At 32.1% G+C, this 288,358-nt stretch overlaps 6 protein-coding genes and 1 long non-coding RNA gene across 15 annotated transcripts in view; 3 read left to right on the top strand and 4 right to left on the bottom strand.

The window, feature by feature from the left end:
- Window positions 1-72,106: 72,106 nt before the first annotated feature.
- LOC123689157 lies at window positions 72,107-74,711 on the bottom strand. The gene is made up of 3 exons (XR_006750195.1): window positions 74,286-74,711; window positions 72,668-72,963; window positions 72,107-72,131 (listed from the first exon to the last, which is right to left on the bottom strand). It is a non-coding gene; the product is annotated as an uncharacterized LOC123689157 (long non-coding RNA).
- Window positions 74,712-76,043: 1,332 nt separating this feature from the next.
- Window positions 76,044-198,298, top strand: LOC111003058 (collagen alpha-1(XVIII) chain). Of its 9 annotated transcripts, XM_022273413.2 has the most exons (31): window positions 76,044-76,198; window positions 133,095-133,124; window positions 160,550-160,629; window positions 163,024-163,571; window positions 178,624-178,695; window positions 179,176-179,226; window positions 183,040-183,124; window positions 183,986-184,032; window positions 184,796-184,897; window positions 185,277-185,291; window positions 185,883-186,038; window positions 186,496-186,693; window positions 187,071-187,100; window positions 189,187-189,357; window positions 189,735-189,852; window positions 189,970-190,056; window positions 190,187-190,227; window positions 190,315-190,524; window positions 190,657-190,800; window positions 191,322-191,330; window positions 191,430-191,519; window positions 191,740-191,986; window positions 192,073-192,150; window positions 192,362-192,459; window positions 192,677-192,769; window positions 193,166-193,309; window positions 194,098-194,228; window positions 194,596-194,775; window positions 194,982-195,125; window positions 195,722-195,805; window positions 196,493-198,298. In XM_022273413.2, the coding sequence occupies exons 1-31, from the start codon at window positions 76,176-76,178 to the stop codon at window positions 196,590-196,592; spliced, it is 3,606 nt and encodes a 1,201-aa protein (XP_022129105.2). In that variant the 5' UTR covers window positions 76,044-76,175; the 3' UTR covers window positions 196,593-198,298. The 9 variants fall into 9 exon arrangements, with proteins under 9 accessions (XP_022129105.2, XP_045483928.1, XP_022129106.2 ...); XM_045627972.1 differs by lacking the exon at window positions 185,277-185,291; XM_022273414.2 differs by lacking the exon at window positions 187,071-187,100.
- Window positions 198,299-207,474: 9,176 nt separating this feature from the next.
- Window positions 207,475-216,456, top strand: LOC111003030 (multiple C2 and transmembrane domain-containing protein). Its single transcript, XM_022273377.2, has 14 exons — window positions 207,475-207,925; window positions 208,339-208,522; window positions 209,127-209,275; window positions 209,836-209,979; window positions 210,749-210,929; window positions 211,634-211,809; window positions 212,284-212,485; window positions 212,817-212,962; window positions 213,490-213,629; window positions 214,448-214,494; window positions 214,562-214,665; window positions 215,327-215,436; window positions 215,693-215,790; window positions 216,322-216,456. The coding sequence occupies exons 1-14, from the start codon at window positions 207,510-207,512 to the stop codon at window positions 216,373-216,375; spliced, it is 2,151 nt and encodes a 716-aa protein (XP_022129069.2). The 5' UTR covers window positions 207,475-207,509; the 3' UTR covers window positions 216,376-216,456.
- Window positions 216,457-216,958: 502 nt separating this feature from the next.
- Window positions 216,959-219,722, bottom strand: LOC111003032 (cysteine sulfinic acid decarboxylase). The gene is made up of 4 exons (XM_022273379.2): window positions 219,363-219,722; window positions 218,888-219,175; window positions 217,783-218,150; window positions 216,959-217,689 (listed from the first exon to the last, which is right to left on the bottom strand). Exons 1-4 carry the CDS (start codon window positions 219,618-219,620, stop codon window positions 217,086-217,088), a joined length of 1,518 nt encoding a protein of 505 aa, XP_022129071.2. The 5' UTR covers window positions 219,621-219,722; the 3' UTR covers window positions 216,959-217,085.
- A 1,441-nt stretch (window positions 219,723-221,163) lies between these two features.
- LOC111003031 (serine/threonine-protein kinase RIO1) lies at window positions 221,164-223,722 on the top strand. The gene is made up of 4 exons (XM_022273378.2): window positions 221,164-221,341; window positions 221,426-222,568; window positions 222,833-223,022; window positions 223,522-223,722. Exons 1-4 carry the CDS (start codon window positions 221,279-221,281, stop codon window positions 223,677-223,679), a joined length of 1,554 nt encoding a protein of 517 aa, XP_022129070.2. The 5' UTR covers window positions 221,164-221,278; the 3' UTR covers window positions 223,680-223,722.
- LOC111003033 (ATP-binding cassette sub-family G member 1) lies at window positions 223,715-273,308 on the bottom strand. The gene is made up of 10 exons (XM_022273380.2): window positions 272,981-273,308; window positions 256,972-257,036; window positions 239,077-239,197; window positions 238,363-238,620; window positions 237,675-237,861; window positions 229,802-229,916; window positions 228,214-228,591; window positions 227,846-228,010; window positions 226,644-226,900; window positions 223,715-226,055 (listed from the first exon to the last, which is right to left on the bottom strand). The coding sequence occupies exons 2-10, from the start codon at window positions 257,024-257,026 to the stop codon at window positions 225,714-225,716; spliced, it is 1,878 nt and encodes a 625-aa protein (XP_022129072.1). The 5' UTR covers window positions 257,027-257,036; window positions 272,981-273,308; the 3' UTR covers window positions 223,715-225,713.
- Window positions 273,309-284,795: 11,487 nt separating this feature from the next.
- The window catches only part of LOC111003090 (WW domain-binding protein 11), a 7,094-nt gene continuing 3,531 nt past the window's right edge, over window positions 284,796-288,358 (bottom strand). The window contains exons 7-10 of the mRNA XM_022273453.2: window positions 288,034-288,305; window positions 286,711-286,838; window positions 285,781-286,038; window positions 284,796-285,026 (exon numbers count right to left, since the gene is read on the bottom strand). Of these exons, the coding sequence (XP_022129145.2) occupies window positions 284,818-285,026; window positions 285,781-286,038; window positions 286,711-286,838; window positions 288,034-288,305 (867 nt within the window). The 3' untranslated portion in view covers window positions 284,796-284,817. The remainder of the gene's footprint in view (window positions 285,027-285,780; window positions 286,039-286,710; window positions 286,839-288,033; window positions 288,306-288,358) is intronic.

Here is a 288,358-nt window from a genome sequence, read left to right as displayed (position 1 = left end):
TACGAACAATGCCACATTTAAAAGGGTTGCTGTTCTAGAATATACCGAGTTATTCATAATTCGACGTAACCCTAAATTATTTTGAAGAAAGTTCAAAACCGTAATGATAACTCAAACATGGTTCACTTTTGCAAAATGAATATGGAACAATTATCATAAATAACCTCCAAACTGGAATACGTTGGATTACCAATAATTCTGTATGTAAAAAATCTGTATGTTTGTTGAATGTACTTGATGAACTTAATGTTAAACATAGACATAGAGATAAAAATGTACTTCTTTATAGAATAACAGATAAAAATGTATTATTTTATCTGTACCTGAGCACTGTTCTTCAAGTGGTTTCAGTGTACGATTTTTATTCCTGAGGTCGTAGTTTCGATCCCCGGCTTTGTGCTAATGGACTTTCTGGTCTATGTCAGCAATAAACATTCGCTCAAACGGTGAAAGAAAACATCACCGGCTTGCCTTGGACCAAAAAAGTCGACGGCGTACACAGGAGGCTGATCACCTTAAACTCAAAACCTACTTGCCTCTTAGATTGAAAGATGATCATAAAAGAGATGCAGAAATCTGAGGCCCAGATATTAAAAGGTTGTAGTGCCATTGATCTATAATTTAATAGACCTCCGAAAGTAGGCACAGCATATCTTTAAATTTATATGTTCCTATGAATTGAATAAAACATGCATTATTATAATGAAATGAGATTTCGTTTACAATAAAGGCAAACAGTTAGTCTTTGTTTATAGGAAATTGATTGTTAATACAGAAAATAGCGTGCATGAACACGATCAAGGCGTAATTACAGTTCAATCTGATCTAGCTTCAGCCAGGGAAATGTAATAAACAATTATCCTTTAACCTGACTCATTATCTGCTATTGTAGCTAAATAGATTTTAAGTTAATAAAAATAATAATAATGCCTTAAATCTAACCCTAATATAATATTAGTGTAGTTAAAAGAAATAGGTAATAGTGTTTTACCATCCTAAAATATTTATTAAAAAAACTCTAATATATTTCTCTTTAGTGTTTGTGTTCCTTTGATTAAATTTAAACATTTATGATACTACCGTAAATAGAAACGATAAACATAAGTCAGCTCCAGGCTATTACACAATTCAATAACATCAACAGTTCCACTCACACGAATATTCGTGGCAAAGCAAAACTCGCAAAAACCGAATAATTCATGTATAAAACGACCTGCTTAAATTTACGACAAGAATTAAAGCATTTTTATCTTACAAATAAAGCGACAATGTTTATAAAGTATGCACAAAATGTAGAAACTTACTTTTTTATTTTTCATGTGTCGTAAATCCTTCGTAAAACGGAACGACACTCGTTAACAAGCCTTCTTTGTTTCGCGATTCTTTTAAAAGAAAATGAATATCGCTTTTACAAAGCAGTAATGTTCATTTAAAATGCGTTTATTTTTTATTCGTTTCTTGGTATTTAGATATGAGGCCGTTTGTGCATAACAGTCCATATTAATTATTAAATTTTTTAGATTTGTTTGAAATACTTCTCAATAAGTCAAAATGTTAACGCCGATGTGTATTCATTTCACATTTCTATAGTAACTATAGGTATGGAAAAAATTTAAAACTTAAGTAATTTTGCCTGAACTAACCAAACACAGGTGGAGTTTGTTAAGTTTGAAGTTCATAGTCTTTAAAAAGCATGGTTCTTTCACCGGCAAGGTCTTACTACCTTAGGTCCATGAGTTTTATGACTTTTCCATATTCGTTTTCCCCCATCCTTTCTACGAAGTAATTATCACACGTCCATCTTATTTGTTTCTATTACACAGAGAGCAGGAAATGTGGTGCGCTAAATATTACTAATTGATCTAATAATTGAAATATGAACGAAATGCATTTCATTGAAGTGGTAATTGAGCTACATTCAGGGAAAAATAAAACACTTTGCATTTGCCGATCGCCATTTATTTCACGAGCGAGGACCAATGCAATTTAATTGAACATTTTTTATCCCACTTCCCTTTGATTCATCTTAAAATTGATTGCGTTTTAATCCGGCATTTCTTTTCTAAATGAAAACAGTTTTGCATTTTTTAAAAGCCAATGAGGACTGGTAATGAAAATATCGCAACTGGGACAATATATCGCTAGAGATTAATTTAATTTCGTTTTGCTGCGTTCGTATGAGTTTATCGCAATATTGAATTTACGGAATATAATTTAAGATCAATTTTTTTTATATAACAAGAGGCAAACGGACAGGAGGCTCACCTGATGTTAAGTGACACCGCCGCCCATGGGCACTGTCAATGCCAGAGGGCTCGCGAGTGCGTTGCCGGCAGAATCCATTTTGCGAAGATTCGTTGCTTTAGCATTTGGGATGTTATGAGCACTGGTGACTTGTTAATATTAACACTTCTCATAATTAAAACATAAAAATACTTATTATCAGATTTATTTAATAACTATGTTAGTAATTGTAGAAATTTTACTATGCTATTTCATTCTAATGAAGTAAAATCATTGTGGTATAAATATAGCATTTGTTGAAAACTTATCAAGAATAGATTTAGTGATCTGTTCCTTGAGAAGTTCCGGCACTTAGCGACTTTTAGGCATGTAAACTTGTTTCGTGCGTAAGTTCATTAAAGACAATTTACAAGAACTTTAAAAATCGAACTACATATTTATTAACATATTTGTACTTAAAATACCACCATACATTCTATTTTACCTTAAAAAGATAGCAATTGTCTTGACTGTCATGCTCATTACCATATTATATTTTATTTAATACTAAATTAGTATTGCATAGAAAAACGTGACTGGGTCCTTCAAAAAAGTAGCGTACAAATTCTTAAAAGGCCAGCAACGCACTCGCGAGCCTTCTAGCATCGAGAGTGTCCATGGGTGGCGGTATCACTAAACATCAGCTGAACCTCCTACCTGTTTGCCCTCTGTTCTATAAAATAAAATAATTAATAAATATGTGAAGACCATCAACTACTATTAGAAAAGTAATCAAATTTTATCCTACACCAAAAGTCACGGCCTCAGTTTAATCCTCAAGAGAAAATTATTATAATCAATCAATTACTTCGATCAGTGACTTCTAAAAGGCTTTTATCAAGGGATGAAATGATGAATGATTTGAAATCCACTTTTAAAGGTAAAAGAGCCCTTTACCTTTGTAAGATTATTAAAACATCTCAGCCAAAATTGCGATCGGGAGTTGGAACAAGTGAAAGAATTCGAAATGGTTTCACTCTACAAATAAATGATTTTACGTTTTAAGTTTGTATTTTCTAACGACACACTTTGTTCTAGAACTCTTGGGTATTATAACAATTTTAAATAGTGAAGTTTTATTGTTTTAGTGCCCTCGTGTTTCTCGTTTACAATTTAAAGAAATATATTTATGTTTTAGCAACGTTTACCACCAACCAAAAGCGTATATTTTTACTTTCAGATTGTAAAGATTTTATCTTTAATAAAAAATTAACAAAATAAGTGCAAGTCAATATTGTCCTACTCATAATGTATTAATTTCTTCTTCTTCAAAGTTTGTTTAAAACGGTTTTAGTACTATTTCTATTCACTCCAATTCGGTCTAGTTTTGACTGCGAAAGTATCGGGTCAATCAAATCGTGAATTGTTTACATATATTCGTTGAGGTTTTTGTTTCTGGAATTGTGTAAATCTTTTATATTCGTTCTTCAATTGATGTTGAATAAATTCGTCGTTCTTCAATAAATTCAATACACCGGCAACTTTATTTTTAACCAGAGATAATATTTTTTAGGCGATATTTCGCTCACGAGTGGAAAAAAGTGACATTTGATGGATTGTTTGGACACGGAATATTGTTTAGTCAGTACAACCTTTTCTTTTCTATATTAGTGATCCGAAGTAAATTTGATTTAAATTTTACTTTAATCTAAGATTCATGCATAACTCATTCCATTTAATTTCTTAATCTTAATAACGAACACTTTCAGAATATATAATATACTAGCAGACTTGGCCAAGCCTTGCTGTGGCTAAGGTTTTTATTATTTTACATAATAGTAAACTATTCAAGGGAAACAGTAGGAGAAATGTGAAAGGAAGATAGTTTATGTGAAACGTCGGTACTTTTAACACAGCGCCATCTGTTAGTATTGAATCAAATAATAAACAAATAATTAGCAATAAAATAAAATTGCGACTATAATTAAAGACCTAAGCTATCCCATCTCTTAAGTTGGACCAGACTGCTCACGGTGTGCCAATTTAAATTAAAATCGGTTAAGTAGTGTAGGAGTCCATCGCGGACAAACATCGTGAGAAGAGATTTATATATATTTAGATATAAAATAATATCAGAACTTATTGATACCAATTCAAAATCAATCAATAACAAGTATTTATTTGTTATTTTAAAAAGGAGTAATTTTCTAAAAGTCTTGTAAGGTTAACTTACTTGAGCCTTTTTATAGGTAACCGATTTTGGTAGATATTTTTATATACCTGATATAATACTTAATAAATACGCTATACAACACAAATTAATATATTATATGAGTTATATATGTAATATATATAAATAACTCGAAATTATTTAATTATTGCAATCTTAGAAGACTTGTAATTATTACCATAAAATTACCGTCAAAATCCACGCGCGCATTTATGACGTGTGATAAGCCGCCGGCACGGAAAGTGAATATAACGCAAATTTATATTATTTTGTATCTGTTAATACACTTTATTTGGGAACGAAGCTTTTACATTTTAATCTGTTGTAAAAGGCTCTCGGCTAATTTGTTAAACTTTTAATTATACCGAATAAAGCCATCTGTTTCAAAGTGAAAAATTCTTTTGCCAATTACTACCTGCAAAAGTTTTAATAGGGATAAGCAAATTTTATCAAACAAATCGTTTTTCTTTAATCTGAAATGTGTTAATAAAAATTACTTACATTTTTTCAATTACAAAGTTTTATACGAGATATTTTTAATTAGAATTAAAAAAAATATGTGTTTTTTATAAGTTTTTTATAGTATAAAATTAAGATTGATAAAGCGATTTTATACTTTTAATGGAAGATTATTCCAAAAAAAATTAGTTAAATGTCTATAATGTGAAAAAAAGTTTCACTTTTACCGTGGTTTCATAAAACCACACAACATTTTTTTGCGTAATTAACTATATTCCAAAAATCTTCATATTTTAGTTATTTATAAAGAATGTCACTAAATATTTATACATTCTAGTCATTTCGTTATACAATTATGCTTTCTAAGCATCGTGTCACTAAATTACGTATAGCATTGTGTCTATACTCTAGCCCGAGGTAAATAGAGCTCTATTAAGATAATAGAAGCATTGTTCGATTGTTAGTGACTAATATAGTGATCGAATTACCGCGATTTCGCAGGCTTAGTATTCGCATAGGCTTTATCTTTGTAAGTTCTGCTTTAATAGTTTTATTTGTGGCTTCGTTCGTGCTTCAATTATTAAATAAACGCCGAAGGCTGCAACACAACCGTCCTGGTGAATCAAATTCCTACTCCCAATATTTTAAGACCATTTCAATTAAAGCCTGCCTTGGAGGGCCATTCATGAAGTATAATATTTTTCGTGTATTTTTTTCAACAGAAAATCTAAGCATCTTTAAAAAGTTTGGACCTGTGGCAGTGTACCGTCAATGCTGGAAGCATTTCCTCAATGTATTGGGATACTTATTCGTTGAACCAGACGCCAACTTAAATCTTTAATAAACCACTGTGTAAAAATTAAATAACTCTACGGCCCAAATGCCTCTACTCCAAATGATACAAAATCGAAGTTGGAGTACACAACTAGCATCCCATACTCAAGCCCCCCCTATTTTTTTGAATTTTTATAAAATCAACATAACGTATTTACAATTTTCCTAACTTACAAAGTGATTTAAATAATTTTTAAATTAGTACTACACTTAATACATCTATATAAAAATGTACCTCGCATTCATTTCCGCTAATCAAAACTCTTCATGACTTTCCAAAGTGATTTAATAAATTTATCAAAATCAGATTAATTTAAGAAACTTATTCTTACATTTATTAAATATTAAAAATTATTTTTGACCAAATAATAACTAAAAATATATTTAATGTATTCGTTTTTAAATAAATACAAATTACTTGCAAGGAAGACAAAAGATATAACATTGTTAGGTTTAATACAGTCTCGTAATAAATCACTTTTGACACGAATCGGCTTCTGTGACGCTGGTTTTATTAAATTCAAACTTAGTTGGAAAATTAGCCGCAATCAAGTTAATGGACAAGTTGTTTTATCGTAGCGCCCTGGTTTTGCTACGATAACGACATTAGGTGGATCTAGAAGCTTTTTTTGCCATTATACAACGCCTGCAATATACAAAATAAGGGGTCGATTACCTTAAATTTTAGCGATAATTAGGTGGTACATGGCAGAGAGTTTCACAATCTAGACAAGAATGGCGGGATTAGGAGGAGGCCTTTACCAAGGCCTTTACAGGGCACACAGTTATTACAAGCATAAAGAAAAATGAATATAAATGTATTTTAGTGTAAAAGACAGGTAAATTACTTAGGAAAAACAGAATAATAAAAATACAAGAAATTAACTTACACTAACAAATAATATAACTTTTGCCAGTTTACTCAACGGACAATGAAAAAGGTCCGATAACTTATGTATTTCGTTAACCAAATTAATACACCATATTTGACCTTTTCAGAAGGTTAGTCCTAGCTGTGGGCACATTAAGTAACGATGGACGATGTCGCTTTCTGACGTATCCATCAGGAACATTAAAGCTAAGGTACTGAAAATACTGTCGAATCACTGCGCTTGCCATGTAACAATTTTATCAAGTACATCACAAAGGTGAATCCTCGGCGTACTCTTAGCTCGTTGTAGCCCACAAAATCAAGAATAAATAAGGTCGGATAGATGAGTGGATAAAAGAGTAGGTACACATCCTAAGGTACATGTGCCTCAAAAACGTATTTTGTACCCGCTCCAACAACACCATACTTAATTTCAAATGGAGCCCAAACCGCAGAATTATGCTTCATATGATTTCTCACAAGTGCATCATATAACACTATAGTTATGTCATTAACTTGTCTCGGTACAAAGCCAAGTTTTTTATTGTGTTTTTCGACAAATCTGTCTTGTGTGTTCACGAAATATCAAGTCCGGTGTAAACACAATGCCGAGATCTTTTATTTGCGTCACCCGTTTGACAGATTCTAATCGTATCGAGTATCTGAATAAAAGGCTATTATTACTGAGTTATAATAGCTTTTAGAGCTACGTAATCTTTTGGTCTAGGCCTCAGACTTTTGTTTTCATAATCAATTTTCAATATTATAATAGGCATTGCGTGATAAGCCTCCTGTGCCTGACAACGTCGTCCACTTTTAGGGTCTAATACATGTCGGTTTCCTCGCGATGTCATAGAAAGAAAGTCCATTGGTGCACAGCCAATTATCAAACCTACGACGCAGTCGCACGCTGAAGCCACTAGGCCAACTTCTATTTTTAGCTACTTTGGAAAAATAATTTAACGTAAAATACTTCGACGTTTTAACATGTTTCGTGTTTTAAGTAAGTTACACTAATTTGATAACTATTTGATTTTGTGAAGTCGAATTGAAATTATTTATAAAATAATTTACGTATTTATATTATAAATAGTATTTATATTTACGATAGCGATACAACTATATGATAATAATCCTAGACAACATATGCAAATAACCAGTGTTAATATAAAATATTCTATTAATTGTAACGAGCTGTCACTCGATAGTAATCAACTATACTATACTTATAAATACTTTTGCGTCTGTTAAGTATTTAAAGTGTGTTGATATAGTTGAATATGGGCTAAGCAATGTTCTCAAATTTCTTTGAAATTCTTATAATTACTCAATCATGATATACATATCCTATGATTTGATGATAACAGGTAATTTACGTAATTATATAGCTATTTAGCTAGAGGAATAGCAACAAACGCCGTTTAAAGGAAACGGAAAACGCAGGATCTTGTGTCCTCTTTGTGTTTAAATAGAAAAAAAGGGTGTAGAGCGTTAACTATTGAATCGCTTAGTAAGTATTAGCGGAGAAAAATAACTCTTCTATTTTTAAAAGATTCGATAGTTCTTATAACATTATTATACTAAAGGCATAATATTATACCCACAGATAAAGCATTTCCACTGTATTTTTTTATAATAATACTACTTTTGTCCTTATTCGAGGATTACAATTCTATGGTTTTATACTTTTCTATCCTAACATTGCTGTATATTTAAAGAAAAACTTCAATTTTCTTGGCTCCAATGATCATCTATATCTTGTTCCCTTAACCGGTTACTCTCTTCCTTTCGCATAGATCCACATTGTTCAATCTCACCATTGTGGAAGGTTCTGCCAAACTGAAAAACTCGCAGACTAAATTCATATTTTAAAAAATAAAGTAACAGAAATGTACCAATAATAATTTCTTATTTACACCTATATGTATTATTATAGCAGTTTAATTTTAAGTATTGTATTTTATTGTTTATGCTCATATTATTATTATTATATAGGTTCAGGTTGTCCGGAAAAAACTGCTTTTAGCTGACAAGTAAAGTAGGTCTTACATTCTTTACGTACATATTCTATTTTAATTTAAATTATTTTTCTCTTCTTTAGTGTTATAGTAATATAAAGTGTTATTATTATTAGTATCTAGATTTTGTTTATACGGACATAATAATATATTTTAATTCTCAGAAGTATTTAAGATTGATGTTGAAGTTACTATTAAAACATGTGTTACAATATTCTTCTTATTTTAGTTTTGGAGTATCAAATCTGCAACATTAAAGAGGTTATACAAATAATAATTTCGCTTTCGGTTTTTCCTTTATAACTTGTAATAGGTAGTGAAACTTGGTAAAAGAAAGAGTTATAGGAACAGCTGTTCGCGTAATAAATCATCTCACATATTCATGATTAATCACTTTTACGGAAATAAATTAACTCTTATTTTCTTCTTGCGGAAAGGTATGACGTTTCTTTATTAAATGGAAAATTTTATACGTGATGTTGTTTCAGTAAGTAATTTATTTTTCAAGCTAATATTTTTAATGTTGCAATTGAAAAGGTTTTCAATACTATGTTATTTCATCAGTATTTTGTAGGTGCTGTAATTTCTTGAATTTGTATTAAATGTAATTTGCAATAAATCTATAATATTATCAGTCTTAGCTTTTCCATTGTTCCTGAATAGAGTATCTTTATCTATCTAATTGATAAATCTAGGTATTTACTCAGAGGTTAATATTTATTAATGGAATAATTAATGTATTCCACGAACCCTTATTTGTGTTACAATAAGAATCTATTATAATCGATTGTTAAATCTTATAGCAAATAAAAATCTAATTTTAAAGTGAAAAAATCAAAATTGTGATATGCAAAATTGAAATAAGTGTACATAAAAACTCTTTATTTATTTAAGTTGCCCACAACTGTAAGGATGATAAAAAATAAAAAAACCTTTTCAGACAATAATTAAAAAAATTTCATTTACGAATTTAAATTAATGGCCAAACACAATCAGTTATTCGTAAATAGTTATTTTAAATCAACAAATAGAAACAAACTGTATTGTTGAATCACAATATAAAAGCGTTCATGTAACATTACAACATTGCCAGGAGTTTTAACCCCAAAAAGGCCCCTGGAGGGGATGGGCTAACGTCAGACATCTGCAGCGAGGCGATACTTGCGGACCCAGACGTTTTCCTGGCATTGGCGAATAGATGCCTCGACCTGGGCTATTTTCCAAGGATTTGGAAGAAGGCCACAGTGATTGTCTTCAAAAAACCAGGGAAGGAAAATTACAGTCAGCCCAAATCATACCGACCAATCGGACTTTTACCGGTATTGGGCAAAATAATGGAAAAAATGCTGGTGAAAAGGCTGAATTGGCACCTGGTCCCCCGACTCTCTTCCAAGCAATACGGTTTCACGCCGCAGCGTGGTACCGAGGACGCCCTCTATGCTCTAATGGAAAATATCAACTCGGGTCTAAAGAACAAAAAAGTCGTAACACTTATATCACTAGACATAGAGGGAGCCTTCGACAACGCTTGGTGGCCGGCCATTTGTGTGAGATTGACTGAAGAGCAATGCCCATTAAACCTTGCACTACTAGTGCATAATTATCTAAGCGACAGGAAGGTCCGCGTCGTTTACGGAGGAGCTGTAGCGACAAAACCAACAAACAAAGGCTGCGTACAGGGATCCATCAGCGGACCCACTTTGTGGAATCTGCTGCTGGACCCACTATTAAAAACATTAGAGAGAGCCGGTGTGTACGCGCAGGCCTTCGCGGATGACGTGGTCCTCCTGTTTGAGTCCAACACGGCGTTGGAAACAGAAAAAGCAGCGAATGATGCACTCGCACAGATCTGGGAGTGGGGGCACAGAAACAAATTAAGATTCGCCCCCGCGAAAACCAAAGCGATGCTCATTACGAGAAGATTAAAATACGACACGCCACGACTCAACATGGGTGGCACACAAATTGACATGTCGGACAGTGTGAGGATTTTGGGTCTGACGATAGATCGCAAAATCACATTCAGCGAGCATGTCAATGCAGCCTGTAATAAAGCCATCGGCCTTTACAAACAGGTTTCCAAGACAGCTAGGGTCAGCTGGGGCCTCAGCCCGGAAATCATTAAAATAATATATACGGCTGTTGTCGAACCCATAGTCCTCTACGCGGCAAATGTATGGGCTGACGCGGCAAAAAAGAGGTACATGATCAAAAGACTGGACACAGTGCAAAGAAGTTTTGCTATTAAGATATGTAGGGCTTATAGGACAGCTCCACTCAGCTCCCTCAGAGTGCTGGCAGGCTTACTCCCCCTAGATCTGAGAGTACACGAAAACAAAACATTATACCAAATTAAAAAGGGGCATATGACCTGCGAGTACTTAGGGGGAGCTGAGGTGGAAACGAAAACACCTTTTCATAAAAGTCTTCACCCGGCAAAGACAGCACTGGAATATGTTATTCTAACAAACGAAGAACTAGCGATAAATAATGAAAGCATACAAATATATACGGATGGTAGTAAGACGCAAGAAGGGGTGGGAGCTGCGATCTCCCTTTGGAAGGGAGAAAAAGAAATACAGAGTCAAAAGCTGCCTCTGGCACATTTCTGCACCGTGTATCAGGCAGAACTGGTGGCGTTACAAAGAGCGGCGCAGATAGCGGTGCAGCGGAAGGAGACCGAGGTCCTCATATACAGCGACTCAAGGTCTGCATTGGATGCGGTTGCGGGCGGACGCTCTTTCGATCCCCTGGTCACCGAGATCCGCGAGCTTCTTACCCAGCACCCAGAGAAGAGCGTCAAACTTTTCTGGGTAAAAGCACACGCGGGGAGAAGAGGGAACGAAAGAGCGGACCAGTTGGCCAAAGAAGCCACTAACACAAAGCGGAGGCCAGTCTACGACCGCTGCCCGCTATCATACATTAAAAAATTAATACGCGCAGGCACGGTGCGGGAATGGGTCAAGCGACAGTCCGAAGAAACAACCGGGGCGACAACTAGGATGTTCTTGCCCGACCCAGAAGCTGCGTACAAAATCGCAAGGACCAAAGGGTTTAACCCTATAATGACCCAAATTTTGACAGGGCATGGAGCCTTCGCGGAATACCTCCACCGTTTCAAAATAAAAACGAGTCCCGCATGTGAATGCGACGAAAACACAATACAAACGGTGGAGCATCTCCTAGTGGAGTGCCCCATATTCGCCATTCAAAGGCACGATCTGGAGCAGACCGTGGGGATGCGGATGACACGCAATGTGCTGCCCGACATCCTTGCGGGGCACAGGACGGCCCTGGAAAAATTTTGCGAGCGGATTCTGCGGAGGACGGGAATATTCAACGGCGCCCGGAATATTGCTACGCCCTGTAATTAATTCAAAATGACCAAAATGCTAAATTTTTATGAAAGTATGTAAAGTGAATGTAAATAAACAAAGAAAATAAATATACAATTTAAATAAAGAAAACTACTACACTATACTAGGAAATGTAAAATGTTAAGTAAATGTGAATGCATAAAGCTGCTGTAAGAAACACAATATAATATAACATAACAATATTAAAATAAAAATAAAAAATTGAATGAACAAAATAAATACAGCAAAAAAGGACCCTGATAAGCAAAAGTCAGGGGTGGGTTCGCAGCTCCATTAAAAAAAAAAAAAAAAAAAAAAAAAAAAAAAAAATTACAAATTTATTCACAGACGGACAATGATGACCACAAAGTGACAGCAGTTTCAATTAAATGCCAGCATTTCGGATCGCCCATTAATCTCCACCATTGAAATTATGAAAGTTGCATGCGTTTCGAGCTATTCAGGTGAGTTTAATGTACAATTTATGTTAGTTGAATATTGTTTCACTCATAAAAAAATATTAAAGGTTCATTTTTAACGTTTACAAAATATAACAGAATCGGTTTTATGCAGGTTGCAGTTTAATACAATTTCGTAATTCACAAAAACTTGGCTATTAATGGCGCAGGGTTTCTTGTCAGTTACTCTCGCTGTACGGCCTTGATTGATAACAGGTTAGTCAATTCTGATATTCATAGCTCATGTGTACATTGGACCATAATTAAATTCAATTTGCGTATCTCTATTGGAATTAAAAATCTTTAAGCATTTTCGGTATGTTCAATATAAATTCATTGAACCGATAAGGAAAGCATAAGGGAAGACATCAAGGCATACCGAATATGTTACACTCTATCGAGCCCGATCGACATGGTATGTGATGTCAAATATCGGGAAACTATGCGCTTCATATGCACAGATAGAGCTTGGACTTTTGGCTTTTATCGATTTGGAAAGGAAATTATGAGAGTAGACCACGTAAAAATAGAAAACGACAATTATAAACTTTAGCTTTATTGGTTGGGTTCGAGTCGCCAGGTTTTCTATATCCGTAAGCCTTCTGGCTTTCAGTCAATATCCTATACCAACATATTATACATTATAAATTATTTAAGTATATGATACTTAACTGAATAACAATTACTCAATAACGATAGAAATTTTATAATTTAAAAGGTTCCATTATTTTATTAGTTCCAACAAATGTCTGCGATTAATAAATATTTTTGTATGGATCCTTTTATTTGTTTAAACTGATCTCGGTTTAACTGAAGAAGTACAACCAACAAAGTATCAAGAACATTTCAACATTTGGTGCTTCAGCTATGAAGAATTGGTTTTAGTTTAATAACCGAAAAGTATATGTTTAAAAGGCACATAACCTACCACCTTTTGCAAGAGGTGCACTCAGCATTATTAAGCCTAAATTTTTTGATCATATACAAAAGTAAAAATTATCATTTCTTTGAAATACTTTTAATAGGTATTAACTTGATAGTTATCAAATCGTAATCATGAAATATTTTGGCGATTGCAGCTTCAAGGAACAGAATAGCAGTAAACAAGATATAGATATATAAACGTTTCTATATTCTAGTATAGTGAGAAAACGATATCTTAATATATATATTTCTTGTGTGCGTGTGTATGTGACTGAACTCCTCCTAAACGACTGGACCGATTTAGACGAAATTTTTTGTGTGTGTTCAAGGGGATCTGGGAATGGTTTAGATTCACAATTTTGTCCGCTGGACAAAGTTTTTTTAATTAATTTTCAATTTATTAGTTGTTGTTGATTTTGGAATGTTTTACATTGGATCCGACAGACGGCGCTACCATCGCAGTGTCAAATTTTAAACAATATTCGAATTTTAATTTTAGTCTGTCCCGAAATTTAAAAAAAGTTTTGTTATCATTGTGTTATATCGTGTGTGACCATGTGCTGGATCGTTAGATATTGTCATAACATTTGAATATTAATTTTCATCAAAATGGCTTATTAAAAATTGAAATGTTGAAATTAAAGACGTGTAGACAGGACAACGTCTGGTGGATCCGCTAGTACTATATAAAAATACTTCTTACACGTTCTGTATCATATAGTGCAGGCATATTAGTACGTCTTTTCATTTAATCATTTTTATAAGCAAGTGATCAAAACAAATCCATTACAATTGTCTCAGGTGTAAACGTTTACCACTCAGCCATGGCAGTGTAGATGACATATGTACTTTATATTATCTTTACGTCGCTGAATAAAGCTATTAATGTACAAGGAGTCACAGAACGACAGTAAACTCCACTTGGGCAGCTTATAAAACTTGGCATATACTTTATTACCAGGCTCTAGCATCAAACATTATAGAGAAACTTCGAATCCCAAGACGATGAAATGCTAATGGAAGTATTATAACATTCTTGAAAATAACGTTTGAATAGAAAATTAATTCTGCGAATAATTTTACACAGCTCATAATTTTATTATTATTGTACATACATAATATTACATATTGGATTATTTAATATGCTAAATTTATCAATGTTAATTATATTTAATTTATCTATTTACACTATAAAACCACTAGATAACAAACGAATAGTCGTTCTAAAACTACCATAACATTAAAATAATTTCAAGATAGTTTTTAATTTAAGTTAGTTATTCTAAAGAACTTAATTCCGTTATTTTTATTATAAACTAATAGAAATCCGATCTGTATAGATATATGAATAAAATAAATGCTTTATATAACGAGAAATTGAGTGTTGGTTGCAGTAAAAGTAATCCTTATTCTCTTGATTGGCTGTAGGTACTGCAACGCTCAATTTTGGCCGAGCCACTAGGTTGATGGAGTACGATGTTAAACGCACGTGGTTCAAAACGGAACGCAATGGTGAAGTGTGGTGGACGTTCTCTACTCTCTGCTGATATAAAATTAAATGAAACATAAATTACGAAAAAACTGTTGTGTGGTTTTACGAAACCACGGTAAAAGTGAAACTTTTTTTCACATTATAGACATTAACCTGCTATGACAAGCCCCTTTCACTTTATCCCTACTCCGCGGCCGACCGTCACGCGACATGCGCTACACAGGCCAAAAAGTTTGAGATGATGTAATAAAAGTTTCACTTTTATAATTGTGAATATAATCTCTAACATGGATCAAGATCCTTACTTCGAATAGCCTTTACACACCTAGAAAATTCAGATACGTTGTCCTACCTCACATGAGCACATAAACCACATATGGCTCTGCGCACACATGTGACCTGTAATAGGCTTATACCTAGTCTCGTCTGATACTATTCACTGTGACCAAACCGTACTAGAGATTAATAATACTGTTATATTGCCTCAATATAAATTCCGAGCAAAATCAATTCACACATACATTATGCAGAGTAACCTATTTATATCCGTTTCCATACAACTAACTTACTTCCGCCAAACTTGCATCGCTCCATTCAGACGTGAAGTGCAGTTTCAAACTCACTTTACTATAAATGTAGCGCCATCTGTCGATTTAATGAAGGCTAAGGCTTTTGATTGACGCGAATAAATACATATGTTTGTCTTTGAGAGCAGTGTGTTATACACGACACTACAAACAGATTATATTTGATTGATTATAACACATATTTGAAAATGTCAGATAATGCACGTTTTTATGTTTTGTCAATGATACAATTTCTATTATTTTAAAACCTTTTTGTTTTGGAGATAGTTTTTATACGCTGTTTTCGCTTTTCATAGCAAAGAATTGTGTAGAATGTGGTCGAGTTAAAATTTAGTTCATTTTAACGTCGTTTGCGAAATGCTTAAATCCATTCTAAACTCGGTTATCGCTGAGTGAGTTTTGGAAATGCAAGAATAAATATTGGCTAAATGTTCAGGTTAAACTGTCTGTAGTTCAAAAGGTCAATACTACCTAATTAGTATGTGAATAATTTCAAACATAAACTGTTTGATAATATTTTTTTTCCATATGACAAAGATAAAGTTTATGTCTTACTTTCAAACAAACAGTGTCAGTTTACATAAATCTCAGTATTCAATCTGGCTTTCTATGAAAATCGAATTTTATTCGGGTTTCATTGACTAATATTGTTTACGTTTTATGCAACGTTTTACTTTTTCATTAATATCAACTATCAACTCTATAGCCCGAAGTATATGTTCAAATGTTATAAAATTGGCATTGGTTAATTATATGTGAAGAGAACAAGTAAGATTATATTAATAATGACAAAACTAAAGGCGTTCTTCAGTCATATGTGAAAATTTAAGTGTCACAGTCAAATCGTCACTTCAACATCTGTTTCATTATTCATACACTTCTATTGAAGGACCGACGTATATTTTAATGTGACGATTTTCATAAAGCGCCATCTTTGTGACGATTGATCTTTTGTTTCAAATTGTCAATCTACTGTTTCTGTGATATACGAGTATATTTGTTGTCCAAAATAATATTAGGTTTAATTTCTGTAACACTGTAATCTTGTAAATTATTTTTTGCCATATCACGAAGATTCACTCCAGCAATGCAATTATTGTTAGAATTATTTGAAGAAACACTAAATCCGCAATAGCCTGTCTCCGTTGATATGGATTTCCGGAAGCCACGCGATTCATTGGAGCGTAAGTTTCTCTCAATCCAATATCCCAACGTGTTAAAGACTCTCACCTGAAATATTGTTGCCTAAGCTATTTTAGAAAGTCGATTTGAAGTGACCGGAGTCGATAGGATTTATTGTTTAATGTTTTCAATAAATATTTCCAGGACTATTAACAACAGGGACAATGTTGGTTTAGTAACTTATGCCATGACATTTGCCTCTGAGGTGGTGTTTTCTAATCCCAGGTGTCCACCATCTTCTATATGAGCGTAATATTAGCCGTAAGACGATGGCAAACAGTGTGAGTAAATCGAAATGTTTTTGTGTCTGACTCCTACTGGGAAGAGAAGACTGATCAAGACTGATTGCCTAAAAAAAGAAAGTATGCATTACAAAAGATACGATGCCATATCATGTCTTTAGTCCCCAATTGATGAGATATTTTTATAGAACAGGGGGCAGACGGGCAGTGATTTTAAGTGATACTGCTGCCCATGGACGCTCTCAATGCCAGGGGGCTCGCGATTGCGTTGCCAGCCTTTTAAGAATTGTTACGCTCTTTTCTTGAAGGAGCCTAAGCGGAATTGATTATACATTGGCCTATATTGAATCATCATTGTTAATAATTGCTCAAAATCACACCAAGAATGCATTATTAAATACGGTGTTACATAGCCTTATCACATTTTATGTGAGATACAACTAAATGTTTGACTATCATCTAAGTTATAATCAATAAACAAAGTATTTGATACAATTATTTATTATTCATATTTAAGAGTATGAAAATCCATATTTATCCATGATATTATGAAGAATGTAAATTCTTGCTTTCTCCAACTTTGTACCTTTGTTAAAAAATAAAGTTGTTATCAAAATATGGCAAGCTCCCCTCATGTCTCATTTCTCATTCCGCCGCATCGCGAACTTTACGATCCCAAAAATTTAGTATGCACAGCGTTCTTGTTGACTCGGAAATGATTCAGAAGAACAATGGATCTATTCTACAAACCTCATATCACCATTCACATTCTTTACTTTCAAGATATTAATATCTGTAGGCGGGAATTGATTTCGTAAATGATTAATTACAAATATGAACAATTTGCTTTTACGTAAAAGGTGTTCATAATAACATTTTATCCTAATAGTATGGGTATTTTATAAAATTTAAAATGTAAGTATAACTAAATGTAACTGTGAGAGCAATAAATTTGTCAACATATTCTTCGTGTTCTAATGAGGTTGGACTTCAACATTGTGGGATTGTTGGTGCATTTTTTCGTATCATTTATGATGATGAACTTCTGGGCAAATAGTTACTTATAAGTAACTATTTGCCCAGAAGTTGTTAGGATCAAGCTTATAATTACCAGTTAAGTAGGTTTTTATATATCCAAAGACCTATACTTGTATCCATTGGTTTTCTTGACAGGAAATTAACTTTAATGGTTTATTTTTAAAAGTACCCGATAAATAACGAGCAGTAAATACCATGAAAATTACTGCAGTGATATGAGAGGAGTTTCGCAAGTAGAGACTGACTCTGACTTACACTTAATACGGCAGCTGATAATGCAGATCAGATGTTTACAACTATGTCTTTAGGTGTTCTGAAAAAAAAATTAACACAAGATATAAGACATCCAAATTCTATGACAAAATTAAATGAAAGTTTTATTTTTTTGTATTATTATTATTAAACTTTTATTGCAGACACCCAGATATAATAGCGTAATATATATATATATATATATATTACGCTATTATATTTATATATATATAAATAAGTATTGTTAAGTTATTTAACCTAAGTTAATCTAATACATCAGATGTGCCGGTTTTGGTGATCAGCATATCCTGTGACACATGGGCAAGCTTTAGCTGCTTCCATCATTGTTTGTAATACAATGAAGTAATTAATAATATTATTATTAGGTATGTGCTGAACACCAGTAGTACTGTGTGAAAATCTCCTCCTTTATGAATGTAGGTGTTTTTCAGAATTGAGCGTTTTATGCATGCCTTTCATACGCTAAAAATTTTCATAAGTAATAAAAATGTTTGTCTTGTTAATTTGTCTTGTGTTTGTGTTGTTAAAATTTCATAAAATAAAACTAGACGTTTTAATTTTTTGAGATTATACTTCTGTTAGCGCGTTAGAGAAAAATGATAAGAGTGAATGTTTACGATGCCGTCACAAAAAACCGACACCCTGAAGTTAGCTATAGTCAATTTTTTGCGATTTTTATTAACTAGATAATGTGTTATAATAAAACTTTCGATGTATTGAATTGTTTCTTCTATTCTATTCTATTGTTGGTTTCGTTTGTTCTACAAACGTAGAATACGTTTGTCACGCCAAAGAAGCGTAATATATCGTATAATACGGTATACATAAGTTTACACACCCGTTTTTTATCTAACATCGAAGATTTAAAGTTGATAATCCATTCATAACATAGATTTTGATCTATTGAACAGCTTATAGAAAGTACAAAAATTATCTTGACATTTTCTTTGTAATAGAGAGGACTGTAACATTTTCATAATAAATGTCCGATAAATTGTTTCCAATAATATTTCATATAAACGGTTACATAAACCGTTTAATCTAAAAAGAGCAACGCAAACATTATAGGTTCTGTGCACACAATGATAGCCGATATAATAAAATGCTTGGCCCGGACAATAAAGAACATAGAATAACCTTATGGGAACACAAAATAACTAGTAAGTAAAAAGCGTTCCGGTTCATTTATTTATAAGTTATGTCAAGTAAGACCCATAGGTTTGGGTCCGATTCGGATTCCGAATTCCGATTCCGATGGACTACTTTGACGTTTTTAATGACAAAAAGACACGCTTAAGGTCTGAATTCACTTTCATTAGTGATAAGGTGAATACAAGTGTGGACAGCGACTGATTAGTACAGGATTAGTTGGTTGTATAGTGACGTCATTAGAATCGTGTTCTATTTTTTTGCGAGTGAACTGCGAGTAGCTACGTCCAGTACCCTCTCTTCCCTTCAGTCGTAACGTACCTTTCAAAACACGTCTGCACAGACAGCAGGACTGTTCGCTCAACCTGAGAGCAAGGTAATTTTCTGTATCTTCAGCAGCCAATCCCTTAAGATATTTTCATTTTTGAGATCCACTTTCGAACCCATACTTTCTTGGTAGCTTGCAAGCTTCCAAAACTTCTTCGGTTTCAGATAGCTTGATATTTAACACTTATTTCAGTGCTTCTTCGAATTGTAAGCGCGTTTCTCGATGTTTTTCCAAACTTGCCGATTAACAGCTTAATTTACTTAACTGAGCCACTAAACAAGAATTGGACACTACTTGCACTACACACCTGAACTAATCAATCATCCTCAATTACAAATCACTTGTACTCGCAGTAATCAAAGTGATTACAGGCCTTTATGTAATAGTGACTTTCACTAGTATAATACTGGAAACAGAACTAATTTAAGCTTACGACCAACCAGGCTCAAGATGATAAACCTCTGTTATATCCTTTTTATTACAAACACCCAAGCTAATAAATAAATAAAAAAAAACAAAATAAAGCTTTTTATAAATTTGAAGAATATTTATATCCTTGGGATTGATTTGCTCCAGTTCATATTTGTGTGACTAAAAATTTGCCTAAAAAGAGTGGCCAACTCTTAGCACTTGCGAACTGGTAGTGAATATAAATTTTGAATCATTTTATAATCTCTATTAACGTTCATAAGTGTAGTCGTTTACCTATATGAATAAAGTTATTGTGAGTTTCAGCTTGTCTGATGCTGTAAATTTTGTATTTATTACATACCGATGGTTGCCATTGCTGCAGGACCAAGAACTAATTGCATAAATGAAAGAAAAATGCAATAGGTCACAGGCAGTTACACGAACGCACGTAAAACGCAGCGTTGAGAAACTGGTTTAGACCAAGGCAAGCGTATTACTTCTTCGATTCGCTATATACTTATGTATTTATAGATAACTGATCTGCTAAGGAATATTATCAGCACAACGAATAATCTCATGCCCCAATTAGATTACTTGACATTCCATATTTATTCTTTAAATTTTCAAATGTTTATAGTGTCTTGCACTAGAAACATTTGAAAATTTGGAACGTATTTTGAAAATTTTAGACATAATTAAGCTGTAAAATATCTGATTTTGAAATTTCAAGTTAAATGCGTTTTCAATTAGCTGAGTATAAATAAAGCTATTATTCTATCAATATTTAACTTAATCATTTAATAACTTAGTGTACAGTTTCATATTTCAACACAATCACTAATGTATTTCTAATATGCGTGATACATATACTGATCGGAGTTCACTTGTAAGTTCATTTATTATTCAGGAAATTAGAAGTAAGTAATGTAGCCATAATTTGTTTGTGTCGACACAATATGAACTATCTTATTGGCAGTTGATTGCAGCTTGTATTATAGTCTATGTAAAGGATCTGTATATATATATATATATATATGAAATTTAAAGTACAAAAATTAATAGCGAAAACTTTAAAAGGAAAACAAACCTTGCGTAATTATGCTGTGCTTGGAGTTCAAAGCTTCTTAACATAAATAACACTTTAACTTTAAAAATCTAAATAATAGTATGGTGGTCTTACTATCTAAGTTATTTGCCATGGAGAGTGTTCAGAGAAGTTGTTATCGGATTGATACCTGCAGCTAAGTTTCATCATCGGACGGCAAGGCAGAATACGAAATTACAACCTTATCACCTCGAAGTCCGCCGTTTCACAGCGTTGTCTGAGCGTTTTTTAAGGCAGTTTCTGACGCGCACCACCACTATGTGTACTAAATCTTTAAAGGCCGGCAACGCACTTGCGAACCCTCTGCGTTGAGAGTGTGCATGGGCGGTGGTAACACGTGAGCCTCTTGCCCGTTTGTCCCTGTTCTAATATATATTATGAATATAATTGTTTTTAAAAGAGAAGAATTAATATGTTTAATTCTTCACAAATGGATACGTCGTCGATTTGTGGGTATAAGAATGACTTCATTCGGATCTTTTACTTCACCGTACGAGCATATAATCATTGTGTATACAAAAGTCGACTATTGGTTCACAGACAAAATCCCTTTCTTCCTTTGGGAAAGTTTAAATATTTGGAGTTTCTTAATCCAATTAGATTCTGCTGCGATGAATATATTTGAAATGTGTTATTATGAAATCTGTTACATAGTAAAATTTAAATTGTGACGAGTTAAATTTGTAAACTGTTTTTTGGTATAAAGACATGTTACAAATGCAAAGCTTTCTCACCGAAAAGGTGACAAATTTTAATGTTTCAAAGGGTTCACATAAAAAACGAGTGAAAAATGTCAAGGGTTACGTATCATTCATGATTCATAACGCTCTTTGCTACCCCACATAGGAAAAAGTGACAGAGACATCTATTCATATTAAAGAAATTTTAGAATGAAAATATTGCTGTATTTGTCGCAGTCAACTAGCTTTATTAGCAGTTCAATTAAAAGCCAGGCAATTTAACGAAAACGCGCCGTTTAACTAGCCGCCTGAAGGATGTTTAGCTAGTTGATTAAACAGCTAGGCAAATGACGATTTTTCATTGCTTGCCTAGCTTGTTGACTGTTAATTTAAATTTAATTCCGCTTTCTGCCACTCTCAAACTCGTAACGATCGATATGGCGTGGGTAAACCTCAACTTTGATAGCGTTTTCCAATGTTTCAGGAAAAACAACAAGTACAGAGGAAGAGTGTAGTGACAATAATAACGTGAATGTGACTTAAGAATTCAATTGTAGAAGAAATATCTTATGTCATATTTTTCGTATTATTTATTTCTGCCAAATAATGACTCTATAATACGAATGGCCATAAAATTAGCCAGCGAATTTATTAAATGTAACAAACACTACAGCTAAATATCTTTCAGGCTGTTAGTTAAACGGCGCCGTTTAATTAAAAGTCTATGCTGTTCATTGAACTATGCTCGGCTAGGCTCATTTAAAGAAGTTTGTTCCGACATATACACAGTATTTATCGAGAACTATTAGTCGGGAAGAACTGCTTGTGCATTTATTTTTCTTAAAGTTTCTCATACATATATTCATAAACGAATATAATATGCATAAATTACCTACAATTCATATGAAACACATGCGAAAGATATGCCCCACAGTTACAAGACCAAACACAGCGCTTTTCGTATCAGTGTAGTCAACACTGTTTTCGTATCGTCACACTCTAGAGTCACGTAGCATTACGTAGCAAGATACAGTGTAGACTGATGAGCACCTGTACATGATCAACTTTTTAGTTGATTTTTATACTCAATCGCAAAATGTCAAAAGTTTTATATCAGCCATTTAAAAAAAGGGTATATAATAATTATTTCTGGGAATTGTAAAAATTTATAGACACATTTTGGCTTCTTTAATACCGTCTCATACTAATGAATTGGTATATTCCAAGAACGTCGATTTCGCCAAATTTGTGCTTGAGGGAGCCGATGGCTGGCCATGCGTCAAGCTCCTAAACGGGTTCCAGTCGTTAGGACTTGTCTTAATTGAATTCGTGTATGCGGTGATGTTAGTTATTTGGACTATGTTTATGCGTGTTGATCTTACGAGAATAGAGAAAAGTGTGTGCTCCTGTTTTATCATGCCTACTGCTAATCACACACAGATCTTTGTTTTTTATGTTTTTTTATTATTAATTAACAATTAATGACTTTGTCATGAGGGACATGATGTAATGGTTGCAGTTCCTTATAAACGATATGTGAAACAAAAAAATTAGCGATTAAAAGGGATGGCGGTATGTTTATTGCCAGCGCTTCTTGACCATTCAACGCCCTTGATTTTAGAACAGGCAGTAAATATAAAATTATAAGCATTTAATGTCGTTCTTTATTGACGTTTATAAGTATACATTGGTCTACCAAAATGAATGATTTTGAATTTCTAAATATTAAAGTTTTTATATACACATTCGGGAAATATATAGGTATAATATATTAATAATATAGTATTTTTTGAGTAATATAGTATTTAACACAATCTCCCACACACACACATACACCCTCTCACCTTACTCACACACGGGAGAACACTTGAACACTCCACACCATAATATAATTACTTGTTAAATAGATTGTAAATTATAACATATAAGTTTTGTCAATGAGTCATGTACTTGATGCTAGAGTCTTTGTCTTGTCTATTTAAGGGGCTAGGCGCTGTATGCTGAAATGCAGGTTCACACCTAGTTCAGCGTCAGATAAACCTGACTAATTTTGTTTATATTACTAGCGCAATTAGACATAAGTTTTTCCTGTGAAACAAAATTGAAATAAATTATTATTATTATTATTATATCTCAGTCAGCAATGGACAAGTAAATTAACGCTTAAGATTAAATTCCATTAGATTTTTTCATTAACTTTATATTTTACAACAAATTCGGAACAAATCAAAGTTTTAGAAAGAAATAGAGCTAAATTCAATTTAAGAGGAGCTCGTACACCGCATTCTAACGGTTACTTTATTTAGCTCCAAGTTCGCAGACCTCTTAACACAAAGTTACAATTTGAAAAGCTGTTAAGAATAAATTGTACGACATAAATAACGCAGCAATACTTTATACCAAAGATTGATAATGACGAACAATTTATTGAAAATCAAATTACCTACACCGGTCAGCATAGAGAACAATGAACATTAGCCGAGGGAAACTGTACTGACTGTCAAGAAATAAGTCAAAGTATGAAAGTTAGCGTTAAAAAGTCGATTAACATCGGCCCTCGGAACCCTATTTACTTGAGGCACCTTGGTACGTCGGACCGTCTAGGGATATTATAGCGATTTTATTTTCCTCCGTTTCAGTATAGCATATTGCTATTTCCCAAAAGGGTTTCGTACGTGTGAACATTTGGAGCGAATGTTGCCAATCTGTATCGGTAATGTATCTTTATTGTACTTTTAGTTAGGGAAAGAAAAGATTTGTCCTTGCCTTTTCTTCAGGATTCTCGCATATGCTAAAGAGTTACGCCTTAACAGAAATAATTCAGTATTGACTATGCAAACCATAGTTTGCTAACATAATAATGTAGGGGCTTTAAAATGTACTGTAAAAATGCAAAACCTTGAACTCTTGATCAATCACAATCAAGCAATACGAAACTTTTTGTATTCCGATTCTTTTTTATTACTCATCTGCAAGAAATATATTCATTTTGATTTGGTCAAGGAATTTGTTCATTTATAAAAAAATCGACCGCCAGCAGGGCGCGAGCCATTACACTACCTGAAGGGGACATACGCCCCGAACAGCCCCGACTTTGTGATGAAGTTGTTACCTGACAATTCGTGTACTCCTTCTGTGACCGAATCCGAATTGACTACAGAGTCTAACCGCAATCGTAGAAATGAGTGTCAAATGATTATTATTCATTTACTTTAAGACAAAAGATTTAAAGTTATGATAAATTACTTTTAATAATAATTACTATGGAAACACTATCATCGACTGTTGAAAAGTCGTTGTCAAATCTAATAAACAACTGCATTTATCCTTTTAAAATGAATTTGACTTTAACATCACTAATGTATAAAGAAAAACACTTTTTAACGGATTATAGTTATGTATTATTGTATTTAAACTTATAATTATTTGTACATACGTGGTCACCGTGACCACGCACGCTGTAAAGCACGCGAAACGTCGGTTTAAATTTAAAATTATGTACAAATAATTATAAGTTTAAATACAATAATACATAACTATAATCCGTTAAAAAGTGTTTTTCTTTAAATGTGTAAAAGTTATGTTAAAAAAAGACAATACTATCACTAATGTAATGACAATGCCAGCTGACACAAACTCCATTAATAATAATAACTTTGAAAGAACTATTATTATTGGCGAATAGAATATACACATAATTTGACTATGGCTTTATTTATTTTTTGAGCTTACGACCTCCAAGAATCAAGTAAATATTATCATACTATTATTTTATTAAAAATAATAATAATCGATTGGCCTTTTACCGTTTGCCGGTGCGTCATACCTTAGATTTCACTTCTATTCTCAAGTAGGCTTTGTGGAATAATGGAACAATCAAAATCGTTCTACGTGATCTCGAACGTTCTCGAAACTTTCCTAACTTAGGAGAATTTTGAATCGAGTATTTCAATTGTGGCTACATTTGTGTCAGCGGGTGGTTTTCTTACATATTGTACAATTTAAGTTTTCTCATAACAGGAAATTTAGGATATTAAATTTGATACATTATTAGGTTTATTTGAATGATAAATATTTAGATTATTATTAGAAACGTGTTTCCAGAAATATTGAGATTTCCGTCAGAAAGTTTTTCAATTATTAATAATCTTTAATATGATTTTCAGAGCAGTGTTAGACTAGTGGTTGTAACGTGCAAATCTTATCACTGAACTCGTAGGTTCGATCCCCGGCTAACCACTAATGGTCACTCTCTATGTGCGAATTTAAATGGCCACGTCAAATAAAAACTTAGTTTATCTAACCGTGACATTTAAAAAACGCTAATACAAGAAAACATCGCCTAAGCAGGAGTGATTATTTGTGTCGAACTAGATTGTTCCAATCTCAAGACTACTAAAAGTTTCAGTATTTTTCTACTTTCAATAATCATTTAATAAGAGAATACAAAATTAACGTAAAAAACGTAACATGCCGAAACATTTCTTCAAATTATGAGTATTTTCTAAGTCATATTTCCAGGTCAATTATTCCCGCTTGATTGCGTTTATATGGAAGTTTTGTTGATTTTGAAAAAAACTGGAGGACAAACGTCCGCTTTGGGCGATGAATAATTCAAGGTAAAACGGGAAACACTGTATTTACATAAGCAAATTGGGTACCGTGCAGACTAAGCCGAACTCGAGACGACAGGTGTGACCAGCGTAAACTGTTGTAGCATTTCCACAGATAATAAATTGTTTTCAGTTCGCTTTTGATGGACTTTAGCGGTTCTTTTGTTGTTAACATCGGTTACATGTTACCTTGAGTAGATATGTTTTGTTTATTGCTTTGTCTATGTAAATATAATAATAGCTATTATTTGTTAAACAGTTTTGCGACATCGTAAAAAACCTGCTAACGTTCGTGCTTCTTTATTAATTAAAAAAAAATTAGCTAAGGTCAGTAGATCTTCACCTAAAACTTCGGTATCCTATCTATGACATCTCATTTGTTTATTTCTTAATTAATGAACTCAATTAAAATCAGGGCTGGGTAAAAAGTCTGTAATTAATTTTGCTTTGACTAGAGTAGATTTACAAAAGTATATAAATTAAAGTGAATAACAAAATATGTCGCTAGAACAAAAGGACGGTTTTATTTAGTATTGAGGCTTTTATGCAGGAAAAACAGTATTTTAGGGTAGCATAGCAAAATCCATATGTTGGTATGTAGCTACTAAAAAGGTTCATTAAGCTATATTGAAAAAATACAGCTAATAGTAGTAACATATATTATGTTATTACTATGAATACTAGTGAATACAGAGTTTCTTATTAAACATAGCTATGATTTGACAATTGAAAATTACCTTTCTAATCTAAGTTACTAGTGTCCTTTAATTACAACAAAGTTACAAGATGTATAACGTAATACGACGCAAAATACCTTTCCAATGTATTATAACGCTGATTCCTTTGTTTCCAAGCCTGTTCACAAAAAAATACCCAGCAATCGATCTTCAAGACACTTGCGTGTGAGTTAGTTAAATAGAAACGTGCTGACTCGACACTTTTCGATGGCCATAATGACCGTTATAAAGGGGAGTGGACTTATTACAATAAACCAACAATAGGGGTTATAATTTAGAATTTCCGAGATAAAAGTAATGGCTGTATTATAATTTTAGTGAGCTTCAAAACAGTATTATTTCGTAGCTTAATGGCTCGTAAAACTCACTATTTGCATTAGCACTTACTTCAGGCAATAAATATTATTAGTGGAAGTTTAAAAATAACAATAATTTACTACCTCCGTGACTTAGTATGCGCATTACGCTATACGTTTAGTTCAATCACCAACTGATAACTTCCACTTAGTTCTATTCAACCCCACTTATTCTATCTCCACGCATACAAATATACACAAACAATATACGGGTGTTTAACTTATTTAGAACATAATATGAAGACGAAGCTCTTCGTTATTTAATCAATTATGAACGTAATATAATCCTTCAACTTTCCCATTATGTTCCAATACATATACCAAAAGTTAGTAACAAGTTCTCACGAATTTGCAATTCTGTATAGTACAACTTAGTATTAAATCAATAGCTACACTCCATCTTAAGTTTATAGCTGCGAAGACCTTCGTATAATCCAGAGGCTAAGTTAATAAAGGGACTATTGTACAGTGATGTACATAAACCCTTCCTAAATTACGTGAAAACCCCTGTTAATTTTAGATATTCTGTCTTATGACTTGATATGGGTATCAATTTTCCTTGATTATTGTTTAGGAACGACCTTTTTATTTTAAAGTTAATTTCCAATGGGTCCTTACATTAATAGATACATACAATCATGCTCAAACTCATGGGGATGAAAATACTTATGTATTTTGGTAAAGATTTTAATAATTATGGATCCATCCATTTAGATCCATTAAGTAAAGCTAAAAGGCTTACGTATTATACCTTATTGATCGGCCGTTAAATGGGAGAAGAATATCTAAACAAGAACAAGAGCACATATATTAATAGATATAAATTACTGGACGGCAAAACAAAACAGTGTAGCAGTGTAGGTCTAGTGGCGTTCAGGGTGCGATTCTCATCCTTGAGTTCGTAGGTTCATTCCTTAGCAGTGCACTAATGGTTTTTTTCTCTTTGCGTTATAAATACAAGCTACGCACTGTGAAGAAGAATATCGCGAGGAATTAGAGGATTTCTGGGTTGAATAGATTTACATACGTAGTTGGGAATTATGAGCAGTGTTTGCCTAGTGACTACAGCGTGCGACTCTTATACCTGAGGTCGTAAGTTTGATCCCTGGCTGTGCACCAAATGTTAAATGTGCGCATTTAACATTTGCTCGAACGGTGAAGGAAAACATTGTGAGGAAACCGACATGTTTTAAACCCAAACAGTCGACGTTGATATTTTTGCAAATTTAAAATATCGCCTTTTGTATCCACGGAGCCCTGGGGTGTACCCCTTAAGTATATCCGCCACTACCTAGTGTGTCTATTTGCGGCTTTATTAAAGAATTACATGGAACTCACTTAAATCCCAGCAATCAACATATTCTCTAACATATCGAATAATAGTTCTTATAGTCATGTAATACAGACTATTATTCGCTGCACTAAAGTAGCTTAATTTATACTTCGTGTTATCTAGTTTCGTGCACCTTTACAGAATTCTCTCATTTCTGGATATTGCTTTACCGAAATGGTTTGGCTTTTTGAAGTTAGGACCAACGCAGGCGGACAGCTAATTAAAATGTTCCACATTTAATATCGCATGCATAAAATCCATGATTATTTGTATTAAATATTTATTATAATATCATTATTTTCTTATTCATGGACACTACTACTTAGGTAGCCTTATATATCAATCGGTCACTGTAATACATAAATACATTTAACATATGTATTACGTTAAAAAGCTTTGTAAAAGTATGACAGTTAAATCGTTTATTTCATTGCAAAAGGTGAAAATTGTCTTTGAATATTATATTACCAAAGATCCTTTATCTTATTGAAAGCTGTTTGTTTAACATTGGCTGAATTTCTTGGCTTTTCAGATCGACTGAGGTCCTGAAACATAAACATTCACGAATCTTGGTATACGATATACGATTTTATTTCAATTAATAAATTTTAAAAAAAGATTCAAAGATTATGATGTTTTTTTGAATAAAAATTAATCTCTGTTATATGTGTCTATATCTAGTCTGAATTATAATACAAATTTACAATCACTTGTAACACATCATCATTGTTTAGTTAATTATAAATTATATATGTAACGATTTTTATAGAAATGTAATGTGTGCATACGTCACAGAAAATACCAATGATCAATAATTTGAATAATTCGACCATTTACCATTCTTAAAATCCAGCTTTAAAAATAGCTTTAAAATATTAATCTTTTGATAAATAAGCAGTATTCTGGCATAATCGAAAAATTCCGAACAGCCCTTTCACAATTTATCATTGCTCTTTGTCGGAACGGGTCTAGGTGCAAAAAAACTCTCGATAAATTTGCGAGTCACCTCTTCCTCGTTTGTCAAACAAAGGCTGAGTACTTAAATTTGCATTTTAATTCGCTTTTATCGTTTTAGTAATAAGACCGGGAATTGGTTGTTTCAGCTAAAGCTGTTAGTTAGTTTACATCTAATTTGGGACGATGTTTTGAATCGCGTTAAAATCACACTACATTTTTGTGTTCAACTCAATTATGCCATGCAGTGCTTCAAGTGCCATTTTAGGATAGTGCTTGATAAATGGTTACTGTACTGTACTGGCAGGAACTCCAAATAGCAATAGTGATCTTAATTTCCACACTGAGTTCTTTTACAGCGGGTTCCAGGCCACATCGGCGCTACGTAGATAGTAAGAACTACACATACTAGGTACAAATTTAGATTTGTACCCAATTTTGCTATAGTTCTTATCTTGATCCTATGATCGTTATCACTATTGAAATTCATGTCTCTCTTTACAGAAGCTACACGTTAGCTAGTTTTAGAATATCATAATTTAAAACTGTAGTAAACTGTCATATTAGAAATATCTTACATTTTAATTTGAGACATTTGAGACACTAATCGACAATCGTAGAAAATTGATTGTTATATCATTTGCATTTGTCCCAACCATTAATCTATATTTAAATTTCAGTAAGCGATGGGATAGCCTAGAGCAGGAATCCCATCATCCCATTTGTCCCTCGAAGACTGCTTTTGATAAAAACTCACTCTCATAAACGAAGTAGGTCGGGATATCCAAACTTGCTCCACTAATACTTTAAAACCGTCCTTTTCCTTTTAGTTTTTTGATATAATTCTTGGGTTCTGTTTGCCTCTATTTATTTATTTATTGTATAAATAATCTTAATAGTAGAAGTGTGTATGGTGGAAACATAAACTGGACACAGTTTTTCTGTCCACCAGGACGTCGAAAATATTTAGATAAATTATAATTAACTTAATAAAGTGACATAATATACAACAAAACACCTTTACCCTCAAAAATTGCACAAACAACGCAGTAAAACAATCGAAACACCGCCGCTTCATACATAGACGATGCAAGAAACCTGTTCTTGACGAGAATTCTCAATCGACTACAGGATGTGTTCTAATATTCAAATATGAATTAAATGACGAAGTCTGATTTTTGTTATGCGTAATTTATAATTGTTTGCTTTATGTAATAATTTCTTAATTTAAATTTAATATTGTTTCTAGTTATATTAGTAAATAGTGTATCTGGTAGCGAGTTTATTAAATTTGGAATAATATAGTCTAATGTTTTTTTCCCATATAAATTATTGTATTTGGGTAATAGAAATGCATTTTTTAATTTTCTACGTGTTGAATAGTGGTAGTGAGTTTTAATTGTTTTAAGATAATTTTCTGTAAAGTAGTTTTCGTTTAATAATACTACTTATCTTTGAAACTACGCAACGGATTTTGATGCGGTTTTTTTAATAGATAGAGTGATTCAAGAGGAAGGTTTATATGTATAACTAGCTGACCCGGCAAACGTCGTTTTGCCATGTTTTTGTGCCAAAAAATTAAAGTTTGTGAAAAAAAAATTGAAGATGGTGAAATTTGAATTACTAAATTTGACCCAAGAAGAAAGAATAAATAATAAAACAAACGGGGTGAGCTAAATAAAACCGTTTAAAAACACAATTTAATACTACCACAATACATAGGCATAAACGAATAACCCATTATTTACCCCAAAAACCCATTTCGCTCAACGCATTTGGTTAATTTTATTTTTTTAATTCCCATAAGGGACCTGTCATTCTCCGACGTGCTATAAATGAATAGGCGGTGACTTGCATATCTGATGATGGATTTTTAAATGTCTGCGACATAGTGAAGGATAATTTATGAACGGTAACCGAATTTTCAAGTAGCAAATAGCTTTAATAATAGTTTGAGATTTTTGGTCACGTTTTCATATAAATGTAATAACATAAATAAATTTAACCATAACTCTTTACTTGATGTATATTTCTTATAATTAGTATAACATCTATTTTCAGGGTAAACTTATTAATTATATTACAATTATAAAACCAAATAAAGTAAATAAAACCGTAAAAATAATATTAAAATATATATGTCTATTTAAAACATATCAAATAGCTTTTTAATTATATTAAAAACTGGTGAAGTTAAAATCTTAAGATAGGATATTGGCACAGTTAAACTGTCATTATCATACAAAGGTCTATCCATATACATCGATTCGACCATGGATAGCTTGTATCGACGAGTCAAGTACAACCCGTAGATTGGTTATTGGCACACTTCTATAGGTAAATATTTGTTTTAAGATATCTATCTCAGATGGTCAAATATAGGTTTGGTCGTTAGTTATAAGCTTATGTTTTAAACAATTAAAGTCAGTTGGTACTTAGTGTAGTGTTGTACCTCAAACAAAGTGTTTCATATAAACATATCCAACAACCGCCATCGAATCTTATTACCTTACATCTGCAATGTAATAAATAACACTATTGTCTTAAACAAAAACATTACTATAGTTAATATGACATTTAATTTATTATTATTTGAAATATATAAGAACCGAAATGACTAGTTCTTAAATGGTTTGTATAAAACAATTTATAATTGAAGCAAACAATGTTAACTTTTAAGTTTGTTGAATTGGATGTCTTTAAGTTGAGGCGAAAGTTTATAAAGGTAAAATGGTTCACATAAAATATTCACGGCCGTCATGATTTCCTTTGAGAGCCGCTTTTTTCATGGGGTTGAAGGAAAATAATAGATGATATTCTTACACCGCTGTTAATAATAAATTGAAGTTCAAATTAAACACTGTGCTTGAGAAATTGGAGAAGAATATATCTTACGAAAATATTGCTATTTTTTTATCTTCGGTATAGTTAAGCCCAATCCTCTCAGGTGTTTAGTAATTTATTTAAAAAAAATTAGGAAAGCTCTCACGCTACCAAAAAGCTCATTGGTGCGTTGTTGGCACGTTAAGCATTCATAAACACTGCAATCGTAACAAATACTTATATTATAGGGACTTATTATAAGTGTGACTCCTGCATGTTAAAAATTATAATATAATAATATTTTTTTTTCAAATATCAGTCATAATGTCTCTTAGTGATAATGAGTAGAAAGTGTACCTTGAACGCTCCGTTGCGGAACGACCCTGTCATACTGATTTGTTATGAAATATTTGCGACTGACGTCCTTTAATACATATCAAACAATGTTTTCGTAGAAAACTTTTATACAAAAATCCACATACACAGATTATTTATATACTCGACATATTACAAACTAATTTAATACCTAGCTATCAAAATTACACCGTTTCATTAACATTAATGTTGGCAGTGTCTGATCTTCTAATTGTTTTGAATAATTTATTTAACTTGACAAGTAATTAGAACTCAGTTTAGTCTTGGTTTAAGTTTCTTTTGAATTTCCAAAGTAGGCTTAACTTGAAATGTATTCTAAACTTTTGTATTGAGCTATACATATTTAATGTTTGTCTGTGAGAAATTTGGGAATATAAGTTTATGATACCATACCACACCTTTGTGAGTATTATATTTCAAACATTATGAAAATAACATTGAATAAGTATGAAAGTAAAAAAATCTTTAATGATCTAGTACAATACAACATTCGTTAAACCTGACTGTAAAAGTTTGAGTGTTCTATATATCTAACAAAATCAAACAACATTTTTAGGTCTGGGCTTCAGATTTCTGAATCTGTTTCATGACCATTTGTCAATCTAATAAGCAATCAGCCTTTTGTTAGAGACACGCCCGTGACTTAGACTCAAAAGGGCTAAGGTACACCCATATTTTCTCGCGATGTTTTGTTTCACCATTCTAGCGAATGTAAAATGTACACAGCCGGGAATCGAACCTACGACTTTAGGGATGAGAGCCGCACGCTGAAATCTCAAGGCCAACATTCCTCTGTGTTCACGAACACTAATAATAATAAAACTTTGTTAATTTACTTTATAGACGCTGGTGGGATGTGGGTGGGATAAGGCCTTACACAGCAAGATTTTTCAGTGTGAATGTGTCGCTCTAATAGCGAAATAATATACAATATCATAAATAAAGAACATTATAAGATTTAACTGCAACTTCAAAGGTTTATTAATTACTCAAATCTAGACCAGGAAAATTCTAAGCAATTACTATTCTAAGTACATTTTATAAGCTTGCCCCACATTATAATAAAAGTGTATTTTTTTATATTTTTCATTTAATAAATTGTTAGTATAAAATTTGCTATTTACTACACTATTTGTATAAGTATGCTTTGAAGTTATAGGTACTATTTATATTATTTATTTAATATTACAATTAGTATCTTTGCCCTTTTACTAGAAAATCGGTCAGCGTTTCAATATAACGTTAGTCTCAATAACATAGCCATCATTCGTACAAGTAACATACAATAGCCAGCGAACAAAAGGATTCCAATGATATATAGAAGGAAAAATTATCTCCTAATCTAATTGGAGATGAATCTCAATCCATAACGAACAAGGAAAACTATCGTAAAAGGCAATCATTCAATTGCTTCCGACAGATCCACAGATTACCTAACTAGCAAATTACCAAGACGAATCACTAAATTTAATGCGTACTGTGCATTTAAATCCCTATTTACGCATGTCCAATGAATGAATGGCTGGAATTGGGGAACGATTAATGCCAATTGCATGTTGCTACACGAATCAGAGGAAAGTTTAGGACTGGTCGATATTCAATAGGACTTACCATATCTATGGAAAACACGATTATTTAAAATTAAAGAATACAATTAAACAAACAATTTTCTAATAAGCCAGCGAGCTATAGATATATAGTATAATTATTTATATAATAATATATATTAGTTGAAATTTAGGAGCAGGGACACAAAGATAATTTTAAATGGTTATAGAATAGTATGATATAGATGAGTATTTATCTTTGCATGAAAGCATGAACTATGCGTTCCTTGAACTAAACAGAATTTCAAATTTGTTAGTTCAAATAACATTGGTGCTATAAAAAGTTTTCAATGTATTTTCAAGTCAGCTTTATATGTTTAACAGTCCTAGATACGGCGAAACGTTAGCTCACTTAAACATGCTACATTGGTTGACACGATAGGAATAAGACTCTTAAAGAGAACTAAACCAGAGAGGTAATATATTCAAATTTAAATTCAAAATAATTAATTCATATAGCTAACACCATGTACACTTACAAACGTCAAAAAAAGAAATATATCGAATGCTTCTAATTTTAATTTGCTGCCAGTTTTCAAATCAAGGTCCGAAAAAAGAAGAGAATAACTGGCAATAAACCGCGACCCTTTATTTTTTTTGTTTTACAAAACGTTTGTAAGGAGCTGCAACCATAAATTGCAATTGCAAAAATAAATTAAAAACGGAAAAAATAGGAGTACGCACTTATATTTTCGTGTGAATAAAACTCAAACCTAGTGTCGTTGGACAATATTTGTGACAACAAGAGACCCGTTGAATGTTATGAAATATTCTATGTTTAGCATAACGCAGTTCTGAATAATTTAACTCATAATCCTTGTCTATAAATCAACAAATCAATACTCGTTAATATATTTAATTACCTTCTTGATAGGAGACTAATTTAATCACATACCCTGAAGTAGGTGGTTGCTTTTACAGGATTTTATTGCTGCTAGTGGCCAAAAAATCTCATGAAACTTCTATAAATTACGACGGTATACAAGCAATTTCGCAACATTTTCTATAAGACTATTATAAAGCAAAGTCATATAAAATGTTGCTCACGTTAGGAAAATAACTAATTGAAGCATATGACGTAACGCCTCGAGGCAGCCCAGAAACCTTATAGCCTGAACTAACGAGAAAAGTTTTCTTATAAAATCACCGTATTGAATATTAACATGCTCCTTATAGAGTATAAAAGACGCGCAATGAGGAGCAAAATAGATGTTAATAAAGTTATACACGCTGTATAGACGCTAAAACATACTTTCTATTTATATAACACAAAATCGGTAAAAAAAACAGTGGTTGAACGGGTAACATTCAGAGTCCAGGCAGTTTATGTATGACTTCCGTATATCAAAAACATGTTGCATTTATACGAAAGTCACAGTGGAAGGTGGCTTTCAAAGGTCGAATATGTTTTCTTTGCTAATTAAACACTCTATTGAGAAACACATTATTACAATTTCGTAGCGACTAGTGCCTATGAAAAATATAACAAGCTAAGCTTATATCATATAATAAAATAAATTAATTTTAAAGAAATAATGTCAAACATCATTTAGGGTTTGCAAGAGATACCTACATCCTTTTTGTAGTTTTGATACATAAAGGTAAACATTTTTTATTAATTAAAATCTAGCCTATACAATAATATAGCTAACAAGTAATATAGTGTTGAATAAATTGTCTACAATACTAGTGAACAGCTTAAACTAATATCATATTAATAGCATGTTCGTGTGTTCGAGATACCGCACTTGTAGGTACTTATATAAAAACACTAGGTTTGAGTTTTGTTCACACGAAAATATAAGTGCGTACTCCTATTTCACCATGCCTCCTGTTGATAGAGGACATGTCTTTGTTTTTAATTTATTTTTGTATTCTTAAATATATAAGATATCATGTGGAACATGTAGTAATGGTTGCAGCTCTTTACAAACGTTGTGTAAAACAAAAAAAATTAAAGAGTGGCGGTTTATATTTTTTTTTCTTAAGTGTACATTGTGTTAGCTATATGAATAAATGATTTTAAATTTAGATTTGAATCTATTAACTCAAAAGGTTATATTTCTTTATGAGTCTTATTCCTATCAAGCTATGTAGCCTGTTTAAGTGAGCTAAGGCAGATCACTAATCTCATACACTTATTTTATTATATTATAGTTTTTAGAAAAATACTTTTTAAAGTTATATATGGGCTTCTTAACATCGCCGATAACACGCACGTTAAGCATTTAACACCCCATTTCCACGTCGCCGATTAAAGAACAAAACACAACACTATAATACATTAACCTAATATTTCCACTGAAAATATGCGTTATTCGTAAATACGCCGGGAGTGACGTGATTATTTGGGCTAATGTCAACCAAACTGTACAGCCGCTCATTAGTTTATTTGCCAAACGCGATGTTTTCAGCTAAAACAACCATCCACCGCGCCAAATGGTCGTATGTGATCGTAACCGATGCTAAATTATACGTGTTTATGACATATTTATTTTATAAATACATGATATTTACTAGTTCATTGGGTTATAAAATCGAGATGTTTAGATGAAAACGGGTTTCATAATCAACTATTATTTTGATTGGTTTTTCTACGCAACTTGTTCTGCGAGCGAAATGTCATATGCCAAGCCTAAAACGCCGTACACAATAAATAATGGCTGGATCTTGCATAGACAATAGAACAGAAAATGTCTCTGCCCCCTACCTCATTGGAATCGAATAGTTGAATCAACGACAGCGAGTTTTACGCAGTTCACTATGAAGAAAATACTTTAAGCTTCTCTCAATGAATTTATATAAGTGATGTATTATATAATATTGCATTGTAGATTACAAATCTACAATGCAATATTATATTATACGTAGTTTACTGAAACATATAAATTCGAATTTTAAATTCATCAAGTGACAAAGCACTGAACGAAATTAGCATATTTTTGATTTAAAACGGTCTTTCAAAAATAGTTGCAAATTCCTGAGAATATCAAAAGCAATTTCGTCTGTACCTTGAATGTCCTCTGCAAAACTGTCGGCTAACATTTTAGTTCAAAGCCTGTCTGTGTCCATTAAAAGGCACTAGAGCTTGCGAAATGGGATATTTCGTAATATTAGGTACTCTTACTTACAACACAAAATAGTAATATGCTTTGTAAAAATATTCCTAAGCAGAAATTTCAATATAACGTTTGTGGTATAATATTAATATGGTCCAATAAAATATACCTTTATATTATTGTAATTTTATTCTGCTTATGAGTGTTATACCGCTTCTTAACTATTTAAGCAGTATTTACCTATAAATATTTAAACTTTATATTTAATAACTATATTCGTTATTTTCAATTAATCTAGGGATATTTTTAATCTTTGAAGAACCGTTTGCTTTATATGGTCTTATACAAACTTTTATTATTCTTCTTCTAAACAATAATCTCGTTAATAATTGCAATACACTATTAAATTAAAACGAACACGGAGAACTTATCCATGAACCCAAAGTGAAGTCAAGTGAATTGGCTTAATTATTTCTAGAACATGCTATTTTTAACTCGATTACCATTGCCAATCCTACAGGAGTTTCGACGGAAATCCACTTACGATTCTATAAAGTTTGTTCGAATCCAATTCCGAATTTTCACGTGGTTCCAAGAAAACCTAATTCTAACCCAATATTATAAAGTCCAGTTTATCGTTGATTCATTTTAAACGTGCAATTATCTAGCAAACTGAGAATGATTTTACTTGTAATTTGCGATTGCGGCTTTAATTAAACTTAGTTATTTTTTTAAATTTTAGTAAATGAAACCTTTACCAAATACAAATACTTCATAGCTCTCAATGATGAAGTCTTCATTCTTCACTCGGATATTTTTGCGATGGATAAAATTGGGAATATATTATAATTACCAATTTTATCCATCGCAAAGCCAAAGCCTGGTTTTTGAGGTTGGTTATAAATAATCGATGTGTCAATGCTGTGACTGAATTTAATTCAATTGTTACTTACCACGCAACATTTGTAATGAATTAATTAATTCTCTCAATCTGAAATGCTCTGAGCAACTTTATTAATATTGCTCGAAACTTATAACAAAAGTGCCGCAAATTTCAAAATTTTCAAATTTCGAATGTCATTTTAGGTAATGATGTCGTTCAGTGATATTAGGGTTTTATAAGGAATGATGCTAGTGATTTTAAAACAATTTTTCATTGTATTATGTTTTATTTTGTCAATACATGGCTTAGGTGGATATATTTACTCTTTATTTATATGTGACCTTGTTTGTTGCCTTTGCTTTTTATTTATTAAAAAAAAATCAGTGGCGCTACAACCTCTTTTTGGTCTTGGCCTCAGATTTCTGAATCTGTTTCATGATCATATTTATTTATTATAGTCTGACTAAAATTGCTCATTTATTTGCTACTACCGGAAATCTAAAAAAATATTATAATCACAATTTATGAATAAATTAAAATTATCAAATTTTTCCATCTATCGATAAGATAAACGATTTTTAGATTTTGTTGTTTCCATAACTATGCTCGCATCTGTTGATTACTAACTGACAAAAAAATAATTCTTATATCAAATGTCATCTTTGTCACTTTCATTGACATGCATGCCCTGTGCTCATTACTAATGACTTTTGTAATCTTATCATTCATATAAACAAGAGAATTTCAAATTGTTTTAACACGAGTTGTAACTTTAAATGAACTTTTGTTTATGTTCCAAAAGTATTAATTACATACAAATAAAACTTGTTTAGAGTCTTGCACTTCTCTCTCCAAACAATACAAGACCAAAGTTTTATGGAGACTTACAATTTTTTCGGAAACTCAAAGATAAACTTTAACTTTGAACTTGTATATCGACGTACGGCGTACTCAATCTCTGGTTACCTGACATATGCTGTTAATATCCCAACATTAAGCAATTAGCACCACTAGGTCACGCTTTCCAATCGGAATAGTTTCCGAAATAGCTCGGCCGGTATATTTACCCGATCGGATTAGTTGAGAATTATCTGTTAATCGTCAAAGTTCGACGATTAGTCTCAGATAGATTGAATTAATTACTGAATTCTGTTGACGGGATAAATCCGAATCAGACCGAACATTTGCTAAAGGTTGTCAGTTGTATTAATTATCCGTTTGTCTTGCCATTTAATTAAAATAATGCTATTTGCCTTTCTGAAGCGCTTAATTACTTTTGAAATAAGCTATTTTACTCTGTGCTGTGGCTTTATGCAGTTATGTATAATATTTTTTAAATTACGGGTGTTTGTATTATTCCTCTTAATGATATTTCTGACATTATTTAAATCATTAATTACCAAATTTTGACTGCTGTATATGGTGTGTGATGTGTTGTCATCATGCAATACACCTACAATATTATATCCTTAATAATTAAAAAATAATTATTAAAATGCATGTTGATATTTTTGATTGGTGCCTCTCCTAGTCTGTCCGAAGGTACAGTATACATATTTTTGTGTCGGTTTCATTGGTACTTTTTTTATAGAACAGGGGGCAAACGGGCAGTAGGCTCACCTGATGTTAAGTGATACCGCCGCCCATGGACACTCTCGATGCCAGAGGGCTCGCGATCGTTGCCGGACTTTGAAGAATTGGTACGCTCTTTTCTTGAAGGACCTTAAGTCGAATTGGTTCGGAAATACTTCAATGGGCAGCTGGTTCCACAAAGTGACAAACACAAGATATATTTAATAACATGCTATCTGTAACAAACAGATGATTCAAGTTAGACTTCATTACATTTTCATTAGCTATAAACTGATGTTAGAAACTCGTGAATTCTCAACCATATTTCAGAGCCCATAGGAACAATTACATAGGAATAATACAGTAAATTACATAGCAACCATATCTAGGCGCGCAATTAAATATGATTTATAAGCCGTGACTCCTGAGTTAAGCGTACTCATTTAAATCGGGGCCTTGGGAGTCGCAAACAGCGTAAAATTTCTAATTAGGAGGTACGTGTCGCATCTTACATAGCTAATAAAATACCGTTGACTAAGAGTAATAATATGTAATACAGATTTGGAAGCGCGCGAATGCGTTACTTACACGTTTTATTAAACTTTTATATATGACGAACGCGGCTTGCGTTGGCGATTATAAGATCGAGTCGTTATAATCTAATATGAAAAATAAATATAAGCACTAGCAAGACCAGTAGGACGGTCGTTACACTGTTTAAATGTTTCGTAATATTGAGCAATTTTGAAGATAGAGACATCTATTGCGCTTAGGATGAACTAACGGAAACTAAACATCAAGAAAACTGTACTTACGCGTAAAAATATCTTACCACTAATATATCATATAAGTTTGAATCGGAATGTTTAATTGTTAAATATAAATGGTTTTTTTTCTCTTCTATATATAGTAGTAGATAAATTGCGACGTAATTAGTCGTAGGTAGTATAACTTTACTACAGGGATATAAAAATAAAATTATCATTCTCTATGCCTATTAATAAGACTACTATCGTACCCAACCATTCATATGTAATTGCAAGATAAAAATGATATAATTGCAGTGTTACCATACTAGGAATATCTCGCGGCGATTCTCGAATTACCCGGATCGTGTCGACAGAAAAATATATGGACGAGATTGTAATGAGCGTGGTTTCCATAAATAACTTTCCTCTATTATTACGAGGACCTTAATCAAAAGATAACATCTTAACACTCCCGGCTGCGACTTAATCCTACCATTTTCAGCTTACTTTTGCTTTACGAGTTTTGGCCTGCGAAAATAACACTATAATTTGTGGTATCAGCGTAGGAGAAATTACCTTTTCGGTGTCTTTTCTACACCGGTGATTCGAGTGTATTTTAATACCCGAGATATCTAGGTTTTTTACCCAATGTTATAACTAGATTATCTATATCAGATAACTTATGAATGGCATTTAAGTTGAAATTGCATCATGTGTTATGTAAGTAATAAAAAAATACTAAATAATGATTATAAAAACGAATAAGTGGTCTGCAATTATATAATGACTGAAAAATAACAAAACTTAGTAAATATCGCTACCATAAGTATTTATGTGGTATTTTTCACTATATAAACAAATAGTATTCCTGTAGGTGGTACAAATGACTCCAAACATTCCCAAAACCTAAATTAATAATAATAGAAAACATACCCCTTACAAATTTACAATAAAATCCAATTTAGACTATATTTTTACGAGCACCATATTTTATAATCCGCAACGTGAAATACATGTCAATTACCGTCCGTAATCATATTTTATTCCATACCCTAACCTATTATAATTGATTATAGATTGTGCACCATATTGTTCGTCATATCGTTTTATGTATTCTGTAAATCTGGAATAGGATGGAGTAGAAAAACTACAAAAAAGGCTTTAAAGAGTCATGGTTTGCGTAGACGAAAGACTAAATCAGTTCATGTAGACACTACCAACAAAACATCAAATTATCAGCCAGTGTACATCGACATCGCCATAGTGCCGTTCCAAAATTCACCTAAATATGACGCTTCATACCAAACTCCGCTGGAAGGACCATATTGTATTGTAAGGAATCGCGACGAGTTACATCTTCTGTAAACCAAATTGTACTGGTTGCTTGGAAGGCATTCCACACATTGACACAATATAAATAAGAAATACATAAACAAGTCCTGGCGCCTGTATAGAATTATTGTTGCCAACTGTACCATCCAAATATCCAACAATTCCAAAACAAAGTGCTTAGGAGAATAGGCAATGTTCCCTGGTGCGTAAGCCCTCCACCGGGATCTTAATGAGAACATTTCCACAATAATCAAAACGATTGCTTGCCCCCGAACAAAGAAAACAATTCACCAACACGTGAACGTCGAGGCTATTCAACTTCAAGACACCACGGGCCTAGTTAGAATTATTGAATGAAAAAAAATAAAAAAAATTAGTGAATTAGTGAGTGCACGTTAGCAAGGTGGAAAAACTAGTATGTACACAAGAACAGTGTTATCCCGTAGTCTGTAAGTAGTGTTATTGAAAACTTTTTTATATTAAATATCCTTTTTTAGTATTGGGTAAAACTTTAATTACACTTTAGTCTTAAGGCTAGATCGTTATATTAATTTTTCTCTGTGCAGATACAATTTAGAAACAAAAGAAAGACAAAACCAAATAATTTCGAGATTTTCATTATTTATATTAAGCTATAAGATAAGAGAAAGAACCAAGCTTAACGCAAACGAACCTAAAATAAATAGGAATTTATGAATCCTTGGATTTGTCCATTGGTTAAGTTATTATTTAAGATAATTAACGAAAATAGTGCGCAATCAAGATAATATGAGCGAAAATAAACAGCGGTACGTCAATACGACGGCAATCAATGTTTAATATTAATGATTAACGTTGTTTACCGATGGTTTATTAACATTAATATTCGAATGTACAATAGATTTTAAATGACAATTATTTGTAGGAATATTTCATTATCAATTTCAATTCTCGCATTTAATTGCGTATTTTTTGCTTTGTTATGAATAACATTGCTTTTGGTCCCGCTCGTAATCATAGTGATCGAAATAAATGCATTAATAGTTTGAATAATTTATTTAGTTTTAAAATACTTACTTTAATATTAATTAGAAGTATTTCCGAACCATTTCGACTTGGGTCCTTTAAGAAAAGAGCGTACCTATTCTTAAAAGGCCGGCAGCGCGCTTGCGAGCTTTCTTGCAGTGCGAGTGTCCATAGGCAGTGTTGTCACTTAACATCAGCTGAGCCTCCTGCCCGTCTGCCTCCTGTGACAAAAAAAAAATATAACAAACATAGGGACAAAATATAGATACAATGGCTTTTACAAAGTAATATACATGAATGGGGCAATACTGAAATATATCATGTTTCGCATAGTTATACAATGCTATATAAATGTTTAAGTCATATTTTTCACGTTGTGTTCAACAGTGGTTAAACTTTCCCGTTTCCACACGATAATTTGGAATGCGCCTAATATAAACTTCATAGCAAAGCAGATTGCGACGAAAACAAATGTAATTAAAACAGTGCTAAAGAACTGAAATATTGTTTAATTTAATGCTTACGAATTCAGTTTCAACCTAACAATGTTTTTACTATTAGATTGTCTAAAATAAATCGCTTTTAGTGGTGCTAAAACCAATTATTTTCTGTATCTTCTGTACAAATATAATGTCTATTTGCATGCAAGACATTTTAAACTTCGTTACATAATAAATAAAAACGAGTAAAGATAAATCATTAATAATAAGGCGGCCTTATCGCTAACGAGTGATGTCTTCCAGAAAAGAAAGGAAACTAAAACAAAAGAAATACTAAGGGTAAAGTGCATAACCAAATTTTATCGTATTATTTGCAATGGTACATTGAATTGATTTCATATATTGTGAAACCAAACCAACCTTTAAAATATCATGCCAATAACGAATTTTATTTGTTAAATAAATGTCGCTTATTTACACTGAATATTTGCCACCTTTCTTCCTTTGGTTGCGTCTAGCCTAGATTTCCCAGAGGAGTTGTACCAATCTGGACACAGTCAAGTATTAAAGCAACATGGTACTCGTAATCCATTCCATCTTACGACTCAATTTACGTTTCAAATTTCTATCTAGTTTCATATTTAAGTCAAGCGCCAATATGAATTGATTTTGTATATTTTACAGGGATTATGAGACAAGCTGAACTTACAACGACGTCCAAATAATTCCGAGAACAAGACTCAAGTATAATAGACTGCATGCTGAATCATATAGCTATTCGTGCAATCTATAATTTAAAATGTAGCGAATCTCTGAGAGATGAATTTAAGGAAATTAATATATTTACCTTTCCCTCGCAATATATTTATGAAAATATTATGTATGTATACAAAAATAGTGATATACTAGAATAGAACATACGCACAATGTCAATACTCGGAACAAACGCAGGCTGCAATTTCCCCGTACTAGACTGTCTAAAATTAGTAATTCTTTTTTGGGAAAAGGCATACTCTTCTTTAATAAAATCCCAGTGGCTCTTTTATCTCTGCCTTTTATTAAATTTAAGAAATGTATAAAAAAACCTGTGTAAAAAGGCTTACTATAAAGTTAGTGATTATCTAGTTGATAAAAGGGCCTGGGACTAGTGCTGGGCAGGCTTCTAATTAATTTGCTATATTTGTTTTAAATATTGTAGAATTCTTTGATGATTTGCTTTTTTTTAAAAGAGTACCGAGAGATTTTTACGCCAGTTTTTTCTCTCGGCCAACACCCTCTGTCTTCTTTGCCGATGAGTAGAGATGCCAACAGGTTCGAATTTAATGACGTGGAATAAGTGATACCATGATGATCTTATGTTATGAAATAAACGTATTTCATTTCATAGGAAAAGAGTTGTAGATCTCCGAAGGAATACCAACTGGGAAGATGCAATGACCAGAGCTAAAAGGCTTAAATGGAGATGGACAGGACACCTGCTCACAGGTCAGAGAGCAAAATGGTCGAAAAAAGTAACTCAATGGACACCTCGCTACTATACCAGGCGAAGGAGATGAAGACCATGTACGCGGTGGGCTGACGACTATATAAAAGCTATCGGTCCTCTGTGGGAAAGACGATATACTTACGTATTGTAAAATAATTATTAAATTTACCTCAGAAACCACCGTCGTTAAATACATCCTTCAACTTAATACCTTTCAATTCAATTATGATTGAAATTGGGTTGCAATCATAAAATATAATTTTGTTTCAAAGCCATATTGCATTACTCAATCTGTATTAATTTCATAAAGCTCCAAAGCATGTTAACCGATTTCCACTAAGAGAATCTTAAATTAGTGGACTTGTAACATGTTATTTATTACTACGACCCAGATTTAACGACAGTCGATAAATATAAGTCGACGATTTAAGTCGAGATGAATAATTTTAAAATTCATTACTGTTTGATGCTGTGTTATACATATATTTTAACGTCGTCAATCGATGTATGGGTACACACAATGTCGTGAGAATACGTCGAATAGTAATTATATAAAGTATACTGATACATCAACCTCACTAACAGGGAAATAGTGAATTAAATTTAAAAAAAAGTTGTATTTAAGATATGGCCTTAGTTTTGGGCGCCTGGTTTTTCAGGAATTACATTCAGTAATTACATATTTGTAAAGAATTTATTTACGCTTAAAAACTTATAAAAGTTGTAAGCAAACATATATAGGCTAAGATAGTAAATTGATAGAAATCACTAAAGTCTGCATCTTGTATGGCTCTTTTATTTTCTTCTTATATAATTAAATAAACACTTTTTAAACGTCTTATACTGATATTTCATTGTTCCCAAATTACATTTGATAAGACAGTGCTTATAAAATATCCGAAATTCTTTAATTAAGACGGTTTGGTCTACCCTAATTCTTAAAACAAATTTTAAAAGTCCTATATTTAAAATAGTGCCTGTAAAAGCTCTCAATAGCTTCATTTATAAGGATAATATATAATAATAAATATCGTAATGCTTTTACTCAAAATTGAATATTTATTTTAACTAAAAACGTGTTAAAAATTATTAATTACTTGCCAACCGACCAACAGTGTAATTTTGAGTGATTTATGTAGGCCGTCATCAATTTCTGTAAATATCGCGCAATTAATATCCGTTTATTGATGTTTGTAAGACGAAAGGTGCCATCGTTGAAGGTTATTGGTAATAAATAATCAAAATAAATCATGTTAAAGCTTTTAGCGTCCACTGTCTCGTAGAAATTGTAGTATAGTGCGTCGTGTTACTTTTAAATATGTAGCTGCGTGCGTCGCCGGCCTTTGAAGAAGTGATACGCTCTTAAAGAAACATGAACTAGTAGTTAAGTTAGAAGAATTCAAAGGTGAGTTTTTTGTAGTTGTGTATGTGTATGTATGTATCGAACACGATATTAGTACATATAATATCTAACTTGTGACAGAAAAAAAGTATTGTTATTTTTCTTACATTGGGTCCTTTAGATCCAGTAATTTTATCTCATGCTGTAAATATATACATACCTTAGACTATAAAATTCACGATCAAGTCAATGCTCAAATAATTGATCAGAATTGGCACCACTGTAAAAACAGAAATCAGTTCACTTATGGACAAAATTAAATTGCGATTTTTCTGACTTTAACCGTATAGCACTGCTTATGCCAGATGTGTACACAAATCTTTAAAAATGAACCATCTTAGTGCTTATATAAGATATTTATAAAGGAAATAAGTTGTAAATGTGTTCGTCATCCTGGTTGACAGAAAAACTATACGCGGACAAGAACTGTTTTATTAAACTATGTAAAATAAAATAAAATAAAATGATAACTTGTGTATAATTATAGCGAGAGATTAAGATACATATCAAAGAAATGCAGCATGATTTTTCAATTTCATAATCAACTGTGCGGAAACGACGAAATTCTTTACATCCACTGACTGGTGTCGGCCCTTTAATGTTTTAATTTGACGCCTCGCGGAGAATATTAATCTATTTAGGACAATCACTAATCAAGTGGCCTAATATATCATCATTGTGGAAGAATATGTGAACTGTATTATTAACATAAAAGATATTGTATTTTACAAATGGGTTTTGTATACATATAAATTAATTACTGCCTTGATTCGCACCTTGATTGATCCTGATACTATAATCTATGTTTGCATTTTGTTCCTGTAGTAATGTAAATTAATTCTCATATTATACTACTTGGGATAGAGGTTAACCGTTTGTTTTCTTTATTTATTCATTTTTCATTATTATAACGACAAATTATTATTGAAGTGACGAACGAAAAGGTGCAGAGTTTTTCTCGAAGGAAAGGGAGAGAGCGATTGAGAGAGAGAGAGAATGGGAGATCTAGTTAAAACACGCTATTGGTTGATATATTCGTTTAGTAGTTACATATTTAACTTTAGCAATTCTGTCGGATAACGTCATATGCAGTCAACAGTGTGAATATAGAAATACACAGACTGATCAGATACTGGTACGTAATCATCTATTAGGCCTTTTACCTTAGTAACAATTAATTTACAAAGAAGTTTCACTTCTGACTGACATGTGTATTTTGTACGCACGCAATTTTTAAAATGAAAATAAAACAAATGTGTGCGTGTACTAGTGTACGCTCGTAAGAAGTAAAACTTCTTTATGACCTTATTTTTCGAAAAATCATCTACTATATGCAACTTAACAGAAATTGGTTAAATAAAGTTTAATTAGATAAAGTTTAACAGAAGGCTTTTATTATCATAGACAAGAATTTCATTAATTGTAATGGAATTATTAGTATCATTGTTATCGTTATTATATTTTTTGTTATTAATGGCTTATGGTAACTGAAATATGAAATATATTGTCTAATGGAATACATGGCGCGTAACGGAACTTGTGACGCGTAACCGAAAAATGTGACGGTAAATTTCCAACGCCGATAAAGAAGTTTCACTTCTAAATACAACATTTTGTACAAAAGAAGAAGCATAAAGAACGTATCTATATGAAAGAAAAATAAGAGAAATGTAGAAATAATATTTTAAATAGATTCCATAACAATAAATCTCTGATATATAAAATTTAAAAATTTAGATATATCATGTTTAAAAATTTAGATATATCTTTATAATTGTAACAATAAAATTTTAAATCTTCTGTGAGATTGAATTTTCAGAAGCACTGTAATTTGGTATCATTGTATTCTTGAAGCCCTTCAAGTCTTTGATTTTCTTATTTGTTGATTACATCAAATAATCAATACGTTTATATACTATTATTGACCTGACAACGTCTCATAATTCGATGGATGCTGGACGCACGAAAAAATATGACGCATACGGCGTTACCTCGCTAATATCGCATGCGGCGTTACCTCGCTCTGACGCGTTCCTTTTAAGGCTTGAAGTGCAAGCGAGAGCGCGGAACGAGCGACAAAGAGGCACCATCGGCTGCGTTCGTTCGTTAAAAAATTGACATAATTGTATTTATGAGTACAAATGAATGTAACTTGATCAATTTAATTGTTATTTCCATTTATTCCATCTCTATATAATATATATATCCATACAAAATATCTATCAACCAAATAAAATTAAGATTTTCTTTTGTAAATTGCAACCATTCCATCAGTATTTTCTCATTACGTTGTCACGTTCAACTATCGTCAGTAAACCGACTTTACAGACAACCGATTTTTTTTAAGACTTTTTATTTTTTTTTGACAAGGAGGAGGGGGGTTAAAGGTTGTAAATCTGCTTATGTAATACTTGGACCGACCCCGTGTAAAAGAATGCACTTCCCCATATTAATGGTTAATTATTTACAACTTGCTCGCAGTATGCGAACTGAAATATTCAAAGGATGGTCCATTGTTCATAACGCAAGATATGCAAGCTCCTCTATAACATATGTTCGCTTCGTGACGCGCTTCGTAAATGTACGTTCGTTGATAACCTTTTGGAAAACTTCTACATGTTTTGTTTATGCAACATTTCTTTTTATATGTAAGTTTTAAATTGATTTCAATAATAAATAAAATAATAAATGTTTCAAAACTAAACCTTATTGGGCCATATGGCTTCAGTGTGCTACTCTCTGCGGTCGTAGGTTCGACCTCCGGCTGTGCACCAATAGAATTTATTTCTATGTGCGCATTTACAATCGGTCAAACCGTAAAGGGAAGAATCTTGAGAATACCGGCTTGCCAAAAAGTCGACAACATGTCGGCTTATCACTTACTTGTCCATTAGATTGACAAATCTTCATGAAACAGATATAGAAATCTAAGGCCAACACCTAGGGCCATTGATTTATTTTGCTTTAAACCTAATTTCTACTACAATATCAATAATATTGTTTGATGAAGCTATGTTTTGAAAGTCACTGTTTATTAGACATCTAAGTATTGTATTGTCATTATTCATGGGTACTTGAGAATATGGTAATAAATCAGTTGTTGTCTGAGTGCGTCGTTTCAATGTACACATTGTTTTGTTTAATATGGTGTTGCGTGTGATTTAATAGTTTAATCCGAGTGAAAGTTTATACTTTATACATTAAGAACTATGTAACATATTTAATGGTGTCTAATATCATCTCATCTGATCAGTGCTGAATCGTTTTTAAAATAAAAAGGTTAACGCGCGAGTACCTTCCGAAAAAAAACTTCGGCGATATTTTAATTTCTTTTTTTTATATTTATTTATGCACCTCATTATTATATCTTAATAGATATTACTAATTCGATAGAACGACACATTAATACCCACACCGATTTTCCTACATAAAAAATATATTTATATACCTAAATCTTATAACTAACATTAGCGACTCTTATATACCCAGCCAGTGTACAAGCAAATAGGTCTGCCTCGATAGAAATTTTGTTTATTATTTGTATTGCACGCATGAGTAGCGCTTCGCTAACCAAGTTGGAAGTTGGAACTACTACTTAATATTAAATTGAATTAGTCTATGAAACATCTCTACTAGGCTTGTACCGATTACAAGTGAACTGCCAATATCAATGGAAACAATACCATGAATTTCACAAGTAACTTAGCACGTTTTCCAATTAAATAAACTTGGCAGCGACCAGTCCTACTGAATTAATATTCAATTAAACACAATAAGCGATACAGGCACAACAGAGCTGGCGAATTGCCATTTCGTCTAGCTATTACGTCTTAAGTATACGTTTGACATGAGTGAAATTGAATGGTTCTAAGGAAATGATGTGGTTTCTGGAACTGTTCAATTAAGTTATCTTCGTTTATTGATATGTTTCTGGTCAATAGAATTATATTGATACGATAGAAGCTCAATGTATGTGGCCGAGCTAAGGGAGGTTATTGGATGAGGAAACAGTAAAATATACCAGTTATACGTTTATAATGTTTTAATGAAATCATTTAAGCTTCATTCGAGAGCTTGACGCAGTCTTACGCTGATCACATGACTCCATTCACTTGTGTCATTAATAAAGTCGTGTTGTAATAAATTATTTCGTGTATTATGGTAATATTTAAGTAAGTTTAGATAAATCGTAATAAATTTATAAGTTCTAAAACTTTGTGCATATTTTAACATACAAGAAAATATGACATCAGAAATGCACAGATACAAAAAAACTGAAGAAGAGATTATAAGAATATGTATATACACATTTAAATGTTTTATTCTTCTCATTTATTTTATTTTTAATGTGTCCTTTTTTAGTTTAGTTTTTATTTCTGTTTTGGTTTTGTCTAAAGAACTATATTTATGTATTTTTTCACTTCTTGCTTACGATATCTATTTTATCTTTTAACAGTGGTGCCTGGAAGAGGTCGCACTAAAGCGAAAAGACCGCCCTCAATTAAATGTAATTATGCCAATTGTATTAAATTTCTGCAGCAAAATGTTCATAAATAAATAAATAAGTTGTAAGAGCGAGATAATCTCCTAAAGCTTTCTCTAAATTGCACTATCTATTAGTGAGTTCCATCTAAAAATCCTTTAGTTTTTGCGTTTAATACGCTTATACAAACCGCCGCGGCCCCAGGATAAGTTAAAACTGATTTAAATAATATGCGTAGAATCACGGATTGACTATTTATTTGTTTTGTATATAAGTTATATCCTCGAAAATCCAACCAAATTAAAATCCCAAAAAGAAGGTTTTCCATATATTAATGATTTTTGTTACAATTATATATCCTTTTGGGACCAAAGTACTTCAAGAAGAGGGTAAATTTCTATCGCTTTGTTGTTAACAAAGTACGTTCAACCATCGGAAAGTCAAACAAAAGCCCTCAATTAATATTAGGTACAATTAACTCTAAGATAATATTCCAAGTAGCAACAGACTATTCGCAGAATTACCTAGAAGCTCTCGCCACATCAACTAATACCGTATTATCCCCCAATAATACAGACTAGTCAGGTATAGAGCGAACTAAAAATTAATTGTAAGAATATATACCATACATTTAGCCAAATATGAAAAGCTAATATCTGGTTTAAATTAAAAAAAAAAAAAACTAATATCATACTCCATATTTTAAAATCTTATAGCACGCCTGATGGAGACGCATGTTACTACTTATTTACAAATAATTAATTAAAGCCTATTCCACCATATACACACTACTTAGAGCCACTCATAGTATAAGTACTAAGTAAAACTATTGTGACAATACTAGCTTCAAAGAAACTAGATCTAGATACTACATCAAAAACAGCCTTATAAATGAAAAAATATAAAGTGAGGATTATTTATTATTGGCAAATTCCAAACAAATTAAACAATTACTAATACACGCCAAAAAAATTACAATAAATATTCTATAATCAATTTGAGGAGAAAAATAGTGTTCAATAAAAAAAAATCATTGAAACCATTTCGGAGTTTTTTTACTAGCAATGTGACAGAAATCTTATTAGTCTCAACATTATTTGAGTGTTTTTCAAACGCTATTCTAGTAAGTGTTTTAAATAAGGCCTTGGTAGCACAAACACGGCCAAAGTTGGATAAAGCTTGCCTGATTGCATCAGTGCTCCATATGCATAAACAGGACGTCACCACCCATTATATGAGTAATGTGTTTCCTTGCTGCACCTTCTATTATTCACAGACGGAAGTGCTCTAATTATTGTATGTATATGCTCAAATTCTAATCGTTACATCTTAAGTATCGGAAATAAGGACAGAAGATTCGGCATGTGCAAAACAATTGCTTTGTCATTTGGTATTAATATTTGTATTGTGATCTATATAAGTCCGGGTCAGCTAGTTTGTTATATTTCATAAATATTATTAATAAGTACCAATTATTTAAAGCCAGCAACCCACTCGCGAGTTCTCTGGAATTGTAAAAGTTACATAACGTTTCTCCCTTTTCAATATAAAAAAGTGCGTGCGTACAAAGAACACATGTCACAAGTGATACTTCTTTGTTAATTTACTATTAGATACCAATAATTGGTGATCATCTACCAGTATATGATACCTCCATACAAATACATTGAGACAACATGTTCATACAAATGTATTGTATATATTTACACTGTTTGCACACTGTATACGTGCTAATGATAATATGTATAAATAAATAAAACATCTGCTAAAATCTAAAAAGTTTTTTAAAAGTGGTAAAAATCATCTCTGATACAATCTATAAAAGCTCGATTGTTTTGATAAAATATTACTAATACATTTATTATAGTCATATAAGTCAATTTACAAAAATGCTTTATGTTAATTACTCTGTGGTCAGCATATTATGAATGTCATTGAATATGTAAACTAGGACTTAAATCCTAATATGTTCAAATCTATTACTGATTGTAATTAATATAATCGTTTCAGCATTTAAACGTGAAAGTACGAACTATTTAATATTCACATGAACTAGAATGAACGTAGTAGGATATCATTATGCGTGATCACAGTGTATAGACATAGACCAGTGACATCTCAGAGATTCTTTTTTTTATAAAACAGGGGGCAAACGGGCAGTAGGATCAGCTGATGTTAAGACTATAATACGAATTTGTTCCATACTGCTGGTGTTCCACGATCAGGCGCTGCTGATCTTCTCATGCTTTCTCCTTACGTTAAATATCCATATATTCATAAATAAAGGTTTGAAGATTTGACTTACTTATTGTAATATAACGTAAAAAGATAGCTTGTAATAAATACTGTAAATGAACGATGTAAACTTTAATAAATAATAATGAATCAGTAAGAGAAAAAAATATTAAAAAATACAGACTTCATAAGATAAACTTTGCATTAGTAGTAATTGTGTGCCAAAGATTACACACGCTTGATCATTAATCTAGATAGAACTTATTAGTTTACAATACCTTGATTTTAAACGCATAAAATATACATTTATTTTGTAAAAAAATATTTACATTCGTCCCACTATAAAATACTCTTTGCCAGTTCGTTGACAGTTGGTACATAAAAGGAATCAGTGGCGCTATAAGCCTTGGTCTTGACCATTTAATAATACCAGATCTTTATCTGATAAAAATCTAATAGCCCCTTTTTTATATAATAGAGGGCAAACGAGCCTGCGGGACGTCCAAAAAGGGCAGTCATAGCAGCCCATAGAAACTCATTAACTCCTTTATGCTTGACACACGCCGTCGACTTTATGAGACACACACGGTTTCCTTATGCCGTGTGTCCATTGTACGAACTTGTACAGACTATAAGTGAATAGCCGGGATTCGAACCTACCACCTACCCACCGCTTGTGATAGCACTTTGGAAAATACCTAAGGAATACACTTGCCGACAAAACTTTAAAAGCTTGAACAATATTTAAATCAAGAAAGCCGTACGAAAGAAAACATATATCGTTGTGATTTTCGGAGCGTATTAGCAAATTAAATTTATCCTACAACGTGGCTAAAGTTGCTTGAACAGCTTGTAAATACTAAGTAATACCCAGAGGCATATCTGCAGACTATAATCTGGCCAAGATTGTGAACAAGCCGCTAATTTATGTATTTACTTACCGCAAAAATTACCTACATAATCCCTCGTACCTTGTAGTGGCTACTTGGTTTATGTCTATAGTAAAGATTCAATAAGTAACAATATTACGGTTTTGGAGCATTTAGAATAACATTAATAATAATATGCCCTGGCATTCAGAGTGTCCATGGGCGGCGGTATCACTTAACATCAGGTGAGCCTCCTGCCCGTTTGCCCCCTGTTCTATAAAAAAAACCATTCATGTTCTTATCAGGGCCAACAAGGGTGAAGAAGTGAAAAAACTATCTTAGAACCAAAAATCGATGCCCAGGAAAAATATATAGACACACGCAATTCAAGACGAAGATACAAAAATTATTCCATCTATATTATTATTTTATTACAAGGCATAGTTCTTGTATTAAAATATGCAATATATTTTGATACGATTAAAGTTTTATACGTGACTCAACCCACAAATTTTGTCGCATCTGTTACATCAAGTAATCGAAGTAAACAGAATTCTTGCGTTTACGCTACAAATCGTTTTTGCGTTTCGCTTGTAACAGGTTGATTTAATATTAATATTTTGATATCTGCTGGATTTCATTATTAATCCTTGGTTATACGTATTAAGTTTACTATCTTTGAAGGAAAATTGAGTAGTATACTCAATTTTCCTCAAATCAAAAAAGTATAACTAGTTGAAGGTTTATATTTTGCATACACAATATTTTTATATCGAATAGTAAAAGGATTCGCCGCGCACCACCTATTTGTGGAACCAGCTGCCCACTGAAGTATTTCCGAACAACCGAATTTAGGTTTGGGAATTTAATTCTTTTCTTCAATAAAAGAGCGTAACAATTCTTAAAAGGCCGGCAACGCACTCGGCCTCTGCCATTAAGAGTGACCCAAAAGGAGAAGGGATTCTGTATAAAAACCAATGTACTGAACATAAACTATTTAAAAGATGCTATGTTTGTAAATACTGCGTTCTATCTAACAGAATTATTTACGCATTTAATCATAGATCAATATTAAAAATGTGATTGCTATGTTTGTTGTATGTAAAGCTTCCACAATAATTTCAATGAGGAGGCACGTACAAACAGCGAGAATCTATAGAGCAATACTCAGAAAAATGTCTTGTACCAATATTACTGCGAACTGCCATATTATGGTGAAGTTATGATTGCTATTTTTTCTTCAATTTGATTCCAGTAACCAACTATAATGCTCTGGACTGTAAGTGAAGACTTATGTTTGCGAAGAATAATTAATTCAGGAGTGATTGCATAATATGAATTAACACTTTACGTACGTATAAAATTGTTGCTTTTTCTTTAAAATCATATTAAAAAAACCAAAGTTAAAAATGTGTACCAATGCAAATGTAGCACAGAGTCTTTACGCTTTTTATTTTTGTAAACTATAGTTCTTAATTTGTTTAATAGACGCACCACGTTTGCACCTACATAACCGTTTTCCGTATTTCTTAATTCCCTGATAACAGTCATTGGCAGATCCAGAAGATTTCTCACATTGATGTTCTCACGTTGAGTGAAAGGTCAATAAAATTAGTAGACGTAGAGAATGCCAGATATCTTTACGCATAAGTTCATTATAATTCGTTGCGTAAATGCGTCATCGTGTTCAATAACTGTATGTCTGTGACCGGCATAGCTGAATCATGATACGGTTAGTTGTAATCGCTCTAATATAACATGTCGTAGTACGAACAGAGAATTGATCAGTTAATGGTATAACATGTTAAATGACTATGCCACCAAAACATAATTTGAAAAAAAAAATCGCGCAACGAATAAATAAATATTATTTTGGTGTTTTTAAATCAATTTCATATACGACGGTGATAGTATTTACTAATAATTTATTTATTTAAATAAAATCTTTTTGATCAATTTTAATATTTATCGGTCATCACTACTGCATTTTACTTTTTTTCCATACGCCAAAGAAGTGTAACTTCTAACACGTGTCAATAAGTACACACACTCTTTTTTAACACCAAATAATATATTTCAGAAAAAAATTCTAGAAAGTACAACATAATATTTCAGTTATAATTTATAAGTATATATCAGTGAAGCATTAGCACTGTCCCTTGTATCGTCTTGTTTGTTAAGTTGATACAGTAACCCGATCATCAATCAAATCATTTCAACAGTGACTCCATGAGTGATAAATTGAGTTTAATAGATGCTTATATCTGTTAATAACAGTTTGCTTTATTATGGTATTTATTGTTGCTCTTGTTTATGAAATTGAGTTGAGTTCTCTTTTATGGGTTGTTTTAGTACCATTTTAGGTTAAACTTTTTTTTAACCAAATTGTATAATACTCGATTGAGATTGGAAAATGCCCACCAGAACCACCCTTTAAGCAAATCCCTTTTTATGAAAATGGATATTTGATAGTCCCCTGCAGCCGAGAAGCTCCTCACATCTGCCTGTGCCGCTATGCCATGGGTCGGTACAGGAGCCGCTATCGGGTAGGGCACCTATATAGTATATACCACAAAACGAAAGTGCTAAATGTTAACTTAAATTGAATCATCACACCTTATGTTACTCCTCTTATGAAAGCGAAGTTCATTGTAGCATCCCGTTACCTTGTTCTAATTACAGCTCCCAGGCTCAAACTAAGAACTTTAGAACTCCATAACATTGCATGACCACAGTCGTAATACGTCTGTGTATTAGGTAATATATATTTATTTAGACAATGACCTCACTGGCGCGCTAAATTTCGTACTGAGTTTAATTTGCGGTCGCCATGTCCCACGATGTGCCGTTTTGATAATTTGAAATGCGAATAGGGCTGTACGTTAATTAGTTTTAATTGTCTAATTTAAACATTGCACAGCTTTTCTTATCTCTATACTTTATAATAAATGTTGTAAATTCTGGTTGTATTATATTATTTATTTATTAATTTATTTGCAGCCCGTGCCTGGCCAAACTAAACAATAAACAAAAAACAACATAAAATACAATAGCTATTAACAGAATTGACGGTAAATGCTACCCTGTAATCCCCTCCAAGTATACTCTCAAATAACAATATACTACCCCCAAATCCTTCCCAAATATGGCGCTCTCCGATGAAGAGTCGAAAAACCTATTAATCAGCGAGAGTAACCGAGAAATGGGAGCTTGTTGACGCTGGATAGTGCGAGGCGAACGCACAACAAAAGGGTTATGTCTTCGGCAGCGGTAATAACTGTCTAGAATCAGTACAGTCGTCGTATTGTCGTACATGATTCCAGCAAGTATGCGCTTTCCGTTTAGTCTTTCAGTTTAGAAGGGTACAGGTACGGAATTTTTTTTTACCTTCTTATACAGATCTCTAAGGAACTTCCTTTGCACCCTTTCAATCATATTATCCCTATAATACCTATCAAAAGGGGACCATATGCAGCTGGTTTCAAGAATTGGCTTTACTAATGATGAATATAGCACCCTAGTGGCAGTGTCCGATAGGTCAACAGAATTTCGCAGAACAAACCCTAATCTCCTAAATGCAGCATCCGTAATCGTCCGAATTATGATGTACATAATTTTTATTGTATGCATAATACCTGTCAAAGTTTCTTGGCAAATCTAACAAGTCACACCTGTAAGCATCTTGAGAAAAACTGTGTCTGTATGTGGGTCTAAAAATATATAATTTCATTTAGTTTATATAAAGCCGACTTGCGCTGTATCTTATTTGGCTTTCTAAAGGAATCTTTTGAGGTGATGCTTTGATTTCATGTCATTCAAATGTCCCAGACAGCTTTTGAGTTAAAGCTGTGTAAGTTATTGATAACAGTATCAAAAGCTTCATCAAAAGTTTGGTGATGTATACTCGCTGGTGTCTGCGAAAAATTTTTTAAAAAAATTATTCCCGCTAGCGTTTGTAAACTTTGGCTATGATTGGCAATTATTGTGATAAAAATTCTATTGAAATTTTCAATTCATAACATTATCATATATTTGTTTTAGCTTAATAGCCGTAATCTTTTTTTCTGGAACAGGCAGGCAAACGGGCAGGAGGCTCACCAGATGTTAAGTAATACCACCGCCCAAGGACACTCTCAATGCCAGAGGGCTCGCGAGTGCGTTGCGGGCCTTTTAAGAATTAGTACTGTCTTTTCTTGAAGGACCCTGATCGAATTGGTTCGGAAATACTTAAATTAATATATCTCCTTGCATCACAGTGTAAACACAAATAACCATAGACAACAAAGTAATTTAGGAAAAAACTGCACTATAGTTATAGTTCTAAACTAACTTAAATGGTCCTTTTAAGGCTTCGCACTAGGTCTTTGGTGTCGTTTGGAAAACGGTCCCGACATTCACCGGATGAAGCCTCTGGAGAGCTTTGACATTTTCTAGAAACGTCGAAGCTTTTCATAAGTCCTTACAGCGTATACGTCGAATAGCTATCGTTATAAAAATTAAGATAGATTTAGTATTGAATAATGTATTTATGACCCTTATCCACAAACCACTCCTTACCCTGAATATCTAATAATTCTCTTAGTACCGCTCTGGTAAATATAGAAATCACGATTTCAACTAGCTATTTCAAAGCAAATATATACATTAAATCTCTTAATATTTACATAATCCATGTCTGCTTAATTAACTATAGTGTTAAATGTCGTGGGATTTGAAGATATTATGCATGGTAGATGTAATCAAAGACAATGAATACATCTAAATTTAAACTAAGACATTCATGATTACATGAAAGATATTAATATCAAGTTTGTTTTGAGAAATATTGATATTTGTGTTTGTGTTTTTATGTATAATTAACATAAGATAAATGGTTGGGTAAATAGTGACTCTTTTAGTAGAATTCATATAATTTATATATATATATATATATATATATATAAATTATATGATATATATATATATATATATATATATATATATATATATATACATATATTTACATAGTTTCATCGCTTCTTTAGCGAATAGAAACGCTTGTTTTTATGAAATTATTTTGAAAAATTTATTTTATTGTTATTTTCACAGGAGCTAGATCATAAAATACTTACAAAGAAGGTTTACTACGGGCGTATTTTAACGCATGACCAAAGAGTTTGAAAGGATAACAATAAAAACTTCAAAAAAGATTAAATGCAAGCATTAAAAGTACAGTGCTATAGAGTCCGTCCTTTTAGGGTTCTATTTATGCGTTTTAATTATTATTATCACGTAAGACAAGAGTATAGTGAAAACTTCAATTTTAAAATGTAAAGTAGCATAGACATCAGAATGGAAAAAGTGTTATTTGTTTGATTGTCAATTATATGTATGTGGTGAAGCTTCAGAATATTATAAAAACTTCTAAGGGATAAGAACGAAATTGGTCAAGCATATCTAGTGTATTCGCATGCACACGATAAGTAAAACACGTATTCCGTTCAGCCTAACATTCGAACAAAACGCCAGTTTCGTTCAGTTTCGTTTTAACTTCCTATTTAAAAAATGTGTTATACCACAGTAAAATCATCGGACAGCCTCACTGATGGGGTTCGTGCAAGTACCAACAATATCCTGATGCTTATAGCAAATAAGCCCGAATGTGCTGTTTTGAGACACTGGGTTCATATACATGCCCAAATACCGGGTGTCTGAAATCAACGTAGACTAATGAATTAAATATTTAAATAATTTAAATAATTTTACTAACATAGTTACAAGTTTTACTATACTAACAACATTTGGACTTATTAATTGGTCTGAAATAAATGATTTTTATTTATAAAAAATATGTAACATAATATAGATAATATTAACTAATTTAATACTTCATAAATCTGAGGTAAATAATGAATTTAACATGATTAATAGTTAAGTTAGTTAATGTCCTATAACCCCTAGGTGGGGCAGAGGGCGTCCACAGTGAGTCTCCATCGCGTTCGGTCTTGAGCCTCGTATTTCACCTCGCTCCAAGTCCTACCGGCTCTCTTTGCCTCGTCTGCTACTGTACGGCGCCAGGTTTGCTTGGGACGGCCACGCTTTCGCTTCCCTTGCGGGTTAGAATCAAGCGCCTGCTTGGGAAAATGATTGGGATCGAAGTGTATGACCTATCCAATTCCACTTGCTCCACTCCCAAAGTTGCTCGTTAGAGATTTTTTCAGGCCAGTAGATGCTCAGAATATCGCGAAGACGCGGTTGACGAAGACTTGAAGTCGGTGCCAGATCTCGTTGACGTTTCACACCCATAGAGCAGCACAGACTTGACGTTGGATCCGAATATTTTAATCTTGATTCGACGCGTCAACATCCGTGACTGCCATACAGGTCGAAGTTGTGCAAAGGTTTCTCGGGCCATTACCATGATTAATGATTATAAGAAATTACTTCCTAGATAAACACTTTGTAAGTTGTAATTCATTGGGCATTACACAGAAATTTTAGTGTGAGATTTACATTCCGATAGCAAGGCGATAACATAATATATCACTATCAATAATGATCGGAATATCAATGATATTTTGTTGCATAGTTCATTGTCACCGCTAATAAAAATAATGAGCTACAGGAAATCGTAAAAACGGGCAATTTGGACGTGTCGATTGATCTGCCGTTACGAAGAATAGATTATGAAAATTTTATAATGAAACTATAAAACTGGACCACCTACGTGATGTTAAACAATTGCAGTTTTATATTAGATAACATTAAATGCAAAAATACAAAATTTTGGCGACATTATAATCGTACAATCAATTGGATCGAACGAGTCATATATCTTTGTAAATGAAAAAAAGACGATATTTACCTATTTAAACCTATGTTTGCCTTTTAACGTTACGTTTAATATATGATGCTATTAATATTATACATACAGTATTACATAAGGTACCTCTTGCCCATTTGCCTCCTATTACATAAACAAAATGTCGCATGCCGCGAGAGGGCAGTATTAAAAAATGTATACTCTGATGATATTTAATAAATAGGGATTAGGGATATGACTACTGTGAAAAGTAGGAAATAATAAAAAAAAGTATACTTATTAGTAATTGAAACGCGTTCGAATACTTAATCAAACGATTTCCGCTCCCAGCTAATAAATTTGTTCAAGTTGCGTGGTGCGTGGCTGGAGGATTTTATGACACAATAAATTAGGGAAATAGTTCATATACCCAAGGAAGGACGGTTTTCCGCGGTGGTAATACCTGTGACAGTTGAGATAAGAGCGTACAAATTCTTAAAAGGCCGGCAACGCACTCGCGAGCCCTCTAGCATCGAGAGTGTCCATGGGCGGCGGTGTCACTTAACATCAGGTGAGCCTCCTGCCCGTTTGCCCCCTGTTCTATAAAAAAAAATAAAAAACAGTTAATATGTGTGTGCTGGGAACTGAAGGATTTCATACTACTATTATTAAGTAAATCCAATCAAATTCTCTATTGACTGAATTTTGCGATGGTCATTAAACATTAAATTAACCTTAATTTTTACTTAAATTACATTTAGTTCAAGGGATAGAGAAGTTTTTTGTTATAAATGTATCTTGTAAAATATATCAATGCCTCTTCATATCATTATTGATGAAGAAAATCCGATTGCACCATAATTTCAACATGTTTATATGATCCCAAAGAACGATCAGTCCTACGTCACGGCAGCTAAGCGCCATAAAATTTACGATTAAAATTAATCTGATGACTCGAGCAATTGTGTCATCGCACTTTACATACAAATTAAGTCTTATTAATGTGTATATAGATTGTAACAGTTTAATCAATTTTAATTACGTATTATTGACTTTAAGAAAACATTGGTCATCAATTCTTCGGGTATTGGGTGTATGTATATCAATCCTCCGTACGTGAAGCGATGATAGGTTCATAGATGATAGGACATATCAGTCTTCATTGATTTAAAAAAAAGTGCGTGAGCATAAAGTTAACATGTAAGAAGTGAAACTTCTTAGTAAATTAATTATTACTAAGGTAATAGCCCCAATAGATACGGGCTAATGATTATATAAATAAATAAAAAATCTGCGTTTCCTGCATAAGATGTTATGCGACTGAACTGCCATCTAAAGTTCTACTAACCAATACCGTGTATTTTTTCGCGATCTCCTTTTCTCACTCTCTCTCTCTCAATGGGTCTTAATCACTCTTCCCTTATCTTTGACATATTTTCGTGAAGTTTCATCTGTAAAAAAAATACGTTTCTTCTTCTTTATACTCTAGAGTCTATATGTTAATTATCTAATTCTTTTAATTATCTTAGTAAACGCGAGTGCGTTGCCGGCTTCTTAAGAATTGGTACGTCTTTTCTTGAAGGACCCTAAGTCGAATTGGTTAAATCATTAAATCCCTTTGTATTATTATTATATTCATGAAAGCAGTATTTCTTTTGTTAAATATCTCTGTCATGAAGCTTTTAATACCACTCCATGGCAGACAGAATCTTACAAAATGCAATGTTGTTAAAATATCATCTACAATATTCGTGATAGGAAGCCAAGTAATTTCCCTCTGTTTGAAAGGGCATATGAATTAAAATCATTTGTGTCATAAGTAAATACTGTCACTACACGTTCGTGAGGTCGCTTTGAGTAACAAAGGCTTTAATGTCACCACGTTTTCTATTCTTGTTCAGCTTAATGAGATTTCTCAATGTCCTATGTAGCAAGTTTATACTGTATTTATGAGAATCGCTAAATGCACATCATCTTGATTTATGGATTTAGAAAAACTTGGTGTCTCTCGCTTTCCAAGACATATACCTGTAAATACCACTTGTGTACAGTATAAAAGAGTGAGCAGTGTTGGCCTAGTGGCTTCAGCGTGCGACTCTCATCCCTGAGGTCGTTGGTTCGATCCCCGGCTGTGCACCAATGGAGTTTCTTTCTATGTGCGCATTTTACATTTGCTCAAACGGTGAAGGAAAACATCGTAAAGAAACCGACATATCTTAGACCCAATTAATCGACGACGTGTGTCAGGCACTGGAGGCTGATCACCTACTTGCCTAATAAATTTAAAAATGATCACGAAACATATTGACAAATCTGAGGCCAAAACCTAAAGAGGTTGTAGCGCCACATTTATTTTTATTTATAGTATAAAAGAGCGGTGATTTATTATAAAAATCTCGATATTTTAATTTAAATATGCTGTATATGGATCAAACATTTAAAAAGTAGTTGGTGGCGCCCTTTATTATCGCAGTTTTATATTTATTAAACAATCTTGTTTTCCGTAATCAAATATTTATCAACTTAAAAATAGTGTACCACTTTTAATTATTTATAAATTAGCGTTGATTCTTATACAAGAGTAAGGTAACATATGTACACTCATGAACGTCAAAAAAAAAAAGAAATATTAAATGAATCTAATTTTACATTTACTGCCAGTTCTCAAATCAAGGGAACGGAACGTAGAACGGAAGAGAAGAACTGGCAATAATTTGGGCAACAATGGAAATGTGTTTTTATTTATAAGATCAGGTTATTATCTCTTTTCAAATGACATTAAAAGTACTCACATAATTGTATGAAGTAATGATTTATTTGCATGATGTCGGTTACGCAACGTAGTATTGCATACAAAAATGTAAAGTAAAGTTTATGCTTTTTGTTATATTACGAAGAATCGGCTGTATCAAATCTGCTCTTAAAACCTCATTATTGCCATCCTTTAATATCGCCATTAACTTTTTGTCCACTTAACACACTTTGGCTAAGTACATTTGGGTACACTCTAGAGAATCTTGCGCCAAGACCGCACATAGGGTTATCATTGTTTATTCCTCATAGCCTAAACAAGGTATCCACTGTATCTTGAACCCTGACTTAATCGAGCGCTGTTATTTATAATCGCTATGAGGCACATATTAACCACATTTATGTAGTATTTTAAAGTATTTCCATAATTATAAAAGCATTGCCCATAAAATTTACAAAAATAAGCTTATCAGATAATTTTTACATTGATAAATCGATTACTTTGTGAATAAGAAAGTGCAAGCAAGGTGTCTTCTTAAATTGGGCGGTCTAAAGCTAGGAAGTAAATGTTTATGGCCTAGCATGCGCTTTTGATGTTCAATTTGCGTTATATTATACTCTTGAGCATACGTTTAACACCGTTATCATCACCTCAAATTGTCTAATGTTTAATGGAACGAATCCGAATACAACGAGGATATTATGTCAAAGACATCTCGTGTGGAGAAGGTATTTCTGCGTCGATTTTAATATAATCAAGTAGGTACTAACCTTCTGCCTAACAATAATTGTCTTCCTGACAATCATTGGGCCTTGGCCTCTATCATACATCATCGTTCCTCTTTCAACTGCGTCGGGTAGGTGCAGTTTTTAGAGTTAATTTGTAGAATCTTTCTACAAATTAACTAACTAGTATTGGTAAAACGTAGAAAGAACAAATATTAATGATTATAAACATATTTGACTTTGACGTTATAAATTACGAGCTCTGTGACATCTAATGACAGTCGTAATGATTAATTATATAATAATAAAAAGATTTGTACAAATACATAGTACAAAGCAAAGTAAATGATTTGCGAAGGGTAACTGGTAGAGTGTAAGTCCTTAGAGGAGGCCTATGTCTAAGGACAAGCTGTATAATAAAATAATAATACTAATAATTAATCGGCCGATTAATTATTAGTATTATTATTTTTATAGATAACTTCTTTAGTATATATACTTTTATGTACTTAATATGTAAATACAGCAATAAAGGCTTTATTATTTATTATTATACAAAGTACAAAGGAAAAGTTTAAACGAACTCTTATTACAATTGCCATTACCTGAGTGCAATTTGTGGCCTAGATTATAAAATCGAATGCATTTAATATGAAAATCATAGAGTAAAATATGTTTAATGGTGTCCGTATGTTCATTATACTTTTATTTAAAGAAGTAATATCATTAAGGTTATCCCTAAATTTTGTAACCCACACATGAATAGGGATTATCCTAATGATATTAATCTCTTTAAATAATTGAGGCCTCAGTAACGTTTACATTCATATAAATATTGTATCAACTAAAGATAACTATAACTAAAGAACAATTATGATGATTTATTTTCGATTACTTTTTGTTTCTTATAACCTGACTTCTTATCAACCAAAGCATTTTTTTAAATTGTCATTTGACAATGTTAATGACGATTTAATATTCGAATTTCAAAAATTCCATTCAGAGTCCAAATCTCAACGAAACCGGGCAACTGACATATGTACAATAAATCTGCAGTAAGTATTGTTTTTACGTATAAATATCGCAATATTTATAGCCATTAAAATCGTATTTTGTCTGAGTTTGTTCAAGGGATAATGCTTGCAAAAACTCTAAACGTTTTCACGAATAAAACAAATAATGTAAATTAAGAACGTCACTGTTTTCACTCAACTGGATTGGTTTTTTGTTTAATGTAATTTATTTGTCATTATTTATTTTGAGGTTGTGAAAATTATTTTTATAAATGCTGACGTGCAACCTTGTTTCTTCCAGGAAATGTAACATATTTCTGTTCCCAATATTATTTTAATTCAGAATGTTTATACGACTTCTGAATAATATTTTTTTAAAGTCCCAGAATCACACAATTAATAAGACTAATTTGATTAAGACACCTTTAACACAATTCAACATTTAAGTTCTAAATAAAACTGATCTAATCTTAATTTTCTACTAGAAAATTTTAAACTACTTTTTTTTATAAATTACACTCAATTGTCTTAATTAATGTTTTGATATGAGTGAATGTTATTATATATCTTTGACTATATATTTTTTTTATAGATCAGGGGGCAAACGGGCAGGAGGCTCATCTGATGTTAAGTGATAAATTTAAATGTAACATGTGATTTATAATTATAAGTTTAGTAAAATACATGTCTTTTCTTTTAACTGTCAAAGTTTTTAAAATTTGTTTTGGTTGGATTTAAAGTGGAGTTGTATTTTGGTGTATTCTGTACGATTATTCACAATAAGAAATGCTGCTTGCGTAAACAATAATTATAAATTGTGTAATAGAGCCGTGTTGTGATATGACCAGACGTATTTTCAGTTGAAATAATATTTTATTAAATAAAAAACAAAATACTCCTATTATCTTCCTTCCACGAAGTTTCTTGTATAATTTTTAGTAATATCCTATTCAATAATTCCACTGATTATAAAATATATTATAGTTATACTTCATATTAAAACGACATTGTTAATACCTACCTACACTTTCCTTTTACTTCTTGAAACATCTCAACGTTAAGTGACATGATAAAAATTATTTATTTTAACGTTTAGATGTTTGTAAAACCCTTTAAAATTATTTAGGAGTAATAAACAAATTTACTCTAATTATATAAGAATTACCTTTTCGAGTGAAACACTTAACATACACAAAGTATTTACATTAACCATTTCCTGTCTAATTTTGTTTGTTTACGTTAATTTCAGTGCCGTAACTCCATCTGAACGTCCCCTTGGGGTCGCTAACTGGAACGAAATTAAACGACAAAGCAATCGTGTTTTCTTTAAACATTAACGATTTTAATTACATTATGTTAATTTGTATATAAATTAGTAGGTAAAATGGAAATGGTATAATTGACACAGGTTTTGTTAGAGAAGTCTCGATTGGATATATATTAGAAGACGTTTGCTGCTATTTTTATATTATATAATTTAAAAAAGAAAACATCGGATTTTGCTAATATAAAAGACGGTTGGGTTTATTTCGTAAGATTTAAACTTGTGAAGTATTTCTAGTATACCCATTAGTTTCCACAGTAAAAATGTGTTCTTAAATTAAATTCAGAAATTCTAATTCTCAATTATTTTAAAAGGCGAATTACAAAATACATTGTTTTTAAATATAATTCCATTCTATAAAAGCTTTTAGGATATTCATTTAGACAGAATTTGCAACAGCTGTGCAATATCCGGGTGAAAAAAGACAATCAAAACAAAATATTGCTTGAAAAAGCATACATCAAAATAATGCCAATTTGCGAGCGATATTTCTACTATTCCTAAACTAAATGCAATATTATGAATACGACAGCGTTTTTATACCGTTATATTGTAAAAAAAATCATCATTAAACTGTTTGAGAATTTAGGTATTCATCCATGCCATATTAGGATATGGCCAGACCATTCCGCCATCTAAGAAAAAAATATATTATGCTCCTTTGTAGAGCTATTTTTTTTTAAATATTTGCTAAGATTTTTTTTAATAGAACATTAAAAAAAGGTAAGCGGACAGAAGACTTAACTGATATAGAGTGTTAACGCCGGCCATAGACACTCTCAATTCTAGAGAATAAGAATTATTTTAAAAACTGTTACAATTTTTCTTGAAGGATCTTAAGTCGGATGTTTTTTTAATAGAACATGGGGCAATCGGGCAGGAGGCTTAAATGTGTTAAAACTTTTCGAAGCTTCAAATTTGTAGTTGTAAGATAACTTTTTTTATCTTATAACTTCTTTTTAACTCGATTTTGTATTTCAAAATCTAGACATAAAACTAGGTTAATCTTTTATACATAGACCCAATTCAACCCAATAGTAAGCATCAATTACTTTTTTAATATCCATTTGAACTACAACAAATTCGTAGCCCACTGCGTCCCTGTGACACGTTTCAACGCGGCCACAGCAATCAAAGTTGTAATTAGCAGCTAGTGAAACAGCAAATTAAACGTCCTTTCATGTGACAAATTTACGTGAGATTGTCGCAGGGGGTCTATTTTCGAAGCTAATGACCGTATAACGAATTAAAATTTGAGCATAAGTGTCTACATTTGAGAAATTTATATTTACATTTGATAGATATAATATTACGTTAAATGCATTATTGTGATGCGATTTTTATTTATCAGTTTGTGTATGATTTTCTTCAGAAGGTAGTTTAAGACTATTATGATATAACTATCAAATCAAATAAAACCCAAACAAAGAAATTAAAGAACTAACTAGCTACTACTGGATCGGTAAAGCTGCAGTTTTGAAAGCCACCAATTAGCAGGAGATGGTAAAATTTTATCTAAAAAATAAACATATTTTTTTTGGAGTGGACCCCTTATCACTTAGGGGTTTGTAAAATAGATAGTAGTAGCTTGAGCTCAGAATAACTGAATATGGATAGAAAAATTCATAAAAATCGGTCAAACCGTGTCGAAGGGGTATGGGAACGAACTGTGACTCGAGAATTTTGTTGCTTTAGCTGATTAGCTGTTTATCTACATTTTAAAATGCTAGGCTAAGGCTGAAATCGTAATTTTCTTTTTTTAATCGTAAGGCTAAAAAATACGTCGTGATATATTTACCAGTACAATGGTATTGTGTCAAATTTGATTAACACACAATGTAACGGACACTTCTAAGTAAGCATTATAATGTAAATCCTATGGTAACGCAGTCATGTTGTGTTCTAATGATATATGCATCCGCTTAGATTGAATACGAATTCATTTGACTAGCATTAAGCTTTGACTGGAAATTTCGCCATGCACTAACACTTTCGCTCCATCTAATTTGGATAATTTTTATACACAATTTATTTGTAACATTGTGTTATTATTTTTTATTAAACAGATTTCTTTGTTTTATTGTAAAAGCTTTCTAAATTTCAGTTCTTCCTTGTCACTTAGTTATAATAGACACTGTATCTATTAATATTATGTAACACTGTATTTGTAAGTATAAAAAAACTCCATATATTTGTTTATATAAAAACGATATAAATACAAAATTTCACTAAAATTTACATTTGCACTTCTATTAATAAAATTGGTTTAAAAATTGTTTGGCAAAATCGCTATCTCCATTTAGTATTTTATACTTACCTGGTTTAATATCGTGCATATTGCCGATTTCATTTTCGTGTACGTGTTTATCGTATGAGTTGAGAATAGCACCCTGCGACGCGGTCATGTGGCCATTTCAAATATCTGGCGACGAAATTTGTGAAATTAGATACCCATCTCGTGTTTAGCTGTGACGGCTATCGGTTTTATGTTTTGTGGTCGTAATTAGGCAGGTAATTAGGCAAACAAATGTTGCTTTGTGGCCGACCCAGAACGAAATTGCTACATCATTTGTTTGAGAAATGAGGAGATTTTTACGTGGAATACGTACATATGTGTTTCTCGTTTGTTATAAATTGTATATTTATATGTATACTGTTTTGTATAAACATATTAATAATTGCATTTAGTAAATAGGTTTTTGAACTGTATGGCATATTATTTATTAAAACCTTAACATTATAATCAAACAAAAAATATTATTTTATTTACAATTTTCTAAACCTACAAATTAAAAAAAAACTTAATAAATAAAAATTTAAAAAATTTGGACCCTGCGGCAGTGAACAGCTGGCAGCATTTATTTGCTGCCTAGCGATACTTATTCGTTGTGCGAGGAAAGTACCAGCTCTGGGGATACCAGTACTATGTATCTATCAGGCGCCAACTTAAATCTTGATTTAGTTGCTGTGTTCTAAACCCATCCAACAAAACCGAAGTTGAGTAGAATATGGCCGGTCGGGAAAAATAACCTGTACTCTTTTGGCAATAGTGGCCATGGTGTCGAAGAATACTTCAAAGCCACAGACAGACACTTATGGGCACTACTTAGCGGAAGCCGAAGGCATTGCGAAGGGATTCAGGGTCTAAAATGTTGTCAGTGTTTGGCGAAGAATAAGAAATGATTTATTAAATATCAAACATATATCTCTATACTATTTTTTCCACTTACTGCTCATTAGCACTTTAGCCTTAAGTGCTAAATAATGATAAGTGGAAAAAATAGTACGCAAGAACAGAGTGTCTTAATACAGACGTAAGTAGTGTTATTGGACAATTTCTCATAAGACCGAAGAGTTGGCAGCTAACTCGGACAAAGAATTAGTCCTAACTAAAGTTGATATTCAAAGGCGGAAAGCTGCCAGTATCTTCGAAATCTTGCCTAAAGGGACTCCTTCTAATTATATATTTCAGTTATTACATTTTAGTTATTATATTAGAAGTATAGATTAACATTAACATGATTTTTAACCGAAGTGCTAATTTCTCATGTTAATATCTTTTTTAGTAAATAAGGTTAGTACTAATTAATTACTTATTAGTAATAGCCTAGGCAAGATCTTAATGTTAAATGAGGTCTTTTTGCAGAGACAGTTATAAAAAATATTATAAACACATTTATATTAAAGTGTACATTTACTTAGGAAGATATCCACCTTCAAAATTCCAATAACATTTTCAAATTAATATAATCTAAAATTTTAAGCTTTTCTTAATTTGAGCTTATGCTTAGCTGATATGCACTAAGTAAGGCGGTGGCAGCACTTTGTCACAACAGAAAAATCATATACATATATTATATTATATTTATATTGATAACTTTGCCTGTAACTATGCAAGTGAATTAGTAGATGCATTGTATGATTTATACATAATGTATAAGTGTCATCAAGAATAAAACAAAATAATTCCAATGCCATAAGACTAAAGCTGCCTTTATGGTGTCTCCTTAAAACTATACTATACTATACAACTTATTAAAATATCTATTGATTAAAGATCGAATGAACATTTACAAATCAATGACCTTTCTCTGCCTCAATGACCCGAGACGAGTCATTCATTTCATTTCTATTCATTGAAGTTTTGTTACGTAAATATTTACATTTCCCTTTCATTAAACATAATAGGCTATTTCGTGGGAGTAACATGTAACAGTGTAAAACGTCGGAACCCAAGAGTGGCATTATACTAATGATTGGCTTAACATTCTGAAAATTATCTAATACTAAGGGCCTGTTTCACAATGTATGGATAAAGTACCAAATAGCTATACAACATAAATTATTCGACAGATAAAAGTTCCGATTAAGATACTTGGCATTTCATGACGAATAGCGCTGTCTGACAGTCGTGAAATGCAAAAATAATATTTATCCTACCAATAAGTAACAAATAGCTTATTTGGAACTTATCCGGCCATTCTGAAATTATTGTATTTTAAATTAGTAATTTATTGTAATTCTAAATTTCTGTTTTATAATGTTATTATACATACGATTCTTACGTATGTTATGTAAAACTACCTGAATATAAATAAACGCCTAATAGTATCTTTGATTACATAAAATCGTTCAAAGTACAACGTAACAAATATGTATATATAGAAAGCTTTTCGTCGTTAAAAATCAACAGCTTTTACTCAATGTCGCTGAATAGTAAGTGGGCCTTTTGTACTTGACACGTGTCGTTTTTTGGTTGCTTCTTCTCGACTTTTTTGAGTATTTAATTGGTCATATATATAAAACATACATAAATGATTAGACAGCCATATCTATCACGACAGTCAAGCGTTGGGAATAGGAAAATTTGGCGAACAAAAATGAATTTAGGATTATTGTTAAAATATGTAATTAAAACTCATCATTCTACTAAATTATTTAATATACGCATTGTTTTGTATGCAAAAAGTATTTTAAAACGAACTAAAATAAATTTTGAATGTAGTATATATATAGTAAGAAATTAACAAATAAAATTACTAAAAATAACCAAATTAAATTACACGAAATTAACCACAATTTCAACAACAATAGTAACGTCCTATATCTAGTGCGAGCGTCGAAGAAGTGCGCCCGACCATACAGCGCGCCGTGCTTATATAGCCTGAAAACCAGTTTAGTCCAGTATACCCCACTGCTACACGTCACTTGACTTTTTACAGCTTATTCGGCCTCTCCTGACGACGGTGCGTCCTCGCCCGTGTGATGATAGGCAGGTTGGCATGTTGAAACTTGACCTGCTGATGACTCTTGTATCACGTGCGGTGGTTGTGGTGAAGGACTATCGTCATCATCAGCGCCACCTAAAAATTACATGATTTTTGTTATTATAACGTTAAATTAACATAACTTCATCGAAAGTAAGAGCGCATCCATTACTCTCGACACAACATTAGTTCATTTTTTTTTTTTACATAGCAAGAGCGTCTCCATTGCTATCAACAGTAAGAGTGACTCCATTACTGTACATCACACTAAGCAAGAGCGACTCCATTGCTTTAACAGTAAGAGCGACTCCATTACTGTACATCACACTAAGCAAGAGCGACTCCATTGCTTTAACAGTAAGAGCGACTCCATTACAGTACATCACACTAAGCAAGAGCGACTCCATTGCTTTAACAGTAAGAGCGACTCCATTACTGTACATCACACTAAGCAAGAGCGAATCCATTGCTATTGATAGTAAGAGCGACTCCATTACTATCACACAAGACTCCCGCAGGTCTTTACCAAAATAGGTACTACCTATATGATAAGCAGTCCTAATAAAATTACAGTTCTCTCAAACATTTATCAACATACATAAGTTTTGAAAAGGCAAGTAAAAATTACTTACTCTCAAAGAATGCGGCACACACATCAGGGGTCCATTCCCCGCGCCAGGGCAACATGTATTCCGCGGCAGCTTTACCATAAGAACCAGCGACTAATTTTAGTTCATATCTGTCCTGCGACAACGTCGCTAAAACCACATATGGTCCGCGCATACAGGAGTCTAGCTTACCAACAGCTTGGCACAAATGCAAAATCGCCGCCATTGAATTGCACACCCTTGCGAGTCAACCTCGCAATGCACGTCTTCATATCTTGACCATTGCTAATGACTCGGCATAGATACTCGATCTCCGTAGTCTGAAAGTTACATTTTTTTTTTTTTAATTAATGGAAAAGCCTGCCTGGGTCCCTTACCCTTACCCCCATCTCTGACACATCATGTAATGTACCTAAACCCTCTTCTATTGTTTTACTAGGTAATAATACGTCATATACACAATTACAACACACAAGGGCTCTGCCTAATCTATGTAAAATCGTAACGTATTTGATATAATTCGTTGATATACAACCTGTGCATTACCTAATTCTTATGGCATCTTTATGTACTCATAATGACCCTCAGGTGTTACGAATCTCGGGAGTGGTGTCGATTTTTTTATTTAATTTTATCTGGTGAAAGCCAGTAGCCATATCAAGGCAAATATAATAGGTAGCTTTATCTAGCCAATCAATATGGTCCTCAATTAACGGAAGCGGGTATTTCAACTGCCTTTGAGTTTTAAGTTTAAAGTCGACACAAAGCCTATCTGAATCGCTTTTTTTCTTTACAAATCTCTATCTCTAATTATTTATTGATTCAACACATCTTTCATGATATCTCTAACGCGTAATTTTTCATCATACGACATTTTATAAGGGCGGTAAACTATAACTAATTTAGCCTACCGCTCGACTCGGAACGCTGTCGAACAAAACAGTCCTCCGTTTTATGTCCTACCTTCTTTCAAAATGTGCAAATAATTTTGATATTAGAAAACTGCCTTTTATCTAAACTTGAATTGTTTGTAGATTGGGTCTCTGGTGCGGTTCCATACTTAGTTTTTTTTTAGGACACAAAATTTGTATATGACCAATTTCCCCAGATGAAAAACAGTTAATATTAGACTGAAAATTATCTCGTTTTCGGGAATTATCTCGCAAATTTGGCCTTTCAACGTGATTTTGTATTATAGAGCGCGGTTCTAGGGGCTTGGTATAAAATGAGAGGATTTTAACTAGGCCTACCGATGATAAATTAGCACTAGTCGCGGCGGCGCGAACTTGTGGGTCCTTAATACCCCAAATAACTACTGCGACAATTAACTCTTCACTCATTCCTCGTACAACACGCAATACGTGAGATAACTATCAGAGTCTGTTGTCATTACGTCGAATAAAATATTTGCTAAGTCTACTCGCTACGGAAAAAGCTATTTAAATTCTCTCAACTATGATCATTACTAAGCCACTCATTTAGCCACACTTTAGCATCCCCTTTCAAACAGTATCCAATCAGAGATACACACTCACGGTCATCCCAATAATTAGACAACCGCGCAGTCTTCCTGCTCACACCATATATCGAAATATTTGAAAGACGGATCAAAATTAGAAATATAAATGGAGTTAGATCTTACCAGAATTGTGCTCAACGCACTTACTAGTTTGTCGGTCACCTGATTAAGTACCAGATCAGTGCTTGACTCGCATGCGCTGCTTGAACTTGGCACCGGAGCGTTCTCAGTACCATTGTGCGAACCGTCAGTACCAGGTGGTAACGAGTGTCACTTAAGGAAGAAAGCAGCAAATCCGATGGTGTTGCGCATGTCGGTGCAAAGGGCCGATCCCCTCGCGGTGGTGTTGCTGGGCACAGTTGTGGTGACACCACTGGTGGACATGGCTCAGTCGCTTGCGTCGGTTGACGGTTTAATATCGACTGTAACGTTTCTTCAAGCCCAGAGACGGGCACACCGTCTTTTTTTTTTACGTGTTCACCGCCTACCCTCCATTATTTTTATTAAACGTATATCACTCGCGTTTCAAACTGACTAAAATAAAACCACGTGGGCGTTAATTTAAACTAATCAGAAATGAGAACGAATCCCACTACTGAAGTAAGAAATTAACAAATAAAATTACTAAAAATAACCAAATTAAATTACACGAAATTAACCACAATTTCAACAACAATAGTAACGTCCTATATCTAGTGCGAGCGTCGAAGAAGTGCGCCCGACCATACAGCGCGCCGTGCTTATATAGCCTGAAAACCAGTTTAGTCCAGTATACCCCACTGCTACACGTCACTTGACTTTTTACAGCTTATTATATATAAATTATTTTCATTTTATGTATAAGTAATTAGTAACCAGAGTCTATTGAATCTTACATGTTGATGGATTGTAAAATATCATAATTATTCAAAACATGGTTAAATGATAGTAGTTATAATAAATATGATAGTAGTAGCAGTAATTTATCTTTAACAGCATATAACGGTAAAACGTTTGTTATTTCTTAGGTAATTTGTAATATTCAATTCAATTTCAATTCGCTTTAGGGCCCTTCAATAAAGGAGCGTATCAATTCTTGAAAGCCCGACAACGCACTTTCAAGCGTTTGGCGAGTGTCGATGGGCGGCGTATTATATAATATCAGGTAAGCCTCCTGCTCATTTGCCTACTATGACATAAAAAAAGAGTTAAGGAAAATGCAATGGGGAATTGAGGAAAAATACAGAATGTAGCGTAGTGCAGGCAGAATTTTGCAACGTTCTTCATAATTATTAACGTTATTCAAACTTATTCAACTTTTTAAGGTCAGTATTTAGTGCTTAACATTAGTCGTCGACGTGACTGACAAACCAGTATCCAAAGGGTTTCCATTCAAGAAAGTGTTGAATGTTCTCAAGGAACAAAATTTATTCTAGCCAGAGCTCGAACACACGACCTCACTGTTGATTACACGTCTTACTTGGCCAACATCGCTCTTACATAGCACAATAAAAATGCCAAGTCATCAAAACATTCAAGCTGTTCCATCTCAGATTTTATCACACCGTATCTATTTCATAATCTTCGTAACAAATTTAATAAAGGCCTTAAATAATGTCCCGCGCCCCAAATCATCTTTTAAACCGTCGAAACGCTGGATTACGCAGCAAACTTTTCCAATATCTCTTCAATAACAATAGCTTTACGCCTCAGCCTTATCTGTACATCATATCTCGATCATTACTGCACTTTTCATACGAGAATAAACATATCCTAAGCTAAGATACAAAATCGTATCTAATTCGTTGTGTGAAAGTCTCTTTTTCCGTCTGACAACGTTTTGGAAGGGCGGACGTCGCCACGTGCACGGCGACTTGCGTTTAGACTTTAGTTCTTCGCGAACTGTGTAGGAGGTTAGTACGCTATACATTATGTCATGCGCTTTGACGAAAGCGTTATCTACCACGTGATTTTGACAAGACTTTGCCGGTTGATATGTTTGTGATTGTGTTGTGTATACAGATTTGACGGAATATGACCGCGATGGAAAATATAAGGTATTGTTATTTAGTCATTATTATTTTGTATTGAAGTATTTTTCTTTCTTCTTTGTTTTATTGATTTGTGCATGGTATACTTAGAGTTCCTTGTTACGTATGTCATAAGGGTCATTGTCCTTTGTGACCTAATGTTTCGGTACATATTCTCTGTTACAATATTTAGTCGGTAATAAGCTGGTACATCCTCATTGTTTATGGATATATATTAAGTTCTGCGCATGCTCGTTGCTATGTAAACAAACTTTATACTGAGATATCGTCAATATAAGTACTTTGAGTATATTATAAGACCGCGATTATTAAAATAACCGTAATTTAAAGGAGTTTAATTTTTTTTAATTACATTTTTGGGTCCCAATTCACGCAGACAATATGCTATCGTAGCAACAATTAATTTTAATTAAATATTTTTAGATAGACGTAACAATGTTATTAATATTTATATTTTTATAAATATTTGTAACTATTATTTATTGTTTAGAATTCCTATTCTAGATAATATGTGATTGTATTGTTAAAGAATGGTTTGTAAGTAAACAATACACGCGACTTCTTTTCTATTTGTATCTTCGTTTGTTTTTTTTAAAGTAATTTACGATAAAAGTTTTTATATGAAACGGGTAACATGTATTTTTTATATTATTTCGGCTTCAATATATAAATATATAAACTTTTATAAACGCTCAAATTTAAAGCTTAACCTTTAAAGAAAACTCGAAAAAATTTCCGAATTTTCGCTACGCTTTGAACTTTCGCAGTTGTTCACATTTTAATGCATTTTTGTTACACTTTGGATGTTTATTATATATACGAATGAAAAGTAACATTTTAGTATTGAATTATGTTCATATTGACGTCTACTCGTCAAACCTAACGTAAGCTTGTATCACATAATGTGTACATAATTTTCTTTTTACTTAATAACTTTTATATCCGATACTATTTCACTTTATTAAAGTCCTATCTATTATGTAGTGGAACGAAATGTATAGCAATTGACTTGAGTATATACAAATCCCTAATAATATGAGAAACGCTATTTTAAACGCTAATTATTAGTAATCATAACAATCAAATGTACAGTATTAAAATTTTTTTTCATCGTGCATATTAATATTTTAAAAAAATTAAAAGTTTGGTTTAGCAGTGTACATTTAACACTGGCAGTTTTAAATCAAGGAAAGATGTATGCATGTTCTTCACAATCAAATTACCAACAAAACCAATACCCTGATGGACGTAGATAACTAAATTTGGCGTATTTTGCTCATCATGTATTCATACTATCCTATCTTTCCTACTACTACCTAAAACTATCCATCTAGACACCTTTTATACACCAAAATTATGATGAAAGTTACTATTAATTCATGCAAGCAATTGTTTGCCTTATAGTCATTGAAACGTATCAGTAATATTATATTTTTAGAAGAGTATATATTATACGGATTTATATTTGAATTCTACCGATGGAAGGATTGGCTTGATGTTAAGTTAAATGAATGTGTAATAAATGTGTAAATATTACTGTAAAAGTGTAAGAACAGAAATAAAGCGACGTAAGAGAGTGTGTTTACTAGTAAGCATGAGTGAAATAATATTTATTTATTTATTTAATTATAAGTAATCTAACAGCTTATACTTATACATATTATAATACAAAATACTAAGACAATACAGAAAGCCAAATCAGATTACATAGATAAACAATTTAAGTATGTATAAAAATAGAAAACAAGCAAGCGCATTAAAAGACAAAGATACATTAAAAAAAAAAACAAAGAATAAAATTAAAAAACTGAAATTTGACATTTAAAAGCAAAAAATAATTTGAGGCAGTGTTGCCACAGAAAGTAGTTTAATCGAAATGTGTACTACCTGTGTTATATCTACTCCATAGATTTTACTTATACATTCACCCTTTTCTCCTGAGGAAGAGAACCGTGGGTCTTTACAAGGTACGGTCCTGCCATACTCCCTTTATCCACTTTCATGTCTGCTGACATGCTGGTTGGTTATGTGTACTTTTGAACTTTCCCTTCTAGAGAAGATACGTACAAGAATACGTCCTGGATTCAAGCCCAAGGATCCAAGTCTGCACGTACTTACATGTTTGCCTATAGGTATATATATACAAAATTAATGAAGTATTATTGTTTAATTACGAATTACGCCTCGACTACTTGATTCAAATGCGTTGCCAACCTATTCTAATTATCTGCATATGTATTGTAAGAGCTATATAAAATAAAAACATTTCATCAAATTCACAAAATTATGAGGTCAGAAATGAACTTACAGTGAGTTAAGTATAATGTACTGAACATTAATTAACCCATTTCAAGATAAAATAGTTCACGAAGTGCTACGAATAATTCATGACCCGGCGCACACTTGACCGGCTTTTAATTTTACGATACATAATAATATATGACTGCATATTCAATGGCATCTGGCTTTACATGCAGGAAGATAAAGCTCTATAGCTTTTCAGACACGATGGAAGTATAAATAGAAACAATTGTAATTTTTAAATTCATTTACGAATGAGTCCTAAAAAGCTCTCGTTAAGGGCTCTCATGCATTCTTTGTTGCATTAACAGTGTCATTTCTTCTTCCTCTTCTTCATGTAGTGCCTCTTCACTACTGGATGTTGGTGGTCAGCTCGTCATACTTCTCATTCTTCGCCAAGCGCATTAGCTGTTCTACGCCGTCATTGCGGAGAATTTAGTGTACTACAATTGACATAGAAGATATAGAAGAAGATGGATTCAATGCCACCCTTTAGTTGAAAAATATTATAAAATAAATATAATATGTGATCCGCTGTGAAATCGAACCCAATACCTAATGCATCCCGGTTAGTTTATACTTAAGATTACGAAATTTAACGCGAAACTTCACTTAATATAAATAGACTGCGCAACGATTTTCGGAAGCTGCGGGTGTTTATGGGATGCGGTGGTCATTTACTATTAAAAATAAAAGGTAAGAGTTTCACGATAACTATATCGTTAAACTCTAAAACGCACTGTATTTTTGTTAAGTAGGTATTAAAAATACAATGGCGCTAGAAGCTTTTTCGTCTGGGCCTTATATTTTTATATCGACATCCTTTGTTTGGTCAAATAGCCCTATGAGTAGTCTATAGAACAGCCTACTGTCCCTTACATTCCATTGAATTATTGTGTCAAACATATTATGACAAAACATCGTAAAGAAACACGATGTTTTCATCCTACGAGCGAGAGTACGTACCTTCATGTGACACCCAGCTCATGTATGGTGCGTAAACTTCTTGTAATAGAATATTAAAAAAAAGTTAAAGAAAACCTCAGTGATTTGTTATGTAAATCGGTAGCGTTGGACTGTCTTGTCTCTATATACATATAATCCGATCGATGTCATTCAAACAATCGCTTTCTGTCTACTAAGCGAGCATCGATTCATGCCCAGTACAATAACCTATGACAAAGTACGCTCAGAGACAAAAAGATAATCCAATGTTTTTGTTATTAAAATATTGATAAGGCATTTCAAGTATGTGTACATTGAGCTAAGAGTATTGGTGTCTTCAGCGTGCGACTCTCATACCTGAGGTCGTAGGTTCTACCCCGGCTGTACATAATGGTCTTTCTGTCTGTGTGTTTAACATTCGTACGAACGGTGAAGTTTACGGCCTGTGTCAGGCACAAGAGGCTGATTAATGCTGATGAGGACCTAAAAAGTTTGCTGAGCTACTGGTTTTTCTGTAACTTTACCTGTCATATTATTTGAATATTACAAACACTGCATTCATATGTCTGCTTCCACAAAGCACCGATAGCGGAAAACATTCTAAAGCATTCAACACGATGAATTTCCTGAAAATCAATTATATGTGTCAGACAAAGAGGAAATTCATAGGAAATATCATCATAGAAACAGGTCAATCTTCTTAGTTTCGCATAAAATAATAGCGCAGCCGGTTATATAGAATTTTATTGATTACATTGGTAATAACAGTGTGAATATAGCTATACAAATGCATTGAGTGTTCATATACTGGTACATGATCATTGCAAAAATCGATTATTTATTTCTAATGAACATCGATTTTTTATATTCTTTAATTTACTCTTAAACTTATTAAACACGCTATTCTGCGGGTACTATTGGTTGTTTAAGCGCTTTAGAAAGAGCTTAGCGTTTTATTACACAATAGACGAAGCGATAAACAGAGACATAAAATAATACATGCCTTTCAATATGAGTCTTAAATTGCTTTTAACTCCTATATATTTATTTATATTTTTCGAGTGTCATATTTTAAATTCTGTCCTGATCTCTGTTTACGTAAGTTTTAATTGCTTTGTTTTGTTCGATTGGTTTTGTCTATGATCCTTGTCTTATGAGGTTTTGCACTTCTTGAAAGCCTTATGTTCTTCTCTCAGCGGTTTCCTGGAAGAGATTGCTCGAGAGCGATAAGACCGCCAGTTGCCCTCTTTTTCATTTAATTATGTTAACTGTATTATATTTCTACCTATAGACCTAATCATGGCACGCTACTGGTGCCAAGCTGCGAGGAAAAACGTTAATAAAACGTAGTATATATTTATATGCATGTTTTCACCTTTATATTTTTGTACAGTCCTGTGTTTCGCCTAGGAGCACACTAGAATAAATAAGAAACATAAATATAGCTCAATTGGCGCTCACGTAAAAGTAACAAGACAGGCTCATATGTTCCAGAGTGGTTTTAACTCAGTAGGCTTTTACCGTCTACATTATAAATTACACTAATTTATATAGTCGAGTATCAACAATTGAGTCAAAACCGTGACATGACGTCAATTGACCGAGCGATGATTCAAGGTAATCGAGAAATGGGCTATAAGTAGGATGAAATTAATCTCGACTGCGAGTCAAGGTAGAGTAATGAACTTTTACGCTAACAACTCATTTTATTAATCAAATAAAAGTTTTATTGTATAGTAACGAGAAAATATTTGCTTTGAACGTTTATAAATCACGGTAGGAAAATATTTTGAGTTTGCAAACATTGACTTTAATTTAGCAAAGATGTTTTGTAGAACGAAAGATGAGTATTTTTTGTATAGAGCTGAGCATGACGAATTTCGTTGCGCTGTTTTGCTTTGACAATTAGACACGATCCGCAAAAAATTATCTGTAATAAGTGCTGAATCGAGTGATAATGTGTAAATTAATACTTATCGTTATCGTATTTTAATTTTAATGTTAGAACAAATTTAATGAAATCATAATGCACTGATGAAAATGGCATATTAATTCAATAAGTATTTTATTAGGCAACCTCAAAAATAATAAGCGAAAAATCTGGCGTAGGGTTCTTGTTTGCGTTAAATGTTTTTTTTTATTAATATATTTTTTTTATTACAAATAATCTCTACTGACATTGCATGACAAAATTGAGTTTATACCTTAATCAAGTTTAAAAATAATAGTAAAATAGTAAAAAATATTAGTACATTTTACTTTAAAATCCTTTATTAAAATCATTTGACCGCATTACTGATAGTCTATTAATAAGGCGTATCCACGCGTGAACGACCGACCCATACCGGCGCTTGTCTATTGACTACTGTCATTCTTTATTTATTTTATTATCTACGGAAGGCGTTCGAATTTTAAATTGTTGAATCCCCATGTGTTATGTTAAATGGATAATAATATACGGAAAGAAAGCATCTATAAATTATCTTCTTATGAATAGTACTTGTTACTTTAATTTAATAGTCATAAAAAACTTAAGTTGTATGTTTCTTGTAAAATCTATATTTTTCGCAATAAATAATAACAATGATTCGCAATCTATTGTAAGGAGACGTAAAGTCTCCAAGTAATAAACATCGTTTATTACAATTGCCCGATGTATTTTATAATTTACAACTTAGATGATATATTTAGGTTATTATGTTAGTGATAACAGCTGACTTCGTCTTATCAGTGAGAATGGTCAATATACTTGGCTTTATTATAAGATAAAAACTTTCGCCGTTTATTACCATACACAGAAGTTATTTATCATCTAATAACTGCAGAGCAGTCTAGTGGTTAGGCGTGCAACACTCAAACTCGAGGTCCTGCTTCGAAACCCGGCTTGTCTAAATCCAATTTCAATCAATACACCTTCTAAGACTAAGGAGGTTAGATGACTCATAAACGTTTTATTTAATAATATTTATTAGATAAATATATGTATAATACACTACGTACATTGGACTCTTAGTATTTGTTTCCATCTGATTCGTTGATATCTAAACAAATACATTGAGTTTTGGTAAAAAAAATAATTTATATTAATTTTTAAGCTGGAAATTCGCCTTTAAAAGTCTCCATGTAAATTATTGTTTAATATCCAATTAGTGATTATTAAAGAGATAAAATTATCATAAATTTTAAGCTTAATGAATCGCAAATTAAATACAAAAGCAGGTTAAATAAAATAACAAATTTAATACAAAAGCTCGTAACAAGGCAATAGATTCGATTTCAGACTACAACATATTCATCAGAAACCTTGTATGTAGAAAAAAAATGTTAACGATTTAAAAAGAAATGGTGATTTTCACCTGTATAATACGCGAAAAAGATCAAATTTGAGCGTACGACCAACCAGGCTCCAGAAGATAAACCACTCTTTATATGGAAATGGTATTCGTTTTTACAACAAACTCCCAATCGAAATAAGAGAATTATCACAAAAAAAATTTAAAACCCTTGTTAAAAGTAAACTAATCAATAAAGCTTTTTTATATTTGACGAATACTTAAATTATACTAATCCTTGGGATTAAGCTTCAGTTCAAACAATTTGTAAGACACAAAACGTAAAAAGAGTGGCGGAAAGTTTCTTATCAGTTCATCTTACCCACTCTACGCCCTTGACTTGCGAACTAGTAGTAAATGTTGATTTACAATTAATTAAATTTTTCGACCTTTATAAGTGTACTTGGTTATATGAGATATTTTTCATTTGAGTTTGAATATACAATGTAATTTCAACATGTTAATTGTTCTTAACATGTTGAAATTACATTTGCTTACAGTAAACTTAACAAACGACACTAGTGTGAATGCCTTCTGAATCGTTACCATTATTGTGGTTAAGCAGACTGGCCTTGACATTCGCGTCGTGACTTCAATTTTATATGACAAAATTATATAACTCGCTCACAAGAACTAAGAAGGTATTTATAATAAACTAGCGGATCCGTTGTCCTGTCTATACGTCTTTAATTAGAAAATTTCAAACTTTTTTTAATAAGCTAAAACATTCTGGACCATTTTGATGAAAATTATTATTCAAATGTTATGACAATATCTAACGATCCAGCACATGGTCTACAATAACACAATGATAACAAAACTTTTTTTAAATTTGATCGCAGCGCTATCTGTCGGGACAGACTAAAATTAAATTTCGAATATTATTTAAAATGCCTATTTTTTTTGAAAATGAAATATAGCCTATGTCACTCAGGAATGATGTAGCTTTCCAACAGTGAAAGAATTTTTCAAATCTGCCAAGTAGTTTCGGAGCCTATTCAATTCATACAAACAAACAAACAAACAAAAAATCAAACCTTTCCTCTTTATAATATTAGTATAGAAAACGTAACGGAAAGTGCAATGTTTATTAGAATAATGTCCAGACAATTATCACCGTTGCCAGAATCAGAACCCTTTTGATATAACCTAAACGTACCGTCAGCAAGCGTATTGTGTCTTGCTTTCACAGCTAAAGTTTTTTGGACGCTTTGTCGAAGAGCGACTTAATTGACATGCATATGAGGGGAGTGTAGTATAGTAATAATAATTTTATTTAAATCATATTTACGCTAATCATGAAAAAAAATATTAAATAAGCAAAAAGGATACTCTGATTTAAACGTACGTAGAGAAAAATAATATATTGCAATATGTGTTTCATTTTTTCAAATTATATATAGGTATTTAAGGTATCACTCAATATAACAGAGCCTTCTCATCCACCTAACGTTTCACAGTTCTATACAAAAAAAAACGACACCACCGAAGCTGAGGTTAGACGCTAATTTAATAATATTAATGTAGTTTGCTTTTTATGCATTAAATGTATTACAGCTATAAATGTTCCGTTAAAAAATACATCTTTTTAAAAATGTGTCTTAGTTTTTCAAGTTTTTATTGTAAATATAACCGCATCGATTTTGATGGAGTATAATAACAGTTCATGAGCATCTCATTGCGTGGGTTATCTAATAACAGAGAATCTTTCATGTAGGCGTATAATTAATTTGAATATGATAATAGTATGGACCAACTTTCTAATTCGTTATAATACGACACTGATATTTAAATGTATAATAATCTGTAATAATCACCTTTTTTTGTAAATTTCATCCTCTACCCTTTATCTTATAAATAATTACCACAATTTATTCAATACTCTGTTATGAAGATATTTGAAGTGGCCAGTACGACAATTTCATATGGGACCTAATATATAATGGGGCCAAAATTCAACCAAAATATATAAATAAATAGGCTCAATTTAAAATATTCTTGGTAATATGGATTCATTTAAAACACACGCGATCTAAATCGAATATCGTAAAAGATCCACAGAAAATAACACGAGCGAAAGTCAACGTTCGCGAAAAACATCTGAAAACGACGGCCATTGAACTACCATAATTAAAAATTTACGATTCCTACGTCATAGTGTTTGGTCATAGTTAAATCTGACATTTTCGTATGCAATAAAGCATCGTGCTCATTTATGACTCAAAGCAAGTGGCCTGGCATATACCGAAACGCTAGATTACTCATAGCTTCGAGGAAGAAATTTGATAAAATAGACACACTGCACGCATATAACAACTAACAGCTATACTCTCATATACGCATATTTAATGTCGTGTACGATTTGTGTGAGATTAGATGTAACACCTAAACTAAATACCACGGAATAATTGTTAGCTACCCACAAAACGGGGACTCCCTAGTGTGGGGACTAGCGATATTATTTTATTATTATTGTAAATCTTCTAAATATGTTTTAATTTTAATGCTCTTTGCGCTTTTTTCAAATCTGAGAAATCATATTTACAGAATACATGTGTTGTTCTCTTTCCTATTCACTTTATATCGTCTGCCCATCTCATTCTCGGTCTTCCCCTTTTCCTCTCATCTCGTGGTTGCCATTATGTAAAAAATTGGTCCATTTCAACCTGCTATCTCTCATGAGCCCCGTCCAGCGCCAGTTGAACTGCCTGATTTTCTTTGTCCCTATTTCTAATGACCCTTTTTTCTTATATGTCATCTCACAAAAGATTTGGTTTAACGGTTACTTAAGCAATTAAATTCAAATTTAAGTTCACCCTACATTTAAGAAGCTTACAGTTTTTCAAGGCTATTAAATGATTCGTTATCTAATCCGGAACTAAATGTCTAATTAAACATTCTCCCTCTTTTAATAGTCTTTTAAAAGTACAAGTCTGCTGGAGGTAGATATATTATATTATAGATACATTATATATTATAGTATAATATATATTACAGATATTTTAATAGAAGTTAGACAGACCCTTAGTTAGGCAGTAAGAAAAACAGTAACCTAGATTCAGGTAAACGGTACAAATATCCGTGAAAAATCTGGAATGATTTCATTCTAAAATTGTTTTTTTTTGTATATATATCCTTACCATACAATACCTTATAGCAACTTAATGTAAGTACTTTTCCACATTGCTTAACTTCTTATAACTCTGAGCTACGAATTCAAATCATAAAACAACTTCTTTTAAGCGTGAAACGAAGATATGACATTGCGCTCACTAACTTTTACCCGTTTAATTCTGGATTAAATGAAGTAATTATATTAAAGCAAAGCATTTTGAACAATAAATAAATTTAATAAAATTTTCTTACTTCCTCTTTGACGACTCATGACATATATAAAAAAAACTTGGCGATTAAAAGGAGTGGCGGAGAGTTTATTGCCAGTTCTTCTATTCCGTTCTACGCCCTTGATTTGAGAACTGGCAGTAAATGTAAAATTAGATTCATTCAATATTTCTTTTTTTTTGACGTTCATAAGTGTACATTTAGTTACCTAAATGAATAAATGAATTATAAATTTTGACTTTGACTTTGTAATAACACACAAGACTGATGTGTGTGCAAAGAAAAATATAGATGTGATGTAAATGTGGCAAACAGATATGTCTGAGAAATATCAATGGTGTTGTTTTTCTCTGTATCTAAAGAGAGATTTACGTAAATACCGCGTCACCTGTCACATTGCAATAAGAGTAAAAATATTAGCTTGACTCATTAACTGCGCAGGACTATGATTTATGCTCGACGAGTATATACTAGGGCAATTCTCTAAATTTAATGACGCACCGATCGTGTTTCACTGCAACAAATATAGGCGCTCTTTGGTATTCTTTTTTTAAATTGACTATCAAAAATCTAGCATCACGTGAACTTGGCTCTAACGTATTTTTAAATTTACGAGTTCATTTCCAACGTTTGCACCAACTTACTTACGTGCTTCGATTTAGCGTCTTGTAATTGTGAATCGCCATACAATTTGTATATTTGTTAAGCGTTTTTGCTTTCCACGTCACGTAGCATCTCATTATGTTCACATTTAAATTCGACAGACGACGAAATTCCTATACAGTGACGTTTATTTCCTGAACGATTGATTGATGGCCTTACTTATGTCCATTTGTGTGCCTACTTTTGGTCAGACATTACGATTGGTTGGTCATAAATTAAAGGCCCAAAAAGTGATATCCAGTTCTATTTTGAATGGTTCTGTTTGCTTATGCTACTGAATATTGTATAATAGAATGCGGAAAACATTAAATAAATCTGCTAACTTAAGACTGGAAATCAATTTGAGTAATACCAAATAATTTTGCAATATTTATCTACGACTTAAAACGCAATGTTAGGAATTAGATAAAACCCTTTTATCGTTGTAGGTAATAGAAATAATTTTATAGTTATGCATGTCTAAAATCTCAGTTTTACGCATCTTGCGATGTTTCTCAAACAATAATTATTTTGGACGTATCAGATAAACACAGCAATTGCTACCGAATGTTTGTTCTTGTACTATAGTTTATATAAATTTTAGTGTTTTATTTTATTTATTTATATATTCAAGTTTGCCACATCAGACTTAATACAATATCTACGATATGTGTTAGAAACTCTTTTATCCAAAATGTATGATAATTTCGGTAAACATGAATGTAACAAAAAAAATATAAAATACAATTGAAATACCAGATACTTTTGTTAAGCAGAAAAAAATACCAGGAAGACGTGTTATATTACAAAATCAAATGCAGCTCTACGCATTTTACGTATATATACAACAGTATATATACGCGTAAAGGAACACCTTTGTATTATTTTAATAAATACTGATTTCTATTTAGAAACCAAAGCGTTTATGATTTATGAACGTTTATAACAAAAACCTTCAATTCGCTTTATGGTTGATGTAGAACATGCTAGTCAGAATTATCAACTTCTTCACAATTATCTGTAACTGTTCGTACTCTAAAGAAAGAATTGTGTGAAATCGGCACGTCTTAAATCTAAGAGACATGTGTCAGGCAAGTTCGTAATAAATAACCCTCACAGTACAAAATCATGATATATGATCCCACGTGACTTTATATCATACCTTTTGTATTCTCGTCAACATGAGACAAAACCAGCGAACAGTTAAAATTATTGAAATAAAATAACGCGAAGAATATTTCTGCGGAATCGTTGGCTTTTAAAATACAGACGTTTCAAAGCTCTTAAGTTGTCCGCGGAAGGTCAGGGCAGCATCAGATATTTTTCTCAAAGCTGTGTATAACTCTTTTGAAACTGGTGAGACTAGTTAATGTCGACTCAAGACATTTATCAATCATGTCGATATTTATAAAAATAGCTACAACATTATTTATGTGTCTGGAAGAATTCCTGTTTGCAGACTTTTATACCTTTTATACCCAGCCTTGTTATACTTATTATTAATCAAATATATACATAATTTTAATTACTTACCTTAAACAAACATTAATAATTAAAATATATTATTAAAAGGAGTCCCTTTAGGCAAGGTTCCGAAGATACTGGCAGCGTTCTCCCTTTGAATAGCTAGACTAATTCTTTGTCCGAGGTAGCTGCTCTTCGGTCTCCTGTGCTGTCGACCTTTTTGATCTTTCCCTAAAAAGCCTTATAGCGCTAGGACCCCAAGTACTAAGGGTCTCGACACCGATTCAACAAAACCATATTCAGAGCCTAGACGCCTTATTTGCAGGCTTTAAAAGGAGTCTCTTTAAGTAAGGTTCAAAATGAGAACTATTAAGGCTTGAACAGTGCTCAAATCGGTCAACTAGCCCTAGTTTAAATTAAATTGTTGGAAGAACTGTCGCTCATATGCATTTGAAAAAAATTCATATTGTGGGTTGAAGCCTACTGTATCGATTGATAAAACCAAAAAAGATAAAAACAATACCAATTTCCCAAAAAAAAATTTACCATCGAACCGTAGATTAGACATAAATTACAAATTCGCTCCAAAACGGTTTATGCGATTTATTTTAATCTTACACGTATTATTAGATATAGCATATATTATTATTTTGATAAAAAAAATTTTGTATTAATTCGTTTCCTGGGCATGTAAAGTAATAAAAGGTAAATAAACTCAAGCGCAATGGGCTTCCCTCCGCAATTTCACACCCGCGAGCCCTGCATGCGGCTTGTCTTCAGTCCACCTCAACGCTTTGCGACGGGAGGACTACGCTTGTGTGTCGAAGCCAATAATAATTAAATATTTGCGTATTTTAGTTTTTACCCGCGGATTTTTTTAAAAATGCCAAAATATAAAAAGAAATATCAAGTGAGGCGAGGACATGAACTTCGGAAATTATTGTATGTTATAAGTATATGTATATAAGTACCTACCCAAACAAATCTCAAATTTAGAATTGTCAAGTTTCAAGTGCAACTTGTACAACCAAGTAAAATAAGTTGCTGAACCTGATACCTGATGGAATCTGAAAGTGGGTACTGGATCTCGAGGATGGTAAGCAGTAGACATACCGTCATTGAGCTCGTTGTAATCAGCTCAGCGAGACGATACTAGAAATGTGACTAAATGAACCTGATGATGGACTCCGAAGGTGGGTACTGGGTCTCGAGGATGGCAAGCAGTAAACATACCGTCATTGAGCTCGTTGTAATCAGCTCAGCGAGACGATACTAGAAATGTGACTATATGAACCTGATGATGGACTCCGAAGGTGGGTACAGAGTCTCGAGGATGATAAGCATTAGACATACCATCATTGAGCTCGTTGTAATCAGCTTAGCGAAACGATACTAGAAATGTGACTATACGAACCTGATGATGGACTCCGAAGGTGGATACTGAGTCTCGAGGATGGTAAACAGTAGACATACCGTCATTGAGCTCGTTGTAATCAGCTCAGCGAGACGATACAAGAAATTTGACTATATGAACCTGATAATGGTCTCCGAAGGTGGGGACCGGATCTCGAGGATGGTAAGCAGTAGACATGCCGTCATTGAGCTCGTTGTAATCAGCTCAGCAAGACGATAATAGAAATGTGACTATAAGAAACCTGATGATGAACTCCGAAGGTGGGTACTGGATCTCGAGGATGGTAAGCAGTAGACATACCGTCATTGAGCTCGTTGTAATCAGCTTAGCGAAACGATACTAGAAATGTGACTATATGAACCTGATGATGGACTCCGAAGGTGGATACTGAGTCTCGAGGATGGTAAACAGTAGACATACCGTCATTGAGCTCGTTGTAATCAGCTCAGCGAGACGATACAAGAAATTTTACTATATGAATCTGACAATGGTCTCCGAAGGTGGGGACCGGATCTCGAGGATGGTAAACAGTAGACATACCGTCATTGAGCTCGTTGTAATCAGCTCAGCGAGACGATACAAGAAATTTTACTATATGAATCTGACAATGGTCTCCGAAGGTGGGGACCGGATCTCGAGGATGGTAAACAGTAGACATACCGTCATTGAGCTCGTTGTAATCAGCTCAGCGAGACGATACAATAAATTTGTCTATATGAACCTGATAATGGTCTCCGAAGGTGGGGACCGGATCTCGAGGATGGTAAGCAGTAGACATGCCGTCATTGAGCTCGTTGTAATCAGCTCAGCGAGACGATACTAGAAATGTGTTATATGAACCTGATGGTGGACTCCGAAGGTGGGTACTGGGTCTGATTGACTCTGATTTCATTTTCGGGCTTAGATATAACATGCTGCACTCGTAGGTTTCAGAACCAAGAAAAATATTTAAAATTTCAACTGGAAGACGAATCGTTGAAATTGATTATTTTTTCAATAAACTCAAAAACATATAGTGGTATTATAGTAAATATTACCTAATATTTATTTAATATTAAATATTAATAAGTTCATATAGTCACATTTCTAGTATCGTCTCGCTGAGCTGATTACAACGAGCTCAATGATGGTATGTCTACTGCTTACCATCCTCGAGATCCAGTACCCACCTTCGGAGTCCATTATAAGGTTCATATAACACATTTCTAGTATCGTCTCGCTAAGCTGATTACAACGAGCTCAATGATGGTATGTCTACTGCTTACCATCCTCGAGATCCAGTACCCACCTTCGGAGTCCATTATCAGGTTCATATAACACATTTCTAGTATCGTCTCGCTAAGCTGATTACAACGAGCTCAATGACGGTATGTCTGCTGCTTACCATCCTCGAGATCCAGTACCCACCTTCGGAGTCCATTATCAGGTTCATATAACACATTTCTAGTATCGTCTCGCTAAGCTGATTACAACGAGCTCAATGACGGTATGTCTGCTGCTTACCATCCTCGAGACCCAGTACCCACCTTCGGAGTCTATCATCAGCTTCATATAGTCACATTTCTAGTATCGTCTCGCTGAGCTGATTACAACGAGCTCAATGACGGTATGTCTACTGCTAACCATCCTCGAGACCCAGTACCCACCTTCGGAGTCCATCATCAGGTTCATATAGCCACATTTCTTGTATCGTCTCGCTGAGCTGATTACAACGAGCTCAATGACGGTATGTCTACTGCTTACCATCCTCGAGACCGAGTACCCACCTTCGGAGTCCATCATCAGGTTCATATACTCACATTTCTTGTATCGTCTCGCTGAGCTGATTACAACGAGCTCAATGACGGTATGCCTGCTGCTTACCATCCTCGAGATTCACTACTCACCTTCGGAGTCCATCATCAGGTTCATATAGTCACATTTCTTGTATCGTCTCGCTGAGCTGATTACAACGAGCTCAATGACGGTATGTCTGCTGCTTACCATCCTCGAGATCCACTACTCACCTTCGGAGTCCATCATCAGGTTCATATAGTCCCATTTCTAGTATCGTTTCGCTGAGCTGATTACAACGAGCTCAATGACGGTATGTCTGCTGCTTACCATCCTCGAGATCCACTACTCACCTTCGGAGTCCATCATCAGGTTCATATAGTCACATTTCTAGTATCGTTTCGCTGAGCTGATTACAACGAGCTCAATGACGGTATGTCTACTGCTTACCATCCTCGAGATCCAGTACCAACCATCAGAGTCCATCGTCAGCTGATGATGATGACTCGGTTTCGGTATTTTAGCAATACTGACATTAAAAAGTTTTAACCTCAGAACGAATTAAACATGTAAAAAAATCATGTATGTACTAGTTAAATAATTGGCAGCCACCATTTTTTCTAGACCAATATTTATTTATAAATTTTTATATTTAGCTTATAATTGGTTTCGTATTCACGTAGTTTTGTTAGACTTTTCACTATTTTGTTAGACTAGATGGCGTTAGTAAATTATTGTTTGTAGTAGAGGTCAAATCCTCAAAGTCATCGGCGTATGTTAGAGTCTTAAGTCTACAACCTGCAGTACATCTGTTTTTTGGGTACTAAAGCCCTATGCAATATTGGGGGCAATTGAAAAATCAAAGCATCGTTTTCTATATATGAATCAACTTTTTACCATAAAAACATGTATTAAAATGTAATTATAACTTCTTATCGTTAACATCGATCAAAACTTTTTTAGTGAACACGTAATTGGTGAGTCAATAATAGTTTCTTTATTTCTGGAATGAACGAGCGATTAAAGGGGCGTACTTGAATAATTAAAACATTTTTTTTGAAAATTTCTAAAATATTATTGCCGACCAACCTCGGTATCCTGAATTATATTATATTGTTTAAATGTTTCGGGTAGACCTAGAAACAAAACTATTTCCTTGCCTTACAAAAAATCCTACCCGCAAAATATAACTACCTCTAAAAATGAAACTTAATCATATATAGGCAAGCAATTATGGCCATTCACGTCTTGCTACCAAATCAGGCATCTCAGAAAATCCAATTCATCTCAGAGCAATCTCAGTCTTCTCAGTGTCATCACGCTGTTTAGGATTGACACCACAGTGCTTTCACAAAAATATACGTTCCAACAAACTTCACGGTATTATGTTTATTTTAGAAGCCCGTGAGCCCACGAACTAAGACTTTACTTCTAAGAAAAAATGGAAATAGAAAGCTCGAGCCAATAATAATATACCAAACACTAATAATTATTATAATTTCCTTCGCTACCATTTACCGTTTTATTGTTTAAGTTTATGTTCTAACATAATACTCGGGAAACATTAAATATCGTGTGACACCCCAAAGTAGGTGGAATGATTCACATATATATCGCGATGTCGAAGGTCTAAGGTCGAAACAAGATTGAATTCTGATTTATTGCTGTTTTAAAAATCCATACATAAGTCATAATTTATGTGTTATTGATAAGTTGCGACCTAAATGGCTTTACTATATATATATATATATCTTTATATTGGAAGAATAGTATAAGTAACCTATAATTTTTGCGTGTTCTATTTCTCCATGCCTCCTGCTCATAGAGTCATTAAACAATCTGAGACATTTTTGAGAGAAATCTTTGTTTTTAATTTATTTTATGACTACTAATTACTTAAGATGTTATGTGGAACATGGTGTATTGGTTGCAGCTCCTTATTTTTGTTGTTTAAAACAAGAAAAAAAACTTGGCGATTTGAAAGAGAGGCGGAGAGTTTATTGCCAGTTCTTCTCTTGCGTTCTACGCCCTGGATGTGAGATCTGGCAGTAAACGCAAAATTAAAAGCATTTAAGATGTACATTATGTTACCTATATGAATAAATGATTTTTGACTTTGACTTTGTATCCTTTGACACATGCTACCATTCTCCCTGTAAGGTCTCCTAAGAAACAACAACATTGACTTAACAGCCAATCCTACTCGATTTTGTTCTTGCTTCCAGGTGGTAAATGATGTAGTAGATTTTAATGACCCACTACTCTTAATACTCGAGATAACACCTCGAAAACAAAATTATTTTAAAGAGGGTCTTAACCTCAGAGTGTATGTTTTATCAGCTTTATGTGCCTAACATGTCGTTGATTTTTGCAAGATAAGCGGTGTAAGCGAGCGTTATTTGCGACTTGATTTGAATGCACAACATCAGTGCCGGCTCTATTGAACAAATTTAGTACAGATAAATTCAATTGATTCAAAGTACTTTTTATTATTATTAAACCATTATTGATTACACCCAGTGTATATGTATATATACACATATGATTTAGTAACATAACTTAATCTAATACATATTATGTGCGGGTTTTGGTGATCCTATGACACATAGGCCTTTACCAGCTGCTTTCATTATTTTCAAATTGCACCTCAAAATATGCTAAATGGCGATTTATGCTGGTGGCGACCAAGCTTATTATTTTTTCTTCTTTTCATCCTGTTTTTCAAGAATGTTTTTCGTTGCTTTGCTACGATTTGTGTATTTTGGAAATCCTTCCAAGCACAATTTTAATGACGAACAATTAGAAAAACTACAAAGGCACATATTTAGGGCGGACGTGAGAAAACCTCGAAATATGTAACCTCGCAAATTATTCACAGTTTCACACATTGTAAACCTTTGTACACCTCTAATGCATATAGTATAAATGCATACAAGTCACTACAATAATATTAGTTTTGGATACGGACTATTTTCATACATATTGTTTACTACTGGAATTCATTCGAACGATATATTGGTGACAATTTAGTACAAACTCCAACCACTGAGCGTTGCTAAGTTTTTCATACAAAAATATTATTAATCTATTTTGTTAGTGGTAAAGAATATCGATAAGTGTCTGTACATTTCGTGTGCGACAGCGTGGAAATATGATTAAAGGAAGATTATATTTTATTTCCTTTTATTTGGATATGCAATATTTGTCTAATCAATAATATGTATGTATTATGTCGTATCAATCTAAGAAAAGTAAAAGAACACTTAAAATACGATTAATAAAAAACAATATATGTTATTAGCGAAATCAACAGAACTAAAATTGATGTAATTTAATGGCGTTAGCATTATTATTTCCGTGTTTAAATTATAAGACGATCAAAGCGATGTTCACTAACAAACAACAAACAGTAGACTATGCAAGAAAGGACTGACCACAATAGAACTAACGAGCTGACAAACTCTGTCCCTAATTAGAAAGTTTATTAATCTGTGGTGACGATGTTATGAAACATTTTTATACGAAATTTTAATGAAAACAAAAAAAAGCATTTAGATATAAAAATGCGTGTGATTAATGTGTATAATTTTGTGTTAATAAAATTAAATATAACGAGAATTTCTTAGTTTATTTACATTAAATGCTTTATTACCTATTATGACATATCGTTTATTTTATTAGTAAGAGGTGTTCACAAATATTAATAGTTAACTTTCTTTCGCTATGAACGTAATCAAATATTTTCTCTTTAATTGTCTATAGTAAAAGTAATTGGATATATCATGTTTTTGATAAAAAATATTTTAATTGAATGCCCTGATTTATCGTCGCTTTTACTATTTCACACCCCAACAAAACAAGGAAAACTCAACTATTAGGTACTATTTCAAATTCCTCCTTCTAAACAAAGGTATGTAACTTCGTCATGTATCGCAATCTCTCAGATTATGACACCAAATTACCAAATAGATATATTTTATTGTAACTAAAAATGATTGAAAAATAATAAAGAAAACTCTGGTATCATTAATAAATAATTATTTAATTAATAAAGATATATTTTATTTTTATTATTTTGCATGAATATTAAATACGTAAAATTATTTATGTGTTTCTTAAAAACATTCAAAATAAACCCAAGACTTCTTTTCTGATGCGTTTTATAAATCGCACTTACTATACAAACATATTAAGCTTGTAATTATGCAATATAATATCGTTGTAGAAATAAGTGCTTTTATCGTAAGAATGCTCCGTATTCAATTTACATCGGATACAATAATTGTACAAAATAACATTAATCTTAATCCAGCCATCCAGCTTAAATAGTTCCTTAATTTATAGCTTAATTAAAATATGAATTTAGTTCCATGTATGCTACTAATGGTTTGGAAAAACAATTTGTGGTCAGCGGTTTTATCTTGTGCCATAAAACTATATACATCGGGTATAAACATTTTATACGCGTAATAAACAGGTAATTAAGGAAAGCAATAGCTTCACTGGCAGCTTAATAGTTAAAACTCATCATATACTATGATCCTCAAAGTCCATTATTTTGTATTTTTTCAGTTTGCAAAGTATCGACAAGTGTGAACAAAAAATAATTTAAATCCCACGTTAAAACGAAGCCGAGACCATATTATGTAGGAGAGAAGATTATAAGAGAACATTATATTGTAAATAAATAATTTAATAAGAAATAATGTCAATATATTTGGAAGAGGTAAGACCGGCGATCCTATTTTAAGCACCTATCTGGTCGCCTACAAAAAAGTACATTGTTTCTTTCCATTGTTTGTCATCGTTTCTTAAAATAGGGCGACTGGAAAAATACATGGTGGAGTTGAGTCGTATATGTATCCATAGTGAAAGATCGATACATGATTTACGTTTGTCGTTGCCTATGATGGGTCGGGTAATTTATTTAATTACAACATAACATTTTAAAGAATGTAAACAATTTTTTCATAGTCCTTTAAATTATTTTGTGACAAAAATGAGCAAATCTCTCCGAAATTCCTTACGGTTTTGACATATTACTGGAAAATTTTCCTGTTAACACTATAAAAATTCTTAGCGTCTGTTCACTACAAAAACGTAGAAGTATACGTATATGTACGTAAGCGCTCTCAGTTTTTGCTTTAGACTAAAAAGCTTTAAAGCAATCTAGTTCTAGGAACACAGACGTCTTCTTTACAGATTCCTTTGATTTCCTTAACGTTAAAGGATTTTTATTTACTTTACTTCGTTTATTCAATTGTTTCCATAAGGGATTTAGGGATAAAAAAATTTTTTGGAACAGACAATTTCGTTTACTGTATTGCGGATGGACTAGATGAAAGCCATTCAGTACCGGATTGCATTAATCTACCATAAGGTAGATTTTTATATTGAAACTATACTTGCTGCTATTTTCCGTATCTCATGCCTTCAGAATCCTTGGTCAAAATATATTTGATTACCTATTTCTGTTTAAAGAAAAGATTTCATACTATGGCCATATCCATAATGAGAAATAACTAACGCTCAGTTTCAGAATAGACTGTCAATGTGTTGAATAATGAAATTAATTTTGGTTGTGTTTAATTATGATTAATGACACATGAAACTCTGTTATATTTAATGATCGTTCTAGAATATACTTACTGATTTGTTCATTTTCAAATAGTCTAATCAATTTACATTTTACCATGGATATGTATATATATATTAATATTTTTTGACTTGACCACGTTTAATAAATATATGAATGCCGGCTGCACGCACGAAAAGCATGACTAATTGTCCCGTTACAGTCATTGTCCCATTACGCTCATAGAACGCTTACGCCGCATCTATGTCTCATAAGTTTGCAATCATTTCATCACTGTTTTGTTATGTCGTTTTCACGTTAAACTATCCATACCGATTTTCAACCACCATTTTTATAATATGTATCCATCTTTCTAAACGTATAAAGAACATTAACTACAGTAATGAAATCACCAATAGATTAACACGACAAAATGTTTCTATATAGCATCCGCGAAACAACTTCCTGCTGTGAATCATTATCGTATCTAAATAATTAGGGCAGTGTTATTTCATGTATGTACTTTCGTCCATAATTAATACATCCTAAATAGATCCCGGCAATGTTATTTAATGTACTTTCGCCCATTATTAATACATCTTTAATAGATCCCGCTCTAAATAGTTGATCCAGTAAATGTTTTACTACTCTAAAAATTAAACCAAACCTGGATAAAAACTAATTACCAAATTGAACCTTGTTAGTTTTGTTTATAGTATAACTTTTATTTAAATAGATATACAACGATACACTGCCAAAATCGGTAATTAACATATTTTTGTGTTTTTATTTTACAGTTTTTTGTTTATTTTGTGGCCGTTTTTTTAGTTTTTTCTTTTGATATAGCTTCAGTTCTAATGTAATTGATGTGTATGTGTAAGTGTGTTAAATTTGTGATGTCATATTTCCTTGTATTTTTTAGGCATACACATTGTTTAAGAATGTATATATAAATAAATAAATAAACCGAACTTTATACCAACCTTATAAAAAAAATCAGTGGTGCTACAACCTCTTTAGGTTTTGTCCTCAGATTTCTGAATCTGTTTCATGATCATTTCTAAATCTAATGGGCAAGTAAGTGATCAGCCTCCAGTGCCTGACACACGTCGTCAACTTTTTGTGTCTAAGACATGTCGGTTTCCGCACGATGTTTTACTTCACCGTTCGAGCAAATGTTAAATGTGCACATAGAAAGAAAGTCCATTGGTGCACAGCCGGAGATCGAACCTACGACCTCAGGTATGAGAGTCCAAACAGCTCCAAAACAAACAAACTAGGGCCAAACTGGCAAGGTTCATTAGATGTAAAGTTTAGACGAAAAACAGAAATTATTTAATAGTATTCCCCAAACATATAAGTTAAAAGAGATTATATTCTGTCTTCCTACGCATTTGTATCCCTTCTAATTATACCTATGAAAAGTGACATTAGGTAAAATTAAAGGTATATAGATATAGTAACAGTAAAAACGAGAACCTACAACTGTAAATACTCAAGTATTGGCAGCCAATGTCAACAATTTAAGAGATCCCTTTAGTATTTTAATAGCTATAGACGTTCTGTGCGCGATTGTAAATCTTGTCACTAGCAATTAACTCAAACATTACAGAATTGAGAACACTTTTGAACATGTGCGCTCAGAATTTATTTGAGAAAATCGTTGACATTTAATACTCGGTTGTGGTAACCGTTATACATTAACTAGCTGATTCATTCAGAACGTGGTGTTTTAATAGAAGACGTATATTTGTTTTTAAAACGCGTCAACGTAAGGTATATGCTTCTAATATAAAATAAATAAAAATAAAATAGTGCCGTTAACGTTAATATTACGTCTGGGCTTTAGATTTCTACATCTGTTTTGTGAGCATTTGTCAATTTGATAGGCAAGTGTCAGCCTCCTGTGCCTGAGCAAGCCGTCGACTTTTTAGATCTATAGCAATTCCTCGCGATGTTCTCCTTTAACTTTAGAATGTTGAAGGAGCACACAGAAAGAAAGTCTATATGCACAGCCGGGGATCGAACACTCGACTTCAGGGATGAGATTCGCATGCTGAAGTTACTAGGTCAATACTGCTTCTATCTCTTCGCAACTCATTCCGAAAATAAACATGACATGTATATTCACGTGGTGCTAGGAAAGAAAAGCTCACTGTTTATTACAGAAGTTTATGCATGAAAAGCTTATCTTTATAAAATAATAATACGAGTAGTATAATTACTTCTATGATAAACTAATTACAACTTTAAAATCCAAAGCAGCCCTTAACTCTTAAGTAACGATTTTGTTGGTTGAATGTATTTAACGGTATCCCCAAATTACCATCGCATTATTAAGCTAGGTACGTGCTTAGACTAAATATTTAGTTAAATTTTATCAAAGTGTAGCTAAACAATTTGTCTTATCGACTTGAAGGAACTAATTTGAATTTGTAATGAAACTATCGTTATTTACTGCATAAATATTGAATGAAAAGCCAACGTTTTAATTTGATTTAAAGCATCGTATCGAAGATTTTAATATAAATAGTTTCGATTAAATATAGCGGCAAGAGTTTATATCATATTACTTTGAGCTTGTTTGAAAAGTATTGGTTACTACTTTGTAGCTTAATGTAGTGTCTTACGCGCTAACTGGTAATCGTTTGATTCTCGGCAAATAAATAAAGACGCCACATTAGTGAAAAATCCATCTGCTCCTTGGTCCATGGTTCATGTAAACAGTGATGCAGCTTTATTTTTATCCATATTAATACTCAATTAACAGTGGTGTAACAAAACAAAAATATTAGCTGAAAGTATAACAAACACAACCTATTTAAAAGTTCTTAATAAAAGGTATTATCATAAATTATGCGTTTACGAGATTAAGTTTAATATTTACTTCATAAGATTGCATAATTAAAATCTACGGCTTCACTTGCTTATGTAAGTCGGTCAGTAACATGCTGAAGGGATTAAAATAAACACCAATTTAGATTTTAAGCACCTCATTAATAAGTTGAATTATACAATAATAAGTAATTTTGAGATTACTTATTATCGTATAATTCAACTTATTTAGATTATTAGATTGTTGAATTATACAATAATAAGTAATCTCAAAATTGTTTAAGTTTGAATTAATTTAAGACTTAATATATATACACTATATAAACATTTTTCTGAGGTTACGTATGCAGATCTACATGGCTCCAGTACGACCTCATATAGACTTAAGCACTAGGCCAGTGCTCCCTAATAAACGCTTCTTGCATTTGACCAAATTCAGCGAATGGCTGTCGACTTGCCAATCTCATAAACATAAAATATATAACAATCATTACCACGACACAGAAGTCTGAATATAAAAACTACTATAGTATACTATACTACAAATATCATTAAATATAGTCAATACTTATGAAATAATTCGATGTTAACACTATTTTAAATAAATTTTATATTAAACCGATTATTCTGCCCCAGTGTCGCTCGGTTTCATGAGTGATGATATTTACTTCTAATCTCGTAATATATTTTATACTAATTATCTCTCTCTTTTTTTCAGGTACGGTGAAACACTTAAGAAAAAGTCCCAAATGTAGGCCACGCTCCAGAAAAGTCTGAATTGCCATCATTCATAAAATACCATACGCTTTCGCATCCCAACTGGGCCATTTGACAGCTTCGTAGTAAGGCAAACATTGATCTAAGGATCTATAAACCTACTTAAGAGCGGGACCACCCATGCAATTTCGTAGAAGCTCTCGCAGACAGACAAACAAAACAACGTGAATGATAGACGTCTATTTTAGTGGCGTTATTTCTAGAGTATGTAGGACATGTCTTATTTGAGTTATATGATAGGCTCTTATTATAGTCATTTTATTCATTTGAGTTAAAGCAGTCCTTTAAATTGAGTCAGTGAATTTGAAGATTCAATAAATCAGGTAATAAAAAGAAATATTTTTTTTAATAATTTTTCGTAATTTCCTTTTAAGAAATATTTTTTTTTAATTATTAAAAATTACTCTTTAATTTCTTCTTAGCCGATGTTTTAGTCAGTATTTAAAAATCGAAATCTACTTTTTTTATTACAAAACAATATCTTATTTAGAGCTAAATTATTACATGTTTGTACATTTGTACATATTTAAATAAATTGATTGAGTTAAATCGTTCGTACCTATTATCCGAGAACGTGATTTTATACAATAAGAGGACTATCTGATCTTAATTGATACCGCCGTCCGCCGCCCTAGACACACACTGCCGCAATGATCAAAATAGCGTTGCTAGCCTTTTAAAGCTTTAAATTTGACTACGCAATATTTAATATATTATGACTCATTTTAGTCAGGTGTGCATATGAAATATGTATAATACATTTAAAAGCTGTCATTTTTAATATTGATGGTTTAGATTTTTGTAATTCTTAATTCTTAGAACTTCTTAGAATCTGTCATTTGTTGAAATTAGAAATTATTATTATACTGTTATCACAGTAAAAAGAATTTGCAAAATCTAACGGCGATCTTCGCAACGGCGTTATCTTGAATGAAATGCGGCGGATGCAGTCACGGATAAAAACTAATAGATCAATGATAATGCAACTGTAATACGCAAAGGAACTGGTTTAATGTTTTTATTATGTTTCTTAGAAATACCGGCACATCCGTTAAATAAGTTAACTTATTTAATTCAAATGTCTTTTCAATAACCGGCCATTCTTGTACTATTTTCTTAATAGAGCTTTTGCGCATAAATCAAAACGTAATGCGTATTTTTTCCTGCGTCACCCAACACGCCCTTTTTACCGTAGAACTTTTAAACCCTTTTACTCAATTTTATTCCAAAAATTATGCACATATGTACGGATGTTTACATACAGTGGCAAGTACGAATAAAGACAACGCACCCACTAACATAGAAGTACGTGGGCCGCGGCAGCTGTCTTTTATGGTTGGCTCGTAGGCTCGTATGCCCATCATATGAAAGAACACCAAAAAGTATCTCAAACTTTCTACTACCATATATCACTAATAATAAACACTTTTTATTGTTCGTTTACTCTCAAACATACCACATGTTAAAATGAGGACAGTCAGATACTTATAAAAATATTTATGTTATAGAAAGGGTATCCATGTATCAAAATAACAAGAGAACTTCAGAAGCCGCAGAACTAACCAGATCTATGATACTACCGGAATATCGAACCATAAGTCACAAGGTGGCTCTTTGTACTGAATAAGACAGTCACAGTCAATTGTAGGGTTCGCAATATAGCTACATAATTATGTAGGAATAAACATAATAAAAAGAAGACGCTACATGCTATTGGTACGCTCTTTTGGCTTCGAGAAAAGAGCGTACCAGTTCTTACAAGGCCGGCAACGCAGCAGCCCTCTGGCATAGAGAGTGTTCATGGGCGGCGGTATCACTTAACATTAGGTGAGCCTCCTGCCCGTTTGACCCCTGTTCTATAAAAATATTTAGTAAAAGCAGATAATTAACGCAAGGTATCTAAAACGATTCGTGTTGAAACATATTGTACCGAGTAAAATGATTAGTAACGGTTGTTTTAGGCACGTAACTAGCAAGTAGCAAGTTCTCACTTAACGCCTCGCTAATTGGATAATTTTCCTTGCGAATGTTACGCAAATTGTTCGCGATGAAATACAATTTTAAGAAAATTGCGTAGGATCTTTTATAGCGCTTGTATCTATAATGGGTGGGATTACTGACAAAACCTCATTCAAAACTATTAACAACTGATAAACGTTGAAATAATTTGTTGTTAATGTTATTTGGGTTTTTACAACCAATTTAAATATTTGCATAAATTTCTATTTTAGAGCGATTCTGTATGATTCACCAATTTCATTTTTCTAAGAATCAAATATTGAACATGCGAAAATACGAAACGTAAAAATTAATTTCGTACCTTGAGCCGATTGTGACATTATTTACCCAATTTTTATAAAGCAAAGATATATTCATAGTCCTAATATCGTAAGTAATTTGACTTAGGGTCCTTCAAGAAAAGAGCGTACCGATTCTTAAAAGGCCGGCAGCGCGCTTGCGAGCTTTCTGGCAGTGCGAGTGTCCATGGGTGGCGGTGTCCTAAACCGTGACAGGTGAGCTTCCTGCCAGTCTGCCTCCTGTAACATAAAAAAAAAAAATGAAGTCGGAATCTTTGTCGTACAGTATATGTTTGATCGACACGCGAGTTCAAACCCGTAGTAGGTTGGTAACACCGCACTCTTAACCACTAGGCTTGCACTGCTATGTCTGACATATACTGATTTGGAAATACATGCAGACTTTCCAAACAAACGTCATACGACATATACCAACTGTTTTACCCTTTAGCGTACCATAAAAAACCCGACAATTCTGTAAATAAACCTCTGCGACCATAAATATTAACATGCCTACAACGATCTCAGGCTAAATGCCAAGCAATTATGTGAAAAAGTAGCATTTCTGTCAATATATTTGCAAAACAATGAGTTGGTTACGGCAGATTAAAATTCCTTTCTGAGCTGTAAAAAGGCAGCAAAAACTGGGACTGATGCCAACAAGTTTCTGTTTGAAGACGAATCGACTGAATGCACTTATTGGGAGTAGGTTGGTGACATAAATGATGTAAGCTTTAGTCTAGGAGCCTGCTTAAAGTTACAACCTAAATTTAAAATGAGTTTTGACCCGTTACGTTTAATATTTGAGTTTTATCAGTTTATACAATTACATTTATTTATAGTAATTAAAAATGCATTAATAGCGGAGGTAAATTGTTTTAAATAATTATATTGCATTTCCGAAGGTTTGCCGATTATAAAATTAGAGTCGCCCTTTTTGATTTCCTTTTTTTATTTTAGAACAGGGGGCAAACTGGATCGAGATGGAGAGGATCAACTCATGTTAATTAATACCGCTGCCTATAGACAATCTCAGTGCCAGAGGGCTCGCGAGTGCGTTGCCGGAATTTTAAAAATAACATACTATTGTTTATTCACGCGACACTTTATAGCTACCATCCAATTATAACTATTCCCTAGACTAACCTAATATACATTTGTATTGAAATTCTATTTTTGGAGAATTATTAATTGTCACTTGTCTCTTAGACTATATACAATAATGTAAATATTTTGACTCAAAAGAGCTTACGCGTTGCGTTATCACGCAGGCAGTTGCTTCAATATGCTATAACTGTTTATGGTCCATGCGCCTGCGCATCTGTCAATCACATGTTTTATATTTCTCCGATTTATAATAAAGACTTGTATTGCGCATTCATCTATTGAACAGTAGCATTGTCGCGTAGGAAGTTGACTTAATAATATTGAATCATCTGGCGAATTATTCAGTAATTCCTGTTTGTACGAGGCACATCGTATACGCAATTTTCTTTAATAATTGCTATAGCGCGATATTGTTATTGAGTTTTTAATCAACGGTGATAGACTCAAAAAGAGTTCTTCAATTCGATCCACTAGTTGTGAATGTTAGCGCGTAGCCAAACAAACTTCGCATCTTATATATATATATATATATATTTTTATTGTAAGTTGCATTGATCATTATAATATGTTCAATATTAAAAGGAAATATTAGCCTCTGTAGTACTGGCTTCAGCGTGTGACTCTCAACCCTGAGATCGTACGTTCGATCCCGGGCTGTGCACCAATGGACTTTCTTTATATGTGCGCATTTCGCGTACATTCGCTCGAACGGTGAAGAAAAACACTGTGAGGAAACCGACATGTCTTAGACCTATAAAGTCGACGGCGGTGTCACTGGAGGATGATCACCCACTTTTCTATAATATTAAAAAAATTTGAAATCTAAGGCCAAGACCTAAAGATCTAGCGCTACTAATTTATTTATTTTATAAAGAGATATAACAAAGCCATTTTATATCATCAAGATTTTTTTAGTTGTTTGTTAGTAGCTAAGTTATACATAATAATTAATAACTCAATAGGAATATTATTATGTATAACTTAGCTAGAGCTGAAATCATTATCAGTTCCAGTTGCAATTAGGATAGAATTTCTTGGCAACGCATGCGTCTTTATCAATCAGAGCCGAAGTGTCGTTAATTTAACGTCAAGGCACGCTTGTGATGAAATTGCTTCCTATGTGTTTCAATATATGCAAGTGCTTTATTGGTATTGTTGCTGTTTGATTGTGGATCTTGAGGTATCAAGTTAAAAATGCTTAACACACAATCTTGCTAAGGAAATATTTAATTAGCCATAATTTAATATTGTGCTGTAACACCGCGTTCGTGATCTATGCCAGCGTAGTATATATTATATGTCATAATGCCAAATGTATATTTGACATATGTGCTTCATTTAATGACACACTTGCATAGAGTTTGACATTATTCTTACCTTATACAAGCATAATTACGAATAGATAAATATTAAACCTTACATACCTTTAATACTGGCGGCATTTTCCGCAGTATTGCAATCAAAATCAAAGTTGGAATGCGCTTTCTTATTTGTTCGTGCAGTGTCAATATTAAGTATGAGAAAAATATACAGGATTTTGTAGTCAGTCCAAATCCGTAAAAGTCTTGACTCCTACCAATAGTCTTAGCTTTATAAACCTGCTTACAGGCTACCGCGTAGCTTCAAAGATACGAAAACTTTATATAAGTAATATTAAGTTTTTGTACTATGTATTTCCAAATTTAATGCACATTGACATGAAACTTTTAATTTTGTTTTAACGTTAAAGCGTTCTTTATTAGTACAAATGATAACCAATTATTATTTATTGAGAAGTATTTCTATTTCCATGCGATCATTCGCTAAATGTTATACATAGAAATGACTAATCATACATATTTCATTTAAAGCCTACATTGTACCTTAATTCCACTTAACACACTTGATCGATTAACTAGAATAAGCCACATATGTAATTATATGTCAGGTTAATGAGCCAAATTCTGCGCTTCCACAATGTTGTCAAAGCGAGCGTTGGTCTGTAAGCTTAATTACCTGTAATTAGCCTCAGTTAGTTGGATTGAATCACGTTAAGTAACTGTTTTTTTTATCAACAATTATATCTCACGTGGATCTTTTGTACCAACAAATATGAACATACATTTGATGTAATTAATAAATCAACTACAGCTATATAGTTCAACTAATTGAAATTGGAATTGTCTGATTAACAAAATTTAATTTTATAGTATTGTCTTTTATTAACATAGCTTTTACACATTTAAAGAAAACAATTTTTTATCTATCGAACGTTTTGCGTGCTTTACACCGTGACCACGCACGCCGCACTCAATCCGGCAAAATAGTGTTTTCATTAAAATTTAGTTTACCTGAAATGTATAATGATTATACTATTAATAAAATTAAATAAATATGTAATAAACGTATGTCCGGTTATAGAACACTTTCAGCATGCACGATATGCAAACAAATAAATCTTCTTGGTCCATTTACAAATATTATTTTGGAACTGAAAGCTTATAATAAATAAGATATTCCTAGCTTATAGCAACCAGGAACTCCACTAAGCAAACTCGGCCGCATATTAGAGTTTACTTTTGCTCTAATTTCATTTATATTCATACTACAGTCAAAATCTGTTACAACATCAAAGGTACTCCTCACATTTGGTCGTACAAACCGATAGTCGTAACAACCGATGACGTAGTTATTAAGAACCTAAGACAATAGAATTCAGCCGGGACCTTTGATTTTGGTAAATATAACCGGAATGTCATTCTAATGAATTAATTCAATCGTTTAATAAAGAACTTCAGCTTTATCGACATACTTTGTAAACAATAAAATTATACATTAAAGGATATTGATGGAACACATTAAAAAAAACCTGCATCATCACAACACGGTCGAATATAGGTACAACTTTGTTAAATCTATTAAATAATTTTTTATTGATTTTTTCTTTTGAATGTTTCGTAAACCTTTAAATTTGCCTTTTTGTATAAATTATGTATTCTTTGGCTGTGTTATTAGTAAAATTGCTTTTGTTAAATATATTTTAAGATAATTAATTTAATTTTAAGGAGTACGTAAGCAATAGCATAATAAATATTAAAGTATTACAAACTCGCGCCAGGTGTTCTTGTTTGACATGATATTACACAAAATGTAATTTTGTGTATTTTGTCATAAAATATAAATATTTAAAACAATGCGAGTATGTTTGCAATTTGTTATCAATATAGTTTATATTACTGTCACAAAGAAACGTTAATTATTATTTCATTATTATATAAGCTATACAGAATAATAACTAAAATAAATAAATAAAAGTAATAGAGAAAATGCTGGCAGAATTTTTCTCTCTTTCGATATTAATACTTTGACCGAGAAAAGCATCAGCTTTGGGGTCAATGAATGTTTGTTAATATTTTAATGTAAATGAAAAAATATTTTATGTTTTAATTAAAAAAAAAATAGTAAATAAAATTATTAATAATATTACAGATATAGCAAATTTTGCTTTTCGTTTATCTCGCTGTAACAACAATGGTAAAACCGATTTGACTAGTTTTGTAAAGTTAAAAGAAGTTCGGGGAAAAATGAACAAGCATAAACTTCTTATTACATGTCTTTTCTAGCTTCAAAACATTTGGTGTATTTTGTTTTTTTACTAAAACACTTTACAGAAACCTGTATATACATGTTTCCGTTTTTACTTCAGGCCATTACAGTTATATATATATATATATATTATGTCACGTATATGTAAATGACTACTTTCGTTGGCAGCATTCCCTTAAATAAAGCATTACTAATCCCAGTCAAAGTCAGTTTACTAAGTTTGAAATACAGAGCATCAGTGTAAAAGCTGATATGCCGGTTCCCAGGCTTACAAACTTTAAGTCGTCGTACATCCAATCAATATTTAGATCGGCAGTCGAACTAACAAGCAGTTTTCCCGCCACCATTGTTCGGCACTTAGTCAGAGTCTGTAAGCCCACACAAAGCTCTTGTTAGAGCCTTCTTCCAACCGTTAGTATAGTCTTACCTTCATTTACATGAATAGCGCATTCTGTATTGAATAGCTATTGAATCTTGATGGCCTATTATGAAAATAACGAAGGTAAAAACTTGTAACGGATTAAGGCTGGTATTACGATGTCTACGAACATTGTTGTTTTTTTTGTAACAATAGGCAAATGGGCAGAATCATCTGAAGTTTAATTCATTTATTTATTTAAATTTAAAAACACTCCCACCTTAAAGGGTGACCCTAAATTGATAAGAGTGAACAACTTACAGATGAAACAAAAAAACAAACATATGAAATTCGTTAGGAAAAACCAAATTACATAATAAAAAATACAAGCAATTAACCAACTACTATAGGCACTTACAAATAATAGAACTTTTGCCAGTTCACTCAAGAGAAGTTATTTGATACTGCCATCCATGGACACCTACATCTCTTGTCTAGTGACGCTGCTAAAAAAGATTGTTTTACTTTCCATCGTATACAGAGGCATGTATAAGACTAAAGGCTCATAACAAAACTAAGTTGTGGCTGGCATGATCCTTTAAAGAATTTATATAGAAATTGATGAATACGTACACAAATATGAAGATAAAATAAGAAATAAATCTATTCATGTAAGTACCGCATTAAAATATAGAAAACCATGTGGATGTTACGTAATCATACATCCGGATGAATCGACCCGTGTATGGCATTCTATTTTAAAAAAAACTTGAAGGACAGATTATTGATTTGTATTAATAAATTTTGACGAAATACCCGTTATACCGAAAGATTATTTTAACACACAAATACATAGTGAGAACATATTATATTTTTCTCGAACTTCAAACTTTAGCATGGCCGTCCTAGTTTTACTTTTAGAAATAACATTAAAGTGAAACGGTAGGAAGCATTTAAATATGGAACGGAAATACTCATGATACTAAAATAAAATAATAGGAACTAAATGGATTCAAAGCATTCTCTCGGTTTTATGTGATACCATAGATTAAGTGATGATTGGATAAATGTAAACAATTAACTGAAGCTTTTGTTGTGCTACACAAAAATATATATACGTTATATGTTTTAATAATTTCGTCCAATTCCTATTCTATAACGATCTGAAGTAAAAGAATGTTTCGGCGCGTTTATTTATTCATTAACCCAATCAAACGATTTCAGGTTTGTGGTTTTTAAAACAATAATAATTACATCATTAATTAGCGCGAGTTATTATTAGTGTCTCTTTAAGTGCACTAACGTGTATCACAATTTTATTAATAATTTCAACAGTTAATGATTGTAGGCGATAATAAAATAGAAATACCAAAAAGTTGTTTTTATCTGTTTAGACGCGCTAACCTTCAAATTTATTTATTAAGTAAACTAGATTTGGCCAAACTCGGCTTTGTTTATATAAAGCTTGATACCAGGAAACAAGAATTTGCGATATCCTCCTCACATACCTGTCGTAAAAACTAAAATTCCAAAGTTTATTTTAAATCATTTTTTCCAATTGGCAAATCACAAATCAAAGAACAAAGCAAGCGGAGGCCAACACAAATATTTACCGGAACATTCATCTAATACATCAATCGATAGATTCCAAATTTAAATTCCATAGTTTTTACATTCACTTGTTATTTTTAGAGCATTCCTGAATAAGCTATAAGTGTTTCCTTCGGTCACGAGTGGGTTTATCGACCCGTGTCGGAGTTTGAATAATTTATGTCACCTGCATTCATTGGTTTCAGCCGTTGTGGTTCCTGTATTTGCATTGTTTGCGTTTGAATAACGCGCCTGCGTAATACGCTATTTTTATATTTATTCGATTTACGACACCCGAAAACAACAATTATTCACTAAGGAATTATATAAACGGAATAATAATGTTTTTCGCGAACAATTAATTAGCTAAGGACAAAGTAAAGAAAACAAAAACTTGCACATATACATCTCAAAGATTAATCATTCAAAACAATTATATTTTTATAAGGCAAGCTGTTTTTTTTAATAAAGATTACAACGATTTAGAAAATGTACCAGCTAAAAAATAATTCAGTATGTCCTAGGTACCAGTCTTGACACCGCACTCTTGGTCATGTCTAAGGCAATAGGCATTGATCAGACAGACTAAAATCGTTGGGCGCTTGTACTTCTACAAAATCAACCACTATATAACAAATACTATTTGAATGATACTCTTTTTCTGATTACTCAAGACAACTTTGACCCAAACAGGGCAAGCCAAATAAAATATTATTCTTCATTTATAGCAATTATAAATTAAGAAGATTCTCATTGTATATATCGTAGTTGTAAAAAATTGTCAATATCACAGCCGAGCCGAGCCTTCTATAATATTGTAAAATGTTGAATTAGGAACTCGTTTTTATATTTTAATATCGCTTTAATTTATTTACAACTTTACCTTCCCACAGCCTTTGTTATCCTTATAAAGAGGTATTTAAAAAGAGCATTAACTCGGTGCCGTAAGAAAGTTGGAATATTAAAATCTCTTTGAAGAAAACAGTTCAGCACTAACACTTTTCATGTAAATTAAGGAAAGTGGTTGCTTTCAAAGTACATTTTGATATTCTCATTTCAAAGTAAACTGTATTGTAATTACCTTGTTTCCTGCAAATTTAAGAGAAATGCCTTTGTGGTGGAAAATATTTATAGTAACATTTTTTTATAGTGTAATGAAGTAACACAACATAACAGTCATCTCTGTGTGTTGGTCATTATTATGATTAAGTATGAGTATGATTAATGGCGATATTCCGACATTTATTTTGCCATGCCATCATGGTTGAATACAGAACATCAAACTCGAAGTGAGAATCGTAATCGTAATTACAATCGCTGTTGCTATTGGGACATTGTAGACTACCGTCACTACTTATATAAATACTAGCGGATCCGACAGACGTTGTCCTGTCTACACGTCTTTAATTTCAAAATTTCAATTTTTAATAAGCCATTTTGATGAAAATTATTATTCAAATGTTATGACAATATCTAACGATCCAGCACATGGTCACACACGTATAACACAATGATAACAAAACTTTTTTTAAATTTCGGGACAGACTAAAATTAAAATTCGAATATTATTTAAAATTTGACACTGCGATGGTAGCGCCGTCTGTCGGATCCAATGTAAAATATTCTAAAATCAACAACAACTAATAAATTGAAAATTAATTAAAAAAACATTGTCCAGCGGACAAAATTGTGAATCTAAACCATTCCCAGATCCCCTTGAACACACACAAAAAATTTTGTCTAAATCGGTCCAGTCGTTTAGGAGGAGTTCAGTCACATACACACGCACACAAGAAATATATATATTAAGATTTTTCACCTAGTATCGAACTTAATTATTTTTAAATACTATAACCTCTATACTTTAGACGTCTTTACATTAAACCTATTTACTTTTAAAGAGTGTTAAAATTAAATTGCATGTCAAATATTTAACATCGCCCTTTCAGATAGTGAATTCTTAACTGGTAGTTAAAAGTCGGTAAACAATTTAATGGTATTATTAAACCGTTCTTTGGAATGTCTGTCAATGGGACTAGTGATGGCTTATCAATTGGTAATAGTCGATCTTTTGAAATATTTTTCTACATAATTGTTAAAAAATCATTATTAAACTCCGAAAATTGCTAATCCCGTATAAAATACCCAAACTAACGAACGAACCGATTAAAAATATAATATATGTATAAACTTTTTTTCTATGTCATATATATAGATATATATAAATAACCTAATAAATCTTAACTCGCATTTTTATAGGATTTTTGTAAACAAAACTGTGCCAAACTTTCGCCGGCTTGACAACTAATTTTTTCGTTTCACATATAATGGTAAAATCGTTGTTCATTACCCGTTCCCCCTGTTTCTTTTTAACTTGGGTAGATACATTTTGAAGTCTGTTTACTAATTTTTTAAATAATTTCATAAATCAAAATTTTTATAATAAAAATGTTCCGACTAATCTGACCTCCAAGTGTTTGCAGGAATTATGTAAGTATGTAGTGTGAATTCAGTTTCCGTAGTTGGTGGCTACCACAAGATTTGTGTTCGATCAAAAGCCACAGACATGATTTCTAAGACTACGATGGTGGCTGAATCCTCTACACAGAAGCATCCTTTGACTTTGACTGTTAGGTACATTACTATAAAATTGTGGGAATTAAATACAATGTAGTATTTGAAACAATCTATCACTATCGCACCCCTAGCACTTCACTTGTTTGATGGTCTATCTAAAGCGGCCACACTTAAATATTTATGGCGGATCTTGCTCCAATGGTTACTTGAATAAATAAAGTGAACGTGACGTCACGGAACACCACCGACCCACTAAGAACTCATTAAACAGTAAAACGTCCAATCTGTGCTTAAAATATGGCCGGAAATTCAATGAGAAAATTTATTTAATGAGAGATCGTGTTATGGTAGCCGTTTCGCTTAATTACATTTTTCATGTAATTAAAATTTAATAATTTAAAAATTGGTTTTGAATTTGGAATGTATGCGTTTTAAAGTAGATATTTAATGACATTCTAAATTTGATTTCTTTGCATGAGCTATTCTTTAAATAGTTGATGCTGTCTTAATAATAAGCCTTATTTAAACTCCTGAAGATGGTTACAGTGATACTTTCGTGTAAGTAGTTGTGTTGGTGTAAAATTTGTCTCTAAAGACATTTTCTCATCAATCAGATTATTTTTTACAATATCAGATATATATTCGAATAAATACCGAGTTGTGTTACAATGCTTCTTATTACAATGGAATTTACATGTCATAAGTTATTTTAATATGAAATCTGTTGTTTTATCCACCAGAAAAAAACAGAGGCGTTGTAATCCTTGCTCTGGGTGTCAGATCTGTTACGTAACCATTTTCTTTAAAAAGCAAAAGCTTCTCAAAACCAGCGTTCATTCAAACACGGCATCGACTTTTTCGGTCGAAGGCTTCACGATATTTTCTTTTACTGTACCAATGTTGCGGACATAAAAGGATAAGTAAAGAAGCTGTAAGAAAGAAAGTAAATTCGAGTTTCGAACCTTAGCCTCAGGGGTGAAAATCACTCAAACCACATAAGACCAAAACAAAAATGTAAAACTCCCCTAAGCCATTTAATTAATTCCATATCAAAGAATGAAAAACAGTATAGATTGATACCAATAATTTACATTTATCGCATTGAACCGCGAAGTTTAAACACAGACCAAAAAACACGTACGTGCCGAAGCGAGCTTCCGGAGATAAAATTTTATTGTATCATTTTCGACGCGCCGATTGGGGTGTTCCCTCATTCAACCTCTTCTCACGTTTTACCATTCTGTTTTTATCGCCGAACTTAAAAAAATAAGAATTCATTCGCAATTTGTCGATATTGATTGTCTATATACTATTAAATATCGATATAATATATGCTTGATTAAATGATGCGTTGTTAAGTCGGACCTGCAAATACTAACAAATTTAATCCAGTTATCAAGTATTCGAAATATAAATAAATCAGTGTTGCTACAACCTCTTTTATATCTTGACCTCAGATTCTTGAATCTGTTTCATGATATTTTTTTAAATCTAATAGGCAAGTAGGTGATCAGCCTCCAGTGCCTGACAAACGTCGCCGACTTTTTGGGTCTAAGACATGTTGGTTTCCTCACGATGTTTTCCTTCACCGTTCGAGCAAATGTTAAATGCGCACATACAAAGAAGTCCAATGGAGCACAGCCGGGGATCGAACCTACGACCTCAGGTATGAGAGTCGCACGCTGAAGCCATTAGGCCAACACTACTCTATTTATGATCATATTTAGATTATGATCAAATATCAACAGTAAAAAAAGATAGTAAAACAGATAGCATATTCATCGTAATATTATTATACATTTTTATAATTAGCGCACAATTAAAAATATTAGACTAGAAGTTTAGTCAATAAAATCATAACGATATCTAATATCACAGATATCTGTGATACCAGGGGTAGCGGGTTCAATTCTATGTCGGAGCATAAATAACAATAATTTAAGTATGTTGATTGATCTGTCTCCGAGGCTAGTAATAATAGTAAATTCGGAATTCGGAAAAAGTCCGGAATGGCGAAAACAGTTATATTTCACTGATAGCAGCAAGAGACATATTTGAGGCCAAAAAATGTTTTTAATTCCGACTCAGTACTTCTCTTGTCGTTTGTAATATCCGGCGCGTAAAATAGAATGCCTAGAGCGTTCTTTTTACGTCGTCACAGACAATATCTGTTTCGGAATTATATTAAATTTGGCGAGCTTATAAGATGTACTTATTTACAACATATTTAAATGTATGCGAAATTTGTCTCAATTCTCGCACATCTTATTCGTAGGATTCATACGCAATTCTAAATTCCAGCTAATTCCTTATTCCACGTCGGATTCTTGCCTCTGGTGTCGACCTTGTTTACAGTACAAACAAGGATTTCATATCCCGCATTATTATGTCAGGAGATAACCTAAATTTCGTAATGTATTACTATGTATTTTGTAGATTTATCATTGTCATAGATCTTGAGAAGGTGTTTAGTAAAAAAGGGTAATTTTTGTATTACTTTTATTGACATAAATATATTATATATTGCCTATAACTCAGTTTATTTTTTTTATAATAAAGATTATGAGTTCGACTTTATTTGAAGGGCTTTACGATTATATGAATGGCTATATTTATTTTATAAATATGACGAGCCATGCCATCACAATACACTAGCCACTAGTGTATTTATACAGCGTAAAGGGTTTTATTATACAGTTCCGTAAGCTTTAAACAATATTACTACATTGTTAACGCTATTTTTACATTAAAAACGGAATTATAAAATTGATAATGTTTGTATTGCAACGTAAAAAGGACTTTAAGGCCCAAAAATTATTCATAAATTTTAAATACCCTAATAGCTTTAACTAAAACACTGATCCGTGTCTTCTTACAAATTGACTAAAACAAATGAGCAAATACGAGTAAGTTTGTTTTTATAAGTAGAAATATTGAAGTTATACTTCTTTAGGCACGATGGAGAAAAATGATGAGAGTGAATTTGTACGATGCGCGCGCACACCAACGCCTAAATTCGACATCGTAAAGTTAGGTCTAGGTGGCATGAAAATAATAACTATGTTCAAGATGTATATTCTAGTATTTTTATATTTAAAATACGTGTTTCGTAACAGTACAATTAAACAGTGTGAATAAATAAATAATATTTCGGTGTTTTTATATCAATTTCATAAACATACATATATAAATTCTTTTTGGTTAATTTTAATATTTATTGTTAATCACTAAGTAATTTTAGTTATTTTTTTCCATACGCCAAAGAAGTATAACTTCTAACGCGTGTACATAAGTACACACCCTTTTTATTTTACATGACACTAATGTAATTATGTTCACAGCTCTTCCAATAGTAATATGTAAGTCGGTGTATATGATGTATGAACTAAGAGTGACCACTGAACATTCACGTCACGCATAAATCCACATGTTTTTATCTGATTGCGACTGCCTTTTGTTTTTATTTGCTAACCTGCCGACTTCATTTCGAATTTAAATTAAATGTGGTCTATATTTTCAAGGTCGTTGCTGTTCTACTGTATTTAAGTTTACCACAAATATGAAAGTGTAAACAATTTTTCTAACATAAATAACTCTTTTGTTTTTGGTATAAACACTAACTAGGCTATATCGTCCTCAATATCTTTATCCAGGTCCCATACCACCTGTTTGCAGGCAGACGGTTTATTTTGACCATTTTATCAATGATAAAATAAACCGTCTCCTACAAAACCAGCTCATTATTGTGTAATTCATTGAATTAGATAATACAAAATATTTTTACACTACTTCCCAGAAGTCCATCAATAAGATTTCCAAAGCTTTCATTAGAAAACTGCGAAATTTTTCATACGAACAGAATTTATCCAAATTCTAAACAGAGAAAGTTGTGAACATTTAATAATATTAATTCAATATGGTTTACTAATAGGAGAGCAGACTGTAATTTACGACCCATGTTAAGTTATCTGTGTTATCGGTACGCAGATTACATACAATTCAAATATTAGAAATGCTCTTGTATTCACAGATTATATTCTTATCGTTGATCAATAGTCATTTGAATTACAAAATAGAACATTAAAAGGCACAGTTGAATATAAAACAGTACAAATCTATTGATTTACATTTGTAATGGTTTTTTAATACTACATACTTACTAATTGATGTCTTGAATTTCTTTGATGTCTGTCTTTAATTAAAAACGCATTTTATTTCAACATTTCAACGTAACAAAACATAATATGTGCAATTCACACGTGGTAGAAGTGAAACCTTCAAAAACAAAGTTTTTATAATTAATCATACATAAATTAAGCATTTTTCACTATCTGTATGTATTAAACTTTTCAGTATATTTTAATGATAAATTTAAATTTGTAAGTTTAATATAAATCTTTAATTTGGCAAAAACTAAAACAACGAAAGTGTGAAATTCGATAAAATCAAAAAGCGGCAGTAAAAAGAGGCTGTATAATGCCTCCTATCTCATTTTCCCCCACTTAAAACTTATAAATTTATGTTTCTGTCTCTTTTTACTGTCGCTTTTCCGTTTGAAAACACAACGATTCTAAAGAAGTTTCACTTCAAAAACATCATGTTTATTGTTTATGGATATATTTTCATATATTATTTTGCAACTTGACCCATTTCGAAGACCCATACACGGGAACAAAGGCTACGATAATTGGTATTATAGTGGTCTAAAACAGTTAATTTTAGTTAGCAAAAGTTCGTTACTGGATACGATTTTGGCAACTAAAATGATATTTTACCCTCCGTGTTGTATTAACAGTTAACAAACGAATTTTGGTTTTACAATGTTAAACTCATTCAATTAACATTTGCGCTAATGTTAAAACTTTCGTGACCGCTTACTATTGTACATTTCTATAAAACTTTTAAATTTTGAATTTGTTAAATTGAGAACAGTGCTTTTGTGCTTAATTGTGCCTTAGTTAGCAGAGTATCCATATAATTAATGCAGATTCATCGACTTAACACCGCGTTAGCACATTTTTTCTTTCAAATCATTTTTTTAATTATTCTGTAAGTTTGATCTGCTGTAAGTTTACCCTTGCCTTAAACATAGAGCCGATATGTTTTAGACTAACAATAAAATAAATGTGGTACGAATCGCGTCTTATTTATTTAATTCCCAAAATTATAAAAAATACATATATTTTCTTACTCCAACCGCACACAATTTATATAAGCCGGATTCAAGGCAACCTCCAAAAGACAGAGAGAGATTGAGACAAAAAAAATCCTGGGCTCAGGCTTCACGGACCTCACCACTCCAAGGATTTCTGCTCGTTTGGAATTCACAGCCATTCGATTCAGAACTATCGCTGTCCTGTCTATAGTTCCAAGAAGAAAAGAGATGTTTATTAAGGATACAGTGGCCCGTAACAGTCCTTATAGATTATTCCTAATAAATTCTGTTGAGGCTTACAAGTCACTTTGTCATTAGTCTGATTACTCTTAGCAGTGTCAACAGTTCTGTGAATCTTGGCGGAGTCAGTTTCGCATTTGCAACAACAGCAAGGGAAGGAGCGGGTTGTCTTTGCTCCTCGACAGCATCAGAGAGTAACCCGGTTTATCAGCTTTATTGCCATTATGTATATTATGTACATTGTAACACTCTGGTATTACTTTGTTGTTCGTCTTATTGTTTTCTAATACCATCAGCGCAGACGAACTTATCTCATGTATGACTCTGACTACTTCGGTAAGAAGATGACTAAAGATATAATAATATGTCGATGTTGCGATCCAGAGTGAAGCCAACGCCGTCACAATCTGATCACTACATTCCTTCGGAAATAATTACGTTATATTAAAATGATATCGTAAAATAACACTATTTGTATTGTGTGAATCAAAGTGAAAACATAACTAGAAAGTCACCGGATACATAGACAATTTGCGCGATACTGTGAATAAAAATCGATGTAAACACGCGAGAACACCGGTGAGAACCGTGTAAAAAGGCTAACAGTCAAGTTGCGAGGTTTTCGAGTGCTTTAACAAGACCGGCAAATGGAACAAATATTTGCTCAATTGTAGAATGTGTTTTTCACACTTAGTATAATTAGCTATGAGGTTTCGAGTTTTGTTCTCTGCTTTATATGTGCTGTGTTTGTGTTTATTAACATAGAAACGTATAAATTGTATATTGTATAATAACTTTGTTAAGACTGTCGGTACAGTTTTAAATATGAAATTCTAAAGAAAACTCAGTTTAATCCGCTAACTTATCTTACATATGTAACAGTTTAGAAAATCAAGAATAAAACGTAAGCAAACAAGTTACATTAAAGTTACACCATCTGTAACTTATGCGCAAGAGTCGACAACTCAAGATATTAAGTTATTACTGAGTAATAAGTGGGAACGCAGACGAGACTATTAATAAAATTGATAGCAGGTAAAAGTTGTTGGTATGACTTGTCATATAATCTCTCCATATACATTTATTACTGATTGAGCTGTATTATTTAACTATTAATATATACTTTTAAATTTTCAAAAGAAATATGATTCTATATGTTCAAAAGAGTCGTCGAGTTGTGATTCATTTTATTTATTTAATTTCTAAAAATATTACAGATATTCACAAAACGCGCAAACATAAATCTGTTTGCAATTTTTCTGTTCACCGTAGCCTTGACAGTATTATAATTATTATATTATATTTATAATTATATATTTATGAATTATTATTATCACAGTATGGGTAGAACAAATCATTACTAAGTACATTAACTGTTAACGATTCGGATTCACTAAATTTTAAATTACCTATCTGCATAAAAATAATTTTAACTATGCATTTATCCATTTACGTCAGTGTACCAATCAAAAATAAACGTCGATTTTCGTGAATATTTTAAATTTTCCCCTGAATATGCAATAAAGCTATCATGCACTTCATTTACATAGCGACAGTGTTGTCAATAATATCCACCATCCATTACAGTTTCGATACTATCTGATGTTTCCAAGCGCTGTTATTTTTACATATATTGTGGTTTGAGCTCATAAGAATTGGTCACTCCTCTGAAGGTACAATGAAAATATAATAGAAATGACACATTAGAAAGGTCAAAGACCTTTGTAATGTGTTATTTATAATGTTGTTTGTATGTCGAAGATGAGTTCGTTAAGACACCTCAAAATTGTTCTTACTTGTATGTTCTATTATACCGGTGGCTTTATTTACAGAATAATTAGCCTTGTTTTTATTTTAAACACAATACCCTTATACTAATAATCAGGTTAGCAAACGCATACTCGATATGAATTATTTAAAGTATTGTATACCACCAACACTTCATTATAACACGATAATTGGATGCAAATCGTAGGCCAACTTTAACGGTTACGAGAAAATTTTATAAAAAAAAGTAAATATATTTTTACATATTAATTGAAAATATATAACTCAATTGTGTACCCTATTTTAGGTTTTTAAGTATCAAAGCAATATAACAAACAAGCTTTTTTTGTGCTTATGTTTTTGTTTATTTGTTATATAATAGATTTCTTTTAAGAATTATTGTGAAATTAAGGAATTAAAATTTTCCATCGGAACTGTTTATCTTATACTCTAAACAAATACGTTTTTAAGGCAGTTTTTGCCGCACACCACCACCTTGTGGAACCAGCTGCCCGCTGAAGTATTTCCGAACCAATTCGACTAAGGGTCATTCAAGAAATGAGCGTACAAATTCTTAAAAGGCCGGCAAAGCACTCGCGAGCCCTCCAGCATCGCGTGTCCATGGGCGATATCACTTAACATCAGGTGAGCTTCCTGCCCGTTTGCCCCTGTTCTAAAAAAAAAACGTCCGTGAGGTTTTGACAATAACATAGTATTAAAGATTATTTAATAAATATAATCAGCTTAAATTTTATATATAAACACAAAAATATTCTATAATAAACTATATTTATCCGAAAAAGCTATAGAATAAAATATATCTGCAGTGTTCCCAAATAATATATCGAAACTATTGCAATCTAAGATACTACAGATACTACAGGAAACAAAACGCCTCAATACGCCGGAAGTCCGTAAAGGAAAAATATTTCTATCAATAAGATAAGCCAGCCAATCTCCTGTTCTGTGATCGATACGATATTAGGTACTGCAGATGGCGTTCGGTACACAATGCAACGTTTTCCCAAACGCCCGTTCCTGTAAAATGGACGTGTGGTGAAAAAAACTTGTTTACCCGATATTTTAGTGGCGAAACTGAAATCGCTGTTTTTCTTTGAAAATGCTTTATAACTAAAAGTTAATTCTTAGTACCTTGATGTGCAGTGTATTTTAAAATATTTATAGCTAAGTAACGAAATTAAAATCGATTAAAGGGAATAAACTGTATATAATTTTATTTTGTTTATACATCGAATAGCCAAAGATGGAATACATTGTATGTACAATCAATTTCAATCGTTTGTTGCATGCAATTTAAGAATTTATTTAAATGCTTTGAAATTGTAATTCTGAATCCGGTTCAAAATGATTATAAAATATATAAGAATAGATTATATTTATTAACACAGTTATCTATATACGTCCTATTTATTGTAATTTAAATGATAATTAACATTTTATTTATCATAAAAAACGAATATTAGCAAAGTTAGAAAAGCTTCGTAAAGATGTGTATAATGCCTTAACATTTTCCACATCGCATTAACCACGTTACAAAAGTTTAACAATAAAGGAATCGCAAGCAATTGGTTTTGTTCCTGTCCGCACTAGACACTACGATTACTTGAAAAATTTCAAAACTTTTTATCGCTTTTATACCGTCGCGTTTTATTAGCCTTAACGCTATCCTAGTACTTGTGGCTATATTCTACGGTTATATCTTTTATTTGTTATTTTTGCATTCATAGTGAAACGGAAGAGAAATTCATTTTAAAATTAAGCACTTATCTACTAAAGCAAAATTTGGTGGCGATTTAAAATAAAACATATATATAAAAATGCTAAAGACCTGTCTTAGTATTAATATTGAGCTTTATTGCTGATATCCAGTACAATATGTATAAACACGTTTTAGTTAGATAACGTAAGTTTATTTACAATAGATGTGCAGGTTTTGGTGATCAGTGTCCTGTGACACAAAGGCCTTCAGCTGCTTCCGTTCTTTTCTGATCCTCTTTTTTCCTCCGTTAAGATACGGATCTTCTGTATAAGATGTGCCATCTATTACTATTACGAGACGAATGCATTTTTGTCAAAGAAAAGTAGAGAACGAGTAAGAGTGACAAAGGGAGAGCGAGAAAAAATACACGCTATTGGTTGAAGTATTCGTTTTGAACATGTTACATATTAGATGGAAATTCTATCGCATAACATCTTGTGCAGTAAACGCCTTTTATTTATTTATATTATCATAAGCACATATACAGTATGTTAATATAGATATGCAAATACAGGGAGAGATTATATACTAGTATTTACCTTAATAATAATTAATTTACAAATAAGTTGACATGATTGTGTACTTTGTACGCACGCACTTTTTTTGTATTTGATACAAGCCGGATTCTTTGTGACGTAACACTAAGTGTTAGATGTGCTGTTACACAGCAAATCAATTAGTGCAAAGTCTGGGATTGAACCTACGATCTCTAGAATAAGAGTCGCATACCGAAGGTACTAGGACAATGCTGTTTCTTCTACTATACATTTAAATTAGATATACTTCCATTGTGATGACAAGCGTACATTTTCCAAATACAAGGCTTTGTTTAAGCGAGACAAAACGGAAATCTCCTTTGATATAATGATGTAATTACATCGCCTTTTTGCGGATAGATTCGCCATTAAGGCTTGAACAATCTTATAAAACGTTCTTGGAAGCTTTTAAAAGAGATTTTCTCAAACTACCTTCTTATACTAAAGTAACTTTTAAGAGTTTGTTTTTATAAAAACTCACATAAATTGATGATTAAAACTATTTTAGTATTATATCGGGCGGAAAGCTTGTTAACTTTTAAAACAAATGATTATTTGTTTGATGCGGGAAGGGATCATTTCTGAATAGGACACAAAAAATAACAATTATTGTTTCGCTCGGAATTGAACCCAGAACGATCGATATTTTTAGGTTCCTATCAAATTGACAACCTACTCATAGTCATTCATTATGTTTAGTATATATTTAGCAAATTTTGTATAAAAAATATAGAAAGATAAGAAAGGGCCTTCACCGTTCTTTGCATCCTTGAACCGTTATTGCATTGGATATTACATGCCATATATAGAGCTTTTATATATAGAGATAAGCCTCTGAGTACCTACTACTGTCTTAATCTTATCATTTACTAGCTACCCCGCGAACTTCATTTCTCTTTAATGCATTTTGCCTACATTTTTAGTACATATATATCAACATATAACATTTTGCTATGCTACCCCAGAGACGGTTCGGTTTATCGTAATGAAAACTTTTTAGGGTTTTCTGTGATTTTTCTCTATATAAACCTCAGAGTTCAAGTTATAAGTACTTAACTTTCATAAATATTCAATCAATAAGAAAATCCAACAATGAACTACAAAATAACAGAAAAAAGAATACAAATAATTATAGAAATACAAACGACAGAGAAAATAATTGTCTATTCTTAGGAAATAAAAATTCATCGGATAAGATTCTTTAAAGGTCAATAGTGGACGATCTTATTTTGTTACCATTCAGTTACCCAATGTTATTGAAGTTTCAAAGTAAACCAAATAAAGCAGTAGAAAAATATTTACTTCGCGAACTGTATTGTACCGGCCCATTATTGATTGTTGCAATATCGCGCCAGACAATATGTCACAAGCGAGTGATCTTTTAATGTATAAAATAATATCCTTCCTTGTTCTGATAATAAAGAGTTTTGAAAGCATTCTAAAAGACACTTTGTTTTGGATTAAATAACCAAACGATATCTTCTAAAGTATAAAATTCTCGTGTCACGGTGTTTGTAATTTAACTCCTACGAAATGTGTAAAATTTTGTGTGCATATCGGGCAACATTTATTAATTATTATTCATCCCCCATAAAATACATATTAAGGGTAATCTACCCCTAGTTTCGTTAGAAAAAAAATATTAATTTTTCTTATGATACAAAAAGACATACAACCCTTAATTTTAATACCTCTACGTTGCACCCCCCTTTTTGATTTGTTATGACTTGAGCTCTCATAGACAAAAATTCACAAATTCACATAAAAAGTAACCATTCCAAAACATTATCTGGGGTAGCATAGCAAAAGTTGGTATGTACTAAAAAGATAGTCAAATCACATTATGGAGAAACGAAGTTCGCGGGGGCAGCTAGTTTTCATTTTTGAGAGTTTTCAGCAAAGGTCAGATCAGGTAACAGATTATATTAACTATAATTATAATCTTTAAACACAAATTCTTTATAGATAGTGCTGTGTCAACAGATAGAAGATAATGTTACTTGACAAAAATGATAATCAAATACAATCAAAGATATAAAGCGCGATAAGTGTTACATGTAAAAGTCATTAGAATGTTATTCAAATGTATTTACAAAAGGAATACGCGCCTACGACACTTTCATACCATATAGAGATGTTTTGTTAGAGCCCGTATGTATATGCCCCTAATTTTATATTTTAGTTTGATTTTATAATGTTCCAAGATGACAACTAAGTGACTGTATTTTATTTCTAAAAAGATAATAGACTTTAAATATATATAGATGGGAACAGTTTTTAATAAAAAAAATTATTCGCCAAATCGCCTCACCCACATTCGAGTTGTAGCGGGACCAACGAACAACATTTAATTTTAATATGCATACGTATATTTAGAAGATATTCACTCCTTATAACTTAATTCCGTTCTGAGAATAATTCGGAAGTAAAATTAGTCATGTTATGGATATTGAGACGATAAAACAATGTAAGAGGGGTTGCTGTACGTGTTGCACACACAAATGGTGGTAAATAGGTTTTAAGGTAAAAAAAAGGACTGTTCATGGTAACTTGCTTTAATTTACAATAGGCAAAGTAGGCTTTATGTATTTGTACATGTGTTGTGTACACATATATTCGATTTACGCCCTCATACAAACACAATCAACGATATTGCACCATTTCAACTAAAGTACACTTTTGTTTCTCTCCGTCAAATTGTATTTACGCTAAGATAAAAAGTGACGGAAGAGCGCTTTTGTTGGTACGGTGTAATTGGACTGAGTTCGTTTTTTTATGAATAAATGGGTTAGAGTTAAAATGTATCGATTAAGGCATTGTAAAACTGTGTGAAGACCGTCTAGACACTAAGCAAGCAAGCAAGTCTAAAACAAATTCGCAAACCATTCGTGTAATAATTCATAAGAGGTACAAATTTCAGAGGCTTACCTTCTTGGCTTTATTTGCTTAGGTTTATCTAAACTGCTTATCTTTGTTATTTTAATTAAATCGAAAATCCCGTAAGAAATAAATTCTATTTCGTAAAATATAATTTAAGTTAAATGATAAAATTGCGCAAATGTTGATTTAAACATTAATTTAAAATCACAGTTTTTCCTGATTTTAGTTTTTTGTATACCAATATTTTTAGGTGTCACATTTTATGTCTACATAAATAAAATATTGTATACTGCTTTTTTACTTATAATCTTTTATGCAGTTTAAATGGGCGTTAAATTTCAACCTAACAAAAGACAATTTTATCAGTTCAACCAGAAAGTTTTATTTGATTAAAATAAATCACGGTAAACGCAGATCAAGATAAAACGTTATCAATATAGTTAATATTACTCCTGATTTTGCCGTAAGTCTACTATTATACTTCATGAGTCATCCTGATTTTGGTTTTCGATGAAACAATAAATTCGACCAGATTGCTGCTATTTTCTTACTCGCCATGCAAATAGTCTCAATACAAAACCAAGTTCAAACACAAATAAAGTAGTTTGACAAATGTTTATGCATTCAAGTTAGTAATTTTTGTGTAAAATAAAAACTACTAATTGGTATAGTAGGAAGGATATTATATTAATTGAAACTTAAAGGTGTAACATCAGCCCGTGAAAATCTATTAAGTTGCAGAAACCCTACTAGGTGTTGCTATCTACACCTCGTCTGCAGGAAATTGGAGAGACGTTGATTAAAGTGGAACTCGGAAGCGGTGTAATCCTGTGAAACCTCATAAGTTCTACTTATGCGAGAATTGCTTTATTAAATTCAAAGTATAAAGATACGTGTAAGATTTAATACAAATTCCGGTACAACTATAAATAAATAATGTAATTATAACTAAAAACCATTCTTTAATAACAAAAATAACAATATATAACCTTTTAATATAATAGCTAAAATATTATTATAAGGAGGCCCTTTATCAATGTTCCGAAGATACTGGCCGCGTTCCCCCTTTGAGTTGCTAGACTAATTCTTTGTCGGAGGTAGCTGCCAACTCTCCATCTCCTGTGATATCAACTCACCTGTTTTGATATTTTCTTTAAAAGCCTGATAGCGCTAGGACCAAGGGTCTCGACACCGAATGGGACAAAATCATATTCTGATTATAATATATATATATATTGAATTATAAGGAATGAAAAAAGAAGAATGACAATTATTGTATATGTTTTTGTGAGAAATAAAAATAAATATAATATTATTAATAAATATACTATAAGGCGTTAATGTATTTAATAATCTTGTGACACGTAGGTATAATATGGGGCAAATGGACAGGAGGCTGACCTGATGTGAAGTGATACCGCTGTCCATGGACACTCATATGGCTCGCAACTGCGTTTCCGACCTTTTTTTGATTTGGTACGCTCTTTTCTTGAAGAACCCTAAGTCGAATTGGTTCGGAAATACTTAAGTGGGCAGCTGGTTCCGTTAAAGAACTTCTGACGATCAGTATTAATGTAAATACCTATGTCTTCCTTAGACGAAACAAACATTTAAATTTAAAATGCTTGAATATACCACGTCTTAGTTATGTTTCGCATCCTTAACTACAAAAGTACAATAGTTTTCTTAAACTTCTGTTCAGTGTCTTTACTGCAATAAATTATGGAAAAATTGTACTGCCCACAATTATGGATTATTTATTTAAACAAAAGAATTCTCCTTTGTTTAAATAAATAATAAATTTCATTTGTTAGTCAAGGATTTATCAGTGATAAGTAATAACTTTTATATAAATACTACTTTTACGCACGTAAATAAAGTATATAACACGTTATCTAACGGTCTGGGCCTTAGATTTCTGTATCTGTTTAATGATCATTTGTTAAACTAAAAGGCAAACAGACGCACTCCGTCGAATTTTTGGGTGTAAGGCAAGGCCGTTTCCTCACTATGTTTTCTTTGACAGTTCAAGCGAACGTTAAAAGCGCACATAGAAAAAAAGTCCATTGGTGCACAGCTGGGCATCGAACCTACGACCTCAGGGATGAGAGTCGCATGCTGAAGCCACTAGGCCAACAATGCTCGCTCAACGCTGAAATATAAGCATTGAATAAAACTTTAAAAAATATGCTAAAATATGGCATACAAGATTAATCGATTTTACAAACATGTGGTTTTTCGATGCACGTACCGTTAACGCAGTGTCACAAACCAACAACATATTATTATAGGGTCAGTAGAGCCGTTAGTCTGCGGTTTAGGTTATGTTACAGAAACCCCATTAACCCTCACATTAATAATTTTAATTAGCTATTACTAAAAATTGGAACTATGGAATTTTCTGTCGTGTATGTTGTGATAATGATGCTCCGTTTTCGCTACACCTTTATGTGTGTTTTTCTTCTTTAAGGTTCAAGGAGGTTCTTTAATTGACGTATATTTAGTTTTTTTAGGTTAGTATAGTTAGTTTATTAGGTTTTCTCTGTGTTTTTTAATGTCTCAAAAGGAAACATTAACATATGCAATACTCTAAATTTCATAGAAATTGTTTTAGTACTTTTTCAGAATATGCATTTCTCAAGGGAAAAAAATATAGGAATCGTGGTAAGTACTCTTGACAGGTATTTGACGTATATGTAGTGATTTAGACTTTAATCCTCAAGATCATAGTATGACAAAATACCCCCTCCGGGTATGGAATATTTAAAATATGGCCCAAAGCGTTAACAATTAATAGTACTTTAAGTTAATAGTGTTTATATGTCATAGTAAATAATTACATAATAATATACATTATTCACCAACGTTTAACCTTTCTACTAGCTTTCCCAAATCAGTTCAAAGGTTAAGATATGCAGAAATAATAATAAATATCTTTAGAGTATTGCTAATAACGATGACTGCAGTAATGTAAGGGGCTATGTTATAGGTTGTTATATTATTCAGCAGAAAATTAAAAACAAAGTGAATCATAATTTAATACAAAAACTAACAAAAATAAAACAGGCAGACAGATAGCCCTAAAAAAATGGAAATGGGTCGATCATATTGTCCAATTGTGTTGTTAAAAATATCCTACCTTGGAATGGTCCATGGAGGAAAAAAAGGAGAAGACGCCCATCAGAATCCTGGGAAGGTGAAATAAAATAGTTAGCGGGAAAAGATTGGAAAATGCCAACCTAAGAAGGAGAGAAGGTCGTATACTATGATTCAATATAATAATAACATAAACTTCATGTAATCAATAAAATAAATAACATTATCTACTCGAATTTAGTCCATTTTTATTGATGTTTTAGACCAGTTTTTATCGGAAAAAATAATTTCAAGAGTAGTAATTTTTTGGATTTTAATTATTTCTGTGTGTTTCCCGCACCGAACACAGTTCTTCCGGGATAAACATGACACACTATTTTTCAAATAAGATTTTTCTTAATTCATAAATTTTTATAAGAATTCCAAATATACTCTATCTGAGTAAAACGTAAATAATAAAATAATACTAAAAGGCAACTGTTTTAGAAAAAAATATTTACCTTTTCTGATAATTATAAACAAAATGATCCAATCTATGATACCATATAAGTGACTGGCAACCCTGCGCTCTAGTTTACCCAGAACTTAATGTCTTGGTTAAATATTAAAATAGGTTATATAAGATTAATCCCTTTGAATCTCGTCCGCTAACCTGTACCCTCTAATAGAGAATTCGATTAATAATTCAATCCTATGGGAGGTACGTGTGATTTTATGTAATAATTTGGTATAGATACCAAATTCCATAGGATGTATGCAAAGATTACTAAGACATTTCCGTGTTACGAATACGGTTTTTAATTATATTTTATTACATTAAATTTAATACATTGTCTTTAAACAATGATAATTAATCTTGATATTGTTTTATTGATAAGAATCAAGTACTTATTTTAAATAAAAAATAACTATATTGATGATATTAATTTTTTTATAAAACTTTTTGTTCCAATTATAAATGCCACTATAAATTGCCAATTATATTACATTATCGAGAAATAAATCACAAAAAAATTCTCAGAAAAGCTGAAGTGTAATTTACAAAGACTTCTAACTTAGCGAGAAAATAAGCGAGGAATAGTAACAGAAATTACGGCTGTAATATTATAGATATGACTCAATACTTAGAATCACTTACAAATTCCTATTCCTTCATATTTACTCCACGTTATGTATAAAGCAAATGTTGAGTGAAAGCTGAATAATATTTATTTTGCGGCATTCGTGTTTGCGCTGTATATACTGATTACTATAATAATAAATACTATTATTTTTAATAATATATTATATTGATGCTTAATGTTATAACATTGTATTATTTTTTTACTATGTAAAACTGAATTACCACGTTTAATTAGATTATTTATTGCCAATTGCCAAACATTTTGAGGGGGGTTTTTGTCTCAAATACCCGGATTTAGTTAAATCGATTGGGAAAAAATCAACAGCTCCTTGAATAACTGGCGGCAATTTGATGGGGTGGAATTTTAAATAAGATTAGCCAAAATCGCCGAGTGTGGCCTGTTATGGCTAAAATTTTCAGCCATAAGAATCCACAGCACCAGAAACTGGTCTCCCAGTCTCCGTCTCTAACGGTAAAATTAACAGTTTGCCCAGATTTCCTCTATATATAAGAAATCTACTGAAAACTGATTCCCTAGTAACGCCAACACCCTGACAAACTTTCGTTTAACTTAGCATTTCAAATTAGAAATCCTCCGCGAAATTCTATACTTCTTAGGTAATTTGATTTGTTTTCTTAATTCGTAGTGTCTTAAGAGAAGGCGTGTTCCTTATAAGGTCCATACTGGAGAGCACTAAGAAACGGAAATAATATTAACTATCGTAGAATAAGAGTATAAAACAAAACCATTTGATAGGTATGTATTTTTTTAAACACTATTTGAATTAATTGAACTGCAATTATCTGATCTATAACGTAAAGGAAGGTGATTAAATAGTTCAATAGTCATGGCGTAACAATTTTTTGCATACACGTAATGTTTTGTATACACTATTTTTGGAGTACTTACAACACACTTGTGAATGACGAAATATTTAAATTTTGTACATGGAATGTATTTAAGTCCGGGCCTATACATTTTGCATTTGCTTCGTCGTTTCCTTTGCTAATAGTCGAAATTTTCCTTCACCGTACGAACGCGTTATAAATGCGCACATAGAAAGTAAATTGGTGTTTAGATTTACCAATTCTAAAACAAAACTTAAACGTGGGAGTCTGGGAGATTTTCTAAAGTAGAAGTACAAAAGAAATTACTCTTCGAAAGTGATGATTACGGGGAAGATTATAAGTACTAGTCTAAAAGTAGTAGATACGGGGTGTATCACTTATTAATCGTCATTGGTTTAATTCCCTGCTCAAGTTACTGCACAAAGCTGTTTAGAGAATTAATGATTTCTAGAACTTAAAAATGTATATTCATTTATGGAGTCTAAGTTTAAACATATGATAGAACTATTGAAGTAAAGGCTTCTCAGTAGAGTCTAAAATGATGAGATAGGAAATCGTCTACCCATTTTTGTGACTTCTAAATGTATAGAGCTTCTATCTATTAGCCTGTTCCAAAAAATATTATTAAAAATAATTAAATCAGTGGCGCTACAACCTCTTAAGTCCTGGCCTCAGATTTCTGAAGCTGTTTCATGATAAAAAAATTTAAATCTTATAGGCAAGTTGGTGATCAGACTCCAGTGCCTGACACACGTCGTCGACTTTTTTATGTCTAAGACATGTCGGTTTCCTCAAGATGTTTTCCTTCACCGTTCGAGCAAATGTTCAGCGCACATGGAAAGAAAGTCCATTGGTGCACAGCCCGGGATCGAACCTACGACCTCAGGTATGAAGGTCACACGCTAAAGCCACAAGGCCAACACTGCTCATAATATAAATATTAAAATAAAACATAAGATTGTATCAAAGAGGAAAATTATTATTGGAACGTAAAAATATTAAAAAATAAACCATATTTTATTAGCTACCATTATTCGGAAATTCCCCAAGCTTATTGGTCTTTGTAATTCTTGCTCTTTTGTTTAATTACAGTTTCAAAGTGAATAATAATCAAACAATAACAAATTAACAAAGTAGAAAATAACACGGATTTTGCGGAAATATTGTTTAGTATCGAAATACTTGGGAACACTTTGATCTCAAGGCGAAAAATAATTATTGAACTCCTGTTTCGTAGAGATTCGTGTTTATTATTTCGTGTTCTTGGTTATTGGATACTAATTAGGAATCAAATCAATTTTGTGTTGTTTTTTGGACTATTAGCAAAGGAAATGACAAAGCTAATGCAAAATGTATAGGCCCGGACTTAAACAAATTACATGTACAAAATTTAAATATTTTGTCATTCACGATTGTGTTGTAAATACTCAAAAAATAGTGTATACAGAACATTACGTGTATGCAAAAAATTGTTACGCCATGATTATTGAACTATTTAATCACCTTCCTATACGTTATAGATCAGATAATTGCAGTTCAATTCATTCAAATACATATGAAATGGTTTTGTTTTTATACTCTTATTCTACGATAGTTAATATTATTGACTAAATAGTATTCCACTGAAATACAATTTTAATAAGGAACAGTCGTATACTTTTTGGACTACAGAGTATATAGTCACGTGTGTGATTGTCTATACTAAGTCGTGGATAATGTACGAATTCCGGTTTTTTAGACATAGACATATTATTATTTATTACAAACAAAACACACACATAGACACACAACATAACAGTAATCAAAGAGAAAAAAATTAAATAAAAGATATAATTGAGATTTTTACTACTCGATATTTCCACAATATAAGTGAACTCTAAGAGTCATTTTTTTGCTTAAAACAGCTCCAAAATACCAGAAAAAAAGATATTATAAATAAAAAACTTATTTGTTTGTTATTATATGTATTTTGTGTTAGCTGTAGGAGTACAATATAAATAAATAAAAAACACACGCCAAACATTTCTCTGACATATCACCCGCATGTATGAGATAAACTGTAAATAATAACATCTTTATTGCTATCGGAAATAGATGCTATTAAGCACCCAAGCTGCATATGGGCAGGACTCATTTGAAGTCAATTATGGAAGTAACATGAGGTTAATAGCTCATCCATCACAGATTATCAACGCAACTTTTATAGGGCAATAAAACATGTTACATTTGACATACTTTTGTTATAATGTTATAAACATTTGATTTTCTCAAGTTAGTAATTAGAATCCTATAATTATAGCACACGTATTATTTGTTCCCATTTATATATTAGTGACATATGTTATAAAACAGTTTATCCAAATATTTATTTTCTAATAAAAATATAATTGTAGTTAATTCTAATCAAATAGGTTAGTCGACATCACAGGAGACCGAAGAGCTGGCAGCTACCTCGGACAAAGAATTAGTCCAGCTATTCAAAGGGGGAACGCAGTCAGTATCTTCGGAACCTTGCCTAAAGGGACTTAAATTATTACATTTTAAGGTTGTAAAACTCTTAATAAAGAAAAGTCCTGTACTATCTGGTCTCTATACAATTATGAGAAACAATAATTGTGTTTGCCACAGGAATTATTTAGTTTTACTTAAAAATTTAAAAGCATAAAATATTAATTTAATACACACAAATAGGCATGTCCCATGGCCCTTTACGGGACTCTAATGGACTAAACGCTTTCAGAGATCATATACATAGGTATCATTTCCATATCTTTGTATCCCATTTATCAATAAATATTCTTCTCTAAGTCGTTCGATACCCGGGATCAGGAATGTTGTCTCAACGAATTTAATACTGCCTTTACCTCGACGTCTGTCATGCCTCATCAGCAGCTTTTAAGCAGTTTTTGTCGCGTACCACCACTATGTGGAACCAGCTACCCACTGAAGTATTTTGAATCAATTCAAGTCCAAGAATAGAGCGTGGACTAGAATGGAGCCTGCAGCGAAGGCAATGTCGGCGTTATGTTCTCTCTGTCTGAATTAAATAAACATATAATATCTTATTAGACCCTATATCAAAAATACTAGTTGAAATGCTTAGGAAAATTATTCAAGAGCGTAATTAACGATGGTTAAATATTTACATCCAACTATTATATAATACATGTAAAAGTAAATATTTATTTATATACAGCACTAGGTGCTAAAAATCACACATTATATATTAAACTTATGTTCCAATTTTCTTTTGAAAGCTGCAATAGATTTGTACTAGGAGGCAAGGGAATTAGCTTGTCACATCGTTGTATATAGAGACACAACATCATATATCTTTTGGTGACAACGAGCGGTGTCGGTAGCCAACGATGCTGCTACACTGGATCTCAACGAACGAATTTGAACCCTATCTCCTTGTTATAAGAACAAAGTGAAACCGTGTCGAGTAGTCACATAAATTGCGAGATATCTCAAGTACAACGTGTTGGTAAATTTGTATGGATATCGGTTAAGTGTAAATCTTGCTTTAGATTTCAGATTTAATAGTTGTTTTTATTTTCAGGTTGTTCATCTCTACGCAGCTTATTTCAAGGTATGATATATTACTTTGGTATGTTCTTTTTTCGAACCTCAAATTTTAATTTGGTAACCGCTAAGAATGACTAGCGTATGTTATGTTTTATTTGTGCCTCGCACTACTGCTATGTGGAATTAGCTGCTCACTGAAGTACTTCCGAACCGATTCGACTTAGGGTCCTTCAGAAAAAGAGAATACCAATTCTTAAAAGGCCGGCAACGCACTCGTGTACATTCTGGCATTGAGTGTCCATGGGCGGAGGTGTCAATTAACAACAGGTCTCACGTTTACCCCTTTAAGAAGAAGTACTAACCAATTGAATCATAATACATTAGAGCACGAGAAATATAACATGAAAATACCATGTTTTAGGTATTCCTATTGATACTAAAGAAGGACGCGCTTTCTTTTTATATGATTTTCGAAGCAATATTTGGGGCAGGCTTATAAGGGCGAAATAATGAAATCCTTCAACAATACCGTGGTTACACTACGAAAATAATCTGACAATATTCCGATAATTACTGTTGAATTAACTGAATCTTCTATACAAAGCCCAGAACTTTAGCAATGGATTTACCTTAAAACCTTCAGAACAATAGCATTAGAACCATTGTTTTACACGATTCGATTAAAATTCATCTTGTCTTTCGCTAATTTTACGATAAGGCTTAAGTTACTATCACTATAATAACTCGATTTGCGAAAATAATTTAAATCGTTTTTCCAGCCCATAATTATGTTACTATGATACTTTAACCCTTTTTTCTATAGGTACTTATGTACAATGCAAATTATATAAATAATATTAAGTTTAATGATCGACGGATGTACTAGAGTATTTTTTAATTATAGTATTGACCCTAAATCGTATATTGTATAAATAAAAAGTGTCTATAAGAGACGTAGTTTTATTATTAAGTCACTTAATTTAACTTCATAAAAATCAAATCAATTACCAAACGAACGGCTTATTGAACAGAACAACCTATCAAGATAATGACAGATGACTGACCACAAACTATTAACAGTGCCACATACTTTTCTTGGCCAGTAAGAGTCGCTGTCTTGGATATTTGTATTGCCAGTTAATAAAAATTAACCATAATACGGGGAATAGTTTGAAATCTATAGCCTTAATAATTTATTGAAATGCTTTAAGAAATGATACAATGACTGATACAAACTAAGGAACAATATATATTTAACTGGATCCCTCCATAGCAACACACTTTTACATTTTTCTATTAAAATTTCTTAGTCACGAACAGACAAACTCCTTTGTATGCCAACTTCACCGCAACAATTCCTCGTCTTGAATATTAAATTGCGAAAAAAGTCAATTTCCGTTTATACCAGCTGGCTTATTAAATGAACGATTACTCTTGAAGGGTGAATGAAACCTAAAATTATTATTATTTTCAATTGGGGTTTTGCGCAATGAAGCCAGCCACTAGAACCAAAAATACCAACCAATATGTCTTACAAAGTGTTTTAGTAGTTTATTAGTAGTTTCATTCTCTACACTTAGATCTTAAAACGCATTAATACTATGTATATTATATGGAACAGAATATAAGGTTTTGTATTTTAATAAATAAGTATAAAGTTCTCACATGAACTAACTCTACGACCTAATATATATCTCTATCAATTTTATTTCAATTTTATTAACAATAAACTTAAAATAAGTACAGCAAATCAATTATATATCAATAAAACAAAATACTTTTTAAAGCATAGAGAAACAGAGCCTATCAATACATTTATAAGACCTTTATAATTTAAATCATTAATAGACCAACTTACCAATAGTATACGTAATGAGTCAATTCGGTCAAATCTAAAACACCATTATCAGCACCGGTTTTTTTATTCATGGCTATAAATCAGTGGTCAAGAATCAAACATAACTCATGCAATGAGATTAGATCGATATTAATGCATCGTTTTAATTGCTAGCGGTATTACCAATTAATAAGCTTGAAGCATCGTTTTTATTGCGCAAGAGTTCCACTTGAAGATCTCCAGTAGAGACTGAAATACCGAGGAGGTTAGTGGTAAAAAATGCAATTTTTAATATTGATTATACGGTAGAGAAAAAACTAAAAAGGTTAAAAAAACGGTTAAAAAGATAGCAAAAGTTGCGGGTTTTTATAAATCTCTAACCCCACCTAAGCCACAAACCAATTACACTCTCTGATTTCTTTGTATTTCTTATATAATTTATATTGAAAGTCAAAAGCTCTAAATTACTGTGTTTAACCAATCATTTACTCGCCAAAAACCCAATCGATGATAATAATAATAATTATTAATACTTTATTTCCAAAAAAACTTTAAAATTTAGGGATGATAAAACGTCGTTCAGTTAAGTTTTGGTGTGTCCACCGTTGGACATAGGCCTCCTCCTTCCGGTTCCACTCGCGTCTGTCGCGGGCCAGGCGCGGCCAGGTAATCCCGGCGACTGCGATGATGTCGATGTCGAATCGATGATACGGCCTATAAAATATACCTATACTGTAGCATCAGTCAAACTCAAACAAACACAATTGATTGAAATAGAAGTCAATTATAAATTTCGTCGTAAAATAATTATATAATACCCTTTTTCAATCAATACAACCTAGTTTCTAAAATCTCCAGTACACAGAAAAATTGAGGGAAGCTTTTATAAGAAAATATTTTTTCACGTTTATAAACATTTTTCATTGGAGTATCGCTTCTATTGATTGTACCGTGATATTAAAGCCTCTATAACTCGTTAACAATCAGCTCTATATTGATTAAAGTATTTTTTTAATCAGGCCAGCAGTTTTTGAGTTAAGTACAAACTTATAAATTTCCTCTGTAAAACATACGTAGAGAAAGTATAGATAGACTGAAATAATATTATAGTGACACATAATAGGCCACACATTAGTCAAAAAAATAGTATGTTAGGTACACAAATTTGAACCACTGTACGGAGAGCGTGCACAAAATAAGTATACAACGTTATTACATAAATAAACAATAAAAAAGATAAAACAAGCAAAAATAACAACAAAAAAACAAGTACTAAATGCCTTTCCTATAATAAGATGGGTGATCCAGAAACATATCCAGGTGGTTCGGGCCCAGCAGTAGATTTAACAGCATTCTGTAATTATATCTCTTGTAACTATTACTACCTTTTTGGACCACAACATTAAGACATACAAACAAATTGACGTACATACTAAAATATAAACAGTGCCATCCCTACAACATGCGGTCACGAACAGCGAAATTAAGTATGTACAGAAAACAGTGATAATACAAACTTAAAAAAAATAATCAAATTATTTGAATCGAGAATTGAATTATCGTGCTCCGCTTAGCCGTGGCCAGAAATTCATGACATACGTCAAAACTATGTGAAATGTAACGACATATTAATTGGGAATTAATAGTTTATGTCGTTATATTATAACTATATAACTGTTTCCATATAATATGACTAAACCTTATTAGTCCTGTAATTACATTACGGATGTTCGTTTGTTAATTCAGACCTTTCCAGTGCAAATTCCGAGAAATTCTAATAAATGGGCGACAACTGCGCAAGCAAAGCAACTGACACTAATCAACGTTCGTGATTTAATTATATTAATTTAGTTACCTCAGCTGTTCTATTTACCGAAATCTATTTAATACAGTTATTCAATAGTAATTTATTTGATAACAATGAGGGCTTATAGTGGAATTCGATTTAATGATTCTAGTACAAAACTTAGATATTTGTGGTTTTCACTCTTGTTTGGTACGCATAGCATTAATCCCATATTATAATATCTATAATTATTATAGGAAATATCTATATCATAAAGTAAGATTAAATTCACAAAGTCATTATTATATTATTATTTTGAATTATAAGAGTTGTATCTTGTTTTTGCAAGCAATAATTACATTTTATTAAAACTAACTTTAAGCTTTTTAATAATAATTACTCAAAAATAATAAAAACTACTTTTGTAATAATTTTTAAACCCACTATTACCGCAGCGAAACTTTGTTACACCTAAGTAAAATCATTGAAATATACTTGTGAAATGGTAATTTAACGGAAAATGTCACGTACAAAGACACAACTTACGTGTGAGTAGAATAAATGTATTGTGTTCATTGACGTGTGTCTACGTTATGCTAGACAATACCGTTCAGTAGAGTTTATGAAGGTATGCTATGTGATTTCGTATTCTCTTTGATAAAAACGGTAATGGAATGACGACACAGTATCTAGGCTGTAGATATATAAATGAGGGAAATCTCTTCTCTCTAAAAAGTACTTTTATTTTACCTGACCCGTCTAGCCTCGTTCCGCATACTAATATCGTGTTAACTTAGTAAAACTTAACTTAGGATTTCTTAAAGGACATTAATACAATTTTTTTTGCATATAATATATAAATGTTTTATTGCTTGCAATCGCGAAAGAAGAATGACAGTTTTACACATTAGATCTCTCTCTAGCCCCAATATTGCGATGTTCTTTCTGATATACATATTTTATGAGGTAACAAATGTCTTCGATCAAGAACAAAGCCTGGTTATCGCCTCATTCACCTCAAGATCGGAATTTCTTAAACTGACACTAATTCGATGTAAAATGATGCGTACTTATGTTAACAGATGGCACCACATGCTTTTTGCATACGTAAAGCTAATTATTTTATTTCTTGTTCTTAGATAACTTGTCCGATATTTTATTGCTTATTCTGCTATTCGGCGCGGAGAAGAATCTACCTTATAAAAGATAACTTATACGTAACATCGGTCCAGAAGATCTTGAGTTATAAGTGGTGAAACTAATACGACTTTCTTTTATATATTTAGATATGTGCTCCATCATTACATATTTTATATTGTGAGTGAAATTTATAATTTTGGAAGATTCTATGTTGATAAAGTGAATTAGTAATAAAGTTATGTAATATGGGAAGTTTCATATTACTAAACTAAAACTATTCTTATTTTTATATTTTTTTTTTTTTTTATAGAACAGGGGGCAAACGGGCAGGAGGCTCACCTGATGTTAAGTGATACCGCCGCCCATGGACACCCTCAATGCCAGAGGGCTCGCGAGTGCGTTGCCGGCCTTTTAAGAATTGGTACGCTCTTTTCTTGAAGGACCCTAAGTCGAATTGGTTCGGAAATACTTCAGTTGGCAGCTGGTTCCACAGAGTGGTGGTGCGCGGCAAAAACTGCCTGGAAAAACGCGCAGTTGTGGAACGGCGGACGTCGAGGTGATATCCAACTAGCACGGCGTTGTGAGGTTATCAAGTGAATTACGATACATTAAATAGATATAATACATAATACGGCTTGATCCTTTGGCGTTACGTAGAGATGTGGGGTCACTCTACATCTTCTACCGCATTAACCATGGAGAGTGTTCAGAGGAGTTTTTCGGATTAATAGCTGCAGCTGAGTTTCATCATCGGACATCGAGGCAAAATACGAAATTCCACCCGTATCACCTGGACGTTCTTCAATTTTGCCACGCACCGCCACTAAGTATGGAACCAGTATTTCCGAACCAATTCGACTTAAGGTTCTTCAAGAAAAGAGCGTGCCGCATTTTAAAAGGCCGGCAACGCACTCACGAGCCACGATTGAGTGTATCCATGAGAACTTAACATTGGTTGCTCATCGTCCCGTTTGCCAACTGTTCTATAATTATAGTAAAAAAGTTAGTAGATATCAAGTTATTATAAAAATAAAAACGCTAAAAAGTATTAATTACAATAAATTATGTCTATTACAACTGTGTTCCTACCAGGACAATGTTTCATAGTGAGCAGAGATTTATCTTAACATTGGAAACTTCACCTCTTTATAACTGTAGATTTGGCTTTGATTGAAACATTGTCTGGTTCCCCATTATACATAAAATAAAAACTTCCTATAAATTTGCAGTCGATCAAAAAATGGTACATAATAGTAATCAATTAATAACGCGCTCGTATGAGGGACAGGTAATTATCTATATGAAAACAAAGGACGGCTGCGCCTGACAGGCCATTAGGTGCGAGCTATCATGACAATACGGGTTAGTATTATCAACGAAAAACGCATTATCAGCCGGTGATACGATTACTGCCCTATTAAGGAACTAAACCGCCCCTTTACGAATTAGGAAGGTATTACATGTATTTGTATTAAAAGTTGGTCGTTCTTTAAGACGTTTTGTTTGTTTTTAATACTTAAGCTCCACTTGGAGCTATAAAATGAATAGAAGGAACTTTTGATTGGAAATTTTGGTAAAGATTTTGTATTCTAATGTGTGTTCTTTTACTATGAGATTAATAGCCGTACAATAGTTTATTACGAATTTAATTGTTGCGTGAGTGAATTTCCTTCCCGATTTATTAATCAGCCATTATTTATTAAACTATATTTTTTTATACTTAACATTTTTGTCCGGTCCTGACTTGTGTCGGTCCGGAATACTGACAGTAGCCACAAAGACCTGGTGCTCGTGTTCCACAGAGAGAAAGAGCTATGGGGTACCACAAGCCGTTGAGGTGGAAAGGAAGGGATTTCTGTCTAAATTCAGTCAGAATCGCGTTCTTCAAAGCACTGTCGTTATGACAATATACTTTTCAAACAATCAACAGATAACAGATGTTTGTATACGTTAACTATTACTTTTGACACATCCCAGGATAGCCAATAAGTATATTCGTAAAGTACACGTTTTATTCAGTCGTTAATGGATGCCTGTGAATAGTAAATCCCTAAGCTCCATTCCAACCCTTAGATCCTATTTGCAACACATCTACAATCCTCCAAATACGCTTGCGACGCGAATTGAACATTTGCATCGAGGATCTTTCTACAGGATGTTTGGGTCTGTTTTCAACCAAGAATGATAGAACTAATTCATACCAACGATTCTCATTTACCACACACATGTGATACAAACATATACATTACTAACTCTATATATTTGCGGCAAAAAACCGGATAATAATTAATAATATACCACGAATATGACGCATATGAACGAGACGGTGATTTAAATTGTAAAAAGTTTATTTTTAAATTGTAAAAATATGTTTTACATTATACAACATCTTACAAGTTTTTCGACCTCAAACGGCCTTTGGCCTTAAAGTTTGAACATCCTATATACTAATGGCGATCCTCCGGAGGCGGCAAGAATTTTTCTCGGAGATACAAAACTCGACAGATTGAAATAGTGACGTCGCTATAGGCTTACAAAGGGATCGTGATTTACATTGTTTTGGTGTTGTTTAAAGCGATATTTTCTTTATATAGGTCAGTACCTATAGTTTTATAAGTTTACATATACAATATTTATTTTTTTTTCTTTATCCTACTGCTAATAAAAATATATATAAATCACGTGGCATGTTGTTTTTCCGCGACACACCTAACCGATATCAATCAAATTTGCACACACACAGTTTGGTCTAACTTAAAAGATAAGTTACATCTCAATTTATACCCGTTATATTATTTTATTGCAAATATTTGTTTATTATTTGATACAATTCTAACAGATGGCGCTGTGTTAAAAGTACCAACTTTTCACATAAGCCTTTCAGATAAGTTCTCCTACCGTTTCCCTTAAATAGTTTACTACTATTTAATATAACAAAAACCTTAGCCACAGCAACGCTTAGCCAAGTCTGCTAGCATAGTAATAAAAAATACGCTAAAATTAAAGTCAGAGATGGAATACATCATATTTACCTTCATAAATGTCCAACAATTTATAACAAGTAACAAACAATAACAATTATTTAATACATATCACTAAGTGACTAATATCTGTAGGCTGTCTTGTGTGATGCTGTAAAAGTGAGGGAAAGTATGGGTTTGTGGGGTATGCTCATGATGCAGGTAACTGGGCTATGTATATTTATAATGTAGATACATTTCTATTTACTAACCTTATCAATACCCATGCCAAATCATTTTCATATACTTGCTCTTATTCTACTTAAATTATATTCTGGTTGTCAATGCTTTAAACTAAAAACTATGTTAACTCTCAGCATCAACATGATATATAAGTGTTCATATTTTACGGCTATTGGCAAAATCAAAAGTACACAAAACGTCTGTGAATAAAGTAAAATGTAATATATGAAATTATTTATTTATTTACGTTATTCGTAAACATAACATAAAAATATTTAAAATAAAAGATTCACGGGTGGTTTTTATACAATATACGTTTAAAACCAATGGTTGGATAAAGGACCACAATTGGAAAAAAAACTATTATTACCTTATCGATAAATTGATCGAAATGCACAACTATGATAAACTTTCCTTAGAATTATTTGAATAAACTAAAATCATGACATAATAAAATGAATATTTACTTTGGTGTACATGACACGTTTTCGTATGAACAGGCTACTTTTTGCAGACACAACTTGAAATGGGTTGTGTTCTTGTCATACTGGTATACACATGACATCAATTTGAGGCAAATATGAAACTATATACAGCAACAGTATTTTTATATACGTCAAAATAAAATACCGTGTATCAAATTAAATTTTAACAGAATTTTAATCAACACATTCTTGTAAATGTAACATCACGTTGGGACAGTTGATGAATTTATTTATTAGTACATTGACGTCCTGAACTGACAGGAGGAAGTGGAGATGCTGCAATCCTGACATGCCTCTCTCGCTTCAATCAGTTTCATGAAATTTACCATACATGCTCGTCGCTTATGGTTACTTTTGACCTGTACTGTATTACACGTAATACAGTACAATACTATTAATACAGTACAATCCACGGATTTCGTATCATTTTCTGCATGTATACTGGTATTATAAAGAGCAAAGATTTTTGTGTGCAAAACGAGAACTCAAAATTGAACTTAAAACTCACTTGCACTTTTGGCAAGTTCTTAGGTAGCATAAGCTATATTTTCGAAATAATAAATGACGTTGTTGGCCTTATAAGCTGATGTTCCACAACAGAGCGAGATATTTCTTGCCGAAGATCAGCGCTTTCTTAGAAGCAGCTGCCATTTCAGGTATTTCCTAGTTATGAAAAAAACTGTCAGTTCAATTAAAAAACGTCTAGCTAATGATATCAAAAATAATGATTTCGTAATTAAAAAAACAGAATAAAATGCGTATATATTAAAATTATTATACTTTCCCAAAAATCATATTTCTTTATCTTTTAATTTGATAGATTTTCTAAGAAAAAACATCCTGTATATGAGCATGTATTGTCATAGATACATTTCTATCAACACAAGTAATGTTGTGAGTCAGCGAGGTGCTTTAATCAGTTATTGTGGTAGCGTCTTCATTACTGCAAATGATTAATGTCTTCATAAGTGCGGGAAGATTGTCATGTTTACAACGCGCCTACAAATGAGATTGTAATTGGTTTTTAAATAACATTTCGATTCTTTTTTTTCTCAGAACTTTCTATCAGCAGGGTTACTATGTATAGATTGCTAATGATTATGTTTTGGTTGGAAGTGGAAATCTCGAAACTAACGGTTCCAATAATTTCCTCAAAAACTTAAATAACGTTTAAAATATTGACAGCTGATTTGACATCCTGAAATTACGTGATAAGAATCTAAATTTAAAATCTATCGATAATTATTTACGCTGTACTAGGTCGGTATTACGGCCTTACATACAAACATCATCTACATTTGCGTGTAAAGAAATATTAGCAGAATCAAAACAGAACAAAGTTAATAAATAATTCAGTAAATACGTCAATCTTGTAGCTTATTATATAAATAAGATTATTTTATTTGTATTATCTTAATATATATATTTCTTGTGTGCGTGTGTATGTGACTGAACTCCTCCTAAACGACTGGACCGATTTAGACGAAATTTTTTGTGTGTGTTCAAGGGGATCTGGGAATGGTTTAGATTCACAATTTGGTCCGCTGGACAATGTTTTTTTAATTAATTTTCAATTTATTAGTTGTTGTTGATTTTGGAATGTTTTACATTGGATCCGACAGACGGCGCTACCATCGCAGTGTCAGATTTTAAATAATATTCGAATTTTAATTTTAGTCTGTCCCGAAATTTAAAAAAAGTTTTGTTATCATTGTGTTATATCGTGTGTGACCATGTGCTGGATCGTTAGATATTGTCATAACATATGAATAATAATTTTCATCAAAATGGCTTATTAAAAATTGAAATTTTGAAATTAAAGACGTGTAGACAGGACAACGTCTGTCGGATCCGCTAGTAGTATCATATAATTTCAGATATTAAAATAAATCAGCTACAACCTCTTTAGGTCTTGGCCTCAGATTTTTGATCATTTTTAAATCTAATAGGCAAGTAGGTGATCGGCCTCCAGTGCCTGACACACGTCGTCGACTTTTGGGGTCTAAGATATGTCGGTTTCCGCACGATGTTTTCCTTCACTGTTCGAGCAAATGTTAAATGCGCACAAAAAAAGAAAGTCCATTGGTGCACAGCCGGGGATCGAACCTACGACCTCAGGTATGAGAGTCGCACGCTGAAGCCACTAGGCCAACACTGCTCAAAACTACTCAAACTGCTCAAATTTCAGATATTAATGAAAGAAAATATAAATCTCGAAGTTTTAGTTCTTATGAGTACTTATACTTCCGTTCTTATAAGTAGTAATTAAAAGAACTAAGTTAATGTTTGTATGGTAAATACAGTTTATAAATCACTTGAATTAAGAATTGAATTAAAAAGTTATAGTAGCATGTGGAGTTCTTACATAAATTCGAAAACACAAAATCATCTGGTATAAACATTATTTTGTATTTGTATGTTGTTTTAACACAAATACTCGGTGGCAGGAAATGCTTTCACGCTTATCTTGAGGTTTTAAGTTGACACCTGTCTTGCTTCCGGTTGATTGCAGCAAAACTACATTGTGATAAGTTATCTCTATTCTTAAATTTACTTTTTAACCATGTCCTATTATTTTTTTTCTTAAATACGTACAATAATACAAATTAAGATGAAGATTTATTTCTTTTTTTGCCCCCGGCGATACTCATACATACAGTATTTAAAACTACGCCTTGACAAGGAAAATATCTAAATCTAAACTACATATAAATAAAATAAAAGTCTCTTGTATGTTCTCGGTAGTCCGATAACTGCATAGTTTTCATTCACTGATCAACGTCTAGTCTAGTCGTCATAGTCTATTAGATATCAAGCACCTCTAAGAAGGAGCTCATGCAAGCTGGCTTATATTTACTCACTCACAAATATTTTTGTTACATAATTTGAACAATAATAAACTATAATTTGCACTGTCCCTACCTTTTGGCGTGGTTTAAGCGTAGCGGATGTTAATACGACAATATTATAACATTTAAAATAAATACCAAACGCTCTTTTGTCATTTCCTTATAAATATGACTGTAATTCTGTAACAAACCGTTTCTTATGAGCGCATAGGAAACATGATACATATTCTCCGTTTATTTTTAATTCTAATCTTTGATCTTTGAGAACCCTTCTCATAATTAACAGTTCATAATAAATCTAAGTGTGCGCTAATCAAGTCGTGTGGAGTTCACAGCTGCATTTAATTTGTCTGAGGATTTCTTTGTGCAACTTATATAACGGGAATAAGGATGTGTTTACCTTAAATATCTATAAAGTTTTAACAAGATAGAATATATATTTTTTTTAATAATAATAATTTATTTTAAATTTGTTTTACAGCAAAAACTTATATTTAATTGCTGCTCTTTTTAACATGCTTTAAAATAATTTTAGATAATAAAAGATACATGAGTATATTGGTTATCAGCCGTATCCATTGTCTATGGAAATTGGAAATCCTGTCTTGATAAGTGAAGGCGAGAGGCGAAACTAGCTTAGCACCCGTTTGTATATTATGATAGTGGACAGTCTTGTAGTGATTTTTAAATTGGTTGATAATGTACAAAGGATGTGTGTGTGTGTGGAAGTCTCACTAAAATCACACACGCATTTATAGAATAAAAATATTTAGCAGTGATTTTTTGCGTTTCGATGAGAAGATTTTAAACCTAGCTAAAAATTCGCCACATTCAAAACCTGTGTTCTGTTTAAGAAAAATTTACTCATATAAATGAGAGACATAATAATTTAAGATTATGAAGGTAGCCTTACATTTCCTATAACGATATTCAACCTTTGCTCCTTTTTCCAATTATGGACAACTGAAGATTGTTCAAGGGTTTAAAAATTACTAAGTTGATTAAATTGCAGTGCTTCTTAGTTATTTTTCAACTTATAATAGAGTAATTCTTGCAATTTCTGATGAATTTTTCATAGAAATAATGTTTACTAAACTTGGATAAAAAAATTTCAACTAAATTGTTCTGGTGTTCTGGGCTACGTGATAGGACACAAGTCACTTATAAACAAGTCATACAAACGTAAACTAAACACACATTAGTAAAGACTATAAGCTCGTTAGTGAAAGTCCGAAGAATCTGCTCCGAACTTATTTTTCTGCAAAACCAACGAAGCAAAAGCGGGGTTTCATTCGACAGCTTTATGTTCAGGTTTCTTTATCTATTATACAAATATAACGCATAAAATGGATTCTTATAAAGAGTCTAATAAGTGTTGTATTGGTCAGCAATAATAATCTATCATGTGTCAGATGTGAAGACAGCGTTGTATAGGGAAATGTCCGAGCTTGCTAGTACTAGGGTTAGCTACTAATATTACAGAAGTAAACATCACCCAAAGTGGTATCGAAGCCTATTACGAAGACTACTGAAATGTAAAAACCAAACGCAAGTGTAAACGCAGAGAGAGAGGACCCACAGCGGTCCCAATCTTAATAAATCTTCCCGCGTTTATATTGTAAAACATAATTACTATTATATTGATAGATAGATAAAACTTTGTTGTTGAACAAAAATATTTTTTCAGTACTGCTGTAGCAATGGTGTAACAGATTACGGGCGGATTGACTGTTTAACGAGGAAATCAGCATTAAACAATTTGAAACGTTACATTCGATTGGTTGGTTGATTTGTAGAACAATAAACATATGTGATGATCCGACAATAAATTACAAATAAATAAATTAAAAACTAAGCCATTTATTTTATAACTTTGTTTCATACCTCAACAATATATAATAAACTAGCGGATCCGACAGACGTTGTCCTGTCTACACGTCTTTAATTTCAAAATTTCAATTTTTAATAAGCCATTTTCATGAAAATTATTATTCAAATGTTATGACAATATCTAACGATCCAGCACATGGTCACACACGATATAACACAATGATAACAAAACTTTTTTTAAATTTCGGGACAGACTAAAATTAAAATTCGAATATTATTTAAAATTTGACACTGCGATGGTAGCGCCGTCTGTCGGATCCAATGTAAAACATTCCAAAATCAACAACAACTAATAAATTGAAAATTGATTTAAAAAACATTGTCCAGCGGACAAAATTGTGAATCTAAACCATTCCCAGATCCCCTTGAACACACACAAAAAATTTCGTCTAAATCGGTCCAGTCGTTTAGGAGGAGTTCAGTCACATACACACGCACACAAGAAATATATATATTAAGATAATAAACTCTATTTTTTACTGATACCAAATTACAGTAGCTTTTGTTTATCACAAGATTTTAATTGCTTCTTACCATATGTTCTGAGATATTTTTTTGCTACAGTTGACAGTAGTTGATATACTTTAAATAGATCATAAAAGATGCCAAAGTGTATGTTTTTATCCAATAGGCTGGGATTGTGGAATCTCTAGGATCTCGATACAATAGATGTTCGAAGTTGGACGCAAGAAGCAAGAGATACCAGCGGAGACTAAGGCCGAAGTGGGTCTACGGTCTTGACGATAATTATGATAAGCCAAAATTTGTTACATTTTGTCATGTAACACTAGACGGATAAGAACATAAGATTTTAAATATATTTATTTAGGCGGTAAATTTTTTGGATTAACTATATGAACTAGTCTTACGGGAACAATACAAAATGTTCTCCATTTACAAGTCTATCTCGGCGATACCTAATTGAACCATTGTGACAAACAGAACCCTGGACATATTGTTATCTCACCCTATCGTTAACCATACACGATGATCCCTCTAGTCCCTGAGCCCCGTACTATCAGCAGAAGCTCTTTTAAGAGAAAATGCAATTAATACGTCCTCACACGGTGAAGGACTACATAGTAATCAGCATGGCTGTTTACGTGTTTATGAAATTTTTTACAAAGAAAACAGATCCATAAATCTATGGGGGATTATAGCCCCAAACATTTTTTGCAGCAAAGAACATCATCAACATCAAACCACAGAAACTTTTAATCAAGTTACTTTAAACCAAGATAGTTTTTCAAATGTCAGTTTTTTTGTTGGCATATGAAATTTGTTAGTGAATTTAATAAACAAGTTTTACATACACAACTGACCATAATTTTATATGCGAGTAACTTCCGTACCATTCATCAAAACCCCTTCATCGGTAAAAGTTCCTCCAGCTTTTTCCAAATATCTTTATCCATAGCTTTCGTCATCCGCTTTCTGCGAACGCCTCTACATCTTTTATCTACCCCTCTTCTCTTATTCTTCTCCTTTGGTCCTTCGGGCCACATATAACTAAAAATTTTCCTTACCACTTATTTTAGACAAAATTAAAATATTTTTAATTTATATATTGCGGACGGTACTTTCTTGTTTTGTTAGGAATAGAGGCAGTTCATGGGTCAACTTAAAATGGTGCCCTGCTGCACTGTCGTAATAATGTTATGTTGTCTTTGAAACCGTTCGACTATGAGCAAAATTATTCGTTATTTCCGACCTGTGGCTGTTGTTTTGTTTGTACGATAATGGCTTGCTATTTTCCAATGGCTTATTTACGCTGGTATCAAATATAATATAACCACATCAAGTTGATATTTTTTCGTTCTAATGTGAGTTCCTCTTTTTATCAAGCAAGGCTTGTACAAAATACAGAGCGTATTTCGTATCACATCGAGCATATATCTGACGCACGGTAGTTCGCCGATGTAAAGCCAGTGAAACCGCATGGCACATCGCTTTTCGTAGTAATATCCTGGACATCAAAGAGAAGAATACACATAGAAAGAAGAATAATTAATGTCCATATTATATTATATCTTAATAATTATATTAAGATATAATATAATATGGACATTAATAGAAGAGTCGCTGACCATATTGGTATGCGGAAAACACAATAAACAGATTTCTGTATCTATTTGCCTCTGTTGCCTCACACACGCCGTCAACTCTTTATGTCTGAAATATGCCGGTTTCCTCACGATTTGTTCTGTACCAGCGAGATAGGTGCCGACATAGAGAGAGAGTCTGTTAGTACACAGCCGGGGTTCGACCCTTCGACGTCAGAGATATGACTTGCAAAGCCACTAGGCCATTACAACTCATATACAGAGTAGGTATTGGCATATAATTACAAAAATATGTTGTTTTTTCTACGGATTATAAATGGCGGACACACCCTTAATTGTGTTTTAAGACTACGTCGTTAAGGTAAGTATTGTAAAAAATCAAGAGTATGCCAATTAATAAGCACAAATTTCCTTTAATAATCACAAAGACTGAATTTCGAGAGGGTATCGCATGACCGCTATGCGAATATAATTTAAGCGATTTCCATACAAATTAAAGTGAATTCTGTACTGAATATTATGTGAACGCTGTCACAGATTATTAAAAAGAGTACCTTCAAATAAACGGTTAAATCACAATAGAACGTTGTCAATTGTTAATAAAGCTAGAACAATTATAATTGACACACAAATAATCTATGAATCCTTAATAGAATATTTAAAAAAAATTAAAAAGAGTATCAAAAATTTTTGTCAATGATTATTTCTTTTATGTTTTCTACCTAATTCCTCGAATATGTTAGCGTCGGAGTTATTATTAAATTATGTATATGTACAACTTAAATGGTATCAGAAACCGGGATGATTAAGCACTACTATGTATTTCTTTAACGGCTTTTTGTTTAACATCTACAGAATTTCTCAAAGATGCCTCTTCTCCTTTTGTTGTTTTATTTTAACTTTGTGTCCGTTACATTTCTCTAGTCCATTCCCATGGCTTGTACGTATAAAGTGTTACACCTATTGTATCCAAACGTGCTTTGCAGCACTTTGTCCAACTCTGTACCTGTAACGATACGACAAGAATCCACCGTAACCTGTCATCTGGGTAATCTTGGGTAAGATTGGTTTCATGTCAATACTGTAACAGAGCAATTTAATGCGCCTTACGTGTAAATCTAATGAAGAAAGGCTTTTTTTTAAATACCGTGGTAAAATAATGGCCTGATGTACTTCGTATTACATGCACTTCAAAGGCCAAAGACATCAGACTAGCAATCATTTCGACACAAGTTATTTCTTCATTTGGTAATACTGATTTTTCTATGCTGTGGCCATAGCTGTCATTACGCACTGTATCCTCACTGATTGAAATTTTAAGTACTAACTCGACCGTAATCTGCTGTTCGCTAACGTGAATTAATTACTGAATTGTTATCGATATGTAATGTAAATTATTTGAAGAAATCTATTAGGTATGAGGGTGTGCAATTATTTAACCAATTACCATCTCAAATTCGCAATATTGGAGTGTTTGACAAATTCAAAAAGGCATTAAAGATGCATGTTAGAATGAACATAGCTGACTAAAATTGTTACGGCTAATGGCGACGTGTATCTCGCTCGTATATAATATATACATATTAATATTAAGTTTCTCATGTAAATAAAATATTTCTGTTTTGTAATGAGAAATAAAGTTCTTTAAACATTAATGTAAAAGTCTAGTCTTAGTTAGTTAGACTTAGTCGATACCAACTCCGGGGAAATAAATACAGATAACACAACATTTTCTGCAGCTGTAATACTTTTTGACATTTAACACCTTTGTCTTCAGTCACCGTGACCACGCACGCTGTAAAGCACGCGAAACGTCGGTTTAAATTTAAAATTATGTACAAATAATTATAAGTTTAAATATCATAATACATATCTATAATCCGTTAAAAAAGTGTTTTTCTTTAAATGTGTAAAAGTTATGTAAATAAAAGACAATACTAAAAGACAATACTACTTTGTGTATGTTTAATGTACTTAACGAAGTCAATAAACGAATAAATACTCTAATCGTACGATTTTTAATCTTGAACATAAAAAATTGAGTCATGAATCACACCGAACGTTAAAGAGTTCTAAAGAAAACAGTGTTAAAAAATCAGCTCATTTTTTATGCATGCAGCGCCTGCATACAAATAGTTAAAAGGGGTAAAAAATATTGAAGTATTGTTTCACTATATCACCATGTCTTGATTTCACGCTGGCGTACTTGTGTCGACAATTGAATACTAATTGTTTTTACACGGTGTCCTTTATGTTTTAAACTATTGGGTATCTTTCTTTTCCCACGCAAACAGTAAAAAGCGCTTCGAAATTCAAAATCCGTTTTTTTCCGAGAAGAAGTATCATCGCGTATATACTGATCTGCGACTGTCATACTTCATTTCGTAAAAAACTACAGACTCATTTAGAGTAACTAGCCTATAGCTACCTTTGGAGAATAGATAAATTTAAAAAAGGAACTCTACGAAATTGATTTGTTTTCGTTTTTCTATATTTTAATATTCGAACATAATTTTCTACTATTTTATGCACAGCGCGGCGGTGCGACATCGAAACGTCTGTGTACTTTCTAAGCTTGTAATATACACACAAACGAAGTCAAACAATAAAAATAAACAATATCTTACGTATAAAATTTCAAGCAAACATTAAGAAACGTGTCACGATAATTGCTAGGCGTGTGGCTCAGTTGATTCGACGCATTTATTGCCAAATCTCAAAGACATGCAATAATGTCAAATGTATAGTTGGATATTGCAGTTTGACACGCTGTACGGCACTAATTGGCTTTGCCCAGGGGTAAGTAACCTTTGACACTCGACAAAGGTCTTTCGGAGCGTTGAGCCGATTCTCTAAAGTGATCAGTTACAGCACCGAATAATTAAGAGCTTGCAGACTAACGTTTTTTGTCCTTAACCGTTATTTTTTTTGTTATATTATTATTATTATGAAGAAACGAGAAGAAAAATAAAATAATGAGACAATTTGTGTTTCTTACGAGTATTTCATGTGCTAGAGGACGATATTATATGAGTAACTAGGTATAAGAATTAACCTCCAGCTATAACAAAAAATGGTTGTCTGTAAAGTTTACGGACGCTAGTTTAACGGAACAACGTCATAACAAAACATTGATGAAATGATAGCATACTTTTATGAATAAAATTGAATCATTTTTATTGAGTTATCACAATTTCGTATGGATACAAAGAAGATAGGATACGCGTCCGAGGATTCACATCGGACGCTTAGACCAATCCAGTTTTTAGAGACAATGAGTCTTTCTTTTGCGTGCAAACGACGTTCATCGATTTATTAGACGATGTCACGTCGAAACGCAACTGTTATGCCACGTAAAAATATAACTGTTTTAATGCACACAAATAAAACTAATTTTGTACTTAAATGTTGTTGTTGTCTCAGATAGGTTGGCAATCTCTTTTCGTCCACGCCCGTCTCAACTCAGCTTTGATAATGTCGAGTTTAAGTTTTCGCAAGTCAAATCTAATTGTTTGAATAACTGTTGAACCCTACCCTGAATAGGTAATTAATGTTATAACTATTTTAATGTTTGTCTTATAATTAATGTTTGTAACATGATCACTTGATATATAGAATATTTGACTATAGTGTATGAGAATATAGTATTATCTCTTTTTTAGCTCGTTCGAATCATATATATATATATATATATATATATATATATATATATAGAAGATTCCGTGTTGCCGTTCTAACATTCCATTATCTCTGACAATTATATATTATATCTTATCTTATCTTATATATTTAAACGAGCAAATCTTGTATATATATATATATAGATTTTGATTTGCCCGAGATTCCAATTATATTATATAGTTTTTATTAACTGTGTGACGTTCCTAGTCACGTGATAGTAATAATCGTTAATTTTATCAAGTGGCCCAGATAGCAAGTTATACAGTTCACTGAAGTAAAATCAAGTTTTATAGCGTCTTCTAAAGATTTTCACGTGAGCGAATTTAAACCTCGTTCCACGTTGATTTATTCAAGCTTCATCGCTCCTCGGGATTAGATCCTACTTAAGTCTTAATATGGATCGGCTGGATTCACTTATACCCATTTTAGTGAGGTGCAATAATTTATTCATAGAGTTATCTAAATATCTATAAAATTTCATAGCACTTTTTATTTATTAATAATAGCTGTTATTAGTTTGTTTTTTCTTCGGACACACGTCACAGATACTGGGTCAAATAAAACAAAGAATATAATTTCAATTAAAGCTATTTACTAGTACTGTACATATTTAAATATAATATGACATTTTAGCCTTAATTATTTTAAAGGCTAGATTGTATTTTATATAAATTGACACTATCTTTTGTAAAGTTGTACAAAAAAATTATATAACGCGTTTTGGTCAAAGCTCACCGATATCCAGATTAAGCATTTTGATAAACGAGCTAGGTCTGGATATCCATAGTTGCTCCCCTCACATTGAAATCGATTTTTGTTTCTTAAGTTTATTTTTTTTACTAGTATTTTTTTTGTTTTGTTTATATTAGATCTTGTCACATTATAAATAGTATTTTGTGATTTTATTAGCGATGTAACAGTGTGCCTAGCGTTGGCAAGCTTTTTATCAATAAATAAATAAAATTCAATCTTTCATCTTTGTGATGTTATAAAATTTATAGTCATTAAGATTAAAAACGAAACTATGTCCTACCAGAATTGTCAATACAGAGTATTAGTCTTGACCGCGAGGATTTCGTGGAAACTTTTTTGCAGGCTCTTATATCTCAGTAAATATACATAAACACGAAATTATACATTTAAACCAGTTTTATGCGTTTCATATATCAATTCCGTAGATTAAGAATATATTGTGATATAGACACGACCAGAAACCCTGTCAAATTTCCAAACACTAACGCGAGAGAAACGGCACTCAATAGTCTTATAATCCTTTTAATTTCGAAGTCGTGTAAAACACCTTAGCACGGTTAGATACACGGCGTCAGGTGAATACGAAACGGGACATTTAACAAATTTTACTCAAATAACAGCTGTACAAACATAAATCTCTAGCGCGTACGAGAAACTTTTCACTATTTTCCCATTAAAATGGCTAATTATCCTGAGATAAGGGCAGGTCAAGGTATTAAATCACACTTGATTAGAACCTTCATTGATGTACGGCAATAAAAACTAGATTGGAAGTTCGATGTTGGCCAGATTGGGCCACGAGGGATATGAACGAGAATTACGTGTTTAGGGTTTCTGTGAGGGCTTTTTTGTAATTAAACTTTGGCTATTAAGCTGTTAAATCATTCACAGTAGTAACTTGGTTAAAAGTAATTACTGTTTTGTATAAATATACAGAAGGATCTGATTAGTATTGATACGCGTTTGAATATTTAATAGTATAAGGATCAGGAGCAGATAAAGACGTCCAAAGTTAGCCTTTGGTCAAAACTTGTAATAGACCACTGCTTTGACGTACTGAATTGTAATACTTATTAAGTATGATTATTTAATCGCATGCTTTAGTCTCTAAATACTCTCTATATACTTGACAGCGTGTACACATTCGATCACACACAAACACACGCATAGAATAAGTTTATAGCTATTCTTTTTATAATTTGTATAGATAAGGGAAATAGCGAATCAATCCCAACACAAGTGTCTCTTGACTACTTACGGGGGTTGTCTCATACTCATTTATTGATGTAAAAATTTGAGAAACAATTAAAAATATATTTTTTTAATTTTATATAATACTCGTAATGCTTATCATATGCCGATCGAAGTATTTAGTACTTTTACAAGGCATTTTTACTAACCAGCAGAAACCAAACAACACCATACAGCATCTGAGTTATGGAGGCACTTTCATTCAAAAGTTATATTTAAATGTTGCTGTCAAAGGTCAATAGAATTAAGGTCGTCCTAAACCGTTACGAACGCACACCATAAATAATTTCATCTTTGTATCGAAAAAGTGAACTTTCACCTCACATTAATTTGTATTGAGTATGAAATATTAGCCGCATAAATTATGTATTATATAAGTTACCGTTTATTTGACGGAAAGAAAGTGAATTATCGTGTGTTTACAAACAATAACATTTGAAGGTCTTCGTTATTTATTAACGGAGCTTCGAAGAATTCTGATGTTGGTAGTAATTAATGTTTTTATAAATACCCAGCAATCAGCTGATCTGAATACTGTAATTCATAAATTCCCAAAACTCTCAATAGCATATAACTAACACGTTATTTGTATAATGGCAAGTAGGTGATTCTTCTGCGCCTGACACTTGTCGTATACTGAGTCGGGTTCCTCACTATATATCAGGGTAGGTTGTTGTTGAAAATATGTCATAATCATTAATAGGTATGTACTTTGTTTTTTACTTCATTCATATTATAAATGAAACTTCCATAAATATTGAGTAAATGTGCTTTCATTATTTTATACATACTTTTCAAATTACATAACTTATATGACCTTATTAATATTATTGGAGTTACAGCGGAACAACTAGCCCCTTTGTGGGGCGAGTTGTTCCTTGTCAACTTGTTACAGAAATAATATCCTGTACCAATATATATTATTATTTAAAAAAAATTGACTATATAATTTGAAACTAGGATAAATTCTACATATATTCATACAGGTATCATGGGGTATAAATCTTTCTATTACACTCTTATTGCCTCCTACTCAAAAATCGGAACTTCAAACTCCGCCTCCCCTACAGTCTCAGTGGGTACAGTATTTTCTTTTGAAAATTTGTTCAACGTCCTGGACAAAGTAATACTTGTAATAAATTCCTTATTGAATTAAAAAAAAACATATTTTGTTCATTGTAATAATACACTTATGCAAAAGCATTTGACTTCTGTCTGACACTGTGTGAGATCATGAGCGGTGGTATAACTTATCTGCTGAGACTCTTATCAATTTATTTATTCACAAAAATACATACAGCATTTAGTAGGTGCAGTCTTTGTAAAAAAAGTGCGTGCATACAAAGTACACAATTACACATATCAGAAGTGAAACTCCTTTGGCAAAGCATTTTTTTAAATTTTACCCTCATGCACTTAATGAAGTTCCACTTCAAAATATTTAGGAAGGCCATTTGAGGTCCGAATCTCGCCGGAAACGCCCTTGTGCTAGTCGCAGGAAAACGTCCATTCCAGCCGAGCTACCCTCACCAAAACAGCCCAAGCTGAACTATAAAGCTCCTTATGGCTAACAGCGAGATCCCAATCAAAAGAAATCATCAGTGCCTTTTGGTTATAATCAGTGTAACTAGAAATAAGCCGGTAATCGTCATTGTGTGAAGAGCAATTTTAGATCGTAATTTATATTATTTGCATTCCAAGAACTAATTGAACCTTTTAGCTCCAACAATGTCACAAGTCTAGTGCGTCTGTAAATTAATTAACATCTCAGAATTGTCTTACCTCGTTAAGTGATTACGAATCAGCAATATGATAGGTCAATAGCACTTGAATTCTTGTCTTTAAATTAACAAGCCTCAATGTGTATGATAGCTTAAACCATTTGTGAAGAATGTTTCAGGGAAAATAATTCATAATTATAACATTGTATTAAGTATGTTTAATGTTAATACAAGTTGTACATTTGCTGGAATACAAGTTAAGTATGAACCCATTGACCCCACATTTGAACCTGTCACAGTTTGAACTGTGAAATTATTGTTTACACCTCATATTTACTAAACTCCAGTGTTTGAATGGTGAATGGAATACAATATACTTTGTACATGCATATGCATACCTAATTTGAATTTCGAATATTTACTTAATTGGTCGCTCGTACAAAAAAGTTTAAACTATAATGCATACTTGAATAGTATACGTTTATACAGTTTGTTACCTTTTTTTGTTATCAAAATCATATATGAGCGAAAAGAAAAAATATGACATTTTTGAGTCTACTTTCTAAATAAAACTTCAGCTGAACATAGCAACCAATTTTAATCTTAGAAAAGATGAGGGATAAAAACAAATGACAAACGCCCTAGACTGTCGAACTAAACACGAGATTAAGCTTATGTAAATACATCTGCGAGCATGAAAAGCACATAAAGGGCCAACTGTATTAAGTATGTATGAAAATTGGGCAAATGACAGCCACAATGAAATAACTCGATTCCATGTAATCAATTACAATCATATGAATGCAGGGGAAAACCGCTGTCGACCGTCCTCACCGGTTGATTGATTGGTACTCATGACTTCTGTTTCCTCGGGTTAATTAATTTGAACTGTTGCGAAAATCGAAGCGAGTCATTAATTGCAAAAATTGGACACTGTTTTTATGACCATATACATGGCTTAAGATAATTTTAAAAGATTTTTTAAAAGATTTTTCATTAAGAACATTACAACATTCACTTATATGAGAAAATATACTTATAATTTAATACATAACGCTTATTTATTAATTGTATTTAACAATAGTAAAACAAATTACAGCAGCTGGCAATAAATTTCTTAGATAAAATTACTGCAATTCTTATCGCCTATGTGTATGTAGATGTCCATGTCACAACGACTGGAATATATCCCAGAATACGTTCGTTAACCATTACTTGTATTGGTAGGCACAAACGATTCACGTCACTGTCTTAGAAATGGTCGCAGAAACAGAGGCAGGAAAGTTATAAATCGTTCATCAATTCAGTATGTTAATTATTATAATAATAAAACAAAAAACAACGGTGATGGAAAACATCGTGAGTAAACCGCCTTACCTTAGACCCAAACAGACGGGGTGTATGAGACAGGCTTATCCCCTACTTGCCTATTAGATTGACAAATGATAATGAAACAGATAAACAAATCTGAGGCCCAGAGCTAAATAGGTTGTAGTTGCAAGAGTCAGTGATTTATTTATTTATTTTTCAGTAAAAAATACTTGTGTCACAGCTTGATTACAATAATATTAAAATACTATTACTACTTTAAATTCTTAATACTATTATAATAAACATAATATTTTTTATAATTTACTTTGCACAGGACACGTCCACACGTGTACACTCAATAAGTGTAAACATAGGTTCAAAGCCTTGGTCTCTGAACAAACACTACATGCAAAGAGTATATTTTTTTATAGAACAGGCAACCGAGGCTCATCTGATGTTCAGTAATACCGCCGCCGCACTCTCGATAACAGAGAGCTCGCGAGTGCCGACGGCCAAATATATATGTCACCGTAAGATTGTAAACATCGTTATATTACAATCTATCCAGTAAGATTGTAAACTATCGATAGATTGTGAACCGTATCATTATGATTGCAATTTAACGCATTATTTTTCGCTTAATTGTAATCTATCGATGGGAAGCGGTCAAATTGTGAACCGGCGTAGGACGGAATGCAACTCGCGCTCTGATTGGTTGAACGGTATGTGCCCCCGCCACCACGTCATCTTTGTTTGTTATTTCTATTTTTATAATTTGTGCTTAAAGACATAATTATTGTTGATTTTTTTGAAATTTTTAATTAAAATTTGTGTTTGTATAATAAATATTTCGCTACAATTTGTTTCTAACATATGTCAGGATTTCTAATTTCCTATTAAATAAATAATTTATTTTATTTAAGTGACACGTCTATTTCATTTCTAAATCAAATGAGACCGACCAATCAGGAAGAACTTGCAGACAGTTGATAATTTGACGCGGGACAGATTGTAATTTAACGGTTTCACTTCAGTAGATTACAATATAGCGAAAAATGATGCGTTAAATTGCAATCATAATGATACGGTTCAGAATCTATCGATAGTTTACAATCTTACTAGATAGATTGTAATATAACGATGTTTACAATCTTACGGTGACATATACACACCAATACACTTATAAAAAACAAAAACCGTTTTACATTTGTTTTTGACTTGTTTCTTTACATATAAATATATATATATATATGATAACTTAACTATGTACAAAATATGTATTACATTACAAAATTGTTCATACAAATACGTACAATTACAACTGTCATTTCACGGCCTATTATCGACGCTCATTTGAATAAAACCTTGCAAATGGCTGCGATTATTCTATTGCTCAATTCCCTTTCATTGGGTTTAACTACAACCTTTAACTCCGCTTTGTATGTAATTCAAATTAATTACTTGTGAATACTGAATTGCGTATTTATTGTTAACTATACATTTCAGTTTGATAACTCTATATCGATTTGAAGCTAGGATACATTATTAAATTTTCCTATACTACCTTTAGAATTATTGCTAATTTTAACTAGCTACCCATGGGAACATCGTTTCGCTATAACATGATTTATATTTACGCTATTTAGTAGCCAACAAAACATATGGAACGTTTTTCTATGTTCTTCATGACTGTTCTTCATGCTTTTCCGAGATAAACTAGTTTTAGGGTTTTCCGTGCAATTTTTACATGTCTCAAGGATTTAATTAAAAAATAACACTTGAATTCGTGTGAATTTAACCCTTAGCAACATATTTGTGCTATTTTTTTGTATATTTATTTATTTATTTAATTATAAGTAATCTAACAGCTTACTTAATACATACATATTATTATACAAAATATTAAACCAATACACAAAGCCAAAACAGATTACACAGATTTACTAATGATATATAAAAAACAGAAAACAAGCATTAAAAGACATAGTTACATTTAAGGAAAAACAAAAGAATAAAATTAAAAAACAGCAAAATTAAAAAAAGCAACAAATAATACTAAGAATTTATTAATAACTACTACTTAAAAAAATCGGCGTCTTCCCGCTTCTCCAAGTACTTCTTGACATCTCTCTCTTGTGGTAGAGATAACAACATTTCTTTTAGGTAAGGAAGTTCTTTAAAGCGTCTACTTTTGTATGGAAAAAAGTATTATGCTAGTGTATGTAATAGATTTTCTTTTATAGCCAAGACGTAGTTTACTACGTCTACAACATAGCATTTCTATTATCATTTAACATACACAAAATCTTAAATAATATAAATCTTAAATAATAATATAAAATTTCTTCTCCAATACGAATTGTTTCAAAACTTCAAAACATTTGATCTCTTGTTTTTTTAGATATAGGTATAAATCTTCCGTGTTGATAATGTAATTCCTTAATGGCAGGCTGATTTTAATGAGTTTTCAAGTGGTTTCAATAAAGGTTCAAATTATTCAAATAGTTTTTTTTTAACTCTAAAATTTTTGTATTGAGGACGTGTGCAGCTAGGGCTCTGTATGACCTCTTATTGCGAGTCTATTAAAAACTACAACTGAGATTTATCGCTTATTTATCAAAGACGTTTTAGCCCGATAATGTTTCCATATGACGTTAGCACATTTCCGTCATTTAATTTGTATGAAAATTCGTAACATCACATGTGAAGCAAAATTTGACCGCCTTCAAACTTAACTTAAAAAACTTACTTTTTGTTTAACTTTTTTTGAACGGTTACTTAAGCTAGTTGGCTGCGACATAAATGTCAGCAGCTTAAGTAACGTACCGCTTCATATGTATATATATACATATGAAGCGGTAGAAGTTGTACAAACTCTGGACATATAAACCTTATATATATATACAAATAATTATTTAATTGTAAATTAGGATCATGGACAATTTGTAAATATTTTCTAATTTACATTGCGTTTTTTTTTTTTGTTTTGGCATTATAATTTATTAATGCAACTCAAGCTATGAACTGTTCTAACCAAAACATATTTTCTAAAAAAAAAACTACATATATTTTAAAATTATATTCACATATACATACTGATAAATACTTCACTTGTTTTTTAAAAATGTATTAAACAATCTGAAATCCAATAATCATATTTAAGACTGAACAGAATTTTCAATTCATCAATTAGGCCGGTTCAGTCGACCACTATCAGACTTGCAAATAGTCAATTTTTACCATAATATATCTTTGTATTTTTTTATTTTACTGATGAATAAAATTTTAAAATGCCAATGTAGCCGTAATGCAATGTATCTAGATAAATCCATAGACCCAATAACAATAGTATTTTTTATTTTTAAAAATATCGCTCTATAAAATAGGATAACCAATATTATTAGAAAATTTGAGTGTTTGTGTTGAACACTGAGAGAGCTAATTCCAGCTTATAAATAAGTGAATATCGTAGGTTTTAAAAGGGGTTTATTAATTAACATAGTGTAATATATATTTCAGATTGCTGTTTCTGTCGCTACTCCTACATTCATCGCACGGCTTTGGCAATGAAGGACTTTTTGGTTCGAAATACCCAAACGGTATGTTAAGAATTAATTATAGTATATAATTTTAAACTTCTTAAGAACTTAAAACATTTTTTTAAATGTAACATTCTTCGTGCTTAGTGACTATCGCCTATAATATAAGACGGTGTGGTTTTGAATTTGTTGACACATTTTAAGCATGAGCAAACGGACCCTAGGTGTTAACTTTACGACACTTACTGCCGTCCATGGACACCTGCATCATCAGGAGACTTGCAAGAACGAGCTGGTCTTCACCGCTATTCTTTTGAAAGCCCCTAAAAGGAACCCTTAAGAAATACCAGGAATGGAACTTAAAGTGGTGATGCGTATAGACTTTGCAGTTTGCCTTAAAATATTAATGAAATTGTTCATTTGTTTCACTAATAAGAAATAATTGTAAAATGTTTTTCATCCATCCAAATCTCTTCTCACCACCAGTCTCAAAATTAATTGTTTACATTTTTTTATAGAATTTGGTTATTGCGTTTAGAAACTTGTACAAATCCATTTCATATCTAATAAAACATCTTCGCAAAGTTATAAACCATATTCTTTATACTAGCTTCCGTAAGCAATAACTCTTATTATACGATTCACAGAATGTAATAGGTTTTGGGTTTAACGATGTGCTAAGGAGCGGAATTTATTTGAACTAATTAGGATTGATTATGTATTTTTTGATGTTATGGATTATTTTGCGACATGTCTGAGTCTTAGACAAATCGAATCGTCATTAACTTCAACAAAAACTGAAGGAGAAAGTTATCATTTTGTGTGATTTTTTTTACTTACAAATTCTTATTCTTACCTGGTGACTTCTCTAACACAGGTTCCTTGACGTGATATTTATTAAATGCAATTCATATTTTTTTATTTTTTTATTTTTAAGCATGAGATAAAATTAAAACTCTTCACAGTAACGTCCAAACTCCAACATCAAAGATATCCGTGGTACTAGGATAAATGTGTTTAAGGATTTATATATGTCTATTAGCCATGGCAATAACATTCTTACAAAAAAATCCGCATCAAAATCGTTAAATTTGCTAAGACACGTTAAACTTATATTTTGGGGATAGCACCTAATGCAACATAATATTATTGTAAATGTCCTTTGGCATTTTCAAAGACTATCCGCGCTTTTGCATGTGATATTTTAAAAACACTGATCTTTAAGTTTGGCCAATTATTTATATTGTATAGCCACACCGATTCTTGTCATAATCCTCTAGAAACACCCGATCGCCGGTCGTGCAATTTGATAGGAATTTTTCACCAATTAAATTATTTTTTTAGTAAAATTAGCGCGTATTTGCAGATTTTAAGAAATTATCCAAGGCATTTTTAAAAGCGATCAGAGAGATTGGACTAAATACACTTTCCGGAAGCCATTTTGGTAAAAAGTTCATTAGGGAATTTTTATTATATCCAGTCTTGGCTCTTTAGAAGATTTGTTTCTAAGTGCTCTAACGTATGTATAATGTGAATTCACCGTTACACTGCCCCTATACCTCCTTTACCAATGGCCTTATTTGGAACCACGATACCTATTTACTGTTCCGTTCAAAGCATTGCTAATTGTTCGCCTGAAACGAAATTCTCTATTTCGTTTTATACCCCAAGTTGGAATTGAGGTGTAAAATAATCGTTTCAAGTGAAACGGTACAGTAACGTTTTATTGACAGAAAATCTGCGAGAAATCTTTTAAAATCATCCGTTTTTTTTTCTTTGTTATATTATATATAAAATATTTTTATTCAAGATATAATTTAACTTAACTTTTTATTATTTACTTAATTAGATTTTTTAAAGCGTTACAGATATTAAGAAATTAAAATAAATTACTTTTATTTTAATTTCTTAATATCTTTAACGCTACACTTTGATTGCAAAAATATAAAATAATCATAATATTTTTTTAACTTTCTAAGTCAAAACTAAATTTTTTACCAGCGGTCAAAAAAGTCACTACTAGAATGCGATACATCTGCTGGTATTCAAATCTTATAAATAATTTTTAAAAAGTGTTTTTATAGAATAAGGGGCAAATCGGCAGAAGGCTCGTCTGATGTTAAGTGATACCGCTGCCCAATGACACTCTCGCGTGTGTGTTGCCGACCTCTTAAGAATTGATCGAAGTCAAAGGGATGATAGCAAAACTATTTCTTATGTTTTAAGCGTTATTTTTACCAATTACCGCCATTATTATAACTATCCAGACATTATAATTAGCTTGACTACAGTCTTTCATATTATTTTTAGACTATTAACTTTCACGTTAAACGAAATAAACTAGCGAATACGTAGCAATTTCATTCTATTCCAATTTCGAAAACTTATAACGAACCACGACGCAATTCAAAGCACACATAAAACAAGGATAAATTATACGTTTCCGTTTTTCAGATATCCCCGAATACGACTTGCTGCACGCTATCGGAGTTCCATTTAGCAATCCGAAGACCCAGTACTTCGATGAAGGCCTCGACGGTTTTCCGGCTTACGGGCTCAAGCCGGGATCCGATATTAAATCTCCGTATCGACTCTTTATGCCCGAGAAACTTTACGCTGAATTCTCTATAACGGCTACTGTACGACCGGCAAATAAGGACGGCGGATTCCTCTTTTCTGTCGTTAACCCTTTGGAAACTGTGGTCCAACTCGGTGTACAGCTTATACCGTCTGGACCCGGATTGACTAATATTTCTTTGCTATATACAGATGCGAATATTTACGCCTTATCCCAAACAATCGCTTCGTTCGTGGTACCTTCGTTTTCTAAGAAGTGGACACGATTCGCATTGAGAGTAACAAATGATAATGTTACGTTATTTCTGAATTGCTTAGAGTTTGATACGGTTGTTGTTAAGAGAAATCCGCAGGAATTAGTCTTTGATTCTGCCTCGACTTTGTATGTCGGTCAGGCGGGTCCACTCATCTCTGGAGCTTTCCATGTAAGTACCTAATTATATCCACGTTTAAATTACTTTAGAATATTATAGAATTTTGTGTCATACCTATCAAAGTTACAGTACAATAAAAGATACGATTTCTAAGGATGCCTTTGCTAGCTTTAATACGTTTAGGGCCTGTTTCACAATGTTTGGATAAAGTCATAAATATGCAACACATAAATTACCCGAAAGATAAAAGTTCCGAATAATATACTTGGCATTTCATGACAAATAGCACTATCTGACAGTCGTGAAACACAAAAATACTGTTTATCCAACCAATAAGTAATAAATAGCTTATTTGGAACTTATCCGGACATTGTGAAACATGCCCTAAATATAAGGTGTATTAATATTTTGGCTGACAAGACAAATATCGTTAAATATATATCTAACTACCGTTAAACCTTCACAGATTGTGTGATTTTAAATCTTAAAAAGACCGAATAAACGGAATAAACGGAATTGTATCAGAACATTTGTATGTACCAATTCTGTTAAACTAATACCCCTGACGACCATTACCATCGGAACTTTTCTATTAAGTTGAACTTATCCGAAGTTAGTATCGTTTTCCCACCCACTTTGTGTAATTATGTGTTAACTTGTGTGGGACTTTGTGTTATAATTCAATATTGCCGGGTTTCGGTATGCGGAGAGGATTACAAATTAGAACTAATGTTATTGGCGTAAATATCTGTTTTTTGTCGTTTAATTTTGTCGATTGGAAATAAGTTAAACGGGATTTGTATGTAATCCATACAATATTGGAGTATTATGATATTTCAAAATCTTCGGTGCACTTCTTATGTTTTAATGTTATATTCTTTAGCTCAATTGTGTGGGAAAGCTACGAGCCTGATCCTAGAGAAATGTGATAATTAAAAAAAGACAAGTGAATATTTTAAGTGTCTTAATGATCACAATATTTTGTCAAAATAAATGCACCTTGTTTTGTATGTAAATCATAAAACAGTGCAGTACTCTGTATTAAAATCAGTGATTTTGCTATATTCGTTAGCTCTAGTATATGGGAAAACTACGAGCCTGATCCTAGATAATTGGGACAATTATTATGAAAATGATACGCAAATCCTTTTAGTGACTTAATGATCACGATTCACGATATAACTCCTAACGTTTACACAATAAAAATTACATTTTAATAATCGGGATGATACAATATATTGTAATATACATACACATACCTTGACAAAAGAGCTTAAGAAAATGTATATATGTGATGTGCGACACAATAATGTCCCATTCACAACGACATAAAAATCTATACAGGCGTACGTCATCCATCACACCCTATTCAGATCCCAAATATTCCCTTTTACGAAGATTCCACGTCCCAAGATTGTAAGGGATGCGTTTATCACGTGTTTTCGGAGACAAAGCTATGCCGAATACACATATAAATAGTTTTATTGAACCTTTCTTGCTTCAATATAATACTAGGTAATATTTTTTTATATCTTATGTTTTATCGTTATAACCCTGAAGGATACAATAAGGGATGAACTTAAATAGAGCAAATTACTTAAAATCAAAGTAAAGCCTATAATTTTGAAAACCAAATTACTTGTAACAATGACACATTAAATATATATTCTGAGAACAAAAGAATGAACTAAAAAAATTTACATTTCTGTCTCGATTTTAAAAAGAAATAAAGATTGACTTTGAAAGAATCAAAGTAAAAGATGGTCTGGCCTGTTCAATACCAAATTGCTTACAATACTTACTTACACATTAATTAAACATCTTGGTAAACAAATATTAGGTTTTATATTTGGTTAAAACTGATATATAACTGTATTTGATTGTAAAAGGAACCTCCCTCTGTGAATTGAACAACACAAATTAAATGAAATTCATGTCAATCAATCAAAGCACCTAATAGTAGCTCAAAAATAAAAATTATATAACCACAGAAAAATTCGGAATATATATTATATAACTATTCAAATTTTGAATTACAGAATGTGATATGCAAATAGGATAAATAAAACTTGCGAGAAACTTTACCTGGTAACCAGCATCCAAGCGCAGTGCCAAGAAAAACAACTCGGTTTCCAACACTTCCCAAACTTTGGCCTCGTTAGCATTTTGGCTTAGATGCTGGAATTATAACTACCGCGGAAATTGAATAAGCTGTTTTAGTTTAGAAACTTGCGTGGATAACATCCCTTGACATTTATAATAACAAAAAGTGTACACTTTATAAAGGCCGACTTACTCGCGAGCCCTCTGGCATTGAGTGTCCATGGGCGGCCCCCTGTTCTATAAAAAAAACTTATACATCCTACAAAGCTTTAAAAAAATTACTCTTACTGCCATTCTTTTAAATTTATTTTAGCTTTGACCTCAGACAGGTGCTTTGATTAAAATGCACATGTTTTAATTAAATTCACATGCTTTGATTAAAGTACAGTAATTAAGAGTTAATGAGGAAAATTATATTCTAATGATATGGTTGAAATTTCATAAATGGGATTAGACAATCGGAAATTATTTTATATAGCCATAAAATAGATTCCATTCCAAGTAAATTTTTGCAAACCAATTTTTGCTTATCTACTCATTAAAATTCCCAATTATTGAAAATTTATAATATGTCTTCGTTTATCAGTCGTCGCGCTTTTAGTTTAAAAATCTTTTTGCTGTATTCGGCATGGCAAAATTTCGTAATTCGAAATTTCAAATACTCACGAGAAAGTTCGTTGGGAAACTCGAAGTTTTTTAGCAATAAGTATATATGCACAAACGAAGAAGTTAAATATAACTTTCATTACGATTTACATACACTATATTTTTGACTTTATGAAGCAGAAGCTGTCATATAAATTATAAACACCATTATATGTTTAAAACCATGTCATTATTATAGCTTTTTCAGCAATAGATAAAAAATAAAGCTTTTAAAATTTCCTCCAAGTAAAAATATTTCAAGCCATCGACACGAGTGGATTCAGATTCAGGATATCAACGCGTAGCGCGAAGTATGCATTCGCTAGGGATGTCATTTGAGAGCTCTCGGGCAATTCAGACACCAAATTAGAAGTGGTATGATTTTACAAACTGAATGTAAGCTTTAATAAGATATGGGGCGAATAGTAAACAGCATCGTATAATCGAAAATATGACAGTTAGTTTTAATTAACATTGAATCTTTATCACATCGTATTTGATTTAAAAAAATATATATTGCTAATTTTTTAAAATTGGAACCGCCAAAGTTTGCAATGTTTTTCTGAAAGATTTTTTAAATACTAAATAAATCGCAGTAAATTTAATCAGATACTTAACTTACTAATATATTAAATTAATATTTCACAATATATTTTCTTATATCAGATTAGTTTTATTCAAATATTTTGACTACTTCTATACCAGTGTAACTTGTGGATTCAAATTTGTTTATTACAAGCAAAATATAGGTTGATGATGTGATGCAAGTACTACTAAATGTTTAAGGAACGAACATGTAATGTGCTTCACTCGGACCAGTTGAATAATGAAAGCAGAAATCGATTTTAGTTCTGCTCAAACCAGAATTTGTTAGCGCATAATATTTCATATCTTATTGAAATTCTCAGAAAGCCTTTCATTCGTAACCAGCACACTGATTTCCTACTTCGTGTATATCATATATTAATATCTATTTAAACTGGGGATGGGTTTGATTCCTTACAACGCCCTATGTAAAAGAAAAGGTAAACATATTTAACCTACCTTTGTTTTTATTAGCGGTCACGCAATTATAACATTTTGTTTGACTGTCATGGGAAAAGAATAGCACCGGACTTATTTATCTATCATTATAGTTCGTTAATGTCCTAGAGGGTGTCCAGTTTATCCTTCACCGTAGTTTTTCACCTTGCTCGAAGTCTTTCCTCGCTGGTAGTCTTTCTCTTTCCCTCATGTGTATGTGTATGTACACTCTATTATATACCCAAGCACCTGCTTGGGTATATAATAGAGTGAAGGGCCTATCCATTTCCATATATGTCCCTAGATCTGCTGGCTAATCGGGGTTTCTCCGCATTTCTTATTCATTCATTATAAAGAATAATATTTATTTTCTCCCATTTACAACTGGTTTCCGAACTAGGTAAGAATCTGTGACATGGATAACCAGGCTTGCATTCCACAGCAAAGTCATATTGAGTGGTAACAGAAAGTACATACATAAATGCGTAGGCAAACAAACGTGTCAAATAAGGAAAGAAAAACAAAACAAAGCAGTTAGAAGTTAGTAGAAGTAAAGTTGTATAGATGTATTTTAGGGTGTGTGTATCTGTGTATAATAGTGGGAGGGTATGTACGCGTGGGTGAGTGAGTGTTAGATGTGTGTGTGGGTATATTTCAGGCACATGCCTGAGAACATATGTAAAAATTATTTTATTACATAGTATATATACATAGTATATATATATATAATATAAATACTTATTAATATTTTTTTCACTTTGTCTTACCCAAGTCTAATATTAGCGCGAAGGCGAAAACATGTACTTACTTTTTCTTATGTTTATAAATGAATTATTTATTATAACAGATGTAACGCTGTTAATATAACCGACTAGATAATTGTCTATTGTTTGTTTTGACTGCTCCGTGTGTTCAAAGGGGATGAACGTGTTTAAAATTCATAAACGTGATGTTTTGGTTATTTTTACCCCATTTTGTGGGAATGTTTTTGTTACTCGTTATAGAGGATTGTTGGGCTAGTGGTTTCAACGTGCTACTGTCATCACTGGGGTCGAATGATTGCCAGCTATAATGAACTTTCTATGTGCGCGTTTAACACTCGGTCGCACGGTGAAGGAAAACCTCGAAGGAAACTGGCATGCCTTGCATGCATTCCAAAAAGGCGATGGTGTGTGTCACGGAAGATAATAAACAATAACCAAGCTTTAAATGAACTGTAAGGTTTAAATTAAAGGTTAAAAAGGTTTACTTCTATGCTATTATTATTGTATATCTAATTTTAACTTGCAACAAGTAAAGTCCATTACATTTATTGCCGTTAATTCGTTGATAAGAGATGAGTACTGAACAATTTTATCCGCCATTATTCCGCTAGATGTAAGTTATTTTTGCGCTGTTTATCGTAAACATTTATTAAACTCTTAGCGAGGTTGAACTCAGTCTAGATCCACCGGTTGTATCGCCAGCACGTAGTTTTTTGTAGTGCTAACACTGTCGATCAAATGACAGCTGTCAATGTGATACCAACTTAGTGGGGTGATGCCGCGTGTGCCTTTTATCGAAAAATTATATTTAACAGACTCGGCCAAGCGTTGCTGTGGCTAATGTTTTAGTTATATTACATAGTAGTAAACAAGTAGTAGTATTCAAGGGAAACGGTAGGAGAACTTATGTGAAAGGTAGATAGCTTATGTGAATCGTTGGTACTACTTTTAACACAGCGCCATTTATTTAGAATTGTATCAAATAATAAACAAATAAATTGCAATAAAATAATATTGCGGCTATACATTGAGATGTAAGCTATCCTATCTTTTAAGTTGGATCAAACTGCTCACGGTGTGTAAATTTAATTTAAAATCGGTTAAGTAGTCCATCGCGGACTAACAACGTGACACGTGATTTTTATATATTAAGATAACTGATCTCAATAAGAAGAAGGTTGAGGTCAGCTAAATTTAATAATACTTAATGCTATAATTTGTCTAAATTTGCATAATTTATTTAACAACACTCACAATGAAGACAACAAAGATAAAGTTATTAACACCCATGTTTATTGATTATTAATCAAACGTAAAAGTTTACAATTTTTTTATCAAAAAAGGCCGTTTTCCCCCTGTAAATAAATATAAAAAACATAAATGTTTACATTAGGTATTATGTATGGGATTAACAGAAAAAAAATCGGTAATAAATAAACATATATCTGACACATTCTCAAAATACTTATTAAAATTTCATACAAATATTTTACATTTAATATACTACTAGAATGTGTTAAATTTGTAGAACTAGCTAATTGAGGGTATACTTATAGCTTTTTGTGCACAATCCTTGTAAGTCCTTTGAAGCCATCCCACGTTAGAGGGACGTAATTTATGTGGAATGTATAACAGAGGAATGTGGACTTGGGTAAGGCATTTAAGGTTAAGCCTTCGAATATTTTCTTTGAGGGTTAATAGACAACTATGATTTTTGTTTGATGTTGAGGTACCAAAATAGTTCAAGGGGCAAAATTTCATTATGCATAACTTGTTTTGATAGAGATAAAAAATTATGCCTAGGTAAGTCGCAAGAGATACCAATTTTAGTATTAAATTTTCGCAAAACTTAATTCCAAATTTGTGATTAGATTGGTAATGGTAAGAAAACTATATCAAAATGATATCGACTGACGGTGGGATCCTTCCTTGGGACAAAGTCTTTTGCCTTCCCGCAAAGGCCACCCACTAAAATGGGTCTCCATGGGCGAAGACTGCCGGTTTTGGGCCAAAAAAAATTAAGTTCTTAGATGAACTCATTTGCATTTTTGTTTCAGAGTCGTATTGTAAGAAATAATTATCCAATCTTAAATGCCAAGTTCTCTGCTTGCTAATTTCTCAAGACGTTTCTTATTAAAATTTATTGGCAAACATTTATTTTCTTATTCTATGATTATTTATTTACCGATAATATACCCTTTACTCTTTTTGACACTGGTCAAACATAGTGATCGTTTTTTTATTAAAAACATGAAGGATTAATTCCTAAAATACGAAATAAAATTATTCCAACTTTTGATCTTTTGTAGTAAAAAAGAGTGTGTGTACTTATGTACACGCGTTAGAAGTTATACTTCTTTGGCGTATGAAAAAAAAATAACTAAAATGCAGTAGTGATTAACGATAAATATTAAAATTAATCAAAAAGATTTTATTTAAATAAATAAATTATTAGTAAATACTATCACCGGCCTATATGAAATTGATTTAAAAACACCAAAATAATATTTATTTACACTGTTTAATTGTACTGTTACGAAACACGTGTTCTAAATATAAAAATACTAGAATATACAACTTGAACATAGGTATCGATTTCCATGCCACCTAGACCTAACTTTACGATGTCGAATTTAGGTGTCGGCGTGCGCGCGCATCGTAAAATTTCACTCTCATCATTTTTCTCAATTGCGCCAAAAGAAGTATAACTTCTAACGCGTGTACATACACTCTTTTTTAGTAGAAAAGATCAATAAATTTTTATAATAATTATTATTATTAGTATTAAAAAATGATTTTGTGACCGTTGCTTGGGCCAACCAGCGCGCGATACACCATGTAAAAACTAAATTTGTAATTGTTGTAATTTGGCGATTAAAAAGAGTAGCGGAGTACTGGCAGTAATTGTAAAAATAGAAGCATTAAATGCAATAATTTTTTTCGACGTTCATAAGTGCACATTGTGAATTTGGATTAGAATTTGTATTTAATTTGATTGTAAACGTAACCAGCCGATTTATTACTAAATTCAACAAATTGCCGGGCTATAGAAGCGTCAGTTATCTTTACTTGTAATTAAGTCTTGGATAAAGCAGTGAAGTAAATATTTAACGATAACTAGCCCACTGTGGTCCTTGAGATAACGAGGTCGGGAGACTGGGCGACGCCATTATATTGACTTAAACACTGGCGTTGAGACTCGAGGAACCCTCTTGTGACTGTGCCAAAAATTCACCAATTATCCGGACGCATTTTGACGCAGGTTTTACACTTGAAACGTCAAGTTTTGTGAATTTTATTGTATGATTTTTGAGTGTTCCGTCTCAACGTTAGAAACAATTACATCTTTAATGGTCAATCTTCTTAGTACTTAGAGTAAAATTCAGAAACGAGACTAAACGCTACTGAACAAAATTACTTAAAAATGTGTTGCATGTTTGGATCTAGAAGGATGGCCTTACTCATTTGGAGTCTGTGTCTGTAGCCCATCTGTTTAGAAAATGTTGGTGTTCCCACAAGCAAGCATTTACAAAAAATACACTATATATATATAATACTATTACTATATATATATAATATTGACGAAATTTCCATCCTCCAGCCCTCTATTAGTTAAAATTTAAATCGATACAAACTTACATTTGACATTTATTTATTTAGTCTAAAATATATAAGTATACAATATTAATTATAAAATAACATAAAACACAGTAGACCTCTAATATACCCTCCCATCAGGTTAGTATGTTTTTTGTGGTTGATTTTTTCCCTTTGGAGTTGAGATGTCTCAACGGTAGAGTTGAAGTGCAAAGGCTCTAATTAAAGATTTCAGTTGGCGCCTGGTAGATAGTAACCGGTGACCCAATAGTTCCTGTTTTCATCTCAACGAATAAGTATCGCAATACAGCGAGAAAATGCTACCACCATTAAATGAACACTGTCACAGGAGCCAAACTTTTTGAATTTGTTTGAATTTTCTATTTATTAGGAATATTAGTACTGGGTTCGTTGTACATAGTCCTTAATAAAACTACAAATATTTAAGAAATATTTTTTTTCAGAAAGCATTATTTGATTTAAAAGCTCCGTAAAAACATTCAGAAAGCCGATACTTTTAGTGTAGCTAAGAATAGGAAAGCACTTAGATAAGACACTAAAACTGATACGAGGCACTCTAATGGTGAGATAATTTTGAGCAAAACCGAATTATTTGTTATCTAGTGGTTATTAGATAAAGTTATATTGTAGTAGCATTTACGCGTCTGTAGTTATTCTTATATTTACCGTTTGGTATATTTCCTCAGTTATTTTATTTGTAAAAAACTGTTTTCTTTATAATTGACACATGACAAATTTTATTTTAGATAAATTTTGAAAAACATCTTACTGCGATGAGGTCACCCATTGTATTCTTTTTTAATTACATTTTTTGTGTATCGTTTTATGTTCTAAATTAATAGTGAAAATGTAATAAAAACCACGCCTATTATCATATAAAAATAAATTAATTTATTACGTAATTTTTCTTAAATTCTTCGATAAACAAAAAAATTTAACGCGAAGAAATTACTTTCGTAATTTCGTAACTGTGATAAATCAACTTTAATCCATAGAATCCATCGCACATGGTAATGCCACATAAAAAAGAAAAACAATCTGCCATTCCTAAGGCCTTCGATCTGGGTCAGCATCACAGACTAGACGTCGCCAACTCGCTGGGGATATCGACTTGCTACCAGCTGATGCTACAGTACCGTCTAAGCGGGCAAACCGTTCTGCCGAAAAATACGCGTAAATTAAAATAATAAACTGTATCTATGTGGACTGGATTCAGTAGTTATAATCTGTGGTTTGTGTTAGTGAATATTCCGCGCAAAAATTACCTACAACAACTTTTAAATTTCGAACTATTTATTGATATTTTGTTAATTTTCACTATACGAATACATTACATTAGACATACAATAAAAAATAAGCATTAGACATACAATAAAAAAAATTAAAAATATATTCTCTTACATAAAGTATTAGGTACTAGCGGCATTGTCTCGTTGGATCGCGATACTTATACTTCGGGCGGTTCAGTACCTACTGTCGATCAAGTGTCTGCTTATGTCCTAAAGGACATGTGCATTGTGCAGTATGCAATATTTGGAATACAATCGAACGTTTAAATATTATTTCTTTTGATTTAAGTAAATCTTTAAATTTACTATAAACTTGTACATCATTTGTAAGAATATTATTAAGAATTAAATTTATTTTCTTTATTAATATAGATTTCTTAATAAATATGCTTTGGGCACAATTTTATCGGCTTCAAATATTCAGCGTATTCCTAATACTTTCAACACTTGCCAACAGCCTAAATAAAATAAACCAGATTCGATCTCTCAACTGTTTATAAATAACATTTGTTTATTCTCTTTATTGGAGTATTCATTGAATATATACATTCATATATTTTAAATACAGAATTTTTGAAGTGAAAACTTTAACGGCGTTGTACACTTTTTGGAATGGGTAAAAAATGTTAAACTCGCGTCAGGATACGTTACAAAAATTCGTAAGACGGATGGAGAGTAGACAGCTGGCACGGCACATTTAATGTAATATAAATTGTCATGTTTGTGTACGATAGCACAATAAATAAATATTGTATTCTAAGACATTAATAATAGTACTTTTACTAGTTAGTACTGATAATTAAAGCAATTCGCGCAACAATTATTCCCTGACCATTCCAAAATATCAGACATGCACAACGTTAATATTCAAGTTTTGACTTCTGCCGACATTCCAGGAGTACAACCCGTCGTTTTTTATACAAGAGTCATCTCAACCTTTTATTTTTCTACCAAACCTAGTGCGTGGTAATATGGCCTGCCTAATGAAAGTACTATCTGCTACCTTAGATCGATCACAAAATGACGCCTTATCTAACAATGCTGTGTGTAGTTATCAAAAGGAAATAAGTATCTGATGTATGTGTTTGTTGTAAAATAATTTATATTTATAAAGCTTCAGCAGTCATAGAGTTTATCCAATACCATTAATTTAAATTAATATTACTACTTTTCTTTCAAGAATGCCTTTAGCTGTTCGACGTTACTGAAAAGACAGAATTATAAAGATAATTTTTAATATTAATATACAATATATTAAAGAGATACTACACGGTATTGACCTTTTTGATGGATGCATTAAATTCTAAGCAAGCCTTTAAATATACCCTCTTATTTTATGGAGCTTTTAAAACTGTTTATCATGTCTAAATATTTTTTCTTCACTATTTGAATGTGCTTTTAAAAATAACTACGAAATAATCTTCTAAGTATCTTTTCAATTTAGATATGTCACCTAAGACATGTTTGCTATTAACTTTTTATAAGGCGTTAAACAATATAATACCGTAACTGTCATCGTAATATTAATATTACTACTTTTCTTTCAAGAATGCCTTTAGCTGTTCGACGTTACTGAAAAGACAGAATTATAAAGATAATTTTTATTATTAATATACAATATATTAAAGAGATACTACACGGTATTGACCTTTTTGATGGATGCATTAAATTCTAAGCAAGCCTTTAAATATGCCCTCTTATTTTATGGAGCTTTTAAAACTGTTTATCATGTCTAAATATTTTTTCTTCACTATTTGAATGTGCTTTTAAAAATAACTACGAAATAATCTTCTAAGTATCTTTTCAATTTAGATATGTCACCTAAGACATGTTTGCTATTAACTTTTTATAAGGCGTTACCTTTTGCATAAAAATATAGATAATATCCAAAAATATTTAACAATGCCAAGTATCGATTTTACAATGTAGTCCTGATGATTAAATCCTTGTTATATGTTCAAATATGACATAACCGTTCAGGAAGCCTGCACATAGATTCCCCGATTCTTATAAGCCTGCGTAAAGGTTTGAAATGTGTATTAACAATATAGTTCTTTCATGAGACATTCAATTATAGATAGAGAGCAATTTGAAGCTAAGGAAGCTACTTTGTACCTAGACAAATATGTACCTTAAAAGCTAATAAAACGTTATAAATAAGTGCATCATGGCAATGGTGGTATCGACTAAAACTAAGATGTGTATGTGTACATTATTAGTGTTAGTGCTGTTAGGGATTGGACTGGCTGTAGCGTCTACGATGAAACTGTTTGATAGTGTTGAGCATAAAGTGGGAAAAGCTGAGATGTATAGCCAATGGAAATCTGCACCTCGGACAGTTGAATCTGTAAGTAATTTGTTTACAATGTTTCAGGTTGTAATAGAGTAAGCATCTGGATTTCTTATTCAAAGCTTTCACCGTAATAAGCTTAAAACTCTACCTCGGCAACAACAGGCATTGTTGTTTAGTATAAAAAAAGATACAAAAAAATAATTTATTTGAGAAAAACCTAAGTCCCATATAAAAACTAAGATGTTCATGTGTTGTATTATATTTAAAAAATATATGTCAAATTAAATAAAGAATTGCATTAATTTTTGTGAGTGTGATATCGTTTTCAAATGTTATCATCTTAGTTTTAATCATTATAACCTTGTATGTATATGTGAGAGAAGAAATAAAGATTATTATTATTATTATTATTGTTTTAAGGCTATGACACCAAAAAGGCCTGTGTATAAGCGTAGTATCTTTTAACACTCGCCTTCCATTTCATATAGCATGTATCAATCAACGCCAAAGCCTTCTCGAATATAAATTAATGACCCGGCTAGAAATATAGCCACAATCAAACTCAAATAAAATCACTCTTTTTGCGAAAACGATTACTCTCCAGAGATTGACCAGCCTTATACAACGTTATTACAACGCATCCAGTTTATATAGACCCCTCATATAAAATGTTACTTTAAATACGCCGAGGGAAAATTACTAAGGGAATAACGAGGGAGATCTTGTTACACTGGTTCTTGGTTACGTGGTGGTGCGCTGGAAGAAAATCTTGTGACCTATAAAATTAATGGCATTCGTATGTTTTCTGAAATGGCCCGGAATGGATGGTAGCTCTTAATCTTCGAGTCCTAACTTAGCTTTATAATTTGTTCCCATTTTGCTACGTTTCTTTGTTATTTCTCAGGTTGAATGCTTTCTAACCTTTCATCAACAAATACATTGTAACGAATACCGCAATTGATTTCTTTCAGCTGAAATAATTAGGAGCTAGTCAGTATTCGCAACCAACGCAATCTACTAACAAAGAGATTCAAATCTTCAAAGACATGACTTCATTGAAGAATGGCCTAATTTTATTCAAATGAAAATCAATCAAGAACACCAAATTTATGAGTGTGTTCGGAACACACACGTGGCCGATTTTAATTTAGTTCGAATATCAAAAATAAAATACCTTACTCTTAAATCTCATTCCTTCTTATAATAGTAAAGCTGAAAATGTTTAGAACTGGCCAGTTAGAAACATTCCTAATGAAAACTTTTAGAATTTTTCAATTTTAGAACTCTAATGTCATATTGCATTCATTTGTCATTTGTTTTTGTGAATTGGCGGCAAATCTTGTACACGTAAAAATGAACGCCCTCGAAGCAGGGTATTCCTACACCAGGACTATGCTTTAGTGTACTCCGCAAAACGGGCTGTTGAATATTTGACTATGGCAGGTGTCGATGAGTCATCCGCCATAGAGTCCTGACCTGGCGCCCTGCGACTTCAATTTATTCCCAATAACTAAAGTTACAATTTGAGCTTGACGAGCCCTGAAGATGCGGTGAAAGCGTACACGAAAATGCCATAGAAGAAACTCGTAAGGAAGAATGGGACTGTGTAGAGAGGAACGGAGATTACTTCAAAAAACAATAAAAGTATTGGCAACTACACATAAAAAATATCTTTATTAATATAGGTAAATAAATATGCGTTAGGGCATAACTTTAGTTTTAGATTGGTTTTAGGTACAATGCTTACATTGAATGCCTCGGCTTTGTTCAAGGACAAAATTTAACATCACTGAGCATCCTGTCAGTCTGGCTTAGTTCTGACATGACAGTTTGATAATACTCACTAGATTTATGGTGGAAAATAAATGAGATATATATGCAGAACATGAGGCTTTAATCTCTATAGCGAACAATTTTAAATTACAAAATTCAATCATGTTTCAATGTATCCAATATGGCAACTCGTTAAAACTTAAAACGTTTTGTCCCACCGTAAACCACACACACCGCGAAATATTATTTACTCAGTGGTGTCATGGAAATGGCTGGTGTAGTCCGACGTATTTTTTAATTAAAAATCTGAAATCGAAAAATTGTTTTAGACTAGGTTCACCTTTTGTTCAACGTTGATTAGTTGGAAATTTTTTCGTTATTAAACTGAACCCGCGATTCGGTGAATTTGAAATATCCATTTACCGTTATGTGGTCAAAAATGTTTAATGTTTTATGACTTTTGTGTTACTGTGTCCTTGTTACTGTCGGATAAATACTTGTTGATTGTTACTTCATGGATATTGAGATCGTCATTAGTGGGTTTAGTGGGCGTCATATGGGTATAATGCGAGCACATAGAACACATTTTTTATCGTAAAACATTTAATTTAGATTCATTCCTTTTAACACAAAAAATAATACTTTAGCTTAAGTTATAATAAAGAGCGGGTTTAAGGCACCTATCTCACTTTAAACACAATCTACAACATCTAATTCGCTCAAACATCTCTTAATACTCTGAGTACTCAATCAGAACTGTTTTTTAAATTCCCTGTACGCACTATCAAAAGTCAAAATGGCGCTTCGATGCCTCTTGAGGCATTTGCTCTGCTCTGATTGGTCGTAACCATACTCGAAGTTTTATTCGATAAGTTATGCATATGAAACAATTAAATAATTACAAAACAAATTTTATCCTATTAAATTATGATTCCTAATCTATAGTGATTATATAATATATAGTGACTGATGAAATCTCACAGATACATTTTCTGATAATACTAGCATTCCTTGACAAATTCATATAAAACGTAAATTCTACAAAAGATAAGTGGCTGACTTTCAGCTGAAGTTAGTAAAATAAAAGTATAAAAAAACTGAAAATATACAAAATGACACTAACGGCTTCAATATTACATTGCTATCAATTCTGATTTATGACAGCGATTGGCCATACAATCTTACGTCCAGCGTAAATTGATCCTTCGTGAGCATTTATTTAGCTTCAACTACATGGTTCACAGGTAACACAATAAACTGGTTGTTTACAAGATGTCAAGATATGGCGCGAGTTTGTTTGAAATTTAGTGCTGTACGGCGCATGCGTTGATTGACACGGGTGCGAGTGCGCATCTTAACCGGATGTTTTAGCAACCGCCACCACGGTTCATTATCATCATTTTACTTACAGTATTCTTACGATTAATGCGGTTAGCATTAAAACTTGTGTTTCATAATTATTTTTTTTAATCAATTTATTTATAAAAATATTAAATACACAATATACGTGAAGGTTTCGGTACCGTCGTCAGATTATCTTGTCAGCCAAAATGGGATCAGTTTGGTTCCAAGTGTTAACATTGGTAATAATACAGGGTGCGTTTCAAGAGCTGAAGCTTTTTGGAGCGCCTTCACAAGCCGAAGTTCAGTGTGTGAACACATTTGAGGTAAGTTTTGTTCATAATAATTATGCAATTGCTTATACTTTTACTTAAAATAATATCTTAGGATTTTAGATACAGAGGTAGGATAGATATTTCATTAATAGGTCTTCATACATAAAATTGCATACATACTAAAAAATATATCGCTGTTGTAGCTTTTAACAGGAGAACTCGTCTCTTTTTATAAAAGCGAAAACATAATTTGACAGAAAGAGACGATTTTATATGTAACGAGTTAGTCTATAGTAACTTCGTACAAATAATATTAGTCGCACATTTCAAATATAAAAAAAGATCCCTAAAGAGTCCATAAGCAGGAATACAAAATTAAATTATATCCTGTGGGATTTGAAAATTCTTTCATAGGAGGATTTTTGAAGGACGTACTCTTGAGAATCTTATTTAATTGCATTTGTATAAAAATGTTACTCAATTGAGTCTGACCTACTTTCATACAGATTATAATTAATTATGGTTTGACAGGATATAGGCAAAGGCGGCGAAGGAGACGAGATTTATATTGACAATTCATTGGTGATTATTATTTCCTTTTTTTTATGACTGATATTAATCCAACAAAATCCTATTAATAATACTTTAAAAATGGTATTTTAAGAATATAAACTGAAGTATTTTTTTACATACATAATTTTTTACAAAGGTCTGTCGGTTAAAAACTTCCACTCAAAATCACGTCATTTCGGCTCCTAATCTACGACTCGTAGTTTTTACGCCTGGTATTTTGATATAGATACCTGCGGTTGGGATAAATAAATGGAATAGTATCAGTTATTGTTTTACTAACACCAATTGTGACGTCTTGGTACTAATGTTATTGTTTTGCACTATTGTGTATGTTTATTACTAAAATAATAATATTTAACTATTTTAATAACTAATACTTAACCCGTAATTCTACAATGAAGATGATGTTTACCTAAGTCAAGAAGTAATAGGACTCATATTTTGCTTTTTATTAACTGTGGTAATTGTTTAATGTTGCAGTGTAAGTATCATTGCAAAATTGAACAAGAAATTTTATTTTTGTTGATAAGGTTATGCACTTCTTGCACATTACACTTAGTATTTCTTTTTTGTTTTTTTCCTCCTAGGGTTGTCTTGAAAAAATTGTTAATAGCGATAAGACCACCCTTTGGAGCCCCAATAATTTAATTTATATATTTCTGTTAAATGTAACAAAGTTTAAAAAGTTTATAAAATTGAATCTTACTCTTAATTTTGCACTACGTTGTAACCATGTTAATATTATCAAATAGTTTATCAAACTCACACTAGAGATAACTAACTTTAGGAACAGCGAAATAATCATTTACTAAGTACCTACTTATGATATCTAGGCTGGTGAAATCGTTTGTATTTAAGAATTTCCTTGACTTGATTTATTCATTTAATAGTCTTCGTGTTACCACAAACATTGCATGAATACTACGGAAAAATAAAATAGCTTATAAAACACAAAACTTAGCAGGACATAGTATCGTCAGTCAATAATAGATATTGGCTGACGATACTATGCCATGAGAAAACGATTAGTATTTCAGTTATGTTTTTCCATATGTATTAATAAAATGCACCACATCATTAATTAGGCATCGTCTATCTTCTATAAGTAGCGGCGAACATATTTTTACGAAAATTGAGGTAAATAAGAGAATCAAGTAAATAGTGCTTACGTAATACTTAAACATCCCCTTACGTAGCATAAAACTTCAGGATTTTCTACCAGGTTGACATATAAATGTGCGGTACATAAACGAAATACTTCACGATAACTCACTGAATGGGAAATATTCATTAAATAACAATAAACATTAACTCAAGGAGTTAGATTGTCTCGACATAGCCATTCTTAACATAAGTTTAATATGACTGTCTCACGTCAATGACCGCGTTAGTCATTCCATGAAAATATAGTATACGTCATCATTATTTTGTAATTGGGACCTAGTAGAGTAAACATCTAAAATTATTGACTTTATCTAAAAAAATCAAAGGGCTATTTTTTGTCTACATTCAGTTATAGTTCTGTTTGTGACACGACGATCGAGCTGTTAGATTATTAGGCTTTGAAACAAATTGGTTGCGTAAAATGGATTGACTGATGGATTTTAAAATGGACTATAAAAATCTGTTGAAAAAAATTAGTTTGTGTCGCTACGTTGGTTGTAATCTATCGCTTATAATTCCATGATTTATTAACATATAGATAACGATGACCGGTTTCAGTATTAAAATGCATTATGTTTGTTTACATAAGATTTTTTAAGTTAATTAAGTACACCCATTTTACATAATGCTATCTATAGAATATGTTACGAGCTATCTTTTCTAAAACATATGACAATTATGGTAAACATAATGGTTACCAAAAAATTAAAATACTAGTAATACAATGGTATAGGTATTAGATAGGCACTGAACCATGTTTTTTTTTAAATTATCAGCCAACTATCAAATAAGTCAAGCACTGGGCAGGTTTTTGTGCTAACAGCCAATTCTTATTATATAACCACGACACAGTACAAATCTATTTAGATATATTTTTAATTTTAGTAGACATTAGAAGCTTTTGGATATTATGTAAATGATTTTATCTGCCCATGCAGACATCGAGGGCAATATCGAATATGTAATTGATAAGAACGATAAAAAAATCAACGATATTTTCGAGCAAATATTCCATTGGAAACCACAAAATAATTCCCGACGCCGAATCGTATTTACTTTGCCGCGAAAATGTAAACAAATAAGTCGTTATGCAAACATTTTCGGCAATCGCTCGCTATCGTAAAGCTCTGGACACATTAACAATATTTAGTGAAAGAAACTACATCTAAGCCTGATGCATGCGACTTTATCAGCGGACAAATCTAAAAATATATTTTTAAAGAGCAAAATCGTATTCAAAAGCATTTCTTACGTAAAAAGATATTCGTCTTCATTTGTTGAGAAACGTGATACATGTGTAAATTCTGGGCCCAATTTACGGTGAAATAAAAATATTTCGAAGCATTACTCAATCGATATATGTAAACAAATTTGTAACAAAATCTGTTGTATATCATATTAGAAATGTTTAGTACTAAACAAATATGACATCATTCAAACAAAAAGTTTGCTCTGTTTGTCAGTGTTGCAGCTAAAGCAGTGTCTGATATAAGGTTCATTTCGTTAATAAAAAGTTTATAACTATTTACTTTCCTAGGAGGGACAGGAGCATTATCCACCGATCGTACGCTGTAACATAACTAGATACATATTCCGCGTGGTATTGGTGAGAGTAGGCCTTTTCTTAAGTTTTTCAATGTAACGTAATCGCGGCTAGAACCGTATGCTAGATTAACTTATATGCAATTTTCTTATACCCTTGAAACACATCTAATAATTCATTGATAATAAAAATTGCTAGAATAATTATGTTCATAATTTTAAACTAATAAAACGCTCGAAGCGCTCGCTCCAACTCGTGTGCCTATCACTGAAGCTACATACAGTTATATATTGCAATGTTAGTTCATTTGCTTGTCAACGCTTGTTTGATTATCGTTACGTGCCAATTTATCGGGTCAACCTTCTTTTTGCGATAAATTCGAAGCTTATGTTAGACCGGTTAACTGATTTTCGTAGACTACGGCTTATTCATATATTAAAATAACTGGCTAAACTAGACGTCCGCTGTTAGGAACTGTAAAATCTCTATTACAAATTTCGTTATTTTTCACTAAACTAAACTAAGGAGTTGATTGATAAGTTCGATACATCCATTTGTCTTCATATCACCTTACTATACACCGGTACTGTTTATCGGTATGTATAATTTAACTTGATATTATAAGTTACATCGGTATATAACATGACAAAATTTTGCTTGATCAAACAGTTTGCTTATGCATTAATATTTTTTTGAACAGGGGGCAAACTAGCAGGAGGCACACTCTTAATGCCAGAGGGCTTGCGAGTGCGTTTCCGGCCTTTTAAGAATTGAAATCTAGATCTAGATCCTTTATTACAGCCTCTTACTAATTTACTTCTAACGTACTAACAAAACTAAACACCCGAACCTAGTTATTATAGTTTATATCGACTTTAAATGTGATAAAACATTCAAATAATTAAAATACTTGGTAATGTATGCTCCAACATGCTAAAATACAGAATACAGAGAAGTATCCATTCTAGTAAAACAACGCATTTTAAATCCGATAAAAAATTTGTGTAATATTTCGTAAAACGCTAAGCTAACAAAGACAAACGTACTGAGTAAGCCGCTTAATTATTGCACAGATGTATTTAAACATGCATTCTATGTAATTAATTGTTTCGCAGGTGGACCAAGAAGAGGGGGATGTTGAGGGGTCGGGGAGGTATGGGACGATTCCGCCATTTCCGCCTCCACCACCCGGACTTAACGGTAAAACAACTGTTATTAAGGGCTGGACATTTTTGTATACTTTATAATATACGTGCGTGTGTTTACAGATTTTCGTTACTATTGGTTTTTGTAATAATTACTTTTACTATATCAAGGTTGACGTCTGAATTGGAGGCGTCTAAATACAGAGAATAATTGCGTACTATAATACTTAATAATTAACTACTGTATAATATGTAAGCAGAATATAAAGGTAATATATAATCCGATATTAGCCAATGCCTTCACTTGTTCTGTTTGGAGGGCATAGGAATTGTTTTCCAGTAAAATCAAACAAATCTGTGTTAAGTAGTCCAAGTTTAACCACGCACTTTTTATCGATAGTCATTTTGTATATAACACAGCCTATAAAAACTAAGTAACATGGCTTACCATTTTTTTAATATTGTATAATAGACATATTATAATTTATAAACTAAATCTTCTATTAATTGAACAGTTATACAATATTTAGACACCGTGTAATAGCTGGCTTTGGGGAGCGTATTTATCTCAAGTCGAGGGATCGTGCAGTAACCATGTTTGCTTGGATTAACGACTGTTTGTTTTAAACGATACGTAATTACTGTGGGTGACTTATGAACTCGAGAACTTTACACAGAACATATTTAGTTTAAGAATTTAAGCAAGAAACTTTACATAATTTGAAAATCAGGCGTTCGATTTTTAAATATATACTAAGCTTATTTAAAAAACTGTTAAAATAACTTTTATTTTAATTATAAATTTTTTTAATTTTAATTATATTTTTTTACAGAACAACGTTTTTATATACATATACATAATGTTAAAGTTAAGTACTTGAAAAAGAATATTTTACCGTTATGTTTTTTATTTCAGGTTATGCCCCAATCTTAAGAGGTGAAAAGGGAGAGAGAGGACCAAGGGCAAGCATTTTATTTATTTTAATAAATATATGTTACTTTTATATACATTTTTATTGACGACGAAGACGAAGACTACCTTATTTTTATTTAAACTTTTATAAGTGAAAATTCAGCGCCATATTAAAAACGATAACCGTGTTTTATGACAAATTATATCTTCTCTTTATTAGTGAACTACTTTTTAATAAAGTATTATAAAATTATTGCAACGAATATCGATCCTTCGGTGAACGAAGAATTGCGTTCCACAGTTACAGAAATATTTGTATTTATTTTTAATAAATAAAGCACAAGGCTAAATAACACAGTTATCTAAAATTATCAAAGAAACTGGAAGTCTGAAGCCATAGATAATATACCTAGTATTTATGACGTAACTATAAATCTATATGATCCAATACGTGAGAAACATTTTCATAAAGACACAGTATAATAATGAATACATATAATAAACCTTAAGAACCAAGACTAGGATATTTCTACACGTAGATTTGACGCCGAATTAATCTGTGATTATAGGAATGACAAACACTGCACACGTTTACACCTACGTAATAAACATAATTACTGATACTAAGCTACGCTGAGTTTAATGTATTAAGCGAATCTTAGACACTGAGACTTAGCTTAGTAAAATTAGATTTAGACAATTTTTATGTGAATTAAAAAAACATTATGCGGTTAAAATCCGCATATTACTTCATGAACGTACCTTGTAATAATACATATAAGTTGGCCTGTTAATAATACCACTATTTTATAGGGTTTACCCGGAGAATCGATACGTGGACCGCCAGGACCTCCAGGACCTCCTGGGCTTCCTGGTATTCCTGGAACAGCTATCGTTGAATCGTCTGGAGATGATGTAAGTTGCTAGCATTTTCATGAATTTATAATATAATTATCTTAATATGATAGAATATTATTTATTCTTTAAACACTCGGTTCTACGGCGACAAATAAAATCCCAATGCCTATGTATGCACTCAGTGCTCCTGGAAGAGCTGAGGCCTACGTGACTAAAAGCAAACACAGGAATCCAAGTAGCGCTACCGTTTTTAAGCAAATTAAATATTTAATTTCAATTTAAATCTAACAACTCATAGTATAACTTAATTGAAGCAATCTCCGCTGTATAATTCGGCTCTTAACAGCCACCATATACCAACAAATATCTACTATGTTAATACTAATAACTAATGTTCTACAAATCTTTATTTATATATTCTACGCACACTTTTCAGGCGATGAATATAAAGGTACGTACATATTTTTTAGTTTTAAAATTTCAACGAATTACATTGTGTACAGTCTCATTGACTAATATTTTATGTAAATGTTTCAAATCTTGTTTACAATTAAGTAATTATTCATACGGCAAAAATCCTATTCCTTATGTAGAACTTCTATTCACAATTCGATTCATATATATACCAACATTTACCTCAAACTTAAAGTTTATATCTTTAGCATTAATACTGCGAAAGAGCAGTGTTGGCCTAGTGGCTTCAGCGTGCGACTCTCATACCTGAGGTCGTAGGTTCGATCCCGGGCTGTGCACCAATGGACTTTCTATGTGTGCATTTAACATTTGCTCGAACGGTGAAGGAAAACATCGTGAGGAAACTGGTATGTCTTAGACCCAAAAAAGCCAATGACGTGTGTCAGTCACTGGAGGCTGATCACCTACTTGCCTATTAGATTTAAAAATGATAATGAAACAGATTCAGAAATCTGAGGCCAAGACCTAAAAAGGTCCACTGATAATAATACTGCGAAATCTTATAAATTTTGAGTTGAGATATCTGAATACGCGCCTGAGAATATAAGACTGGAATATATGCTTGTAGCAAATTTTCGGTGAAAACTACGCATCAACTGGACAATGTGGCTGCAACAGCAGCACACTAATGGCACTTCTCGAATTGGCACCGGAACTCCGAGGTCCTCCAGGTCCTCCGGGGCTCACTGGCGCTGAAGGACGAATTGGACCACCTGGCATACCTGTAAGTTTGTATTCATTGTGTGAGTATAATTATGCTGGCTTTTCCACAGTCTTGAATGGGATCAAGACGCCCTAGACACCACTCTTGTATCTTATAAGTAACATTTTATAATAAACTCCGGAATCAGATATTGTTCTCACTATTTATTTATTTTTCTACAATATCAAATGCTTTCAAAATTGATTACTTTTACATTCAAACAAATACGAATTTTGGACAGCAAAATAAAGTACTCAGTAACGGTTCTACAAAAGGAACTTAACGAATTCCATCTCAAAATTACTTCACTCTACGCTTTGATTGGTACAAGAGGCGTAATCGACCAATTTCTGCACACGTGCAGTATTAACTATGATAATAAATAAGGTTATAATTTTTTGTTTGACTTTATAATTATTCTAAAGGACTACTCGATGTAACTGCCATATATCTTGAACAAATAAATCATGCTTCTAAGGGTCAAATGGGGCCAACGGGTGAACGAGGCCCCATGGGCCCTCGGGGAGAAAAAGGTGATCGAGGGGATGAAGGTCCCCGTGGTCCAGAAGGCATAACGGGACAAAAGGGAGAGCCTGGCGTTGATGGGAGACCTGGTATTGCAGGACCCCCTGGACCACCTGGATCGCCCGGTTCATCTGACTATGGTAACTTTGAGGTAAGCATTTAAAACATTTATTTATTTATAAAAATAAATCACTTATTTTTGTAAATTATAGCATATTGAAAAGGTGAATATTAATTGTTAATTCTTAATTATAAAAAAAAGTTATTGAAAACAATGTTCATATAAAGATATTGCACGCAACTTAGCAATTAAAAGTTTATTAGTAAAGCATATGCCGTTATTCTGCATAAGCCGTTATTCTGGCAGAATCAATACGCTAAATTCAATCAATGTTCAAGTTTAAACTATTAAGAATACGTTGGCCATTGTTTGCAATTTCTTATAAAGCTTTTCCTGACTTTCCACTCGAAATTTATTATGCTGATCTTATTTTACCATTTTCATGCCATCCATTGCTGCTTGTTTAGTCAAATTGGAAACCTAGGCAAATATACAAGGTAAGTTGCGAGTGTATCGTTAAATATGGATGGAGCTTGCTTTGCTACGAGCTTTTTTAGACCGGAAACTACTTTTCACGAGCTTTCGTTTTATATACAAATGTTGATTAGGCTTTTTATTTTTTAAAGACAACCTGACTACTATTTCCATATTGAAATCATTAACATTAAAGTAATTGTTATTTATCAAATATGTTGCGATATTAGTTTTAATAATCTGTTTATGCGTTACCGGTCTACGCAAAACAATTATTTTTTAATTTCAAGTCATTTAAGTAAATAGATGTTTGTTTAAATCAAACCATTATTTCATTTCAAAAATCCTAATTTCACATAGGCGGTGTCACAGATATAAAGGAGTTTTATTTAATTTAACAGTTTAATTAAATTAAACAGGTAAGAACAACAAAGTATTTGCTAAGTTATGGAATAAAATTAGGCCTGTCGATTACCTCTTCATTAAGTGTCTCCGAGTTTGTGTTAAAGGGGAATGATTAAAGGAAAGTTTGTCTTCCGCAAACAAAACTGGCAAGGCAAAGTTTGCACAACGTCTTTCCACTTTAAGGTTAGATATGTATCGAGGCGGAGATGAGGAAATTGATTTTCACTGTTTGTGGTCAAACTTCGTGTAGAAATTCATCAAAGTTGGTAACAATGTCAAATACCTGATATATATTATATATGGGCTTTTTGGCCTGAGGTGGTATCTCACCGGAAGCCTAAACTAGTAAAGGAACACAAAGGATGTTTAACTCTAGCCTGATCGAGTAAATGTATATGATTCAGGATAATCACTTTTGTAGTTATACAAATTCACTACTGTTTTCATTTCCAATAAAGATATAGCAGATAAACAATTAACAATAAATCGGATAAATATATTAAATGGGTAAACTGTGATTATTCCCATCACAGACAAAAAAGAAATATATGTATTAAATTCAAAAGACAAAAAACGATTTAAATATATTAAATGCTTCGACTCTTCTTTTTCTTTTTGTAGTGAGATTGGCGGTTATCTCGTCATATTTCTTCTTATTCTTCGCCAAGCGCATCATCTGTTCTAAGCTGGCCACTCCCGTCCCGTCCATTCTCTGATATTGCGGGGCGACAACTTCCTCCTTCTGCCAGCTCATTTTCTCCCTTCGACCTTGTTCATCATGATGACTTGTATTAGGCTCGAGCTGACAAAGATACTGATATCAAATTAATTGACCCTTGCAATATTAAAACGTTACTTTATAATTAAATGTTATGATCACTTCGTTGTGACAATTGAACACCCCAGTGAAGAAGCACCTTTACAACTAGATTATAAGTAGCTTTTAAACCCTATTTGAGCTTTTGGTTTTGAAGTTATGGCTATTTTGAAGTTAAATATTATAAGCAAATTCTTTTTTTTATATCGCGGTTTCTAAACAAGTTTTTAGAAGCTTTTTAAAAATTTTTGGAGCATTTGATAACATTGCGGTGCTCCAAGTGCACATAGGTTAAGATTTTATCATACAGTAGTTATTTTGAACATTAGTATACTAACCTATTTTAAGTGGGGAATTGGTGCCTTTCAAACGTGAATTCAGGCGTTCGTATTGCCGCTGAGCATTTTTTTAAAATATTTTCTAGATAATTCCCCGATTAAATAGCTTATGTAAACTCGGATGATAAAACACTACTACCTATTTCTTTTAGCTCCTTTTTTTATGACCTTTACAGCAAATCACAAAATGATGCCTCTTAATTTAATTTTAAACATTATTTCCATTAAATTCGATGAATAATGGAGGCCTAATAGAACTGACCATGAACAGCGACGTCCTGAAGTTAGATTTTTTTTATATTTAAATAAACTTTATTGTACAAGAAAATACTAAAACTTTAAATATAATAAGTACCTATTTTTTCTATTTTTACTGTTAATTTTTCTACAAACATAGAATATTTTTTAGAAAATATTTTTATCTTGTTTCGCTATAGAACTTAACGTTTACTTCTGAACAGAAGTACACACATGTTATTTATACAAATTAAGATTTTTTATCAGAGATAGAGGTGATATGCTTGCATATAATTTTACGATACCTTGTAGGAATCACTTTTGGGGGCTTACGGCGGAGGAGCCATTGGCAGACCCGGGGCTCCAGGTCCTAAAGGGGATGCTGGGCAATCAGGGCCCGCCGGACTTCAAGGAGAGCGGGGATTTGCTGGAGCTAAGGGTGAACGTGGCCTTCCGGGTCAAAGTGGTTTAAAAGGGGATCGTGTAAGATACTGGCATAAAGTTGATTATTGTATTAAGAATTATCATTAAGTATAATTTCTATATCAGTTCTCTGATTATTTTTTCCTGCAATGAAGGCTATTACAACTGCCCTTATCATTGAGTAAACGTGGACCTTTGCAAGGAATTACCCCTATTAATCTTATGAGCGTACCAATACTTAAAAGGTCGGCAACGCACTCGCGAGCCCTTTGGCATTGAGAGTGTCCATGGGCGGCGGTATCACTTAACATCAGGTGAGCCTCCTGCCCGTTTGCCCCCGGTTCTATAAAAAAAAATCAATTTTTATTATTTAGCTAGTTTTATTTCTATCATTTCACATAGTAGCGTAGTTAGTAATTCTTATACCACATTTGCAGGGTTATCCTGGCCCTAAAGGTGATAGAGGAGTCAAAGGAGACCGTGGGGGTCCTGGATTGGATGGCCGCCCAGGACTTCCGGGGGCAAACGGACGCTTTGGTGAAAAGGGGGAAAAAGGTATACAAAACATAAACGCACTTCGTACCTACAAAAATATTTGGTTTTTTTTTTGTGAATCCAATCAATTTCCTGTGATATCCAATTATTGATAAATATATTATTATTATTTTTTAGGAGAACGTGGCTCACCTGGACCGCCAGGTCCACCTTCGATTCCTGTCGCAGGTTTCACGACAGAGGATTCAGAATTCCTTACATCTGGTTAGTTATAAAATTTGTTTTAATGATATATGTATTGATTTGGTAACATGTCCGTTAAGGATTCATTGAACGATTCACTAAAAATGTAATGTAAACAATAATATATATATATAAAAAATATTCCCTGTAGGTCGAGTCGTTGCCGGATTGCAAGGAGAAAAAGGCGAAAAGGTATTTTTTAATTGTCAAAATTATGATGGATTTATTGACCAATTTAAACCATTAAATTAATCCGTTAAATAAATGTAATATTAATAGGGTGAAAAGGGTGACCCTGGAAAAGATGGCATACCAGGTTTTCCAGGCAAGGATGGAAAGTCTGGAGAACGTGGAGATATTGGCCCTTCAGGAATGCCCGGTATGACTGGACCCCCGGGTGCTTCAGGTTTAAAAGGAGAAAGGGGTGAGAGAGGCCCACCAGGGCCAATCTCAATAACGTCAGCTGGTTCTGACATTATAACAGTCAAGGTATGTATAAAAATATTCTTAAGACTTATTTGAGGATTTATACCAAATAAATATTTAATGTTTTAAATATAATGTATTATATTTAAAATGAATAAATAAACTTAGTAAGTATGTCCAAAACCTAACAAACAGGGAGAAAAGGGGGATCTAGGACCCCGAGGTAGAAGAGGCCGATCTGGCCCACCAGGACCCCGGGGACTTCAGGGGCCCCCAGGTGTGCCTGGACCTCCGGGAAAAGCCGGAGAAAAAGGTGAAGTCGGACTTCCCGGATGGATGGTGAGTTTAAATGCGAAATATTTTGCAATCATCATTGAAATCAATAATTGGAATTTTGCTTTAAGTGCAAATCAATTTTGATCACAGTCCACAAAGAAGTTAAACAATTTTTTTTAACATTTTAGCATTAATTTGATGATTTATTACAATACAATAAAAAGTATTAACATTTTCCTAACCTACATAGTAGAAATAAAAATAAAATTAAAAAAGTTTATTTGATTTTGTTGGTTATTTTATATATATGGTATTCAAAGTATATCAAATGAAATTGACATTTTCTGTTACACAACGTATAACTTTTATTTTACTCCACAAGTAACATTGATACAGATAATATAAAATTACATTCACATAAGTGCTTTGCTCTGACAGATCATCAACTGAATCTTATTTTAATGCTTATGTTAAATTATATATTTAACGGATTTAAATAAGGTTTAAATATTCCGACTTAGTAGTTAAAGTTATAAGCAATTTACATTTATATTATTATTATGACTGTTTCATGCTGCCGTTAGAACAATAAGGTTTGTTTTCATATCTTAATAAAATTTATGAATTAAACAGTTTCTTAGGGAATTGTAACCATTATCTTTATTTGTTGTTTGGAATAATTATTCTTACAGGGACGACCGGGCACATTAGGTCCACCTGGGAACACCGGACCTAAAGGCGAAAAAGGAGACCCAGGCGTGAATATTTTGGATGTCTCAATGGTGTGTTATAAATATTAATATCAATACAAACTTAATTTTATTTTGGGTATATTGGTAGATAGACATATGTCTAGGCGAATAGCGTCTTTGCAATATTATAATGTGTTAATTAAAATTAATATTTTACATATCACAAAAGAACTAATGTTGACTAAAAGAAACAAAAAGTATTTGTAAAATAGTTTTTATTTGTAGTCTCACTGTTTATTATTTTTTTTAGTTCAAAGGTGAAAAGGGAGATCGTGGTGACAATGGACTTCCAGGCCCCAAGGGGATTCAGGGTCCACCGGGCCCACCAGGCATTGCTCCGAAGTCGGATGTTGTCCAGTACGTGCCGGGACCTCCAGGGCCCCCTGGGCCTCCCGGATCTCCAGGTCTAGCTATAGTGGGTCCTAAAGGAGAACCCGGAATCAGCTATATAGAAGAAGGTCCTATTCATGGCAGTACGAAGTTCTTCGGCAGACCAGGTAAGGTTCTTTATAAGGCGGACCGTAATAATTAATCATTTTGTTATTAATAATTCCAATTTTAATTTATGCCTGCAATGGGACAGTTCAAAAAAGTGCTTTTGACGAATTGAAAGCTCTCACAGAATTAAAAGAACTAAAAGAAAAGACAAAAGAACGTCTTGGTAAGTGTCTAGCCTTATTTATAAATAGAAACGTGTGTTAGGCCTAAATAAGAATCAACCATCATTAATGAATTTTTCGATCATTTATTTATTTTAAAATACAACAGCCAATTGATGTAATGCTTGCCGTAATAAGGTGCAACGTACGATAATTCTGATACAAGAAATTTATACATTTTAACTATTTTTGTATTCGAACAAACATTTGCAGGTCGAGATAATTTCGAGTCAAGAAGTCACCATGCAGACGAATCAAGCAAAACGGTACCCGGAGCGGCAGTCTTTCGGACCACTGAAGAGATGATTCGGGTAAATACAAGACAAACCAATCAAAACCAAGCATATCATTGATTAAAGTTAAGCCATATCACAGTAAACTTTTCATATTTTGAATAAAATTTTAACTATCACAACATTAGTGAAACTGTCCCAACGTCTTGAAGTATTATTAAAAATAATATGTTGATAATAAATTAATCACCTCAAATCAAATATAAGTATCATATAATTAGTTTTCTTTTATCAGCTCGCTTCTTCGAGTCCCGTTGGAGCATTGGCCTATGTAATGGAGGAACAAGTTCTATTCCTCAAAGTGAATACAGGATGGCAATATGTTTTGGTAATATTTTTTTTATATTTTCCATACTGTTTCGAAGGTTACGTATCGTTGTGTACACATTGTTATGTTGTTATATAATAATATATGTAGTTAAATATTACTATAAAATATTATATTTATAGGATACCTTTTTTCACTTGCTCGTAAATTAGAGAAAACAGTTAATTAAAACCATGATGGTTTCACACGCCAGCCCACTTTGAATCAAAGGCCAGTAGTAGGTAAAGTAGGTGAGCAGAGAAGCAGTAGAAAGCAGTTTGTGTATGATATGAATTGATATGATATTACTTAGAAATAATATTTGATTTTGTTGACTGCATAAAAGCGCATTTTTAGGATATTAATAACAATCCTGTTTCACCTCTCACATATATTTACGATGTGTTATATTCCCAGCTCGGGTCAGTAGTGTCCCAAGCATCACCGTTGACTACGACGCACTCACCCGTTACACCGCCAATGCCCGCAGCCAGTCTTGTTCACAGGGGACCGATTTCCAATTTAGTTGACTCACCAGTACTCGCTCCTGTCGGGTCAAGTGTAAGTATTATTACTATACCTATACCTTCCTATGGCAGCTTTGAGGTATCTAAATAGGCTGAGATATTAGAAAGTAATACATCTAAAACATGCATTATTTAGCATCCGTTTTTATTGTGTGAGAAATAATTTTTATAATTTGAAAATAAAGTTTTCTAATTAACCAGGAGCCATAATGTATCACCCTTATGATTCATACACGCTCATACTAGGTCCCAAAGCAGTGTTGGTTATTGGTTGTGACTCTCACAGCACATGGGTGCTCGTAGGTTCGGTCCCCGGCTGTGCACCTGTGTATTTCGATCAATTTGCGTATTAAATACTCGCTATTGAAGGAAAACATCGTGACTCCTGTTTCGGAAATACTTTAAACCTAAGAAAAAGTCACGACTTAATTTAGCCACAGAAGACTAATCATCTCTATGTCTATTATGATAAATAAATCAATGAACGGATACAGAAATCTGAGGCCCAGATCTAGAAGGTTGTAGTGTCACTAGGTTTTTCATGACGTTTCATAGTCTTCATATACTTCCTTTTCTAATTGTTGAGCTTTCAAATAAATGACACACTCTAAAAACTTGCTCAAGAATGGGGGTGAGAATGTTAAACGAAATACGAGATATGAATGTGCACTCTTGTCCGCGTCATTAGTCAACAGCATCTAGACCCTGATAACATCTTCAAAATGCACGTTCGTAATGGTCATAATAAGAAAAACGAATGGGTTGTATACTTCCATATATAAGTGTCGTTATTATAACGTGTATTAACCGTCTATTTTACAGCTCCGTTTAGCCGCACTAAACGAGCCTCTATCAGGCAACATGCATGGAGTACGGCGCGCTGATTACGCGTGTTATCGCCAAGCCAGGCGGTCTGGTTTAAAGGGAACTTTCAGAGCTTTTCTTACGAGCAGGTAAGATTATGCAGCTTTCTAAATAAACAACTAACAATATTACTGTATCTAAAGTCTTTAGTTGTAACATAATAAGACAATTTATTCGGCACAGTGTTAACTCTATATAAAGTATAGATAGAGCTGACATTCTTTTATTTCCTTTCTATAATCGATTGTATTTGTTTAGTTTTTTTTTTGTAAGCCACGGTACCAATACGATTGGTATATTGAAAATATATTATTATCATACTTAGGTGTGAAAGAGAGAGGGATTACGATTAGTTTTATTATTTTCTTTATATATAGTGATCTAAAAAGTATCGTATACGTTCAGAGTTATACATTATAATTAGGTAATATTATTATTGTATAACCCATTTTTCAGGATACAAAATCTGGACTCCACGGTACGATACGCGGACAGACATTTACCAGTGGTCAATATAATGGGAGAGGTCCTCTTCAAATCATTTTCTGATATTTTTGATGGAAAGGGAGGCTTCATTGCTGGTACTCCACGAATATACAGCTTTAGCGGGAAGAATATTATGATGGATTCTAATTGGTATGGTCTAAATTTCAATTTTTTTTTAATTTTATAAGAAATTTTAAAGTTTTATATTTATTTTCTATGTAATTTTTTAGATATTTTTTTACGTAATATACCTGCACGACAAATCCCACATCGCACGGGGTTCATGAAACGAATTTATAGAACGACGTAACTAACACAAACACGTTCAATTTTATGATTTGACTCATGTGTTCTAGGCCACAAAAACTAATATGGCACGGCTCCCACGCGAGTGGTGAACGCGCGTTGGACACGTTCTGTGAGGAATGGCAAAATGGAGAGCCCACATCCAGGGGCATGGCTGCGTCATTATATTCACATAAACTGCTCTCTCAAGAAAGGTATTTGATTAAAAAATATAAATAGTGCATAGCTGATATAGGGATGTTCAAAACAAGTTCAGTTATTTTCTTTTATAGTTCCTCAAAATAAACTAATTGAAAACTACGGGCAAAACAGACATGTTTTATAAGAGAAATGTATTTAAGACCAGCAAATGTCAATTGTCTTCCATAAAGCGTGAATAATCTTTATTTTACATTAGCCTGGGGCCACAACTGTTAATAGTTGGTAGTTATATCTATTAAACATTTGAGATTTCCATAGCGTGACTAAAATAGTTTAATATTTAAATTAAAAAAAATTAAAAATGTCATCAACCAAAATCCTACATCATGCACTAGGCTAACACGCTAAGATCCCATTTCCATGTTCGAACTTAATATTTGTTCATACGCTGAAGAAAGGAACGTGAGGAAACTAGAACATCTAAATCTAAAAATATTAAGAACAGAAGATTGCCATAGAAGGCCAGCAAGATTTTCCTGGTCTGTAAAAGCAATGGCTAAATTTTTTTACAGAGGCATGCCGAGCTAGAATATTTATATTAATATACTGTATATTACGTGTATTAGACAATCAATTTTGTTTCCCCCAGGTATTCGTGCAATAATCACTTCGCAGTATTATGTATAGAAGCCACAGCTCACGTAAGCTCTAGAAGAAAAAGAAGTACATTCAGGTATGAATTTTGATTTGTTAAGATTTTTTAAAAATAAAGCTGCATTTAATTTCTTTCCTCCTTAAACATGGAACAATTTGCTATGCTACCCCAGAGACTGTTCGGTTTTCTGGAATATAAACTTTTTAGGTTGTTCTGTGATTTTTTTTCTATATAAACCTCAGAGTTCATGACTTCACTTTTTAATTAACACAAAAAATGCCTAAAAAAAGTCCCTTATCACTAAGGGGTTTGAAAGATAGATAGTAGCCGATACTCAGACTTACAGAATAGTGAATATGCATTTTAAAATCTTAAGAATCGGTCGAGCCATTTGGGGGGAGCATGGGAGTGAACATTGTAACACGAGAATTTTATATAAAGAAAGAAAGAAAGAAAGAAATAACTTTATTAGACACAAAATACATAAATTGTTTCTATAAAGTAGAGTGCACTGGCCCCCACACTAGGATTCCCTGTGTTGTGGGCAGCCAGTCTCTTCCTTTTACATCTAAACGTTACTTAATTAATTAATTCTACTTAACAAATTTATACCTACACTATTTTTGTACGATTAGAATGTTTTCTGTGTTATAGAGATATATATATTAGATATCGTGTTCATATTCGTGTATAGGAAATAATTATACAGTAAATTTCCCTTATATTATTACAGTATATCTATTTTTACTGAATTAATAATTCCAGGTACAATTCAACGCAAGACGACGAGGACTATTGGTACAACGCTGAGGAATATCAAGAGCTGCTTAATGATATATTTGCTCAACCATTTAGAGAAGATTAATTACAATTAATGTATGTTAATATATTGTTATTTGTATAAAGATCTCAATTTAAATAATGAGAAAATGCTTCACTTACGGCCAATGAGGCATATTATAACAGTTGATCAGTCAAAATGGATATTAAATATTAATATACTAGTCTATAAGCCTTGTTTGCCCCAATAAAGATATACCTTAAAATAGTATAGGGTTTTAAATCTGTAAGGCGTACGAACATCGTACGCGTTTTTAACAGTACGTTGTTACAGTAACAAAAACGATACTTGACGTTGTCTAAGATCTTGTCTTGTCACTTGTCTAATAGAATTTGAATTTCGAATATTTGTTTAACATATACGAAACACTTTGTATAAATACTATGATGATTGTACCCAAAATAAAATTACCTATTGAATTAATGAGAAGCTAGTTAGCATAAAATTAAATTATTGATGAATTTGGTTATATATAAAATGTAAGTATTATCAATTTGTTAAAGCATTTACAAGATATTAGATATATTATGTAGGAATAGTTTTGTATTAGTTGTTATTATAGTAAGCACGTGACTGTATTACGTTTATAATAAAAAAGTAAGTAAGAAAGTTTACTATTTGCTTAAACTGCTGCATAAATTGAAATAATTAATTTAATCATTATACTTAGTTATTTAATCTACGTAGATAAAGCACGGTATTGTAAATATAATTTAGTCAATGTTTTTTGTAAATTATAATAAAATTTTATATTATTTAAGAGTTTTAAGTTATAATAACTGTTTTTTAACGCAATACTTAATCGGATTATTTAATAAAATATTTAATATCTGTATACAATTATATAGCTTAGATTTATTTGCAAGTAATTATAGATAATAATGTGCCATTGTATACGTAGATGATGCAATAGGTATATAGCTACAATTCAGTATAAGAAAATTATACTACTTGTAAAGTATACTGATACCGCAAAAAATATATTGGAACTCTAAGTGATGGTAAACTTTATAGAATCAAAACTTTATAGAAACTATCTAACTATCTAAACTCGTAATATGCGTAAAGGAATTCGACAACTTGTTATCCCTGTATGGCACGTACATGTATTGACAATTTGAGGTCAATGACCTCTATATTGGATTATTTTGTTTTGATAACAAAATTTACTGCAATTTGTGTACTTTTTAATTTTAGCTTTTGCTTTATAGTACCTTAATAATATACCACTAGTGTAAGGCGTCGCCTAGTCGAAATATTATGTAGTAGTATATATAGTAGACCATTTTTTATGCTTTGAATATAAGAAACTCATATACTTGTAAACATAAATTATATGCCTATGAAGAACAATTTTCAAAGAGACGGATATAAAAATGTCTTACTCATGACCCACCGAGGGAATACTGAGGGGATGACATAGTTAATGGAATGTGAAGAAAAGTGATTAGTTATGTTTTAAGTTTTTGTTAAGTCCCTGCGACTTAATATTACCATCTTGGTATTGATACTAAACAATTTTTTCCGTAATAAATGTATCTTTTCTATGAAAAAAACGCCAAAGATTTAAAATACTTATGGAGTAATTTAACGAAAATAGTAAAATTGGTCATAATATTAATAACATGACATACCATTAAGCATTTATACGTATTTTAGAATTAAGCTTTTGTCAACATCGAAAATTATGCGAATGTATTTATACACTTTAAATAAATGTTTTCACAACAGTCATTTGTTTAAGCTACCTTATCAATTTCAAAAACGCCGATACAAGCTATGATGTAAATAAATCCGTGCGATAAAAAAATAATTTAAATAATTGGAAATGGCACAGAATAAAAAAAACAATAAAGAAATCACAGTTGATTTGACAATTAACTTGAAGGTGATTTATTAGCTAATGCAGCAGTGAATTTCGAAAATCGAATCTCGCTCGTGTGCGATCTACGTTGCGATACTGCATTTGACAGATTAATTGCTTCCTATTCACAGGTAAAGACTTGAATTTCATATCCGAATTCTACGTTCTACGGAAACTAAAGTTGATGAAATATTTCGAACTAATCGTCGTATTTAACACTCAGCGACGTGTGAAACCGACATATGAGGCTTTAAATCAAAATATTGATTATGATATATAGACTGGCAAAATACGTGTTTAATTTTTGTAAACTCGTTAAATTAGCTAAGAAATGACCAGCGAGACGATAAACCACTTGTTGACGGATTGCCCAAAGCATAAAATGTATAGGTTTGTGCACTGCGAGATTATGAGATATGTGACTTATGAAAGTTTAACAGACTCATGAAATGAAAACCAACCAAACAGATCGCAAAGATTCGGTGAAACAGAACAAAAAAAATATAAAAGACTTTTAAACCTGCAAACATAGGAGAAAATTAATGGTTCGACCATTAATTTTTTTATTGGTTATTGGTACTTTAACTGATTTAAATACCAGCATTAAGCTAGTCAGTATAATTAAAATAATATAATTAATGAAATTTGTGAAAAAATGAAAGCAGAGCAGTGTTGGCCTAGTGGCTCCAGCGGGCAACTCTCATACCTGAGGTCGTAGGTTTGATCCCCGGCTGTGCACCAATGGACTTTCTTTCTATGTGCGCATTTAACATTTGCTCGAACGGTGAAGGAAAACATCGTGAGGAAATGCGACATGTCTTAGACCCAAAAAGTGGACGACGTGTGTCAGGCACTGGAGGCTGATCTCCTGCTTGCCTACATAATATATATTTTTATAAAAATTATTTATTTATTTTTCTCCCTTAAACATTAACAATAATAATTCATAATATAGTGACAGTATTGGGAGACTGGTTTCCAAACTAGGTAAGAACCTGTAATATGGATAACCAGGCTTCCATTCCATAGCAAGTCATATACATAACAAAAAGGAAGTTTGTAAGGGATTGTGTATGTGAGTGTGTGTGTATTTGTGTGTGATTGTGTGATATGTTACTTTTCAGGAATTTCCCAAATATGCCTCATGTATATATTATACGGCTAATACTAGAACAAACTAACGCTCTCTGAACCTTCTTAAAAGGACCAAATCCTATCAATCATCTAACATTGGGTGAACACGCAAAAGGAAAATAATTTCTTCGAAGGAAACTTCTCAAATCGAACATAAAAGTTTTCTTATTAAAGTGTTACCAACTTCACAGGTCTCTGCCACTGTAGGACGTAATTTAATGAGGTAATTAGAAAAATGTTTTTGAATTGACCTACCCTCTGAGTAAATAAGGAACGAAGAATTATTCACATATATATTATTGCTTTGTGGCTAAGCACATCACTCAACTCTGCGGCACTTCATTGTTATTATTGGCTAATGTGTTCCACCAGCTATTCTTCATATCACACCGTGTATTATACATCTTCTACAGTATAAGTTCTAAATTATATCACACTAACGGTGAAAATAAATAAAATATATATTACTAAGAAAGAGAAGAAATAAGTTTCAGGTTTTACTAAAAAATTACTTATTTAAAGATATAGAAATAGATAATATTCGTCTAATAAAAAAAATAAAATAAAAAAATAAAAAACTAATGTGTATTAGGTACCGCCGTTTTTTAGATTGATTTGCCCACTACTGAGTATATCAGGCTCTGAATAAGTATCGTTCATTCTATTGTATTCGCGACGTATTAGAATTTCAATGAGGGGTTGGTTTGTACAGACCGTATTTGGCTTCTCCAGACATTGTGAAACGGTATGTTTCACAATGTCCGGATAAGTTCCAAATAAGCTATTAATTACTTATTGGTAGGATAAACACTATTGATGCGTTTCACGACTATCAGATAGCGCTATTCGTCATGAAACGCGAAGTTTCTTATTCGGAACTTTTATCTTCCGAATAATTTATGTGTTGAATAGCTATTTGGCACTTTATCCATACATAGTGAAACAGACCCTTATTGTTCTTCCTACATAGTATTAGCAAGCATTTTATATGAAAGGTACATGAAAACTTTTACGATATTTAATTTATCATACAAGAGTAGTGAAGGATCTATATCAACGTCAAATGGCTCCTCTCTGTATTTGGCTTGAATTTAGTACAATTCACGTTCCGGGGTAGGTTTCACGTAATTATACTGAGTCTCAGACGATCCCCGAACACTCAGTAATCAGCTTGATACGCCAATTGAATAGTTCACGCTTTTGGAGGAAATTCTAGTTCTACTAAAATCATTCGCTATTTCACGGTTCATCAATGATGACTGATTACAATTTGGGATCTTTTGTTCCCTCGTTTTGCATAGACAATTTATTAAGCATTTCCGAAAAGGTTATATATTGTCTATGTCTAAATATTTTGAATTTCAAAGCTTTTTTTAAATTAATGTTACGTTTTAAAGCCTTTTTTTAAATTAATATGACATCGGTATTTTGCTAATAAACACATCGATCGTACATAGGCGTAGTCAAGAATATTAAGTATTTTAAAGAAATACTTAATAAAGGTAGCTTATACAAAGCTTTATTAGCTTACATATTGTTATATTAAGATATATGATGAAAATAATAAAAGCCTATTTTCAGATACTTTATATTTAAAAACATTTAATTATTTCCTTGGTATTCCCGTGCGCCCTTTTTTGGCAAATGCTTCCTCCGCATTCCACCATTTCTGTCTGTATTTTGCCACTCTCCGACTGCTGTATTAATATATGTTTTAAGACAAAGCTAGGTGTAGGTTTTACAAAATTACTGTTATCCATTAGTTGTTTCCCTTTGACGGCACTTGGACCGTGGGGTTCAAGTATACTGGAGCTAATTTAAATTTCAGTTGACGCCTGGTATTTAGTAGCGGTGACCCCAACTGGTGCTTTCCTCACTCAACGAATACGTATCATATATATACATCGAGGAAATGCATAAAAGGGATCAAACTTTCCAAATTTCGTTTAGGATCTGTTTCACAATGTCCGGATAAGTTCCAAATAGGCTATTTATTACTTATTGGTAGGATAAACACTATTGTTGCGTTTCACGACTGTCAGATAGCGCTATTCATCATGAAACGCGAAGTATCTTATTTGGAACATTTATCTTTCGAATAATTTATGTGTTGCATAGCTATTTGATACTTTATCCATACATTGTGAAACAGACCCTTAGTGTTCTATTTATCCGTTTTATTCATTATAACTATGTATGGTAAAAATATTTTAAATTATATATATCGTTTAAATAAACAATGAACGATAAAACGATTAATAACCAAAAAGTATCAACCAAAATTATAATTATAAGATTTTAAATTGGAATAGATTATTAAGTTATGACTTCGAAAATAATTCAATGCAATTGTAAATCAAAATGTTGATGTATCAAAAATATATTATTTATCTACTTAGTTACGATTGTATTACGCTTGAAAAACAATATCTAAATATTGTATGCTGTAAATGTTTCGTCGAAAAAAAACAATTACCGCGACCCTATGTATATTTGTTCAGACCCTAATAAACATCAAAACTTTATTTATTTACTTTACATTGCTTTGATATACGATCCTTACCTCAATTACTAAATTTTCACAACGTAAAAGAAATAATGAGTACGCGTTTTTATATTCTATATCAACACAAATGTTGTATAAATATTTACATATATATAAGCACTTAATAATTAAATAATTAAATAAATAACTTTCAATACAAATAGCATAATACATAAAATATACATAATAACTAACCTTAAAATTTAATTATTAAAAAATATTATTAAAAGTCCCTTTAGGCAAGGTTCCGAAGATACTGGCAGCGTTCCCCCTTTAAATAGCTAATTTTTGTGCGAGGTACCTGCCAGCTTTTAATTTTAATTGTATATATTATATTAATGTGTATTTATCAGATTATTCTCAAATGTTTGAACAAATGTTGGTCTCATAATTCGATGACACGTGCCGGACACAGACGGCTAATAAAAAAAAATCAAAAAATCAAAATGATTGAGACAAAGACTCATATTAGCGCCACTGGATTATTATTACTTTAGTAGTCAGTGAGCCGTAGTTTTTTTATGTAGGTATAGTCTTCTATACCTAACATGAAAATCGAACCAGTGGCACTACAACCTTTTTAGGTGTATGCTTCGGGCCTCATTTGTCAATCTAATAACCTCCTTTGCTTGACACACGCCGTCGACTTTTTGAATCTTCGGCAAGCCGGTAACCTTGCGATGTTTTCCTTCATAGTTCGAGCGAATGTTAAATGCGCACATATACATAATCTCTCTTGGTACAGCTGGGTATCGAACCTACCGTTTCGAGGATGAGAGTCGCACTCTGAAGCCACTAGGTCAACACTGTTGTGCAATACATGTGTCGTTGAATACTAAAGATGTTTCAACGTTCAATACTATCATTAGGCAGTGCACTACACTAATATGCATTAAAAGATAAAGTAATAATTTATTTACTTTGCAAAATGCGACGGTTATTTTTTCCCAACGCCGATAAAAAAGTTTCACTTCAACAAAGAGTCTTGTGTGGCACGCATTATATATCCCATTGGCCATCATGTATTTATTGGAAAAGGTAAGTAATTAGTGTGCCTATCTATCTGAAACAATGGTTTAGCCGGAAATTTAACCCGGGCTATATCACTGTGCACAATCACGCAAACTATACTGATATTTAATTATTACCTTAGATATATTTTTATCAGATTAGAAAAAGATACGAAAAAGCAAGTCTTCGTAAACAATAATATTAGGAGCCACTGATAATTTTAGCGAAATATAATTAATATCATCACGCGAGTATTCAATAAATAAATCAGTGGCGCTACAACCTCTTTAGGTCTTGGCGTCAGATTTCTGAATCTGTTTCATGATCCTTTTTCCATTTAATAGGCAAGTAGGTGATCAGCCTCCTGTGCCTGACACTTCCTCGACTTTTTGGTTCTAAGACATGTTGGTTTCCTCACAATGTTTTCCTTCACCGTTCGAGCAAATGTTAAATGCGCACATAGAAAGAAAGTCCATTGGTGAACAGCTGGGGATCGAACCTACGACCTCAGGTATGAGAGTCGCACGCTGAAGCCACTGGGCCAACACTGCTCTAGCGAGCATTACAGTGATAAAATTCATCAGTGTATTAGTTTTAGCTGACTACTTTCTGTTACTGTAAAACATTAAAAAAATGGAAAGTCCTAAAAAGTTGTGTATGTATTTTACTCTATAAACGTATCGTTAACGTATGTACGAGTATTTATGTCAAATTACCGAGGAAAACTTGTTGACGAAATCGATCGAATAGCTTAAAAAAATATTACACTGCAGCTGGCCTTATAATATCGAAATATGTTATTAACGAACCTACAAACAAGTTAGATTATATTATTGTTATCGATCAGCCAAACAGTATAAAAACAGTGAGATTCTGACGCGTCGCTCCTGTCGTCCTTGGGGAAATTAAGATGTACCAACGAAAATGCTTTATTGACACCTGGAAATATGTAAATATAACGGATATTTGCATATTTTTGAAGTACATTAATTCTTCGAGTGTTGTGGCTGTGAAGACGAAATTATATCCTTCAATTTTTTAAATTTTAAGTTCATACTCATTTTGGTTAGTGAAGATGGAATACATTATTTAATAAACGAAACCATGGGCCGTATCCCTTATTTACATGGTACATTTTTTTTCGGATTCATCGTTTAAAGTAGGAAAAAATAATTTCTAGTCACCAGCTTTAACGATTACTAAGACTAATAAAATGTATAACTTGAGTTTCACGAATACTATAAACTTAATGCGAAAAGGGAATTTTTTTAACCTTTAAAATGTGTCTTAGCCAAAGAGCATGTTTCACCTGTCCTAAACCACTTACCGCCATTTTCTGGCTTTCAACAAATATTGACTTATATAAAATTATGTGTGTATTTTGTTCGTTGTTTTATCATATCGTATTAAGCTTTTCGTAAGCTTTATAGTTATTATAAGCCCAAATAGATAATAAATTAAATAAATTCCTTTATTTTACCTACTCTAAAATGCACGAAAAAGTACCTACACAATAACAATATTTCTTTCATTTTTTATTCGTCATGTATCTGTAAAGTAGTTAAATCAGAGAGGTAATTGAATCTCTAGACAGTTAATTGAAGATCGATATTCAATCAAGTCGCTAAAGTTCAAGATAATTAAATGTATTTAACGGTAAATAATATACTTATTTACGGACTATGAAGATCATATTAGTCTTATTTATGAGAGTATCCAAATTATTGGATTTTGCGTGATGAAAAGACTACAGCAGTAGCAGTTATGCCAATTATTTGTGGCATATCAATAACCTCGTCTCTTGATCGCTTCATTAGCCATGATAATAGATTTAAACTTTATTCATTACAGGTTCTCTAATTAAAGATTTAAAAGAATGCTCTTTGAAAAGATAGCGTTTCAATTAGGTTGAAGTTTCTCGTGTAAAGATAAAATGTCGACTTAGCTTCTGAAGCTTTAAAACTTAATTGAGACCGTCTAACTCATTGGGCCAAGTTTTCTCTTCATTAGTTCTGTTTTCATTCATTACTCTTCAAATAAAACAGCGATAACACTTATATTATTTTATTTTTCAGACGTTTAAATCTGTATCTTAACCTATTCATTTCAAATTCAACCTATTAACAACATTTTCAAAAGAGTTTGTATGAGATTCGTAAAGTAAATTATAGATTAATCGTCTTTGACTTAGGCAAATGTTTTCTTTTTAATGAATTAATCGAATAACATTTTTTTTAATTCAAATTTTTATATACTTTATGTAACTCAACGTTTCAAACGTCTTTGTTTGGAATAAGGAATGAAAACTAATCAAACCAAAACGTGAAAAGAACGTGTTTATATCTGTTAAAATTTTGTGGATGAGTATCGTAAGTAGATGAAGTCTTTTTATGTCTGAATATGATGAAACTAAAACACCACCCTTTTGTAACGATGCCTACAATCTGCGACTACACAGCACTACTATGATGTCGTACCCTGAATCGCAGTAACAAAGCTGTTCCGACTGCTAAGATATATACAACTTTTCAACCCTACCCACTGAGCCTTTGGAGCGACTAGTCACTGCTCGTAGATCGTACCTTTAGGTTAGACGAGATGCACAAAGCCTCCATACCTTGTTAGTAAAAATATACCATATAATAAATAAACCACAATGCACTTAGATTACCTTTGACAACGTATCCTTTCGAAGCAGTAAAGTCCACGACTTTAAATAAAAATAACTAGAACTGTCACTAAAAATCGTTGAACATATTCCTTGGCATATCTTGGGACATCTGTACGTTTCCAATTCGTAATAAAAGTAGATAGGCATCATAAATTCAAAGGGAGATATCTCAATACCGCACAAGACCAAGGTCCTCTCAACCGATCAAATTGTGATCAGAAATTCGTGAGTTGAATTTTTACGAAGCCTTTGAAAAGGGAAATATTAAAAAGGAAATCTGTATACTTTTAGATATTTTTAGGTTTCTGTTTAAAACCTACTTTATGCTAAATTACTATAATTTGACTTAATAAATGTAATTGTTTAATTCATTTTGTATCTATGTAAATAACTAAACATAATCATTACTAAAATATTTAATTTGTAAAAAGGAAAATATTGGTTGCTATAAGTCTCAAGTATATCTGATTCTATTAAAATGAAAACAACAGAATGAAAACAATGAAGAATCAGTAGGTACTTGTTAAAAAAAATGATTTTTTAAAGTGTATAAGATATATAAATCTTTAAATGCTGTGTGAGTAAGGACGAATTATTAATTTATATTATATATATAATTAACATGAAACCTATATTATAATCTACTATAATATAAACATATGCCCCTTTTTGTATAATTTCATTTCACAGTATTTCTTTCTGTTGTATTAGGCCCACTCGTACCTATTAGGAAAGCTATTTGTAGTATTATCCGCATGAGATTAGTTTGAAGAGCAGTTTTATTTGTTACAGTATTTGACGATGACGAACATACATACTTTCCGGTCTTTTCCTAATGCCAACGCTATTCTTATACGAAATGCTTATACATGAAAGGATAACTGGAAGGTAGAATGACGCATTAGTTTATTGTATATACACTAGACAAATGCAATAATAGTAATAAAATAAAGAAATTTTTTCTTAAAATAAATTTTTCCGCTGTCTGGTGTTCTCGTATTAGAGTGATACAACAGGAACGAAGTGCATTTTGCGGAGGTCATAATTTGCGGCTGACGTGACAAACCGCTGGGCTTCTTGCGCGAGGCGCCCATATATTCACCTGAACATTGACGCTCTGCTGCATTTCACGCTTTTTCGTCGTTAGCATTTTCTAACTGGAGTATGATGAATTCACCTGGAAAATTAACTTTTGGATATGTTGTTACACTTTGTGATTGCTTTAAAGAATTTATATCATAAAGTTTATGAAGTATTCTGGTCATTCTGTACTGGTTATTTTTTTATAATGTCAGTTTTACACATTTTATAAGTAATTTTAGTTTAAACTTTCATCTCTCTTGGCGCTTAAATTTGAGCTAATCTGCGTTATTTTAAGAAATGATTTCGGTCAAATGAGCCTAGTACCCGTGTACAAAGTACAAACGATATGTTAAGGAACATAAATTTTGGAATAGATAAGTGTAAGTTGTGACTTGGAGTGTAGTATATATTATATAGAAACACCACAATTACAAGCAAATTTAACTGGCTAAGGAAATTGATTTTAATTTAAAAAATATAGGAATTAATTAAATGTGTAGTAAAAATCACCAGAGTGCTCAATCACAAAAGATTAGATATGATTAAAGATAACACCAATCAATATCAACATTAGTGGCCAGTTTTAGTTTTCCCTTCGTATAATGATAGCGTGTTAGATGTTAAAATAACAAAATGGAAATTGAAAAACATGGAAGGAAGGAAAAAGATTCAATACAGAGTAGACATATTTCCAAATTACACGAGAGAGTGCAAACAAAATATTGTGAAATGCAAAAGAAGTTAGAAAAAGCAAAGTCTGCAGATCTTTTAGCATGTGTTAACGAAGACCATACAACACTAGTACCACTAAATGCAAACATATTGCAACAGGATAAAAGTCATAATTTCATAGCAACGCAGAAGACTGTAAAAGTAGATGATGCTAGAGAAAATGATTCTACTTCCCGTGAAATTGTATATGACGAGGCTACAATTAGTGGTAGTAATACTGTTCCCATAGTGGAGTTGCTAATAAACGATGACAATAATATAAAAAAGAGCGAAAACGCATTACTCTTTGACTTGTCAATTAAGGGAAGTGTTGAATCGTAAGTAATTAAAACCTTTAAGAATCTTTTAACACTTTAAAGTTGACAAGCCATTAATTCATTAGAAATTACGAGTATTAAACATTTATTTTAATGCTCGCATTTTGCTGTTATGTACCCACATTCGAGCCTTTAACTTTAACATAAATTATAATTGAACGATGACAATACTTTAAATTAGAATGTTTTTTTATTTTTCTTGCCTTGTTAGTTATCTGAATGTAAATAAAAGGTAACTTTATTGTTTAATGATTTAATAACACATCTGTTAGTTATTAAATCATTAAAATTGTTATTAAAGCATGAACTCCTATAAAACAGTAACAGTAATACATATGTATTGTAGTAACAGTAACAGTAATACAGAGTAGTTGATTATATAAATTAAATCTGTTATTTGCAATGTTTTTCAGACTAGCCGAAGTTAAAGATGACGCGTTAAGCGATGACTCAATAGAACCCTCGTCCGCAGCACCAAAATCAATCCGAAGTCGTATTCGCTTAAGAATAAGAGAAGCTAGAAAGAGAAAGCAGGAAAGAGAGAAAGAAAAGAACGATAAAAACAAAAGAAGAAATTCGTATAGTAATGTTGAAAAGGTAGCCTTAATTTTAATTGATTTTTAATAAATTATGATCCATTCACGTCGAGGAATAGAAATTATTTTGAATATATAGACGACAATTGTTACTCGTAATGTCACAACGTAGAGAACAAAGCACAGACTACATTATAATGAGTGACATTTAGACAAAACATAGCTGAAATTTAAATTGATTTTTAACATAAAAAGTATGTTGTCCAATATATTATTAGACTTTGTTGGTGTTGACTAATTAGCATCTAATAAATATTATGAAATAGATATTATAATTAAATAGATATTAGAGCATCTAATAAGTTATTTACATACATATAATGTATAATTACATAATTATATCAGTAGAAATGTGTAATACAAATGTCATCCTAACCTGCAAAAATTTATCTAATAATTTATATTAAATACCAATACACCCCTTGAGCCATCAAAAGAAAACAGCGTTTTGTAAAATAACCAATGAAAAGCAATAAACAACAATTTTGATAATTGCCTAAATTCTGCACGTCCTCGTTTCTTTTTTAATTGGTAAAAACGATTTTTGGGTTATACTTGATAAGTTATATAGCTGAGATAGACATATGGCTCTGATAATGTTTCAGCTGATTTTATCGAATACTCCAAAGAAAGACGTCACAACAAGGGTTACTAAGAAGACTAAAATTGCGACTGTCACCATTGCTCTAATAGAAGTTGTAGGGTTTAACGTACTTGAGGAAGAAAAGCCTCGATACGTTGGCTGTCGTATTAGGTCAGTGCAAATGCTAGACGCATTAATTGTTTATCGTGAAAATGATTTACTCTTATAATGACTTCCAATTTTTTTTTGTAAAGTCGAATAAAAGAGGCCGGTTTAATATGTATTGTCTATGCATCTGCCATTATCTTTTATATATAACTATAGAATATACAGAATTATACTTTTCATTCATATTCAATTATTCTCTATAATTATTTACGGAATAAAGGCAAATACATAAACGTAAGCGAAATACTAAATTGTTTTGTTGTAAACTCATCAAAATGGGTAGATTAATTTGATAACAGCGTTACAAATCAGTTACTTGATTATATAAAATTGAAGATATGGGCGCAATAGTCATATTCACTAAGAGTTGGTGATCAGCCTTGAACTACCTACTGCCTACCAAACAACTGTTTAAGAGGAGATGAATCAAGATTGGGAGTTTTATGTGCATCCTAACAGCGATAGTTTACATGTACAATGTTATATACATTCCGAATTGCTAATTACCTGGAAAATTTTTTGCACTTTTTTATCAACCAGCCAATACATTTTTTTAATTTCAGATTAGGATCAGAAAAACGTAAATCGAAAATTATTAAGACTAACGAGCCAAAAGTCATGTTTAAGGAATTATATCATTTTAATTTATACGAGGATGAACATACATTAGAAATCGTTGTTTGGGACAAGGACGTGAATGTAGGAAGGTATTCAAGAAAATTTAATTGTTATTTTCGCCGACAGAACCTAAAAGTTTCATTCATAAATATTTTTTCCTCTGTTATTTATTCAATCAAAATATAATTAATCGTCTAGGCTACGTCATATAAGCGTCGGTAAATAAACAGATTTTAAGTGTACATTTACTGATAGTAATTCAAGGGTGTAAGGGATGAGAGCTCTCAGCCACTCTTTTTTAATTGATATTGTAAATACGTTGGTCACTGTTCAACCAATCGTGTTTAATATTTAAATGCATCCATGATTGCGACCTTTTACCATGTCGGGTGTAATATCTCTCTGACTTAGCCTTCGCAGCTCCAGTCTCTCCAATCTTTCCGCATCATGTTCACTTATAACAATTATTTATTTATTGCAAGAATATGGTACCAAAATAATATGGGAGTACTATCGAAAGTTCGCATATTCTGCCACACATAATGGCGTACAAATTAGTCATAATAGGAATTTTACATTTTACATTATGAGTAATATCAATTAATCAATTCTTTAATTATTTTTTATTATATATATCAAATTAATGTAAATTACTAATATTTCCAAAGAAGACCTTAAGTCGATTTTTAAAAAGTGTAGTCGAAAAATCTTTTCTTCCTTGCTTGCCTTACAAAAGGCAATACTAACTATTATACCTAACTCCAAGGACCTTAAAAATACAGTATGATAGCAAGATTTTAACTCTAACGTGTTGTATTCTACCATCTCTCACGTACATATTTCTTTCTTTCTTTTCAGACACACAATAGATCTGTCTAGAATAGAAAAAGAAAAAACTAAAAAAATTCAAGTACCCTTAGATGATTCGGAAATTCAAATATTTTATTTACTTACAATCAGTGGAATTTCGGATATCAATACTGTGTACAATATGTATGAAAATGTTGGAGAAGAAGCTAAAAATATGAGAAGAAAGTATGTAAGTTTATTTCAACAACATAATCGTAATTTAGACTTTCATTTGTTTACCAACATAAACATATTCAAGTGGTTGTTCTACGATATATAACTTTCCTACATAATAATAAAGGATTCCCTCTTATCAAATGTTACTAAAGATTATAATTGTTTCGTCATACACAAGACTCATTGTTTATTGTTATGTTAAGAAATTATTAATCAAACAATATTTAAGAATTACTGAAGTGTTGATAAGACTTCCTAATGTTTTTATAATATAGAATCCACAATTAACTAATATTATAGTGATACAATTTTTTCCGCGAATTATATGGTTCCAGTTTCGAAGAAACTCAAATTTCTAACGCCTGTTCAAGTGATTCCTCTCCAATCAAGTTGGTGTCATTCTTATATGTCATATTACATCTTCTGTTTCTTTATCCTTCCATCCGTAAAAACAAGTTCTAATGAGGTCTATTATATATGTCTTAAATGCATTGGCGTTGTAAATTCGTACATTCAATACATCTTATATATACTCTGTTAAAAACTGTACTGTCAAAAACTGGATTGTCAAAAACCCTAACTTTAAATTGAATTCCCGCGCAATTGTAGTTTTAATTTTACGTTCTACATTATAACCTAAGTCGATGTAAAATTAATATCTTTCCACGCCATCATCAATACAATATTTCTATCGTTTATGTTGTGGTAATTTTCTAGAAATGGTATCGTCTATGCGACACATCAGATGTTGGATGGTTAAACATTATAGTTTATGGTGCAAAAGGCTTGACGGGAAATGACTGTTACTGTGTCCTCTCGTTGAACAATGAAAGGGTGTTTACAGCGACAGACAATAAAACTAATGCACCAAGTTGGATGAAAGTGTTTCATTTGTAAGTTTTCACTTTATATATTTTTAAGAAAAACCAACCAACCGACACGCGCCGTCGTCGGGATAAGTTTAAGTTAAGTCCTCACGATGTTTTCCTTTCCCGTAGAAATGACTGTTAAAACTTGTTAAGAAGCTCATAACTAAACTAGTTATAACTTTTTTTGTAATTTATAATTTAGGCTTGAATTTGCATGCAATTTAGAAAATATAAATCTATTAGAAAACAAGATTTGTTTACCAATAGATTTATAAAGAACCGCCAACATCGCAAATTTTATTGCTAGTAAATTATAATAATAACATTTATAGTTTATTGGTAACACATAAGCCGTAGAGATATCGATGACTAACATACAATAATTTATTTTTAGGTAGAACAAGACTTTCTCAAAAATGACCTATTTAATGCATTATTAATATGAATTCAGTAGTATTCTTTAGCAACATTTCACTTTAAAAACTCCTATTATTTCAGCCAAGTCACTGACATAACTTCAATCTTAGAGATAACAGTTTACGATGAAAAGAAGGGCGAGGAGGTGGGAAATATTTCAATACCTCTTCTGAACATTGAGTCTGGGAAAAAATGGTACGCATTGAAAGAAAGCACGCAACGCGAACGAGCCAAGGGAAATAACCCGAGAATATTATTGGAAATGGAAATGTCTTGGAATCTTGTGAGTGCATTTTAGACTTACATTTAGCTCAGTCACATCATATCTATAACAGTATACATGAGATCTATAGAAAGTTGTTAATTCATGTTTTTCCACGAACAAAACTTAATTTATTTTTAACACAGGGAAATTATAGATCGTCGCAAATCCTATTTCTAAATCTAATCTTTAGACTCGAAATTGACTGTCAGGTATGGCTTGAACCGTAAAGTAGGTACACTTAACCAAACGTTTTTAAGTAATCAGCCTAAGGAATTTGAACTCTGAACCTGCGAATATCAACCTCTAAATATTAAGTACAATATTATTAGCGAATACGTTTTTCATTCAGATCAAGGCTTCGTTGAAAGTTATAACACCCAAAGAAGTTAATTTAATGGAATCAGATGAAAAGCTTGACAGACATTTACTAGCTCGAAACATAGCAAGGGGAAGGACTATAATCATGTGGGTGGTTGATGCGCTTCGGATATTGAAGTTAGTATACAAATATTTAAATAATTTATATAATAAGTACTCCTTTTTCTTCATTTTTAATTGATGATAGTGCTTAGTACGAATTAGAAATTTATCAGTACTGTAAGAACTTTGTAAGACGGATGCAGTCAATATTAGTTATGGTAATACAATACATACAATATTATGAGGTATGTCCTTTGTCTTACTTTAATAAAAATTCAGTGTATAAATATAAGTTTATTATTTATTACGAGTGCTAAGTACTCTGATACTAATATTAAAATTGGTGGTTGGTGGTGGAAGGGTTATATTGTTATGCCAAATAAAAAAATCGTAAACAAATGGCCTACGCAGAACTACCCAAAATCTTTGTTTCGCAGAAGAATTTTTTTAAAACAGATTTATAAAGGTTAATATCCTTATTCAAAAATAGGAGATATCAATAATATCTTACATTTAGATATAAACAAAATTACACTTGCTGGCTTAAACACAACTTAAACAATAGCTATTACTAACAAAATTCTATAAGTTTTCTTTTTCAGATCATGCTTTGAATGGCAATCAAGGAAAGCCAATATTATATCGCTGATCTGTTGGTTATTATTTTGTTACTTTTTTAAAACCTGGATGCTACCATTACTATTATTGTTGCCTTTCTTTATTTACCGACCTCGGACAAATGGTAAGTTTAATTTATAACAAGATGATTTTTAATGGGGAAAATAGACAATATGTACCAGACAAAATGTTCGTGTTCTTTTAAGACGTACATTCGTATATTTACAATAACATTGGCGCTTCATCCTTTGCTTTTGGTATGAGATTTCTCTTACTGTAAAAGTCAAGTAGGTTATCAACTGGGTCTAAGGCATGCCAGTTTCCTCATGATGTTTTCCTTCAGCGTAAGAAGTAATTTTAAATGTCAATTGGCACTCAATCGTGATTCGAACGAACGATCTCAGGATCGAAATAATAATAATAACATAGATTTGTTTTATTACATAAATACACACATGTACGATACAAGACATTATCAGTAATACAATAAAATTTTGTATTTGTATGGATCCGCCATGAAACAAATAATGCGACAATTTAACTGCAGCCATCTTTTCTTCTGCGTCATCTCAATTTCGTCGTTCGTTTTTCCTTTAGACAAGGCAAACAGAAACTCTAAGAATAATGAAAATTGAGGATTTTTTAAGTAGAAATAAGTTTTAAAATAAGATCGTCATTCAATCAAAAATTCAAAGATTCTGTAGACAAGTATCTTATGGAGATGAAGAAAGTAGGCACAACTTAATATAAAAGTATGGTATTTAAGAATATTAATCGAACATAAAATTCAATTCCAACCAATAAGTTCTTTAGAATCCAATCAAAGGGGTTGGGTTGTTCAGAAATTAGGTAAAGAAAGAAGGATCTGTAGTAATTAAATAATTACAATTTCTTCAGAACTTTTAAGATCATCATTAAATACTATAAACATTTTAATTTTAGGTAAGAAACTATTAACAAAAGAAGAGGAGAATATTCTCAAAGAAAAGGTAAGTAAATGTAAACGATATTTAAAAAATTTCAACAGAACTGAATAATATTTCGTTATAATTCCAGGAAGACAAGTCCCTACGTCAAAGAATCCAAGATTTCCAGGAAACGATTCAAACAATTCAAAACTTTGTTGGTAAAGTAGCAAGCCTTGGTGAGAGTATTAAGAAGTATGTATAAAATAAACATTAAACATAGGACACAGATTACATACATTTACAAATATTATTTTTTTATTAAAAGTTCAAAAGAGCTCAGTGGTTATCTGTGACTTCCACAGATTTCGTTATCCTCCACATTGAACACAAACATCGTTTTAGTCTGTTAACCTCCCGAAGGCTGTTGCTAAGTGGCCTCATTATATAGTCTGTCATGTTCACAAACCATCTCAGGTCTCAGCTGCGATTTCCCGGGGGAATCAAAAATAGAAAATACGCAGTTCTGAGTTTTTAATCATAATGTAAAAGCACCAATACAGCAGCTTTCCACTGAAGCATTTCCGTACCGATGCAACTTTAACAAAGAGCGTTCCAATTCTTATAAGGCGTCAGAGTGTCCATGGGCGGTCCATCGCTTAACATCAGATGAGCCTAATACACGTTTGACCTGTTCTATAAAAAAAGCTAATTAAAGAACGTAAATACTCGTGACATGCATCTTCTCGATAGGAATTATGGAATAGACCGCGCATTCATAGACTATAACATATGTATGTCACAATAACAGATTTATGTCGCATATAAGAAATAAGACTAATATACAGATATTACTATGGGGAAATCAAATCTACGCAAAATAAATTTGTTTCTTAATAAATCTATGTCTTTTCAGCTTATACAATTTTTCGGTGCCTTTCGTAAGCTTTTTGGCAATTTTCCTCATTTCCATAATTGCGTGTATTATGTTTTTGATACCACTTCAATACATTTTAATGGTATGGGGTACGTATCTTGAATTAAGTAAAAGTTTATTTTGATATGTACGTATATTTTAATTAACTATGACCTTAAATTCACTTATTATCGACATTAACCTAAAACTAAACATCAGGTGAGCCTCCTGCCCGTTTGCCCCCTGGTCTATAAAAAAAACTAAACCTACCCAATATAAAAAGAGTATTCCTTAATTTTATTAATATAACTACTTGGGCAGCCACAATAAGAACGTTATCTGACCTAAAACTTACAATTTTTTTAGGTATCCATAAATTCACAAGAAAAATTTTGAAACCCAACAGAGTACCTCATAGTGAAATCTTAGATTTGCTCTCTAGAGTTCCTGATGATATCACCTTGGTAAGTTTACATATTTTCATGATCTCTGAAACTTCAGATCTTTAGCTTTTGTACCGCACTGTCTCAAAGTTGTAACATCGCTTCGGATATTGATACAAATACATCAAAATTGAAATCAAATACATCAAGGTCGCGAGAATAAAATGAATTCATAATTTAGTTTATAAAAAACATAGTTTTGTTGCTTATTATATTTTATTAACATAGAGCTTCATTAGGCAATTTCAAAAGCCCATAGAACTAGAATTCTAAATCTGGATAAATATTTTACCTCTGTTTTTGTCTTCAGCTAAGATAGATTACTTTTCATAGTCCGAAGCATCTCTTGCCACTAATAGATCTTAGCACCAGAGCACGAAAAGCATTGTTAACAACTTTAAGAAAAATAACTATGTTAGACAATCGCAAACTTATTTATAATTTATTTTTTGCACAAGAATTAAATAATAATATAAAAAAATAATGTTTTAAAATAAGAATGATGCAACGGGTACTCAATTGAGACAGTAAAAAAAGTAATTTTTATTTCAGAGTAACTGTCAAGAAATACCACTAGAAGAGATATCGGATGACAATGAATTTTGAACAAGCAAAAATTTTAATTTATAAAATGCAATATGATATATATTTTAATGTTGTAGATATAAATGATCTGAATTATATTATATTAACAAAAAATCCACTGTTTAAAATAAGACTATTTTGTATATTAAATTATAATGTCCTTTTTAAATAAGAAAAACACAGCATGGTGAATACAATTAACATCTAATGAGACACTGTTAAAATCCCTCTCATATAGTCACAATATTTATCAAACATTGCTAATATTATGCAGATTTAAAATATCATTAATTTATCTAAGAGGTGTACCGTACGAATCGCGGCTATGTACTTTTGCTATGTTCAAAAGTGATAACTTGCTTAAACGATGAATAAAAACGTACGGAAATCAACATCACGAAGTCCCAAAAATCTATGGTAACAAAGGAAAACTATTATGAGGACAGAAAGCTTACTAGGGTAAAATTCGTAGTCAAGACAGCTAAGTGTAACTCCCATAAGTAGCGTCTTATACTTGTGTATAAAGAACTTCTCATCTGGACTCTGAATGTACCATTAGAACGCCAGAACTTACGACAATGGCAATTTAAAGAAAAGTAATATAACAGCATTAATTATTTTATTTGCACTAATAATTATCTTTCACTAAAAAAACTACGTAATAAGTAATTATAAATTAAATCACAGGTTAGCATTGTGTAACGTTTACAAGGTTGTTACACTCGTTTTATTTAAACAATTATATCTGAACCAAGACGGTCGAACTCATTAGCAAAGTAGACCATATCCTTGTGGTCCAAGGCTGAATTTTGGAAAACGATGCGAAAGAAATTTACAAGTGTTCCTTGCGGCTGATACGTGACCATCATAGAACCTTCCTTGATCATTTTCTCTTTGATTTTCGGCGCGACCTTATGCAATCTTTCGTTGTAGTCAGGGTCATTTTCACGCCCACGAAGACACTTTGGTATGTACCAAAACATTATATTGGTACATTCTGGTTTATCAAGAACTAATTTGAATCCCTCTCGATGTCTAATATGCTGTAGGAAGTAGTGAGCGTTGTCAAAAACTTTATCGATATGCTTCTCGAACCCTTCACTTCCTTTCGCTTTCCACATGAACCAAAATTTAAGGACGTCCGCTCGCCTTCCGCATTGGATATGTTTGTCGCCAGTGTCGTAGGACGTATCGTAAAATTTGTCTTTTTGGAAAAGGTACTGAGCGTTCGACGAGTGGCCCTGGGCAAGTAGGTTCTTGTGTCGGATTAGGAATGCGGAACACTGCTGCGGAGCTGCTAATAATTTATGTGGATTCCATGTTACTGAATCGGCTCTGTAAATAAGAAATATATTAATTTTAAGGCAAGCTTAATGTCAAGCTCTCCGCGTACATTACGCATGTATAAATAAATTTCTTAAAACTTACAACTCGATTCCTTTTAAAAGATGTCTATGTTTTCTTGACATCAAGGCTCCGCCGCCCCAGGCCGCATCAACATGTAACCAAATCCCGTACTTTTTGCAAATAGTGGATATTGGGATTAAAGGATCGAACGCTCCGAACACAGTTGTTCCAGAGGTAGCGGTCACCATAAATGGTGTTGAACCTTGGTTTATGGCGCCTGTGATCTTTGTTTCCAAGTCGATAACATCCATTTTGCCACATTTGTCTGCTTTAACTGTAACACAATTGTCACTACCAATTCCCATGAACGAGGATAACTTCTTAGTAGAATAATGTGCTAACTCGGATGTAAATAGTACCAGGTTTGGTACTGAGTATACGCCTTTCGTCTGAAACGTTAAAATTTTTATTATATGTAGATAATTTATTAATAATTTCAAGGTGTTTTACTATTTGATTAATTAAATCTTATACTTAAATAGTTGTGTGGATTTAGTTAGTAGGTGTAGAAAATAAAGATTAATTTATAGGTATTCTATAAAATATATGATAGGTTTTCTCCTACCTAAGCATAAAAATTATAAAGTTAATATGTAATTGAAATCTATTTATATAGGATATTAAACAATTAATATTCCTTTAAAAAATTTAATGAATCCATAAGCATATCGTGGTCTTTTGTAATTATAAACTTTGTATCTTATAAACTATGTTTTTATGATTTATACACGCAAAAGCGAAGCAGGTTAAGGTGACCATAATAGCCTGTAAAGCAATTACAGACTGTAGGCAGACTGTGGTACTAAATATGTGATTAGCTTTTAATGAATACTATTATTTTATCCACAAAATAAAGCATTCTGGACTAATATGTTTATAATCATTATTCATTCTGTGTCCAGTTTGTGTTTCCACCACACCAACTTCTTTCAATGTAAGTTTATGTATTCAATAAATAAATAAAAATAAATAATAAACTATTTGGATGTTACAACGGCAACGAATGCAAAAAAATAAAATGTAATGAAATAAGTCGTAATTCATACTTTATCAACATGACGTAAGAAATGACTTAAAAATTTAATTTAATAAGACTGACTGACTAGAAATGTGTACATTATCTTACCTTGATCTGTGGAAACTGATGAAATCGCGCACAACTGATCGCATAACCATTGGAAATAGAACCTCCAGGACAAAAGATTCCATCTCCATCCACCCACCCTACAATCTTTCTCATTTCTTTCAAAACTTCTTCTTCCATTAAGGTGAAGACTGGGGCCACTTCAAAGGTATATACGCTGGGATTAAGAGCATCTGTCAACCACTGGCCAATGAGACCGTATGGGTCCACGGAAGAGAAGAGCTGGTTTACGAAATACGGGTGCGCCGTATTTACAGAATAACGAGCAACCTAAAAAATAGTGGAAATTACAGAATATACGACATTCAATGATACTTAGAACGAATCTAAGTATCATTGAATGTCGTCAGATGGCATCTGGACGAGTAAGCAAATTGACATGAAATTTTGCGAAGGTACACTTCATCTTTGATTGTGAATCGCACAATAATAAATAATAATAAAATTTGGTACCCACATCAGCCATAAACGTCAACAGTTGCTCATGAGAAACAGGTTCTTCTCGAGGCTTTAAATCTATAATCTTCTTAATATCCTCAGGCGCAGCCCACTCCACAACTTTTGATGATCGATTGGATCTTGCGAAGACAACTCTCTCCATCAAAAATTCCACGGCGCGTCGCAAAAAGTCCTCATGCTTTGACCTGTCTGTAAGGCTTTGGAAGAGAACTTCTTCTGTCTTTTCCCCCGCTACAATAACTGAATCGGCAGGCATTTTTATTTTTTTAATTCACTGAACTCTGAACATAAAAGTTAGCTACAGATTTACACGTAGCGAGCGGCCGTGGCCATTTCCAATGTAATTTTGGTGCGCAGTTCCTCTCGTAGCCTTCTTAAATACATTCGAGATCAATTCACTTTATAAGGTTGTATGCGCTCTATCAAATTATAAACAAATTATTTAATATAATTGAATAATGAGTTGAAATATGCAATGAAGTTCACGTAGAAAGAAACTTAAACGAATCGATCGATTGTACTTATGTGTTCAATGGGTATCGAAAATGGTTGGCATACAAATCTAAACATGATATGGTTATATTCTAGAAGTCGGCGTTCAAGTAGTTGCGTGATTTAAACAATTTCAGTACCAATATTTTATAATATTATTGCTATATGTGAAAGTAAAAACTATGATTTCGAATGAAAACAGCAAACTTAAGAAAGGGAAGCAAATCTAACTTTTTTTTAAATATATGTTGTAACACGATGACAAAAGATAGTACAACTAACATAATAAAATCAATGATTAGGTTGACTTAGGCCAAGACAAGCTTAACGTTATATAACGGGTTGAAAGTTAAAATGCATTTCCTCAGCCTTGATATATATGGCCCTAAATAAACTGCATGGACTTGACCTTTGTTACATGGCTAATCAACTGCAAACGACCATCAAGATAGACTGAATTTGTTACAGTCATTATTTTGAGCGTGAGAAGGGCAATCAGTTTCTAGCCTAATTCCAATTCTGAATACAAATTTAAAAGAACATATGGTTGTTTAGGAGGCTTATTTAGAATTCGATGGATGCGTTTTTTTAAACAGTTTGTGCATTTTTTTACCTAGATATTTCCATAAACTACGGCTGTTAAATGAGCTTACAAAAATGTGCTCTTTTACGACTTAATATTTATGTATGATTAAAAATAAAGGTTTTAAATTTAAATCGTTACAACGCAGAAACATTAATAGCCATGGCGATTCATACAATTGATATTAAATTGACTGATTCCTCAATCAAGACCCCTCCTAATTTGCTATATTTATTTTATTAATGAGATAAGTGCACTTTCCTAATTTATTTTTTCAAGGGTAGAATAAAAAGTAGGTAATTTATTTTTCAAGTACTTTGTACTTTTTAATTATTAGCATTATGACATTTTTTTTTAATTTTCTCGTAACTCGACCCAGGACAGCGTTTGTTATATTAATTTGCCTGTAAAGGAATTTGCAACATGGTTTTCAAAAATGTTCTATAAGGATATTCCCTCTTTTTAATATTGAACTAGACGCCATCTAGTGTGATTTTATTCAGTTCACTGCGTTTGCTTGTATATTTTGTAAATTACAATTCTAAAACTTCTTTTTTAGTTATATGTTAATTTACTATTAATTTTTTTGATTATTAATTTTATACTAACATAATATAAATTATTAGTTGTAAATTCACAGTAAACAATTAAAATATCAGAGTTGGCACGAACTGTCATCCTCATATAAAGACTGCGGCTATGAATTTATGAAACCTAAGCTGTGGCTCTGAAAAAAAAACCCTACGGTACACGAGGGTAAATAAAAATATAAAGTAATTGGTAAATGGTTATTTACTTATTAAATTTTCAATAACTGAAACTATTTAGAGAATCTTGCCATGAGTGATGGCCAATTTAGTGACTATGAGGAAGATTTACCTGCTAAGGTTAAATCTGTGCGGGTTAGTAATATTGCACATAAGTGTAACTTTAATATATTTTAAATTTAACAATTTAATACTGTTTTTATAATATCTATTTTATAGTTTTCAGAAACACCTACTTATAAAATTATAAGTTCTGACGAGGACGATCTTGATTCAGATGATTACTTTTATGATTCCGATGATCCTACCCAAGGGTCAAGGAAAAAAAACAATGTTAACCCTCAAGCTCCTACAAATAAAGTAACATCATACCAGCCAACTGAAAAACTTTTCAAAAAATATAGTCATCGGATTAATGTGGACCACTATGAACCCTCTAACAATACCCAAAAATTCATAGAAATGAATGACAGAAAAAATGACAGTGATAGAATAAGAATAAAAGACAAACATGATCGAGCTACAGCAGAGCAGGTTATGGATCCAAGGACTAAAATGATCCTTTTTAAGCTTCTTAATAGAGGAATCATTAATGAAATTAATGGTTGTATATCAACAGGAAAAGAAGCAAATGTTTATCATGCTACATCAAAAGATGGCAGAGATTTTGCTGTTAAGATTTTTAAAACATCAATTCTAGTATTCAAAGACAGGGATAAATATGTTTCAGGAGAATATAGGTTTAGAAATGGTTATTGCCGTTCTAACCCTAGAAAAATGGTAAAAACCTGGGCAGAAAAGGAAATGAGAAACCTAGTCAGGCTGTATAATGCCCATCTAAATGTTCCTGAACCAATAATACTTCGGAGTCATGTATTAGTGATGACATTTATGGGAGAAAATGGCTGGCCATCACCTAAATTAAAAGATGTTGAGATATCACAAACAACAGCGCGTACTCTGTATAGAGATTGTATTTTTATGATGTGGAAAATGTTCAATATATGTAAACTAGTTCATGCAGACTTGTCAGAATATAATTTGCTATACCATAATGGCAATATTGTTATGATTGATGTTTCGCAATCTGTAGAACATGATCATCCACATGCTTTTGAATTTTTACGTAAAGATTGTACAAATATATCTGACTTCTTTAGGAAAAGGGGTGTTGCTACATTAACTGTTAAAGAGTTGTTTGACTTTATTACTGATGCAACAATTAATGAGGCCAATTTAGAAGAATGTATGGAAAAATTATCAGAAAAAGCAGCTTCAAGAAACTTTGAAGAGATGACTGCCCAGGAGCAGATTGAGGAAGAAACATTCAAAAATGTGTATATTCCGAAGACGTTAACAGAGGTAATTGCCAAAGTAAAATTAAAAATTAAAGTAAACTCGGACAATGGTAGTGTCAACATCTATAAACTTATGTAGTAAAAGACACTTAATATATTTTAAACATTCTTTCGTAATGCCACTACTACGTTAAATTAAAGAATATTCATTAAATTGAAAAAATTTTTTTTCATAATAACTCATTCTTAAGTAATAAGATAAGTAATTATTTTTTATCATATGACTGTCATTGAATCATATTTAATCAAGTTAAATTGTATGTTTCAGGTTATAAACTATGAGCGGGATATAAATAAAGCTAAAAAAGGTGATACAGCAGACTTAATATACAAGAAAATAGCTGGTTTCAATGAAGACTTAAGTACTGTTGATAAACCAGACATCTTGCAAGAGGACAACATTTCTGAGAGTGGATCAGGAAGTGATTCTGAAAACAATGAAGATGATGATAATAATGGTGATTTGCATATTTCATTAGCTTCTCTTTTGCATGCTATTACTATGTAGGAGTGCAATCTCGAAAAAAACAAAATTATCAATTATAAAAGATATAACAATCAGTGCACTGACTGATTTTTCATTTTTATACTGGATATCAAAAAAGATATTCCTAATCATTTGTGACATCCACATGTTTGGTGTCTGCTAGGAAAATCATTTAAACAATATTTTTAAATGCAATAGCATTTAATAATATAACGTATGTATGTGAAGCTGATTTGGCAAAATATAATAACAAAAACTGTTTGAAAATCAGTACTTGCTTTTTGCCTCTTATTTACAATTAGGTATTATATGGAGATTTCTCCGATTCATAAACCATGTGTCTGAAGGTGTGTGATCTGCCTTATGTGCCCATAGCAATTGATATTTTACCACTGATTGATTATCACTAATCTATCAAGTTTACGTATCTAAATTGAATCAAATATTATATGTTTATATTTTTATTTTAGAAACAAAATTTAAGAATTCAGCTAGACCGAGAGATGAGTCACCTAACACTAAGAAAGCTCGAAAGAAGGCTGTCAAAGAGGAGCAAGCAGAAAGGAGGAAATCTAAAACAAAGAAACATATTAAGAAGAGGCGAGATAAGGGAAATAATAAAAAATAAATGTTTATATTTTAATGGATAAATAAAAAAATCAAACAAATCATTAACTTTTCTTTATTACAAAAGTAAAAAATACATATTAACACTGATGATTCTGTTGTATACACATAATGTTCACATTTCTTGTTTGTTTGCTTATAATATAGTCAGTTTAATATATATATATTATGGAATTAAATCTAAGTTGGGCTCGTAATTCTTATATCTACAATATGATGTACTTATACAATAGAATTTAAGTACAGTATAAAACACCTCTCCCAAGTTCTACCTAAGGTATCTTTATTTACATCATCAAAGAAATGATCTTTGATGTTATGAAAGGCTTTTAGGAAACAATATTTACATTCTTATGTCTTCAATGTGAACTTCCAGTACAGAGATTTTCCATTTAAAACAAGAAATTGGTCTAATCATTTTAATACACCTGAAAAATTAAATTTCTCAACACACATTGAGAAAGCTTCTCTAGACAAATCCCTACTTATGTATTTTTAATAGCATATAAAGAAGCTAGTTAGTAGTTTGATATTTCTAATTCAATAGGTTCTAGCATAGGAGACTTTTATGAGACAAATAATTTAATGAATAAATGTTGAAAAAATAATAGGTATTAAAATACACAAAGAGGTAGATGAAATATGTCTACATTTCGTTACTTTTCAGATTATTTTAAAAAGCTTTTTTTTAAGTACGTTTTTATTTTGCTGGCCATGTTTTAAGGCCGCAGTAACAAAGAAAACTAACTTTCTAATTATTATTCTTTTTTAATTTTATGACCTGGTAACATAGACTTTTAAGTCATAACTTATTTTTCTAATTATTATATTTGGAATTAACCATAGATATTATTCTCTAGAACATGAAATATCAAGTTCTGTCAAACTCAAATCTGACACATGTTTAGAAATTGAAATGGTATAATATGTCCCGGGTGAAATACTTTTAGATCTCTGGCTTCTAAAGGTACAAAATCTCTTTGACTCAAAATTCTAAATGCGTAAAGGTCCCAATGATAACCATTATATAATTTATGGATAACACGTCCTTTGTAAAAATGTAGTAGTTGTAGTGTGGTAATATAGATGAAATTTCGTCCTAGCAGTTACAACAGTCCACGAGATTGTTTATTAACTTTAATGATTGACTTTTAATTATACTTAGGTGTAAATCACGGATCATCTCAGCTAAGGATTTGTATGCCCGGTTAGTTAGCTGATTTATAAGCATATTGTGTCTTTCAGAGTAAGGCCTATTATTAAACCTTCTATTACACCACGCAAAAAAAATAAAGTAACACTGGGCAAGAATACAATTGACACACAACTTAATCTTGATGCTATTACAGAATTTTTGTAATCGCTTTATTATATTTTTAAGGAATTAATCTTGAGAAACATTTAATTGTTTATCACGTTCGATGATTCGATTCGATCGATGAAGTGATAATTAATAACAATAGCAGCAGCAATAACAGTCGCAAGGTTCGAGAACAAACAGATTAACCAACATTTGTTGTCACTGTTGACAGAAATTACATTAATTTTATTAAAGGCGTATTATTATATGACGCCTTTCTCGACACTTATATAAAATAAGTATTTCTCCCTATACAACATAATGTTTATTGTTATTTTTATTATGTTTATTATTACTTTTATCAGGATATTGTATTTAAAATAACATAAAAAAAGCTAAATGCTGGGTATCATTCTTTAACCATGTACAGATATATTCAACAGATGTTGAATTGTTGACGAATATTAAAATATTTAAAAAAAATATGGTTACAGTTTCAAAGTCAATTGCTATTACCTATAGCTATAGAAGTATTATATTCATTTGAAGCATAAACTATTTTCTACTGGCTTCGCTTACAAATCGTCCTAATAATACTAAAACATTCACAGTCAGTCACGCCCAGGATTCTTTGGTTCACCTGTTTGAAAAATGCATTACATCACAAACAACATAAATTACTTGCAATCTATCACATGTAGTTGTACTATGTACCTGAAATTATAGACTATTGTATCATGTCGCGAACCGCCACCTGAGGCCCATGAAACAAAGAAACCGTACGGCGATCATGATACTGACCATTATAAATATTTCAAACCAGACGGAACTTTTTTCGATATCTAAGTACTGTAAAAGAACGTCTGGCTTTGCAAAGTGGCAGTAGACATCGTTACACTCGAGGGGTTGTCGTCCAAAGCCGAAAATTGTAAGCACCATGGCAACTACTCCGCATCGGATGAAGGAAGTCTTCATGATGATGGTCATTATTAGGGGGATTTTGTGAGCGAAGTCGAAGCCGTAGATGGCCAAACCAAGGAAAGGGGCAATAGCTGCTGGGCCGATCGCACATCCATTCTGTAATTGAATTTTTTAATTTTATTCATAGGATTTCACGATTACTTGAGCTTAAACGGATCTTAAACAAAAATATGTAGTATTTAAATAGATATAATAGATAATATATAGATATAATATATATAGATTAACTCTGTAATGTACAGCATACGGCCGATAAGTACCCTGTAACTTTCAACAGAGATAATGCGTAGCGCTATTATCGCAAGCTAGAGATAGAGATCTTGCGGTAGACGCAATATTGTAGTCGGAAACGCTAATATATTGTTCGCAGTTGTATTAGAAGTTACAGAGTATCGATAAATGTGTTTAACACGTTAGTCAACTTAAAACTCAATGGTCGCATATGAAGATAGCTCCATTTACGCTTTTGTCGGCATGTCATGTCATGTAACACGAATTTAGAAGTTTATACGTCTTAAAGAGCGAACCTTCAGCCAAAGTGTCTATGGGCGGTATCACATAACATCAGATGAGACTCTTGCGCGTTTGCTCGCTGTAATATATAAAAAAAAACAAATCCGGAAAGGTGCAAATTAAAAAAAAACTGTGCCAGGTTTCTCTAAAAAGTATTACAGAGATACTTACCCTAACACTAAACACCGATCCAATAGCCATTCCAACACCCTCAGCGACCAGAGAAACGATATTTCCTATTAGACAGAACGCCAGGAACCTATCATTGGCGTATGGAACTCCGACCATGAAGAACACAATCGTTGAAAAGATCATGTTTAAGGAAACTTGTACTGGAAGTTTTGAGACTGTTAACGCCGCGTAGTATGGCACCAGGTTGTACCAGCCATTAAAATGTTCCTTTTTTACCAATTTTACTTCTTGGGGATCTGAAATCGGAATTAACACAGGTCACATATAAATGTCCATGATTTTTGATAAATTTTCTTTATTCGTCACTGGCACTGGTATAGCTAGCGGGAGTAATCGTATACTCGAGCAGGCATCGGGGTAGTTAGTAGGTCCTAAGAAAGAAACTACTACTGCGTACTTCAGCCCACAAGATTCGCAACTAGGTCAGTTACCTTGATTATAATCATTGTACTTTTTATTTTTATGAAACTAAAGAGAGCACTAAAGAGAGTCTAAAATAATTGTTCTTTATTTGTACGATGCTATTCACGATACTTTTAAATAGGCAATTTGTAACTCTATGTTAAATAGCCATGTTTCATTTAATCGTATATAAATATAATTTCAGCATTGACGTCGTAGTTTTTGTCTTAATAGGAGACCCTAAATCAACAATAATGCATATCTAATAAAAAAGTAATACACGAAGCACATAATAAATAAATAAATACAAAAACAAACTAAAAAATAATACAAAATTTAAAAAAAAATATTAGAATTCTGTAGTCAGTTCACTTAATGGATAATAAAAAGCGTTAACCTATATTTAACTCGTTGTCTATGTCGGACAAACGCTTGCTTTTGAATTAAGAATATAATATCATGTTTATACACAATACACATACTGCATCAAAACTATTACCCGGATACAAGTTCCATTAATAATAAATCGAATAAATATTATAAAATCTCAATAAATTATATTCATTCATTTCTTCATCATATACTATTTCATCATATTTATCTTCATCATATAATAAGGATTATCTATGCAGTTTGTGTTAAGTATTTTAATGAAGCCTTGTACGATTAGAATAAAGTTATTTTTATAACGCGCATATATCTTGTTAACAGACAAAATTAGTTATAATAGAAAATTAGGAATCAGTTTGTTAAAGCGGGTTTACAAAAAACATACTTACAGACTAGTACTGGTACCATGATCTGTGTGTACACGAAGAATATAACAAGACCCACACACATCTTCAAATGGTTGAACATCTGTGTACCGTCATTTGCCATATTGAAGAAACATACGCCTATCAATAGCGCACAGCCTATGTGGTGTATAGTTTGAATCCATAGTGCTAAAAACATATTTTTTTCCTTAAATGGAACTGGTATTAGGAGTAGAAATTGGCGCACAGAATAAGATTTTTTCTGTGTTATTTAATAAAATTTATTTATTTAGCTTACGTTATAAAATATAAAAAATGCAGACTTTATTTATTATAATTCTTAAACAGTACTCGTTGAGCAACAGTTTCTTTAACTAATTAAATTAACCCACCTTGTCGATTTCTTGATATTTGCAATAGCATTCTTGTTAGTAGTATAATGAACTGTTGGGAGAAAGTAGTGGGGTATCCTTTGGATTCTACTTTCTGCATTTTCATCCAGGCAACTGAGGAGTCTTTGGAAATTTTACTCGCTAAAGTTGTTGATGACGCTGCCGTATACTCTTGCATGTTGAACGTGCATTTGTCTGTTGATAATACTATTTCCGTTTCACCAACATTGTCATCTGTTTGGTAACAAATCTTCAATTGCATTGTATTGACTGGCTCCAGGTTTGTACTTTCAATTTTTGTTGACTTATACAGACTACCGTTGAGGATTTCTTCTGTTAATACTTGGATGCATTCTGGACTCTCCGTTAGCTCGATTACTGAAATATTAGTCACATAAATGAATACAGGATCTTTTATTTTCAAAAATAATTCGCGTAGTAAATTGGCTCTTGGATGATGCAGATTACGAAATACGAATGGAAGCGATCTTACTTATTTGTACAGTCCGTTAGTCCTAAATTATCTGTCATTAATTTTTATCATATATGTATGTAAAAAGCCTAGATAAACAGAAGCAATCCAATATATAGGATTTGAGTATCCTATCTGCGTCAATTACAAGTGCCAACACAGTTGCTTCTGTGATAAACGTTTGGCGTGCTGACCATAAATAACAGATTAGTGTCTTATTTGTTAAATTACTATACTTTTATTAATTATTGATGTTTCTTCGTACTTTATAATCTTATCTTCTTGAGTAGTATAACTGATATAACTGTTTATGCGTTTAAGAAATAGGGATTCTATAACAAGGAAGGATTAATAATATTGTTTGAGCCTTCATTGTTACTAATAATGTATGACAGTTACAGATAGAGTAGTTTTAACGAACCCTAAGTCCCTTACTCATTTATTTCTACTAATGTACGTGTGATGTAATAATGTTCCACATTAGGCTACGCGGTACCTTTTTGGTATTTGCTGTAAAGGTCATACAAAAAGTTGTTAAAATAAATAGGTACAAATAATATATATAAATAACAGTAGTGTTTAATAGTTCGGGTTACCAAGACCATTCATGTATGCCATTTAATACCTCCGAAGACTATATAGTCGGGGAATTATATAGAATATAATAAAAACAAGAAACCGCCTTATCAGCTACGATATTAAATAAGCAGCGTAGAGCCCACACGTATTGATCTTTTCTTTGTATAGCTAGTAAGAATTGTAGCAAATCGTAGTTCATGGTAATAACCTTTATAAGCACTTAAATAAAATGTCAAATACTGCACTTTTACAAACAATTCTGGCATTTGGCTATCTAGTAGTCCTTGCTTTAAATAGTTCTTTACATTTTCTTTGTAAACGAACTTTACTAAAATATTTGCTCAACACTTAACCTTACTTAAAATTGATTGGTGAGGTGACGTAACCATGATTTGTACATATTTGAAGAGCTTTAGAAAAATGATTGTCATTCACTTCAAAATACTGTAGACATCTCTAATAAATAGGTAAGTTCCGACAGGAAATATCACATATATCCTAAATAATTCAATATTTAATACACTATTAGTTACTCACTATAATCGGCTGGATTGTGATGGCGAGGACAAACCAGGCCCAGGCTGGACAGATGTGGTACCATGGCCTCAGTGTCTCCTTGGTAGATGCATAGGCCATCAGCGATTATGTACGCCTGCAAACGTAAATAAATCAGTACAAATTGCTAAAGACAAGTAGTTCAGTGATACATCGCGTGCAAACCAAATTACGCCTCACACTCACTCACTAAATAATTATTACATCCTTTTTTTGCGACTGAGGCGCAAACTAGCTGCTGTGGTCTCTGGCAGAATAACCAGCGCTAAGGAACAGTCGCTACTCGGCATAATGCTGGGCAGGAGCCAATTACAACCACAGCACACACGCATTAAATACTTAAAACATACCTTGTTATTTAAAAAAAATGTTATCTCTCAGTTTTTTTTTTTTGTGTTTCTGTGTGTGTGTGTTTAGTTAGTAATAAATATTATATATATGTCTATGTCACTCAGCATTCGCATAATTTCTACTATTATACAAGGTCTTTGTACAATAATTTTCCTAATCTATTAGAGACCGAAGACACGACTGCTGATTAAATTATAAATTGCAAGCCAAGGCTGAACAATTCGCTCACTCTGGCTTTACTTATTTAAGTTCACCACATCATATATTTCTTTATCTACAGTATTAGCTTTTCTAAAATACATGACAATCATGAAAAAAAAAATGTTACGGAGATACGCACTGACAGTATAGGCTGGCAGCATACGTACGGTTTCCTCATTAAGTTTCCTGATCCGAAATTACGATTCGGAGACACGAATGCATAACTGACATACAAAATATTCTACTCGGCGCAAACGTTCTTAAATTTTTCGAACAGAAAATAAACCTAACGTCTGCGCTAAGATCACGGAAAACCTTATCTGAATTCAGGAAATCAGGAAACCGTACGTATGCCGCCAGCTAGACGCAGGTACTTGTTTCAGGATTTACATTACATAGGATACGTTTAGCAATTTTTTTTTATATCCTTTCTTAATTAATTAAGAAATACAGTTTAGATGTGAAAAGGAAGAGAATGGCTGCCCACAACTCAGGGAATCCTAGTGTGGGGGCCAGTGCACTCTACTTTATATATTATATAGAAACATTAATGTATTTTGTGTCTAATAAAGTTCTTTCTTTCTTTCTTTCTTTAACGCTGGTTGATAATAAATAGTGTATATTTTATTTTTACATAAGAGCATCCTGTTGACCTAGTTGACTAATATTTTATTTAGTTACCTCTACATATAACTTAGCCAGATTTTGGGTGACGTAGAGTTAGCGTACATAGACAGCAAAAGCTGGTCTTCTTCCACTAGAAGGGCAACAAGTAAAAGAATCTTTCGGAAGTGTGTGTGTGGGTTCAAATCAATTAATTACGAATCAAGTAAGTAGTTATTAGTAAATACGCCATCAAAAACGTTTCTCAGAATATAATAAAATGTGTTGGCACATGATTTATATTCTGTAAGTTACGACTTTTTATAGCTAACTCGATTTTAAGTGGGGTTTTAACGGATCTGGTTTTTATAACCAAATATGAACATTTAAGGCCAAATCTAGACTGATTCGTGAATATGTTACAGGTATAGAAATATATTTTATAACTACTGTATTAACGAGGTATCTTGTTTTGTTTCAAGGACCAAATCTTACTTAACTAGTACTAAGTTTGTAACCACTATAGACATGACACATTTTGACGTCTATTTCGTTTTTCTACATAGGTACCGTCTATACCTGGCATACATGAAAGCCACTTGGGTTTAAGACTTTCCAGTTAACACACGATGGTTTCATTCCCCCTTGGACTAATTACATAAACAAAATATACTGATGTACAGGTGTATGGATCTTGGAAAAGCCTGCAATAGAGTATTTTTTATTATTTAATTTAAAAGCATTATAATTGAAAAATATAACTATGCTGTGATAAAAATATGGCAACTTTAAAACGCGAACTGCGCAATCCATACTAACAGAATACACACATAGAATCATAGGAAAAATCCTACGAATGTATAAGATAAGAAAATTGACTAGTGAAAACACTACATCATTTGTAATCAATAGTTCGTAATAACGGTTATGTAAAAGCGTGATACGTGCTATATCACGCTCAATCGAAGACTAATAAATAAAATAAAATACGTAGAATGGGTTTGTCTTTATCTGAAATACAGATATTTTTACGTAAACATAAGATATGAGATTCAAATGAGTACCAGGGGGGATTGAGACAAAATCGCTTTACGAAAGGCTTGACCCACTATCGCAAAAGGAATTTGTGAATTACATCAGTTCACTCAATGTCATGTGATCAGTTCCATACATTTGTTTGGCATTAGTGAATCACGTTTGCCGCATAGTGGTTTTGTCTCAAGTGTCATTTGCCAGCTGTCAATTAATGTCAACAACCATCGGACAAAATTTTATTTAGCGCCGAAAACCGCTGTTGCATTGCTATTACCCTTATTAGTGTGAAATATTTAGTATTTAAATATAGAAAATTATAATTGCCTTTATATTTCTACACAAATTTTAATAATAAGACATTGAGAGCTAATATATTTATTGAGTATTTCGAAATTTACATAATTCGAGATTAATATTTATTTATAGAAAAATCTATGTATCTCCAATATCAGCTAGAATAAATCAATACATAGTTTGTCATTACAAAGTACATATTAATCATCATCATGACGTTATTTCTATATTTTGCTCTGAATGCAATCAATTATATGCGATACAAAATAGAGGACAGAATCGCGCATGTTACCAATTGTATGGAAACTTTGAATCGGCCATAACCTCTGGTATTCATATTTCATAAAACCGTATTGTTTACTGTGATAGTCTGTGGATTAAAAGGTAATTAGCAAAGAATAGGCAGCTATGGAAGTTTCTGCCTCCAAGTACATTCCTTCCATACCTTATATGGAATTCTTATATAACTACCAACATATATACCAAGTGTCCATTATATATATAAGTACGGACGATAGTCATTAATTATGTGGTTTTTATGCAACTGGTACTTCTTGTGCACTGTGAAACAATAATCTGCATAAAACAATGAGACAAGAAGTAAATCACTTTAATGACCTATGCACACTTTGCTACCTATCGTGTGATTTCCATCAGATGAATCGTATATTGTCTTGTTCATCATATATGAGCGCTCAATAGAATGAGATAAATAAAAATAAAAAACAAAAATAGCTTCTATTCGAGTACACTAAAGTTACATTATGTCTAAGTCATTTAAGTTTTCGCTAGTACTCGACCTAGTGCTTTACCCTCTGTAGATGTAATTTTTTATTCCATGCTAGGGTTGTCTAGAGAAAACCGCTTGTCAACCATAGGTCCGCCCGTTGCCTTATAACTTACGTAACCTGCTTTTTTATATGTCTGATTGTGTATAAGATAACAAAATGTAAATAATTAAAAAATATATCTACAATATATGTGTGAGCTATATCGTGGAAGTTTTTTAGTCGAAAAGTTATATCCTACTGCGTATTTACGTGTCACACACGCAAGACTACCTGCAATTCGCAATCGATAGTTTTTTACCCATATTTATGTCTTGTCGCTGTTAAACTTTACACGCTGACAGCCAAATATCAAATAGAGGCTGCATCTTAGAATAACTTAATTGCATATATCATTCTTGGTACATAATAGGCTTAGTACGTAAATTATCACACAGGTCATTGAAAGGCACCAATATCAAACATATCAAGCTCTGTAAGGCTACACAATAAATTTACGCGTATTTTCTTACTCAGTTTATTTAAGGGATAAACTGTTTAGCGTGAACATACTTAAAAGACGCAATATAAAAAAATAAACGAATAAGTATAATACTGCTAGTAGTTGCTGCCAGCAATACAGGCACTCTGCAGCAGGGAACAAAGGTTTTACATGTATTATAGTTGTCTAATTATAAATTTTAATTTCTTACTACTAAGTAAGTCAAGAATATTGTAAAGACCTGTTTATTAAAAAAATTGGGTTTTATTTTTATTTTATTAAACTTGTAACAAGCTAGACGCAATGCTTAAGACAGGACAGACGTCCTGTTTTTAATCTGATAAAACATGTTTCGATATGGTATAAGTTGATACTTGATAGCAAGTTGCCTTAAAAAATATCAATGACAGGATTTTATCATACAACATTGTATGGTACGAAGTACGAACATGGAGTTAGACCTTCGGTCATTGAACACAGTGTCTAAGTCATTGATCTTAAAAGCCAATTTTCATTTTTTTACGTGTCCCTTGCAGTGGCGTAGCTAGCATATGGCCAGGTGGTGCAGTGCACCAGGGCCCCGGAGCTCAGGGGGCCCTCAAACCTCAGCTTTGAAAACAATGAGCTACTACACGGAAAAAAAGAAACAGTAAATATCGCAGTGTAAACTGCTTAAACAACGGGGTACGCACTTCATTTTACAGTGGAACAGAGAATTTTCCTGCCCAAACTGAGATTATGCCAGTGTTAGTTGTTACAGTATTGACTACAGAGCGATTCATTTAATTTTACAGTGTGGCACGGTTGTTTCACTGTTCTTTATACGGTTAGTGATGTTATCACTAGTGTTACCCAAAATCGGTCTTGGTCTTGCAGTCTTGGTCTTGTTCTTGCATTTTTGCAAGACCAATACCAATACCAAGACCGCCTTATCGTAGCAAGACCAATACCAAGACTGAAGCCTGCAAGACTTGAGCAAGACAATACTTAAGCCTGCAATACTCTCGCGTCTTGCAGTTAGGACAAACTGAGATTTGGGAGTTATTAAGTAAGTATTTGGTTTCAATCCCGTTTTTTGAGAGACGTTCCCCAGTATCAAAACCATAGGTATCGTCATAACATTAAACTAAGGGCTGCAGTTGTATCTGCAGTTGGCAACGTGCCGCTCGAATTGGGCGGGGAATTCTGTTAAAAATCGTTTTTTCCATTAATTAATCACATCTGTATAATAAATATTATATATTGTCATGTGCGTCGTTGTTTATTTATTCCCTTTTTCTTCTATTAAACACATGGAGATTCTAATAGAGACGACGTATGGATTTAGCCTACTAGGGATAAGTTCACTTACTGTTTCTTATTCTTATTCTTATCAATAATTTTGAAGGCCAATATTAGTTCAAACTGCGCGGAAAGAGGGGAGGAGGAGGGCCAGATTCTTTCCCTATGCACCAGGGCCCTTGTCCCCCTAGCTACGCCACTGGTCCCTTGAATTATAATATTACGTATATAGAAAAGTCTATTAATGCGATGCCGTATTTAGAGAATATTTTATTCTTTACTTATCACAAAATGGCCTTATTTATTTATAGTAGGTTTTAGACATATGTATCACATTAAAACCTCATTATAGTCAAGAAAAGTAAGAGTAATTTTCTCTAGATTTGCAATGCCCAACTGGGTCATATGTGATTAATGTGGCTATGTTATATACGTGGGTAACACTGAAAATGTTTAGAACTGGCCAGTTAGAAACATTGCTAATGAAAACCTGCTTTGAATTTCAATTTTAGAACTCTTTGGTAACCTAATGTAGTATATTGAATTAATTAGTCATTTGTTTTTGTGGATTGGCGGCAAATAAAAAACTCGTGTTATACGTAAAAAATAATCTAACGCGAAAAAAATTTCGACCAATGATTTATTATGACTTTCCTTGTGGGCTTACTCAACAACAATGCTATGATAGGCTGTGATTAGCATTTCTTAATGAAGCCCCATCTCGTGCCACTATTTACAAATGGTATAACAAGTTTAAGCGTGAATGTAGCAATCTCAATAATGATCCGAAAATGCCAAAGAAGAGACCCCTAAGGAAGAATAGACCCACTGCTTTCCTCAGTGGATCCTATCGAATGCAACGCTATGTAGAGAGGAACGGATATTACTTCGAAAAATAAATAAGTATTGGCAACTTTCTACATGAAGCTGTTTTTGATTTTCTAAACATTTTCAGTGTAACCTTGGTTTAATGTATAAATATAAGTCTACGTTATTTAGTTCCCTGAGCTCGCCCATCATATAGACTATACGAGCAGAGCTTCTTTGAAACTAAACAGTAGAACTATTCATTATTCGTCTAGAATAGAACTACGTGCTATTGTCGTTGGATTTTCTTTTTCATGCTGTCAGCTGTCATTTGATATTATCGTGTCGTCGTATATGATTTGACTTATTTGAACTAATTGACGAAACTATCGCTGACTGTACAAGATGAATATACAGAAAACAAACATTTGCAAATAAATCCTATATTCATGTAGAAAAACAAATATTTTCTACCTTGACACCAATAATTACAATAAAAGATTTGTCATGTTGAGAAAGATTCGCATTAATTTTCCATTCATTAAAAAATACAGAAAACAAATAGATTCATTTGAGTCCTAAGTGGATGCAGCAATCGGCAAAAATTGAAAAATAAAGTCAATTTTAGAAGTAAAAATAGTTTTGTTTTAATTTATAAGATACTATTTTCTATATATATATATATCTCGTTTTTAGGTTTAGTCGTCTTAACCTTTGATTTTCTGGGATGCTCTAATACTGGGCTGCTTTATATCTCTTTTGTAATCACAGATAAAACGACCGACTCTCATACCTAAGATCGTAGATTCGATGCCCGGTTGTACGATATGTAACTTTGTGTGAAGGATGATCCCGGCATGTATCAAATCCAAAAGTCGATGACATATGACAGTATATAAGGCCTTGTCTATGACATAAAAATTATCGAAATTATTATTAACAAATGCAATCTGAGGCCAAGCCCCATTTACGGTAGAACGCCACTGCATTATTATTATTTATCGTGTAAATAAAGATTTTAGTTAAATGTCATTTTTATTTGATTACACCGGTATATTATCGATACAATTCGGTGTATTTATTGGATTTGAGACAAGACAAATACGTTAGAAATTGGCCCCATATTAAAGCAACAGTATATAAATCCAATAAAATCAATATATAGGTCAATGCGACCTCGTCAGCTATCAGGGATATCTAGGGTTATCAGACTATTATCATAGATAGTAAGATGTTCTTTGACGCTACGCTATTCATAAAGGTAATTAGCACCAAATACCTTGAAAATTGAAAAAAAAAGTATATATTTTTTCTGAATATTTCCTTCTTTTTTTACTCCATATAACGATTCACAAAAATATAAAGCTAAATACGGTTTGTCCTACTACTATTAAATGTAATAAATTGATATTAATAAATAATTAATATTGATATTAATTAGATTTTTTGTACAAATGCGTGACAACCCTACTGCATTAAGGATTCTTAATTTATAGCTTGTCAACTGCAATAACATTTGACAGTTAACATTGGATACCAAATAATGATAAAACGTAAATTATTATCGGCCATTAATAGTAACATTGAATATAGAACCTTATCAGATTCACTATATTTTATTACAGATTATATTATATTGCGACCTCTAGTGAATTAGTGTTATTTAGTGTTATTCAGTTTCGCGCGAATCAAATACAAGATTTAATATATTTATTACTACATAATATATTTTATAAGTTGAAATATATTTCGATTATAGGACCGAATAAATAAGTGGGAATCATAATATACTTATTATGTACTTCGAAGAATTTTTTTTTTCATATCTATAATGCAAGCATAATACTCCACCTTGGCCAAGCGATATTCAAAGCGTATAAAGAGTTTGATCTGGCGAAACTAATATTGCATTTCTGACAGGAGACAGATCTGACAGGAGACAGATCTGACAACCACAGCTCAAAACAGGTAAAACATTGAAATGTATCGTGTTGAATGAAAGTTTTTATAATACCTGATCAAATAACTCAAACAGCGAAGCGGCAGGCTGGTGAATGGTGCAGACCACAGTTCTTCCTTGTCTCGCGAGCTGCTTTAGTAGTTTGACACATTGCACGGTCGTCACATTGTCCAGACCACTCGTCGGCTCATCAAGGAAGAATACAGGAGGATTGTTCACCAACTCCAGGGCGATTGATAGCCTGATTAAACATTTCAAATATAGCTTTTAAAATAATGATTTTTTTTTATTTCTTCCTTACATTTGACAATTTTTGATGTGGAGGTTAGAATTAAGTTGCGGGGTCATATGGTAATATTAGGAGACGAGATTAATCTGACGGTAACCCTAACATTCAGAGTTCAGAATTAGCACTTAAGTCACTTTCGTATGTCAAACCTGTACTGGAAAGTGACTTACGGGAGACGCACAAACGCGAATTTTTTCGCTTTCAAATATTACTCTCAACTTTTTTGCTCCCATACTTATAACTTTAGTATAGTAATTTTTTTAGTGGGCGGACAGTCAATAACGGGCTTGTGGGACCACATAAATAAATAAGTCATTTAGATAATCTTGGAAAGCATTATTTTGTGGTTAGTACATTAAAGACGTATCACTTTAAATGAGCCTCCTGTCCAGTTCACTCCTATTACATAAATTATTTTAATATGAAAATTATTTTTGTTTTGCAATTGCCTACCTCTTCTTTTGTCCACCCGATAATTGATCGGTCTTGGTGTGCTGGTGTTCCAACAGGCCTAACTCTTGTAATATCTCTTCTGAGGGGGCTTTGCTTCCTTTTGGCAATTTCAAACTGGCCGCGACGTCTATCGCCTCTCGCACAGTTAATAAAGGCTGAAGCAAGTCTTCTTGTGTGATATAACACGAAGATCTTTGAAACGATTGCTCATCGCGCGTTTCGCCGTTAACCAATAGCTCGCCTGTGACACCATTTGACCTAAAAAGTTAATTCACTATTAGCAAGTATTATTATTCGAATAAATTTGAAAATATTTAATATAACGTTGCTTTGGCTCGTCTACAGATTTGGTAAATTGTATAAGACAGACAAACTCACAAATATTAAAGAGCATGTGTAAACCGATTTCGAAATATACATTTTTGTGTTTAAAAATGACGTTATGTTATTTAGACCAAAATTAAATTATTTTTATTGACCGTGATGACAAGCTATGTACACAACTTCAAAAACATTTTCATATTATATATCACATAAATTCTAGACCAAACAAGATCCTTCATCCTAATTCTGGTTCCTCTCAGCTTTAGTTCCTATTTAAAGAAACTCCTAAAACCTTATATTACAATAGCTAAATTCTCATCCGACTGAAACATCTTAGATATTTCCCTCCTTAATTATCTTATTCCGTCGGCAATAAAAAGAGACATTTACCTGTAACCGGATATAGCATTCAACAGTGAACTTTTGCCAGCACCAGATGGGCCCATGATCGCAACCAGCTGTCCGGACATAAACCTTCCATTTACGCCTTTCACAACTTGTCGTGATGAGCCTAAAAAAAAGATATCATTTAACAACTCATTTGGACCAACACATCTTAATTATAGTTTACTGACATTTCTTATTATATGCATACATAAAGGAATTTATCTATAAGGATATTAATCTGTTTAATAATAAGAGTAATTTAACACTATGAGTAGGATTCAGAAACGATTATGAACAAAGGATATTTTTTTCAGATATTGTAAAACAGTCGAATTTCAAACTAAGGACGAATACCAGGCTCGTATATTCAAATGCGAGTCATACATCTAACGTACTTTGTCTAAATCATACTAAAAACAATACAAAACAAGATTACGAAGTTTAACAAGAACAATGTATACAATACGGTTATATACCTAGCCTGACCGTGACTCGGCTTAGCTCGGACTAAAACCGTCTTACAATTACACGTCAGAAGCTCACCCTTAATATGTCTGCCCTGACGCACGACAGTCAAATGTGGAGAAGGAAAATGTGTCAGATTTGACATATTGGATTCATACGTATGCGTATTAGTACTGACTCGCGTCTATAATCTCTACAGTTTTCGTAATTTTTAAAAATTTTATTATTTTTTCGAATTCATAAAGGTGCAATAACAGTTATGTACGAATTAAAAATTCTAACAAATGACGTCATTCAAATAAAGATAACGATATATAGAGACAAAAACCACATCCAAAAACCACTACAATTTACAATTTATAAATGTTTATTATAAATTAAATATTTATAATAAACATTTATACTTGTTACATAATCAGTATAATTATAATCACATTTAATATTGCGTAGTTCTGATGTGCAAGTCATGGTGCAAGCAGTATTGGTCTAGTGGTTTCGAATTACGGCTCCACCAATAGACTTTTCTTTCTATTATAATTATCACTCGATCGAGGAAGGAAAACATCGCGAGGAAACCGGCATGTCTTAGACAAAATCGACGGGACTGAAGGCTGATTGTCTACTTGTGTATTTAGAAATAAAATATCGTCACAAATACAGAAATCTGTGGTCAAGACTTATAGGTTAGTAATGCGACTAATTTTTCTAAAAAATTTTTATAGAGCACTCGGATTAAAATAAACGTAAATAAATTTCTTCCAACTTTATATTTTCTCTCCCCTGGAGTACAAATTCTTGGGTCGTGGGCTTCAAGTGCACAGACGCTTATTAAAGATTTAAGTGGGCGCCTGGCAGGTGTAACTATAACTTATGCTTTCCTCGCTTAACAATTAAGTATCGAAATACAGTGAGGAAAAGCTGCCAGCGTTGAAGGTATAGGTATATATTCCATTAATCTATTTTTTATAATTATAATTACGATGTAGGACGATTATTATCATTACCAAGTGTGAATATTGTAAATACTGTATATTTGTGTGTTGGAAATAAAATTAGACATTCATTTTAAAGGTTTTTAAAGGCTTTATTAAATTAAATGAGTTAAGACGCTCAATATATAAAATATTTTAATAATAATTAATATTTTAGTTTAAGCTGTAATATATATTTTTACCTTATTAAGTTATACAACATAGGTTAATAACCTTTTGTGTCGGAAGAAAAACGTTTAAAATACTTTGTAAATGAACCTTATAGTCGCAAATGTTTTAATGAAGAAACTGACATTGAAATAAACGAATGCAAAAATTTTATAAACTTATTTTCTCGACTCTATTGTATGACTCTTATATGCTCATTAGGAAATGTAGAATTAAAAGCATTTATTAATTGAAATTAACTACATTGTGTTACCTAAATGAATAAATGATTTTTAAATTAAATTAATATGGCAACAGTAATTTTGTGTTACTAACACTCATATATAATTTATATTTTTACGAAAAATCGTGGTTTTAAGAGAAATTTGTCGTACGGTTAATAGTTTCATATTGTAAAACTATTAGTTTACTTGAGTGATAAATGAATTTACTTCTCGCACTGTCATAGAAATTGAAACTGCAGTATATCTGAACTTGATACTTGAACATGCCTTATAAACGAAAACTATTGGATATGATATAAAGGAGTCATAAACCTCAAGTCTTTTCAGTTCTTTCAGTTCAAGACCGTGTTTATACGGCTATTTGCTTATCTAGAGATGTAGAGTCCTTTAAAAAAGTAACAAGTAACTATGTAATGGCTCTGGCTTCAGCGTACAACTGTCATTCCTGAGTAGGTTCGATCCCCGCCTGTGGACCTAGCTATTCAAAGAAGGAACGCTGCCAGTATCTTTGGTATCTCGCCTTAAGGGACTCCTTTTAATTGTTACATTTTAAGGTTAGTTATTATATTAGAATTAATATTTAATCTGTGATAATTTAATAGAAGATGAATATAGTTATGTAAATTTAAACATAAAAGTACTTTCTTTCTATGTGCGCATTTAACATTCCATGGTAAAAAAAATGGTAGTAAATCTCGTAAGGAAACCAATTTGCCTTACATCCAAACAGTCGACGGCGTTCGGCACAGTAGGCTGATCACCTACTTGCCTATTAGATTGGCACACGATCATAAAACAGATACAGAAAAGGCCCAGTTTTTAAAAGGTTGTAGCACAACTGATTTATTTATTTAACTTTTCAACGAACTATACAGTAAGCCGCGTAGATAGAAATCCAATGAAAGTACATGTCTTTCCGGTCGGGTAAATAACACGATTTGCTAACTGTACTTGTTCAATACATGACCCTAATAACAACCCTAAAAACTAGTCTACCTTGATCGACGGCCTACTTTCAAATACTTCCGGATCCTCATTACACATTCACGCTACGATATTTCATTACAATTTGCTTATTTAAACGATTCTACGCGATTTAATTACTATAATATCTGTACTTATATATTAGCATTGCATGACGTATTCTGTAAACTACCTTAATTAGAATTCATATGCTCACTGTTCCCGGATCAAATTTTGGTGTATTTTGCGTCTTAAGAAGAGATAGAGATTCCTAAAATATGGTGAGGGGGCCGATGGCTGGCCATGCATCATACTCTTGAACGGGTGCTACTTGTGGTGACTGGTCGTACTTGAATTCGTGTATGCGGTGATGTTAGTTATTTCGACTATGAATTTACGTGTTGTTGTCAGGAGCTGGTAATTGCGTGCTCCTATTTCACCATGCCTCCTGCTGATAGAGGATCTTTGACAATCTGATACAAATCTTTGTTTTTAATTTATTTTATTATTATAAGATTTCATATGGTGTACTGGTTCCACACAAACGTTATTTAAAACAAAAAAAAAACTTAAAGATTAAAAAAAGTGGCGGAGCGTTTATTTCCAGTTCTTCTGTTCCGTTCTACGCTCTTGATTTAAGAACTGGTTAATGTAATTAAATGTAAGTAGAGCGACGGGCTGACGGGATGGAGAGGGTAGCTGGAAAAAATTGGATGACGATGGCACAAAATAAATTAGGATGGAAAAATTTGATGGAGGCCTTCTCCCGGACAGGGACCACATCTTAGTTAAATTTGTATTCATATCTATTTTATTTTATTTATGTTAATAGGATGTGGAAAAATAAAGGTTTATTATTATTATTATAAATGTAAATTTTAAGCATTTAATGTATGTTTCTTTTTTGACGTACATAAGTGTTCATTGTGTTACTGCTATTTGAATAAAATATTTTTAACTTAAACTTTGACTTTGTCTTTGACTAACAGTTACACTAAACTGTACGATAGTTTTCGTACTGCACATTTAGATTAAACTTTAACTAATATTTATTTACGCATCTCAGTCGATCAATCCTACCGCACTCCTGGACATCCATCAAATAGAATGAATAACCCATTTGTCTCAAGGATGATTTTTATAGCTTTAATTTTTATATATATATAACCATATATCGCATCTTAATGTACCTAATATTTAGAGAGAGAAACAAGATGGGAATTACATTTGTCCTACTCTAATTAAAGTCTTTAAGTGTGCAATCCAAGTGTTCTTCAACTACCTAGCTTTATTTTACACAAGTGAAGGCCAAGGTTATTTGCGATACCAAAGGCCAGAACCAGTATCTTGCACAGATCCCCGTTAACAAAGACGTTTCACCTACTGAATGTAGGGACTGCCTCAGCCTATCGACACTTTTATATATGTTCGCTGAGTAAGTTCATAGTCGCGACATAATGTAGGTATCTTAATTATTTTAGTTTTATTTGCGACAGTATTGATTTAGTACTGCAAATATAGGGTATGTATTTTTGTGAATAAATTAATATATAAGCGATATGATCGTATGAAAATAGCATTGAAATAAGATTAAACCGGACTAAAGCAAACATTCTTCCCCGCCAGGACACGATGCAGATAATAAAACAAAGAGAACTGGTCCCTTGTACACAAATAGACGAAAAAAAATTAAATATCATTGTTTATTTATAAATATTTAAACTTGTTTCTAAAAATCGTATTTCCCAATGGCAATCCAATTTCCTGCTTTTTTCGTAAAATAAATTATTAGGTTTACTTAAATTTGTTCTTTCCTCAATCCTACTTGGTTAGCAGATCCTGAGTTCGATTGACGGAAAAACGATAATTGCTAGAAAAAAGTTTATCGGTTTTTGTCATAAGTACCTACCATTACTTTGACAATGTATTGAATCATAAAATATGCTAAATGTTTGTATGAAAAATATATATAAGGTATTAAAAAAATGCTTAAAAAATATCCCGTGATTAATTAACAGCCACTTAAAGAAATCTGACTCCCAGACCTAAGAGTGTATTGGTTCCTTAAAAGTTACGAAAAAATACTTTTATCCAACTTGGTGCATTAGTTTGTCTCTCCCTTACATAGTTCAACGAGAAGATGCAGTAACAATCAATTCCAGTTAAGCCTTTTGCACCATAAACTACAATGACGTTTAACCAACCAACGTCTGATATGTCGCGTAGACAATTTACAATAAGACCACAATGTAACATTCAGAAATATTGCAATGGCGATTAGTATTACGTAGTAGGTGATTTTTATACATATTCCAACCAAATGTATACTAAATATACATGAATAATATTATTTTATTATAACTATGAAGAGACAAATGTAAATACTGTATATTTGTAATATATTCATAACGCTAGTCAAATCTTTCACTACCTCAGACAACTTAAATAGATTAACAACTTAAATAAATATTAACTTCAATTGTACGTACGTACGATATAAAGATATTATTTTACTAATAAATGGAGTATGTATTAATTTTATAAAGACGAGTATTCGAAACTTGTAATTGGATATTTAAATGACGTCTTTTGTTTAAGTGTTTTGTGATTTTACAAGATCTCGTGTGCTACTGTTTATTTTACTATTAAAGGTCAAGAGAATTTTAAAACGAGTATAAGCGTTGTTAAGGTTATCTTTAGTATTCCCTCTAAGAATCCAATTACTTCGTAAACTCTCATTAAAATAATACTTAGTAGGTTTACAGTATAAACCCACATCACGCAATTATTATAGTTTTTGTAATGCCGATTGTATTGAGTTTTGTACTCAATTAATAATGAGTTTTGTTAGATGATGTCACTATTATGGTAAGAATTCAAGACTTATGAATCTCAATTGTTTCTTTCCTTGTGAGTCTGGAGGCAACTTTACATTATTATTTATACGACGCGTGTTTTATTAGCACGACGTTATAAATTTTGCTTAATAAAGAATTACATTTTTATGCAATGTAGAACATATAACGACTTTTATTAAAGATTCTAGTTGGAATTGGTTCGGAAATAGTTTAGTAGGTAGCTGGTCCTTAAATGATAAAAAGAGCTTACCAATTCTTAAAAGGCCGGCAATGCACATGTAAGCCAATTTAGTCTCCTGAACAGTATGTGATATATTTTGAGAGGCAAGAAGACTTTGACTTTATTTAGCAATTTACCTCCTTTAAAATATGAAATTGTCGTTTTTTAATATCATAATCTGTTTTGACTTTGTAGATATATATGTACCTATACCTAAGTGTGTAATACCGATATCTGTAAGATTACTTTTAAATAAATAAACTTCTACTTAGCAATAATACGCAATTATAATAGCTATATTACTAACTTTCAAGTGAGTCTCTCATTCATTTACTTTTCCAGAACATACTAGATTAATCCAAATGATGAATCATGTGCAGCTGTGCTTCTATTTATTCCATATTTATCAAATCTCCATACATACAACACAATATGTTATATCCGCTCATCCACACAACAATAGCCCTGATTCACAGAGATTATCAAACAGTTTGTAATTGGTATAGTTACTCAGAAAGTAATTTAAATGTAATAAAGGGAATTAAGATGACCTCGTGAGAATGAGGAAATGGATTTAATGGTGTATGAATTTTAGATATCGCTGATATATTTCAGTGGCGCTAAGATTTTTTTTTATAGAACCGGGGGCAAACGGGCAGGAGAATATTTAATTGCTCCAGATATCTGCATTATTTATCTTTTTTATAAACAATAACGTCGGTATATATATACCAGCAAATACTTGCAAGTTATTGCGCATATTTCGCAGAAATGCTACTTCACTGCCGAGATTCGATCAGTCTTGATATCTTTTACGTTCGTTCATTTTTACTTTAACTGACTTGCTATAATGAACTGCAAAAGACCCCTACCAAATAAAACCGAACCCATTTGCTTGCTTTCAACTGAAGGCAGTGTTTCCCTTAAGGACCTATCCGGTCGCCAAACTCCAAAAAAGTACATTATTTCTTTCCATTTTTTGTCATCGTTTCTTAAAGTAGGGCAAGTGGAAAAAATATATGGCGGAGTTGAGAAGTTTATGTATCCATTTTGAAAGATTGATTGACGGTTTAAATAAATATTCGCTCGATAGAAAAAAATCCAAACAAAGCCAATTTTTGACACTTCGAATTTCATGACGAAAATAAAAATAGAACATGATTTTGAAATTTACACGATATATTTTATCGCAAGCCTGGTAATATATATGTATATATTTTTTAATTAATGTGATTGAATGTTTTACATAACTAATTTTTATTACGGGCCGGCTTCCAGCTTCCAGCTCTCCAATGCACACCGCAGTCCAACCCTTGTCACTGACACAGCAATTCGTGCTGGGATAGGGCCTTAAGCCCTCGCCTGGTTACTGCAACCCTTCAGGTTTATTAACGGAGTGTATTGTTAAATGAATTCCTATTAATATACCTACTTCTGAACGGTATTCAGGTACTCCCTGCGTCACCTTGCTTGCTACCACTTCCAATATCGACCCTCTACCATTAACCCCTAATTCGGCTCCATGGAAGATGAACATTTGAAGACGCTGGTTTTAATAGCCCAGCGCTACTAAAAATATATAAACTGTGGTACTGATAGAGTTTTGTAACAGCAATGCTATGTGCTTCGTTCCCATTTAGAACAATTTGCAATTATTGCATTGCTATGCATATTATTATCATTGTTTCCAATGTTTTTCTTTGATTGCCTTGATTATTTATAGTTATTAACAATGTAGAATGTTTTTTAAAGAAATCCTTTTTAATTAGACAAGTAAGATAATTATTGTTGGATAATTTTAATGAAATTCTAAATTTGTTGTAACGGACTTGCACATATAATGCGGTAAGAGATCTAGTTCCTACTAATTATATATATTGTATGTTGATAAGTTATTTGTAAGAATATGGTATAATAATATTACGTTGGTACAATCTCAATTTCGCATATTATGCTACACATAATGGCTTACAAATTTGTCTGACATAATTCAACGTATAATTTTACCTAGTAGTTACATATTACAGAGTACGAGACTTATTTTCTCAAAACAGACATATGTCAATTATATGAGAATAATATTAGGTAAGTGAATGTACCAAAGACATATGAATAAAAATATTCTAAGAAATTTAATTAAAAAGAATGTTGTTTAACACATTAACTTAGCTTCGATTTGAATGTATTGATAGAAGTAATATTTTTTTTTACTTGTGGGTTAGTTTATTATACAGCTGGGCGTCTTCGTAAGTTAACATTTCTTTGCGTATTTTAGGTTTTACTTTTATGACTCACACGTTACATTATCAAATAATTCCGTATAGTCATTTGTTATATTGTTTTATACATCATCAGATTATTAAAATATAATAATACATTATCAATTTGTACTGTTTTTTTGTTACAAGAGGAAAAACGGGCAGGAGGCTCATATGTGAAGTGACCAGCTCGTGAAATCACCAAGTGCGCAAGTGCGCTGCCGGTCTTTTAAGAATTGGTATGCTCTTTTCTTGAAGGACCCTAAGACGCGAATTGGTTCGGAAATACTTTATTGGACAGTTGATTCCACATACATAAAGAAGTAATTAATTTAAATTATAAGAAATCTTTGAATGCTTTGGAAAATTATTATTAACCATTATACAAAAAGTGTTTTTCCTATACAGTTCCAAATTAATTTTATTTATTTACCAATTATTTTATTCATTTATGGTACAAAAGAAAAAGTAAATTTATCATAATATTGAGCTACGATCAACTGCATTAGTATTATATCTTCAGGGCAAATTATATAATATCTTGAAACTAGATTTGACATTAGAAATACGAGTCACATTTGACCTATGATAAGCCACAGAAATTAAATTGATGTGACAAGTTCAATGATTTGATAATATTTGTGCTTGTTTCTCTCGTAATTAGGTCACTGCCAGTTGTCTAGACGCGTTTGAACAAAAGCTGATAACAATTTTATTTTTTGCGTTCTGGAAAAAGTAAATTAGGTTATGTTATCTATTTTCTGTATGCAGGGGGAATTTAAGCGAGTGGACTGCTATACTTTTTTAAATCATCGTGCTCCAACCGACACGTCATAGACTGAAAATTGATTGATTGATTCAACTAATGCGCCTTCGATCTTTTAACCTTCAAAGTCAATTTCTCACTGTTGTTATAGGAAATATCATATCCATTCCCAGTCGAGATATCTACTGCGCGTTCGCAATGTTCCTAATATGTTGGGAGAACTACAGAAAAATTGCAGTTATTCGAAATAACGGTTTATCTTGCCAATAGAATACTTGTTTGTATCGCAGCATTGAACTTGGCTGCAGTTTTATTTTTGTTTATGTGATTCAATGCACCCTTCTAAATTTAAACTTGAGGTTATACACCCCGTGACCATGAAACCATATCAAGATCAAGTAATCAAAGTCAGGTGTTCATTAGCGTCACATACAAACTACGTAACGAGCCCTCTCAAACTGGAAAATATCGATTTCATGATTCAATTACAATAATATAAAATAAAAATAGAATAGACATAATATAAATGTTTCTCTATAAAATCATATACGCAGTTTTGAAGTGAAACTTCTTTAGAATCGTTGTGATTTCAAACCGGATGCAACGAAAAAGCGACAGTAAAAAGAGACAGAAACATTAATTCATATGATTTAACGTGGGAGAAAATGAGATAGATAAACTTCTTTCGAATCGTCGTGATTTCAAACCGGATGCAGCGGTAAAGAGAGACAGAAACATCAATTCATCATATGATTTAACGTGGGAGAAAATGAGATAGGAGGCATTATACAGCCTCTATTTACTGCCGCTTTTTTTTGATCGAATTTCAAACTTTCGTTGTTTTAGTTTTTGTCAAATTAAAGATTTATATTAAACTTATAAATTAAAATGTATAATTAAAATATACTGTTTTTAAAGAACACACACATTTAGATAGTGGAAAATGATTAATTTATATTTGTTTTTGAAGGTTTCACTTCTACCATGTGTGAATTGCACAAATGTATTTTTTTCTAGAATATATTTGATAATTTTAGCGGAAATAATGTAATATGATTGTGAACTGATAAAATATCTTTTAATCCATGGATAATTTGACAGTGTTTGTGTTGTATCGAAAAATGTATTTGTTGTAAAAAGTCAATTCTTATTAATAATTTAAAGTACAAATGGTTTCTAATTCAAAAATACCATTAAAAAGAATTCTAATAAAATGGGTTTCCTTTCTCGAGGTTTCAATAGTATAATTGTTATCAATCAATTATATTATGAGTTGCATCTTTCTTCAAATAATCTATACTCTGTAGCCTAATCAAAGATACGCGTAGCATCTATAATTAATCTGTGGTACTCCCTTAACTTAATTATATTATCGTATAATGTCACGAGATATATTACGTATAGGTTTTTGTAATATTAATTAAACAGCTTTATTTTTTTATTGAAAGAAAATGGCAGGCTCGCAAGCTTCCGAATATATTGAGAGGACTACATCAAAATTAGACATTTATTTTTGACTCTACAGTGCATGAATACGAAATCATCTCCTAATATATCAAAGGTCTGTCTTGGCACTAGAACTTACTCGTTTGTATCGCAGCATTGAACTTGGCAGCAGTCATATTTTTGTTTGTTATATTTTTCAATATACATATATGCACCCTTCTAAATATAAACTAAAAGGGTTATACACCCCGTGACCATGAAACCATAACAAGTTCAAGTTATCAAAGTCAGGTGTTCATTAGCACCACATACAGTTACATAATGAACCCTATTACACTGGAAAAATATCGACTTGATGATTCAATTACTGTTTTAGGACTTATTAATAATATAAACGTAGTCATAAGTTAATGTTTCTCTATGAAACACATACGGAGTTTTTCTAGAATATATTTGATAATTTTAGCGGAAATAATCTAATATGAAGGTAAACTGATAAAATATAAATACATATCATTTAATCCATGGATAGTATGATATTGTTTGTGATTGATCGGAAAATGTATTAGGTATAAAAAGTCAATTATTATTAATCATTTTAAGTAAAAATGCTTTCAAATACACAAATGTCATTAAAAAGAATAAAAATAAAATTCGGTTTCTTTCCCATGGTTTGAATACTGTGATATCAATAAATTTAATTATGTTTTACTTATTTCTTCAAATAGTATATACTCTGTAGTATGATCATAGATATGCGTAGAATCTAGAATGAATCTATGGTAGACCTTACAACTATAATCATATCGTAGAATATCACAGAGATATATTACGAATAGGTTTGTGTAATATTAATTAAAAAGCTACATGTTTTATAGAATGAAAATGGCGGGTTTGTTATACGCGATACTTTCTTTAAAAGTTAACCTGGAATTATAAATGTTTCTAATTAAAAATATATTAACAGACAAGTCAAGGTAATATTGTCAAACTGATTACTACTATACTATAACATATACTAGCGGATCCGACAGACGTTGTCTTGTCTACACGTCTTTAATTACAAAATTTCAATTTTTAATAAGCCATTTTGATGAAAATTATTATTCAAATGTTATGACAATATCTAACGATCCAGCACATGGTCACACACGATATAACACAATGATAACAAAACTTTTTTTAAATTTCGGGACAGACTAAAATTAAAATTCGAATATTATTTAAAATTTGACACTGCAATGGTAGCGCCGTCTGTCAGATCCAATGTAAAACATTCCAAAATCAACAACAACTAATAAATTGAAAATTAATTAAAAAAACATTGTCCAGCGGACAAAATTGTGAATCTAAACCATTCCCAGATCCCCTTGAACACACACAAAAAATTTCGTCTAAATCGGTCCAGTCGTTTAGGAGGAGTTCAGTCACATACACACGCACACAAGAAATATATATATTAAGATATGTGCATAGCGGAATGTATTCACTTTATCGACATCAGTTTAATAATTAAATAAAACATGAGATCCGCATTTATTATCTTACAGTACATGGTTTTAATTTATCTTAACCAAGACAGATGACATTGATAAACGTAAGTTTAATATCTCCATCGGAAACGCGTTAAGTTAAAATTGATTTTGAAATAAAAGGATAGATTATATATCATTATATAATATTTAAACCTGGACACCATTTAAGACATTTCCTGATATCGATTCTTATATACCTAAGCCTTTTTATTTTAACAAGAACACCAGATAGTTAATATCTTTATAACAAGCGATTGAATATTATTAAACATTCTACTGAAATCGTATTTTTATTGATACCGAGCTATTTTAATTCTTATGTGTCAGTAGACTTATAAGTTCGTATAAGTACTATAGGTACGAGTATATATTATAAGTCCAGAATAAAACAAAAGTCGAGGTGACTTTTGTTTTTATTTTTCTTCAGTTTCTTAAGCAGTAAATGAAGTCAAGAAAAAGTCTTAAAATAATATAGAGATGGTATTAATACAAATGTTTAATATATGACTGGTGTTAACGACTTACGACTGCCGGAAAATTCAATTGTATGCTATGAAGGTTGAACTTTTTGATTGATTGAAACAAAACATACAACAAGAAAACACATTACAAAAATATAATGGGAATTGTTGGTTGCAAGTACTTTTACTATAAGGTATTTATACAACAAAGACAATAAAAAAATAAATCAATAAATTCTACACGATGATAAAATAGCAAACATTTTACTTTAAAACAATTACTTTTTTTTAATGAGGTGAAAATGAACTTATGCAGGCCCGCATCAAGAATATCGAGCTAGACGCGGGGACTGTTGGGCTGACAATTGCTAATTAGACTAACAGAACTTATGTAAGAAAAAAATCTTCAAATTTTAATGAGCATGGATAAAAAATGTAGGCTTCTTTAATTATACATTAATTAATTAAAGGATACAATTATGTGGTAACTGAATTAGACGTACACAAAGACCATTGTTATATATGTGATAAATGAACTTTATTTGGTGAATAACGACGGGCTTTTTTACAATTAATAAACAAACGAACTCAACATGTACCCAATGCATAGGTGGCGTATATTTTTAAAACGTAATTAATAGGAACCAAAAATCTTTTATTAAAAGTTTCGATTGCGAAATCCATGACAGGTGAAAATACAAAATTATAAAATACATTTTTAAAACAATAGATTAATGTAATTAGCATAGTATATCAGTCATGTTTCCTTGTAGCTAGTATTTTTGCATATCAGTATTTCCTAGAAGATACATATTATATACCGACAATATAATCTATGGATATACTGAAACAGCTTTCTGTTTGTTATAGATGTTTGGTAAACCGGTTGGGTCGGGTAATTATTTATTTTATTAAAAGGCGTTTAAGTTTTTAAAAGACTTTATTTGATTATTTACTAAGGCCTTCTGTCCTACACCAACTTATATTTAACCGGGAAGTAAGGAAAGTAGATAATTATAGTAAATATTTTTTTTTTATCAGGATATACGGCATTATATATGACATTCAACATTCACCATGTTTAATTTTTTTCTCTAAAAATACATTTTAAAATATGACAGGTTGTAAATTTTACAATTAACGACAGCGTATCAGTCGAATTATCATAGTTCCGTGAAACTAAGAGGACCGCTAATAATACGTAATAAACATGATAATAATTCACACAATAATATTATGTTAGACTATCAATTACGATGTATTTATTGTTACAAGCTAACTATAATTTTAAACTAAGCTTCACACTAGATCTTATATCTAACTCTTTACCGGCCATAATTTACACTGGCTGCATACATTTTTACTGCTTTTGTTGTGACCCAGAATACATAGAGGAAGGAATTTTTTTATATTTATTGTTGCTAAAATAGTCTATCACATTTTTAAAATTATATATCCCGATAATTTTTTATGGTAGGTTTTGTTATTACAGCCTGTCGGAAACAATTAATAATCGTTATTTTTTATGTTGTGATAATACTTTATATTGCGCCGTCTCTATTTCTATATAACCTTGTCACTTAATTATAAATTAATTACAACAAGTAATAAAGAAATAAGTTTTTAATTGCCATTTCTATTAAAAATTGAGGAAACGTTTTTGACGTCGACAAGTTTCGATAAGCTTACGTACGGAAATTATTGGTGTTGCCTATTTTTAGTAACTCCTTGATTCTGACGTAAAACAAAGATTTCCTATTAAACTTTCGGTTTAAAATTAAACAATTACGCACGAAGTATCAAAGGTCAACAATAGATAATACAATTAAATACGTAATACAAGCCTTAAATGCAATCTACGTATGTTATAAATTCCAATTCATTTTAATCGTTCCATTGTTTGATTTTTACGGCTAAGGTGTATAAAAATATGTCTTGGGTTAAATATCTGTTATTCCGTCAGTACATTTTGTAAAATATAATTTTTTTATGTTTTGATAAAAAATTTGTAATTTAAACACAACGAATAATACCATAAAACATATCTTAAAACTACAAACCTTTCAAATAGTTTTGTAATCCAGGCGAGTATTGTCTAAAAGACAAAACATTTAAAACAAAGAAAACACTTTTTCCTAGATGGAAATCAAATCGCTTACCATACAATTAACAAAGTTTTACTGATACAGTCGTCTTTGTTTTTTCTAAAATAAATTTCAGGTCTGCATGGCTACAGACTGCTTCTACATTGCTTAGTTACAGTAGTTCTTCATTACGTAAAATTGTCTTTGGTTTTTTAATAAATTCAGTACACTGTTATTACACGAGTTGCTTTTTGTTTACGAGCCAAGAGTCGTGATCGCCACAAATATAAAATTAGCTATATTAATAACACCGGACACAATGTTATCCGGTGCATTATTAAATATGATTATTGATTATAATATGGTATGGATATTCTATAGATATTCTATGCTCAATCAGGCCGGAATAGAAATTGAGATTAGATTCATAAGAGTGTATTAATAATAAATATATATATCTATATATAATATGTAATAATAATAAATCAGAAGAGTTCTTAAATGGCCGGCAACGTACTCGCCAGTCCCTTGGCATTGAGTGGTGTCCATGGGCGGCCGCGGCGGTACTTAACATCAGGTGAACCTCATGCCCTGGGGTAAATATATAAGTCCTATTCTAAAAAAATATCAGATTTAAACGTTAATGTGTAAATTGTTTCCCGCATGTTCATACTGTTTATGTGTTAGTCTAACGCATATATTACTAAAATAAAACTTCTTTAAACTATACAATTGGAAATTTAATACATTATATGGAAAACTCAACTGTCCTCAGATGTCACAAAATTGGCGAGGGACAGCGCCCTGATTTAGCTTTTATTATAAAGTATATAAATTTCAATCTGTATCCGTTCGGTTAACGTCCAAAACTAAAGACTCGATAAAAGAAGATACTTTGACGATTCGAATGTTTTTGGTCAAATATTTTTAAAATATTTTTTTTATAAAGACGCCCTCACGATTTGTCATATGACCACATTCATACAAATTCGTCGATTTTATTGTAGCCCTAATGGGCTTGTAATTATTCTATGTATCTACTAATGTACGTACATAGAATTTTCCCCTCCAAAACAAAATATTATAAAATAACCGACTTTTTTCTCTTTAAAATAATGTAATCGAAAAGTTGTTTTTTTTTTCAGTTTCGACTGACAAGGGATATTCTTTTATTATGTTTCGTAAACACGTGTTTTTTTCATTCTCGGTGTAAGTAATATTCGATTTAGAGAATCGATAGATCGACAACTTTTAAAATGAAAAAAAAAATAAAATACGTTTATTTTGGAACATAAGATCATCTAGGTATCACTTATTCCACGTCAATCAATTCGAACCTGTAGGCATCCCTACTCATCGGCAAAGAAGACAGAGGGTGTAGTCCGAGAGAAAAAGCCGGCGTAAAAAACTCTCGGTACTCTTTTAAAAAAGCAAATCATCAAACAATATTTAAAACAAATATAAAATTAATTAGGGGTAGCCTGCCCAGCACTAATGCCAGGCCTTTTTATCAACTAGATAATCAATTGTTTTGCAAGATAGACGCCACGCCTAATCAACCACCACGACCTTTAGTTGCATCGTTTATTTACCAATCAAACCATGTATCTCGCGATGGCCATGAACAATTTACTTAACGCTTTACCCGAATGCGAGGATTTGCTTTCTCATTTCAAACAACCAAATTTGTTAAACATTCCTTCTTAAAACAAATTTCCAGACAATTTTTCTAAAGATTTATTGAATACAGTTACTTGTTTAAGAACAAAAATTTTGAAACAGTGTCGCATTTCTGTAAAATATGTGTGAAAGTGGGTCGTGTTAAAGAATTGCAATGATTTTTTACTCACTTTTTTCGTTCGATAGATTCAGGTCTGTGTCATTGACCGCGATTGATTAAAAAATGAGAAGTGATTGTATGCAAAATTTAAATCAAAGATGTTGCTTTGGAATACATAATCCCGAGGCTCTAGTAAGTTTTCTATGGAAACAAAAAATATACTAGTCTATGGGATCACCACCTTTTCTACGCAGTGATGTATTCTGTATTTCTTGCAAGAGCAAATAAGTGTTTAAAATTTTCGCTTTAGAAACTTAGAAATACTATTGAAATTGAAGCCTAAAAAAATATATTTAGTTATCGTCAATGTTTGAACGCTCAATCCAAGCGGATGCGGTTTTTGCACTTATCAATAATTTAAATACAAATATTATCTCGTGAAAACCAATGCGTTTCGATAATAAGCTTGCGTTTAGTACATTTTGATGCGGTTAAGACCTTTTTAAAGTTATATTTTGCCACATTTTGACGTCGTTACGCTATTAGGATCAAATGTAGGTAATTTAGAAATATGTTTTGCTGAAATACGCAATGTCGATTTCCGAGGAAATGTCAAATATTATTCTGTATTGCTATAGCAGATTCTTTACTACTATAAATATTAAATAAGTATATCACAAAAGCCAGATAAATTGCACAAAACAATAACAGAGTAGGTGAACCCTATATACACAGGTAGGCGTCGAGAACTAGTTAATAAAATCTTTGAGCAAACATAAATAATTAATTCCGTATAATACAAAAATTATATGTAAATACTACACTTAGGTGAAGATAACCTGTATTGAAACGATTGTAAACGTTCTGTAAAATACACTTTTAGAGCTGGCAACATTGAAATTGGGAAGCCGTGTCGGATTACATTACATGTTTTATTACTTTTGCAGTTATCATATTAATTTATTAATCATATAATTAGTAGCCTTCATTTAAAGGGCATAACTTTCATAATATTATTGATAAGATGTTAATTTAGTTTTATCATAGTTCCGATATATTGATAAAGAATTTATGCGTTAGATTTTTGTAATGATTGCGATTATTGTAATACTAAATTATAATATAATTTAATTCATATTATTTGTTCTTCAGAAAACTATTATATAATTGTTATGTGCGATAAATTCAGATATTTCAAAATAGTTACCTTTTTTGTTGAAATTAAATTTTAAAAAATCTATGATTAAATCTTCTAAGACAGAATTTGTTCACTCTGCATCGTGATTGTTTTTGCTTCCGAAGACCAACTTATGCTCATCGAGTACAGTTCCAGAACCCAAATTTTTACTTATATTCAATTCAATTTAATTTTGTAACGATACTATACGCATATCCGTAACGCTGATGTCGCATACTTGATATATGTGATACGAAAACAATAGAAATGTGATACCTATATAATAAAATTATTGAGTAAGGTTTCTGGTATTTAGTGAGATCCTCGCAGGCACAATACAAGGTGTGTGAAGTACATTTCCAGTAGGTATATATATTATTTACTACTCAGTTTATTTAGTGGTAAATAATCTACTATGCGTGCGTAGATCAGGCAAGTTTGCGAAACTCGTCAACTTAGACAAGGTAGATCTGTACGGGCATCCATTAATAAAAATCTTACCTCTTATGATGCGACTTTGCACCGTGTAAGTCAAATTTCGAAACTCCAGATCCATGTTTATCCGGCTGTAAACAAAGACATAAATCAAAACACAAAATATTTGCAATACTTAAAAAGATGAAAAAATTAAGATAAAACCCAAAATAATTTTCAATATAAATTGCATGCAAAAACCCCAATTGCAATACTTTTATTTGCTGCTCGCTTTACATTTTGAGCTTATACTTCTTTAGGCGCGTTATGAAAAATTTATGAGATTGAAATTTTACGATGCGCGCGCGCCGTGACACAAAATTAACAGAATGAAGTTATGGCATGAAAATTGATAACTATGTTCAAATTGTATGTTCTAGTAATTTTATATTTATAAATCGTGTTTCGCATCAGTACAATTAAAATTACTATGGTGCTTTTTATATACGAAGTTAGGATATGTTTTATATACGATGGTGATAGTATTCACTAATAAAATATTTTGATTAATCATATTATTTATCCTTAATCACTACTACATTTTAGATATTTTTTCCGATACGCCAAAAAAGTATAAATTCTAACGCGTGTACATACACGCTTTTTTTTATTATTACAGTGTGAAAAATCGTTTATCAAAGCGATTAGTCTAAGACTAATAACAAGCTTTGTTCAACATATTGATAAAATCTATTGTATCTAATCGAGCGGAAAAGTTTAAGAATCTCAAGGTATGTCCGGTATACCTACTCAGGTACTTTTGTAGAGATTTATTCACCTACCAATGTTGCAACAGCGTTTTAAGTCAATATTCTTTGCTATAGAACAGCTTAAGAAACTCCACGAAAGAACTAACATTGGCATATTTTTGAAAACTAATTACTAAAAAAATTGTATCTAATACATTGTTAATAAATTGTTTTTATCTTTTGACACTTTCCGGCCTATTAAAAAAGTGCGATCGTACAAAGTACATAGACAGTACATTTCAGAAGTGAAACTTCTTTGTAAATTAATTATTACTAAACTTAAAGCCACAATATATGATCATGTACAGTATATGATCACTTCATGTATTTGTATATCTATAGTCACACTGTTTTCACACTGTATACGTGCTAATAATAATATAAATAAATAAAAAATCCGCGTTACTACACAAAACGTGCGACAGAATTGCCATCTTAAGTTCTAATATGAAACTATTAAATGAATACATTAACCAATAGCGTGTGATTTCTCGATCCCCCTTTCGCTCTATCCCAATAGCTCTTTCCCTTTTCATCGACAATAACGCTGCAAATCTTCGTGTCGTTTCATCCGTAAAAAAATACCCTCATACGGATATCAGTAAATTGTCGACATAATAAAAATGAATAATAATGCCTGCGTAGTTAAGAAATCACGTGTGCCTAACCTTTTGACCTAGAAATTTTGTCAATCTGAGTAAAGTTCTTATCCATTGCAATTATAAATCACGGTAATATCATTGTTGTCAGACTTAAAGGTTAAATTAGCATAATTTTACTAATACTTCCCAAAATAATTAAATGTGCAATGAACTTACAGGTTTTAGTGATCATATTTTTTGTATAAGGATCATCCTCCGATGTTGTACGATGTTGGGAAATAATCTAAATATAGATTAACAATCTAAATTAAGAAAAAAGGTTCATATTTTATATTTAGAATTATATCTGTATTAAGATTTTTTTACAACACACTTAAGAACAGTTGACGATTTAATTTCTTTTTTAATATCTATTACAACAATAAATTCCTTAAGTGCCAATATAATAATTGAAGGTCAATTTAAAATCATCACGATAATCGTTGATTGATTAATCGATAAATTATTTTTTATTTATACGTTTCATATTTTTAAATGCACTTGTAAAGCTAATTATAAAAATGTCAATTACAATCCAGACATCTTAAAACTTCGCTCCATCAATTTATCAATTTTTAAAATACAAATACATATATAATTTATTAACATGTGAAATAATAAGCGTTTCGTTGAATAACTGTAATCATTTTTACGATAACGATTATCAAAATTAAAATCGAGTTGATAGTTTAATTAACAAAGAATGTTATTTTAATAGTATTGAATATTACGAAATAACTGTGAGGTCATCTTTATGCGAAACATCGGTATTATATTGAGACTGAAATGAAAACCTAATTAACGTGATAGAACTAATCATAGTACTAGTTACTGTTGTTTAATTTACTATTATTAAACAATATTTAAAATTTGAAGTAGTTTCATGTTTTCGAATTTTATAATTGGACTTATATGCCTCTTGCCCAATTTAAGAAAATAAATTTGAGAGGTTATAATACAAGTCAAAAGTGCATTACCTCGATCATTTTTTTGTTGACCTTCATCGGTCCCCTTGTGCTTTCACCATTCAAGAGATTCGCATCACTGTACCAGCATTTTCTCTCAAACCGTGTCTCGTAACTTTCACTAACATAGAACGTACTTATTGTCAAAACAATTTAAGGTTAATACTGCAAGTAACTTACTTAACGTAGAGTTAACTGTTTAAGTACGTTTATATGTTTAGAAATGGACATGAGAAAACAAAAAAATGGTTACTTGTAAAAACTTAACTTTATAGTTGGAAGTGTAATAATAATCGAGAAATGTGCTCGACTCAGGAAGAGGACTTTTTAAGCACTGCAAAATACTGCCAAAAAACAGAAAAGTAAAAAAACTTTTTTCGAGATGACATAAAAAAACGTGTGGATGTACAGACTCAAGCGATAACGCAAGTTCGGCTCTCTACTTTGAGAGCAAACAATGTACTTCTTATAAATAGTTTACCCAATCACATAACAGATAGCCTAACACTAACCAACATAAAAGCAAAATTAAAAACTACTTTTACATGCATTTGTCGCGCTCCTAAACTAGACTGCTATTACATTAATACAAACCACAGCGGTTTTCTAATGTAACATATTGTAATATACTATATTATTTCGTAAAATAAAGAGAAAAAATAATAATAAATAAATTATTATTATTGTTTATATGTTCGCCGTGATTGTCATACTGCAACTTATACGCTAGAAAATATATTATGTCTATGTGGTGTAGCTTATAAATAAAATGAAATATAGGTACGTTTATACATAAGTCAAAGAATTATAATTGGAAAGAGCATACCAAACCTTATAAGGCAGGCTACGAATTTGAAACCCTCTGGCATTGAGTGTCTATTGGTTTAATATCAAATGAGCCTGCTATATACAAATATTTGATATATAATAATCAGCTCAGTAATGTATATAAAGTTGCGTAACTTTGCAAATAATCAGTGCGAACCTTATGGCACAGATAATAGCTACGTTTAAAGACAGAGCCCAACCATTTTAAAACTCTCAGTCCTTCTATAATTATCAGTATTTGCGGTTAACTGGTACCATAATGGATTTTACACGTCCATTGTTTCACACGATTGTGTCAATCCTTTCAAAGATTGGTTTTACAAGGCCGCTCGTGTACTTTCGTTTTTTATTATGGCCTAAAGCCTGTATGTACTTTAATAGGAACATTTGAAAGTGATCCATTCGGTTAAACCATGGTTAAAAATCAAATTAGATAGTTTATAATCATTATCCGACACTTTTTCCAGTAGCAAGCAAGATCATAAAAAAATAATAGACTAATGAAACAATAGTTAAATATACGTTAACACACGACTATATAGACACAAATTTTAAAAGGCCGGTAACCCACTGGCGAGCCTACTGGAATTGACTGTGTCCATGGGCGGCGGTATCACTTAACAACAGATGAGCCGTCTGCCCGTTTGACCCTGTTCTATCAAAAAAAACACCAATCTCTCCAGTGTAGCACATAGCTCTTCAAAATCCGTTCAAAATCAAAATTCGTTGAGAAATATCAAAACTTAAAGAGGGTTTTTAAATATATAAACTTTAATTACGTATTGGAATTCTCTAGACAAATACCGGTGTCATATTTACCAGGTGATATTACCCCACGATTACTCATATAACATTTCGTATTGTGAAAAATGTATCTAATAGTAAATGTCAAATATATAAACACCGTTTAAACTTTGTGGTTTTAAAGGTGTGTTTATTACACTTATATCATTTAGACTTGTAGGATATACATTATATTGTATAAGTTATTTATGAGGCATAGGTATTTCATATAATGACTACTAATAGATACTACCTAAAAGAAAAAGTATTATTTTCGGTGTACATTTTCCGCTACGCCTTTGCAATTTTGCGATTAATGGAAAACCCGTGCATATTTCCGGATTCTTAAACGAGATATTGAATAATATATTATGATTGGTCAGCTGCATAATTAAGTCTTTGCCGGATAATATCAAGCTGATGTACATAGTTACTTCATATATTATATCATAGAAGATTCCGGTACACGTTATAGATTTATAATCAAGAATACATTTAATTTAATTAAACATACTGATTGATTAACGTTATTATAATTAAGTACATAAAACAAGTAATTGATACATATAATTTCGTAAAATAAGAAAATACACGTATTTTAAATTGTTCAACTTTATAGTATTAATGCCTGGTTGTACGAACAGTCGGTAATGACAAATGTACGTAACACAAAAATTGACTTGATTTTTTTTTATAAGCATTTATAAGTTCGTACAATTAATTCGTTCCATAAAGATATTATATCCTCCTTTATATTCTATTCTTATTAAAAAGTTTCTATATTCGAATGTAGTTAAGGTATATTCTAATCTAAAGAATAATTCTAAATTGAGAAATAGATTAATAAATAGTATTAATAATATTTCTATAACCTAACGGATAGCTTTACAGCTCCCTAAGCCAAAAGTCGACGTATGACGAACACAAAATAACGAACGCAATACGAGTAGATAATCAATATATTCCTGATATTCCACGGCCCGGAGATAACCTCGTCCGGGGGGTAGGCCAAGTAGGGAATAAAAAAAAAATCAATATATTCCGTGTACATTGCAGATTGTACACGCTCGGAAGCTGCGGCATTCCGCGGTTAGGTGAAACGAGTCACACCCAGAATGGATCTTTCTCGAACATGACACTTTCACAAGCAGTAGTAACAGGGCCAGGGGCGATGGCAAAACTTGCTTCTATCTTGCAAACGGCCTTGAATTCGCTCTCTTTTTCGCGTTATAGTGGAAGTCAGCGTTTTGAAATGATTATGCTGTTCCAATGCTTTGATATGAAATTTGAAATTAGAATCCGATTCAACAGTCTGTGATGCTTGTATACAGCCAGAATTTATGAATATATCATATAATATATGATAATTTAGGTTCTGTTTCTTTGATACATTTTCGTTCGTTGCTTTTCCTTCTGTATTATAGTTCATAAAGAAATCCATCGCGACCGTGGTTTCTGACGTCAGGGTTAATGGATGCATGCTTAGATATTTAATTTGTTAGAAATTATCCTTTGTATTTTTGAAATTATTTTTGACATTCTCTCAAACAATTATTATTATTAAGCCCCTTAAGAGTAATTTACTGATATAATAAATTCTGAGTATCTTTTTATAATATCAAACGAAATATTGAATGTAATTTAATTAAACATTGTAACTCCAAGAAGCAAAGGGTAAACGCCCCGCATCCCTTGTAATTTATATATACTGTGTTATTTGTATTTCTTTAGCAACGAAGTGTAAATAAATAAATAAACATAAAACGTACATTGTTAAAAAATGAATATAACCTGCTAACTCTTATTGATCAGTTAACAAATTTCTAAGATATTTGCAATTGCTATTTGAATTGCCAAATGATGCCTAAGCAATGTTATTTCGTTACTTAATATAGTCAAGTTCCTGTTGATTAGACAATACATTAAAATATATATGTATATATATATATATATATATATTATAGAACAGGGGGCAAACGGGTAGGAGGCTCACCTCATGTTAAGTGATACCGCCGCCCATGGACACTCTCGATGCTAGAGGGCTCGCGAGTGCGTTGCCGGCCATCGTTAGAGCCAATATCTACTCCGATAATTAGTTTTAAGGGTTTTGTCTGTTTCGTTTACATTTGGATACTTTCGCGTTATATATAAGTATATTTTTCTTACACTAAAGTTCACAACATTTTAATTGCAATACATGAACTCTGTACATGAATTACAATCTATAATATTGTTAATTTAATATTTATGCAATACTACTGAATAGTTAGAATTAATTAGAATTAGTTCTAGTGTTCTATAATATTTTGATACCGTATTTGCACTTATCCACTACACTAGTTTTAGAAAATAAAATGTTTAGTTATCTTAAGTCTTGTTGTATCAATTTTGGTTGGCATTATGAGAATTCATAAAAACAAATAATCTTACAAATGTTTATCATAACAAACCAAAGGCCTTCAAGATTAAAATAACTAGATATAAATGTCGTGCACATATTAATGAAAGATCAATGCGTAAACTAATTGCTATCCTGGAACGAATTAATAATTTCCTGATCTTCAACGACCTCATTATTGAAATTCGTTATCGGCCAATAAATGAGGAAATGATAAGAGTAGAACTTTAAAAACTGATGACATTTAACTCTCTTTCATTACCGTGAAAATGTCAATAATTGTACGGCCGTGACATCTTAATTCGAATAATCGCCTTGACAAATCTGAATCACAGATAAGCATTAACATCATAATTGAATATTACAATAAAACATTTTACAATAAATATTCACCAAACAGAGTGCGACTTTTCATGAATTATAATAATCTAGCCTAGACAATCATTACGGCTAATATGTGATATTATGTTGACTTAATTTTCTACAATACTAGTAAATGGCTTAGACTTAGGTAATGTAATGAACATTCTTAGTCTTCAATAACGACCTGACACTATGTTCCTATGTACGGGATACCGCTTCTTTTCATTGGATTTATTAACTCAAAAGATGTATTTATCTTTAGGCGTCCTATCCCTGTTGTATGAAGATAGAGGATTCAACACAATAATTTAATTAAATTATTATAAACCTTTTGATATTAATTTGTCTATGATTAGAAGATTGAAAGCTACAGAGCTCCATGTTTCCGCAACGGAATAACTACGTAGTAAGTACTGATACGAGTTCCTTACCCTAACTCATGAACGTGTTTCCGTTTAGAGGAATTAGTCACCCAAGTAGTCCTGGATTGCATATCTGTGGCTCCCTAATGAGCAGGAATCCTCGGGGCAGTAAGGTCATTCCGTGAAGCATGTTAAGTGCCCTGGAAACTTCTGGAAAGGTCTTCCTTAATTAGCCAGGACTATACAGACTAAATGAGTGGTGCGGAAACTGAGGCTACATAACATACTCAACGTCCACAACTCAAGAGTAGAACTAATATAGAAAAGTAGGTAAGAAAGGCTCTAAAAAACATTGCTCACTAAGTAAACTTTAAATATGTTTTAAGTACTGAATTTTGGTATATGATATTTTGGTGATACTCAATTTTATTCACTTCCAAGTTACAAAAACCTAAAAAGCGATCAGGGACTATAACGGCTTATTAAATCTCGATAAGGAAAACGGGAAATTAGGAATGTTCGACTTCCAACATTGCGTTACAAATGCATACATTTCGACACAACTAATACGAGTCCTTCGCGCTAATTCTGACGTGAACTTTTTGATATGATAATGCTACAACTACGTATTTATTAGTCATAGTCGATGCCCACGACTTCGTTTACATAGAATAAAGTTTATTTTAAGGTAAAAAAATATCTAATTGCTTTTCCATTTGTGATATTATAAACTACCTTTAACTCAGCGCCATCTGTTAGAATTGTATCAAATAATAAACAAATGTTAATGTTATCGTAATTTTAGTAAGGATACCTATTTTTTTTGAAAATGAAATATAGCCTATGTCACTCAGGAATGATGTAGCTTTCCAACAGTGAAAGAATTTTTCAAATCTGCCGAGTAGTTTCGGAGCCTATTCAATTCATACAAACAAACAAAAAATCAAACCTTTCCTCTTTATAATATTAGTATAGATATACATATAGTTGTAATTTTATTTTAATTATGTATACTAATATTATATACTTCTGTTAATATCTACTTTTTTAATTTTTTGTATGGAATCTCCTTCCGGAATAATATATATAGATAAATTCAAAGCCCTCGTTAAAAGTAAATTAATCAATAAAGCTTTTTATAAAATTGATGAATACTTAAATGATCCTAATCCTTGAGATTGATATGCTCCGGTTCAAAAAATTTGTATGACTCAAAACTTGAAAGCTTCTTGCCAGTTCTTCTTGCCCGCTCTACGCCCTTGACTTGAGAACTGGTAGTAAATGTAAATATACAACAAAAAAATTTTGAAGCTCATACTTGTTTACCTATATGAATAAAGACATTTTGAGTTTGAATATCGCAAAGGAGGCTCCTGTGAGCAGCTTGGCTCGCTGGCTTTAGCTCGAACCTTGGCTGGCTTGGGCCATCGCGGAGTGGTCGATCGCCTGAAGGGCAGGACGGAAACTCACCGGAGTGAGCGAAGTATGAAGTAAAGGTCCAACCAGGTAAGGATTTATTACCCTAATCTAAATTAGATTTTTCAGATTATTTCGAATACACGTCGCTTAAAACATAATTTACACAGCAAGTGTAATTTATATAAAAAGCAATATTTGTCGTTATACACCCAATACTCAAAAAACTATGCGTAAAAGTCATACTTATGAAAAAATAATCATCGTAACTTATGCAAACTACAAACTATATTAGTTAATATTCATTTTGATTTCTTAAGATATCAAAATTGGAAAAGGACCAAAGCGCTTCCTATTATATAATTAGTAAGTGACTTACATAATGTATTTCGAATTGTGACACATATCACACATTTCTCAAAAGCTGTCATATTTGCTCAATGTTTAAAAAACTGTTTAACGTAACCATCTACGTGTCTCTCAAATTAAGGGCTATATGTGAGTAAACAGAATGCTTTCAAAACTATTTCTTTGAACTTACGACAATTATTTAATCGATACAAAACTAGAAACTTAAAATGGTTTCCAATAAAACTTTATAGTACTTTACTATGATAGGGTATGCGATTTCAGTGAAATATAAATAGGTACTTCTCACATCTTTCTTTAAACGGTTTTATTGGACCAATGTTTACATACAAACGATTAAGAATACTTATACACACAGTGATATATATAATATAAGCCTATACAGGCTCTTCATGCGAGAATCCAGTCTAGACAAGTTCTAAATGTCCGTATTACTTTATATTGATTTAAGTTAAGAGCTTTTTAGCTTACTCATTCCAAAAATAAATTTGTAATAATTTTCTTATCGTGCTAATTTAAAAACTCGTACCATTATTTCAAAAATGGAATACATTAAATCAGAATAAATTTTATTTTTTTATCTGTTAAATAAGAATGTATTCGCCACTACCTGTTCTAATTTGTCTTTGAAACGTGACTACTAAAATACGTCTATAGCAAATGACATGAAATAATTGAACGATATGTTTGTTATTGAAATTGAATAAAAATATATGACACATATCGCACTTTTATTATGATTGTAAAAAATAATTAAAAAAAACAGGTATTGTTATACTATTTTAAAGATTAAACGTCTGGGTAAACATTAAAAACGACTTTTGTAAATAAATTTATATGTAACGGTTTGGGTATCGGAAGTTTTATGTTACATTACCTGACTTCAGGTAAGCCTTGACCACAGAGGCAATGACCTTTACTATACTGGAAGCGCATAGAGCAAAGCATTTGTACTTGCAAGTTCGATATACTTGCCTACCCGAGACATAACTCCTATGACTATGATTCGATTATAGCTTATATGTATTGCATTACATATTAAATTTCTTTTAAAATATTTTAGACAAGTAAATTAAAAAAAACATTTCATCTCAATATGTCCCTACAATTTCTATAATTATTTAATATATTTTTTCTTAATATTTATTATCTTTTGCAAGTATCCGATTTATCACTTTGGGTTGTTATGAAATTTAAATGAAAGATATTCCGTTGTGTGTAAAGATTTATATTTTTAGCATTTCATTTAATGAATTTGATACTTGTTACATTTATTACGTGGACTTTTTGTTTACAATCATTTGCAACGGAATATTTTACCGATTTATTTAGTCTGAGTGTAATTACTATGAAAAAAAGCGCGCGAACTGAGCGCTTTATCTCGACTGTCAATTTTAAGTTAGGAGACTTAACATTAAGACTCTTGCATGTCAAAACCCAAAATATTTTGTTTGATTCGACACTGAAACTTACCTTTCCTTAGGGTAAGTTCCAAGATCCAACAGTAGCTAATGAAAAGATTATACATAGTAAATAAGAATCTAAATATTGATGGCATTAAGATGAATCTTTTCTGGTACTAATAATTTAAATTCCATAATTATATTTATGGAACATTTCAATAGTAGTAATAGATGATACTTACTAATCACCAATCGCTAGTATTACTGCGAGTAGATACTACTGCTGCTGATGTATCTGAAATTTGCCTGCCTTACTATCTAAGTACCTATTCGTTGTTGTTTCCTGATACAAAATATTGTAATAGAATGCCTAAACTGTGAATCAGATTACATATAAAAGTTTATGATATTAAATGTTATAACTCCTAACTTACGATGTAATTTCTGTATGTATAAACAAAAATAAAATTTATATTATCTTATCTTTTAAATGTCACCTTATTTATACCCCATTTTTAGTGGCTGAATATGTATAGAAAAAAAAAGATGACTTTGACACAGGCATAAACTTGGGTCTATAGTGCATTATAGTGCGTAATGTGCGCCCCTGCCGGAGTATACGGTTATATTATTCAACGCTTTCAAAAGATAAATAGCGTATTTGTTACCATGGTTACCATGTTGTGTACGTGTGTTACTGAATTAGCTGACACATCAAAGTTATGCGTGATTCTTTGTTTTATTTTTATAATTAATTGGCCGGATACTTGACCTAGAACAGTGCTAGTTAGCTAGTGCTAGTTCACTGGTGTGTGACTAACTTATTCAAGATAATATCCAGCGAATACCAGCTCACGTGTTTCGACATAACAAAAAATAACATATAAATATGGATCGTTAAACCTTAAAGACGATACTGTTATTTACGACTTTTAATATTATTATTAAACACGATTGCAATGTGTTGACGCCTTAAATCGGATTTAATTAACTTAATTGTGGGTGCAGTGAGAATACTTATTGTCGATGCTCAACAAAATTGTTCGTTATTGAACTATTTTTTTTATTGTCGTTATTATTTGTAATAATAATTAAATAACTTAGGTATGTTATAATTAAACACTGGTAATTTACAATAGATTTATATGAAGAAATTTAATTAATAATTATATTCTATATTATTTTTTATGACTAATGTATAACCGAAACAAAATCAGTATTTCAATCAGCAGCATAATTTATTTTATGAAATGATTGCGCAAAAATTATGAAACATTGCGGAAATGAAAGAAATAAAATACTTACATATGTTTAAATAACGTAATTTTTAATTAACCCACGAAATTTTCCACTTTTTACACGTGATGCATGTGTTTGGGATAATGTTATTAAGCGGAAATGTATAAAAACTGTCTTCACAAAAAAAAAGTTAAAACAAATGCATTATATTAGTCATCACGTGCCCTCGACTTTTTTGTGTCTAATGCCGATTTTCTCACGATGTTTTTCTTCAGCGTACGAGTGAGTGTATGTACATACGCTAATAGACAAACAGTCACGTTTACTTAGAATCAGTATTTCGGATCCTTCTATAGCTTGGGTCAGGTCCAGGGTATCCATGGAGGGCCTCCACTACCCTTCGTACATTGTCTTTCTTAATGGCAATTAATAATACAGAGCTATTACAAAAGCTTTTCTAATGGATTTACAAGGTATGCGACCCCAAGCGATCGCTTAAACACATAATTACTTGAATTACTTAATTTTCGATAAGATTGATCCTGGGCCTCATAATTTAAAATAAAATTTCCGCTTAAATCACCTCTTTGTGCCTTAGATACGTAATGTAAATATATCCGTACAATAGCATCGGTCTCAGCTACCATTTATTAGTTCAATACTTAAAAATAAACTATATAAGTTTATTTGACTTGCTAATATTAATAGATCTACAAATTAAATAAACCATTTGCATTCACGCTTTTGAACCAATTTGACTTTGATGCTATTTAATTAAAATAACAACGGCAGCTGACCCGAACACCATTTATCATTAATAATAAAGATAATGACATAACTACAGACTACAAAAAAGTTGATTAATTTATTAGATCTATATTGGCAAATCATATTAACCATATAAACGTTTTGAACTAATTTAACTTTAATGTTATTAAATAGTAATGAAAATGGCAGCTGATACCAATGCCATTGCTCCAACATAACATATATCGATATATTAGATATTGTGAATGATCTAAGAAATATGTTACTCATAATGTTTGTCAATCGATGCACGTATCAATTGTTCAAGTTACTATACCCAAGAACCTATTAAAGTATATAACAGAACGTCTAAATAGCAAACATCAGATTCTATTTTTATATTTGAGGGGACAGTTTATCCTTCCTGTGATAATTATTTACTATTATTTTATTCCGACATAATTAAGTATTTCATCATAATATGCGGATAAGCGGCAATGGCATATGAGATACACAGATAAAAGTTGGACTTTGAATACAAGTATATGGAAAGGAAATCAGAGGTCGAGAAGGGAATCAGGGCGCCCAAAAAAAGTTGCAGTGAACAAATAGAAGTGGTTGCAGGAAGCGAATAGAGAAAGAAAGCTTTTACGCGTGAAGAAACCGATCGACGGTACTAAAAGTAGCTAGGATGTATGATATATAGGGAAGGAAAAAATGTATAATTTTTTTAAATCAAAACTGTATATTCTTTTTTTGTTATTTTATTATTATTATTTGCGGATGCTTGGCGGATCCATGCGATTTCTTCAGTAGGTACAACGAGTCCCATTGTAAATTGTGTCATTATATTATCCTTTTTATGACTTATTTTCATGAGTGTGTGAGTGTCCTCACTTTAACATGTGTGATGTGAGAGTAAAATGTATGCCATCCGAGCCTTGTAAAAGTATAAAAAGTAGCCATATTCTTTTGTTGCATATCTAGTATGTGGATAAAGTTGTTACTGCTGGCTGGCGCAGAGGAGTGCGAATGTATTAAGAAACAAGTGGTCAATTTTGCATACCTTAAAAAGACTCAGCCAATATACCTCAGTTATTTTATTATTTTTTTCACATAATAAAGTGACGCTTGGTCTACAGCACCTGCAGTCATACGTCATGTTTTATCGTGCGTTAATTAAATGACGTGAAAAAATGATTGCGTCTTTCCTTATAGAAAACTGTTTTAATTTCTCAGTGTTGGTTTACAGTTACTTTAACGTAATTAAACGTAAGTAAACTCTCACGCCATCCCTTCGCAGCATAAGGCATTATTTACCAGACAATCATGGCTCACGTTGTTGAAATAATGAACAACTTATTATTATTCTAACAGTAAAATATAGACTTACTTTACTCTAAAATTGTAAAATAGTTCGGTTGCCGTAATTTTTGCTCAAATATTCCTGTACATAAGTGCCTTTATATTTAATCTATTTTATGTAGCGATTATGGAAATATAAGATAAGAGAAACACGTGACGAATATAATTAAAACTAACATTTATATGAAGTCAGTGTACCAGATCACATTAAATAACATTCATTTATAACAATGTATTTAATACGATTCTAATAATTGCAAATTTATAAATGCGATTATATCCGATGGAAACGTGTCCATGCAATCTACAAAATAAATTATAGAAAACCAGTAGCGTAAAGAATTTTAGGTTTAAGTATCAGATTTACTCGTGATCATTTGCTTTTTTTCTTATAGTAAAGTAGCATTCTGTGCGTGACACACGCTGTTGACTTTTTGAGTCTAAAGCATGTCCGGTGGCCTTGTGAAGTTTTCCCTCACCCTACGAGGGAGTTAAAATGCGCATTTAGATAGAAAGTCTATTCATATACAAATACGGATCCAACGTACGCGCTTAAGAATGAGAGAAGCACTCCAGTCATTTCGAAACAACGACAACAAAGAAAATGAAAAAATGTTCTAAAATTAATTTAAAGAAATTAACATTGAAAAGCACAACCACAAAATTTTTGTTACTGTATATGTACTCTACGTTCCGCTAATTAAACTTAGTTATTAATAGTAAAAAATCTGTAATTCGCACAATGAAATGACGTTATACAAAATGTTTTTACCGTATTTTTAATATGCAGATCATTTAATTAATTCAAGTTGTAAATGGGTGTTAGTTATAATTGTAGTAATCGCTATAAATAGTGAGAACAAATTACACTCTTATTAACTTGTAATATTTACTAAGTTTTAAATTATACGGTCATTCATCATATATTGATTGATATAATTAAAACATGTTCAGTGTTGAGACGATGTGAAAAAATATCTTTTAATACGTCTTTTATGGTTATAATTTGTACACTTTACATATATGTATTTATTTATGGCATAGACCCAAACAGTCTTACACTAACATTACATACTAACAATTTTGTAAAAAATATAAAAAATCGTATCAGTCTTTCTACCTGTCACAAATAAATCTAGTTGGTGCAGAACTAAGGAAACGATTAAATAGAAAAATCATATGGTGGGTGACTTCTGGCGCAAGACAGTTCGTTAGCTCCACAAAGACTTCGAAATGAAAGCAATAATGAAAAGAGGTGGAATGCTTTTGGTAGATCCTTACGATCATGGGTTTTCATATATATATATAAACTAGCCTTTCTGACTTTGTGAAAATCATATGACATCAATATTCTATTGTAAAATGTTTACGTAACTATTATTGATAATTGACTCTACATTTCACACAATTGAAATACGAATATACGAATTAATTGAAATTGTATTAATGAAAAACCTCAAATTTTCCATTAGGAAAATAACAACCGTCAAAGTCCATAATGCCTAATTAGAATGTTTTGAATGCATAATTAATATACAGACTGAAAATTCAGTTCAAAATATCTGTCGCAGGCATCCTGTACAAAATGAATAGAACTCAATATAATAAGTAAGAAATAATAACAATACATTATGATATTATATATACGCTAAATTTGGTTAATTGCTATAATCAAACACACTAATAATAATTAATGGAGTACTATTATCTGTGGTGGTGATTATTCCCACGAGCAATTAACCACGTAATATTATAGAAACTCAAAAACTGCACAGAACACATTCAACCGCTACCAATACGCTATCTTTTGGAGTAGTAAGAATTTGTTTAGTACTTTGTCTTTTCTTTTTAAATAGGTACTTATATCGTATACCACAACGTCATGCACGACGAAATTCTAATTTTGAATTACGATAATAAATATTCATTATGCTACTGTCTGATCCCGGTTAATTAATATACTAGGTATTTAAAACAAAGTCCTAATTTTTTTTTGTGAATTAGTAATATTTTCAAAGAATAAAATAAATAAAAAAAAACTCTTTACTTTCTAATACTTTCAAACTGCATATAATAAAAAAATCGTATAGAAAATTTAAATTATGTCCTTACTGTTAAATTACTAACAACTATAAACAAGACATGATAATTATTATATGCAACTTAAAATATAGGTTATCATTAAAATTCACGATTTAAAAGTATTAAATGTGAAATTTTATGTTGTGAAACACTTTTGACGGAGTTTAATATAGATGTTGATGAAACAACAATTATTCGGCGCATTGCGTAGTACCAATATAACAGTATTTTAATTAGATAAATTGCACAAATAAATCGATATCAATTGAAAACATTCATTCACGCGCAACCCAAATAAATTATGTAATATCGAATCGATAACTCACCTTTTTCACTGACACTTAAAAACACTTAAAAATCGTACAAAAATATGGCAACAAATCAAAAGAAAACGATGCACAGTATTGCACTTAGATTTTAAAAATTCACGCGCGCAGAAAATCGCGTAATTATTCGACTATTTTGATAAAATTCGAACACGTTATGCTCACAGTCAGCGCTGTTTCGCGCGCAGTGGCATACTGAATGCTTGAACACTCAACATACGCTTGCAGAGGCCAAGCCAACAGCTGCCAAGTGAACCCTGTCAACCCGAATAACGTCACACCGGGCGCATGCGCTCCCGAACACACCTGTGTTATTCAACGCAATAGAATCATAGACAAAACAGTAATATTATTCAACGATATGTTATCAATTCAATGCCGTTTCGAAACAGATTAGCGTCGAGTACAATTAATTTCTTTCTCAATAATTTGTTTCATTACATTTCTGCCGCCATAAATCTCACCGTTCTTTAAATTCCGATGGTTTTATGTTTTATCGATATCGTAATACATTTTATACATAGAATAATTATGCAAATACATTTGTCATTATAAATGTCTGGATACCTAGAATGTGTATAAATTAATTCTATTTTATAATAGTTATTCAGACATTATATTCAAATACGTGTTAGCGACTAAATCGTACATTTGGAGAACTCATACTAAAAATAATCACTTATTACCTATTATTTTTTCTGTTAACACAGGACATTTATAATCTTTTTATTGGCTCCAACCTCTCACAAAGGTACTAATTTGTAAAAATGCGAAAAAATTGAACTAATTATTATTATAGTTTAATCATAGAGGACACGCGGCGAACATTTCTAATATAAAAAAATATATGTTTTGACTAAAACCAGCTCTTTATAAAACTCATTAAACATGTTACATTGGTGTATCAAGGGTTGGTTTTATAGTTAAATAACTTAAAACCAAATTCATAAGTTAAAAATTTAAATTAATTTATGTACCCAGTAAATGTTGACATCCTAAAAAATATTAAAACCATTTAGTCATACGTTAACTCCGAACAACAAGTCCTTCGATTGAAACTGAATGTTAAATCATTAGGTCTTAAACATACGACTCATATTCGAGAACAAAGTAGATGATTCATAAGTCATACACGAGATCGCCCTGGATTTACTGTCATCACAGACTACATTATCACAAAGTAAGTATACTTTTTATTTACATATAACGCAACAATTGTAGAACTATCATAGTAAATATAAAATAAAAAAACTATCATTAAATGTTTAACATATTTTATTACATGAGTGACGGAGAACTTACAATAGAAAAGATACCTCTATCATAGTTTGTGATTAACAACTGTTAGCCAATATCCCATAGACAAACATCCGAAACACTTCTACGCAATTAATGAGACTGTCTAATTAGTAGAGACGTGTGCGCAATACTCGTAGAATTTCTATGGCGGACACGTTACAAGTTCTGCAGTCGCCAAGCGCCTAACAATGACGATGCTCATAAGCGGATAACTGACTGAACTGTCTTGTTGCGTCATTCTAAGCTGTTGACGCTGCAGGGGTCATACCAGGAAAAAAGACTTTGTCATATCGACATTAGTATAGATTTAGCAGCTCCTTACAAACATTGTGTAAAAAAAAACTAGGCGATTAAAAAGAGTGGCGGAGAGTTTATTGCCAGTTCTTTTCTTCCGTTCTACGCCCTTGATTTGAGAACTGGCAGTAAATGTAAAATTAAATTCATTTAATATTTCTTTTTTTGACGTTCATAAGTGTACATTGTTACCTCCATGAATAAAAACATTTTGAATTTAAATTTGTATTGAATATGCTCCAAAACTACTAGACCGGTTTGAAAAATTCTTTCACTATTAGAATTCTACATCATTTACACAGGCTAGGAATATTTTCATAAAGTCCGTATGAAAAGTTCGAAAATCTTATCAATGCTCTGAAAAATATACCAATAAAAAATATTGACAATAGAGCGAAGTGATTTATTACAGTTTTATAAAAGACATCAATTTCTACAAAAACTGCGGAACTATATGTAAAACTATTCGATATTTAATAAAATAATATGTTAACCTTATTGTTGATAGTAATTTATGTGTGGCAAACATCTTTTTGTCTTAGGGTATATAACTCTTCATACTTTGAAGAGTTCGGCAAGCTAAAAACCAATACCTTTTTTGCATACATGAGTCATTAGCTCTCAGTCTCTACTTATCTTACCCAAATTATGTTCATTACTTTTCACTTAAGTGTTTAAGTGGTGTCTAATAATAAATAATGTACAACTTTATTCAGTTGCAAACCAATTCATGAGAAATTCATATTCTCTTTTTAAATTTGTAAACGACCACTGTCCTACCGACGCCTGGCCTAAACTAAATCAAAAGTAATTTGTTACGGAAAAGAAACTTTAAAATTTATCTATAAGGAAGATAATAAGTTATATTGCGCACTAAAAATACTAAAGTAAATGTAATAGTTATTATTTCCTGTACAATTTGCTACAATTTTTAATTTAAATGTTTTTTTTTCTTCCTCTTCATTAATGGGTTCCATCCCGTTCTTCGTAATACAACAGCTAACATAAATGATATATAACAAAAAAGTTTTTTTATAGCGATTAAGCCAAATATGGAATACCAAAATCTACATACAAAAAGGTTCAAATATTTACGTGTTAGTTCAAACAAAAAGAATATCAAATATATTTAACTTAGTAAAACCTAATTCAGCTAGTTTTATAATAGCGTGAAAATGAGAGTATGTATGTGTGGGTGTGTATATGGGGTGTGCTCATGATGCAGGTGATTTAGCGGTAAGGTTATGGATAATTGGTTAAATGGTTCTGAGGAGGCAACAAGAAGCAAAAATTTCCGGTCGATATATGCCAACAGAGATATACTAAGAACCACTGTATAATACACACATTAGAATAGTATATAGGACAATTGTACATATTATCTGTAATCATTAAAAACTTTTTTTACAAAACTCGTATTCATCACATTATTTATATTCTAGTAATTGACAGCTGCGAGATGGTCCATAGACGTAGACATAGATGGTATATTATGTATGTAATTGCATACAAATGGCAGCGTTGGTGACTCTCATCCCTAACGATGAGAACCGTCTTCCTACGTGTATCAAACTCCAGACTCTATGTCGACATTTCGCAATTACGGCTATAGGAAAACATCTTAAAGCTTGGAACTTAGACCCATAAAATAAAACGGCGTGTGTGAGTTTGCCTCACCAAACAAATACACAAATACAGAAAGCTGAGATTACCATTCGAAATAACTTTTCACTCCGTTTTTTCCGGTAGCCATTTTGGTTTGAAATCTCAAATTAAATAAACTAATAGTATTTTATTACTATTGTTACAGTTACTTAACTGCATTTTAATAGAGAAATTATAAAACGTTTAGTATGTTTATTTGTTGTTATCTTTATAAAGCAATTATTATTAATTAATGACACCTGACGTAAAAGACTAATATCATCCGCTCCGCTACTCTATTTATATTAAATTATTTTTTAATTGACTGGCAATGGTAGTACCTAAAAAAGAACTATGGTTATTTCATCTAGCGATTCCAAGTTCGACGCAAATTTTGAATTATGTAGTACCAAAACTATATATCGCTTTCCAGATATAATTGGAAGTTGTAGATTCTACTCTACTGTTTAAGTTATAATTGCGATTCCTAACAGTTGAAACTTGTATTTGGAATATAGAATGATAATAAGAGACGCCTGTGTATAATGAGGCATTAAAAGTTCATGATCAAAACAAAAGACATTTATAAAGCGGAATGTAAAATCTCGTACATAGTAAATTATATCGCTAATGAAGAGCTTATAGGTCAGGTAATGAGGTCATGACCTTTGAACGGTCAATGAACCTAACTTTAATTCCTGAAACGCATTTCAAAAGTATTGATTGTTGCTCAATATTCCCAAATAGTATGTATATCATATATGAGATATCTTATCGCATGAATTAGTAGTTTAGTTTGTTCGAAGACGAATAACCTCACATAAATAGTATATTAAATCTTACCAACCATCAAGTGGGTTGCTGGCAATCTCTAATTAGTATAAAAAGTACACGATACATATTTATGTAAAGGTACGTTCCGAATTACTCATACAAAATTTGAACAGATAACTAATTTAAACAGCAAAAAGGTTATCACAAAAAACAATAAAGGTTAAACAAAAGAAGTGCGAGTTCGTTTACGCCTCATTGTTTGGCCCTCATTCTCCATGTGAACGATGAACGATGATGATCCGAAAGTAAAGGCCCCGGTGACATTCCAGATCTCCTTCCTTTTCGTTAAATAGTAAACTAACCTATACATGATCTATGCCATTCATGACCATGTGTTTTTGGAACGTGAATGATAAATTATTAATGCCGTGTTGTTTATTTAACATACGTGTCATATTTTAAGACTCATTTACCATGTACCATTATCAAATATAATACGAACAAATATTTTGTTTTGAATGTTTTTTTGTGATTCATGTACTTAATAGCAACTGAAATGACACTGTGGAGAAAGGATCAGTTAGAATAATTCAAAATTCAAAAAATTCTTAGGTCATGGACACTGATTTCTAGTTTCTAGCCGATGAGTGTATCATATATCGATAAATCCTCATAAAAATATAAATAAAAAAATCTGTTATGACGCTATCGAACGGACTACTCATATTTGGTCGTAAAACCGATAGTCGTAACAGCCGATGACTTATTAAGCTATAATATATAATATAGCTATAATATATTTTATACAATAAAATTCAGCCGGGAGCTTTGAGTTTGGTCAATATAACCGGTATGTCTATTTGTTATATTGCGTTGTGTGGGATTAGTGGCTTCTGTTCATGTGGACAATAAAATAAAAAATTACTGGTGGTGTCGTAGGGATTTAGTGGGTAAACACAGCAGCGAGCCCCACATAATTCTTCACCATGAGACAATCGTGCCGCGGGAGGGTATACTTAACGCGACTTCTGCGTGCCACGTTCTTCTCTGAGTTCGTCGGATGGATAGTCTAGTAATAATGAAGTAAAACGTCAACCTCACATGCTCTGGATGACAAGGTCGTGAGTCAGGCACAGAAGGCTGTTCACATACTTGTCTACTTGAAAAAACAATCACCATACAGATAGAGAAATCTGCGCCACTGGTTTTTTCCTTTTTGTTAGAAAATAACGATAATCTTCTGCAGACTACTATGTCTAATATGCAAAAACCAATAATATTATTATATAACTAGTTTAATAAAGAGGTAGATAGATATTTTAGTGAGTAAATTTAAGAAATATTTAATAAGGGTAAAAATAAAGGTACGTTTACAATACACAATATTCCCGTGGGAGTTATTTTCTTAATTTTCGCATGTTATTCCAAAACCTCAAATAAATTATTATTGTTAAATTAATTAAGAGCAATTATTAAATATTAGATAAGGTCGTTAATCCTACACACGTTATCACGTGAATATGTAACAGGTTTTTATTTTAGTGTAACATAAATTAGGAATTACAAACTTACATATTTGTTTAACTTGAATTTATTTAAATAGTTGAAACTCACGTGTCTAAATACATTTAATAAATGTTTCAAGATTTTTAGGCCCGGATATGATAATTTTATTAGTATAATTTGCTAATTTAGCCAGGGTTATATTTTTTAATAGTATTTGTTTTACTCGCGCCTGTTACGGCATCGAACGTCACTGTGTTATTTAACATTTCAGCGTATATATATAACATATACATACGCTTAAATATAACCAAGTAATAATGTATACTAAGGGTCTTAGGAGTTCCTGTGTTTTGAGGAGCTCGAGGTATCGGGATGGAGTCTCGATCGGACCGCAAATTTATTTAAATGAGTTCTCTACCTTGAGTAGGGTTGTATGGCTGAGGGTTTAATTGACATCAATGATAGTTCGAGTCTACCTCGAACTATTAGGAATTCTAATTTCTATAGCAAGTACAGCCCTGTACGGTACAAAGAAAATTAATTGTGTTTGCCAGTACATAGAAAAATTTCGTCCAGTTACGAACCGCTATCAGTTGTTAACCCATAAAGAGAAAAGCTATGTAGCTGTCAAAATGTATTGTATATCTATAAAAAAGACTTATATTGAATATTTATTAACAACATTATTTTAGTCGTAAATGTAATTTTTAATTTTGTATGTAGTTTTAAGTTCTTGTTGAAGTTACCAAAAAACACGGGAATGCAATTTTACAAGTTCGACATACCCAAGATTTGCATATAACAGTGAAATAATTTTACATTAATTTTCCTGCTAGGGTTAATAAAGAAAAGCCTATTTAATCAATGCATTATTAATGGGATAACGCTTTACGCTACAAATAAATTTGTATATGTATATATTACATATATATAAAAGAAAGTCGTGGTAGTTATACTATTCCCAAATAAGGCCAAAGCCAGCTTTCTTCTGACGCGTAGCTGGTCATAGTCCAGAACCAAACAATATAAGTACACTACTTCTCATTAAATCTTTGCGTTTAACTCATCATTATTTCCCAAAGCCATAAATCAACTATCATAAAAAGTACTTATGTGAAATGAGATGTAGGAAACTTAACGCATTATATACCCGTTAATGTCAGGAAATGCGGAAAACAAGATTCCGAAAATAATGAATTGCATTTTTTAATTCAAACCATTGTGCCGCATTGAATTTTAATGCTGTAAGGTCATGCCCATCTTTGGAGTCGCCGAATATCCATTGACAGTAATTATTCGAACATTTACAAATGACTCTGATTTTCCTTTTGAAATTTTGGAAATATTTGTTTGTTTTGTTTTTGATTTCTATTTCTGAATTTTTTATTGATGACAAGTGTCAAAAATATATATTATTTATTTTATTTCATTAACTTCAACATACATTTCCCAAATAGGTCACATAAGTTATGAGGCAATGGGCGGCCTTATCGATGAAAAGTGATTTCATGCAGGCAACCTTAGTTTGCAAAAAGAAACACCTTCTGAAGGTACGTATAAGAAGTGCATAACAAGAATTAACAAAAGAAAACATAAAGTTTCTTGAAATACTAGAAATATACGAACTAAAAGTAAACTAAAATCTAAAAAAAATATTATATTAATAAAAAATAATAAAATTAAGACATAATTAATATATAATATATTATGCTTTTCAACTTCTTTGTGCCTGTCACATGCTGTCGACTTTTTGGGTCTGACTTGTCGGTTTCCTCAATATGTTTTCCTTCACCGTTTGGGCGAATGTTAAATGCACACATAGTAAGAAAGTCCATTGGTGCATAGACGGGGATCGAACCTACGACGTCTGAAGTCACTAGGCCAACACTCTAGTGATATCAAGTATCAAGAGAAAATCGAAGCCTCGCACAACAAATGCGATAATGTCAGGCACAAACAAAGAAACTTTAACGGACGGGAAATTAATACGATTGTTTATGGTTTCATGTGTCAATGCGAGCATTGTGCGCAAATTTCCACTCTCTGTCTGCACAGAAAATGGCCAATAAAATATTATGATTAGAAATTCAATTTTTCAAAGCGGAGGTGCTAATTAAAATTCAACCAAATCCTTAATAGTATACGTACTTACAACATATATACTAATAATTAAACAAGGAACTTAAATTTTATTCTATGACGTCTATAAATAATATTAGTACATTGTAATATAATGCGTAATTTGAGTTCCTGTTCCAACTCCATTGTAGAGATAAATTTAAAGAATAATATCACACGCCGCACATTACTAATATATGTGTCGCAGCCAACTAGCTTATTAAAGCCATTCAATTAAATGCCTAGCCATTTTACTAAACAGCGCCGTTTAACTAGCGGCCTGAAATATATTTAGCCAAAGCGTTCGTTACAACATATAATAAACTTGCTAGCTAATGCTTAGGCCATTCGTACGATAGTCATTATATGGCAGAAATAAAAAGGATAAAACATATGACATAAAAATATTTATTTTAACATTTTATTTCTTGAGTCAAATTCACATTACTATTGTCTCTACACTCGTCCATTGAGCTTGCTGTTCCATCATCCACCAGTTTGAAAAGTTTCGTTTCGAGGTTGAGAGTGGCAGAAAGTGAAATTAAATTGATTGTCCGAACCTTCTTTCTAAATTTAAGATTCATGTACCCTCTCGATCCCCTAGGCATCCCGTTATTTCATTTGTCCCTCCTTTCCGTAGGACGCGTTTTGGTCAAAGCTCTCCGGTGTCCAGATTAAGCATTCTGATAAACAAGCTAGGTCTGGATATCCAGAGTTGCTCCCCTCACACTTTAAAATCGATTTTGGTTTAGTTTTTTGTAATTGTTTCTTTTTTGTAATGTTTATTTGTTTAAAAATTTGTTTCGATTGATTTTTGTATGTGCTCAAAATGAATGTCATGTTTGCCTCTAATTGCTCATCACATTCAAAATTGTATTTTGTGTTTGTTTTTACGAATGTATCAGTGTGCCGAGCGTTGGCAATCTTTATCAATAAAAAAAAAAAAAAAAAAAATTTAAATTAGCAGGCTAGGCAAGTAATGAAACGTCATCGATCTACGTCTTTGCCTAGCTGTTTGATCAAATGGCTGAACATCTTTCAGGCCGCTAGTTAAATGGCACCGTTTAGTTAAATGGCGGGGCTGTTAATTGAACGACTAATTAAGCTAGTTGGGTGTGACATATCTATAGATATAGCATTATATGGACCAAATAGTACAAAACCCGCATATAAAAAGTGGTTGGACAGATATTTAGCTCTTTATCATCCTGTGTTTCGAAGTGGAACTACCAGAGGGAAATACGTATATCCACCAAAGAGTATTTATTATTGTTATCGAGTAGGATTTTTCTATCGAAATCAAATCTAATATAGAATGGAGCGATACCTTTAGTTTAAGTTTTATTTAGCTTCGTATATTAAAGAGGAAATAGTACAACTATTGTTCCTATTTATATCAATTGTTGGTGGCAATGAATAAAAATCTAATTTGTAGGCAACTCACCGCTAGTTAACATAACTTTTTATGATCCAATGACAATTTGATTCAAGTCCATATGATTCAAGATTGTTATCAAAGGGAAGTCTAGTTACTAGTAAAGAGATAAGAAGTAATTTTAATATGTATTTCATTTATTATATTTTATAACATTCAAAACGTTTATTATATTTAATAAAAAATAATTTAAGCAGACATTTATTAAAGATTACATCAGGGCCTAATACCTACTATAATACCACGCTTTTTGTTTGAAATTATTTTAATATACCATATCGAAATAAAGTTTTCCTCTTATTTAGAATGATTCAATGTTGGTACTTGCTTCGTTTTTATTTGCATCATTTCGTATTTGACCAACAGATTTAAATTTTTTTATAAGCCATTTTTCACTTGTTTTGCTTTCAAACAATACATGGATTTGTGACCTCGAATAAATACTATGTTATCCCACTATCAATAGCTACTAGTAATAGGTATATGTGCTATGATAAGATTCCATAAAAATTACTTCTAGAAAAATCTGTTTATTTATTTCCTTGTAGATAGGAGTATGATATTATTCTTATCAAAATGATTGTTTGATTACTCGCCTTCAAAATACTGGATTTCGCGTATAACGACGATGATGGGCGACTCTTATATCCGGAAGTCATGACAGATAAAGAGACGTACAAGTGTATAGTTGATATTAATTTATTATTTAAAATATTTGCACACATAGTTTCTTTGAAACTGACCCGTAAATTTAACTCCGAAACGTAACCTACCTTCCTACTCAGCTGATGTACAAAAGGTAAAAGTCGCCCCAGTTGTGACCATCTGTGTGTATGTAAACAAAAAAAAATTTTCGTGAAAGAGATAAAATAATATTTGTATCTACAGCGGCTGAAACCGGCAAATATCTGCATGGGATTTCTAGGTATTTGTTACAAATGAAGAACTCAGCGCTACCTACATCCAACGTTTTCTTAAATTCTTAAATATGCTCAAGAGACTAAAATTTAACCTTGGTAATAGCTACATGGTCGCTACAACCAATATCGTAATAAATGAAATCCACTGTACCTCCTAAATTGACGAATCGTTTTAAAGGCTTTGTAGTAAAGTTTTATATAAGTTTACCTCAGATTGCGTATGTTCAATTCTTTCTAGAATAGAAGGTACGCACAATGTTTATACTCGGAACAAACGGAGGCTGCAATTTAGTATCTAAAGTTAGTAATTATTTTTTTGGGAAACTTATAAAATCCCAGAGGGTCTAATGTCTCTGCCTTTAAATAAATTTAAGAATGTATTAAAGAAAAGCTGCGTAAAAAGGCTTAATATAAAGTTTACGATTATCTAGTTTATAACGGCCTGGGACTAGTGCTAGGCAGGCTACTGCTAATTAATTTGCGATTTTTGTTTTAAAATACGTGTTGTTTCATGATTTGCTTTTTTAAAAGTGTACCGAGAGTTTATTTAATGACGTGGAATAAGTGATACCTGCATCTTATATTCTACTATTTCAGAATAAACACATTTTATTATTTTATCGACAGCTACCAAAGTAAGTGCGGAAATTGGACAGGCAAGGAACAAATCATATGGTTCTAGGTTAAGTTTAAGTTTTAGATTTTTTGTGTGAAGGAAAATATCCGTCGCATTCACTTTATAGATTGTATGTATGTCAACATTATAAACTCCAATTATGACAATTAATTGTTTTTGCTGGGCCTGAGAAAAATTGTTTGACAAACGATTGCACACTGTTGCTTATCGTATGACGATTGAATACCTTCAACCAAATACAATCGATTCTATTAAAAAGTTCACGCAACAAAAAAGTTGTTTTAATTAAACTAGCTATATAATAGCTATAAACGAGTTGGGCAAGTATGACTTATCGGAAAGCTATTATAAACTATTATGAACGTTCGACGGAGGCATCTTCATTTATCAAGTTCTCGGTTATTTGAATTTTATTGATATCCTGAAATATCAATATCAAATACTGCTGATCTAAAGACAACTTATAATTATTGATATTTCAGTTAAAATATTGTTTGTAATTTTATTAATAAATGCTTATGGTTGCCTGGAAGAAATCCCTTGTCAGCGATAAGGCCGCCTGTTGCCTAATAATTTATGTAGCCATTTGTATGTTTTTGAGGCTACTTCAGGACCCTACGGTACGCCGTCTCCGGTCGCGCCGCCGGTGCCGAGGAAACACTTCGGGTAGTTAGCTGCGGCATGCTTCAGGATGCCTCGTCATCCCTAAGAACGTTGCAGCATGCCAAGACATCGTTATCTATAGTGTGATCGTTATCGCTTGCATATTGCGAAGGATCCCTTTTCTTGCCGATGCCAATAATGAACAACAACAAAAAAGGCCGGCAACGCACTCGCTGTCCTATCGAGTGTCCATGGGCGGCGGTGTCACTCAACATCAGGTGAGCCTCCTGCCCGTTTAACGGGGTTCTATAAGAAAAAATAAGCGCCATGGCAGTCTATGATGCTATTTTAATGTACGTTTAAAGTGGGTTACTTTAACGGTACATTAATAATTATTATTTATTCAAGGACACATCTCAATTCTATATTGTTTTTGAAGTTATTTTAATTGAAGTAAGATTTAATCATCTTTAAACTAAACCTCTCTCCCTATACGCACATTGTTTCCGTACAAGCGTGGATTGCATACCGTTAAGTAAGAATTGCATTAGGCCAATTCCTCATAATTAAGAATAAAAGTCAAAGCTCTTTTAATATTTATTTAATTCTATAATAGTCCCTCCATTTCCTTCATGAACTGCATATAGGCGTCATCTTTGGTTGGCACTTGTTTTGGTACTTCAGCCCTATGTATTGTTGCCTTGAGCTCGGTTTTCGTCCTTTTATCTTCACGTTTGACACGCAACGCTGAAGGCACAAATCGCGTGACGTCCGCTGATAAATTCCGGATTTGGGGCTTCGCACTTATTGTTGCACCTGGAAAGATTTTTTATATGTAGTCAACGATATCGAAATTAATATGGTTTTTTTACAAGGTTCCTAACATGACCAGGACCGCTTAAAAGCTGTAGGTACTCATCCAAGGTACAGAATGTTCACACCCTGAAATCTTTGGGCGAGATTTAGCGCGAACTATGAGTTCGGTAGATCAGATTCCAATATTATTTTGTCGTAGTGGCGCGAGACTTGGCGGTTTCGTTTCTATATTATATACAATATTATGGTAAATGAAAATTTTCTTAGTAAAACTGCAATAGAATTATATATTTGCTGTGGTCTCTGGCAGAATGACCAGCTCTGTAGAACAGTCTGCTCTTCAGCATAATGCTGAGCCAGGGCCAATTACAACCACAATACTTGCAAAATAAAAGAATTGCTATCTGTCATTCTTTTTTTTTTGATTGATGTTGCTATTATTTTGTGTGATTATGTGTTTTGTAAGTAATAAATGGTATGACTATGTCTATATTTTCAGGCCCACAAAACTAAACTAATCATGATTTGCAGTTGAACATGTTACTTTACTTTACACCGAACTAATATTAATTATTTATAACCAAATCCACAAACACGGCGTAATCAGAACAACGCTCATATAATTCATCAACAACGATTGTTTCTTATGACTCACGAATAATTTTTGCATTGAAGTAATTGTAAGGGTTTTGACAAATCATCTATTAACGTCACTGATGCGAATATAATCTGTGCTATTAGCTGTAATACTTACTCTGTGGCGCATCCTTCTTCTGAATCAGTTGTGGGGCAGCCGTCAGTACTGATACATGTGGTGGTGGGGGCACTAACGGTCTCATGAGCCGCGGAGGAGCACCAGGGGGAGGCCCAGGGGGACGTAATGGCCGACCTGGCAGACCGGGTGGTGGTCCAGGGGGCAGCACAAGTGGCAGACCGGGGGGCGCTGGAGGCACTCCAGGTGGGACACCAGGAGGTGCACCGGGGGGCACTCGAATCATTGGAGGACGTAGACCTGGAATAGTAATTTAAGAATTATGATAAAGTAAGAAAAATATATTTATAAAAAAAATGTCAGCTGTCACGGGACGCCTGGCAGATGTGAAACATCGACATTATTTTGTAAAAGTAATATGCAGAAAAGAACAGATTGTGATAGAAACTAAATATGTCATAATGATAAAATAAAATATTACGATTTTTTTCCCAGATAACGATGACTATTTGTTAAATAAACATTATTTTCATTAAATATTTTTTTTAATGTGAAATTTACTACTGCATTTAGACTGTATATCATATAGCGTGGCGACGCGTCGCCACGGCATGCGTCGCCACGCCAGAAATCGGTTTTACGTGCGGCTATAGATGTTTCACATCAAAAAACTGAATTACTAAAATCAAATTCAAAATAACTTTATTTGTATAAGTAAATAACTAAACTTATGAACGTCAACAGAAAAGATGTTAAATTGATTCTGAATTTAAATTTACTATCAGTTCGCAAGTGAAGTGTTCTACGCCCTTGACAAGACGTTTGAAATATTAGACAGCGTTTAAGACGAGATTATGATGAGATGAGACTGTCTGAATGCCTGAAGAATTAACAAAAAATGATCACGAACAGATACAAACATCTGCCAAAAACTATTGCCATAAAAAAACTCCCAAAAAAAAGAATCCATACTTGGCATTAACGGTGGAGGTATCATGGGGCGTACTTCGGCCCCAGGTGGCTCCACGTCGACTGAGTTCTCGGGCTCACTGTCAGAGTCACTATCGCGACCGGCTTTAGTTCGCTTAAGCGCACTCAAACTGTAAAAATACACACATATCAGACATTATAATCATCAAAATATTAAATTTAAAAAAATGTGGCAGATGTGAAACATCGACATTATTTTGTAAAAGTAATATGCAGAAAAGAACAGATTGTGATAGAAACTAAATATGTCATAATGATAAAATCAAATATTACGATTTTTTTCCAGATAACGATGACTATTTGTTGAATAAACATTATTTTCATTAAATATTTTTAATGTGAATATCATATAGTATCATATAATCAAACTGTAAAAATACACACATATCAGACATTATAATCATCAAAATATTAAATTTAAAAAAATGTGGCAGATGTAAAACATCGACATTATTTTGTAAAAGTAATATGCAGAAAAGAACAGATTGTGATAGAAACTAAATATGTCATAATGATAAAATCAAATATTACGATTTTTTTCCAGATAACGATGACTATTTGTTGAATAAACATTATTTTCATTAAATATTTTTAATGTGAATATCATATAGCGTGGCGATGCGTCGCCACGGCATGCGTCGCCACGCCAGAAATCGGTTTTACGTGCGGCTATAGATGTTTCACATCAAAAACGTAAATAATTAGTGTCTGTAAATGTTTCTTGTAAACGGTAACTGAGTGAAGTTTACCTAGAAGAAAAAAACTATTGGTATTAATCGATTTAAAAATTAAAGTATATTTTTTAAGTCGATAGAGCTTGCAAACTTTCCTTTATACACCTTGATACTACAATGATGGTAGTATTACAGATATTGGTTTATCACAATTTTACCATTACTACACGCAGAAGTTAACTAGGCACCACGCTGTAATGACGTCATAGTGATGTACTAACTGCATAAAAAATTCAAGTAATTTTAAGGCCCCTCGACACTCGCGATAGTATCTATTGATTATTATTGATAATATCATTACCAATAAGGGGGCTAAATGAAGGCATACTTTTTGGTGACAGTTCTACATCTATAGCTTAATAAAAGGAATATAATTTTAGTTTAGCGCGTAGTAACGCCAATATAATAAGTCTCTTACCCCGAGGGGCTTTATCATAACAGCAGCATGCCTTTAGATACATTCCGGACCCGATAGTTCCAGCATCACAAAATAAACTAATACATACAAATAGTTTATATAAAAATAAATAAACATGATATAATTAAGAGCGCGTTAGTTTTATGAACATACCGTGCATTCAAATCCGCAGCTCTATCCCTCTCTCTCTTTCGGTGAACCTCTTCCATCTCTTTCATAAAGTCGTCTATATTCTGCCCAGAGAGAGCCAACATTCGTTGTTGTAGTGATGTTGGCTTTGGAGCCGCAGCACCGGGGGCTCCAGGGGCCCCAGGGGCATCAGCGATGCCAGAAGCGTTTTGGGCACCCGGAGGAATTGGGCTGGGTGGGCTATCCTCATCCATTGCTTCACCGTCAACATCTTCTGTCTGCCGCTTTTGTATTAACTGTATAACCAAATAGTATAAAGAATTTATTGATATTTAGGAATTAGCAAGCT

This window comes from Pieris rapae, chromosome 4, assembly GCF_905147795.1.
Source record: "Pieris rapae chromosome 4, ilPieRapa1.1, whole genome shotgun sequence".
Lineage (NCBI taxonomy): Eukaryota > Metazoa > Arthropoda > Insecta > Lepidoptera > Pieridae > Pieris > Pieris rapae.
This window is presented reverse-complemented; position numbering and strand designations above follow the sequence as displayed.

Bases quoted from the DNA above. Each gene is read 5' to 3' on its own strand.
- LOC111003033 (XM_022273380.2), bottom strand. From the start codon at position 257,026: ATGGATCTGGAGTTTCGAAATTTGACTTACACGGTGCAAAGTCGCATC. The intron at 238,621-239,076 runs GTAAATGTCTCT...TTAACTTTTTAG, and splicing joins AATGCTATATCCGGTTACAG to GTCAAATGGTGTCACAGGCG. The intron at 228,592-229,801 runs GTGAGTAACTAA...CTAATATTTCAG, and splicing joins TCACAATCCAGCCGATTATA to TAATCGAGCTAACGGAGAGT.
- LOC111003032 (XM_022273379.2), bottom strand. From the start codon at position 219,620: ATGCCTGCCGATTCAGTTATTGTAGCGGGGGAAAAGACAGAAGAAGTT. The intron at 218,151-218,887 runs GTAAGATAATGT...TTAACGTTTCAG, and splicing joins ATCAGTTTCCACAGATCAAG to ACGAAAGGCGTATACTCAGT. The intron at 217,690-217,782 runs GTAAGTTTTAAG...TCTTATTTACAG, and splicing joins CTTTTAAAAGGAATCGAGTT to AGCCGATTCAGTAACATGGA.
- LOC111003058 (XM_022273413.2), top strand. From the start codon at position 76,176: ATGACCGCGATGGAAAATATAAG. The intron at 178,696-179,175 runs GTAAGTTTTGTT...ATGGTTTGACAG, and splicing joins AGTGTGTGAACACATTTGAG to GATATAGGCAAAGGCGGCGA. The intron at 195,806-196,492 runs GTATGAATTTTG...TAATAATTCCAG, and splicing joins AGAAAAAGAAGTACATTCAG to GTACAATTCAACGCAAGACG.
- LOC111003031 (XM_022273378.2), top strand. From the start codon at position 221,279: ATGAGTGATGGCCAATTTAGTGACTATGAGGAAGATTTACCTGCTAAG. The intron at 222,569-222,832 runs GTAATTGCCAAA...TGTATGTTTCAG, and splicing joins TTCCGAAGACGTTAACAGAG to GTTATAAACTATGAGCGGGA. The intron at 223,023-223,521 runs GTGATTTGCATA...TTTTTATTTTAG, and splicing joins TGAAGATGATGATAATAATG to AAACAAAATTTAAGAATTCA.
- LOC111003030 (XM_022273377.2), top strand. From the start codon at position 207,510: ATGGAAATTGAAAAACATGGAAGGAAGGAAAAAGATTCAATACAGAGT. The intron at 210,930-211,633 runs GTAAGTTTATTT...GTAATTTTCTAG, and splicing joins AAAATATGAGAAGAAAGTAT to AAATGGTATCGTCTATGCGA. The intron at 213,630-214,447 runs GTAAGTTTAATT...TTTTAATTTTAG, and splicing joins TTACCGACCTCGGACAAATG to GTAAGAAACTATTAACAAAA.